The following is a 283,699-nucleotide window of genomic DNA, read 5'->3' on the forward strand; positions in this document are numbered from 1 at the left end:
TCTGATTGACTTATTTCACTCAGCATAATACCCTCTAGTTCCATCCATGTTGCTGCCAATGGCAAGATTTCATTTCTTTTGAGGGCTGCATAGTATTCCATTGTATATATACACCACATCTTCTTTATCCATTCATCTGTTGATGGACATCTAGGTTCTTTCCATAGTTTGGCTATTATGGACATTGCTGCTATAAACATTCGGGTGCAGGTGTCCCTTCAGATCACCACATTTGTATCTTTAGGGTAAATACCCAGTAGTGCGATTGCTGGGTCGTAGGGTAGCTCCATTTTCAACTTTTTGCGGAACCTCCATGCTGTTTTCCAGAGTGTCTGCACCAGCTTGCATTCCCACCAACAGTGTAGGAGAGTTTCCCTTTCTCCGCATTTTGGCCAGCATCTGTTGTTTCCTGACTTGTTAATTTTAGCCATTCTGACTGGTGTGAGATGATATCTCATTGTGGTTTTGATTTGTATTTCCCTGATGCCGAGTGATATGGAGCACTTTTTCATGTGTCTGTTGGCCATCTGGATGTCTTCTTTGCAGAAATGTCTGTTCCTGTCCTCTGCCCATTTCTTGATTGGATTCTTTGTTCTTTGGGGGGTTGAGTTTGGTAAGTTCTTTATAGATTTTGGATACTAGCCCTTTATCTGGTGTGTCATTTGCAAATATCTTCTCCCATTTTGTCAGTTGTCTTTTGGTTTTGTTGACTGTTTCCTTTGCTGTGCAAAAGCTTTTGATCTTTATGAAGTCCCAATAGTTCATTTTTGCCCTTGCTTCCCTTGCCTTTGGCAATGTTCCTAGGAAGAAGTTGCTGTGGCTGAGATCGAAGAGGTTGCTGCCAAGCACAGTCCATTCTGAGGCTGAGACTTGCAACATGTACATTTTAGGGGGACCTAATTCAGCCCCTAACACTCTCCCCCATACACCCCCCCGCCCCACTTAAGTCAGCATGATTGGGTTTCAGTCTCTTGACCCTTGAGCCTCTATTAAGCTATGCACTGTCCACTGGGCTTGACCCCAAAGTGCCCCTGTCCCTTCTCTTAAGCCCTCCATATGCCACCTACATGTGCACACACACACACACACACACACACACACACGCATGCGTGTACACACACAGCCCTCCCCATGGGATGTCCCCCTCTTTCAGTTTCCTGATGGGGTTTCAGTGCCACTCTGTTCTGGCCAGGCGGGACCACTCCAGCTATAGCTCACCATAGCGGTCAGTCTGGAGCCAAGAGGACAGAGCCAATGTCACGCCCACAACAATGAGCCCAGAGCTCCCGGAGTGGGGCGTCCCATGGAGGCAGACAGCATGCGGCTCTGTCCACAGGAGAGCCAGGGACCAGTCTCTGGCCTCAAGTGATGGACAAAAGAAACACACAACATGGTGTGTGGGGAAAGAAACACACAAGGCAAGGGGAGAAGACAGCCAGAGATGCTCAGGAGGTAGGCATGGTGCCCAAAAGCTTCTTCCCTTTCTGGAACTGCCCATGGCTCTGGTTTCGTGGCCTCTTAATACCATGAACTCCAGTGTCAGAGTCATCGGCGGCCTTGGACTGGCTTGCTAAAGGTGCCAGCGCCTTTCACAGAGACACCCAGAGTGTGGGGGGCGTGTGGTACAGGCCGCATTTGTTGGAAAAAGCAACCTGCAGCATCACCCAGATCCATCTTCAGACCCATCCAGAACATTCCTCTGAGGCTGGATCCCCCAAGACTGCCCTGACTATTTCTGCCACATCCACAGACCTGCCCCATAGATGCCAACATCCTGTCTCAGTCCAGCCTGCTGTGTAACCAAGTGCCCCAGGCAGGTGGGCTTCTAAACAACAGAAATTCACTTCCCACAGTTCTAGAGGCCAGAAGGGCAAGATCAGGGAGCCGGTGGGATGGGGTCTGGCGAGGACCTTCTTCTGGGCTGCAGTCTGCCCCCTTCTCGCTGTGTGCGTATCATCCTGGTTGGCAGGAGGGACAAGGGAGCTCTCTGGGGTCTCTCTTCTAAGGGCACTCATCCCATCCATGACCGCTCACCCTCATGACCTTGTCTCCCCCCCAAAGGCCCCCTCCAAACAGCATCGCATTGGGAGTTAGGATCCAACACATGAACGAGAGAGGGCAATAAGCATCCTGCCCATAACACTTGCTACTTACATCTTTTAAATTTGGTTCGGGCCTGATGTTGCTACCCACTTTGGTGAAACCACAGTTCCAAGATGCTGGCCTCATTTTTTCTCATGCATAACATACATACACACATGTGTGCACAGGCATACCAAGTATATGTCCGCACACGTGCCAAGGGTAAGCATAGGCATATAAAAAGCTATCGTCGCAGATGCTTGTCTGCCCCCCCACGATCGGGCCACACTCCAGGAGGGGTGTAGGTGCCACGTTGGAATGGCTTGCTCTGCAGCACGGAGTTCTCATTTGGCATCTGTCCAAAGGCTTCCATGATAGTAAGCGCACTCCCCCATAAGTTAGTCTGTACCCCTCCTAGCTCTGGTGCTTTGAAGGTGTTTGCTCACACATCACACTTCCTGATCCCCATTCCCTCTTGCACACTAGAGCCTGACCTGGTATTTTAAAGCAGCACACATGCCTTGCTCCCCAAACACCTCTTCCCTCCCACTTCCAGACCCTCAAGCGTTCTCCAGGTCCCTTGGCTCTTCCATCCCCTCCTCCTCTGGACATTCCCCTTATAAATGTGTTACTGAAGTCAGACACCGTGCTCCCAATAGATCTGAGCCGTGGGACTGTTTGTGCAGGACCTTCTTCCTAAGGCCCAGGCCCTGTGCTAAGTCTTTCAAGCATGATCTCATTGAGTCCTTGAAACAACCCTGGCAGATAGGTACTCTTATCTCCACTTTATAGATATAGGAAGAAGTTTAGACATTGGCCCAGTTACACAATTGGGAGTAGCAAAAGTAAGACTTGAACCCAGACACTAACCACTATGTTATATCCTCCCCTGACCTAGGTATTATGCTTCTAATAATATGACCGAATATAGCATCAGCTTTCTTAAATATCCATATCCCACAGTTGTCTCATTTAATTTATGGCCATATGAGTCAGTGGTGTTGAAGTCAAGCTGCCTATGGGAGTTACTAGAGGAGTCTTGTTAAGAGTCTGGATTCCCAATTTTATCCCAAACCTAGTAGTTTAGAAGTAAATCCCAGGAATCTATATTCTAAACTCCAGATTTTGGGGCCTCAGAGTTTCTGATGCAGTAGGTGTGGGGCAGGGCTTGAACATTCATATTTTTTAAAACCTCCTTGGGCGACTCTGCGGCACATCCAGGAGTTGGAATCATGGCCCTAGGATAACCAAGTCCAGTAAGTCTAGACCCATCTTGAGCCATTATAGCGCCCAGTCCCATCAACCACCACTAGATGGCGCGAACCTACATGCCTTTCCAGCCCAACCCAGCTCCACCCAGGAAGACGCAAACCAACCCAGACCACCCAGCCACCCCTACCCAATGGGGACAGCCTCCTATGAGCAGGTGCTCCTTAGTGTCTCTGCCCCTTCCTGCAGCCCAAAGAGGGTGACTCTTGATGGGGAAATGGCTTTTGCTTTTGTTTCCCCCACATGAGGCAAAAACACAACTTCCGTGGGACAGGCAAAATTCGGAAGTTAGGCTCAGGGCAAATGAGAATACCCCTGGGCCCACTCAGATTCCCTTCCAGGCAGGACTCCCGGATCCCGAGCGGGCACAGGGCTGGAGATGAGCTGAGGACTGGGGCCGATGCTGACCCGGGCTCCAGCAGTTTCCCTCCATCTGAGGGACCCCAGGCCAGCGGCCCCGGGAGCAGGCTGCTTGCTGGGAGGTAGCGGGGAGCAGCAGGGCACTTTCTCCCAGCCATTGTTCCCAGGCAGGGAAGGCTACAAACCTGCCCCCACGGGACCATATGACTCTCCAACAGAGTCAGATACACAGTGGGGGAAGCATGGACATAAACTTCATTTTGTAGGTCGCCACAAGGGCGATCAGGCAGCCAGGTGTGGGGAGAGGGTGACCCTCAGCACAAATGAAGACAAAGGCCTGGAAGGGGTCTGGGGTGGGCAGAGCAGTGGCTCCTGGAAACACCCACATCCCTCATCCCCAGAACCTGCAACCCCGGTTAGTTGACAAGACCAAAGGGGGATTAAGGTCCCTGACGGGATTAAGGCAGCTACTCAGGTGGCTTTAAAATAGGGAGATGATCCTATTCTTGGATTGCCTGGGTGGGAACACAAGGGGTCTCAGAAGTGGATGAGGGGGACAGGAGCAGAGAGAGCAAAGAGTGCAGGGAGACATAATCACGAAGATGCTACCGGACTTGCTTTGCGGACTCTGGAGGCAGGGGTCGCGAGCCACAGAACACCGGAGCTTCTAGGAACCAGAGAAGGCGAGGAAACAAGATTCTCTCTTGCAGCCTCGGGGAAGGAAAGCAGCTCTGCTCACACTGGGATTTCTAGCCCAGGGAGGCCCATGGAGGACTCCTGGTCTGCAGAACTGAAAAATAATACATCACGTTGTATGAGGCATCATGTTTTGGGGGTTTGTTAAGCAGCCCTGTGAAAGACGGGGCAATGGAGGCACAGCAGGCTCCTTCCACTTAGCCCTCCGCTGCTTAACCCCGGGGGACCGGCCAGGGAAGGAGCCTCTGTTTTACAGAAGAGGCTCAGTGAGGTTGATTAATGGGTGGTTTCACGTTACAGGGAAAGAGGAAAACCTGGCATCAAACTCCACTCTGCCAGACCCCAAAACCGAGATCTTTCTGACGCCCTGATGGCAAAGCTGTGCACCCCAGGCGTGGCTCCCATCAGGTCCGCCTCCTGGTGTGTGCACTCTGGTGAAACCCGTCCCCTCCAGTGTGAATTGGTACTAAGGACAGAATCCAGCGAAAAGAATGGGATGTCACCCCTAACATCAGGTTACAAGATCCTCAATTCAGCCCTGACGGGAGGTACTTCTAGACACAACACTCGCTCGTATCAGGCTTCCCTCCTGCCAGCCCGGACTCTGGGAAGATCCAGCACTCAGAGACCTGCCTTAAAGGCTGGTCCCACCACTTCCTACCCGTGTAAGCTTGCTTAGACGATACCCCAATCTCAGTCACCTCATCCAGAAAAAGGGCATGAGGTTAGGCATACCTTTCTCTCCCTGGGTTGTTGGGGGGATTGGATGAGACCCAGGTGAAGGAGTATCCTCAGGGCAGAGTCCTTCCAACACCACTCTTGTCATGTAATACCCACGGCTGAGCTTGTCGTGCCCGTGCACCGCCCCTCAGAAGCTGGGAGGGGGCAGGTGAAGGGGGAGAAACAGTGGTGGGATATCTCCGGAATAGAAGGAAATCATGCTTTGAAGTTCACGTTTTCATTCATCACCTGCTTATCCAGTGTCAGCAGTAAGGAAACAAATGGGACATGGTCCCTCCCCTCGAGGGGCTTACATTCTACCTGAAGAGTAGCAGGAGCTCTCGTGGGGCACCCAAGGCAGAGAAAAAGGCCACAAAGGGGGTGCCCTGGCCTCCTGGGACTCTCCAGTGGGCCTCATCTGTGTGGGGGGATGACAGACACCTGCCCTCCTGAACCTGAGTTTGAGAAAACTGTAGGGAGGGTCAGAGCAGAGAGCTGCACCACAGGCCACAGAGGGCAAGAGTTCGAGTCCCCCGCTGCCTCTGACTGGCCCTGTGATCCCGGGCATGGAAGCCACAGCCCTCACGGGTCTCAGCCTCTCATCCAAAAATGAAAGCATCTGGGCAATGCAGCCCTTCCCACCCTGACTGTAGGGATTCTAGAAAAGATGGTGATGTTCCCATTAGAACTCTGCCAGACTGACCCTGAACTTGGTGGCTCAGCTGGACCGCATTCCCCAGGAAGGGAGAGGGGGAGGGGTGTCTGCCCCAGCTGCCCCTCCTCCCCGTCAGACTCCCCAGCCCCAGCTCTGTGCCTTTGCCCAGAGGTGTCTACTCTTCGGAGGCCCACCCCAGTGTCCTCGTGGCTCCTCTTAAGAAGTGGGGTCCCGGTCATTAATGTTGGTACCACACAGGACGGGGCTGCTGAGCTATTTAGCACAGCTCTGAGTGGGCAGCAATGACCTGTGCCTGATTGGCCCCTGGGGCTCAGCTACATGGGGCGGGGGTTGGCAGCTGGGCCATGGGCTGCAGGCCCAGCTAGGGGGGACTGTCCTTATCAGCACGGCCCCTCCCCGCTGCCCGCAGACAAACGTGTTCTATCGCACACCATCCATGTGCTGTACTAATATTATTCTGGTTCAGGAAATAATCTAGACCTCGAAGACAGAAAATGAAAAAAAGATAAACATTCTATATTGCCCCAAACATACAGATTAAGAGGGAGATGTAAATATTTTTCTAATGATACAGAGTCTATGTACTTTGGGAGTTTTCAGTTTTATTTTTTCCCATCCATAACCTTAGATAACTAATACAGATGAAAAATTATTAACATAGTTATTCATACAGCTTTGCAATTATTCATAGATGTCGAACAGATACTTGTGGGTCAACCTGGAAAACCTCCTTGGCTTTAATAACATTGTTGCCATAAGAAAACAGATTTGATTCCCAGTTCACCCACCTGTCAAGGCAGCTTTGGAATGTAAGCCGATGGTTGGCTTCGGACTGGCCCCTCCCACAAAGCTTTCCTGACTGTTTTGATCCATTTCACAACGCAGAGTACTAACCACTATACGATCCATTTCAATTGACTAATCAATCAGGAGCGTTGAGGGTACAATCGTCGCTGGCAAAGCCATTGTGTAAATAAGGACAGAGCACCTTTCTCTCCCCCAGGCCGCCATCGCGTTAAAGAAGCTACAGATCTAAGGAAGGGGAGAAAAAACCCTTAAGTCAATGCAAGGGGCCCCACCTATCAGGTGCCAGACAAAGGCGCCCATTCCAGCCAAGGTCTTAGGCTGAATTAAATAACTATCATGGGGTGAATTATAATTCAATTGGCCACCTGTGTGTGGCCAGGCTCTCCACCGCATGGCCTTTACTCTATAAAAGTTAGTCTGTGAGACTGGGAGGGGTTGCCTCTTTGCAAGAGACGGCCCTGGCCGGTGAGTTTGATTCTTGATGCTTGGGGCGAAATAAAGCTTTGCTTGACCTTCGCTTTGTTATCAGTCTTGTCCTTTTGTCTACGGACCCTTTCGGTACACCTCAGGGTCGAACCAGAGAAATGGAACCAACAGGCGGCATATGTGGAAATTCTCTGCATGGAGTTAGGCCCACTGGCGAGTCAAGCCTCGTAGGGCGGGCGATGGGGAGGGGTGGGCCCCTTATGGCAGGGGGCGAGGCAGCGGTCCCTAAGATCCACAGGTAGGATTTATCCTTCATCAGGGAAACCTCAGCTCTGCTCTTCAGGCCTTTCAACTGATTAGATTAGCCCTGCCCAGATTATCTAGGATAAACTACTCTACCTAAAGTCAGTCATTCTGGACTTTGATCACGTCTCTACAATACTTTGGCAGCAACGCCTAGATTAACATTTGATGGTGTCACGGAGATCAGAGCCCGGCTGGGTTGACACATAAAAGTGTCCATCACCCAGAGGTGACCTCACTAAGCCTTCTAGAACATGGAGGAGGGTTAGGGTCTCAAGACAGAATAAAGGAAAAGTGAATGCCCAGTTCAGTTTGAATTTCAGACAATGAATAACTTTTTAGTATACATGGAAAAGAGAGCACAAGGAAGGAAGGAAGAGAGAGAGAGAAGCCAAAAATATCCTTTAAAAACCTTCCTGCATATAAAGACCTGAACTCAGAAGCAACTCCAGGAAGAAATACGGCACACTAGGACCCTTGGCCAGCCATGCATCTGGAGACTAATTATTGAGCACCTATTATGTGCTAAGTGAAAAAGCTATAGTTAGCATTCCTCTGTGAGTGTGTGCCAGGTGCTAGCCGTGTTTATGCCTATTAATTCATTTACTATGCACAAATCAATGGGGTAGGTATAATTCCTATTTTACAAATGAGGCAACCAAGGCAAAAAGATTAAGAAACGGTGCACAGTCGCAGAACAGGTAAATGGTAGAGCTGGGATTTGAACCCAGGTGGTTTGGCTTCAGAGCCCATAATCCTTGATTGCCTGTGTATTAATTGGGGTTCAAAGCAGCAGAGCCAGTAGGAGATTTTCTAAAGGGAGGGAGGAATTGCCCTTTAAAAACCTTTCTGTATGATAAGTATGTATATATGCATATATGGCACGGAAGGTACATTTTGTCACCTCCCCGGTCACCTCCCGGTTGTACTCTATCAGTCGCATGAGGCCAGCCCTATTTGGTGTGGGAAGGGAGCCCAAGGTGTGAATACCAGGAAGTGGGGCTCGCCCAGGCCATCCCAGAGGCTCTGCCCCTCTAGGCACTGAGCTTTATACTTGGGGAACTGACAGTCCACAAGACCAACTCATTCCCTGCCCTTCCAATGCCTTCCGGTATGAGAGACGAAACAATCAATAAGTAAACAAATAAATAAATCATTACAAACTGCAGTGTTGTGAAGAAAGCAGAGAGCAGCTGGGGTGACTCATTTCCAGCAGGGAGGGCAGGGAAGGCCTCTCTGAGGAGGTGACATTTGAGCTATGACCTGAAAGATGAGGAAGGGATGCCGGTCAGAGTGGGTCTGAACGGCAAGTGCAAAGGCCCTGAGGTGGAAAAGGCCCGGGACCCCAAGGAGAAAGGTCAGCGGGGCTGGAGCATAGTCAAGGGGCATAGCCTTATACAAGGTTTGATCGTGCAGATGCTTGTAGGTCTGCGGAGTGGTTAGAACTTTGCCGAAATGCCTCCCAGAGAAAAGGGAAATTGGGGGAGCAGGCAAAGGACAGGCAAAGAAGCATCAAAGTGATCTCCCCCTCCCCCAAACACACCCATGTACACACATATGTCCACACTCACACATTTTCTTGGTTGAAGGGCTTGGCCCCATGTTTGGGGAGGACACGGTGAGACCTTTCCCCGGCTAACTTCGGGGAAAGGAACCTAAAGGAGGGATCTAGAAGAAGACATGGTACCTGAAATTCAGTGGCCCTCTTTGCAAAGCACATCTGCTCTGTATTCAGGGTGGTCCTGTATTAGCGCCAACATCAGCCTGCCAGGGAGTCGGACTGGTGCTCCCTTCGAAACATCACTGGCACCTGTCTCCCTCCACGGTCTCTGCCTGCCTGGCCAAGCCCCATCGCCTGTCACCGGATTACTGTCACAGCCTCTTAGCTGGTCTCCTTGCTTCCGCTTTATCCTCGTCTACTTTCCACCCGGCAGCCAGCTCCCCTGACATTAAGTCAGACCTTGTCACTCCTCTGGGGGATCTCTGAAGGTTCTGCGTCTCACTGAGTAAAAGCCAAAGTCCTAGCTGCCTGTATGGCCCCTCGGCCCCTCACCTTTCTGACCTCATTTCCCATACCCCTCCCACTTGCTCACCTCATTTCTACCAAACAGTTCCAGGATGCCCCAGGATCCTACCTCAGGGCCTTTGCACTTGCTGGACTCCCTGCCCAGAACACTCTCCCCACCCCACAGACCCCACCTCACCCCCCAGCATCCCTCACCTCCTCTAGGGCTTCTGAATGTCACCTTCCCTGACCACTGTGTTCAAAACTCCAACCCTCTCTGTCCCCCAAGCCACAAGCACTTCCCATCATCCTTCCTTTGTCTTACTTACAGCAAGGACCTTGATCCGACTTACTTCACTTTATGAACTTAATTAAGAGTTTATTGTCTTCTCCCCTGTGGGAATGCCAAGTTATATGAGGGAAGGAATGCTGGTCTGTTTCCTACCCTATTGTATCCCCCAAAACTAATAAACCAACACCTGGCACATAGTACGTGATCAAGAGAGTAAATCTAGAATCTGACATCCACTAATCATGGAAGGATGGTCACTAGGAAACTCTAAGCTTCGGGGACAGCAGTTCCGGTTTAGCCAGAGAGCACTGGGAAGGACCAACGAAGATGATCCCTTTGTCCCAACCCACAGAGGAGGCCACTAGAGGCCGGGTTTCTTTGCGGCCCTCCTCCCGTCATTTACCCGCTGTGAAGCTTTGGGCAAGTCGCTTCTCTGGGTATCAGTTTTCCGATCTGTAAAATGGGGGAAATGCATCTGGTCATCTCTGAGTCCTTACACAACACTCAAGACTTCAGCAGGCACCACCAGCAAGAGAAAGAGCAGAACTTTCTTCCAAGTTTCAGAAAATCTCTACATACATTGCCGGCATAAGGTCAGCTAACATTTTTGAAAGGGGAAATGCTGTTGGCAAGTGGTAAACATAGTTTTACAGCTTCTGAATGTGGCTGGTGTAGTTTGGTGGCTTTGGTCTCCTTTCTGCTTCTCAGGCTCTCACGGCTGCAACCCCGAAGTGGCTGTGGAGGGGGAGGGGAGAGGAGGGGGGCGGGAAACATGCTAATTCCCTATTCTCTGATTTTGGAGCATTTTTAGATAGAATGTCGAAAAGGCCTGAAAGCACACCAGGCTCTATGTCTCACAGAAACGGGCACTTCTGTGTCCCAAAAGCCAGGTCAAAAGTGTTCCTCACTGCTTTATTCATAATAGTCCCAAGCTGGAAAAGAATGGAATAAGAACATAAATTAGGGGATATTCCCACGATGGAATATTATACAGCCATGAAGAAAAAAAAAGAAGTACAGATGTACGAAAACCCAGACACAATATCGAATGAAAGAAGCCAGTCACAAAAGAAGACATACTGTATGATTCTGTTTATTTGAATTCAAAAATAAGCAACAGTTATTGAAGGTATAGCAAAATTGAGGACTCTGGGGAGTCTTGAGCTGGGAAAAGGTATGAGGCAGCCTTCCTGGGTCCTGGGAATGCTCTAGATTTTGATCTGGGTGGTAACTGCAGATCAACTCAGCTGCTCGCTGAGTTTTGCACTTCACTGAATGTAAATTATGACTCGTTAAGAATAAATCAGTAAAAGGCTGGGGCCGGAGGAGAGTTCTAGCACGGGGACACTCCCCAACACCCACCCACAGGGGATTTCCAAGGGACTGGGTGGTGGTTCCCACCTCCCCCAGCAGCCTGCAAAGTCCTTAACTCAGAACTCAGCACGTCTGGTCATGACTTCCTCCTTCTGAGCAGCCCAGCCCCCAGAAGCAGAGAGGACCCAGGGCACAGCTGCCTCTGGCCCCAGGCTGCTTACCCTCCTCTACTGCCCTCCCACCTCCTTCCTGAGAGCCCTCCGAATGGGTCCGTTTCTCCATGCCTCACCCTCCTCCCCCCAACAGTGTTCCATAACCCAGGATAAGCTAGAGAGGAAATCGCAGCCTGGCTCCTCCCTCCAGGCCTCGATGGTTTGCTGGGTCAGTCTTGTGGCTGGTCCTCAGGAACCAGCCAAGACCCTGGAGAGTCTGCTCGACCAGCAGCACTATGTCTTTGACACTGCAGTCACAGGTCTGCGGAGTAACCTCTGCCTCTGTGCAGCAACCCTTTCTCCCCATCCCTCCCCGACCTACAACAGTTTCCTTTGTGTTGGGAGTTTTTCCTCAATAATAAGCTCTTCCTTTTACAGAGCAACTTATCACGAGCCAGGCATTGCTTGCTGCCCTTCACAGACATTGATTCGGTCAGGACTCTCACTAACCCCATTTTACAGCTGAGGAAGCAGAGACTCCACTAGATTAAATGCCTCCCCTAAGGAGCGGTAGTCAGCAACTGCAGAGCCGGGGTTTGAATTCAGGCAGCCCAGCTGCAGAGCCATGTGCCCCGGAGTACTGAGCTAGACTCCCTCCTATAGGAACGACGCTAAATGCAAGAGCCAGCATTTCGCATGGTGCCCAGTGTTAGCTAAAGAGCAATGTAGGTGGGGGAAAGCATTAAGTTTCTAGCAGGAATTTATCTCAATCTCACTTAATGCACATTTTAAAATGTTGAATTACACTGGACTAAAAACAAAACAAAGCCCTTCCCTCTTTCTGGCCAAACAGAGGGCCAGTTAGCTCAATGGTGCTGTCCAAAGCTGGTCCAGATGCTGGGCAGGTGGACCTGCCTCAGAGAAAACCCAGGGACCTGGGGTGGGTCTGTCTTTTCTAGAGGCGGCACTGACTGATTGTTCCCAGGCGGCTGGCTGCAGAAAGCCTCAGACCAGAGCCCCGGGCTGTGCAGAGGGCTGGCAGGACAGATGGCTTATCAGCTGTTCCTGCCCAGCAGGGGTGAGGAAGGAATGCCTCCGTGCCCAAGTAACTCTTCCAGAGGCCCCGTGACAAGCAAGCTCAGGGATTGCTAGCAAGGCCCTTGGACCGGAAACAGTCAAGGGACAGTGGGCTGTGGGGGGTGGGGGGTAAGGGGAGTTTTGCAGGGAGCCAAGCCAAAAACCCAGGACGGCTCTCTAGGCTCTGTCTTGTAATTAGATTTTGAAGAAAAAAAGCTTTACCCAGCTTGCAAGGCGGGCTGCTGATTTACAAATTGATAGCAGCCCACTTCTATCCTTTCCCGTAACTAGATTTGCCAACTTTCTGACTCAACCTCTTGTCCTTCCATTTTTATCCCTGCTCTTCTCCAGGGAGTCGATCTGCCCTGGCCGTCTGGACTCTCACGCTGCGGTTACCGTGGCCTGCGGTGGGGGTCAATATATTGCACTGTGCCAGGGGTAGGCCACCTGTCAGTCACGGCCACCCTGCCAATCAGCTGGGAGAATGGGCAGGGCTTAATAAACGTTCAACCAATGGCCTTTCCCTTTCACCCAGGTAAGGTCAGTAGCGTGAGCGCTGGAAACCCAGAGAGTAGAGCTGAATTAAAACCACACCTTTGGGGACCCCAGGTGGCTAGGATGATCTGCTCTGGGTTCGAGTCTCAGCTCTGCCCCTCGCTAGTTGTTGACTTTGGACAAACACTTCATCTCAGCCCCACTTCCAATTTGTGGTTGGAATGAGGGAACGCACGTGGAGAGCTTAGCACAGCCCCTGGCGTGCAGAAAGAGGATGGAGGGGGACGTCTTGAATTAACTGATGCGTTTTTCATTTCCAGTTTTTGTTACTGCTTCAAGATCCTCTCCACCCCCAAAATTCAGGCAGCTGTTATCATCTGCCTCCAGGAAGGGATGGCACAACGATAAAAAGAACCCAATAGTCTTGGCTTTGGATTTGGAAAGCCTAGGACATCAGGGGAAATAGAAAGGACTGGTGTGTTTAGATAATAGCCTGGGGCAGGGGGGGGCAGGGCGGGGAGAGGCACTGTTGCTGGACCTACAAGGCTTCCTGCCTCTTAGCGCAGACAAAGGTTCCCAGATCTGGAGGAGGAGGGTGTAGTTTGAAAGGAAGGGAAACTGAGAATGAGGGCTCCGGGCTGTGTCCCATTGTGTTCCTTTTCCGTGTGGAGCCAGGGAGGACAGCAAGACCCCGGGGCTGAATGGCCATTTGATAGATGAAGGCAGATGAGTCTGAGACAGAGCACCATAGTCATAGCATTTTTCTGTCCCCCAGCAAGGAACAGGAGAGAAATGGGCCCCCGGGACCCACAAGTGACACAGAAATAGGAAAGAGTGAGGTTGCCAACTCAAGAAACTATGTGGGCTGGGCAGATTTTGCAAATGAGTGAAGCAGGCCCCGTGTAATAGGGAATGGTGGGGACCGTGGCAACAACAGTGAGCATGACAAGACATGAACATCTTTATTATTTTTTTTTATAAAACATGAAAATATTTTTTACAAGACACGAAAATCTTGTTTTTCTTTCAAATATCTAGATTCTTCTGTGAAAATTCCCATTTCAAATATTGGCAACTGATCTTTTAAAATGCTATATGGGACAAATGAACATATCTGTGGATGACACGTGAGTCAGAGGTTACCAGGTAGTGACTTGTCCTGCTAGATTTCCCTCAGGCTCAGCATGGACTTGCCAGGACCAACAGCCGAGCAGCCAATGTGGGAACAGGAATGGATGGCATCTGCTCCAGATGTGCCCCTAGGAGGCTTTAGCATGACACAGGCTTCAGAATTTAGATGCAATCCCAGCAGGGGCAGCAGGGCGGGGGTGGGGGGGGACATTTCTGCCACCTGGCAGAATAGGGGCTCCTAAGATAAATCAAGCTGAGTCATGGAAACATAGTTCCATTTCCTGCCAGCTCGAGTTCGTAGTCTGTCTCTCACATCTTCTAGTGATCTGGGGAATTTAACTGTTTTTATGCTGCACATGTTTTGGGAGAATTCTTTCTTCTCTTTTGTCCCTACGTATTTATTTTCTTCAGGTTCAAATCTTTGGTTTTTTTGTTTTTGTTTTATTTGACAGACAGAGATCACAAGTAGGCAGAGAGGCAGGCAGAGAGAGAGAGAGAGAGAGGAGGAAGCAGGCTCCCAGGGAGCCCGATGTGGGGCTCGATCCCAGGACCCCGAGATCATGACCTGAGCCGAAGGCAGAGGCTCAAGCTACTGAGCCACCCAGGCGCCCCTCAAATCTTTGTTTTGAAATAATAACAGATTCACAGGAAATTGCACACACACACACACACACACACACACACGCATCGCAGGGAGGACTTGTGCATCCTTCCCTCAGTCTTTCCTGCAATATTGTAGCTGGGAAATTGACATTGAAATTGACATTGGTACAACCCACAGAGTTTATTTGGATTTCCCGTCTATGTATATTCATGTCTGTGTGTGTCTGTGTGTAGGGCTATGTAGTTCTATCATGTGTCTAGATTCATGTGACCGAACCCTCCCCCTCAGTATTCAGAACAGTTCCGTTCCCACAAGCTCCCTCGTGCTGCTCCGTGGAAGCCACGCCCAGGCTGGCACAGCCACAACCCCTGGCAATGTTCTTCATCTCCATAATTTGGTGGTTTCCAGAATATTCTATGAATGCAGTCATACAGTATGGGACCTTACGAGATTGGGTTTTTAAACTCAGCCTGGTTCCCTTGAAAGCCACCCAGACTAACTCATACCTGGAGGATCTGTTCCTCTTTATTTCTGCGTGGTATTTTACTACCATGTGGCCATACCTCGGTTTAGCCACTCACCCATCGAAGGACATGAAGGTTACTTCCAGTATTGGGCTTTCATGAATCCTTATGTTTTTATAAAATTAGTTCAGAAAATGCCAGCCAGTGGCATCCATGTTCTGAGTTTGGACATGGTGCGATATTTTCCGTGATCCCCAGTCATGGAGGTGGGCATAGCCTTTTTCATTTGAACCCTGCCAAAGCCCTGGGAGGAAGGCAGGCCAGAGATTCAGTCAGCCAGTCAACACATTCTTATTGAGCACTTTCTATGTACTAGTCTAGATACTGGGGATACAGGAGTGAACAAAACAGACTCAAATCCCTTTCTCGTTGGTTATCCCCAATACCCATCGGGAAAAACTGAAGCTCAGAGAGGCTATATAATTTGCTTAAGGGCAGGGGGTAAATCCTCCCTCACCCCAGGGACACTGGACAGTGTCTGGAGTCATTTTTGGTTGTCAGCGCTTGAGAGGGGTGTTGCTACGGGCATCTAGTGAGTAGAGGTTGAGGGAAGCTGCGAACCACCCTATGGTGCTCAGGGCAGCCCCCACGACAAAGACTTATCCCATCCAGATGTCACTAGTGCCAAGGTTGTAAAACTCTGGTGTAAAGAGGCCTAAGAGTCATGGACAAAGACAGAAACTCCCCAGACAGCACAGTGTAATATAGAACTTCCACCCCAGGAGACACAATTATTTGCATGACCAGTATGGGGAAGGTAGCACCTTGTTGGTTGGGGGCTGGCTGATAGAGGGTCACTATGAAGCAAGTACAAAGCACTGTCACCTCCACTATATCAATACTGGGTGGCTTTTCTGCAGGGGATGAGGGCACAGGGGGAGCTGGGATGGTAGAAGACAGAGCCTGGCAGGCTGCCTGGAAGAAGACGCAGAGCATGCGGGAGCATTGCTCCTCTGCCCCATGCTCTCTTCCTCTGCTTCTCTTGAAGAACCTTATTAACCTCCTTCATGCAGAAACGTACAGGAGAGCAGAGCTGAACGTGCAAAGCCTTTTTAGAAACAGCTGGGAAGCAGGCAGGATGCTCCGTCCACATTGTAGAGTATGCAAGAAACGTAACCTCAGTTCTTAGAACTAGGCTTCATTTCTATTCAAGTCCCCATTTTGCTGGGTGGAAGAAAAAAATCACGATTAATCAGGGTCTCCCTACCACTTTTTCTGGGTTGTGTCTGTCTGTCTGTCTTTCTTCCTTTTTTTTTTTTTTTTTTTTTTTTTTTTTTGGTGAAGGGAGTTCACAAAGTGCCAAGACCTGGGCAGGGGCCAGCAGCAATCTGGTGTTCTCTGGCACCTGCCAACATGGCCTCATTTCTGTCTTCCGGATGGCAGACGTGCCCTCCTCGCCTCCTGGACGCCCTTTCTTCGCCCAGCTTCTCCCTCTTTCTTCTCTCAGCTTCTTCTGCCCTCCTCTGAGGCATACAGGGGACATTGGTATGGTCAGGCAAATTGCTGCAGGGCTGACACCCCCCATGCGACCATCCCCTCCCGTACCATCCTGGGTGGGGGCAGACACTCTCTGGGGCTCCCCCCCTGCCCACACCCACTCTCAGACTGGCACGGGGCCATTGCACTGGCCACCACTCACCTCCCTGGAGATCCACATCATTGTACCTCTTTCCCCTCTCCCCTTCCCCTCTGCAGGGACCCCCTGCTCAGAAATACCTGATGGTAACTGGGTCTGGCCAAGTGGTTGTTGGACCTTGTTTAGCCCTAGACCTTTTGTTAGTGACATAAATTTTATGCCCAGGGCTCCCACTTTTGAAACTCAGAGCTCAGGTTCTTACAACCCCAAAGTCTTGATTCTTCAAAGTCAAAAACGTTATCTCTGCTTTTCTGCTGAATCTGGTTTACTCCTGAAATAAGAAGATCCACCGGCTGAAAGAGTAAAAGGGAAAGGGGGAAAAAAACAAAAACAAAAAACCTTTCATCACTATCATGAAGTATTAGTTCACCCCAACAGTGTGTGTGGAATGAACGGAAGACACCATCATTCATGCTCCTTCTTTGGGCCCTCCCCAGCCAGGAGAAGCTGAATGTCTGTCCCCAAGTTCATCTCCCATCCTCCAAACCTGGATCAGAAGTCCCTAAGAGCATCGCAAGCTGCACTAGCAGGAGAGCTAGGGTAGAGGAGCATGTGTGTGCCCGGACCGCGTCAGCCTGGGTTCCCAGCCACACGTCACCACCCACCGGCCAAGCGAGCTTGATCAAGTCACTTAACCTCTCTGGGGCTCAGTTTCCTCACCTGTAAAAGGGGAGTGTAACTCCTCCTCCCAGTGGTTATGAGGGTGATTAATAAAGCAGAAATTGTAAACCGTGTAGAAGACTGTCCAGCACGTAGTCAGCGAGGTCGGAGGGCTGACTGCTGTTATTGTCACTCACCTAGCCTGGAAGTGAATGGGTTTCCTGGAATCCAAGTCACATGGGGCCCCGGTGTTTGCTGCCGGGGGTTTCAATGCAGTCGCTTCACCAGGAGAGGATCAGGACGCCTATGCCCAGCCTCTGGCACTTCTCCCAGCCGCTGGCAAGAGCCTCAGAGGGTTTCTCTCAAGAGCCTTTCATTGCAAGAAATGGAAACCTACCAAACTAGTTTAAGTAAGAAAGGAAACTCATTGGAAAAACAGGAATGCTGCTCAGGACTAAGAAGGAAGGAAGGCGGACAGCAAACCAGGGAGCTTCCCTCTTGAGTTCTCTCTGCAGCCAGCTTCCTGCCTCAGTGGAACCTGGCGGGCTCCCTGCACCTGGGGTGGGGGCGGGGCACCTAGAGGTGCCTGCTGGGTGCACCAGCCTCTTCCTCCTATTGGCAGAGCCTCCATCTGATTCGGATATCTGTGCCAACGCCAGGGACTCCTGAGGGTCTATACCAGTCAAGGGTTTTGGTCATGGGTTTTGGAATGAGCATGTGACCCGGTTCCAACAAGGGAGCTATGAAGGAAGCTTACGGGGAGCTTCTGGGAAACGTTTGATCCCTGATGGAAAAGGGACCACGGAAGAGTGACAGGGCCTGGAGCCCGAGGGAGCCATGAGTAACAAGGCTGGGCACATCAGAGGGTCCCACCTGGTCACGAAGGCCTATGTCAGACTCGATGCTGCGGTCCGCAGGGAACCGTGGCTCAGTTCTCTGTGTCACAACGCTGACTGTGTGGCATGGAGAATGCATTCCAGGGGGACAGCCTGGAAGCAGGATACCAGTTAGGAAGCACCTGGATGAATACAGATGGGACATACAGGAAGGTTCTAGGGGATGAGACACCGAAGAACAGGGGCGATGAGTAGAGACACTTGCTGGTTCTCTGAGCTCAGAGGCCTCAAAAACTGTACCCTAAAGTCAGGAGGTCCTCACTAGCTCCATTCTGGACTGCCTGACTCATCTACACGGGCCCAGTTACAATGGTAACTGAGGAAGAGACACCGTTTCTGAAGCATTTTTTGGGAAATTGGATCAAAATGGTTTCATCTAAACCAACAGTCCAAAACTACCCGGTTTCACTTTGCAGTGTACGAACACAACTTCTCTGCCACCCAGACCTGATGTAACCTTCCAAGAGGCTGGGCCAGTCTGTCACGCGTGAAACCTACATGTGGGCACAGCCCTTCCCGGTGACTAATGGGAACTCCTCCAGATGAGGGACATGGATCAAGCACGTACGGATGTGATTCCTGCTGACTCGGGCAACAGTCACACCGTGGAGACATTGCTCAGCTTCTCAAAGGTTTAGAAGGGAGCCCTCGTCAAGAGCGAGTGGGAAGAGGGGGTCACCTACTCAGGACAGAGCCAAAGAGTGGCAGATGGGGGAAGACACAGGGGGCAAGGGAGGGTGTGCTCCTGGGGGGACAATACCCATGGCTTCTGGTCTTCTTTTTTTTTTTTTTTTCTTTGCACATACACACACTGCTTTCTGATTTCTTTCTTTTTTTTTTTTTTTTTTAATATTTTTTCAAAGATTTTATTTACTTATTTGACAGACAGAGATCACAAGGAGGCAGAAAGGCAGGCAGAGTTGGGGGGTAAGCAGGCTCCCTGCTGAGCAGAGAGCCTGATGTGGGGCTCGATCCCAGGACACTGAGATCATGACCTGAGCCGAAAGCAGAGGCTTTAACCCACTGAGCCACCCAGGCACCCCTCACTTTCACTTTCTATGCACAAGCAAATACATGTGTATCTATGTCTGAAAAAAACCACTTGGGTGGCATCATAATACCCAGTCTTTGCCTTTCTCAATTCATGATACATCTTGGTTCTTCTTCCCTGTCTGCTCTGTCTCCTTTTTTGTGACCACATAGCCTCCCCGCACAAGCCTGCACCGTGACTTACCTAGCTTCTGCCGGCAGCGTTCAGCATTTTCCCTGTTCTAAATAATCAACAGTGAAAATCCTTGAACACATGCACCTGTGTGAGTTCCACATGGTGACCTGTTCCTCCCAGTCAGTTTCCAGCTTCACTTCCTGAGAGACCGAGGTCAATCACCAAGCAGAGACTGTCTAATACTTCAAGTTAGTTACTTAGTTACTTAGTTACTCAGCCAGTGCGAATACAAATGTTTGCCAGGAGAAGGCTCAGAGCAACATCCTCCCCTCTTAGAACCTAGACCCCCAGAAACGGTCAGGCTAACATGCCAAGTGACCCGTGCTCAGACAACACTGGGCCATTGACAAGGCCCGCAGCCACATCCTGTCTCACCTGACTCTGGCTCAGAGAGGATGAGACATCTATCCGGGGTCACACAGCTCATAAGCAGCAGAGAACTCAGAAAGGAGAGACTGATCTGAAGAACTCTTGCCTTCTTTCTAAACCCATGGTGCAGGCTGTATCACGGTGACTCTCAGAGAAGAGACGTAGGGTGGACGCTTAGCTGAGAAGGTAGGTGACGCAAACATCTGTCTACAGGCTGAATTTGCCTTCCCTGCGGGTTTCCTAGAGCTCCTGGGACCAATGACTATAAACTTCAGGGCTTAGAACAACGCAGATTCATCAGCTTACAGTTCTAGAGGTCAGAAGTCCAACCAATCTCTGTCTCAGGAGGCTTAAACTAAGGAGTCAGCAAAGCTATGCTCCTTCTGGAAGGCCTAGGGGAGAATCCATCAGTGACCTTTTCCAGGTTCTAGGGGCTCCCCCCGATGCTTGGCTTACAGGAACCACATCGCTCTGCCCTCTGCTTCCACCATCATAACTTTGACCCTCCTGCATCCCTCTTAGAAGTATGCTGGATCATCCACAATGATTCAGGATGACTGCCCCATCCCAAGGGCCTTCCCTGAAACGCATCTTCAAAGTCTTTTTTACCATGTCACGTAACACCTTCACCAGGTCTGGGGATTAGAATATGAACATCTTTCAGCAGCCATTGTTCTGCCTATCTCGTGCGGTTCCTGGCATAGTGGTTAAGAGCAAGCACATACGTCAGATCAAATCCTGGCCCTACCGTCTTCCGGCAGATGGAAGTGTGTAATTTTTCTGAGTCTCAGCTAGCCCGACCTGAAACACTGAAATAATAGAATTTTCCTTCCAAGGCTGTTGGGAAGATTAAACAAAATAATACAAAGTTTACAGAGCTCTTGAAATACCGTGCTCAGTAAATGAGAACTGTCATCTCCCCTGCTGCCTCTTATAGTAACAGGTAACAGAAATTCCACCATTTGAGATTTACTTCTTTGGCTCTTTCCCCAAGGACACAGACACATCTCGGGCCCTTGTGAGCTGACAGAGAAGTTGGCCGTTAAATGAAGTCAGGCTCTTCAATAGGACTTAGAGAACCAGGGAAGAATCAGAGAAACATACCATGGTGGAGGGAGAGGGAGAAACACACTGCCTCTGTCCATTTCCAGTTTTGCCTGTGGCTCCACTTCGGATGGGAATTTCTCCAGCCTCTTCCCAGATTAGCCAGGGCGAGCCTGCCTAAAGGGAACACTCTGAAGATGATTTGCTGAGATAGACGAGACCTGCCCAGTTAGGCTTGTGGCAGAGCAGGGTGGATCTGGAGTTGGATCTTGGCATGGAAAAATACTGAAGCTCTTTGCCTCCAGGTGGGAGCTAGAGCCGCTGTCTGAAATGATTATCCCCAGTCCGGGCCTCTCTGAAGTTGGTCTTGCAGAGTGAAAGGAAAGCCAGATTCTGGGTCTTATCTGAGAACTACATGACTGTTTCTCATCAACCATTTAGAGACTGGAAGGTTCCCAAATTCGGTGTCTAAACGTTGTAATGGAATACACACAGCTCTCCAACGTGAACTTGTTTAGTCACCTGCCTGCCAAACAGTTCTCCCCCTTCAATAAGATAATGTTACTCTTTGGGGCTTTCATTTAACCAACAAGTATTTATGAAGCACCTGCAGGGAGCCAGGAGAAGGGGTCCCTAACCTCAAGGAGAGCAGGAGGCAGACTTTTAAAAAATTATGTCACTGTGTAGAGTGAGATAAAAGTGACTTCCCTTCCTGAAAGAGAAGGGAACCTTGTCTCGGGGGAGAGAGTAGATGCAGAGCGAAAAGGAATTCTTCCAAAGATGGGACAGCACAGGCCCTGGAGCCAACCAATTGGGGTCTAATTGCTGATACTTCCCGGCCGTATGACCTTGGGCAAATGATGACCTCACTTCCCAAAGCCTCAGCTTTCTCTTCTATTAAGTGGGTGTAGCCAAAGAACATCCCTGGGGTTTTTGTTTTATAAGGATTCAATGGGCTGGGAAGTGAGTAGCAACCTGATGATGGGTCCATTGCCAGGATGTGAGGAATAAGCTGTTATTGTTATATTCATGAAGACTCATCCCTGTTTCCCTCAATGCTTTCCTCATCCCCAAATCACAGGTCAGCCCCAAATTTGCCTATCTGTGGACACCAAGTTAAAAAGCAACAGTGGGAGGAAACACCCACGTGGGATGACATGGGTATACATACCTTTGGATGATGTGTACCCATGAACTTGGCAGTTTGGCAGTGAACTTGACTGCGGTCCCACCAGGGTGTCTAATTTCTGTCCCGGACACAGCAGATTCCCAGTAGGAGGCGCCTTCTGTCGTCAGCTGGATTGTCTGACACCCGGCCAGCCGCCTATTGGCTTTTCTCAGGATTTGAACTTCAAAGAACTGCAGGGGGGCGTGGCGGGGGGGGGGCAGGGGGGGTGGAGATGGGGATCCCTGACCGGGCTTCTCTTGCAACTCAAAACAATCCAAGACTGGGGGAGGCTGCGGGCTGTTTTTCCCTCTAGGTTTAGAATTCAGGTTTTCTGTGGTCTGGCAGAAATCAGATTCATTTGGGCGCCAGAGAGGCATGGTTCCAGGGCAAAACTCTGGGGTGGGGGGCACTGGTAGAGCCGCCGTCGATGAGAGGCACCCTCACCAGTTCGGCTTTACCCTCCCCAGAGCCAGGCCTCAGGCAGTAGCTCTGGGGCTCTAAGCAGAGGTGAGCCACCCCTCCGCAACCTGGCGGTCAGGACGACGACAGCCGGTGTTTCTTTGGGAAAGTTCTCCGGAAAGCCGGGAATGAAAGCACCCAGTAGGCAGGATTCTCTGGACAGGGCCTCCGCATCCCGATGCTTGCAGGAGCGGGCCCCCGAAATGGGCTCCACCCGTGCGGTACGACCGGGAATCCGCAGGGGGCGCTCAGGGGACCAGGGAGGGACCGAGGGGTGGGGGTGGGGCGCCCGGCCGAGGGCAGGAGCAGACTTGCTTTAAAAAAAAAAAAAAAACACACACACACACACACACAACACCTGCTTCCTCCTTTCCTACCTCCACCCATCAGTCACCTCGCAAACCACCAGCCCTGGGCGGTGCAGGCGGGTCCCAGCGCCGCGAACGCGCCCAAGGGTGAGGGGGGAGACGGTGGCCTCCCCAGAAAGTGGGGTGAGAGGCGGGCGCACCGCTCCGCCAGGTGAGCGCCCGGCCAGGTAAAGGCGCGGCAGCTGTGTCCGCAGTGTTGTTCCTGTACGCTCGCGCCTGAGTTGAGAGTGCGGTCTGGGGAGGGAGGGACGGTCTCCCAGCTCAACTTAACATTTCAATAACCTGGACTCCTGGGCCAAGTCGCCGTCCCCCATTCCACCGCCACATCCAACTCCGCGGCCCGGGGGTGGGGATGTCTCGGCTCTGTTCCATTCCCCCATCCCTGCTTAGCCAACTCGGAGTGGCGGGGGTCGGGCGAGGGCCCAGCATCCCCCCACCCGCTAATCCGACAAGAGAGAGCGGGCCCCTTCCGTCCGCAGCTCGGGTCCGCGCCCCAGTCCTGGGGGTGGCGCTGAGCTCGCCGAGGGAGGGTCGACTGGTGGGCGGCGCCTCTCCGGGCTGGAGGCCGCTCCGGGCCGGCGCCGCCCTCTGTCTCTACGGTCCCTCCCTGCTGCACGCCGGCGCTCGGAGCCAGAGCTTCCTGCGTCCCCATCCCGGTCCCGGAGCGGGTGGTACGCCTTCTCCGCCGCCGCCTCCCTCGACCGAGACCCCCACCCCGAACCTCCGGCCCTGCGATCACAGCGCCCCGAAGGAGGAAGCCCGTGGTGGGGGTGGGGGGTACCGGATCGTGGAGTCCCAGGTCCCCGGCCGCCCGACCGTGACGGAGCTGGACCCGCAGCCGCCCGGGTGAGTCTGCGCCGCCGCGCCCTCCGTCCCGCGGACTGTTGGCAGGGCCGTGGAGGGAGTCGAGGGCTGTCGGGGTCTGTTTGTCCGCCCGTCTGGGAGCTTCCTGTCCCGGGTCCGCCGCCGGGAGGACTCTGAACCCGCACCCACTGGAGCCGCGCCCCGCCAGTGCGGGACACCCCGCGTCCCCGGCAGCGCGCTGACCTCGGCGCGGGGAAGGCAGCCTAGACATTTCATTCCCACTGCCTCCGGCCCGCCGACCAGCCTCCTCTCTCCCAGCAGCCTTTCCTCCTCCGGGGCCCTCTGTTGGCGAGGTCAGGTGCCATTCGCCAGGCGGGTTTCGAACCCTTGGCCTCGACCGAGAGGCACCTTCCACCGGTGCCTGGAGCAGAACTTCCCAGTAAGTCCCCGGAAACCACCCTGGCGCTGCCCAGTCGATCCCTCGTCCCCCAACCCTAACTCTTTTCTGGAAACCGAGGCTTTGGGGAATTTAGATTCGAGTGTATGTTTAACGTGCCAGAGGCAAAAAGAAAACAAACAAACAAAAAGCGGTAAGAAGTCGGGCGTGAGCAAAGTAGGGAGACACAGTTTCTTCCCTGTGAAACAGGCGTGACAGCCTCCTGGGATGAGACGGGGCGCTCGAGCCGAGCCCATAGCCAGAGCTTGAAATCCGTTTCAGATCTCCTGTCTGCGTCCCCACGGGAGGCGTGTGGCCTGGGAGTGCCAAATTGCAAGGGATGGTCACTTACAGAAAGTAAGTTTTCCTAACCAGGGCGTGGGGGAAACAGGAAACCTGGATGTCCGTACGGTTCCCCAGCCCTGTCTGGGCCCTCCCTGGCCGGTAGCAGCTTGTGCGGCCCGGGCCAGATCCCTGCTAGCAGTGCGGGTGGTCGGGAAGCCGGGAACCCACCCCCCGCACCGCTGGAGCGGAGCGGGCGGAGCCTGGGTGGGCGGGGCCGGAGCAGCGGGGGGCGGAGTCGGAGCCCGAGCGGCTGGAGAGGGGTTTCCCTCTGGTGCTGGCTTTTGGCTTTTGATCGACGTGGTGGTGGTCTTCGAGTATGGCTTCTCTAGTGGAAGATCGCCTCTGGGACCTGTGAGCGGCTTTCACACTTTGGAGATTTGTCACACTAGGATCTTGTCCTAAGTTTATAGGAATGAATGGAACTGGGCAGGAGCCCCTCTTCCTCCACATGCTTCCCTCCGCAGCTTGCCAGAGGTACTGCCCAGACTGGGACAAAAGGCAGAAGAGAGGGAGGGGAGGAGGCTGGTGGCGCATCTCTTCTGGGGGGTGGTTGGATGATAGGGCCTCCTGGGCATCAAGCAGGGCCAGGCCTGCCCCAGGGATACAGGGCCTTGGGGACCTCAAGAGCTCCCAGCCTCTTGCATGGTATATGACAAGTGTTCCTCGGAGGTGGTGATACAGTCAGGCCCCAGCACTGGCTGGCTTCATGACCCGCCTCACTGAGCCTCCAGTTTCTTCCTCTGTAGGAAGGGAGTGATAATCTTCTCGGTGGGACCTTGACGCCTAGCAGGAAGCTCTGTTACAGGGCTTAGGGGAGAACAGGAGAGAGAAGATAACTCGGGCTGAGGTGCGCCAGGAGGTCCCACAAGGAAAAGGGTGTTGGAATATGCAGCAGTGTATTGGAGCCCTCGTGGAGGGGGAGGAAGGGTGTCTGGGCTGAGGAACAGCACAAGCAAAGGCACAGAGGTACAAAGGTACACACCCAGAGTATGGTGGGCCTGGCAGGGAGTGCGCTCAGGCAGTGGCAGATGGTGTGTGGGAAGGTGGGGAAAGTAAAGGGAATGGAGGGTCTAGAATGGGGGCTGGTCACGTGGGGCTTTATCATGTGGATGTTGACTGAGTGCCTTGCAAGGGCCCGGCCATGTTCTAGGTGCTCAGGATGGATCATTGGACAAGAAAGACAAAGACACAGATTCCTTTCAAGTTCTTTAAGGAGTCATTTGATCCTCTTGGTATGTGAGGAAGATAATTCTGTCTGTGTGGATGTCAGATGAGACTTTGGGAAAGGCTGCTGGGAGAGAGGAGGCTGGTCGGCGGGCGGGAGGCAGTGGGAATGAAATGGCGGGGGCAGGCTGGAGTGGAGCCCCGCGCAGGAGGCAGAGATTACCATGTGGTCTTCACACGTGACCACTGCCCAAGGGTGAGGTTTGTGGATTTGGTGTGAGGCCCAAACTGCCAGCCTGTCTTCCGACAGAGAGCGCGGGCAAATGCCTGGGAACTTGGCAGGGCCCAAGCCCCTCCAGCTCTGGCTTTCCTGCTCCCTGACTCCAGAAGGCACACAACCTAGGAGTTTCTGTGTGAGGAAGGGCAAAGCTGGACACAGAGCCAGCAGCCCATCTCCTGGGCAACCTGCCTCCTTTAGGGCTCCTGTTTTCCTGGGTCACCGTTTTATGGGGCTGGCAGTAAACCCCTCAGGACCCTCGGGCTGGAACAAAGGGCTTTGGCTCTGGGCTTCTCTTTCTCCCGTTCCAAATTAAGGTAGAATTCGAGGGACTGAGCAGAGTCTGAAGTGCTGGGAAGGTTCCAGAAGCTCAGATGTCTTCTGTTGGGGATGTGGCAAGGGGTCTGCCTCTGGTTCCTGGCTTTTGCTTTCACTTTGTTCGGAAGCTTGGATGGGCCTTTCTTGCGACTGATAGCTCTCTAAGACTATTCTCCGTGTCGGAAGTTTCCCTTTGCTTGGAAGGAGGACCAGCCACAGGAGGACCCCAGAATGTCTTGGGTGGAAGGGACCACTCTCATTTGACAAATAAAACTCAGATAGGGGAAGAGCACACAGCAAGTCAGCAGCAGAACTGGGACTGCCCCCCTCCCCCGGCCCCCGACTACTCTGCGTTCTCCCAGGAGACCTGGCCACATTCAGGTCAGGAACTCGTTTTAGAACCCAGTTTAGTACAGGTTTGGTGGTTTCTCAGGATCTCTGCCCTGCTGGCCACTTCATAGAGTCTTGTTCCTCCCCAGCCTGGACAGGTGGCCCAGCTTAAGCCTGGCAGCATTTTTGTTCTCCTCCCCTTGGATTGAGCCCTTGGTACACCGGCTGCCTCTCCGGGGAGCTGTGGCTCCCCAAAGAAACAGGTTTTCCCTGCTTCATGCCAGACTGCCCAGGGCACTAGCCAGAGGCAGCCCCCTGAGAGTCTCTGTGGCGCTCTCCCCCACTAGCTGTGGCTCCGACTGATTCTTGACTCCTCCCTCCCCTCTGCCCCAACCCTTATCTCCTGAGGCTGGTTGGCCCTGCCTTCTATCCAGTGTTGTTTACTTGGGCTAAGCTGCCAACAGTCTCTTATTCTCTCTTGCCCTAGATTTATCAGACCTAGCAGCCCTTAAAACCTGAATGCTGATCTTTTCAGCTCTTCGTGTTTCAGAACCAAAGGGAAACTTAGCCATCAAAATATCTAATCTGCTTATTTTACAAATGGGGAAACCGAGGCTCAGGGAAGTGAAAGCACTCGTCTGAGTTCAGAGCTAGGACTAGACCCCATTTTCTGATTTCAGGGGTGGTTCTTGAAAATAAACCAAAACAATAAAACCGAGGAGAGCCCCTCAGAACCCTCTTTCTCTCCACGCACCTCCCGGCAGGTGCTGAAGGACCCGGAAGATGAGGGGTGCATGTCAAGGCGTATATATCCTGACATTTTCAGATCCTGTCTGTTCAGACTGGTATGAATGCCAGGGAGTAAGCTAGTGATTAACCAACCTTGTCTGCTGTTCTTCTAAGCATACTTGACAATGCACCTGGGCATGGGCGGGTGTTTAATGTTTTCACCCCCGATTACAAAGGCAGTACCTGCTCCATGTAGAAAACCTGGGAGGAACCCATCACGATATGCAGGCCACCACTGCTGATAGTTCCGTGTTTAATGCAGATTTTTTGTTTGCTTGCTTGCTCTGCTGCTGTTTAATATCTGGTTCATCGTCGTAATGTGTATTTTCCCTTGTGTGACAGTGCACTGGTTCTGACCTGTCAATCTCATGCATTTGTGCCCTCTGATGGCTGGAAGGCTTTCTGTGGCTATGTCAGAACACTCCAGCAACCAAAAATCCTAGCATGCTATGTAGATTATGGACTGAGTGGGGCTTCAGGGGGCCATGTCTCTGCACCGCCATGGTGTTTGGGAAAGGGCTGTGTTTACTGTCTGAAGCAAAGATGCGATTCTCAGTGAACCTCTTAGAAACGGAGGAGGTTAGCCATCTCCGTGCGATGGGTATGATCCAAAGAGTATAGGAGGGAAAGAGAAGTCTTCGTTTCCTCTGATTGTTTGCTGGTTGGTTTTTAACCCAGCCAAGTGCTCCCACTCCCCCTTACCCCTCTTGTCCTGAATCCTCCCAGGATTGGGCACTGGGGTGGCAAGTGTGGGTCCCTAGGAAAGTCAGTAACGTTCTCGGCTTGCTCGTCTCCGAGTCTTGCCTCTTGGACTGCGAGTATTTCAATGACAACCCTGAGCAGAGAATTTGCTGGCTACTCAGGAGACCCAGGTTGGTAACTTCACCTTTGGGACAGGGTCACCTGATGTCATCTCTCTTGGTCTAACAGTATCACAGCTTCATTAACGCCATATAAATTGTCAATGCTAGAAGCGATCTCAGAGGATTCCTTAGGCCAATGTCTACAGACTGTGGGCAGCAACTTAGTGGGTTTTAAAATCAGTGAAGTAGTTTTCCACCGGCTTTTAAAAAGTGATGTAGAAGAAAGCAGACTAGAGACAAAATGTATCTCCTGTCGTGAGAAGCATCCTTTAGTAAAACTTTCATCTCAATTATCTCTATATCTCTCTATGCACTGAGTCATCAGATAAATATATTTCCATCTGCATGGTAAGAACCTTGGTCAGTTCTTGCCCCAGTCCATTGGATTTCTTTTTAAAACGAGGTGCAAGGTGCCTCGTTAGCGCAGTAGGTAGCGCGTCAGTTTCATAAAATGAGGTACGGCTCACGTACAATATTATGTGAGTTTCAGGTAGACAGCATTGTGATTTGACATTTGTATCTGTTGCAAAATGATCAACACAGTAAGTCTAGTTACCACCTGTCACCTGACAAAGTTAATACAATGGTATGGAATATATTCCCCATGCTGTAAGTTACATCCGCATGACTTCTTTGTTTTCTAACTGCAGGTTTGTACTTCCTCATCCCCTTCACCCATGTGGCCCCCAACAAGCCCTCTCCCCTCTAGCAACCACCAGTCTGGTGTCTGTATCCATGAGTCTAGAGTTTGTTTCGTTTTGTTTTCTAAATTCCACATATTTTGAAATCCTGCATGATTTGTCTCTTTCTGTCTGATTTATTTCAACTTTGCATGAATCCTCTAGGTCTATGCATGTTGCTGCAAATGGTAAGATTTTCATTCTTTCTTATGGCTCGGTAGTATTTATTTATATATATAAATATTTATATCATGTCTTCTCTACCCACTCATCCATTGATGTATACTTGGGTTGTTTCCATGTCTTGGATGTTGTAGATAACAGTGCAATGAACAGAAGGATGCATGTATGTTTTCAAATTAGTGTTTTTGTTTTCTTCGTGTCAATACCCAGGAGTGAAATTGCTAGATCATAAAGTAGTTCTATTTTCAAGTTTTTGAGGAACCTCCACAGTTTTTTCTACAGTGGCTGCACCGATTTACATTCCCACCAAAAGTGCGCAAGGGTTCCCTTTCTCCTACATCCTTTCCAACGCATGTTTTTTCTTATCTTTTTGCTGATAGCCATTCTGACAGGGGTGAGGTGGTATCTCATTGTGGTTCTGATTTGCATTTCCTTGATGATGAGTGATGTTGAGCATCTTTTCATGTGTCTGCTGGCCATCTGGATGTCTTCTTTGGAAAAATCTCTGTTCAGATCATCTGCTTATTTTTTAATCAGATTCTTTGTGGGTTTCTTTTGTTACTGAACTGTGTGAGTTCTTTATATATTTTGCATATCAACTCCTTATCAGATATATGATTTGCAAATGTCTTCTCCCATTCTGTAGGTTTTCTTTTCATTTTGTTGATGGTTTTCTTTGCTGTGCAGAAGCTTTTTAGTTTAAAATAGTCCCAATTGGTTGTGGGTTTTTTTGTTTGTTTTATTTTGTTTTGCTTTTGTTTTCCTTGCCTTTGGAGTCAGATCCAAAAAAACATCACCGAGACCAATGTCCAGGAGTTTACCACTTCTGTTTCCTCCTAGGAGTTTTGTGGATTCAAGTCTTACATTCAAGTCTTCGGTCCATTGTGAGTTGATTTTTACGTATGGTGTTAACAGCCCACTGCTTTTTATACTGTGATTCTGGGAAACTTGGAATTCTTTGGACGGGTCCCAGAAGCAATCAGGAGTTCGCAGGGACAGAGCTGAGTGGTGGGAGGCAAGGCCGGCTGGAAGGAAGCCCTTTCTACAAATGTTCCAGATGTCAGGGGTGAGAAAGATTCCTTTAAGAAAATTCTGTGGCTTTAAGAACAATACCAAACAGCAGGTTAGAAACCAGTGCTTGTCCAACCACCTCAATTCTTAGAGGCCAGAAAACAGAGAGTCTGTATAGGACAGATGGGCTCTCTGGCCATACACTCAAACATCTCTAAGTGTAGACCTCTGACACCTCTCCAAATGACATGCCAAAGTCAGTATCAGACACAGCTGTTGGGCTGAAACACACATTCACCACGCAGCTCAAGTTCCCCACAGGCAGTGCTGTTTGTGTATGTACACTAGGAATTTAGTGTTTATCATAAAGCCCATAACTATCACACTAATGGCCCAGTTTATATTGCCATGGTGCACAAAACATTCATTTGTTCTGTGCCAGCATCTAAAACCCATCGCAGGATTGGTAAGTCTATTTTGGCATTTCTTCTTTTCTGAATGTGCCCCAGAGCTTTGCTAGTGGAAGCGTCCTAAAGGTGATGGGCCCAAGGTTACCCAGCAGATTGTGGCAGATCCAGGATGAGAACTTGCCATGGTAGGTGAGCTTTTTTTTTTTTTTTTTTTACATGATTGTGGCCTCATATGACGTACATTCTGGATGTCTCCAGAAGGTTCTGGTATTTCTTTGATGCAGGATATAGAACCCGGTAGCTCTAATTCTCGGTGAATTTTATGTCTTTGCCACTTTTTCCTCTCCACGTCTAGTCTGGGAGAGAGAGAGAGATTGAGAGAGAGAATTTACTTACCTTATCCTTGTCTACATTTTTCCCACACCTACTGGCTGGGTGTGTACAGGGATACCTAATTTCTTTTCTTTTTTTTTTTTTTTAAGATTTTATTTATTTGACAGTCAGAGATCACAGGTAGGCAGAGAGACAGGCAGAGAGAGAGGAGGAAGCAGGCTCCCTACCGAGCAGAGAGCTTGATGTGGGGCTCGATCCCAGGACCCCGGGATCATGACCTGAGCAGAAGGTAGAGGCTTGAACCCACTGAGCTACTCAGGCGTCCCAGGGGTACCTATTTTCATTGCACTCTATAGAGACTGCATATATTACAGATTGAAGATTTGTGGCAACCCTGCATCCAGCAAGTGTCTTGGTGCCATGTTTCCAACAGTATCTGCTCACTTCCTGTCTGTGTGTCACATTTTAGTAATTCTCCCAATAATTCATTTTCGTTTTCATTATTATTATATTTTGTAGAGTGGTCTGTGATCAGTGATCATGACTTGCTGAAAGCTCAGAAGATGGTTAGTATCTTTTAGTAACAATGTATTTCTCAATCACGGTATGGACCTTGTTCTTTTTAGCCATAATTGCACACTTAACAGACTACAGCCTAGCATGAGCTAGGAAACTAGCTAGGAAACTAGCCAGGAAACTAGCGTGAGCCCTGGGAAACTGAAAAAGTCATTTGAGTCGTTCTATTGCCATATTCACTTTATTCCAGTGCCCTGGAACCGAGCCTGCCACATCTCTGAAGCGTGCCCATGCTGGTTAGGGTTATAAGCATGCTTTGTTGATATTTGGTGGAAGAGAGGGTATGATTAAAAAACAAACGCTCACATGTTGGGATCCCAAATATTATGTCTTCATTAACTGGAGTTTGGACAGTAGCGATTACTTATGGGAGTTGTCCTTGGGTCAATGTGTTCAAGCCGTGATGGGTGCAAATTCTGCTATGGTGGCAGGGGACGTTACCTTTGGCTTGCCGCAAGCTGTGGCTTTTTTTACAAATGTACTGGGATGTTCTGTGTGCCAGTGGTGAACTAGAGGGCCGGCTTCTATGTCTTGGGGAAGGAGGGAGCCGGATATAAAGGCGCCATTACCATTCAGCTGACAGTGACCCAGGAGAGGGAAGAGGAAATTTCTCCCGGACCTGGATGGAGTGTCAAAGGCAGGCTTTCAGAAAGCTGAATCTATGCTGAAATCAGAAGGTAGGCACCAGAAAAGGGTGCACCTGGCTGAAGCAACAGTCTAGGCCAAGGCCCCGAGCTGTAGAAGAGGTTAATTGACGTGGGCTGATACTACATGTGAATGGTGCAATGAGAAAAACCTTTATACAGTTTCTTCTTAAAAGTCTTTTGGAAAAAAAAAAAAAAAAAGGTCATTTGGGAAGTGAGACTCATTCATCCAACCGATATTTATTCAGTTCTTTCTGCAGGCCAGGTGTTCTGGGCTTTAGGGGGACATCGTCCATAAGAGAGACATGGTCCCTGCTCTCATGGAGCTGACACCTTATTGGGGCACTGCAAGGAATCAGTAAATTAGGACACAAGTGAAGTAACCAATAATCATATATTCACAGAACGAAAATCTTTACCATCCCCTTAACTGCATGTAGGATCAAGGCTAAGCTGAAACCCTTAGCCTTCAAAGTTCTAAAGACTAGAGTCTCCTAAACACTGGACTCCTTAGAGTTCAGACTCCGTTTACCTTTCCAGACCCATTGCTGCTGCCCCAATGGCTCCCCGCAACCAATGGATGTGTTGTAAGGAGCCAGAGCCCCTGGCCACCTCCATCTCCCTCCTACTCCCCCACCCATAGCCATGAACTGTGATGGTTCTTCTCTTTCTATTCCTTCTGCTTTTCTGCCTAAACCATTCTTAGTCCTAGACAAAACTCTTTAAAAAAACAAAACAAAACAAAACAAAACAAATTCTATTTATTTTGGAATAATTTCCGATTTATAGAAAAGTTGCAGAAATAATAGCTTTCCTATATTCTTGACGCAGCTTCCCCTGGTGTTAGCATCTTACCTAACATGGCGTAGGTAACAAAGCTGTGAAATTCAGGTTATTACTCACAAGATGGCGGACTTTATTTGGATGGCACCAGGTTGTTTTGTTGTTGTTTCTGCTCTGGGATCCATTTCAAGACACCCCACGGCTTTCAGTTGTCCTGTCTTCTTCATCTCTTAAGGTCTATCCCAGTGTTTTCCTTGAATTGTGTGACCTTGAAAGCTTTGACGAGTACTGGTCAGTATTCTCTAGAATGCCGCTTACTTTGGGTTTGTTTGATGTTGTCTCATGGTTCGACTGGGATTTGGGGTTCGGGGAAGGAACGTGACGATGGTGAAGTATCCTTATCATTACGTCCCATCAGGATCTACTTGACATAGGGCCACATGACTCACTGGTGATGCTGACCTTGATCATTTGGTTGAAAGTGGCGTCTGCATGACTTCTCCACTGTAGAATTTCTACAGCCCCTTGTGGGAGGGGGTTTTAAAGGATGACAGTAACAGGTAAAATTATCGAAGAAATGACTGAAAATGATTGATAGGTTAGGCTCCTAAAATTTAAAAAAAAAACCAGTACAGCACATAAATTAGATCAACATTTACAACACCCTTTTCAGACAAGGGGCTGTTTTCTGAACACATACCAAGCTTTTCCGGTTAGTGAGGAAAAGTCAACTGCCTTCAAGCAATGGAATAAACAAAAACCAAAATGAAACCAAAAACAAACAGACAAAAAAAATGGGTGCGGAGAAAAGGAAAAGCACAAGAGGCAAACAAGACATGTAACCATGATACACGGATATCGTCTAATTTATCGTTCCCGTTCAAGAGACCCCACAATATCAGGGTGCACATTGGGGTCGCCCATTGATGTTCTTTTTCTTAAGTTTTTATTGAAATTTCAGGTAGTTAACCTAGAGTGTCATTGTAGTTTCCGGGGGACAGTAGAGTGACTCCGTGCTTCCATCCAACACCGGCACTCATTACAACAGGCGCACGCCTTACTCCCCTGGGCCGCCCATCGATTCTAGTCTTCTTTAATCCAAGATAGTCTCCCGACCTTGTTGGATCTTCCATGGCATTGACATTTTTGAAGAGATGGACCCAGGGTCTTAATTGCTTCTCCCCTCATGACTGGATGAGTTTTAGACTTTCATGGCAAGACACTGTCATATGTGCTGTGGTACTGTTGTCATCACATCCCACCACGAAGCACAGCACGTCAGAGCTCAAGAAAGAAGAAGGGGGCGGGGGTGGGGGAGAGGGAGTAGAAGAACAAATACCTTCGGCCAATAAGCACATGGGAAAAAAAACCCAACATTCACCCCCATCGTATTAAAGAAAATGACGCTTAAAACTGTGTCATCTTTCACACGGGAAATTTTAAATGTCTTGAATGTTTCAAAACTTTAAGTGAAAGAAACAGTGCCAGTCTTTCACCAGCTCACGGTGGAGACAAGGACAGTCTGAAATGCGTGGCCAAGCGCTAAAAAACGCAGCCGTCTCAATACCAAGAATTTATCCAGAGGACACACGATTGTGTAAGGAGTTAGTTTCAGTGCTGTTATTTTTTTAAAAGAGCCATAAATATAGAAACCAACTCTGCGTCTGGCAGTAGAGGATTGGTTAGTTGGGTAAATTATGAGGCCTCCATGGAATGTTCTTCAGCCACTGAAAGTTATGGTTTAGGTGAATACTGATGATGTGCAGAATCGTTTGTTATATATCAACATTTTAAAAGTTAGGTCACCAAGCCATGTTGCAGTAAGATCTCATTTTTGTTTAAAAAAAAAAAAAAAAGTGTTGGGGGAGGGCCCCTGGGTGGCTCAGGGGGTTAAAGCCTCTGCTTTCAGCTCAGGTCATGATCCTAGGGTCCTGGGATCGAGCCCCGCATCGGGCTTTATGCTTGGCAGGGATCCTGCTTCCCTTCCCCTCTCTGCCTGCCTCTCTGCCTACTTGTGATCTCTGTCGGTCAAATAAATAAAATCTTAAAAAAAAAAAAAAAAAGGAAGAAAGAAAAAGAAAGAAAGAAAAAGAAAAGGTATGTTTGTTTATAGAACATACAAGAAAGTCTGAACGCAGTCATAGATATTATCAGTAGTTCGGGATGGTGGGGTAATCAGTGATTTTCATTTCCTTTCTGCTAATCTAGATGTATTCATGTTTGCTTAATAAAGAAGTATTGTTTTTATAATAAGAGGAAAATGTTTAAAAAAATTTTTTTTAAGTCTCCCAGGGTTGTAGTGGGTCCCCCAAGGGTGTTTGCTAAGTGATGTGCTTGTGAGCTGTAGGGGGCTTGCATTGGATTTTAGCCCCTAGTCCAGGTGGTTCTTTTATAACTTTAGCTTTGAGCATCTGGTTCTGCCTTTCCGGACTTAAAAAGCTGAGAGGGGAGCATGGTGAGAACACAGCAGCGCACTCGTCTGCACCTGGGAAAACCATCTGTTACAGGCTGTGTTTCTGTACCCCGCCCAAATTCGCATGGTGAAGCCCAACGCCCAGCGTTATGGTATTAGAAGATGGGGCCTTGGGCAATAATTAGGTTTATTATTATTTTTTTTAAGATTATTTATTTATTTGACAGAGAGAGAGACACAGCAAGAGAGGGAACACAAGCAGGGGGAGTGGGAGAGGGAGAAGCAGGCTTGCCGTGGAGCTCCATCCCAGGACCCTGGGATCATGACCCGAGTCGAAGGCAGACGCTTAACGACTGAGCCACCCAGGCGCCCCAGTAATGAGGTTTAAATGTGGTTGTGAGAGTGAGTTTATCATGATGGGATTAGTGTCCTTAAGGGGAGTGGAGAAGAGAGAGATCCCCCAGGAGAGGCTCCTGGAGGACACAGCCAGAAGGCCACCATCTACAAACCAGGAGGTGGATCCTCACCAGACATGAGGTCTACCAGCACCTTGACCTTGGACTTCCAGCCTCGGGAAACAGGGAGGAGTCACTGTCTGTTGATGAAGGTCTGTAGTGGAGGTTATAGCAGCCTGAGCTAAGACATCACCCTCCCAACGCTTGGTAGATCTCGTGTCTGGTGAGGGTCCACCTCCTGGCTTGTAGGTGGGCAGGAGGATTCACTGCTTGCTGAGCACCTACTGGGTGCCACCCAGAGAGCCAGGAGCTTCATGCGAATGGCCTCACGTGGTGCTCAGTGCAGCCGGGGATGTAACAGGCTCGGGCTGCCCCTTGACCCACAGAACGGGCAATGACATTCACTTCAACCTGATAAACAGAGCCATTCTCTTTGAACTTGGAGAGGGTTTGCCTCTCAGGCTGTTGAGCCTGCTCTGAATGTCTTCCCTCTACATTCAGGCTTTGTTCTAGCATTTACTGTCTCCATCACCCCCCACCGGGCTCAAAGTCCATTGGGTTGAGTGCAGTCTCCCTGCACTTCCCTAAGAAGGTTCTTCCCAGTTCCGACTGCCAGCACCACGCTGTGTACCGACCTAATGAAATAGGAATCTCCTGCTGCCTTAGCTTGGGACTTAGTGACTGGAGCTGATCACGCAGGAGAAACAGTCACCCCACCCCCGCCCTCTTGAGTGCAGGTTTTGCCTTTCCCCACCCCATGGGGGTCCTACTCCGCCAGGTAGTAAGTTGACTTTTTCCGCCTTGGTTGATCTGTCCCTTCCCTGTGTCATAGGAAAGGCAGTCACAGTAGCTTGTGTCTAGTTCGTAACTTAAATAACTTTTTCTCAACGCTTTTTGTTTCATCAGAAAAAAATGTTACCCATGGTAAAAATCTTTTAAAATCACACACTGCTGGGATGCCTGGGTGGCTCAGTTGGTTGGACGACTGCCTTCGGCTCAGGTCATGATCCCGGAGTCCCAGGATCGAATCCCACATCGGGCTCCCAGCTCCATGGGGAGTCTGCTTCTCCCTCTGACCTTCTCTGCGCTCATGCTCTCTCTCACTGTCTCTCTCTCAAATAAATAAATAAAATCTTAAAAAAAAAAAGACAAAAAAAAATAAATAAAATCACACACTGCTTTAAAAAAAAAGAAAAATCACACACTGTATAAAGGGACAGCCAGGGAAGAAACAGGAGTCTGCATCTCATCTCAGACCCCCAGTCTCATTCTTCAGAGATAGCCGCGGCTCCCCGTTTCTTGGACAAGCTTCCAGAAATGTTCTGTGTGGATGAGGAGCCCTCAAATACCGCTTTGTGATGTTCAAGTGTTATCATTGTCCAGATTGTTCTGAGATTGTCGGGTACTTTTTTAAACTTGTCATCACTCTTTTTTTTTTTTTTTTAAGATTTTATTTATTTATTTGACAGAGAAAGATCACAAGTAGGCAGAGAGGCAGGGAGAGAGAAGAGGAAGCAGGCTCCCTGCTGAGCAGAGAGCCCGATGCGGGGCTCGATCCCAGGACCCTGAGATCATGACCTGAGCCGAAGGCAGCTTAACCCACTGAGCCACCTGGGTGCCCCTTGTCATCACTCTTATCAGGGTCCATGAACCACCTGAAATTTTATGGCAAACTTCCATTTGTGCATTTTTCAGCGGAGGTATCAGTAGCTTTCACCAGGGGTCTGTGCGCGCGCACACACACACACAGAAGAAACGTGGCTCACACAAAATGGCGAGCAGGTATGAGAGAAGCAAACTTTCACCGATGAAAAGCAGTTACATGTGTAATTAGCGGGGGGGGGGGGACGTTTCCGAATTTATGGATCACCGGTCCCCAGCGTAGCGGTCGGAAGCCGATGGAGCCATTGAACAGTGTTGTCCCGGGCTAAGGGGAGCTGTGCCCGGCTGAGCCAACAGCCGTGACATTCACCAAGCTCGTCAGCCCTGCGCTGTTTCTACTGATTCATTGCCTGTGGGGAAGTGTGTTGGCTCTTGCCCGGGACGGAGTTACCCATTCACTGGTAAGAGAGGAGGAGACCAACTTGCTTCTGACAAGAGGATTTCTGGCTGAAAAGCATTTGGAAAGATTTTAGGGAAATTCCTGGGAGCCAGAGCCATATCTGGTTGGTGCTGACGGTCATGAAAGTGTGGAGAGATGTTCTTCGTGGGGTCAGGCGCGGTGGGTACGGAACAGCCAGCGCCCCCCACATCCTTGTTTTCGGGGTGGCTCTGGAGGAGGAGACAGAGTCTGGCTGGCTGGATGCAGAGAGGGTCTGACCTTCCAAGGTATTTCCCGTGTTAGTTTAAATGCATGCCGTGTTTTGCTTATATTAACTCATCGGTCCTCATAATTCATCAATCCTCATAACAGTTCAGTGACAGGGGAAACTGAGGCAGGAGTGCACTAGCTACTGTGCAAAAAGCCCCACATCTCGGGCGCCTGGGTGGCTCAGTGGTTAAGCCGCTGCCTTCGGCTCAGGTCATGATCTCAGGGTCCTGGGATCGAGTCCCGCATCGGGCTCACTGCTCAGCAGGGAGTCTGCTTCCTCCTCTCTCTCTCTCTGCCTGCCTCTCTGCCTACTTGTGATTTCTCTCTGTCAAATAAATAAATAAAAAAAAAAAAAAAAAAAAAAAGCCCCACATCTCAAGGGCTTGAGACAGTTAGGTCACAGCGTCCCCGGCTGGGTGGGGAAGGTGGGGTCTTTGCTCCACAGGGTCCTTCAGGGACCCAGGCTTCTTTTGTCTTCAGCCCTTGGTTTCCAAGGGCTTGGTGAGCTAATAACACCACCTACTAGCTGTAGAGACAAGTTTTATTTATTTATTTTTTTAAGATTTTATTTGTTTGACAGGGAGAGCAAGAGAGCACAAGCAGGAGAATAGTAGAGAGAGAGAGAGAGAAGCAGGCTCTCCACCAAGCAGGGAGCCCGTTGTGGGACTCGATCCCGGGACTCTGGGATCATGACCAGAGCTGAAGGCAGATGCTTAACCATCTGGGCCACCGAGGCGCCCCTAGAGATGGGTTTTCAGCCCTGGTAGTCTGGTTCCAGAATCTGTATTTTTTTTTTTAAGAGTTTTTATTTGTTTTTTTGACAGAGATCACAAGTAGGCAGAGAGGCAGGCAGAGAGAAAGGGGGAAGCAGGCTTCCCGCTGAGCAGAGAGCCCGATGTGGGGCTCGATCCCTGGACCCTGGGATCATGACCTAACCTGAAGGCAGAGGCTTAACCCCCTGAGCCACCCAGGTGCCCCTGGAATCTGTATTCTTTACCACTGCATCATAGGTAGAGAAGGGAGCACTGGCTTATAGCTGGATTTAGCCGGTGTGTCACCCAAAGCAGGAGGGAGGGAGAACACACGGCGTTTTGGAGAACACTCGCACCTCATTGTCACAGGATCAAACTCTTCTTCCTAAGGACTGAGCTGGGTAAACCTCACGGACATTTTTACCTCATCTTCTGCACATAAAAATGAAAGCCTTTCCCCCCAACAGTTTGCCCCTGAAATAAATGTGCGTCAGCCATGTTGCTGCCTGGCCCATGGGTCTTCCCGTCACAGACATCAAAAGAGACATCAAGCGTGCAGAGCTGACTGCCCCTTGTTGCTGCTTGTTGCAGGAAGAAGAGGTCTTGCTAAGTTTTAGCATCCTGGTTAAAACGTTTCTTCCCCAGCTGAAGTGTCTTCTTAGGGAAATGACCCAAATGTCCGACATTGGGCCAGGACAGTAGACTGTGGTACGTCCACACGGGGAATGCCGCATGGCCGTTAAACATGGTGGCGATGGAGCCCTTGAGAGACCCAGAAAGACAATTCTAATCTCTTAATGTAAAAAAAGCAGATTATAAAGGTGGTCCGCTTTTTTCATTTTAAAAAGGATACAAAGAAGTTGGAAATTTGAATATTTACCATTTCTAAATTTCCCGTAGAGAACCATGCATGACTTGGTATTAAAGTTTCAGATTTAGGGGCACCCGGGTGGCTCAGTTAAGCGCCTGCCTTCAGCTCAGGATATGATCCCAGGGTCCTGGGATCAAGTCCCGCATCGGGCTCCCTGCTCAGTGGAGAGCCAGCTTCTCCCTCTGACATCTGCTCCCCATTTGGGCACTCGCTCTCTCTCTGACAAATAAATAAATAAAATGTTTAAAGTGTCAGCCAAGGGGCACTCTGGCTGATGTCTGGTTTCTGTCTGCTGCACAGGGAAATACCTCAAATGTTCTGAGTCAAACTACTTGGATTCCACATCGATTATACAGAGAGACTTTAATGCCATCTCTGTAGGGTGCGGGTGAGGAGGAAACGGTACTAAGCTTGTGCAGCCTTAGCACAGGGTCTCAGTAAACGCCAGCGCTCACAGGTTAGGCCTCAGAAATTCATATGACATAAGTTACATTAATAATACAACATATTTTACACAGGTAGCGTTCCAGAATCTTTTCATCATCCCAGACAGAAACGGAGGAAGGCTTTTGAAAGGCTTACAGGAGGGGTTCTTAAGTTTCGGCACATCCTAGAAGCTCCCCCCAAATTTCTCCTCCAGTAGGTCTGGAGGGTTGGGACGCGAGCACTTGACTTTCTCACAGGCTCCCAAGGGTGCTGATGCTGTTGGTCCAGGACCACACTTGGAGAACCACTGCCGAAGATTGCAGGGGCTTCCGGAGAGGGCAGGTGATGACCTCATTCAGGCCGCAACTGGGAAGCTGGGCCACTGGGACAGTGGAATTTGGGATTTATGAGAAGAATTAGAGCTTACCCTGGAATGAGGGCGGGGGAGCAGAAGTGAAGGTGAACGGGAACCGAGGGACCAGGATGTCCAGCCACCAAGGCGCGACCACAGGGAGGTTAGTGGAGAAGTCCGTGGGCAGCTCTGGTCAGATGGGTGCCCAGCCTGGAATCCGGTGACAGGCCTGGGGACACTGTGGGTCAGCAGGACCAGCAGTCAAAGAGCTGGACACAGATCAGGCAGCATGACAGGCTCAAACCTGCTGGGCACCATGGGACCTGTCCATCACCACATCTACCTCATATGCATAATGGCTGGCCACTTCTTTACCTCCAACTTCCAAACTTCCCGCAGACCCCTCGGCCGATGGGAAGGAGGGTTCCGGGGAAAGCAATTCTAGCTTCACCAGGTTGACACAGCATAAGCTACTATAGCAGGTCAGTCAGTCCCTGCCATGGAGCTGCCTCCCGGAGCCCACAGGTGCTTTGGGGAGCCTGGGGGGGTGCTCCCCAGCTCTCCCAGCAGGACCTTCTGGCTGACACAGAGGTGCCCCCTGCCCAGCGATCTTCTGCTCATAGCATCAATCGGCTAGATTACAAAAACAGGTGCCCAGGCCCCAGCCCAGGCCTCTGACGATGGAACCCAGGAATCCAGATTTTTCACTTGCTCTGCCGTTGATTCTGACATCCAGCCAAGTTTGGAACTCCTGACATGTGGAGCAGAAAGGACCCTCTGGGGCCAGACAAACCTGAGTTGGAATTCTGGTTCTATAGTTTTTAGCTTTGTAATCTTAGGCAAGTGGCTTATCCTTTCTTTTTCTTTTTCTTTCTTTTTTTTTTTTTTTTTTTTTAAGATTTTATTTATTTATTTGACAGACAGAGATCACAAGTAGGCAGAGAGGCAGGCAGAGAGGCAGGCAGAGAGAGAGGAGGAAGCAGGCTCCCTGCGGAGCAGAGAGCCCGATGAGGGGCTCGATCCCAGGACCCAGAGATCATGACCTGAGCAAAAGGCAGACTTAACCCACGGAACTACCCAGGCGCCCCTGCTTACCCTATGTGGTACTATTGAGTCATCTATAAAATGGACATAATGCCTGCCTTCCCCATGGGGGGTCATGGGGATCGAATAACAGAATGTATCACAAACTTCTGGTATTGGACTATTACGGTGCTTCATATAGTTAATAACCGTGCATAGACCCATCCAGGGGGATGTGTCAGACGGGCCCGGAGTCTTCTCTTTCTTCTCAGGAATCTGGGCCTTCACCTGGTCGTATTCTTTCATGGATTGTTTTCCTGACATCATGAAACCCAGACTTGCTTTTCCTGCGTCTCCATTCATCCCTCCAGGCATTGTTTTATGGAAAGATCAGTTGATTTGGTTTTGAAGAAGAACAAAACTGGAGGCTTCACACTCCCAGATACCAAGATAGGCTACCGAGCTGCCGTCATCAGAACAGTCTGGGACCGGCCCAACAGTGAGCACAGAGACCACTAGGGAGCCCAGAAAAACACCCACACTTTGAGGTTCAGTCTGTGACAAAGGCGGCAAGAATGTGCCATGGGGAAAAAAAAAAAGACGGTCCCTTCAACAAATGATGTTGGGAAAACTGGACAGCTACATGTAACACAATGAAATGGGACCACTTTCCCACACCATATACAAAAATAAACTCACAATGATGAAGGACCGAAATGGGAGACCTGAAGCCATACACATCCTAGAAGAGAGCGCAGGCTCAAATGTCTCTGAAGTCGACGGCAGCAATATTTTTCTAGATACGTCCCCGAGGCAAGGGAAATAAAGGCAAAAATAAACTGTTAGGACGCCACCAAAATGAAAAGCTTCTGCCCAGCAGAGAAAACCATTAACAAAGCCAAAAGACAACCGACCGGGTGAGAGAAGATATTTGCAAGTGACATATCTGATAAAGGGTTACTATCTAAAATAGATAAAGAACTGATAGGACGCCACACCAAAAAAAGGAATAATCCAATTAAAAAACGGGCAGAAGACACGAACAGACATGCCTCCAAACATCCAGATGGCCAACAGATCCATGAGAAAATGTTCAGCATCACTCATCGTCAGGGAAATGCAGATCAAAACCACAATGAGATACCGCCTCGTACTTCTCAGAATGGCTACAACCCAAAACACGAGAAACCGCAGACGTTGGCGAGGATGAGGAGAAGAACGCCTCTGGCACAGTTCTTGGGAATGCAGACTGGTGCAGCCCCTGTGGAGAGCAGTACGGAGCTCCTCAGAAAATCAGAGCTAGAATGACCCTGTAATCCGGTCATTCCACCCCTGGGTGTTTACCCAGAGGAAATGAGAACACGAATTCAGAAAGATAACGTGCGTCTGTATGTTCATAGCGGTATTATCAACAAAAGCCAAATAATGGAAAGACAGGTGGATGGATACAGAAGATTGTGGGGTGTGTGTGTGTGTGTGTGTGTGTACATATTTATAAGAGAGTATTATTCAGCCATAGAAGAGAATGAAATCTTACAACATTTGCAACAACATGGATGAGCTAGAGAAGATAATAAGTGTAATTGTCAGAGAAAGCCAAGTACTGTATGATTTCACCCATATGTGGAATTCAAGAAACAAAACAAAAAAATAAAAAACCAGACTCTTAACTACAGAGAATGAACTGATGGTTCCCAGAGGGAAGGTGGGGGGTGGGGGGGGGGAGAGAAGCAGGTGATAGGATGAAGGAGTGGCTTGTGATGAGCAGGAGGAACGTGTAGGATGGTCGAATCACTAAATTGTACACCTGAAACTAACATCACCCTGTATGTTAATTATACTTGAATTTTTAAAGAAGAATAATTTCCTTCCCCCCAAAAAAGTCCGTTGCTTAGGTCTTCTTGAGGCAAATTTCATAAAATTCCACCTTTCAACAAAAAGGATTCCATCAAGACCCTCCCAACCTCCAGCCCTGTTTCATCTCAGAACGTTTTTCTGGACTCTGGAATCTTTGTTGTTTCCTTGGAACGTTGCCCTAAATCTCCTTCCTTTCTTGTCTGTCATTTTGACACCCCGTCCATTGCTGTGGTCTGCGAGATAGAACGAACCGAGTTTCCAAGAAGGCAGAGCTGGAAGATTTCGCAAGGTCTGCTCCTCGCTGCGGATGAAAGCGGCGTGTCCCGGGCCAGGCTGCTTGATAAAAGGAGCTTTCGCTTTGAAGTGAGCTTTTAAAGAAGCTGTTATTCCCAAAGCAAGCAAAGGCAGCAATAAAGAAAAACAGAGGGTTTTGCATTTCAGCTGCTAGAAGGGTGAAAAAGGAACGGGTGATTTTAATGGTCAGACGTCAGGGAGGGGGGCCCTTTGGAGAAGAGCTCCAAGCGCTTCTGATGCATCCGGGAGCCAATGCAGCGTTCCACGGCTTAGACACACCTCGGTAGGCTTCGGTGACGTGGTCTCACCATTTACTGTATCAGTCTCAACGCTGGGATTTTTCGTCTTAGAGACATCTGTAATCATTCATTGTTTGGGGTGTTTTCCTCATCTCTGGACAGGACCTGTATTAGTTGGTCCAGGCTGCTAGAACAGATGCCATAGCCTGGGTGGTTTAGTAACAGAAACTTATTTTCTTATGGTGCTGTAGGCTGGGAGATCCAAGATCAAGGTCTTGCATGGTCAAGTTCTCATGAGGGCTCTCTTCCTGGTCTGCAGATGGATGTCTTCTTGCTGTCTCTTCACATGGCCTCTCCTTGGGACATACTGTGATGGGGGTGGGGGAGCGAAAGCAAATTCTCTAGAGACTCTTCTTATAGGGGCACCAGTCCCATCAGACCAGGGCCCCATCCTTATGACCTCCTCAAACTCTGATTATCTCCCAAAAGCCCCATCTCCAAATACCATGACAATGGGGGTTGGGGCTTCAACATGTGGGTTTAAATTCAGTTCTTTATAGTGCCCTAGCATCCCCTTGATTGCTGAGGTTAAAATCATCTGCTCCCTCACCCTACTCTCCTTCCCCAATCAAATCCATGATAAAATTTATCTCCATTAGTGATCCTTGCCCTGAGCTAGGAGTGTACCCTCCCAACTGGCTCCCCGCTGCCCTTCTGCCTTGCCCATCTTCCAAAGTTGTTTCTGCCTCAGGGCCTTTGCACTCACTGCTGTCTTCAACCTGGGACTCCTCCCACCTTCCCATTTGGCTGTGCTGCTACTTTATTGGTCCCAGCAGAAATATTTCCATCACCTCATCTAAAGAACCACCTTCCCTTTTATGCTTATGTTCTGTTTTCTGAACAACTCTTAGTCCATGCCTTCTAATGCTTAGAAGAAAGGCTTCATAAGAACAGGCCTTTGTCTTTCTCATTTTTGTGTTCATTCTTGTGTCTGGCACCCAGGATTGCTCAGCAAACGTTTGTTGAATGAATAAATGAAGTCAGCAGAGATTCAGAGACTTGGGGTTGCGTACAGCTCTGTGCCTAGCGTTAGAGGAGTCCCAGAGAAATGTCAGAATGCCCAGAGGCAGCGATAAGAGGAACACGGGTATTAAGTCCTGCCTGCTTAACAGCAAATGTAGTTAGAGAAAGTAGCATGAAAATGACACCCTCCAGGCGTCTCTAAATGGCCAGGATGGGGTGGCTCGGTTTGGACCGGCATTGACAAAGCACGAGAAGAGGAGAACTCCTTCTCGCTGGCCGTGGGAGGAAGCTGCACAGAGACGGGTTATGGAAGGAGGTTAGGCCTTCATGGTCAGCTGGGGGAGGGGAGAAGCCAACACAGGGAGACCGGACAGCGTGCAGAGGACAGAAGGCAGGCCCATGTGACTGGAGTTGTGACATCAGGACTGTTTCCCTCCCTTGGACACGGTCCTCACAGTGCATGATCCTTCTCCTGGGATAAAGCACGTTTTCCTCCACCCTGGATCACTGGTGCCTGGTGCAGGTGCCAAAGCAGGTGCTCCAGGAGCACTGGCGTGGGAAGTAAGCTTGAATGGGGGCGTAGGGCGTTCCCATTGTCTAGGCTGTGAGGGACTCCTTTGAAGCTTTGATAGACACAGCAGCTGGAGGGTTGGCCTGGCCCCACTGACCCATGGGGGCTGAGAAGGCCTTAGAGAAGTGGGTTCTAGTAATTCTCATGGTCAGCCAGGCCTGAGAATTGGAGGGAGGAAGACGGGGGCCAAAGAAAGGCTTTGGGAAGGGAGAAGAAATGAATTTGGGACCAACGGAATGTGGAAGCAGACAGGGGCTGCAAACGCACATGTCTGAAAGGAGGCCGCTGGGGCTGTGTTAAAGATAGTCAGGCCAGGTGTGAGGCATTAGGGAGTGGTGGGGATCGTGGCAAAGTGGAAGGCAGGCCCCTTCCGGAGGACACAGCTCTGAATCAGCACCAGCTGCTTGTTACATGGGAAAATTGGGGCCAGGCTTACCAGATTTTCAAGTTTTATGTATGAGATCACACCCATGCTCTTACGGTTGGCTACCACTCCATATTACATAAAATGAATAATCCTCCGCAGTCCAAAGAAGATACTTCTGCGGGTCAGGTACAGCCCTCAGCCTGCCAGTTTGAGACCTAGAGTGTGTGTGTGTTTTGGGGGTTAGAGTAAGGAGGGGAAGGAATGCCCAAGGGCACTAAGATTTCGAGACCAGGGCTCGAGGACAAGTGAGCCATTGCTCTATAATTAGGAAGTAGCAAGGAGAGGGGTGGGCGGAGTGGAAGATGTTGAAGTGAGGTGAATGGTCTTATGACCAAGGAGGACACGGCCTGGCAAGAACAGCTCTTCATGGGGGAGTTGATGAATTTCAGAGGTGGTGGGTTTGAGAGCAGAGGGAGGGCCTGTTTGTGCCTAATCGGGTTCTAGTGTGGAGGTGGTCTCTCTGGGCCCCCTGGGCTTCTTTAAGGGTTTTTTTTCTGGTTTGGGGTTTTGTTTTGGGGTTTTATCTTTTTTTCCCCTTTAAGATGGCTTGATTTGGCTCCTGGCAAGAGGCACACATAAGAGATGGTATTAGAGATGTAGGGTCCGAGTCCCGGCCTAGCCCCTGGCTGTCAGAGACATGGAGCAGAGTCCCTCTGGGCCCCGCTGTCCTGGGTCTTTGTCAGTCATGGATGAGAATGCCAGGCCTAACGGGTTGGGAGGAGGCATCCATAGCCCCCTCCCCAGTGCTCATGTCCTACATGCATTGGTGGAAACTGTTGACTTCTGGCTCTCATCCCTCCTGTATGCCTCCCACCTTCTCTTCTGAAATGAGGGACACAGACATGATGAAGCCAGGGTCCCTCCTGGTTCCACTCATCCCGCCTAGGCCCCGGGAATCCCACCTCGAGGTTCCCCTTGAAGCCTGATGCGCTGCAGCTGGAGGCGGAATGCAGAGCGGGAATCTGCCCGCCGAGGCAGCCTGTTCTCCCTCCCCCTGTTCTCTCTCCTCCGCAGCACACCCAAACCAGCCCCAAACGACCTTTCCCCATCGGGGGACTCCCAGCCAGGTGGGGAGGGTCCTGAAGAACGGTCCTCGGCCCCCTCCCTGGTCAGAGCTGCCACGGAGCATCCTGACACCCCGAATGCCTGTTGGGTGTAGACTGTCTTGACAGGGCCTGGTGGTGGTGGGACTCACGGTCGCTGGCCGTAGGGAGGGTGACACAGGCTACAGGTTAAGTACCTACTCTGAGCCTGGCACCAGGTTAATTGGTGTATCTTGTTCACTTGCTTTCCGGAAGCCCCCACAGCGATGCACTACGGTGGGTTCGGTATCATGTCCACTTTACAGATGAGAAAACTGAGACCCAGTGCAGCCAACTGGCTTGCTCCCCGCCCCCACTCAGGCTGCAGAGCTGGGTCTCCCTGGCTAGCAGGAGACCCCGTTATTTGTCTGTACAGAGCGAGGCAAATGGGTATGTTCGGAACACTGGGAGGAGTGGGGAATGCGGCCCGAGGGGAGGAGGCTGTCTGGAGATGCCTGAGAGCCATGTCCTGTGTCCCCAGGCCATGTGGGTTGAGGACAGTTTCTCAGTTGTCAGGGGTCACCCAGTGCCTCCCCAGACCTAAAGAGGAGGCAAGATAAGGCCCTGGCGTTCTCAGTACTAACCATGGGACGGTGTTCAGTGCCGTACCCACTCGCGCCCGTGACCATGACCGCCCTCCAGCTGAACTGAAACAATGTTCTCAGGCTCGTCTAACCAGGAAGTAGGGTAGCCGAGATTTGAACCTAGGGCCCCCTAACTCTAGAGCCAGAACGTTTAACCCTGGCCCGAGAATGCCACGGTCGCTAAGGTGTTAGTGCTTCATGGAGCTGACCCACAGGCGCCACGAGGCACACGCAGCCGGAGTCCCAGGCAGAGCCAGGAGGCCATCTTGGGGGAGGAATCAATCCGTCTCCGGTCCTCCCTGGCCTCCTTCCATTCTGTGGCTCTTCCAACCCTCACGTGGCCTTCCTTCCACCCCGCCTGTCTCTGCATCCTCGTGTCTGGCTGATTTCCCGGGCTCTGCCTGGGTCCACACTCGGGACGAGAGTTCCAAGGCTTTTGTGAGCACTGGGACCACTTGGGCAGCGTGTGGGCCCCAGAATCGGCTTCTTGAGCAAACCCCGCTCTTCCCATGCCACGCTGGGGATGCAGAAGTCCTCAGGTAGCCGTGGGTCTCAAGGAACCGTTCCCTTCTGCTGCTCAGCCAGCCGCTGCACCTGCTGCTTACACGGCAGCGGGTCCGATCCTTCCTCCAGTGTTACGGGGGGAATGGCTGGCTTCCCCGGTTTACGCAGGAGGGGAGCGAGGCTCGGGAAGTCCTGGCTTTAATCCTCACTGACTCCAATGATCCGTCTTGCTTTACTGCCTCTGCTAAACTGGTATTGGGGGGGTCCCGGAGGGCCCTGCTGAGGTTTAGAGGAAGGAAGGGCCATGAACGGTGCATTTTCATGAGTACGTTCGATACGTAGACTATAAGGGAAGGAGCCATGAAACTCAGTCCAAGCCTTGATCCCCAGGGATACCTGGGGGGCTCAGTCAGTTAAGGGGCTGACTCTTGATTTTGGCTCCGGTCATGTTCTCGGGGTTGTGGGATCGAACCCCCCCAGGGAACTCCTCCTCAGCAGGGAGTCTGCTTCTCTCCTTCTCCCGCTGCCCTTCTCCCTGCTCCGGCACACACACACAGAGTTGTCAAATAAATCAATCTTGGGGAGGGAAGCCTTGGTACCCAGAATATTCCTTGCACTATCTCCGTGGGCGCTTTTAAGTCCTAGTGTGAACAGCTGACACCATTAGTCAGAACAAGCCATCCACATTCAGTTCAGCTTTAAATCTAAATGTGAGTCAAAACGTAGAATGATCTTTGGTTAGGAAAACCGATTCTGATCTGATCCTCAGGGGGTCCTGCAACCTCCAGGAGCCTCCCACCTGGACAGAGGGCTGAAGAGAGGGAATCCTACCCCCACGGGACTGCGGTAGCACCTGGAGGGAGGGTTAAAATAAATTCTTCTACCTGTGCCCGAGCAGTTCCATTCCTGGGTATTTACAGAGAGAAGGGCAGACATCTGCCCATCAAAGACTCCTACTCAAACGTTCCTGGCGGCTTTCTGCATTAACAGCCTGGAGCAGGAAACAGCGCAGGTGTCCGTCAGCAGGTGAACCGGTAAACCATGAGGCAACTCTGGGGACAAGACAAGGAGGCAGACAGCACGTGCTGTAGGAGTCCCTTGATAGAAACCTCTAGTTCAGGCACAATTAACCCATCGTGGCAGAAAGCAGATCCGTGGTTGCCTGGACGGGGAGGGTGGGCGCTCAGTTGGGTAAAGGCACGCACAAGGAACTTTCGCAGGTGCTGGATCCAGGCAGTGGTTACGTGGGCGTATACAGTCGTCAAAACTCACCAGAGTGTGCACTAAGATTTGTGCATTTTACTATATACAAATTATACTTTAAGTAAACAAGTAAGTAAATGAACAGACGTCTCCGCCCCGGGCCCCGTCACTCTGAGCCGGGAGGTCTTGGGTGGGACCCCAGCTGTTCAGCCAGGGGAACAGCCGGTGGTGACCCCCACCCCCAAACCTGGGACAGGCACCTGCAGGCTGGAATCATGAAAGTCTCTTCTGGCCAAGACAGTGGAGCCTTTGAAGATGTTGAGCTCTTAACTGCTAGTCTGTTTTTAAGCATAAACCAGGGTCAAAGTCTGGCCCTGGGGCTGCCTCCTTGTAATCAGCAAGACCAGCTCTAAGCCCTGGACAAAGCAGCCTCAGTCTCCACGCTGGTCCTGGCCATGTGCCAGGCATCACAGGGTCCGCTCTGCTAGGAACAGAGGGCAGGACTCCACGCAGGGCTGCAGACATCCGCCAGGTGCTGGGCATCAGGCAGAATTAGACAGGCCCTCTCTGGGTTCTGTCTCCCTGGCCACCCTCCAGATGATAACGATTTTGGCTGCGTGTTGAGGAACTACTGTGTTATAGACACTGTGCTGGCTGCTTTGTGTTGAGTTAGAGGCAACTAGGGCTCACGTCCCCACATCTCCACAGTTAGCTGTGTGTCTTTGTGCAAGTGACTTAACCTCTCTGAGCTCATCTGTAAAATGAAGAGGATGGCCATACTTTTTTCTTCTTGCCTTAAGGGTGGAAAACATGTAGGAAATGTTGGCTATTATTATTATTACTATCTAATTTAATCCTTCTAACAACCCTATGGGTTAGGGGCTGTTCTTACCCTATTTTGGAGAGCAGCATCTGAGACTCAGAGAGGCCATACCCCTGGCCCAGAGTCATACAGGGAGGAGCTGGAATTAAACTCCTGATGCCGTCCACTGCACCGTACCCGCCATCAGCTTTGTGTGCAGGAAGGGGGCTCTCACTATAAAAGACCCCCCGGTACTGGAATGAGTACACACCACTGCTTGAGTGAGAGACATGCCATTCCTCAGGAAGGCTGTAAGCACTAGCTCCGAAGATGGGTTCCGATCCCTGCTCTACCTGCTGCGGGACTTTGGACAAGTTGCTTAACCACCTCAATTTTCTCATCTGTAAAATGGGGTTGCTAATACCGACCTTAAGAGGCTATTGCGAAGCTGAAATGAGTCACTAGGCATAAGGCATGAAGAGCAGCCCCCTGTACACGGTAAGCCCGTCACACCTGCCAGCATCCCGCTCAGCTTCTGACTGGGCTAAATGGGGCTCTAGGGCGGATGCACGGGAAGCTGTCCCCATGCCTTTGAGGAAGTGACAGGACAGTCTCCCGGGTGGCTTGTGGCAACACGTGTAGCAAAAAGCCTTCTTGAACCATTTCCAAGGGATCTGAAGGTCTGCAATTAAACGCTGTCTTGGATTCTCTCACTTTAAAAATGCAAAGCCTTCCTCCCCGGCTCTGTTTCCTGCCTATCCTGTTGAGGCCATTGCCACTGGGAGAGATTCCTGCCCCACCAAGCCGGTCTGAGAGCCCGATGAGACCACACCAAGCTCAAGGGGACAAACAACCCTTTTGTTTGTTGATTTTGTGTGATGGATTGACTGATTGCCTGCATCTTGGGAATCCCAGTGTGGGCTTCTGAGGCTTCTCTCTTTCCCTCCGGTTGCCAACAGAAATCAAACTGTGACATCCAGCTGCCTTGGTGAGACATCACGTGGGCTGGTTTTTAAATGACAAGTGTGTGACCACAGCAGGCTGTAAGCAGAGTGGTGACCAGCATGGCATGTTGCTTCTGGATTCAAATCCCTACTCTGTTCATGGCTGTGTGACCTTGAGGACCTGTCCGTCTGTCTCTCTGAGCCTCAGTTTCATCCTCTGTAAAATGGGCACAGTTGTGCATCTTCCCCCCGCCCCACTCCCACCCCCCAGGGGGCTGTTGGGAGATTGGAAGCCTGGAAGAAGGCAGAGGGAGCCTGGATCCAGAAGGCAGGTGGGAAGTTTTGGATTTTATTCTCAGGGCAGTCGGGAGCCAGGCAGGAGATTGCCAGAAATGAAGGGCACTGTCGGAACCAAGGGCAAGGGCAGCAGCAAGGGGACCAGGGGGTGGACGGGGGTCATCCAGGTTGTGGTGACAGCAGTGGAAATGGTTGCAGGTGTATTTGGAAGTAGGTACATTCAACACCTTTGGGCAAGGAGGATAAATAACACTTGCCAAAGTGTTGAATAGAGATATACTTAATAATCTCCATAAAAGGGACGCCTGGGTGGCTCAGTTGGTTGGACGGCTGCCTTCGGCTCAGGTCATGGTCTCGGAGTCCCAGGATCGAGTCCCGCATCGGGCTCCCAGCTCCACAGGGAGCCTGCTTCTCCCTCTGACCTCCTCCTCGCTCATGCTCTCTCTCACTGTCTCTCTCTCAAATAAATAAATAAAATATTTTTAAAAAATAATAATCTCCATAAAAATGATTATTCGTGCTTCTTTTTAAAAAACCTTAGATCAGTCATCTAGAGCTGCGGTTCCTGGCTGAGGGCATCTCCCGCCCGCCCTGCCCCCCCCCCACCAGGGAACATTTGGGCATGTCTAGAGACATTTTTGTGGTCCCAAGCTGGGACTGAGATGATGCTGGCATCTAGTGGGTAGAGATCAGAGACGCGGGTAGATATCCTGCAATGCACAGCACAGGTCCCATGACAAAGAATGATCAGCCCGACATGTCAGTGGTCCAAGGTGGAGAAAGCTTGGTGTAGGAATGTAGAAGGTCAGAAGGAGGCCACCCCGTTTTCTCACCCCACGCCCACCCCGGAGATGACCACCATGACAATTCTGCTGCATAACCGTCCAGGGGCTGCCCTGTGCAGACACAAGACTCCTTAAACCACCTCACCCAGCAAGGAATGCAAGGCAAGCACTCAGAACTTGGGAGGAGGGCCGATTTTGCTGAATCTATTCTGCTGTCACCCCACGATAAAGGTCATGGCCCAGCCATGGGAGCTGGGAGGCGGGTGAGTGGCCTAAAAGCTATTTCCTCTAGAAGTTGTGAAATTTCTCCTTTTCTCCAAAGAGTTCTCTATGCACTGCATATCCTGATGATGCCCACAGCCTCTGCAGCAGGGCTGGCTTACGAAATCGGAGAATTTCAGTGCTGCAAGAAACTTCGGGAATCTACAGTCTCACCTGACCTCCTATTTCTCAGATGGGAAAACTGAGGCCAGAGCCTTCTTCTGTAAATGGAAGGATCCTTTTATAATAATAAATGGTCTCTTCTTCATTTATTGGGATTTTAATCTCCGATTTTTAATGTGATGCGTGGTGACAGCTTAGGGTGCTGATTTTATTTTTCTTGGTCGCTCCCCTACCTGAGGTCGGTCAGATGGCCGACAGAGGAGACGTGTTTTGCCTTGTTTCTCAGTGCTCGGTGGAGGCTCTGGCCTGGCAGGGAGAGGCACTTCACCAGTTCACAGCAGAGCTGTAAAACAAAGAACAACGTATTAAATTTCCCCCCAAATAAAAATGGATGGCATCCAAGGGTGTGCCCTTTACCCAAAATTCCCTCCGACTGGCTTTACCGCGATACGAGGCTTTCTACCACGCAGACATGGCCGTGGAAGGGAGGATGCTTTTTGTTTGGGTTTCGAGGTGCTTTAAGGCCCTTCCATGTTAGAAGAGAAAGGTTGGTATCCACAGTCAGGCTTCTCCAAAGTTTGGGAGGGACTGTACTGGTCTGTGCATTCCAGGGTCTGGAAGTCCTGGTTTCATCTGCTCTGATTGGCTGGACTGAGGGTGAGGCTCGGCGTCACTCTCAAATGCCCGTGGAGTGCCACAGCTGTGTGGCGGTCACCTTCCAGACTCAGGGTGCTGCAGCCCATGGCCCCCACCCTGTCCTCACGCTCCCATACTTTAGGAGGCCCCACAGAGCCTCCAAAGTGCACAGTGTGATGCTGGGCCCCGGCATGACCCCAAACAAGGACCCCGCGGGCCAGGGAGGTGGGCTCTGGCAGCCCTGAAGGTTCCAGCATCTGGAGTACAGCTAATAAGCTCTGGTCTGGGGTAGCCAGCCCCGCCCCTGACCCCAGCAGGCCAGTGGGGAGAGAGGTGGAACCTCTAGTGGGGCGAGGGGTGCATTAGGGTGCCTCCCTGTGAAGGCTCCTTACCTATGCCCCAGACCCCTTCCGCTCTGCCCGCTCAGGCTGGGCAGAAGGGCCTAAACACCGAGCTAAGGGCTTCGGTCTTTGATTCTCCAGCACTAGGGAGCCACGGAGGATTTCTGAGCAGGAGAGCAACAAGGCTCAAAATGGCAGCAGCATGCTGGATGAGTCGGATAGAAAGGAAAGACGGTGTGGCAGGAAGCCAGGTAGGGACAGCGGGGTGGTAGGCAGTACCCCGGAGTGGTAACAGTGGAAGCAGAAAAGGAAGAAATGGACCTTTGAGATGACGGGGCTAATGGGAAGAACTAGGGAGAGCCACCAGCAGTCGCAGATGACTGGCTTTCCAGCCCAGATGAGAGGATGGAGCCTCTCCCAGCCTCAGTTGTCTGTAGAACGGGGCAGGGAGACGGGAGGATGGACTGAGATTGTGCTTGGCGAGTGCGTGGAAATCAGCCTGGGCCTGAGGGGAGCAGCAGGCACTAGGGGCCAGGAAGGTGATGGGGAGCCACGGAGGGATCTTGACTGAGGGTGGTAAGATTCCATTTGCCTTTTGGAAAGACACCCCCCCCTCCGCCGCCCCAACCAGTGAAAGCAGCATAGAGAGGGCAGGCCAGGAGGCAGGGAGGCCCCAGCGGAGGCCTTCGTGGTCCACATCCAGGTGAGGTTGGCCTTTACCGAGCAGGAGCGGGGGGCCATCCTGGGGTGTGACTCTCTCCAGGGCCCCACTCGCTTGCTGGGTCTCCTTTGTGCTCGGGCAACAGCTGCATTGAGTGTGGGGAGGCAGAGGTTTGCCCAGCAACCCAGCTCTGGGGTTCTCTGTGCCCCTTGGCCTATCTGTGTACACAGAACAGATGCTGGGCCCACCCCCGCGACAGCTGCAGGACAACAAAGTCCTGGCCGTTTGATCAGAGAGGCAGTACCGCTCCCCGTGGGAGCCCAGCAGCACCGGATTCACCCTCCCTTCCAAAAACTCCAGCCCACATCCTAGCCCTCTATCTGAGCCCTACCCCCCAGGGGTCTCCCCAGCCAGCTGGGGACCAGGTTCGCATTGCTCCTGCTCTCTGCTGGCTATCTCTTCCTCATGCTACCATGTCTTCTCCTTCCACTGAGGCCCCTCCATCTCTGCTTACTTTTCTCTCCTTTGGGTTGGTGGTGCCTCTCTTTTCCCTGGTGCTCACCCCCAGGCCACTCCCTGTGTCACCTCTCATCGTATTTCTTCCCTCTCCCCCTCTTGGTGTGCAGGAAGCTGAGGGCATAGTGCTGTTGATGGCTCTCTCGGTGCCCAGCACAGTGTCTGGCCCACAGGGTAGAGCCATGGTGTCCCCTCGGGCGTGTCTGCCTGTCCCCTCACCCCCTTCCAATGCCTTCTGCTCTTCCTACCTTTCTTCCTGCCTGTGTCTGTCAGCTGGATGGACCTCATAACCTTGGCAGTAACCTTTTCAAGGGCAGGCCTGGTTCTTTTTGCCCTGTGATTCCTGCTAGCCTCGAGGCATTCCTAGCCTCATGATTTACGGCAATATCGACTGGGGGGCTCCTTCGAGGGCAGTGGCCCAGGGAGAGATTCGCCCACTGTCAGCCCACAGACCGTGTCCTTCCTCAGTCACTGCCACGGCCACAGGCCTCTCTTAGTGCCCCTAAGAGTCATCCTCAAAACATCCCGACCAAGGAAAGAGATCCAGTAACCCTGCCGTCGGGCCTTGATTCTTGGCCCTGCATTCCAGAACGCCTCCTTGTGCAGGTGCTCGGGCCTGACCGCGCCATCTGAGAGGACGTGTGAGGAGGTGTCCTAGGGGAAGAAGGTGGTCACTGCTTACTTGGTCAGCACCAAGCTTGCCTCAGAAAGGGGAGGGTGGGCGGCAACTGGCCAGTGTGGCTTCACTTTCGGGTGTTTGAGGGGTTTTGGGGGGGGGGTGTTTTTGACATTATTTATTTTAATTTTCTTTTTAATTAGGCGAGAGGGTTTATATTGGTTCATGCAACTGACACTTCGGGAAGTCTGGCGGTTCGAGGGGTGTGTTCTGGCGTCGGGCTCGCTGTCCATCTGCGCTCTCATTTCCTCCTGGCTCGTTCTCCGACGGCCTCTCCCACCAGATGGCCACCGGTTGCCACCAGCTACCTCCTGTCCCTCCTGCAAACCCTGCAGGGGTTCCCCTCCCCGGGCTTTCCCCAACCGGGAAGACTCGCGTCTGGTTGGTCCTGGCCGGGCCAGGCACCACCCTCAGAGAAATAGGAAGATCTGATTGGTCAGGCTTGGTCACGCCCAGACTTAGGGCCCTGAGAAGGGGGCTGGGATGCTGAGCACCTGCCTGGTTCCTCCAGCCCAGCTTAGCCTCGCGCCTCTAGGGACCCTCCCGGGGAGTGACTTGTGGCCCAGGCTCAGGACAACTTGGCCGTGTGGAGAGCACAGTAGTGCCTCATTCCAGGGGTCCCTGCAGAGACTTTTGTGATAAGAATAGGTAACCCTCAGATTCCCTGTTTCGGATTTTCCAGTTTGATACTGGATCTTTGTAAGGAGAAGCCCTACGTGTGGGGCTGGCCGCCCAGTCCCCCAGCACCTGGGCTTCCGCCCAGCTTGCCATGGGCGCCCAGTTAATGCTGGGGGTGGGCAGACAGACTGCCAGGAGACAACCTGCAAGACAGAGGTCCGCAGCCTCGCTCCTGCCCGCAGGACCCACCCTCACTGGGCAGCCCCCTCCATCGGCGCCCACCCTGTCCGGAGTACTCAGGAAACAGTAGCTACGTTATCACCACCACCACCATCATCATTATTATTGATCATCCCTGTTGTGGTTCCTCTTGTGACTGCGTGGCCATTGTTATTGTTCAGCCTGGAAGCTTCTCCTGGCTCAGGGAGCAACCTTGACTCTTGCTGACCCGCACCCACTCTCGCTACCTTTTGCTTCCATAATTGCATCCTAGGCCCAGAAGTGTAGTTCCCATCCCTTGGCTGATCAGTGTGCATCAGAGTCAGAAGTCCAGGCACTGCCTGGGCCCCGTCTGTAGGGTAGAGACCATCTGGCATCGCTCCTGGCCTGAGAGGACAAGGACACAGGTGGGACACCCACAGACGCACTGGAGACCAGAGCATGGTCCGTGGTCCAGACCATGGTCCTGGTTCAGATACGAGCAGAGCCTGCGGTGGCCCCAGTGCACACCAGCCTCAGTCCCCTTCCTTCCCCTGCCGTGGGGATGACGGAGCAGCTGGTGAGTGCTTTCATGATCACAGAACTGACATGCAGAAGGGTTTAGCTCAGGGCCGGAAAGGAACTGCGACCACCAGCGCTGTGCTGTGGCGTCTGAGAGAGGGGCAGAGTCCTGGGACATGTGACAAGCCGCCTGAAGCCCGGAGTTACAGGGGCCGAGCCTGGGTGGCGGAGAGGCCCAAGGTCAGCCCTCAGCCCTGACCCTGGACTTCCAAGCAGGTTACTGAAGACACTGGTGTTTGTCTTGGTGCCTGGGCGGCCTGGGACAAACCCGAGCCCTCTCTCCATCTCTGTGCCATCAGCAAACCTTGGCTGCCGACAGTGGACAAAGAAAGGCCTTGTTCGGGGAAGCAACCCGTAGCCGTTTAAAAAGCTGACGCTTTGAAAGCCTGGCTTGGGGGCAGATGAGAGGCGGGATTTTAGAGGGACTCTGGCCTCAGACCATCTGATTCACAGCCTCCTTCTGCTACTTATTAACATGAGACTTGGAGCCGGTTACGTAACCTCTGCCGGCCTCCGTGTCTACATCTGCGACATGGGGGTGGCAGGTAGCAGCTTCTCTGTGAAGATGAGGTGAGATAATCCAGGCTCAGAGTAAGCGTCCAGCGTGTGTTAGCTGTTCCTATCGTGATGTAAAGACACATGCTTTTGAAACAAAGGGGCCCTTTGTAAAACGTGGAATCCCCCATTTTGCATCTGATGTGTGTTGTCTGTATCCAGATGGACCCGAAGCATCAAGAAACTTTCGGGTAGGTTCCAGACTGGGGTTTCTTATCCTGGAGGACAGTCCCTGGAAGGCCCGTGAACCTGCGATGGTGCAAGATGGTGCGTACAGCCCTTACCATAGGCTGGATGGCAAGTTGTTTACTGAGCGATGGCACCCTCCTCCCCACAACGATGTCCACCTAATCCCAGAACCTGTGATTCTATTACCTGCCTTGATCGAAGGCCTTTGCGGATTCCCATTATCCAGATGGTGTGTCCTAGTCACCAGAGTCCTTGTAAGAGGGGGTAGGGGGTGTCAAAAGGAGGTGTGCTGATGGGAACAGAGGTGGGAGTGAAGTCCTGGGAGATAAGAGGAGGGGGCTGGGAGCTAGGAAGCATAGGTATCCTCTAGAAGCTAAAGAAGGCAAGGAAAGAGAGTCTCTGCTAAGTCCTCTAGGGGCCACGCAGTTCGGCTGACACCTTGATTTTAGAACTCCCGCCCTCCAGGACCACGAGAGGGTGAAGAGGAGTGGCTTTAAGCTGTGAAGTTTGTGGATTTGCCACCGCAGCAATGGGAAACCAATACAGCCCTTCTTGGGAGAGGGTCTGTGGTCCGTTTCAGACTTCCACCTGCGTTGACAGGCCGGTGATGTACAGTCCTAGGTGCAGAGCCTCCCCGCTGGCCTCCAGGGACCCCTGCTGGGTGTTAGTACAGACACCTTCCCCTCTTCCTCCCTATCTCTGGGTAGCACATCCCACAAGCAGACGGATTTCCACCAGTCATTTCTTCTCTGGAACAGACTCCGAGAAGCCCCACAGAACAGTGTGTCCCATGCTTCTGGGGGTTTCTAAATCCTGGCCAGTACGGGCACCGTGGCCTCCGTCTCCAAGCAGCTGGTGCCTCCAGCAGGGGGAACAGTAGAGACACTTCTGTTTGGGGATAAACCTCTTAGCAGGTGCTGGAGGCCACGGCCTGGCGCCAGACTCGGGTTTATCCTTCACACACCCAAAACGGCACCGGCTTTGCGGCAGAACCATCCGGATTCCCACACATTACAACAGCCGCCAGTAGTCTGCCTGGCCCGGCGGAGGTGATGACACCAGACCCTCAGAAACAGAATCATCCTTGTACAGAGAAGGAAACCAAGGCTCGCAGAGGTGGAGTGCGTTGCCAGGGCCACACAGACTCTAAAACCCGTATATTTTCCACGGTACCGCTGTGTCATGCTGTTCCTTCCTTCAGCATCAGTGCGGCTCCTTCTGCATACACCAGACCTGTTCTAGGACACAGGGAAAGCAGCGAACAAAACAGACCAAAGTCCCCACCCTGGGGAGCCCCCATTCTGGAGCAGCATGTCCCATAGCCCCAGGTGTCATTTACAATTTCCTGTACCCACATTTTTTTTTAAGGACAAAGAGATAGGCAAAAATCGTGATTTTTATTTAACTTGATAAATCTGAAATTGGTTTAAAAATGTGAATGAGATGTTCTTGGTGCCCCTCCTCTGCCTTTGGAAACTGGTGTGTGTCTTGCACTTTTCTAGAACATCTCCGGGTGGACTGGCCCCATCTGAAGAGCTCTCTAGCCACTTGTGGCCAGCTGCTGTCAGGCGGGGCAGCTGTGGCAGACAGCAGATGCTCGTCCAGACAGTGACTGGGGTGGATCGGAGTCCTTGAGGCTGACCATTGCCTCCCGCGCCTGCCCCACCTCCGGAACCTCTGGACCCTGAGTTCCCAGCTCCCGGCCTCTCTGCCTGAAGAGCCCTTCCTATCTTTTCTGTCCAGACTGTCGCCTTTCCCCAGGTCAGGTTTAGGTTCTCGGAGAGCAGACACTGAGTCTCTCATGCCCCTCTTTCCTGCATAGATGGCTGGCTTCTTGGCCAGCGCTCCACTGACAAGCACTTTCTGTGCCCATTCTCTCTTCGGGAAGGTGTTGCTGTTGCCATTTTACAGATGAGGACACTGATGCTCCCACAGGGTATAAGGAACAGTTAGTTGAGCAGAGGAGCCACAGCCAGTACAGAGTCCTGCCTTGCATGGCCGTAGTCCCCCTCCCCGCCCACCTTCCTGAGCCCCAAGAAGCTCAATTTCCAAGACCTGGCTCTGGAACCTGTCGCCTTTGCCTCACAGAGCTGCATCTATCTGCCCACTGCCGGCCTCCAGGCTTCACCCCAACGTGGTAAGCCTCTGGTCCCCACCTTCAGACTACCCCGCCCTTCCAGTCCTCACCCCTAGTTCTCCTATGGGGAGAGATGGGGTCCTTCACTGACCTCCCCTAATCTCTCTGGAGCCCACTGGCAGCACACTGTTACCTTCTTCCTAAAGTTCCCCTCTTGGTCTACTTTCTACCCAATTACCACAAATTTAGTGGCATAAAATAACTCACATTTATTATTTCAGTTTTTGTGGGTCAGAAATACAGGCACAGCTCAGCCCTGTCCTCTGCAAGTCTACAATCAAGGTGTAGGCCAGGGATGGGTTCTCATCTGGAGAGTCGACTGGGGAAGGACCCACTGCCACACTGTCATGGCTGACGGCAGAACTGGTGCCTACACTTGTCACTGGGAGCCTACTTCAGGTCCTTGCCATGTGGGTTTCTCCCCAAAAGGTTCACTTGCTTAAATAAAGTCAGCAAGCAAGAGGACATCTTCTTGGAAAGTGAGCATTACAGTTGTACCTAATGGAGTCTCACATAATAACCTTCATCCCATCACTCTTGGCCGTATTTTGTTGGCCAAAGCAAACCACACATTCCTCCCACAGTCAAGTGGAGGGTCGTGGAAGGGCATAAACACCAGGGCAGGCACGGTGGGACCACTTTAAGAGTCTGCCTTCCATACTTTCCCTCTGGTTATCTTTTCTTAATGGTAGGATGGGAGACTAGAGTCTGAGAGACCTGCTGTTTGGCTTTAAGCAAGACCTCAGTTTCCTCATCTGGGAAATGGTCTGACTCTAGGCGTTCATGGGATGATTAAATAAACTCTCTAAGTAGAACTTTTGGCACTATCCTTGCCATAGCTGTTAGGCTTATTAATAGTAACAGATTTGCTGTTACTATTCACCAAGCCTGGGCTGGTTTAGGTGACAAAAATCCCTACCTAACAATAGATTCGAAAAAGTAAATGTTTGTTTCCTTTCATGTAAACGGAGTCCAGAGTTCAGCAGTCTAGGGCTGGGTGGATGGCTCAGCAATCACCAGGGTCCCGGGCTCCTTCTCTGTTACTGCTCTGCCATCCTCGACTTCATGCTCCAGCATGGCTGCTGAGTTCCAGTCATCACATCTACATCTACAGGAAGGAAGAAGCGGGGGTGGGGGGACACACATGTACCTTCCAAATGTCCCTTCTAAAAACCCTTCCTGAATGCCCCCCTTCCTGATACTTCTGCTTACGTCCCATGGCGGTGGAACATAGTCCTGGGGCACAGCTAACAGCTCAGGAGGCTGGGTAATGCTCTTAGTTCCGAGAAGCCCTGGAAAAACTAAGCATCAGGAGTTTGCTTATGGAGGAGGAAGGACAGAGTGGATATCGGGAACCAGGAGCTGGCAGAACAAAACCTCCCTGCTGAAAATACCGGGCTCGTGAGTCAGCATTACCCGCTCTTCTTTCCCTCCCTCCAGCACAGGTAAGAGAAGCCAAGATCAGATGCCAAGTCCCAGCTGGGCTGGGACGTGAGCTGTGCCCTCCAGGTGACACCTCACTTTGTCCGGCTGGCTCTGGGGCATCCCAAGGAGGTCGTCACCTTTCCCAGCCCTTAGCTGGGGGGCCTGACTGGCAGTTCCAGACCAGAATGGCCAAGAGGAACAGCGGCCAAGGCGTGGAAATCGTTTCGCACCTCGGGAGTTTCATTGGGGCTCATCTGTTGACAATGTGGCCACTTCAGAGTCACATGCTGGCTGCAGAGAAAGGACAGTGAGACTTTTTCAGTCCCTAAACCTGGGGCAGTGGGTGGTGGCCAGTACAGGATCCAAAGGCCATCTGTCCCTTAACCCTTCCTTCCTTAACCTTATGAGATCAGCACTGCTGATCTACTGGACAGAGGGGACTGGACCCCAGCCCTTGCACGGGCTGTGCCCCGACTTCTGGGTATTGTTGCCGGGGAGGGGTGGTTCTAGGAGTTCTGGTAGCACTTTCCTCCTTGGCTGCTGGGAGCCACAGTGGGGACGATGTTGGGGAGCATGAGTGATGCTGTGGACGTTGTAAGCAGTCACGGAGGCTCAGCTCGTTCTCTTTTTATTTCCCGACAGAAGTGCCCGCCCCGCCAAGCAAGCCTCCCCCGTGGGCTGTTACTCTCTCCCCATCTCCCACAGGCTGCCCCATTTTAACCCTGGTTCCAGTTTTATGATTAAACATCCCAGCGTCAATTATTTACGATATGTCCAGATGGCTATCAGCAGTTGCAGGGGGCTGAGTGACTCACACAGGAGAAGCTGGTTTTTATGGAGGGGAAATAACTAGAAGGGAAACAAGGAATTCTGCCACAGAGACCGAGGTCAGCCTAGGGAGGGCTGGAAGCATCCAGGGCGACGGGAGAGGGCTCTCGGTGGGGTGCAGAGCGCCGGGAGGCTGGGTGGGGGTGAGGAGGGCAGGCCAGCTCTACCCTCAGACATTACAAGTTCAAAGCTTTGCTGTGCTGTTGGTTGGATGACTTTGAGCAGGTGTCTTAACTTCTCCGAACATCTGTTTCCTCATCTGTGAAGTGGGGATTTTTCTAGAAACTTTCCCATCAGGGTTCTTGGGAATGTGAAATGTGTTAATATGTAATACATTTTAAAAATAAGTGTATTAACTGAATCATAGAAATAATAAATCATTATTATTTATATAAAATAAATAAGATACACTAAATTGTCTAAATACCGTTAATAACAGTAGTAATAAATGCACGGAAAGCACCCAGCACAGTGCCTGGCACTCGGTAAACACTTTGGGGACTGCCCATGGTGGCATCCCAGAATGTAGCAGTTGGGAAAAGAATTGGGTGTGACTTTCAGGGAAGGGACTTCCTGAAAACCGGAAGCAGGAGGAGACTGGGGGCTTAAAGTGGGAGTCACAGGTAGCAGGGGGAGGGAGTGCAGGGCAGGCTGGACAAGCTTGAGCGGATTCCAAAAGGGCACTTGGCAGAAGGTTTGGGAACCACTTCTGTGGAAGCAGCATCACTGTGGCTAAAAAAGAAAATGTCCAGATATGGGCAGGACTGTGTCCTGGCCACCATCAAGGGCCGCCCTGATAAAGGCCTGGGAACGGGGAGGGCTTTGCTCCTGCAGGATCCGTCCGCCTGCAGAGGTCTGCCTGTCTTCTCTCCACACCTCCAGTTTTGGTTCAAAACCCCCCATATAAGGACCACACAAAATAAACGTCTGCCGAGCTTTGTCCCCAGGGCTTAGGAACCAGAGGTCTGAGCCACCCGGAAAGCAGGTGCCTGCTGATATGGCGTGAGAATGCACGCCTTTGCCACAGTTTCTACCCCAGCCAAGTTGGAACAAGTGCAGGCTTCCCTCCAGAGAAATCTCGGGTTAAAATGTAAACCAGGGCCGGAGGGCCAGGCTGCCCAGCCTCCCTCTAGCTGGCCATGCCAGGAAGAGATGCAAAATTCACCAAGGGATCAAGGAACCGGGCCCAGTTGAAGGAACTGTTGGACAAGTAAATAAATGGTCTGAGCCTGGCAGAGGCCAGGCTGAAAACAACACACACTTTTTCTCTTGTGGGTTTCTAAGACCAGAAGCCCCCAGTCAGCTTCATGGTGCGTCAGAAGGTTTGCAGGGCTGATTCCTTCCAGAAGCTGAGGGAACCTGTTGCTTCCTCACCTTCTCCAGCCCTAGAGGTGGCTGCCCCCCCCCCGCCCGCGCAACCCCCTCGTGGCTCAGGGCCCCTCCCCTCATCACCCCAGCCCCTGGCTTCTGACCTCACATCTCCTGCTTCCTCATCTGAGTCAAGAAAGCTTGACTCCCTCTTCTTCTTCTTCTTCTTTTTTTTTTTTTTAAAGATTTTATTTATTTATTTGACAGACAGAGATCACAAGCAGGCAGAGAGGCAGGCAGAGAGAGAGGAGGAAGCAGGCTCCCCGCAGAGCAGTGAGCCCGATGCAGGGCTTGATCCCAGGACTCTGGGATCATGACCTGAGCCGAAGGCAGAGGCTTTAACCCACTGAGCCACCCAGGCGCCCCTTGCCTCCCTCTTCTAAGGACAGTTGTAATTAAATCGAACCCACCTGGTTAAGCCGGGCTAATCTCCCCATCTCAGGATCCTTAACGTAATCACATCTGAAAAGTCCCTTTTGCCATGTAAAGTGAACGGTCACAAATTGCAGGGTTTAGGATCTGGATATTTGGGAGAAAGGGGGAATGATTATTCCGCCATCCACATACCTTCTCCCAAATTCTGAGAAACAGAGGAAGGGGCAAATAGCTTTGAGCTGAACCCCAGATTCTTCTCTGCCCCCAACTTCAGTGGCCTTGAATTAACTTCTCACCCCACCCCCCACGCCCCACCACTCCACCCCGGGTCTATAAAGATGTTGGATTCTTGTGCTCCTCCACAGGTCGGGCAATGACAGCTAACACATTTGGAGCCGTTACTCTCTGCTCATAATACAGGCCCTCGTGGATTTTCCAGCATTACTGTCCCTGGAAATGGCCAGGGCTCCTGCCTCAGGACGTCTGTTCTGTGATTCCCTGTGCCTGGAAGGTCCTTCGCTCCGATACCCACATGCTTCCCTCCCCAGCCTCCTTCAAACCCTTGCTCACCGATTCCTTTCTCAGTGACTGTGTGCCCTGAGCACCGCATTTCAAGTCCCCACCTCCGAACTCCCTGTCCCCATCCGGGGGTGTCAGTGTCATTGTTCCCAGCTTGTCTCCCCCCTCCAGCAGGTGGTCGTCTGTCTGTTTCAGCCATTTGTCTATCCCCAGCTCCTACAGAGGCCCCGGCCCATGGTAGATGCTCTGTTAATGTTTTGTTGAGCAAATCACTAAATACCCAAACCCCCAAACTTTGAGCCCATCACTCATAACAACCCACAAGATCGATCCAAGTCCAGCTCCCCGGTCCAGGGAGATAGCTGATGCGGACCAAGGTCAAGGATAGCCTCTAGGCAAGCGTGAAGGCGCCGGGCTACGATGGGAGCCCAGAGCCCACCCTGGGGTTTCTATTCGCCAACAAACCTGAGCTCCCTGATGTGAGTTCTCTCCTCTGCCCTCCTCTTTTTTTTTTTTTGCAAAATGCCTCTTGGGGAAGAGGAACAAATGAGTCAGGGCGGTGTCCAAAATGACCTTCTGCACAAGGACACAGGTTTTGTCCAGAAGGTGCCCAGGTTTACCCAAGCCTGGCCAGCAACCAGCACACTGACCCGAACTGCAAAGTCGCATGAGCTCCCTATCCCAGAAGTTCGGCTACAACATGTCACTGGCCCCGGGGTGGGGGGGGGGCACGTAACAGGTGTCACGTGCCCCACCTTTGGTGAATTTGGCTGAAAGGCTGCTCTTCTACTGCTTCAGGGATGAGGGAGTCCTGAACAAGGAGCCTCTGCACAGGGCCACCACTTACATGCTGTGTGACTTGGGGCGAGTTTCTCAACCTCTCTGTGCCTCTGTGTATTCAGTGATAATATGGACAGAAGGGGGATTAAGAGCACTTCTCTAATAGGATGATTGGGCCGAACGTATGTGCTGATGCATGCCACGCACTTAGTGTGAGCTTGGCACACTCTAGTGTCCGGGAAGTAGTAGCAGATATAACCCTTGCTGGCAGTGTGCTGGGGCCGGGGGGATGGTCAGCGCCTGTTGCTCAGCTGTGCTTACTGGAGTGGGAGGCCACTGGTGGCCCATCCCCAGAGCCTGGTGAGGGATCAGGCTGTCAGGCTCACTTTGAATGGTGACAGGAGCTCTGGTTGCTGCCCTGCATCTCACGGGCACCAGACTCTGTCCCTGCAGGGGGACACACAGCGATGTCACCTTTACCCAAGAAAGACTGAACATGGCTGGAGCCCTCGAGATTGGTTCCCAGCGCCAGCCGTGCAAATAGGGTCACACGCCAGCCAGTTGCTTAGAGAAAAGAGACCAGAAGACTAGATACCTGGTTGGTTTGCTTGGGTTTTGTTTTAAAGTTCTTACTTATTTGAGAGAGAGTGTGTCTGAGTGAGCAGGAGAGGACGAGCAGGGTGAGGGGCAGAGGGAGGAACAGGCTGAGCTGAGCCGGGAGCCCACGTGGGGCTCCATCCCAGGACCCTGGGATCATGACCTGAGCCGAAGGCAGAGGCTTTCCCCACTGAGCCACGCAGCGTCCCAGTACCCAGTTGGTGAACTTGTTCCTTCTGTTGATGACGCCTGGAGTCTTCAGAATATGTTTGACTTCTTAGTCTCTCCAACCTTTAAATGGATCAGCAAAGGGACTGGAGATGTTGGGTCTTAAAAAATTTGTGGGTATCTTCCGATGTGGAGGGGGAAGCTGCCTCTTTTCTCTGCAGCAAGTGGCAGGTGTCTGGGACCCATCCTCTCTCCCGTTCTCTGTGCAGTTTCTCAGGCTGAACCCTTCCCTTCCCACCGGTCACCTTAGTCTCCTCCCCCTTCAAACTCCGCCCGAGGTCAATGCCTTGCAAAGCTGCTTTTTTTTTTTTTTTTTAAAGATTTTATTTACTGGGGCGCCTGGGTGGCTCAGTGGGTTAAAGCCTCTGCCTTCGGCTCAGGTCATGATCCTCGGGTCCTGGGATCGAGCCCCACATGGGCCTCCCTGCTCAGCAGGGAGCCTGCTTCCTCCTCTCTCTCTGCCTGCCTGCTTGTGATCTCTGTCAAATAAAATTTTATAAAAAATCTTTTAAAGATTGTATTTGTTTGTTTGAGAGAGAGAGAGAGAGCACAAGCAGAGGGCAAGGGCAGAGGGAGAGGGAGAAGGCACCCCAACATGGGGCTCCATCCTAGGACCCCAGGATCCTGACCTGAGCTGAAAGCAGATGCTTAACCCACTGAGCCACCCCGGAGCCCCAAGCTGCTGCTTTATCTTCTTTCCTCCACCTCCTTCAGAGCTAATTTGTTACTCTCTCTGTAGCCTCCTGCTAAGCCCCATTTTAGTAGTACTGCCTGGTGACTAAAAACATGGATTTTAGAATCAGACATGCTTTATCCCTGCCTTGTACTAGCTGTGTAACTTAGGACTGCTTACTTTGCCTCTCTGAATCTCAGTGTCCTTATCTGTAAAACAGAAATAATACCTCCGGAAGGATTGTGCGTGGAAGGAGTTAGCACAGGGCCTGGCACAGAGCCCACATGGAACACACATGCACTCTTAACCTGACATTGACATCCCTTCTGGGAGGAAGAATCCCTTTGTCTTCCTGCTGGACCGTGAATGTATGTCACACATCTGTGTCTCCCCATAAAGCCCCTGGCACACAATAGGGACCCAGGAATGGTTGAATTCTCTAGAAAGCCAGTTTCAAAGAAAGGCACAGCTAGTACGCCTGCTGCTTCTGGGACAAAGTATCACCGAGAATGAATTATGGTGCTCACCGCTGGCCTGCCCATCCTGCCCGGGGAGGGGCCCTGCCCAGGGAGGGGTGTGGTGCGAGGGAAGGAGGTGCACTGCAAACTCAGCAGGATTTGATTGTGAATCTTGCCTGCTGCCTTGAGCTGTGTGAGCTGGGGCAAATTACATAACCTCTCTGAGACTCAGAGAAAATGGGGCTAATCCTTCCTTGACTGGCTGGTGCCTCTGCTACTATTCCTCTAGTTACCGCCGGGCCTGGCAGATTCCTTCCCATTCCTTCTTTCCTTTTACCCCCGTCCGCTCTGTCCGGCCCGGGCAGCCCTCTTTCCTCCCCTCTCCCTGTATGACTCATTTGCAAGGTGATCTTCATTTTTCCTGAATGCTCAAGCTACAAGAACTCATTCTCAAAGAACGGGAACCTGACACTTTTGCCCTTGGTTGGTGGGGAGGTGGCCTGAAATGCCCAGGCAGGACTGGGGCAGCAGCGGTGGGGGTGGCCCAGCGCCTTTCTCCTCCCGTCCTCTCCTGCCTGGGACCAGAACTTGGTGACCAAAGTGACTACTGGCTGCAACTTGGCCCAGAGGGCTCCCACTGAGTTCTTCCTTTGTGATGGGAACGTGGCCTCGTTCTCTGGGAATGCAGCTCGGGATCCCTTTCCCAATTATGCAGCTTGGCAGGCAGAGGTTGGGCACAGGGAGACCAGTCAAGGAGCCTCTTTGTCCTGGGGACTGGTCAAGCTGCCAGGCACCTCGGGCTGCTGAGATGCCCTCCCACGAAAGGCAAGAAAGATAGCAGGGCTGGGCCAGGCACCTCTGACGCCGCACCTTCCAGGGCCACAAGGCAAGCTCAATGGCCACACAGGGATCGTAGACGATGATCCCTATAGAATTTCTGGGATTCAGCTGGAACAGGTCAAGGGAAGGCTTGACGATCACTTGGAACCCTTTCCTCTGCCTCAGCTAGGACAGCACCATTTTTTTCTTTCTTTCTTTCTTTTGTTCATTGTTATTCAAAGCATTGTCTTCACATTAGGTTCACAGAGACTCCAGTCCGGGTCTCAGCCAGGCGGGGTGCTCAAATGTCCAGAGCTGTGACGGTCCACCCCCGCCTCGGAAATCCCTGCTGTCTTTGTCAACCCTGGGTGCTGGTGGGAGAGAAGACAGCAGCTGCCCAAAAGGAGAGAGGCTCGGGGCTCTCAGCCCTGCCGACTTCTGCCTGGGAACACCAGGGAATGCTGAAACCTCAGACTCCATCAGGAAATTTTTTTTTTCAAGATTTATTTATTTATTTGACAGACAGAGATCACAAGTAGGCAGAGAGGCAGGCAGAGAGAGAGAGGAAGAAGCAGGCTCCCTGCTGAGCAGAGATTCCTGATGCGGGGCTCGATCCCAGGTCCCTGGGATCATGACCTGAGCCAAAGGCAGAGGCTTTAACCCACTGAGCCACCCGAGTGCCCCAGGAAATGTTGATCGAGTCACCTTCTCAGGTCAGAATGGAGGTCACATTTAGCCTGGTCCCCTCTCCATGGTGCTGGCAAGTCATGTGCGTACGGATCCTCCAGAAAGTTCCTCGAACTCATCCTCTCCCCCTTGGCGCCAACTGTGGACTAGGAATTTCCCCAAACTGATACAGAACATTAGTCCAACTTTTTAACTTGCCAGAAAGTCATTCTGCCAATAGTTATTAAGCACCTGTTCAGTTCCCTAACAAGAAATTTGGTTCAGGGAGTTTATACTCCACTGGGGGAGACGGAGCCTACAAGAAAGCAAAACAATACTATTAGAGATTGTGAGGTAATGTCATCCATCTGTGGGAAGAAATGTCCTCAAGGAACCAAGCATGGGGCTTAAGACTAGCTGGGTAACAGAAGGACATTTTATATAGATTAGTTAAGGAAATCCTCACTGAGGAGATGGCATTTGAGTAAAGAAGTAGCCGCACCAAAGAGACGGAAGGAAGAGTGTTTCAGGCATGGAAAACAGCAAGTACAAAGGCCCTGTGGCAGAATGTGCTTGGTGTGGGTGAAAAACAGTACAGAAGCCATGGAGGGTTGGTGAGCCAAGAGAGAAGATAGGAGAAAGGCAGGAGCCAGTCCAGTCTGGTGGGGCTGGAGGCCACAGCAAAGGAGTTTGGAATTTATGCTAATTGTGGTGGAAAGGTGTTGGTAGGTGTCAGAAATTCCTATTACAAAGTAATTTAGCCAGTGACAAGGCTCTGTATAAGGCACCTGTGCAGTGTAAGGAATAAAGTAATAAATAAACACCCATATATTGTTTGGTTTTACCTGGTTTGGAACTTCTCATAAATGGAAACGTGCTGCATTTGCTTTTCTGTTCGATGTCATGTTTGTCAGAATGGGCCACATTGGTGCCCATGGCGATAGGTGACTCATATTCTCGGCTGTGTGCTAATCCACAGGAGAAAGCTGTCATGGCTTATCCTTTCCGGGTGCACGGCCTTCTTTGATTTTCTAATGTTGAACCAAGCCTACATTCTTGGGATAAACCCAACTTGATTGTGAGGCATTATGTACTGCTCTTTTAAAAAATTAATTAATTTATTTAAATTCAATTAACATATACATAACATATATTATCATATGCTATATAGTATTTATTATATACTATACATAATCTACTAATAGTATATATAGTATAGTATTCGTTCCAGAGGTAGATTCATCAGTTACATGTAACACCCAGTGCTCATTCCGTCACGTGCTCTCTTTAATGCTGGTCACCCAGTTACCCCATCCCCCACCCCTCTCCCTTCCAGCAACCCTCAGTTTGTTTCGTAGGGTTGAGAGGATCTTACGGTGTGTCTCCCTCTCTGATTTTTGTCTTGTTTTATTTTCCCCTCCCTTTCCCTATGCTCCTCTATTTTGTTTCTTAAATTCGACCTATGGATGAGGTCATACGATACTGGTCTTTCTCGGATTGACTTATTTCGCTCAGCATAATACCTTCTAGTTCCATCCATGTCATTGCAAATGGCAAAATTTCATTTTTGTGATGGCTGAGTCGTATTCCATTATATTATATATACCGCATCTTCCTTATCCTTTCGTCCATCAGTGGACATCTGGGCTCTTTCCATAGTTTGACTATTGTGGACCTTGCTGCTACAAACATTCGGGTGCACGTGCACCTTCGGATCACTGCATTTTTATCTTTAAGGTAAATACCCAGGAGTGCGATTGCTGGGTCAGAGGGTAGCTCTATTTTTAACTTTGCGAGGAAGCTCCGTGCTGTTTTCCAGAGTGGCTGCACCAGCTTGCATTCCCACCAACAGTGTAAGAGGGTTCCCCTTTCTCCGCATCCTCACCAGCATCTGTCCTTTCCTGACGTGTTCCTTTTTGGCCATTCTGACTGGGTGTGAGGTGGTATCTCATTGTGGTTTTGATTTGTATTTCCCTGATGCCAAGTGATGTGGAGCATTTTTTTCATGTGTCTGTTGGCCATTTGGAATGTCCTTGCAGAAATGTCTGTTCATGTCTTCTGCCCATTTCTGGACTGGATTATTTGTTCTTTGGATGTTGAGTTTGATAAGTACTTTATAGATTTTGGATATCAGCCCTTTATCTGATAACGCCTCTGCAAATATCTTCTCCCATTCCATAGGCTGTCCTTTGGTTTTGCTGATTGTTTCCTTTGTTGTGCAAAGCTTTTTATCTTGTCCCAATAGTTCATTTTTGCTTCTGTTTCCCTTGCCTTTGGCAACGTGTCTAGCAAGAAGTTGCTTGCTGCCGAGGTCATGGAGGTTGCCGCCTATGTTCTCCAATAGGACGTGGGTGCATTCCTTTCTTACGTTGTGGGATTCTATTTGCTGGCCTTTTGTTTAGGATTTCTGTCTGTGTGCAGACAGATCAGATTGGCCAGTCATTTTCCTTTCTTGCCTTGTCCTTGTTTGGTTTGGTATCAAGATGATACACTCCTCATCAAATGACTTGGGGGAATGTTTCCTCTTCTTTTAAGCCTCAGGGGCACCTATGGAAGATGGATGAAACCACAGAAAGGTCTGGTAAACACAGCTACCAGACTGTCATCCTTCTGTGGCCCCACTTTTTGGTACAGAATCCTGGTTTCTTCTGATACAACTTTTCTCACTATATGTCCCAACCACACAGCCCAACCTATGCCCCCCCAACCCCTGCCCAAAAGAAAACACATTCCTCCCCCCATGAGCCCCTCACATTGAAATGCTCACAGCTTACTTAGAAAGCTGTGTTTCTGGTTTTTTACAGGTGGGTCCTTAACTCAAGAGTTTAGCATGAAGAGTTGTTTCCAAGCCAGGTAACAACAGTTACCTCTCTTAACTAGGGAACCTCTCTTAACTAGTTAAGGCTAGTTAACTAGTTAAAACTAGTTAACTAGTTAACCACTGTTCTTGAATATCCAGGTATAGGATCACTCACTTATCCCTTAGGGCCGCCCTAAACCTGAGCTGTTGATGCGTCCAGCCAGAGGTGGGTCTAGCAGAGCGGGGACCCCGGTCTGCCCGCCAAGGCTCCTCTGTTTTAGGGATGTGTTGGAAACTATGTGGTCCAAATCCTCTAGCACAAAATTAGCTTCTTTCCATATTTTTGAAAGGGAAAGAACACCTTACTAAATATAACATGGGTCAACAAGCCAAAAATGAGATAAACAGCCAGCAGCTGCAGCTCGGGGCTGGGTCCCACACCCTGGGGAACCCACCGGGGTCCCAGACGCCAGAGGGAGAGGGCCGAATCGATGGGAATTGATGGACAAGTTTAAGTGACCCCTGGGCACATGACCCTGCCACGAGCCCCAAAACACCAAAACCTTCATTTCATTTTTTTTATTCTAAAAGCAACACATACACGTTTCTGTGTTTCCAGTTCTTACTCTCCCAGTAAGAAAAAGAAAATAAAAATCATTGTAATCCCTGCGCACAGAAAACAACTAAGACGACCATGGAATGCATAATTTGAGTGTTTTGAAATTTAATATCAAACATTAACTAGTGTTTCTCAGCCTTCCCCCTCCCAGTATTGTCCCCTAAAGAGTCTTTTTAGACATCGTTTTTGTAATCTCCCTACTTCACCCCTGCCCCGGTGAAATTTTAAAAGTGCAGGTATCCTGTGTGTCTGTTAATGTATTGTGGAGGGCCACAAACCATTGTAATGCGTAAGACTATTTTTACACCATCCCCAAGAATGAATTTTTGCCCCTACCCCATGGGTGGTCTCACCCCATTAGGAATGCAAGTTGTTTTTTTTTTTTTTTAAGATTTTATTTATTTATTTGACAGACCAAGATCACAAGTAGGCAGAGAGGCAGGCAGAGAGAGAGGGAGGCAGGCTCCCCGCCAAGCAGAGAGCCCGATGTGTGGGGCTCGGTCCCTGGGATCATGACCTGAGCTCAAGGCAGAGGCTTTAACCCACTGAACCACCCAGGTGCCCCGGAATGCAAGCTTTAAATAATATTAAAGAGCAAACCTTTCTAGAACTTACTATGTGCTGGTCACATATAATTCTAAGTATTTAATATACGTTTTCTTGTTTACTTATCATAACTCCCCTATGAATGAATACCAGAAGGCTTTTGTCTCCATTTTTGTAGTTGTGGAAGCTGAGGCACAGAGAGGTTGAGTAACTTGCCTAAAGGCACACAGCTGGGAAAGTCCAGAGTGAGGATGTGAGCCAGGCAGCCTGGTTCTGAAGTTCACGTTGAACCACCAAGTTACGGTACCTTGTGATACCTTCTGATTGTAACAAGTCCAAAATACAGAAACAGTAACAGGTACACTCCCCAAGCCCTCTCTCTTCTCTGAAGCAATCATTGCTAAATTTGGAATGTGTCCCTTGTCCGAGATTTTTACATGTGTGTTTGTACATATGAAAATCTTTCGTCTCTTATTTATTTTAACATAAGGAGGATTATCTGGTCTTCCTTCCTATGTATTCGTGTGTACAGATCTGTATATAGAATTTTTTAAAAATTAGAATCACACTGAACGTACTGGTTTTGGGTTTTTTTGTTTGTTTGTTTGACTTTAAAATGTATCCTAAGCCAGCTTGAAACCATAGTTGAACAAGTACGTGTACTGTATTTCATTTCACCAGATTCAGATTATGGGCTTTTTAAAGAATTTCTATTTTCTCACTGCTACAAAGCTATGATGAATATCCTTGGTGTGTACCTAATTCTTAGAAGTTGGAATTACAAAGCCAAAGGGTATAAGCATTTTTGAAACTTCTGACCCATCAGTGGCAGCACTTCCCATCCGGACAAATTGTATGAGATCGCTTATCCCGGCACCACTGCCCACACCGGATATCATTGCCTGTTTGCCATCACTGACCATGTAACAGGCCCAAATGTATGAATCCTGACATTTTCATCTCTGTCAGTGACTCTCCTCTTGGGCCTGTTTTACTCACATGACAGGTAAGGCCAAGCTTGAGTGGAGAGAGCAAGAAGGGTAGAAGGTTCCAGTGGCCCCAGTCGCCAGTTAAGAGAACACACTGTCAGCCTCCCAGGGACAAGGCCTCCCTGTTGGGCCCTCAGTAGGGGCTCAGGCATGGGCTTTTTCATCTCCTGCTTCTCTCCCCAGCCTCGGGCTGCCCCTCCACACCCCCCAAGCCATCTTCCTCCTCTGGCCTGGTCTTCGCTCCATTCCGCAGAACTGCTAAACCACTCATCCTTTCCTGCATTGGCTGCGAGTGGTATTTGGGAAACAGATACCCTCATTGGGTTTTGTAGGCTTTTCAGCTGACCCCCAGCAACTGTCTGCAGTGGGATGGGATCCTTGTTCAGTGCCCTACATGCCTACACATACATGTTCACACATGAGTATACATGTATAGTGGGGATGCACGTCTACACATAGCATAGCACAATCCGGGTGCAGACCCTATTATGTGAAGTGGGGCTTCTCTTTCTCACAGAGACTTTCCACAGCTCCTCCAGCCCGAGTGAGGACACCCACCTACCAAGTGCCACAGTTTCTAGACTCTCTTCCCACTTGGTCGTTATTCCTTGTAGACCTTTTCCTGCTGGCCAAGAAGCTCCACTAGCCCTTCGCTTGCTCACTGGTGTCCCTCCTGTGCCTAATGCTGCTTAGCAGATGCGCAAGAAATATCTGTGGCATGGAGAAAAGAGAAAGAACAGACCTCAAGCTGACAAAGGATATTATCCCAAATATATTTAGAGTATTTTTTAACAAAGTGGGCACTTTCAGATTGAGCCCGTTGTTTGATGAGAAAATATCTCTGAAGCATTGGATTTCAAGTGGCCTGGTTAGCCGTCCCTCTGGAAAGATCGGAAGGAATGCAGCATTGAAAATAGGACCTTGCCCATCCAAACATCCGCCAGGCTTTGCTGTTCTGCAAAGGTCACTGTCCTGGGAATAATGTATTGAGGACAGTTCGCCCGGAAAGGCCCTGGTCGCTGGTCCTCCTGGCCCCTGGAAGCATTCTGAGCTAAACCTTCAGGTGACTTGTTTATCTGGCTCATTCTCCCAGCCCACACATGGTTGTAGAATCCCCAGATGGTGGGCTGCTCCCTTGAGCACAAGGTCTCTGAGCTGCTTTATGGGAAGAGGGTTTCTCGCCCAGCTAGGCACCACAGCTAAGATGGGAAATAAGGAGGCTTCTGCCCCTTTAAGAAAAGCGAAACTCCATGTGGCTGAAGGGAGACTAGTCTCCCAGGTGGCGTCAGGTGGCCTCTGCTCATTTCATTCAGTGATGTTTCAGCGGACATACTGGAGCCCCACTTTGTTCCAGGCACAGAGATGTGTCATGGGAAAAGAGACAATGGCCACGGTAGCCACTGGTGGCCTGTGGCAGCCCACAAAAGGGGAAGCTGGGGGGAGGGCGCACAGAACTGCAGAAATGCTGGAGGGGGCTGTGCAGTGAAGGGCGAGGTGAGAGATGAAGGCAAGAGGCAAGAGTCACACGCATGACTCCAGGAGCCCAGATTTTCTACTGCAGGAGATGGGGAGCCATGGAGGGTGGGGACCAGCCCCTAGGGCTGTGTGCACCGGGATGTATCCCCGACCGATGCCCGTCGCCCAGGCCATCTGGGCTGCTGACCACGGCTCGTGCACGCCGTCGTTGGCGTGCCTCGCTGGACCTCGTGCCCGCTGAGACTGCCCTGCGCTTCCTTAAATTCCAAAAATGTTTTCAGGACCCAGAGCCCTGACCTCTCTGGTCTCCTGCATGGAGAGGTCTGGCTTTTCCTTTTCGGGTGGGGTGGGCGGATCAGCCCTCCTTCTGCAGGCTCGCAGAAGGAGCCGAGCGCGGCACGTAAGACATCTGGAATGCATCAGCGGCCCGGCCGGAGCCCGCAGCTCAGTCCTGCTCCATAACTCCTTCAGGAGGACAGGCGCTGGGTTCACAAAAGCGTCCGGAATCCGAACTGATCCTCCTCTCTCTCTCTCTCTCTGCTTTCCTTCCAGACCTCTCGGCCGCAGCTGTCCACACAGGATGCTTCAAATTTGCTGGAAACCGTCCCTCGGGAGGTCAGCCGCTGTTTCTTTAGGGCGGCACTAGGGATTTCGTTCCGTGCGTCGAACGGGTTTTTGTTGCTGCTGCTGCTGCTCCCATTTATTTATTTTCTTTCTCTACACCGGGCCTCGCCCCACTCCCACTGGCCTGATGGCCCAGTCTAAGGCCAACGGCTCCCACTATGCACTGACCGCCATCGGCCTGGGGATGCTGGTTCTCGGGGTCATCATGGCCATGTGGAACCTGGTGCCTGGGTTCAGCGCCCACGAAAAGCCGACCGCTCAGGGGAACAACAAGACGGAGATAGGCAGCGGCATTCTCAAGAGCAAGACCTTCTCCGTGGCCTATGTGCTGGTCGGGGCTGGGGTGATGCTTTTGCTGCTCTCCATCTGCCTGAGCATCCGGGACAAGAGGAAGCAGCGGCAAGGCGAGGAGATGGTCCACATCCAGCACCAGCCGGGGGTCGAGCCACACGCCCCGGAGGAAGACAGGTGAGAACCGGCCGACCGCCTTCAGACCGGGGGATGGATACATGCTCGTGAACACACACACACTCCTAGGGGTCGCTGATGAGATTATTTTAGTCTAGGACACTCTGCCTTCCCACTTTCCCCCACTGGGGCTCTGAAAAGCAGTTTATCATTTTCCAAGTAACTTTATAGTTCTATAGTTGCCCCAGTAATGCGGTATGAATGGACGACAAGTGTATCGAGATTCTGACACCGACCAGGAAGCTGCACGGGGCCCAGGACAGCCAGAGTCTCCAGATGGGCTGTGTGTGCATGCTTTGTATTGAAAAGGTTGGGAAGCAGTGTTCTATTTGAACAAAAATGCCACAAGCATGTTTAAGAGATAAGCGGTACATCAGGGAACACATGATGAAGGTTGACATCCCCACTAGAAGAAGCCCTTGCAAAGGAATGTGACAGATGAGCACACCAGTAGGAAAACGGATAAAGGATACAAGGAAGCATCTCATAGAATGTTCAGACAGTAGATGTTCCACCTCATTAGTCACGAAATGCAAACGAGGAAAGGTGTCATAGTTTGCCTGTCTTCGTGGCCAGGACAGGCTGCCCCTGGTGTTGGAGAGCTGTAGGGAAATGGGTCACTGATGGGGGCAGTGACTGGCACAGCCTTTCTGAAGAGGCAGTGAGAGGAGGTATTGAAGATGTGTGTCCCTCTCCGTTCCGTTCCTAAGAGTTTACCCTTCGGAGGAAAAATCACGCAAGTACAAAGGAGTCTGTGCCCTTAGGTTTATCAGAACATTGCTTAGGACAGCAAAAACTGAGCAAGCGACCTAAATATCCATCATTCGGGCTAAATTATGGCATGCCCCCTTGGTGGCACTCTGCACAGCCATAGCTGACCTATATTTGCTATCGTGGGACCATATGCTCCACGGTGGGAAATGGAGGTAGCAGTACAGCGTCTTTGGGAAGGTCCTGATCACCTCAAATGTTGCAGCTGTGGGATTAGAGAGGAGTCTGGAAGGATGTACAACAGCGTGTTAACAGTGCCTGTCTCCAGGTGGAAGGAGAAGGGATGGTGTGCTTTTCTGCCTGAGGTTTTTTCGGCATTGTTTACATTTTCTGCAACTCTGTCATCTTTCTAGCAGGGAGGGAGTTGTTTTTAGTTTGGAAAAACGAAACCCATTTTCTGATAATAAAAGATCACGCATGCATATTCTAGAAGACTTAAGAAATACAGAAACGAACAAAGAAGGAAAATCAGTCATCCCTGATCACCCATGCTAGCCATGAGCACTCGAATGCCCAACCGAAGTGACAGGAAGGCGGGATAGACAGGGAGGGGCTGATGTTGGCCATTATCACCCTACAGGTTCAAGTGCAGAGTCCTGGACTATGGCTAATGGCACTATTCCCTGCACATGTGTAAAAACAAAACCAAAAAATCACCCTGACTTACTGGTTTTCTCTTTCAGCAGTCAAAGGAGACTACGCCTGAGGATAAGACCTTCGAGCCTTACAGTGAATTTGGAGACAAAATTACAGAATAACTTGAAATACTTACAAATTTTATAGCAGAAATTCCTTCTCTCCCTGGGAACAACCACTTTGCTTCAGCCTGGCAGCTGGTTCATGTGTATTTATGTGGCCTTTGGCCAAAGGACCCAGCTTGGCACCAGAGCAGCCCATCCGGCACGTGGTTAAGGGTGAGGCTTAAAAGCAAAGGGGTTTCACACTTCCTTGTGTGAAACCTTCCAGTCCTTCCAGACTGTCCAGTGCAGTCACTGAGGGTGGTGTTTCGTTCCTGATGTCCCACTTCCCAAGTATATGACCAAGTCACATAACCTTGACTTACCCGTTTCCCCATCCATAAAATGGGTATAAAAATAGTACCTAACTCATTGTGTTGTTAGGAAGATGAGACTGGTTGATCCGTGTCAGAGTACTTAGCAGAGTACCCAACTCCTTGCACACAGTTGAAGTGTTAGCTTTGGTTACTTCTGGAACCCACTGGTTGTTTTCCAAGTCTGGTATATGAGGACCCAGGGCTGACACAGGATCCAGAGTTCATCCCCTCGTGATTTCAGATATCGCGGAGCTCCTGCTAACACTCTGTTGGTGCTTGTTACCTTGCAGCCAGGAGGAGGAGGAAGAGGAGGAGGCCTCCTCCAGGTACTACGTCCCCAGTTACGAGGAAGTGATGAACACCAACTACTCAGAAGCGAGGGAACTGGACCAGAACCCCAGGATGAGCATCTCTCTCCCCTCCTATGAGTCCTTAACTGGGCCTGATGAGACGAGCCCCACGGCTGCCAGGGCCAACGCGGAGGCCAGCCCGGGGCATCCGCCCGACAGGCAGAACTCCAAGTTGGCCAAACGCCTAAAGCCACTGAAAGTTCGGAGGATTAAATCCGAAAAGCTTCACCTTAAAGACTTCAGGATCAACCTGCCGGACAAGAACGTCCCTCCTCCCTCCATCGAGCCTCTGACTCCGCCACCACAGTACGACGAAGTCCAGGAGAAGGCTTCTGATGCCAGGCCACCCGACTGACAGCGCCGTTCAGGTGTGTCCCTCCGATCACTCACCCTCCACACCACGGACCCCCAGTGAAGCCACTTCAGCAGCAGTGGAGAAGCGGAGGGGCCAAACATACACAGACTGATGTGGATGGGGGTAGGGGGTAAGGGGAGGGGCGGGGGGATCCGGTCACTAGGGACTGACCGACGTCCGTGGGACCTCACGTGGCAGGTGCACTGGGAGGAGCTTCTGCCTCGGATCTGGGATGTGGACCCGGTCGGGGGCGAGGGGTACGCACCTTCCCTGTTGTTTCTCCCCAACTCTGAGTTGTTGGCAACAATACCTCTCTTTCCAATCTGGAAAGGACGCCAGCAGCTGGTGTAGGTTGTGATTTTGTTTTGCTTCCACTAGGACTGTTTTGTTTCAAAAAGAAAACAAGATAGGCCTTCGCTTTCTTCACCAGAGTCCTGCCTGAGCTGTGGGCAGGAGATGTGACTCAGCTTTCTAGAAAGGACGCGGGGCTGTCCCATGAATGAAGCAAAACAAGGGGCTGATCGATGGTGTGGGGGTGAGGCCCCCTGACGCTGTTCAGAACCCCTGAAGCATAGACTCTGATCTTAGACATTACCAGGCCTCGGGCCCTCCGAGAACCACCTGCTTCAGGGGAGAAATAGGAGAGCTATATGAGATATTTTATTCCTTCTAAAATGCCGTGCAAGTGAGCTTTTTATAATAAAATATTTTATATGTAGTATGTTTGGGCGCTGAGTTACTATAGCAGCTCTTCCAATACTGACTTGCTTAGGACAAATATCCCTGATGGTCTTGATTGCTGCTGATCTGCACAAAACACTTTCCATTGCCAGGCACTGTGAGTATTTCACATGTGTTAGCCCATTTCATCTGTATCCTGGTATCACTGCCATGTGAAGGGTAGCTCCCAGAGGCTCAGGTTCAAGTGCCCCATGTCACATTGCTAGCAAGCAGCCGGCCTGGAGCCTGAGCCCCGTCTGGCTTCAGGGCCTGAGGTCTTTAAACGCTCTACTGTGCCATTCAATGTCAAGAGCTTTTCTAGACTTCGAAGGAGGATCTGTGCTTCCCAAGAGCCAGGGCTACCCCATTGATCCACATGCCCGACAGAACGTGGTGGCTCTTTAGACAGCAGCTTCTACCCTCCTAAACGCCCTCCCAGCATCCCCCCCTGAGACCCAGCCCAGAGTGACGGGCTGTATGCTCAGAAAGGCTAGATGAGCGCGTCCTCATTCAGGGGACCCAGTGCCTGCCTGTGGAACCGGGGGAAAGCAGTTCAGCTAATGAGGATGCCCAGGGGATTGCTGACTGCTGAGGCTGTGACATCTGGGACCAGGGTCTTGACCATGGAGTGGGAGTCTGGGAAGTGCCTGAGTCCAGGGGTGCCTTCCTGGTACTGGTGAGCATGATGTAGAGTCTGCATGGCTGGGAGAAGAGTGAATTCTGAGGCCCTGGATGTTTCCTAAAAGCTCCTAAGTAGACAAGGGGCCGCAGGTAGAGAGGGAAATCACCTCTTTATCTCGGGATTGGCAGCAGGGCCTAAATTCCCACCTTTCTCTTTCCTTATGCAAATCCATCTATTAGGAGGAAACTGCTTGTGGCTAAGACCCCAGGGGCGTGATCTGGTCACAGCCCCCTCCTCAACCCCGCTGTGGCTCTCCATGTATCTGGGGGCTGGGTTTGTTCTTCGGTGAGTCTTTATGCTTCCTGGTGGGAAGAGAAAACAGGAGGAAAAAGAAAGGAGACTAGCAGGGCACCTGGGCGGCTCAGCTGGCTAAGCCTCCGACTCCTGACTTCGGCTCAGGTCATGATCTCAGGGTGGTGAGAGTGAGCCCCGAGCAGAGGCCGGAGTAGAGCACGGAGTTAGCCCCCACCCCCTCTAGAATAAATAAATAAATCTTTTAAAAAGAAAAGGAGAATAGCAAGTTTTACAAATGTCAGAAAGGGCCCTCAATCTGGGCTCTGATAAATCATCTTGCCAGAGAATCTGCCCAGCCTACACCCTCCCCAGGGGAAGAAAGGTTTGGGGCTGGTAGTGGGCTGAATGATAACCCCTAAGAGATATCAAGACCTAATTCCTAGGACCTGTGGAAGATACCTTACAAGGTAAAGGTTTTTTTTGCAGGTGTGATTGCATTAAGGGTTTTGAGATGAGTTTATCCTGGAATCTTCCTGTGAATTCCATATGCCACCCACAAGTGCATTTGCAAGTGAGAGCTGGGGGACAGCACACACAGAGAAAAGGAGGAAGCAGTGTGACCACGCGCACAGAGGCTAGACTGATGCGTCTGCAAGCTTTGGACAGCCCGCAGCCCTGGAGCTGGAGGAGGCAAGGGGATTGCTCCCTTCACATCCAAGGGAGCTGCAACCTTGACTGTGGCCCAGCTGATGCCAGTTTTGGACTTCCTGCGTCCAGAACCATGAGAAGATACATTTCTTTCTATTATTTTAGGCTGACAAGTCTGTGGGAATTTGTTGCATGCAGCATATAGAGCATGGTTCATCTTTGTCTAGAGGAGGGCAGAGAGAGTGTTAGCTGGGAATGTTGGCTGTGGGCTGGAGACCTGAACAGTGATGAGGCAAAAAAAAAAAAAAAAAAAAAAAAAAAAAAAAAAAAAAATTCATCTGCAATATTAAGTTAAAACCACCTGTCAAAGCGGGGGACCCCCTTCCCCTCAAAATTCCCCAAGGCATGCTCATCCTCTTTGCTCCTTGTCCAGATCAGGGCCCTCTCTCTTTTGACTCAAAAAAAAGGAAAAGGTGGGAGGGTAGCTAAAAGCCAGAATAAAGCTCCTAGTCCTTTCCTCTCCATCATGTTGCTGTTCTTAAAGTAAACATAAAAGGGCAGAAATACAGGAGAAAATTAAAGACACCACCCACTTGTTCTTGAGCCTAAATAGCCCCAGGGCCAAGAAAGAGCAGAGGAAAAATTCCAGCTGGCACTCCCAACCCGTCCAAGAGGCGGCACCGCAGCAGCCATGTTGGTGTCACGTGAGCACTGTCCATCTGACCCAGGAGAACCAATCAGAAGCTGAGCTGGGCTAGACCCTGCCCCCTCAGGAACTGGTCCTGCAGTGAATGGAGACGTCATTGGGTGATGGAGTCACCCATCCTGATGGGCCACAGGTGAGCAAAGCAGATAAGATTTCTGGTCCTTGGTCTTTGTTTCTTGGGAAGCCCAGCCCAGCCCAGCCCTTGGGTTCTTTAAGAGATGCTTTGTCCCCCCCCAGAAAACCCCCTTTTGAGATCTGATCCTAAATTTAGCCTAAGTCCTTGAAGACAGGCAAGGCCTTTGCATCATAAACAGTGTGAGCACATAGTGGACGCTCCGCCTAACCCCGGTTTTTGTTTTTGTTGTTTGTTTGTTAGGTTTTTTTTTTTTTTTTAAGATTTTATTTATTTATTTGACAGACATAGATCACAAGTAGGCAGAGAGGCAGGGAGAGAGAGAGGAGGAAGCCGGCGCCCTGCTGCGGGGCTCAATGCCAGGACCCCGGGATCATGACCCGAGCTGAAGGCAGAGGCATTAAACCACTGAGCCACCCAGGCGCCCCTGTTTGTTAGGTTTTCCCCCCCACTTTTCTCAGACCTGTTACAGTTCTGACAAAGGGGAGCCACATCAGATCATTGAGGCAAAAGGTCGCTCTCTTCCTCAGTTCACCAGATGGCAACTTCCGTCGTGGACAGTGGACAAGTCAGTCCATTTTGTTTGCTCTCCAGCCTAATACCAGATTTTTGGTACCTTTAGAACCCAGTGGCTTGTCCTAAGAAAGTGAATGTCAGGAGGCCACAGCTTTCAGGATTTAGAGAGGGTCTACCTTGTTGATTCCCAAGTTTGCTTCTCTGGACTTTAATTAGTGGAAGTGAAAAAGTCCCTGATAAAATTCATTTGGAAATCCACAAGTGAAACAACACATTTTTACTAAGCATCTACTATGTGCCACGTGCTATATGGATCAGCTGCAAACAAATGGACCAAGTCCCTGTTAACACCAAGGCTAGATTCTGGGTGCAGAGAAACAGACAATGAACAAAGAAATAAATACTTAAGCCATAATGTTAGAAAATGAGCATTTATGTAAAGAAAGATGAGACACTAGAGCATTGCCGGTGGGTGATTAGAAAAGTCTCTTGGGAAGTAACATTGGAGAAAAGTGGGGAGTGAGGTACATGGAGATCTGGGTGCAGAGAATTCTAGAAAGCATCTCACATGCTTATGCACGTTATGAATCTACAAGCAGATGTTGCAGGATCTAGCACTCCCCAAACCAATTTGGCCGCACTACCTTTCTTCCCCACAAAGGCTCTTCCATGGTCCTTTTTTCATTGGAATACCCCATAGGGAATGGTGATTGAGCCAAACCCAGGAATCCTACAGGGGGAGAATCAGGCCCAAAACAGACAAGAGACATGTCCAAAGTCCTACAGCTCATGGGCAATGCTGTCCATTAGCTTCCTTGTTGTGTGGCATTCAGGTCAAAGATCACCAGTGAGGGCCCCAGCAAAAGATCACAAAGATCACAAGATGGCCCAGAACCTGACACCTCGGAGGAGAACCAACTTCACATGGGAGGAAGGCAGGCAGACAGATGACATGCTGATACAAACCAACCAGCCCCCAGATACAACGTGTGACAACACATTCTTAGCTCCTGGTGACAATGGAAAACATTCACACAAATACCAGAACTGGACATCTTCACCTTAGATCAGTGGTTCTCCACCAGGATTGACTTTGCTGCCCAGGAGCCATTTGGAATACGATAGTGGCAGGGGTGGGGAGGTTCGCTGCTTCGGGCATCTAGTGGGGCTGGAGGGCTACTAAATATCCTACAATACAGAGGGCGTTACCTACAACCGAGTTACCCTGCCCCAAATGTCAATAGTCCAAAGTTGACAAATCCTTCCCTAGATAAAGGAAGATCCATTCTCTTGGGCAGTTGGGGGCTCTGGGCATAGAGCCTGGCCACCCTGTGTCAGTGCCATCAAAAACAAGAAAACTTCAAATCGTCAAACCTCATCCCTGGAGACCAACCCGAGTGTGGTATTTATGATTTTCCTTTAAAAAATAACAAAAACAACAACAAAAAAAAACCTGTCATTTTTACAAAGACCATTTTCCTATCCCATTTTCCTATTCCACCCCAGTCCAGAACTATAAATCGGATTCCCCACGGCACGATCTAGACAAATCTCTCCTCCTTTTGTCCATCCGCAGCGCCCCCCTCTGTGCATTAAAACTCTCCATCGGAATTTATTAACTGTCATTTAAAGGATGTGGGAAAGATAATAGTCAGTATTTACAAACTTAAATAGATTTTTAAAAAGTTTAGGTTACTTAAAAGCATACTAATGAAGGCTTCATTTCAAAATAATACAACTACAATATAATTTGAGAAGCAAAACTTATGGCCTGAACTTCTGGGATGTAAATCTTCTCAGGGAAAAACAAACAAACAAAAAACAGTGTCAGTGATATAACATGCTTCTCAGGGATAAACTGGGCTCAGTACTGTATAAACTTTGAAAGGTGCATGGAAACTTTTTTTCCAGAATTTACTTCTTTATTTACTTATTTATTATTTCATAGAAAGCACAAGCAGGGGGAGCAGCAGGCAGAGGGAGAGGGAGAAACAGGATCCCCACTGACTGGGAGCTTGAATGTTCTTACTATTTTTCCTCAAGATGTCTTATTTTATATCTTTTTTTAAGATTTTATTTATTTGTCAGAGAGAGAAGAGGAGAACACAAGTAGGCAGAGTGGCAGGCAGAGGCAGAGAGAGAAGCAGGATCCCCGCTGAGCAAGGAACCCAATGCGAAACTCGATCCCAGGTCCCTGGGATCATGATCTGAGCCAAAGGCAGGTGCTTAACCAACTGAGCCACCCAGGGACCCCAAGATGTCTTATTTTAAGAAATCATCTTGGCGGTTGTGTCCAGCCAAGAAAAATTATTAGCACCTACTTTAACAAAACACAAAAGAGGGAAAGATGATGTAACAGTGTGATAGCAGCTAGACAATCTGTAAAATACGTGTTTATAAGAGAAAGTGTGTGAATACATAATATAAGCAAGCGAATAAATACATCTGCCTTACTTCAACTTGAAAAATTGAACCAATAAAATAAAATAAAAAGCTGCTTTTTTTTGTTTCTGACATATTAGTTGCCTTTTGAAAAATCAGATTCAATGTACTAGTTCACAAGTTGACTTTTCAAATAGGCAAGGACACACCACTCTAGCAATTGCCAATGGTAAATTCACTCCAGCACCAGGTGGGTTGTTTTAAATCAATACAGAAGAAGGGATAGGGGAGAAGCCGTGAGCCATAACTTTAATGACTTTCCAAGGTAATGCTAAGTTTATGGAAAACATCCATTCAATCGATCTAAATGGCAAAGGAATGGGACCCCAAAAAGCTGACTGCTCTATGGGATAAAACTTGATTTTGATGTTTGTTTCCGAAGTTAAAAAAAAAAAAAATCAAGGCATAATGTTTTCTCATTGGCCTGAAAGCAATAAAAATTGCCCATTAATCTTCCCTTTGCCAATAATAGAACAGTCTCAAGGGGAAAAATAGGAGCCAGAAATAAGACTGGAGGGGAAATGTAGAAGAACGCCAAATGGCTAAGTTCTGTGGATATGTTAGGAACAGACTGTATTTTGTGTATACTTGAATTCTCAGATGTGTACATTTTTATACATCCTTTCGCTGAAGAAACATTAGATTAAGAGGAATATGCAAGTCAGGGTTTCTCGCCTCTGGCACGGTTAACACTTGGGGCGGGATGACATTGATGTGGGATGGGGAGCGCGCTGTCCTACACACCTTAAGATGTTTAGCAGCATCCCTGGCCTCTCCCAACTAGAGGACAGTTGCCTCTCCCATGTGTGACAATAAAAAGATCTCCAGATATTGTCACAAGTCCCCTGAGATACAAAATATGTCTGAGAACCGGAGCTTGAAGTCTAATGGGAAAAAATGCAGGATGGGAAATTGGAAAAAAATATTATTGCTCAGGTGGTAGTTCCCTTGTTAGTAAAATGTGGATGTTGACCATCGCCTTGGGTCACAAGACTGGGAGAGTTGAATGAGTCATCTTACGTGAAAATGCCACAAAAACTAGTCTTGAGCAGGAATGGTTCCAGAATTCATCTTGTCCAACTTCCTTGTACAGAGAAGGAAAACTAAGACAAAGATGTTTCCCTAAAGTATCACCCCAAGGTGATACAAAAATGGACGGTTATAATTAAATATTGTGTGGTTTCCACCTGGAAAGATGAAGGACACAAAGCCCATCTCAGCGGAGATTGTATGTGTGAACATCAACCCACATAATGGCTTTGATGGGCTGCAACACATCTACAGGGGTTTTTTTGTTTTGTTTTTTGTGTTTTTTTTTAAGATTTATCCATTCGTTTTTTTTTTTTTTTAAGATTTTTATTTATTTATTTGACAGAGATCACAAGTAGGCAGAGAGGCAGGCAGAGAGAGAGGAGGAAGCAGGCTCCCTGCTGAGCAGAGAGCCCGACGCGGGGGCTCGATGCCAGGACCCTGGGATCATGACCTGAGCCGAAGGCAGAGGCCTTAACCCACTGAGCCACCCAGGTGCCCCTTGAGTCAAAGATTCCTAAAGATATTTTTAAAAACCCATCAGTCACTTTGACAGTTGCTTCTTACTTTGAATATTGACCCATAGAAAGGAAAAAGAAAACCAATCCTTTATTCTGCCTCTCCTGAACAAACCCTATTTTATGATAAACATAAACAAATAGTTGGTGAAGGAAGAGCCTTCTTCCTCAAAGAATTCTAGCTAATACTTACCTAAGGGACAGCAATCAGAAAAATCACAACTTAGCAACTCCAAAGGAAAGAGTGGGTCTAGAGAATGATACTCAAAAAAAGGCTACAACTTTTAATTAAAAAGCTGATGAGCCCAAGTGTCCATCAATAAATGAACGGATAAACAAAATGTGGTGCCTACATACAATAGAATATTATTAAGAAGGAAAAGAATTCTGACATCTGCTATAACCCAGATGAACTTCAGGACATGATGCTCCAGGGAATAAGCCGGCCATAAAAAGAAGACAGATCCTGCATGATTCCACTTCTAGGAGGCACCTACCTAGTCAGAGTCATAGAAACAGAAAATAGATGGGTGGTTGTCAGGGGTTGAGGGGGTAGAGGGAGCTGTGGTTTATTGGGTGTGAAGGTGCTGTTTTACAAGACAAAAACGTTTTGGAGATGAGTTACTCAGCAATGTAATATTCTTACCACTACTGAACTATACATTTAAAAACAGTTAGGATGGTACATTCTACATTAGGTGCATTTTTACCACAATTAAAAATGAAAATAAAAAATTACTGGGAGAGAAAAAGCTGATGGGGACTTTGTGGCGGGTGGCTCAGTCTATCCGACCTGCTCCCATAGATCAATCTCTGGCTCATGAAAAATGGGGTGAGCAGGGGGCCTGGGTGGCTCAGGCGCCTGGGTGGCTCAGGCGGTTAAATGTCTGCCGTTGGCTCAGGTCATGATATTGGGGTCCTGGGATCGAGCCCCACATGGGGTTCTCTGCTCAGCAGGGAGTCTGCTTCTCCCTCCCACTCTACCTCTGTGCTCTCTCTCAAATTTAAAAAAAAATTCTTTAAAAAAATGGGATGAACAGACATTTATGTAACCAGATGCCAGGACGCTGGGATCATGACCTGAGCCGAAGGCAGAGGCCTTAACCCACTGTAACCAGACATTTATGTAACGTAGATGAAAGAGCACAGTACCGCCCACGAAGTGGTCTGGGCAACAAAAAGACTTTGGGTGTAATCAGACTTCGAGATCTAATTGTTAGTTCACTGGAAATACGGAGAAGATGTTAGAATATGTTAGTTCACTGAAACAAGTAAACTGAAACCATGAGGAAGCCATCAGCCACATCCGGGATGTGGACATTCTACAGGACAAAGGACTTGGTTTCTCCAATAAATCAGTGGCTGAGAAAATGGGGGTGGGGGTCGGGTGGGAGGAGGGGTTGCCTTTACAGAAGAAAAGGGATTTCAGAAACAACAACCAAATGGGATGTGAGGATCTTATCTACATCCTGTTCTAACAAACCTGCTGTGAAGAGATATCTTTGAGAGAATCAAGGAAATTTGAGCATGGACTTGTGTTAGATGATATTCAGGAATTATTATAATTATTGTTCAGTGTGATAATGTGTGGGGTGGAGGATGGCGGGGGGTGGAAATCCCCCTTCCCGTTAGGAAGTATTCTTGGCTGAAAAAACACGATCTGCTTTAAATTAATCCAGGAAAAAAAAAAAATCAAGAAAAAAAACCAAAAAAAAAGAGAAGACTAGGAAAATAATGAAGCTAGATAATGGATACTGGAAGCTCATTGAATTGTAGCCTTTCTCTACTATTCTGTATGTTTCAAAAGTCCCATAATAAAAATAGTTTTTTACCGTAAGCAGCCCCAAAGGAACATGAGAGCATTTGGCACTGGTAGAGCGAGCTACAAGCACAGCATAAATAAATAAATAAATAATAAACAACTCTGTCCCAAACAGGGACATTAACAGGTGCTAGAAATGGGAAGGTAAGACTTGGACCTTTGCCGAGGCTCGAATGCCCAGACTGAGCCCGCACCCTCAAAGGTGTTATACATCCTGGTAACGAGAGGGCTTTAAAAAATTTTTTTGTTCCTGGACTACCAGAAAAGGGAGGCTAGGAGGCAGTCTGTCTGTTTTCAGTGTGGGTCTGGAGGGAAAAAGATTTAATCATGGCCCTGGTAATAATAAAGATGACCGTCACCCGGAGACCCTGAGGCTGTGGAACCCGGTGTGGCCCGGGGTTCACATTCCCACTCCATGCCTTCGATGGGAAAACTCCAGACTAAGGGAGTAAATGGAAGTGGTTACAGGTTGTTAGCATTCCTGGCTTCCAGCTGAAACCAACAAAAAGCTTTCCTAAAGGAAAGCAGCCCGGAGTCAGACCCCTCAGGGGTTCCTCAGGGTTCCCGCAGGTTAAGTTCAATCCAAGATGAGATCAAAATCAAATCCCTCCACATCTGAGAAACAAGCCAGGGGGAGCCAGAGTGGGCCAGAGACACACACTCACCCACCCACCCATCACCCTCGAGGACTTCAGACCCTGGAATGCTCCGATGCAGCTTCTAAAATCATCACGTACTAAACCTTTTCCCAAAGAGGTTATTTAAGCCTGAGCAAGGAATGAGACTATCAAAAACGGTCGGCATTTGTCCTCGGGAGTTTATGGCAGCATGGGGAGCGCTATCTGACCCCTGTTCTTTGGTCATTTCCATTCTGGTAGGAGAAACAGATTTATTTACGGAATCAAATTATGCTGGGGATAAAAACCCAAGTGCTCCCAGCTGCCAGAGAGGAAAGTGAGCGGTGCAGTGGGCAGGGAGAACAGAGACCGTATCTAGAGGGCAGCCCCCTCAGCCCTCACAGACTGCTGATCTAGATGCAAGAATACAGCCCAGGTTCCCATTTTCCAAGAAAAGGCATTAATCCAGATTTGAATGTAAATTAAAATGGTCTATACACATGGGCCACTGTGAGAGATATCTGCAGCTTTCATCACTCGGGTCCTCTCTTCTAAAACAGCATGGTGTTATGATCCCCCTTTGGGGACCACATGTCTCCCCGTCTCAGCCTTCTCTCTCAGAGACGGTGTGGATTGTCTCTGGAGGCAGGGAGACGCATGTGACTCAAACCTCAGCCAGTCAGAGCAGAGCAGTCACTTGGCCTCAGTAACAGGCTCAGGAATGGGTCTGTTCCCCAATCAGAGCAAACAAGAAGCAGTGAAGCCTTTAGGGGAAGCTTCAGGAAAAGACTCTCCCTTGTCCCCTGTCGGATTCATGAGAAGATGTAAGGACCAGAGCTGTGGCAGCCCTTTTGTGCCCATGGTACAGGGATTCTCTCTGAGCTTGGATTCCCACATGGCTAAAAGCATGGCAGAGAGCTGAAGAGAGGCCAGGGCTTGATGACATCACTTGGGCTGGCACCCAGCTGTTCCCTCTAGACTTTTTGTCTGTGGTAACTAATGACTTTGCTTCATGCTGACTCCAGTTGGATTCGGTTTCTCTGTCACTCCACAGAAGGAGACCAAACCCTTCAGCAACTACTTACAAGTCTTTAAGACACTATGAAAGCCAAACAAACATCTGTAAGGGCTGGCATGGGTCTCCATTTCCAGTCTCAGCATCTGGCCTTCCCTCTTACTCTGCAGGATCATACTTAGCCTCTCCCATTCCTGGTCTTCTAGCCTCTGTTCCCACTGCCCCTTCCTTCCATAGAATCTTCTCTCCCTGCTCTACTGCCTAGAATCCTACCCACCCTTCAAGACTTGGGTAAAATGCTTCCTTTTCCTTAAAAGGACCTTTCTGAGGGACCCCCACCCCATGTCCCACCCCATAGCAGAAGAATGTATCTCCCTCTTTCTGCCCAGGTCCCTCTGACACCCCCTTCAGCGCTCAGCCCTCCTGCTGAGGAGTCTAACCACCCAGCAACATTCCTGTCCCAGGTGTCTCTTGACGGTGATCCAAATTCAGACCCAGATTAGAAGGGATGATCCTTGAGACTTGAATTTCAAAAAACAATCCATTCACAGGAGAAGTCAGAAAACATGGTGAAAGACGAGGACCTAAGTGAGGGACCAGAAAGAAAGGACAGTTGTTCTGGGGAAAAGAGAGGGTCTATGTCAAGTGCCGGCAGGAAGGAGGAAAAGCTGGCCGTATCTGGCCCGAACGAAATGATTCAGAGGAAACCTGAGAAGAAATGTCTTAGAGGGGCATGAGGTTGATCTGCTCGGGAAGGAAGATTAAAATCATGTGACGGGAATGACCAAAAGCAGAAAACAGGAGCCCTGTTGAAAGGATGAAAGAATGCAGACAGCAGCGCGATGCTGGGAAACCTCCAGAAAACCAGACAGAGGGTGACAAAGCATGAGGTCATCTCGAACTGGATACACCGAGAAGCTTTCTGAGAAGGTGCGGCTCGTCTCGGCTCCTGCAGAAGGAAATCGAGGCTTCTGGAAGTGGCTGTTCAACAAGCAGACACGGGGAGGGCCCCACAAGACCGGGGAGTTGCTAGGCCAGCCAGACCCAAAGTCACCCTGGGTCAGAAGTCCAAATGCCGTAAAGTGTCCCTTCGCGCCCCGTCCAAGCAAGCACACTCCCTCTCCTCTCTTCTAAGCTCTGTCCTTCCCCAGGAGCAGCTGTTTCTTACAGTGATCAGATAACCGAGCCAGACTGGATCCAATCACAGTGACTCTCAGCCTTTGCCAGAGAAGGCTTTAGTTAAGGCTCTGGGCCCTCTTCCCTGAAAAACACACAGGGCTTCGATACATCCAAGTTTCCTCCTGATTTCAGGAGTTTCACACCCTCTCTGAGGCCTATCAGTGTGAACCGCAGAGCCTGAACTTGCTCATTTAATTAAAAAAAGAAATGTAGAGGCGCCTGGGTGGCGCAGTCGATTAAACCTCTGACTCTTGGTTTCTCAGGGTCATGAGATCAAGCCCCATGTCTGGCTCTGCGCTCAGTACGAAGCCTGCTTGAGATTCTCTCCCCCTTTTTGCCCCTCTGCCTGCATGGCACACACTCTCTCATTCTCTCTCTCTCTCTCTAAAATAAATAAATAAAATCTTTTAAAAAAATGTTACTGAGTGCCAGCCACTGACAGGGCCTGCTGTAGGCACCAAGAATGGCTCAGTGGAGGACAAGGATCCCTGCCTCATGGAGCGTGCCGTTCAGTTCATATTCCAGCTCTCAAACGATGAAGTCTGGAGATGTGGCCCCCAAATTTGGTGATTCTGATCTGGGGCCAAGTTGAGGACCTCCTGTCCTGAGGAACCCCAGGACCCCTCCTTTGTAAGGAGGGGAGGATAGTATTGAAAATCAGGTGATCTGGATGGAACATTCCCAACTGCTCAAGGAATGTAGATGGTACCAGCCCTTTGGAGAAATGTTTGGCAGAATCTTCTACAGTTGGGCATCTGAGTTCTCCGTGGCCCGGCCGTTCTACTCCTAGGTGTATACCCAGGAGGACTATCCCCCAAAGACAGATACAATGACCCCCAGTGATCACCGGTGTTCACACCTCTGGGCTATCCCTTCCCTTTGAGCGTAGGTAGGACCTGTACCTTATTTCCAACTAGCGCAAGGCTGCAAAGGTGATGGAATGTCATTTCTGTGGTTACATTACATGAGATGGCAACACCCATCTCACTAGGACTCTCCCTCCATTGACTCTCACTGGCTTTCATGAACCAAGCCACCTTAGGGAGAAGTCCATCCAGCCAACAGAGAGTGGGCGCCTCCAGCTAACAGGCAACAAGGTGGTGAGGCTCTCAGGACCTCAGTTAACTATCCTCGAGGACCTGAATCTTTCCAACAACCACCTGAACTTGAAAGTGGATTCTTCCCCGTCTGAGTCTCAGATGAGACCCCTGGCCTCGGTCAACCCTTTGGTGCAGGCCGTGAGACCCCCTGAGCAGAAATCCGCCCACCCCCAGCAGTGGTCGGATTCCTGACCCACAGAAATTATGACATGATAAGGGTGTGTTGTTCTGTCGTAATTTGTTATGAAAGGCTAGATAACTACCACCGTGGAATGCAGTAGAACAGTGAGAATGAATGAGCCAGTGACATCACCCAACAAGGACGAATCCCACAAACACTAGGAAAGTGAGAAGAGCCCGACAGAAAATGGAATCTGTATATTTCCACTTAAACGAAGCTCAAAAACCAAGCAGAACTAATCTACGATATTGGAGGTCAGGGTGGTGGGCAGGAAATGACTAGAAGGGAGCACAGGGAGGCTTCTGGGGCCGGGCGGGGGGCTGGCAAACTGCTTGTGGATCTGGGCTCTGGTTAGGTGAATGCGAGCACTTTGAAAGGATTCTTCAAGTGTACGCTTATGACTGGTGCACTTTTCAGTATTTCAAAATGTGTTATTTTTTTTGATAACAGTTTGCCAAAGATGCAGCATTCTGGAGTTGAATCCCAGTCCGACCTGTTACAAGGTTCACAACTTTGTCACCTGACTCTTCCGTGCCCATTTCTGTAAAATGGGTTAGGCTAAGAACTGGCTAAAACTGTGCATGCTATAGTAGCTGGTACCTCACACGTGTAGGCATGTATTACCTGGTCTTGCAAACCACATTCGTAAAGGTTCATTGTTACTTGCCAAAAAAAAAAAAAAAAAAAAAAAAAAAAAAAAAAAAAAACAGCAGAGGTTTGCTTGTCCAGTAGCCTGAAAGTAGAATTTATGGAGTTGCCCAGCAGGTCCCACCCCAGAGAGACCAGGTGGGTTCTCAGGAAGCCCTGCGTGGGACATAAGGGAAGGGAGCTCAGCCCGTCTCTGACACCCACACCCAGAAAGGTCCCAGGGTGGCAAAGGGGAAGATCACGTGCCACTGGTCAGAGGTCACCTTTGCTCTGCGTTGAGACTGAGTCTTGAGGAAAATCAAAGTCCTCCCCAGGGTGTCTGTGACCTTGGGCTGCCCTCCCATACCATCCAGAAACCAAAACAAGCAAAGGAAAGGGACACTGGTCATTGCAAACACTCACAGAGCGGGTCTGTTGTGCTGGGCACAGTTGCGTCGTTTACACTTACCGGCCCCGGAATCCTCAGCATCCCCGCCTCGCCATCGCCACCCGACAGGGCGGCAGAAGTGAGGACAGTAGAAATGGGAAGAACACACCCACGGTGGGATCTGTGCACTCAGCCGTGTGCAAACAGCGCACACACCCGCTCCTGTGGCAAAGCCGGAGGAACCAAGGGGCCTGACTCTGGAGACTGACTTGCAGGAGAAATGAAGGCGTTGAACCAGCAACCAGAGTCCGTTTGAGAAGGCCAGGTTATCGTGGCCTTGGAGCCTCCAGTGGGCTGGCCCGTCTGCTCTCCCCTCATCATCCTACTCAGCAGCTTGGCTGCTCCCTGCCGGCTCTCCCATGCTCCTGTCCCTGTTCTTTCTCTGCCTCTCCCTCACCCCAGAGAGGCTGGGAAAGCCTCCCGACCTTCATTTCAATTTGGGATGCAAAGGCACTGGGAGGAACAGGCAGCTCTGGGAAGGGTGGGAAGGGGGGGCAGGGGGGGCATTCTCCCCAATCAAGGACAGCCCAGGGAAGGCGGCTGACACAGAATAAAGTTCTAGAGGGGCAGAGCCCCTCACCCAGGAAGGAAGCCCAGCGTGTGCACCTCTGAGTTTGCTGGCAGGCCCCAGCTGCCCTCTCTTGGCCTGGCCCCTTTTCCTACTTTCTTCAGGCAAGGCGTCTCTGGGAACAAGAGAGTCGGGACTCGAACCCAGGTCCTTCACACACAAGCACTTCTGACGGGAGTCACGGCACAACAAGGCTTTCATAGCCACCCACAGCTGAGAACACTGATGACAAGTATCACCAAGGAGCCCATAAATCTAGAAACCTGTATTTTTTCCTTCAGGGGCAATATTTTTCACACCCCATCATGGTTTATTTGCAAGTTACAGCCCTCTCTCTCAGTCCAAGAAATCATACAGCCATATGTTATTAGGGTGTTTTATTTTCTGTTTTTGAAATTCAGATGGATTACATGTTATTGTGTTTCAGGGATTGTACACACCCTTGGAGATAACAGTGTGGCATTTGGGGGAAGGGGAGTCCAATCAAGATTTAGGAGTTTCTGCTCTATGGGTCTGAATGCCAGCTTTGCTCTCAGTTTCATATTCTTTAGTGGGATGGGCTACAGGCCACATAGGACCTCTCAAAAATTGTCTGGGGCCACGGGCTGCTCCGGCTCATGGCCAGCCTGGCTTCCGTTAGGGTCTGCCTGGCAGTAAGCAAGTTTGCATCCTCTTGTCCCCACTCATGCTGGGGACAAGAAGGGGGCTAAATCAGGTGTGGAGGGGGAGGTCCAGGTCTGGGCAGCTGGCTAGAGAAAACATGTCCTGGGATCAGGACAGATCAGCACAGCAGCCCAAGAAGGTAGGAAGCCAGGCTGTGGGTGAGTGTCAGGGGCTCCCCGCTTCCCCCAACTCATTCACTCAGGCACTGTTCTAGGTACTTGATCCAGCAGTGAACTAAACAAAAAAGAAACTCCCTGCCCTCCTGGAGCTTAGTTTCTCTGGAGGGTGGGGCAGGGAGACAGATGAATGAGATAAATCAAATTGGATGTTAGAGAATAAGCGATCAAATGAGAAGAGCGAGAAAGCGTGGAAATTTTTGTTTTGTTTTGTTTTGTTTTGTTGTTCTTGTTGCTCTTCCTTGCATACTGGATTTTTAAAAAGAATTTGAAATAGGGCAGTATTCAAGTAAAAATCTTATGGAGGCAAAGGAGATCCCTGGTAGAACTGCTTTGTAGGGACGGGGAAATGGTAGGTGCAAAGGCCCTGAGGCAGAAAGGCACTAGGAAGTTGAGCCTAACCCTCCCTGTCCCTTGAAGCTATTATTACTCAGGCCCCAGTTTCTGTGGTCAATTCCTAACTTTATGCCTAGGTTCTTTCTGATTGTGGGGCACTAACCCCAAGCAGAACCTTCTACCCTGTGTGAGGGCCTGTCTGTGCCTGGGAATCTGCATTTCTAAAAAGCCTCTAGGCATGTTTGAGCATCTTCACTATGTCCATTTCCATGAGTTCTCTCTTAGATCTTGTTCTAATTGACTAAGATAGACTCTGCCACATTTCATCTTTCTTAAATGCTTTTGAGTTTTTCTGGGGGCACCTTGCTGGCCATCATCTCCTGCCAGGGAAGGGAAGCATTCTCTAGGTAGGTACCCATGTAGAAGGGGACATGGGGGTGGTGGGAGATGGTTGAGATTTGCATGTTTTCTCCACACAGCTTCTCCCCAAGTTCTATGCCCATGGTGGGGGTTCCAAGGACAAGACTGATGCGGGTCAACTCTGGGGACTCAGATGTTTGTAGAGATAGGGCAAACCAAAAACCAAAACACAAATGGCCGGATAAACGTCAGTTTTGACAAGGAAGAACAAGAATCGGGGGGGGGGGGGAGGTCCTTTCCCCAGCACATAAAAAAACCTTCATTCTTTCAAAACTCTTCCACCCCATCCTCTCCCGGCCCCACCCCCCAGAAGTGCTGGTCCCCCGACCCCATCCCAGCTTACTCGATTTGCTGCAACTCAGAGGGGTAGTGATCCCGGTGGGGCAGGGGGTTCAAACCTCTAAGCTTCTCCTGGTTCAGCTCCACCCCCCCCCCCACCTCCTCCACGCACGCAGCCTAGAGCAAAGGAGAGTCGGAAGGAAGGACTCTCGAGTCTGCTCCTTCCTTGCTGGACAACCGCCGGCTATTTCTGGGACCTCTACGCCTCCGTTTCCGCATCTGTGAAATGGGCCTGGGCATCCCTAAGCGACAGGCGGCGGGGCGGTGGGGGGATGCTGCGGGGCGCGGCAGAGGGCTGGGATCCTCGGGGCCGTGTCCGGCGCCCCGCCCCCGCCCCCCCCTCTCCCCGCCACGCCGCGCAGGCCACGCCCCTCACCGGCCCGGCGGCGTTGCCATGACGACGCGCGTACACAGGCCTGGCGGGCGCGCGGGGTGCTGGCCCGCGGCTGGAGACTCCGCGGGAGCGCGGCCAGGCGGCCTCGCCCGGGAGCTGGCCGGGCTCCTCCCGATCCCGCCGGGGTTTCGGCGAGGGACTGAGCGTGGGCTTCTCCCTCCGGCCAGGTGAGTGCGGCACGGAAGGAGGTAGCGGGCGGACACCTGGGACCGGGCCAGGTCGGCCCTGCGAGGTCAAGAGCTTGGAGGGGAGGCGCGGCACCTGGGAGCTCCTCTCCGATCCCGGCTCGGGTCTCCAGGAGCACCCCAGAGGAGATGCTCCAACACCAGCTGGTCCTCCCGAAAATGCAGACTCCTGCCCCGCCTCCAGAAGTAGCTTGTGTAGGAGCTTCAGGATCGTCCTGGGCACCAAACATGCGGCTCTTAGATATCCACTGGTGTACACAGCTGAGATTAGGAGAGGTGCCCTCTGGTTCCCTTGGTTTAGGGACAACACCCACCCAATGGTCAGAGATCCCTTGACTTGATTCCCTTCCTTGAGGAAACTTTGCAGCTCCCCGGCCACTGAAGACCTGTAGCCCAGAAAAGACATACTACTTCTCTAGTCCAATTCTGAGCTTTCAGAGTGCTCAGGGGGTAGGCAGGTGATTTGCTCTGACTAGGCCTGGTGCTTCAGGGCAGTAAGAGCCAATTTCCAGAGCTTAACACATTCAAATTACTTTCAGGCAAGGATGTGCACTGCGCAGGGCAAGATTAAGATGGAGAGATACTGTCCAACCCAAACACCCCAGGTAGCATTTAGGGTTTCCAGAAAGGATATCCAGGGTAGACACTGAATGGGAAGATTCGTAGGCAGCTGGCTGCACAGATTTGCTTTGCCGGGTCATTTGCATTTTCATTCATGCAGCGAATGTTTACTGAGCATCTACTACATGTCAGACAAGGCTCCAGGTGCTGGAGATGGGGTGATGAACAAAGCTGTGAGGAACCGCCAAGGGTCTGAGCTGTTTTTTTTTTTTTTTTTTTTTTAAAGATTATTTATTTATTTATTTGACAGAGAGAATCACAGGCAGAGTGAAGGGGAAGTAGTCTCTCCACCGAGCAGAGAGCCCAATGCGGGGCTCGACCCCAGGACCCCAAGATCACAACCTGAGCCAAAGGCAGAGGCTTTAACCCACCGAGCCACCCAGGTGTCCCAAGGGTCTGAGCTTTTATCTTGCTTGCAAGCTAGGAAGTTAGCCTGGCCAGCTTACAGATCCTTGCAGAAGACACAGGACAAAATTCATCAATGCTTTTGCTCCATAATGGCAACCACACAAGGCAACCATGAGGAATTATCTCTTAATAGAAAAATACAGTTCTGGCTCTCCTGGAATATATATCTCAGTGAAAAGAAAACCAACAGCAAACACAACTAAATAAAGGAACCAGAAAATGTCAGAGATTGATAAGCACGAGGAAGGAAACACAGCAAGTGGCATATGCCAATAGTGACTCAAGGGTGCCTTTAGCTAGGGGGAGTCGGGCGGTTGCCACACAGGGGGACATCTGAGCAGAGAGAAGTCATCAGCCTTGGGAACATCTTGGGGGAGAGCTAAAAATCAAGTATACACACGATCCAAGTTCTGGGGTTTTTTTTAGTGGCATTTCCTGTGCTTTTCCTGCAGAAGAGACATTTCTCCCAAGTTTGCATTCCACATTAATCAGGCTTGAATGTGTTGCTTGATAACATGGTCCTCTGCCATTGAAGTGAGTAACTGAAGTGATTTAACAGCAATAGAGCATGGTTCTTTGGGAAGAGGAAACGTCTCTCCCTTTCTGTGAATGACACTGAACTTAATAAAATGTATTTCACATTATAGGAAAACATACGTGTGAGGTATCCATAGCTCTCAGAGTTTACAAGTATAAAATACACTATCTGGCTTATTTTTATTTCTCTTACCCCCAGGTTGGGTCTTTTCTTCCTTTCAGAGGATGGAATGCAGGTGTCAAGGACTTTCTTACAAGTCCCAAGAGTCAAGAGACAGTGCAATGCACCCCTCCCCCGTCCCTCCCCCCGCCCCCCCCCCCCAGCCACCATCAGCCTACTCTGCCCCACCCAGCAGCAGTGAACATGTGGGAGGTTGAGCTGCGGGCCAGTTGTGTAGTAGTTTCATGCAAAGGCTCAGAGCTGTCTCCCTGACACTTGCTACTATGTGTCCTTAACCTCTCTGAGTCTCAGTTTGCCATCTGTAAAGTGGGACAGTACCAATACTTACCTCACAGGGTTGTTCCAAGGAGGAAAAGAAACGATGTGTATAAAATACCATAGTGCCTGGTACTGAGGAGGGATTCAGTCACTGATGATGAGGATGTGGATGAAAAGCAGAACCAGGATGCCTGGGTGGCTCAGTGGTTAAGCATCTGCCTTCAGCTCAGATCATGTTTCCAGGGTCCTGGGATCGAGCCCCACATTGGGCTCCCTGCTCAGTGGGAAGCCTGCGTCTGCCTCTCCCACTCCCCTTGCTTGTGTTCCCTCTCTTGCTGTGTCCTTCTCTCAAATAAATAAATAAAATCTTCAAAAAAAAAAGAAAAGAAAAGAAAAGCAGAATCAGACCCGAGACCCTCTATGACCACAACTAGATGAGCTTTGTTTTTATCCACTCCAACAGCTTCACATTTCAGTGACCTTTCTGTTGAAAGGAAAAGAGAGAGACTTCTGCTCTTGGACATGGTGTTGAGATGGAGGATGTTCTGCTGTGTAACTGGACAGATACCTCAAATCAGAAGTCAAGCATCATATGAATTATCAACACTTTGGAACCTACTGAAGTCCCTGAGATTTTTATATTTTAAAAAACCAGTATAGAACTTACTTTGGAATGCATCAAACTACAAAATGGATGGATGCGTGGGTAGATGGAGGGATGTGTGATATAGCAAACCGAACAAAATGTCAATTGTAGGATCTAGGTGGTGGGTATAAAGGAGTTCACCAACTACTTCTTTTGACTTTTCCTGTGTATCTGACATTGTCATAAAAAAAATTGGGGGGAAACAATGGGCAGAGTCCTGAACGTATGTCCCAGCTTGAGTCTTGATAGTTTGCCTTTCAAGGTTGCCCTTTTTCCCTTAATTATATGAAGAAATGGAGTGATTTACAAAGAAAGTGTCCTTTAAAGCCCATTCCCTCAATGATTGACTCAGCAGTTTCAGAAGCTCTGTAGAAGGCTTCGACTTCTTGGGTCCGAGTTTGATAAGCCCAAAATTCATAATAATTATTATAACAATAACAACAATAATAATAATAATGGGACAAATGTGTGGTCAGTGCATAGCGGCCACCACTCTAAATGCTTCATTTACGATTGTATTCCATCCTCACAGAACCATTTGGGGTGCAGAGTATCATTAACCCCATTTTACAGATGAGAAAACTGAGGCATAGAGAAAGAAGAAGTAACACACCCAAAGTTTCAGAGCTAGCTTGCGGTGGGTAAGGAGTATGGGACAGAATAGTTTCTGTGTCAGAGAACTAACCTTGTCCTGAACTTCATGGGAGGCAGACAGCAATTATCCATGGAATTCAGGGTCATCGTTGGGGTGTTTAAGCTACTGGCAGTTTGGGCTCTGACTTCTGTAAAAAATGTCTTCTTTGTGATGATCCGGACCAACCTCATCTTCGCTAGATGTCACTGTTCAAAAAGAGAGTCTTAAAAATCTGCAGAAATTGTGACCACATTGTAAAGTCCATCTATCCACTGCTGATTTCTCCTCTGCTGATTTCTCCTTTAAACGTGACGGTGCATTTCATCCGTTCTAAATGTGACACTGAACAATCAGAAGGTCGCATTTTCCTAACAACATTTTTTTCCGCAAACCTCTAGGGAAAGCAGAGAGTATGAAAGCCTACCTAAAGAGCGCAGAAGGCTTTTTTGTCCTGAATAAAAGTACTACTGTTGGAAGGCATGAAGACTCAGACCTTGTTTTAGAGGTAAGAACTGGTCCCGCCCAATCTCCCCATCTCACCCCCTCCACACCCCTGCTGTTCTGTGGACTTGAGTCTCTTTAAAAGCCCACCCTTTGGCTCACAGCCACATCTTCCCTCCACGTGAGACCTATAACCACCTGAGGAATGTACTGGGTCTCCCCAGCATGTGTAGTGAAAATGAGTATGAGATTAGGGGTGATGTACCCTCTGTCCTTTGCTGATCATGAGTACAGATGCCCTACCTGACATCCCCTCCCCCCAGCCAAATGGGGCCATGGAGCTGATGCTTTGCTTTGACCTTCACCAAGGGCCACCTGAAGTACTCAGCTTGAGCAATGGCCTCTCGCCCTTTCTAGAGGCATTTGGAAACTGTTGTGACTTGTATCACATTTTGAGAATGTTATATAAATGGTATTATACCACATGTGACCTTTTGAGGTTGATTTTTTTTTTTTTTTTCTCACTCAACATAATGTCCTTGAGATCCATTTAGGTTTTTGGCCTGTTTCTTTTTCGTTGTGGAGTAATATTTCCATGGTGTAGATGTAACATTGTTTGCTTAGCCATTCACATATTAAAGGACATTTTGATTGTTTCTAACCTGAGGTTCTAACAGATAAATCTACTTATGAACATTTGAGCTCAGGTTTTTGTGTAAATGCAAGTTTTTATTCCTCCGGGATAAATGTTCAGGAGTGTGATTGCTGGATCAGAGGGGAAGTGTATGATTTCTAAAGAAACATGCCAGCCTGTTGTCCAGGGTAGCTGTACCATTTGACATCCCCACCAGCAAATGTATGGGACACGGTTTCTCTACATCTTCACCAGCAACTGGTATTATCACTGGTTTTTTATTTTAGCTGTTCTGGTGTATCATGATGCCTCCCCATGGTTTTCATTTGCATTTCCCCAATAGCTAGTGATGTTGGATATCTTTTCATGGGCTTCTTGGCCGTGTGCACATCCTCTTTGGTAAAATGTCCCTTCATGTCTTTTGCCCGTTTTCTAATCACATTGTTTGGTTTTTCACTACAGAGTTTTGAGAATTTTTTAAAAAATATTTTAGATATGTGTCCCTTTTCACATACAGAGCTTGCAGATCATTCCTCCTGGCCAATTGTTTATCTTTTCATTCTCTTAACAGAATATTTCACAGGGCAGAAGTTTTAGATTTTGATTAGCTTCAGCTGATCATTTTTTTCTTTCGTGAATCATGCTTTTCATGTCCTGTCCAAGAATACATCGCCGAGTCTTGATCCAAGGGGTTTCTCATATGTTTTCTTCTAAAAGTTTTCTAGGTTTTGTGTTTAAATCCATGAACCATTTTGAGTTCATTTTTATATATGACATGAGATTTAGGTCAAGGTTCTTTTTTATTGCATGTGGATGTGTAGGTGTCCCAGCACCATTGATTGAAAAGACTGTCCTTTTTCCATTGATTGCTTTTGGAGCTTTGTCAAAAATATTTAGGCATACTTGTGTGGGAGCTATTTCTGAGTTTCCTGTATGTTTCATTGATCCATGTGTCTGTCCCCCTACCTATACAACACAGTCTTGATGGCAGTAGTTATGTAAGTCTTCACACAAATAGAGTGATTCCTTTCATTTTATCCTTCTTTAAAAATTTTTTTTCTTTTTACCTATTTTAGTTCTTTTGCTTTTCCACGTGAATTTTAGTATAAGCCTGTCTATATATACAAAATATCTTGTTGGAATTTTGACAGGAATTATATTTAAGCCAATATATCAGTATGAAAAGAACTGATATCTTTACTCTGTTGTTTTCCAATCCATGAACATGGTATGTCTCTCTTTCTGTTTAGGGGTGTCTTTGAATTCTTTCATAAATGTTCTGTAGTTTTAGCATACCAGCTCTGTGCACATTTTGTTAGATATACACTTAAGTATTCATCTTTTTTAATGATTGTAAATGGTATTATATTTTTAATATGGTGTCCACATATTCATTGACAGTATCTAGAAATACAGTTGAATTTTGTATGCTTTTGTGCTATCTTGCAACCATAACTAAACTTTCTAGGATTTATTTTTTGTTTTATTTTTAAGATTTTATTCATTCATTTGACAGAGAGAGAGAGAGAGCTTAGAGTACACAAACAAGGGGATCAGTGGAGGGAGAAGGAGGGAGAAGCAGGCCCTCCCCCAGCTGATGTGGGGCTCAGTACCAGGACCCTAGGATCATGATCTGAGCCAGAGGCAGGTGCTTAACTGACCTAGCCACCCAGGTGCCCCTAGAAAGCTTTTATAGGTTTATTAGGATTTTACACATAAACAATCATGCCATCTACAAATAAAAACTTGCATTTCTCCTTTCAGAAAAGGAGATCTTTTTTTCTTAAGATTTTATTCATTTATTTGACAGACAGAGATCACAAGTAGGCAGAAAGGCAGGCAGAGAGAGGAGGAAGTAGACTCCCTGCTGAGCAGAGAGCCCAACGCGGGGCTCGATCCCAGGACCCTGAGATCATGACCTGAGCCAAAGGCAGAGGCTTAACCCACAGAGCCACCCAGGTGCCCCAGAAAAGATCTTAATACCCTTAATTTCCTTTTTCTTGTTTTAATGCACTAGCCAGAACATCCAGTGCTCTGCAGTGATCAAAGCAATATAAACCTATATTAATTGCTTATTCCTAATTTTCTGAGTTTATCAGAAACTCTCAAATTCAAAAATAACCCAGTGGACCGGCCCTTGAGGTTCTTATCCATGATGTGGCCTCCCTACAAGGAAGGACACAGAAATATCTGTTCAGTGCACAAAGTGGGGGAAAAGAAAAAGAATTGCATATTCTTCTTTATCACAGCTAGGGACGGATTTTAGGTAGTCTTCTTTCATGGCTGGCCAAAGTAGAAACAGAGATCTGTGTTTCAAACTTAAGTATGGCGTTAGAAAATTGTAGGCTTCAGAGATGGACAGACCTGGGTTTGAATCTCATTAGGTCATGGGCTGGCTGTGTGACTCCATGCAAATTCCTTGTTTTCTCTGAGCTCGTTCCCTGTCTCTAAGCCACTGACCTCAGAGGTTGTTGTAAGGCTTAAGTGAGAAATGTACATAAAGTGTCTGGCACATGATTCTAAGTAAATGACACCATGATTGTTAACATGGGCTCATGAAATGGAGATTGAGAAGATTCCTTAAATGCACACAGGATTAAAATGGGGAGCCACTGACATTAACAAGCTGTATGGAAAAAAGGTACTGATGAGGACAATTTTTATATAGACGGAAATCGAGTTGCATTCACTGTATAAAAATAATTGACTGCCTACTGCTCCTCAGACTTGGTTTAAGAAGTAAGTCACCCCCGCCAGCCACAGTCACATTGATTTATGAAGCAATCGGCTGCATTTCCAGAAGCACAAGCTCACATTGGCTCCCTAGAGAACGGATGACACATGAATTGCCTAATGTTTTGTGAACAGACTTTTGATGGGCGCTTCTGTCTTCTCTTAGACAAATCCTCTTCCCAAAGCTTAAATGGATTTGGGAGTAGAGATTTGTTTAAAAAGGATTGCAGGGACGCAGGCCCATTTTGAAAAATTGAAACTTGTGGATGTGTCAACATTTTCTAGTTCTGTAAAATAAGACAAGGTGAAAATTGCTTCTCTGCTGACTTCCTTGGGCTTTTCTGATGAGAGGAATCACCCTTGATTAGCCACGAGGCACGCTGAGGACTAATTCAACAGCCAATTTATAGTTTATGTTATTTGTACCCCGGGAGGTCATTTCACTAAATAAAGTTCAGAAATACATATTAATAAAAAGTCATCTTCAAAGTTACCCAGAGGTTATGTCTAGCAAAGAAAAAGGATTGTTTCATTTACCTGAGTAAATCCTAAAGAAGAGACAGTCTTATTTCCGGAGATTCAGACTCACTGGCGAGACGGATGTATCGTGCTGATTGTTGATGTCATCAGATTTTGAGACCGTTTACTTTTTCCGATAATGGAAGGTCATCACATGCTTCTTTTAAAAAATTGGGAGAAAGCACAATATAAGGAAGAAAATAAAAGTCCCTCGTAATCATTGGGCTCAGGGAAAAAGTCCATATTGATTTTGCAGGGTTTTGCCCTGCAGACTTCTTTCTCTATCCTGTAAGGAATTTGCTTCTCTCTCGGCAAATGGAAGCCTGTTTTCACCAGGCTAGCTTTCTGTTTTTATCACTCATTCCTTCCACAAATATTTACCTGGAACCTCAGCACGGAGGCAAGCCTGGGGATAAAGTGATGGTAGAATAAGTCATGGTCCCTGTAGTCAGAAAGCTGCCAGGAGAGACACATTAAGTCAAAGAATCCCACAAAGACATGTATGGTTCTCTTCATGTTGGATCTCTAAAGGAAAGGAATATGGAGGATAAGGAAGATTTAATAAGACAAGGGGAAGGGGGAATGGTATGTGCAAAGGTCCTGGGGTGGAAGAGCATATTATGAGCCCAAGGGCCTGAGAGAAAAATGAATGTGTCCAGATGAGTGGGAAGGGAGAGAAATTAAAAGATGAGAAGGCCTCCTTCGGCCACCATATCTGAAGGGCATGGGAAGAAATTGAGGAATTTTGAGCAAGGGAGGAGACATGCATTTTGATTTTAAAATGACCATTCTGGCTGTCTTTTGTGGACTCGCAATCAGGACCTCTGTTCTGGGGCGCCTGGGTGGCTCAGTCAGATAAGCATCTGCCTTTAGCTGAGGTCACAATCTCAGCGTTCTGGGATCGAGCCCCGCGAGGGGCTCCCTGCTCAGTGGGGAGCCTGCTTCTCCCTCTCCTCCCCATTTGTGCCTGTTTTGCTCTCTCTGTCTCTCTCTCAAATAAGTACATTTAATTTTTTTTAAAGAAGAGCTCTGTTCAGAATCTCCCCCTCCCATTTTCCACAGCTTGAAAGCCCCAGCCTTGCTCATCTAAGACATAAATCTTGTGAATTTTAACTGGTCTGATCAGTTGTGGTTTGTGAACTGTAATTTGTAGAGTTAGATATGGCTGTTATTTAAACCCCACTGAGAAAGGGGCTCAGTTCTTCCAGAACGAAGAAATACTACAAGCCAATGATTGTAGAACTTTCCATCTGTATCAGAGTGCTCCTTAAACATGAGCCCCTAGACATTCTGACCCGGTGGGTTCTGGGTAGGGACCAGGAATCTTCACATTATATTCATTCCTCATGTGCAGGTGGGGACCAGGGTCCCATAGATGCTTCCAGGTCGATGCCTTGAGGACCCTTCCTCCCTCTTCTTGACCACCCGTGTTTCTTCCCTCCTGATGTTGTGGGAGCCCCTTTCGGGGAGTGGGGGGGCGGTGCATATATTTCAATACTCTGTTTTAAGGGAAAGAGAAGCGAGAGTTCCACAGTAGAGAGCTGACACCCTCGCCCCTCCCCAAGAACTCAACAGGGCCACACTGGAGAGATTTGGAAACCTCTCAAACCCTTCGAGGGTTTCCACATCCCCTCGAAGACTGAGCTACAGAACAGCCCAAGTCAGCACAGCGCCGTGGTGGGGAGGAGGGTAGTAGCAGGAAAAGAATGAGGGACAAAAATGACCTGCTTATCCGGGCTGGGCACACAACGCCCTTACCAGCTGGCTCCTTTCTGGCTAGAACAGTCCAGCACGTGGCAGTCGCTTCTCAGGTGGGATCTGAGGGTCGTGGAACAAGACTGGTCTAGCAGACACACCAACACCCATACAGCCAGATGACTCTTGTCCCTTTGCCTGGCACCTGCCGGTCCCAGGCTGTCCCTTAGAAAAGACCCATCAGAGCCCATGTCGTCTTCTTGTTTATCATTATTTATTTATTTATTTGTCATAGAGAGAGAAGTGAGAGCAAGCACAGGCAGAGTGGCAGGCAGAGGCGGAGGGAGAAGCAGGCTCCCTGCCAAGCAAGGAGCCCAATGTGGGACTCGATCCCAGGACGCTGGGATCATGACCTGAGCCGAAGGCAGTAGTTTAACCAACTGAGCCACCTAGGCATCCCTCTTGTTTATCATTATTAAACAAGACTGCCATGATTGTCCCGTTATTTTCATTATTTCACAGACGTGTGGGTACGTCAGCTGGGCCAAAGGGCACATACATCTGTCCCTCTGACAGGCGACTCTGGATTGCCCACCACAGGTTATCAGCACTGGACAGCGCTGCCCGGCGCGCCTTGTCCACCCACTGGATCTTCCCTTAAACCCAGCGCCCATGTCGTTTTCATTTGTTTCTCTCTTTAAAAAAAAAAAAAAAAAGAGGGGCGCCTGGGTGGCTCAGTGGGTTAAGCCGCTGCCTTCGGCTCAGGTCATGATCTCAGGGTCCTGGGATCGAGTCCCGCATCGGGCTCTCTGCTCAGCAGGGAGCCTGCTTCCTTCTCTCTCTCTCTCTCTCTCTGCCTACTTGTAATCTCTCTCTGTCAAATAAATAAATAAAATCTAAAAAAAAAAAAAAAAAAAAAAAAAGATTTTATTTATTTATTTATTTGACAGAGACAGCAAGAGAGGGAACACAAGCAGAGGGGGTGGGAGAGGGAGAAGCAGGCTTCCTGCTGAGCAGGGAGCCCCATTCGGGGCTCCATCCCAGGACCCTGGGATCATGACCTGAGCCAGAGGCAGACACCTAACCGACTGAGCCACCCAGGCGCCCCACATTAGTGTTTCTCTTATGAGTGAACCCCCGCATTTTGAGAGATGAGGTGACAGGAGGGACCTGGGCTAGATAAGGATTCTTACCCTGCTCAGTCTCTGTGGGGAAGGGCACAGAAAGACCCGGGCCTGGAGGCAGTAACAAGCAGTAACTGCCTGTCCATCTGCTGTTCTTATTCCCTACTCACCTGGATTGTGCTCCCACTGGCTCCTCCCTTTGCTCTGTTGCTCCGGGATTCACCTACCTGGTCTCCTGAGTCCCAGGGGAACTTTCCTCTCCCCTGTTGGAGAACTGGTAGCTGGAACTTGGAGCTGATCTCATTGGTCACTTCCTACCACAGCAATTTTTTAAAATTCTTTTTTAAGATTTTATTTATTTGTCTCAGAGAGAGAGAGTGCGCAAGCAGGGGGAGTGGCAGGCAGAGGGAGAAGCAGGCTCCCTGCTGAGCAGGGAGCCCAATGCGGGGCTCAATCCCAGGACCCCAGGATCAGGACCTGAGCCAAAGGCAGATGCTTAACCCACTGAGCCACCCCAGTGGCCCCCTCCTGCAGCAACTGATGAGTCTACCTTCCCTCCAACAGATGGAGAGCTTCCAATGGGGGGGGAGGGAATTTATAGAAAGTGGCTGATGCCATGTTGCTTGCTTTTTTTTTTTTTTTTTTAAGATGGTAAAATACACAGAACACATTTTCCATCTTAACCATTCTTCGGTGTACAGGTCAGTGGCATCATTCAATACCGTCACCTTGGGCAGCCATCGCCACCTCCATCCCCAGAGCCCTTCATCCTACAAAGCCCTGTACCCACCGTTTTCTGTCTCTATGAATTTGACTCCTCTAGGTCCTTCCTTTAAGTAGAATCATGCAGTGTTTGTCCTCTTACAACACTGACTTCACTTAGCATCACGTCCTCGAGGTTCGTACGTTGTTGCGATTTCCACTGTGTGTCTTCGGCACCTGTTACGTATCCACACGCCTGTCTGTGGACCCTGGGTGGTTTCCACCTTGTGGCTATTGTCAATAATGCCGTGAACCCAGGACTGCAAATATCTCTTCCAGCCCTTGCTTTCCGTTTCTTTACATGTGTACCCAAAAGTGGGCTCACCGGGTCATATGATAACTTGATCCTTAATTTTTTGAGGAACCGCCATACCATTGCTTTCCCCTGCTGTGCCATTTTACATTCCCACCAACAGGGCGCCAGGACTCCGCTGTCCTCACACCCCCCCCGACATTGGTTTTAACCCAGTTTTTTGACAGAAGTCATTCTAACAGAAAGTAAGGTAGAAGATCGTAATCTCTCCAATAGTACAATATTGCAAACAGCTAGAGCGTGCATTTCTCCATTGTTTACCGCACCTCACGTGGCTTCCTATATATTCTGTGAACTGTATGTGTGTTTACAAAAATACAGCCTCAGAAAAAGAAAAAAGAAAGAAAGAAAGAAGGAAAGAAAAAACTCCTATGGGGTAGGAACTGTTATTATCATTATTATCCTCATTTACAGATGTAGAGTTGGGGCTCAGAAAGGTTAAGGAACTTCCGCCAAACCACACAGCCGGTCAGGGGAGGTGGGGCTGAGTTTCAGATTCAGGCTGTCTGGCTCAGTGCTTCTAGAGAAGGAAAAGTCTCATTCCTTGGGTGCAAATTTAGCTGGGAGCATCTAAAATCTAAATATCGGGGGGGGGGGCTGGGTGGCTCAGTTGTTAAGCATCTGCCTTTGGCTCAGGTCATGATCCCAGGGTCCTGGGATCGAGCCCCACATCAGGCTCCCTGTTTGACAGGAAGCCTGCTTCTCCCTCTCGCACTCCCCCTACTTCGGTGCCCTCTCTCGCTCTGTTAAATAAATAAATAAAATCTTAAAAAAAAAATCTAAGTATCTGAAATTCCTTGTGAGTTCACTGGAATATTAAAATAGTTCACTGAGGGGCGCATGGGTGGCTCAGTGGGTTAAAGCCTCTTCCTTCGGTTCAGGACCTGTCTCAGGGTCCTGGGATGGAGCCCTGCATTGGGCTCTCTGCTCAGCAGGGAGCCCGCTTCCTCCTCTCTCTCTGCCTGCCTCTCTGCCTATTTGTGATCTCTGTCTGTCAAATTGTTGGGTCCCCCCAAAATTGGGTACCCCAATAATGGGTAAGTGATTAAAGGAGCGAGACTGATACAAAGAGAAGGGCAAGCAACGCTTTATTTCGCGCCAAGCATCAGGAATCAGACTGACCCTCAAACAGACCGGTCGGGGGACCCCTTACAGAGAGGACAACCCCTTCCTGCTTTCCAGACTAACTTTTATAGAGCAAAGGCCATGTGGTTGGGCCTGGCCACACACAGGCGGCCAATGAGATTGTAAAACACACAGGAAACTCCACAGTGATGCTAGGTGACCAATTGAATTATAATTTACCCTAGTAGACATTTGAACCAGCCTATCACCTAGTTCAGAATTGGCGCCCAAAAGGTGCCCAAAGGGCGGGGGCCCATACTCCTTGGTAGCTAGGAGACAGTATGCACCCCCACTGATTGAATACCTCCACCTGGCCTGACCCACCCTTGTACTTGGACTTTGTTACCTGGGACTTGTTTCCGGGATTTGTTTTTAAGTAAGTTCCCCTGGTGGGGGTGGGGGGGTCCATTTAAGTTTTACAACAAAATGGCAGTTCAACCAGGGTGGGGCCACTCTGGCTGAATAGGCCACAAAATAAATAAATAAAATCTTTAAAAAAGAAAAAATAGTTCACTGAGCTAGGGATATTCCGCAGCTGAAATCCAAAGTGGGGACAGTAGGTGAAACGTGCCGCGCATTTTCCTGCGATCATTCCCGCAAACTGGCTGGGGGCGGCGCCATCTAGTGGGGGGTTTGTGTGGGGAGGGAATGTTGACCCAGTGCTTTTTCCAGCCTAGAGGAGCACTGGGGCTGTAAGTTGAGGCCCCACCAGGATCCCGTCTGGGGGTGAGGGAGCACCTCAGAGAAGACCAAACTTGAGCTGCCCCTTTAAAAAAGAGAAGCCTGTGGATTTTCCAGGCAGAGCAAGCAGGAAAGGCCACCCCAGGTGTGTTGAAACAGCGCATGCCAAGGTCCAGAGATGTTTGGTGAATAACTTGACCCTGGAAGAAGAGGACAAAATGGCATGTTGGTGGCAATATGGAAAATGGAAGCCAGGCTAAGCATTGGAAGAGGAACCTCTGCCCCTCCCCCACTGCCCCACCCACCGTCCAGGAAAAGGATTTTTTTTTTTTTTTAAGATTTTATTTATTTATTTGACAGAGAGAGATTACAAGCAGGGAGAGAGAGGGGAGGAAGCAGGCTCCCCGCTGAGCAGAGAGCCCGACGCGGGCCCCGATCCCAGGACCCTGAGATCATGACCTGAGCCGAAGGCAGCGGCTCAACCCACTGAGCCACCCAGGCGCCCCAGGAAAAGGATTTTAAAGCTGGGGAGGAACTGACGGTCTTTGTTATTTGGGTGGGAGAGGGGCAGGCAGAGAGGCTCCAGAGCAGCAGAGCAGTCAAGGGCATGACCTTGACCCCAGGTGGCTGGTTCAGAGCCCGGCTCTGCCCTGGTGGCCTGTGGGGTCTCAGGCAAGTTGTGCAGCTGTCCCCTACCGCCATGTCTAAGTCAGTGCTGTGGGGACAGTTACAGTGACCACGTTATCAAACCGAATTACTGGGATGTGCTCAGACCAGTGCCCGGTGCTGTCCCTACCGCAGTGAACATTGGCTCTTGTATTTGTGTTCCACTTACAACACCACAAAGGGATGACGTCACTGTTCTCCATGTCGGAAGTCAGGGTGGACTAAGCTGATTTCTCTGCCCCAGGTCACCCAAGGCCAAAATCATGGTGCTGGTGGGCCTGGGCTCTGACAGAGTCTCCAAGAACAGTCGGCCTCCAGGTGGATTCTGGTGATTGGTGGAACTTAGCCTGTGCGGTTATGGACTGAGGTCCCCTTGGCGGGCTGGCTGTCCGTGAACATGGCTCTCAGCCCAGAGAGGCTGTCCACATTCCAGGCTGGTGGCCCCCTTATTCAAAGTCAGCAGCATTGGGTCAAGGGTTTTTCATGCTTCAGATCTCTCTGACCCCCTGTACTGTCTCCTCTGCCCAGCTCCAGCCAGAAAAGTGCTCTGCTTTAAGAGCTCATGGCATTAGACTAGCCCCACCTGAACGATCAAGGATATTCTCCCTCTTTTAAGATCACGGATTAGTAACCTCTGGATCTGCATAGTCCCTTTTGCCATGTAAGGGACCAGAGTCCCAGGACCCAGGTTTAGGGCATGGATCTCTTTGGGGGACCCATCTTCTTGCTATTTTTTTTTAAAGATTTATTTATTTGACAGACAAAGATCACAAGTAGGCGAGAGGCAGGCAGAGAGAGAGAGAGAGAGAGAGGAGGAAGCAGGCTCCCTGTGGAGCAGAGAGCCCGATGCGGGGCTCGATTCCAGGACCCTGGGATCATGACCTGAGCCGAAGGCAGAGGCTTTAACCCACTGAGCCACCCAGGTGCCCCCTTCCTGCTATTGTTAATCCTACCTCTTACCTGCACTGTTGCCGTGGGGAGAGTGTGGACTTAGGGGTTGATTTGAGAGCTTTTTGGAGGAACCAGTAAGGACAATGTCAGGAGCCCTGAAGAGAGGTGGCAGGTGAGCTTGGGGGTGATACGGGACGGGAAGAGGCAGGAGGGGAGGGCATCAGTCCCCGGGGGCCAGCAGGCACCGAGAGGCTCAGAGATGAGCCGGGGGTTGGAAATACACATCGGAGATTTTGGGGCTGGTGCAGTGGCCCCACCTGTGGACGGAGTGAGAAGGAAAGGGAGCCGGCACTCGAATCCTCGGGAATTGTGGAATCTGGGGGCAAGCATAGGGAGAGGAGCCCAGCGCGGAGGTCCAGGAGAAATCAGAGAGGGAGCGGAGCCAGCCAGCTGCGGCCGGGCCAAGGAATACATCAGTAACATATAGGTAACACATTGAGGGTTTACTTTGTGCCAGACAGGGTTTCTGGACACTTCCACGTATATTAACTCATTTAATCCGTATGATCAACGACCCTCCAAGGCAGGCACTATCATTTCCCCCATTTTACGGATGAGGAAGTTGAGGTCACACACAGTGAGCTGGGGCCTGGGAACCCTGCTCAGGCAGTCTGATTTCAGGAACCAGCCTCTTCTTGAGGCTTTGCCCCTCCGCAGGGCTCCCCCAGGGAGACCAAGGTAGGAGGGTGTCACTGACAGAGGGAGCCAGAGAAGCCTCCCCTTCCCTTCTCCTCCCAGACTCATTGTCTCACCAGAGCCCAGCTGTTTCCTCAATTTCCTTATTCTTTTGAAAACCCCAGTTTTCACTACTTCGGCACCACATCTCTCTTGAGGCGGTAAGGAGGATGGGGCTGGGGTTGGGACAGCCAAGAACCAAAAGGTAAAAAGAAATAGATCTGGGGCGCCTGGGTGGCTCAGTGGGTTAAAGCCTCTGCCTTCGGCTCAGGTCATGATCTCAGGGTCCTGGGATCGAGCCCCGTGTCGGGCTCTCTGCTCGGGAGGGAGCCTGCTTCCTCCTCTCGCTCTCTGTGCCTGCCTCTCTGCCTACTTGTGATCTCTGTCAAATAAATAAATAAAATCTTTAAAAAAAAAAAAAAAAAAGAAAGAAATAGATCTCACGTACACACACATACACACACCCCCCATGTAATTTTAAAAACATCGTCCTACTACCTTGAAAATTCCTCCAAACAGTACCTCCTGTCAGTCCTGAGAAGCACAGCATATGAAACCCACTTTTGCCCCAAAAGAAAGTGCAGAGAAGCCAGAGACTTGCCCCAGGCTGCACCGCTGGTGGAGGGGGGGATGCGACTGCAGGCTCCCCAACCCCAGAGCCCGTCCTCCTGCTCGTAGCAATAAATAGTGAGTGGCTTGGTATTCTCTCGATGTGCCAAAGTTCTAAGAGCGCTGTTGTATGTGTTATCTCATTTATACCTCACCGATAACTACCGCGCTCTTTAACTGGGGTCTGTATTCACAGAGGAGGAAACCGAGGCACGAAGAGACTAGGTCACGTGTCCAAGGTCACCCAACTGGGAAGCAGGAGAGCTGCACTTTGAACCAAGGCCCCCACCCCGAAAGCCAGTCCGAGAACCACCACGCCCTCCTGCCTCTTCATCCCCTTAACCAGGAGGCCGTGTGCCTCCCCCGGACTAAGTGCCGCAGAGAGGCTGGGGAAGCCGTGGGTGACAGCGGCCGGGGGCTGGGTGCTCAGGTGGGCAGGAACACTCTCCAGGCAGTTTGACAACAAAGGGAAGGAATGGGGGAGGGGAGGGGAGGCGTTCTGAGGACGGTGAGCATGGTCATGGGTTAGGGGGTCACACTGAGACTGAAGATACAAAGAGGAGACCCTCCGTGAGCTGGGACCAGACGAGGTGGGGTGATAAGACAACCCCGAGTCCCTTGGCGGCTGAGAGAAGGCCACTGAAAGCCATATATCCGAGAGCCTCTCCCTGCTGGAACTCCAGGTCCTGGCAGGGAGCGGAAGGCCATTTAGAGTGGGCGTAGAGTGACAGAGGTGCGTTTCATAAAGGGACTCCTAGAGAGGGCTGCCAGACTTAAGGAAACCACCCAGAATGGGGCGGTGCCCAGAGCCACTAAGAGAGAGGGACTGTTCCCACCCTAGACCTGAAGGCTGAAGGGGTTACATCTTCTGGATCCCCAACAGGAGCTGTGACTTTTGATGGGAGGGTGTACCCAGCCCATGGTGACCCCACAGGACAGGAGCCAGGGGAGTAAGTACCCCAACCTCTCTCCTCCCTGCTCAGATCTCTGATCCCCCATTGACCAACCCCAGCCAGATGCCAGAGGCAAGGAGCCCATCACCCCGTTGGCAAAGCCACATGGGCTGACCTGCTGGGGCAGAGGGCAAGGGGGAGCAGGTGAGTGGGGATCGGGGGTGGCAAATGGAGGACGTCTGGCAGGGGACAGGAGGTGAGGACCCAGAAGGCTGTTAATGAGGTAGAATGAAAGACCCGGGACTGGCGGCTGGGGGACGCGAAGGGAGCAGCATATGGCTGGACTGGGCCGACTTGTGGAGAGAGTGTGAGGGTTGGGGGGAGATGGGGACAGAGCCGGACTTGGAGGAGCTGGTGAGCTTGAGCGGGGAGCCAGGCCTGGGCAGGTGAAGGGGAGTGCCCACAGGGACTGGATAAGGAAGCAGAGGCCACAAGGAATCAAAGAGGAAGGGGAGGAGGAGGAGGAAGGGAGGAGGAAGAAGGTCATGCCCTGAGACTGGGCTTCTGAGTTCCAGACGAGGCAGGGCTGAGAACTGGCTCTGAGGGAGGGTTCCAGATCATCAGGGCCGCAGGGAGACTTCCTCAAAGCCCCGGGGTCACTGAGCAGATGTTTGCTGTTAGCAAATTTGTTGAAGTCGCAGTGTTTTATGCACCCACTAAATACTTTTAAAAGATATTTAAAATGCAGGAGACTGTTTTAAATGCATGTTCCGGGCGCCCCTGGGTGACTATTGGGTTAAGCGTCTGACTCTTCATGTCAGCTCAGGTCATGATCTCAAGGTCCTGAGATGGAGTGTGGGGTCTTCTAAGGTTCTCTCTCCCTCTACCTCTGCCCCACCGCACCGTGCACACACACGTGTGCATGCGATCTTTCTCTCTCTCTCTCTCTCTCAAATTAATTAATTAATAATAAAATAAAATGCATGTCCCATATTCAGTTCCACTCCACTCCTCTTTCCCTATTAAACTACTGTCTACTCTGAAAAGCATAGAGGACAAGTCAAGGATATAGATTTGGGCCTGCAGTGCCACGGGTCAGCATCTTGATGTTGGCTGAGGCCCTTCCCCTTAGCCATTTTTTAAAAAAGATTTTATTAATTTATTTGAGAGAGAGGGAGAGAGAGCACAAGTGCGGGGAGGGGGAGAGACAAGCAGACTCTGAGCTGAGCGCAGACCCCAACTCGGGGCTTGATCCCCTGATCCTGAGATCAAGACCTGAGCCAAAACCAAGAGTCCGGCCCCCAACAATGGAGTCCCCCAGATGCCCGCCTCTTAGCCATTTTTAGTATTGTAGTAAAATACACATAACATTTACCCTCTGAACCGTTTATACGAGTGCGGATTAGCAGTGTTAAGTGTGTTCACATAGTTATATATAACCAATCAGAACTTCTTCATCTTGCAAAACTGAAACTCTGTACCCATCAAACCATCAAGCAATTCCCAACTTCCCCTGCTCTGGTCCCTGGTGGCCACCATCCTACTTCCTGTTTCTGTGAGCTCAACAACTCTGGGTACACTTTGTATCAGTAGACTCGGACAGTGGTTGCCCGTGTATGCCTGGCTTATGTCACTCAGAGGCATGTCTGCAAGGTCTGCGCCATGTTGTCGCAAGCATCGGGATTCTCTTCCTTTTTCAGGCTGGAGAATACTCCATTGTATGTACTTGGTGCATTTTGCTTAGCCACCGATCGGGCCGTGGACCCTGGGTTGTTCCCCCCTTCCAGCTGTTGCAGGTAATGCTGTGAACACGAGCGTCCAGATAGCTCTTCAAGCCCTTGCTTTCTGTTCCTTTGGTTGTATACCCAAAAGTGGGCTTGCGGGATCGTCTGATGATTTTATTCTTAATTTTTTGAGGAACTGCCATACCGTCTTTCTCGTTGAGCTGCACTTTTTATTTTTACTTTCTAGATTTTTTAAAAAATTTATTTGAGAGAGAATGAGAGAGCGTGAGCACGAGAGGGGGAAGGATCAGAGGGAGAAGCAGATGCCAAGCAGGGAGCCGGGTGCGGGACTCGATCCTGGGACTCCAGGATCATGACCTGAGCAGAAGGCAGTTGCTCAACCAACCGAGCCACACCAATTCCTGAGCTGCACCTTTTAATGAATGCACCTGTGGATGGTGAAAGGTGGGCAGCTCAGCAGATGTACAGTCTGCCCACCTTAGCCGCAGGGCTTCTGTCCCAATAAAATTGCTTTTAGTAATTTTCCGAGGAAGCCAAGGCTCTTCGCTTGGTTATTACAGGGCAGCCCCAGGAAGCCCTCTCTTGGCCTAACATGGGGCAGGGTCCCCATTTGATGGAGTCATTCAAAACTTCCTGCTTGCTTTGATTTCTTAATAATGGCCTGACAGCTACAGAGGAACTGAAAGTTATGAGTCCTGGGAAAAGAAAAAAAAATGCAGCACATAGAATTCCTCTCTTTGATGGGTTATCAAGGGTTCTTAGAGCAAGAGATCAATGAGAATGGTGACAACCATGGCGTGAGTGGCATTTCCCAAAGAACGGATGTGTTTTAATATTAGAAAAAAATGCTTTCTTTTTGAGGCCAGATTGAGGTTTATAGGATATTGAGCAAATAGTACACAGAGTTCCCACATACCCACCGCCCCCCAAGCACACACACAGCTTCCTTTATCATTAACATCTTGCTTTAAAATGGGACATTTGGGGGCGCCTGGGTGGCTCAGTGGTTTAAAATGGGACATTTGTGGGCGCCTGGGTGGCTCAGTGGGTTAAAGCCTCTGCCTTCGGCTCAGGTCATGGTCCCAGGGTCTTGGGCTCGAGACCCACGTCGGGCTCTCTGCTCAGCAGGGAGCCTGCTTCCCTCTCTCTCTCTGCCTGCTTCTCTGCCTACTTGTGATCTCTGTCAAATAAATAAATAAAATCTTCTTAAAAATAAATAAATAATAAAAATAAAATGGGACATTTGTTACCACTGAGGAGCCAATACTGCTATATTAAGTAAAGTCCGTAGTTTACATGCGGGCTCACTCCTCACATCGCATAATCTGTGGGTTTTGGCAAATATATAATAAGTATCCACCACTGCCGTGTCATACGGAATGGTTTGGCTGCCCCCAAATCCCTGTGCTCCCCGCTTCCGGCTGCCCCACATCCACTTTGGGCGGCACGAATCCAACCCTGTGGAATCCCATCCCCTTCCAGTTCCGTCCAGCTGGAAAGCACTGATCTTGTTACTGTCTCTATAGCGTTACTTTTCCAGAATTCCATAGAGTTGAAATTGTACACTCAATAGCCTTTTCAGACTGGCTTTTGTCACTAAGCATTGTGCATTTCCATGGTTTCTCCACATCCTTTTGTGGCTTGATGGCTCATTTCTTTTCATCACTATTATTTTATTGTACAGATGTACCACAGCTTACCTACCCATTTACCTCTTAAAGAACATCTTGGTTGCTTCCAGTTTGGGACAATTATGAATAAGAATGCTATAAACATGTGTCCAAAATAAATGAGTCTTAAAACTCAACAATAAGGAAACAGACAACCCAGTTTACAAATGGGTGAAAGATATGAACAGACGCCTCACCAAAGAAGATACACAGATGGCAAAGAAGAACCTGTAGTTTTCTTCATATAGATCTTTATAGATTTTGTTAGATCTTTACCTAACTCTTTCTGTCTGGTCTTTCTTTCTTTTCCCTTTTTCCTTCTTTCTTTCTTTCTTTTTTTTTTTTTTTAAGATTTTATTTCTTTGACAAAGAGAGATCACAAGTAGATGGAGAGGCAGGCAGACAGAGAGAGAGAGAGAGAGAGAGAAAGAAGCAGGCTCCCCGCTGAGCAGAGAGCCCCATGCGGGACTCGATTCCAGGACCCCAAGATCATGACCCGAGCCGAAGGCAGCGGCTTAACCCACTGAGCCACCCAGGTGCCTTCTTTTTTTTTTCTTTTTCTTTTCTTTCTTTTTTTTTTTTTTTTTTTTGTGCTAACATAAATGGTGTTATGTTTTTAATTTCTTTTTAAAAATTTTTTACATATTTTATTTATTTATTTGACAGAGAGAGACACAGTGAGAGAGGATACATAAGCAAGGGGAGTGGGAGAGGGAGAAGCAGGTTTCCCACAGAGCAGGGAGCCCCAATGCAGGTCTCAATCCCAGGACCCTGAGATCATGACCTGAGCTGAAGGCAGACGCGTAACGACTGAGCCACCCAGGTGCCCCATGTTTTTAATTTCTTATTCCAGCTGTTCATTGCTGGTATACAGGAAAGCAATCAACTTTTGTGTATTAATGTTATATCTGGCAACCTCCCTATAATTGTTTGTTAGTTCTAGGAGTGTTTTTTGTTGATTTGGGGGGATTTTTTTACCTAGGCAATCATGTCATTTGCAACCAGAGACAGTTTTACTTCTTCCCTCCCAATCTATATACCTTTTATTTCCTTTTCTTGTCTTATTGCATGTCCTGGCTAGGACACCATACTGTGTTAAAAAGGAGTATGAAAGGGGACATCCTTGTCTTGTTCCTGATCTTAACGGGAACGTTTCTAGTTTCTCACCATTAAGTGTGATGTTAGCTTTAGGATTTTTGTAGATGTTCTTTATCAGGTTGGGGCAGTTCCTCTCTATTCCTAATTTGCCAAAAGTTTTTTGGTTTTGCTTTTCAATAATGAATAGGTGTTGAATTTTGTCAAATGCTCTTTCTTCATCTAGTGATATGATCATGTGACTTTTCTTCTCTAGCCTGTTGAGATGATAGATTATATTAATTGATTTCCAAGTGTTGACCAAGCATTGCATTCCTGCATACTTGCTAGTGGTGTACAATTCTTTGTATACATTGTTAGATTCAATTTGCTAATATTTTGTTGAGGATTTTGCTTCTATGTTCATAAAAGATATTGGTCTGATGTTTCTCTTGTAATTATCTGTGTCTGGTTTTCAATTTCTCTGTTCTGGAAGAGGTTTTAGAGAACTGGTATTATTTTTTTCCTTAAGTGTTTGATGGAATTCACCAATGAATCCATCTGGGCCTGATGCTTTCTGTTTTGAAAAGCTTTTAATTATTTTTTTAAAGATTTTATTTATTTATTTATTTGATAGAGATCACAAGTAGACAGAGAAGCAGGCAGAGAGAGAGGGAAGCAGGCTCCCCACTGAGCAGAGAGCCCGATGTGGGGCTCTATCCCAGGACCCTGGCAGAGGCTATAACCCACTGAGCCACCCAGGTGCCCAAAAGCTTTTAATTATTGATTCAAATTCTTTAATAGATATGGGCTTCTTCAGATCATTTATTTCTCCTTGTGTGAGTTTTGTTACATTGTAGCTTTTGAGGAGGTGCTCAGTTTCATCTAAGTTATCAAATTTGTGGGCATAGATTCATTTATAGTGTTCTTTTATTAGCCTTTTAATATTTATGATATCAGTAGTGATGATCTCTTTTTCATGATTTTAGTAATTTGTACCCTCTCTCTTTTTTCTTGGCTAACCTGCTAGAGTTTTGCCAATTTTATCGATGTTTTCAAAGAATCAACTTCTGGTTTCATTGATTTTTCTCTATTATTTTCAAATTTTTAAATTTCATTCATTTTGTCCTAATTTTTTCTTCTGCTTGTTTTGGGCTTATATTGCTCTTCATTCTAATTTCTTTAAGTGGAAGCTTAGATTATTGATTTTAAGTCTTTCTTTTCTAATATATGCATTCTATGCTATAAATTTCCTTCTGAGCACTGCTTTCCTGCCTCCCACAAATTCTGATAAGTTGTATTTTAATTTGCACGTGCTTTCATTTCATTTAGATCATTTTTTCTTTTTCCTAAAGCTTCTTCCTTGACCAACATGCTGCTTAAAAGCATGTTGTTTAATGTCCAAATACTTGGGAATTTTCAGCTATCTTTCTGCTATTGATTCCTAGTTTGAATCTTTCATAGGCTGAGAGCATGCTTTGTATGACTTCTGTTCTTTTAAATTTGAAATTCGTTATGTTTTGTGGCTCAGAATGTGGTCTCTCTTGGTGAATGTTCTATGTGAGCTTGAGCACAATGTGCATTTTGTTATTATTTGGTGACGCAATCTGTACGTGTCGATTAGATGCGGTTGACTGATGGTGGTCTAGTTTAGCTTTATCCTCCCTAATTGTCTGTATCTCTGTCCATTACTGATATAAGGATGTTGAAGTCTCCAACTGTCATAATGGATTTGTCTGTTTCTCCTTAAACTTCTTTCACTCTCTGCCTCACTTACTCTGATGTTCTATCTTTAGGCACATACAGTTAAGGATTGTTGCATCTTCTTGAAGAACTGATCCTGTTATCATCATATGTAACGCCTCTCTTTACCCTGGTCATGTTTCTGGCTCTGAAGTCTGTTCCATCTGAAATTAACATAGTTCCTCCTGCTTTCTTTTTGTGTTTCAATATTCTAAGTACCCACGTGTATGATAAAAATTTGCAACATAGTTAAGAACACAGACATTTGAATCAAGCAAATCTGAATACAAGACAAGCTAGCCAAGCTGGGTGACTTTGGGCAAATTAAATCATTCTGTGCCTCGGTTTCTTTATCTGCAAAATAGAGAACAATCCCTTTGGATTATTGTGTAGATGAAATGGAATAATGCAGTAGCGCAAACTTCCTGGCATGTAATGTTAAATTAACATACTCTATTAATATAAGTTATGATATTACTATATAATAATATAAGCTGTATAATATAATCTATTATTATATTATTGATACAAGCTATTGGTATCATTGTATCATGGGACTTTACACTTGTCTAAGAGCAAATACTCTTTCTATGAATGTCAGATGAGGCACTCCGAGAAGATAAATTTAGAAACTAATTGCCAAATCTCTGGCTGGGGTAGATATCTAACAGACACAGTGTCCTGAAAGGAGAAAGGCTTCACATGTGCCCTGCAGCCGCAGTCCAGAGCCCCACGCCCCAGGAATGTAGTATTTCCTCCTGGGTGCTAACCTTTGCTCACTCTTCTGACAAAAAGAAAATTACAGAGGAGCCTTCTGCCTGGCATTGCCAATTCACAGACACACCGTCTGGGCATCGTCTGGGCTGGAGTCCCTTTCTTTCTGGACAGGTAGTCACACCCGGCCCCCTACTGAAAAAGCAGATCCTCACTGATGAGATAAATTCTGAGCAGCTTTTAAGAAGCAATAAAAATAACTAATCGCATGGGAAAACCTTCACTGCATGCCAAGGTTTTGTAAAAGTAGTTATAAAGCTGTATGTTATGTGGTGTGATCTCAGTTTTGTTTGAGCTTTTTAAAAAGCTTGTAAGCACAGACAGAGGACTGGAAGGAGGTGAACCACAGTGTTGACAGTGCCCGCCTCTGGGGGATGGGAGCCTAAGTGGTTTTAATGTCTTCTTTGTGCTTTTCTCCAATTCTCATTTTCTGTAATATTTTTTAAAATGTTATTTTTATAAGATGTAGGTGGCCAACTCCCTGCCCAGAATGTGTGCTCATTCAGACTCCCCTCAGTTCCCTTTGCCTCTGTGCTGCCTGATCCCCCACGCCACAACGTGGGCACCTGCTCTGGGTCTGGAGTCAGAGACCACATCCCCAGACCCATCGCACACTAACCATGTGGACTTGGCCAGGTCACTTCACTTCTCTGACTCTGAACATCATCGTTTTTGGATGAGGGTTGTGGTGACCAGCCAGCCAGGGAAGGGACTTAGCACCTTCTGGTACCCATACTCCCTAGTAGATGTGGGGGCCCTGGCTACAGCTGTCTTCCTTCTGTATTTCAGTCTGCAGACATCGACAACCATCATGCACTTATTGAATATAATGAGGCCGAGGACAGCTTTGTTCTCCAGGACTTCAATTCCCGAAACGGCACCTTTGTCAATGAGTGCCACATTCAGAATGTGGCCGTGAAGCTGCTGCCCGGAGACATCCTGAGATTCGGGTCCGGAGGGCTGACCTACGAACTTGTCATCGAAAACGCTCCCTCGGTGAGTCCAGGCCCTTGCAGGGTAGGGGCCAGAGGTGCGGTGTCCTGTCGCCTTCTGTACCTCCAAAGGGTGGTGCTTGTCCACAGCGTACCAACTGGATTTCATGCTGGGCCCACAAGTGACCCTGACCTACTGGATCTTACAAGGTTCACACCAATCCAGGTGGATCCTCTTGGGGGGGTGGGGGGTGTGCATCTTAGCGCCCTCTTCTGGGCATTTCCTGGAATGACATGTAAGAGTTGCACAGGGGCCAACCCAGAGCCATAGCATTCTCCTGAAAATGCAAACCTTGGTTGAGGCAAGAGGAAAGAAAACTCAGAGATGGATGCTTTTTTTTACGCATATCAGCGCTCTGCAGCTTCCTTACTTTGCGATCAGCAAGGGTTCTTTATATGCCTGGGTCTCAGGCTCCCCGCTGATGCGCAGCACTGAGAGATCTATCTATAGAGCGTGAAAGTCAGTGTCGGCCTGGAGCAGAGATTCAGGGCCCGGCAGCTGTTACCATACCCTGAACAGAAATGTCCTTGGGATCCTGACCTATAATATGGCCAGTTTAAGCAAAATGCAATACAAAACTTCCCCGTTAAAGCTCAGTCCCACGGAAGACACCGTTCACGGGGGAGGCCGGCTGGGGTGGGGTGAGGGGTGAGGGGTGAGGGAGGTTAGCAGCTCAGGCTTTGGCCAGAATCCCAGCGTACTCTGGAGTGCTCCCGGGCAAGCCTCTGGAGCCCCCAGAACCTCCCATTTACTCCACAAAATGGGGCCAATGACAGCCATGACCTTGCAGGTTCACCTTGAGTGTGGAAAGAGATGATTATAATTGTAAAACTAGCACGGTGCTGGTTCGCGGTGAGCACACAATTAATATCTGCCATGTGTGTCCCAGAGAGATGGCGTCTTTGTCTTACTCGCCGCCTCCAAGAACGCTACATGGACTGGAGCCTCCAAGGCTTAAAAGCCTTTCTGGGACAAGGCTGGGTCTAAATAAATCAAGTCTAGAGGATCGAGACAGACTCCTGGGGTTTTGAGCCCATAGGCAGCCCTAATTGCGCACCCCAGAAAGACGGACGGCATCCCCCAGGCTGCGTGGGCCATGATGCCACATGCATCACATTTGGCTTTGAAGATGTGGGGCAGACTTTTCGGCTGCTGCTCAGCTGCCTTATCCTACATAGACCGTTAAAGTTTGTTTGCTCATGGTACGCACCAAGGTCCTGGGGCAGCACTGAGGGGGGCTCCTGACCCAGAAGGTGTTGACTTGATCAAGAGTTCTCAACATGGATAATAAGGATTCCCCCTAACACACACACACCCACATCAGAACGCTGTGGGGAGCAGACCAACAATGCACATTCCTGGGCCTCACCCGGGGCCCAGGGACTCATTCATACTTAAGGTTGCCAGAAAAAAACACAGGACACCCAGTTAAAGCTGAATTTCAGATAAACCACAAATAATCTTATAGTATAAGTATGTCTGAAATATTGCAAAGGATTGCTTATGCTAAAGAAATTATTTGGTATTTGTCTGAAATTCAGAGTTAATTGGATACCCTGTATTTCATTTATATATATATTTTTAATCTATGTATTTATTTATGTTAAATCTGGCGACTCTACACAGCCTCCCTGGGAGTGGGAATATGCATTTTCCCAGGCTCCTTGGTGATTCTGCTGTATCCCCCACAGAATAAAAACCTAAATATGGAGCCCCTTGTCTAGAGCATTTACAAATTTTTTTTTTTCTGGAACCAAAGAAAATGGAGTTTCAAACCCCAAGCTTGTAAATCCAAGTTTGTGAAGTTTGAGTCAATATTTCTCAAACTTGTCTGATTATAAGAATGTTTCTGAAATGTCCAACAAAATTACAGGTTCCCAAGCCCCCCTGCCTGGGAAGTTCTCATTTTGTGGCTTGCCAGAAGGGGAAAGGGTGATAATGTCTGCATTTTTTTAATACGAAGATATTTATGGAAATATTATTTATAGGGACACAAAAATTGAAACCTAAATATCCATCAGAAGGGGGCATTGTCTGAAAAAAAAAAATACGAGAGTTTGTTTGTATATGGAAAACTGTTGCTTTTTTTAAAAAAATAGCTTTATAGAGGGCGCCTGGGGGACTGAGCCAGTTAAGCATCTGACTCTTTTTTTTTTTTTTAAAGATTTATTTATTTATTTGACAGGCAGAGGTCACAAGTAGGCAGAGAGGCAGGCAGAGACAGAGAGAGGGGGAAGCAGGCTCCCTACTGAGCAGAGAGCCCGATGGATGCGGGGCTCAATCCCAGGACCCAGGATCATGACCTGAGTAAAGGCAGCGGCTTTAACCCACTGAGCCACCCAGGCGCCCAAGCATCTGATTCTTAATCTCAGCTCAGGTCTTGATCTCTGGGTCGTGAGTTCAGGCCTCACATTGGGCTCCAAGCTGGGCATAGAGCCAACTTACAAAAAGGGGGGGAGGAGAGCAACTTTAGGGAGATATGACTGACATACAATCAGCTGCACGTGTTTAAAGGTTATATAATCTGATGGGCTTTGACCTACGTGTGCACCTGAATAACCATCGCCACGGTCAAGACAGTGACCATATCCGTGGCCCGCAAAAGCTTCCTGTTCGCTTGCCTCCAGTTTACATAACATAAACTTCATTCATGGTAAGCCTATGATTCAGCACATTTTTGTATGATTTTTTAAAAATATTTTATGATTTACTTGAGAGATAGAAAGAGCACAAGCAGGGGGAGTGGGAGAGCTGAGCAGGAAGCCGGATGCAGGACTCTATCCCATCATGACCTGAGCCGAAGGCAGAAGCTCAACTGACTGAACCACCCAGGCATCCCCCCCACCCGCTTTAGTATGTTTACGGAGCTGGCCGTCACCACGACTTCCTTTCAGAACGTTTCTATCCATTTCTGTTCCTCCCCCCAAAAAACCTGGGAGGTACTTAGGGTTTTTTGTTGTTGTTGTTGTTTTTAACTTTTAATTTTTTTTAAGGTTTTATTTATTTATTCATGAGAGACAGAAGGAGCAAGGCAGAGGGAGAAGCGGGCTTCCGCTCCCAGCCCCCGTTCTTTCTGTCTCTCTGAATCTGACTGCTCCAGGCCCCCCGTGTAAGTGGAATCTTAATAGTGTTTATCCCTTTGGGACTGTCTCGCTTCACTTGTGTAGTACTGTGTCCTTGAGGTGCATACATGTTGTAGCAGGTAGTATGTACTCAACATACATGTTGAGTAAGGGGATCCTTTTGAGCCGAGGAATATTCTGTCGTGTGTCTGCCTCACGTTCTGTTGAGCCGTTTGTCCATCCATCCATCGACGGCTGCCCCCACCTTTTGGCTGTCATGAGTAAGAGTGTGATGCGTACAGGTGTATAAGTATGGAAGGGGTACTTCATTTTACGAGATGCTTCTGATATCGCGTAAGCGTAAGAAACAATGATCAAGGGCGCCTGGGTGGCTCAGTTGGTTGGGCGACTGCCTTCGGCTCGGGTCACGGTCCTGGAGTCCCGGGATCGAGTCCCGCATCAGGCTCCCAGCTCCACGGGGAGTCTGCTTCTCCCTCTGACCTTCTCGCCTCTCATGCTCTCTCTCACTGTCTCTCTCTCAGGTGAATAAATAAAATCTTTAAAAAAAAAAAAAAGAAACAATGATCAAGACCTTGAACTTTGACTATAGCAGAAGAGGACGCTTTGTAAAAAGAGAAATCAGTAGAGTATCAGGAGTCACGGATATGAACGAAACTGTGCTAACTGTGCTAACCTATTTGCCTGCTTGCCCTTATTTAACACAATCTGTGGGGTGGGTTCTCTCATGATCCCCACCTTACAGACAAAGAATCCAAAACTCAGAGAGGTTAAGTAATTTCCCCAGCGTCACACAGCTGGCCAATGCAGAATTAAGCTCTCTCCCCACTTGTGGGGAACAGAGAGAAGAGAACTTAATCTAACGCTAGCCAGAGCAGTATCCCCGACTGGTTTCCAGAGGGAGCAAAAAACACTTTTGTGGTCACTTGAATAAACACACATTTCTTTAAAATTCTTATTTCTACAAGCATTTGTGTCCCACTTCATTCCCCAAGTGACGGCAAGGAGCTGCACAAATGTTCCCCTGGCCTGTGCCCAGGGTGCTTTCCCAGGCTTTCCCAGGGAGCCACCTTACCCCGCAGGACTCACCCATGGTCCGTCCTCCCCAGAGTGCTCTCTGCTCAGAGCTTTCCTAAACTGAGGGACTTTCATGCAAGCATCCTCTTATTAATGGAGATCGTATTAATGGAGGGGTCCTCTGTGGGGCGGGCTGGGGTGAGGATAGCCTTGTGGGCTGGAAGGAGGGGAGGGGGGAGGGAGGAAGAGAAGGGAAGGAAGGGCATCTATCCTTGAATACTTCAAGGTCCAGCCTTTCTAAGAAATGTGCGGCCATCTTGATTGCTATGCTAGCGTTTCTGACTGGATTTTTGGGTCCCAGGTGAGGACACTGTGTTTCCCCCCGAGATGGAGTTCTCAAGGAGAATCATCATGAAATCCAAAGGGTTGGGCGTGGTCAGAACTAGCCCCTTCCTGACAAAGAGTTCCCAAAGGAAAACATTTATTTCAGGCTTTGGGGTGGTCACCATAACCAATCAGAAGGGATATGACAGCCTTTTCATGGGGGTGGGAAGGTGGGGTGTGGGTTAGGGAGCCACATGTGTTAAAAGCTGTCACAGTGCGGGGGCGGGGGAGGGGGGAGTGCGCATCCTGCTCTGGCTGCCTCGAGCACAGTCCCAGCCCTGCTCTTATGCTCTGGGCTTGTGCCCACGTCACCTGACTCTCACACCTTGGTTCCCACTGCTGTAAACTCAGGGAACTAACAGTCCCTACCACGGGAAGTTACTGTGGCATTAAGAGCTTAATGTATGCAAATCCCTTGGCTCAGCCTCCTGCCCCTCTGACAAGTTCCTGGTAACTCTCAGCTCTAGAATCAAGCAAACAAGCAGTGTGGCAGCCAGGATACCTCCTCTGGGAGTGTTCCTTTAGCCAGAAAACCTCCCAAGACCTCCCCAGCCAGCAGATGGATACACATGCATATAAATTACCTGTGGGATGACATCCAAGATGAAAAACTGCCCCCCAAATCCCTCTTGGTTGACGAAATACATTGGCACCTGCCCCCAAGGATATATTCTGGAACATGCTTTGTAAATCATAGCTCTTTCACCAAAATTTAACCTAGGGCTGCCATGTTGCACAACGCCAGGGTTGCCATTCACATCAGAGTCCATGTGGGTGACACCACCCCTCCCCACCCCCCCAAAGCTATGCAGGGCATGAGCTGCAGGGCCATTTGCAATGCCCCCCCCCAAAAAAAAAAAAACCAGTGAAGTAGAGTCTCCATTTCAGCACCAGGAGTGAGCAGTAGAAGTCACACAGCTGGACATGTCCGCCATATTGTGGGTTTTGTCTGTGGTTGCCTTTTTGAGTGCTTTCTGGTCTCCAGGAAGGGAGGTGTGGAAACAAACTGTCCAGTAGGGGTGGTGGTGGCCTGATCAAGCAGCTGGGCAAGGAAACCCCCACCTCGCCCAAATCTATAAATTGTGTCTTTCTCTCTTATGAAATATGGCAAGTCTAATGGAAATTCCCAGAAGGCAGAAAGGAAGCCAGGCACCCCAAGTGATGTGTAGAGTTGTTTTGTGGATGGGTAGACAGCCCTCGGCAGCAGTTTTCCTCGCCCCACGCATGGTCCCATCAGCAATCACCCCAGAAAGGGCTCTGGGCTAACCTTGACCACAGTTTACCCCACAGTGGTAAACTTGACTACCCTTCCCTGTAGCTGCTCAGCCCTGTTCCCAGGCCAGCCACACTGTCCCATGTGACTTGCATACCTCCTTCTTCCTTCCTGCAAGTCCTGACAGCCTACCCCGCACGGAGAACGCCTCTATCAGCCCCCACCCCTTACTGCTCCCCGCTGTGATGGGGTATCTCGGCAGATCTAGTGAAGGAAAGCAAGTGCTTTGGATTTCGATAGATTCAAGTTCAAACTCCAGCTACTGCTAATGTCACCTCTGTAAGCTTTTGCTTCCAGTTTCTGCCAAGCAGATACTCAGTAATCCCAGGTCCCCCTTCTCCCTTCAGGATTTCTGTAGAGGCCCTTGGGACCACCCCATCATTGTGCAAATGGTGCTCAAAGATTTCCTGCAACTTCCTTGAGTTTATGTATAGGCTACAGCCAGTGCTGGGACTGAAGGGCCACTCTCCCATGTCCTTGGGGGTCTAGAGGCTTTTCCTAACCATGGGGTGCCTGGAGTACCACAGTCCTTCACTGTGGGCAGTCAAGGGCGAGCGCCAGGCCAATCTGTCATGCTTCCTGCTGATGGGAAAGATTATCCCGGCAGTAAAAACAAAAGCCACCAAGAGTAGAAGAAAACGCAATTGCATTTATTGGCTTCCTTACTTGCTCCACTAACATTTTACCGGCTGTGGCTGCAGCTCCAGGGCAGATTGTGTCACGCCCTTTCTTCTTCCTCTTTGCTGGTGATGGTCATGTCTGACCCACACTGTTCAGTATGCATGGGCTACCTACCAGGAAGTACTCTAAGGGTGATACACACGTACTAGCTCGTTCACTTCTCACCAGCGAAGAAGCAGCTGATGCCATCCTGATTTTTCAGACAAGCCACAAAAGGATCCCATCGTCAGGGTCACACCAAAGGTCAGGGACAAAGAGGGAGCAGCACCTGATTCCGTGTAATGCTGAATCCCATGCTCCTACCCCGACGCTGGCAAACTACAGCCCACACGCCAAAGCCAGGCCAGCACCTATTTCTGTAAATAAAGTTTTATGGGAAACCAGCCATCCTCCTGTTCGCGACGGTGTGGCTACACCTGCTGTCGTGCTTTGGCAGCAGAGTGAGCGGGGCAGAGCGTACCGCACGCAGACCGGGAAACATCTGCTGTCTGGGTCCATGGAAAACATTGACCAGTGTCTGCTTATGACCCCATGCTCCACTGGCTTCCCTCTTTTACTTAGTTTTGTGAAAGAGGAGCTGAAAATGGAGGTGAGGACAGGGAGAAGGACCGCTCGAGCCCTACTGTGTTCCAGGAACTGTGCCGTTTTGTTGCTTTTTCTTGGTAACTGAGGAATAAAAAAAACAAAAATTGTCGAGCTGAAGAAATAGATTTGAACAGTCTTTTCACCACATCTTTTTTGAAAAAGCTGAAAATATGTGGTTCTAAATATATAGATACATATATATGCATTTGCACATGTGATATAATCACATTCAGATATATCTGATAAGTACGCTAGACGTTAATATAGAACATACACAACAGATGCGTATTATACATTTTAGTGTTTCTTCAATTGGAAAGTTTTCTTTGAAAACTTTGGAAGGTTCTTCCTGGTATAACTTTTGAAAAGATATTTGGAACTTTAGTCTGAAGTCTGCTGTAGCTAGAGAACTGTTCATTTGTTCAAAGTTTCTCTATGTCCTGTTTCACTACTGGTCTTATGGTTGGTTCCTTGGTTTTAAATCACTTCTTCTCTGGGCCATTGCTTTATTTTTACAAGTTCAAAGATAAATGTGGTACATGTTTACAGTCTGGTGGGTTGTATCCAAGTATATCACAACTCGCATAACACCTCTTGTTCTAAGTCCTGATGGTTGTGGTGAAGTCGCAATAAGCTTATTTTCCAGGAAATTTTATTGTTTGCAAGTGTCAGAAACCCAACTCAAAATAGCCTAAGGTGGGGGTAGGGGCAGAAGGAGTTCTTATAACTGAAAAGGCCAAAAGAACCAGCTTCAGTCCCAGCTGGATCCAGGTGCCCAAACAATGGCCAGGAATCTGTCTTTTTACCTTTGTTAGCTTCACAATCTCAGGCAGTCTTTTGCCTCACCTGTAGTGAGGTGGCAGCCAGCATCCCCAGCACCGTTCTAAGAAAAGAATAAATTTCTTAATTAGCTTGACTTGGACCATGTGCCTATTCCTGAACCTATCACTGAGGCCAGGGACATGGAATGGTCTGATTGGCAGGCCTGGGTCACGATCTCTCCCCTGAAGCAGAAGGGATCAGCCTTACCAGAATTGCATGGACTCAGAATTATGAGGGGTGGGGGGGAGACAGGCTGTCTGCTCCACAAAATTTAAGGTATCCATCTAGAAGATGGAGAAATGGATGCAGGGTGGGCAAAACAAACAACAAAGAAATGCCAGACATCCATGACATTAGGAAGCATTCCCACTGCCTCAACCAAATGTTCCTAACAGGACTGAGAGTAGGAATTTGGGGGAAGAGGGAAGAAAATGAGGAATAATCCGCTTTTCCGTTTTCCACTTAAAAAGTCCGAAGCTGATCCCCAAGGAAGCCAACTAGTTCATTCCTCCCCTCTGGGGAATGGGTGTGATGAGAAGCTCACAGAGCCGGGAGTTCATTGGTCCATCCTGGGGAAGGGTGGCCTTTCCATAGATCCCATTCTTGAGACGATGTTGCTTTGCCTGTACCCAGGCTTGAGGGACCAGTGACCAAATGGAACTCTTCAGAATGAACGTCTTGCTAGACAAGCTTTGTCATCGCCAACCTGATCTCCTAGTTGTGCTTTAAGGACTCTGTGGGGACCCGCTGATGTGATGAAGTGCCCTGAGGCCGGGTGTTTCTCGTGGAGTGGAGGGGCTGGGCAGCACACGCCTCGGGCAGGGTGTCCTCAGCAAGAACTCACACAAAAGGACTCTCAAAGTCTCTGTGTTGTCATCAGACGTCTACAGGCCCCCCAGATGACATCGGCGGGCAGGGCGGGGACGCAGAGGGGAGAGGCAGGCAAAGGCTTGGCATCCTGATGAAACAACCCAGCCCAGGAACGGAGGAACCAGCCTCGGCTGCTTCCAGTGCCCTCTGGCCACTCACACTCTTTGTGACCACACCAGAACCACGTGGCTGCTTCCTTTTTCTTAACTTAGTGGGAAATCATTCATTCATTCCCCCCTTCAGTCTCTCAATCTGGAAAGGCTGACCGGAAGTAGACCTCATCTAGGTCTACTTGCAAAGACTACTTGCAAAAATCTGGGTCTTTTCTCATTAGACTCTATTTCCCATTTTGCGGACTGACCTGGAAGCTAGTTAGAACTTGAAAGGGGAAAGTGGGGGCGCCTGGATGCTTCCGTGGGTTAAGCATCTGCCTTCACCTCAGGTCATGATCCTCTAGGGTCCTGGATTGAGCCTCATGTCGGGCTCCCTGCTCAGTGGGGAGCCTGCTTCTCCCTCTCCCTCTGCCCTTCCCCTGCTCATGCTTTCCCTCTCTCTCTCTCAAATAAATAAGTAAAATCTTTTTTAAAAGGGGGGGAGGGTAACTGTAGGCTAAAAGACTTATAGACAATGGGGAAATTCGATGGAACTGATCTCTTTTTTTTTTTTTTTAAAGATTTTATTTATTTATTTGACAGAGAGATCACAAGCAGGCAGAGAGGCAGGCAGAGAGAGAGAGAGGAGGAAGCAGGCTCCCTGCTGAGCAGAGAGCCCGATGCGGGACTCGATCCCAGGACCCTGAGATCATGACCTGAGCTGAAGGCAGAGGCCTAACCCACTGAGCCACCCAGGCGCCCAACTGATCTCTTTTTTAACCCAGCTGCTAAAAATCCAAATGAATGTTTCTTCTGAACCCCACAAAACGACGTGCTCTCTGAAGCTCCGAAAATCATATATAACGTGTCAGGTCCCTGTTCCAAATGTATAATCCTGATTTCTCACACTGGAAGTCTTGGACACCATTTCTCCTTTCCTGGAGGACTTAGAATTAGCACCCCACTTAGAGTTAGCGCAGCACCCCAGGAGCTGCTGAGGTAGGGAAGGCTGTTGGCCCTGGTGCCAAATGGCGCCCCCTGCTGGCCGTTGGCAGCAATGTCTGTGTTTTCTAGTCTATCCAGTCGAACCTCCTTGCTCCTGGCAGGGTCACTCTTTTCTCCACCTCCCTTCCGGTCATTACTGTTGTGTAGCTGAAAGAGCAAAGTTCAGTAAACTGTATTTGGTAAACTTCTGGGGCTGAAAGCAGTCCCCGAGAGCTCTCCCACGAGTAAGCTACGCTAGGAGTTGTGTAAGGATTCTGTATGGTTTTCTCCTGGGAACTCAAAGTCTCCTCCCCGGCTTTAGTAATTAACATTTTCATTCTGGAATAACTTCTAGATTTATATAAAAGTTGTAATGATAGTACACAGAGTTCTTGTATATGTCTCCCTCCATTTCCCCCATTTGAAGCATTTTCTGTTGCCACAGTACAGTTTTCCAAACCAAGACACCAACACTGGCCCATGATTTTTTTTTTTTTAAGATTTTTTTTTTATTTATTTGACAGAGAAAGATCACAAGTAGGCAGAGAGAGAGAGAGAGAGGGAAGCAGGCTCCCCGCTGAGCAGAGAGCCCGATGCAGGACTCGATCCCAGGACCCTGAGATCATGAACTGAGCCGAAGGCATCGGCTTAACCCACTGAGCCACCCAGGTGCCCTCTGGCCCGTGATTATTAACTCAACTTCAGGCTCAACCCAGCCCAGGGCACCGCACTGCCTTTCATCACTGTGTCTTCTTAACCTCCTCTGGTCTGTGACAGTTTCTTAGTCTGTCTTTCATGACCTTGATAGTCTTGAAGAGTATTGGCCAGGTGTCATTCTCCAGGATGGCTGACTGGATTGGATTGTGTTCATCTCTGATTTGCCTGATTCTCTTCTCTCATTAGACTGGGATTATGGTTCTTGTCGCATTATCAGGGGGGAACCCATTACCCACATGACTTCCCTGGGGACGTTAACTTCTTCCCTTGACTCAGCTGGTCTTTGCCAGGTTTCTCCATCAGAAAGTTACTGTTTTTCCCCTTCCATCCCCTAGTCTTTGGAAGCAGGTCCTGAGTATTGTCCACCCCCAAAGGAGAGGGGAGGAAGGCGCAGACAGTGGGACTCAAGCCCCGCCTCCTGGAAGGCAGCCTATCTACAGGTGCTCAGTTCTTCTGTAAGGAAGATTGTCTCTCCTTCCCTGTTTCTGTATTTCCTGAATCGTGTCTTTGTATCAGTATGAACTCGTGTATATTCATTGTATACTTTGGGTTATGATCCAATCCCACATCCTGTCTTGCTGCTGGAATAACTCCCAGCCTTGCCATTGGGAGCTCTTTGAGGTTGGTTGCGTGTCCTTTGAGAAGTCCCCACCCTTGGCTCTGGAGGGCCTCCTCACTCTCCGCTATTATACGATGAGCCAGGCTCGCAGTGTATTTTTCCCGCCCCACTCCCAGCATCAGCCAAAGGCCTTTCTACTTGTGCCGTTTGCCAGTTGTCCCCTTCAGCTCAGCCAGCCGATGCCCGCCACGTGTCCCAGGCATGACGTGGGGTGTTGGGCCCAGCTGTGCTCCACTAGAAAATGTTTACCACCCGGCTCTGAAAAAAGTAAAGTGTGCATGTAGAGCATAAGGCTTACTGATGGAGAGAATGTGTAACCCATTCTCTGCAAATAATAATGAACTATATACCTCTCTTTAAAGTTAGTTGCGGGGCGCCTGGGTGGCTCAGTGGGTTAAGTCTCTGCCTTCGGCTCAGGTCATGTTCTCAGGGTCCTGGGATCGAGCCCCGCATCGGGCTCTCTGCTCAGCAGGGAGCCTGCTTCCCCGCCCCCCTCTCTCTGCCTGCCTCTCTGCCTACTTGTGATCTCTCTCTGTCAAATAAATAAATAAAATCTTTAAAGTAAGTTGCGTATAACCGATCGACTCTCATAAAGCACTTTCACTGACTTGGGCTGAGTGCCCACGGCCACAGCCAACTTACCTTCACAACCGACGAGAGGGCGGTTTCCCAACCTGGACGTGGGTGGGTATCTTGTTTGCATCCACAAGTAAGACAAAAGTGAAACGAGAAAGACACGGTAGAACTTCACGTGTTTATCAGTGATCTTTTTGCTATACCAGAAAATAGTTTTCAAATACTTCCTCAAGAATATGTCATCAATTTTACATGCTACTAATAATTTAATGGCTCTAGACACAACATGCTTTTATATAATTTACATTGTTAACATTTTTTAAAAAAGATTGTTATTTATTTATTTATTTGACAGACAGAGATCACAAGTAGGCAGAGAGGCAGGCAGAGAGAGAGAGAGTGGGGGAAGCAGGCTCCCCACTGAGCAGAGAGCCCGATGTGGGGCTTGATCCCAGGACCCTGGGATCATGACCGGAGCTGAAGGCAGAGGCTTTAACCCACTGAGCCACCCAGGCGCCCCACATTGTTAATGCTTTTGCCAAAACCTCCATAAGTGTAGACAATCATCAAAACAAAAAAGATCAAGCTCTGATTTACAGTGTTCCCTAATTTCTGGGACATAAATACTTCCACCCACCAAGGCCAATGTCAAGTGACCAGTGAGACATCACTGAATACAGAGATACAGTGAGACAAGCAGTAGCACATGCATATGTAGAGTTAAATAACCTCAAGAGCATGGATAATAATAAAATAGAGTGAAATAATTAGGAAGGGTGAGTTTTAACTGTTACCTTTCTTTCCAATATCACTTAAATGTATGTTTGTGTAATTTGATTTTTTTTTTTATTAATGGCTGTGTTTATCAACCAGCTCAAGAAATTCCTGGGCATTTAGTAACTGGCTCTCAGGAGCCGGTAGCGGCTGGCCTCAGCAGGACACCTCTGGTACAGAGGACATGCCCCCCTCCCGCTTGGGTCAGGGCTGGTGTCCTCTGAGTAGCATCCAGTATGTACCATATGAATAACATTTCCATAAAAGAGTTATCAGTGTTCCTAGAAAATCCTGTATCAAGTACCTCTTGCAACGTTTTGTGGTTCTTTATAATTTTCTTTTTTGTAACTCAGAAAATCTCTGATTCCCCACTAATCATTTAAGACCCTTTTGTGAGTATGGAAAGCCTCAGTGCTCTAGGAGCACAGGTATTAGAGTCAAATAGCATCACTGCTTCCTGGCTGTGGGACCTCGGGCAAGTCATTTAACCTCTCTGATCTGCACTTTCTTAATCCACAACATGAGGGTAGAAAGGCCTCACCACCTCCGAGATTATCCTGGTGATTAGATGAGAACACATTTGTTCAGTGCACAGCCCAGTCTCTGGCACATGTGTGCCTTCTCGATATTGTGATATCGTGGCTCATAGCCGTAGAGGTATTGGCAATTACAAACAGCAGAGCTCGTGACAGGCTTTCCAAGGACAAGGTCTACTTCACTTTGTACCCAGCCTCCAGGGCTGTCTGGCAGAATATGTGTATCCTGTAGGCACTCTGTATGCAAACTACCTTGATTATTTTAGGGTGTCCGTGCTACCTTTTACAGGACTAGAAGCACATATTGGAAACATAGCACAAAGGACAGGTAGATAACCTGGAAAAAAATGGGTTGTGTTTTCTTGAGTAAATCATTGACGGGTGTTTGTTCAAGCTGATATAAATTCAGCAATGGGTGTGTCATGGCTAATCCAGGTGGCTGACAACCTGCTCTTTCAGAGAGAGTGTGGAGAAAATCAGGACCATCGCATATGCTGCCTCAAAAACAAAACAAAAAAACATTCAAGTGCCATATGGTCGGAGAATTGGGAGTGGGAGCAGGACAAGAAAGGCATTAGCGTGTATTTTTAAACTCAAGTTTCTAAAAACAGATTTGTTGATAACTGACCTTGACCCCAAGCTCTGTGTACATTCTAATGTGAGCACAGCCCAGAACCAGCTTTTAACGTGAGCCTTTTTCTTGTGTTTGCTTTACCCCTGCCTGTTTCCTTATAGTTACCAGCTGCAATTTCTGAGAAAACCTTGACCTTGCTTATTATAGAGCAAGCATGCAAACCAGGGGGGAAAAAAATCAACTTTAAACTTCCAACGAAAGCCATCGCAATCAACAAGCTTGGGGGGGGGGGGCTTTATAATTTTATTTTTGAACCCAAAAAGCTGGGATTGGAGTCTTTGCTGCATTTACGTGTCTCTGGCCCCTCCCCCTTTAGAGACCTTATGGTTAGGGTTCTGTGCTGCTCTCGCTGGCCTCATGGGGCTGAGCAGCTCAGGGCAACACCCAGGGCTCAAAGCCAGCTTCCCCGTGTGCACGTCCATGTTCATGGCAGCATGGTCACAAAAGCCAGAGTGGAAACGACCCAAGAGCCCTTTGACACTGAATAGATAAACAAAATGGGATGGGTGCAAAACGGGAAGGGAATTCTGACTCCTGCTACAACGTGGATGAACCTGAAGGACGGGCTGCTCAGCGAAGTAAGCCAGTCACCCAAAGACAAATGCTCCGTGATTCCACCGACCTGAGGGACCTAGAGAGTCAAATTCATAGAGACAAAAAGTGGAATGGTGGGCACGCCAGGGGCTGGGGAGAGGGGAAAAGGGGGGTGGTGGTGTTTCATGGGGACAGTGTTTCAGTTCTGCAAGATGGAAGCTTTCTGAAGATCGTCTCCCAGCAATGTGCGTGTCCGTCGCACTCCTGCACCCTGCGCTTAAAAATGGTTTGGATGGCTGGGGCACCTGGGTGGCTCAGTGGGTTAAGCCGCTGCCTTCGGCTCGGGTCATGATCTCAGGGTCCTGGGGTCGAGTCCCGCGTCGGGCTCTCTGCTCAGCAGGGAGCCTGCTTCCCCTCTCTCTCTCTGTCTGCCTCTCCGTCTACTTGTGATTTCTCTCTATCAAATAAATAAAATCTTTAAAAAAAAAAAAAATGGTTTGGATGGGGCGCCTGGGTGGCTCAGTGGGTTAAGCCTCTGCCTTCAGCTCAGGTCATGATCTCAGGGTCCTGGGATCGGCCCCGCATCTGGCTCTCTGCTCAGCGGGGAGCCTGCTTCCCCTCCCCCTCTGCCTGCTTCTCTGCCTACTTGTGATCTCTGTCAAATAAATACATAACATAAATTTTTTAAATGGTTAAGATGGCACATTTTATGTTATGTGTGCTTTACCAAATTAAAACAGCAACAGCTCCCATCTCTCCTTGCCGGGGTCCCACTCCCTCACGGGGGGCTCCTTTCTCAAGCCTGGGAGGTCCTTCCAGGTCCTGGTGCCCAGCCTCAGACCCTTGGGTCTCCTTGGCCCTGATTGGATCGCATGCCCCACCACTCAACCAATCACGATGGGCAGGGGATGTGATTGGCTGAGTTTGTAACCCCACCCACAACAAGGAGCTCAGTGATTGGGTGGGGGATTCTCCCCCCACTTCCCCCCCAGTCTCCAAAAGACCTGAGCGGGTTCTGGCCTGAGCACTAGGCAAATGGAGCACTCGAGCCTCCTCCCCCACCCTGTGTGTTCACACTTGCTACCATCCTTGCAGTTGGTTGGCGGCGAGCAGGTTCCCTGAGGACCCCAGCATGAAAGGGAATTCCTCCACCATGACCAGTCACCTCTAGATTTGTTCTCCAGCAGGCTGGAGGTAAACCACAGTAGAATTTGCACTTTGTCACCCTCGGCCCATTCGTTCAATAAATATTTATCAAAGTGAGGGGAAAAGGTTGTAGGAATGATCGAGGCAAGAGGTGGGGAAGGGGAGGGACAAGATGGATGGAGAAGTCAGAGCAGGAGCAGGACACGTCGGCTGCTGACAGTGAAGACAGGAAGAAGGCACAGATGCAGAGACTAAGGTGTTGACAGTGGAGAGAAACTCGAAACTGCGCAGAAGGTGACAGAGTCTCGGAGTCCTGCCAAGTCTGCTCCTGAAGCAGATGTAAAGTGGGCCTGTATGGTTAGGAATGCTGGGCCAGATGTCTCCAGGCAGCTGGAGCGTGGAGCTTGATTTCCCCGAACACTGTTCTCGCCAACTCCAAGGAAGAATCTTCAGAGGGAACGCACAGGATCCTTGACTTGTTGGGAAAGCCTGGAGCTAAAAGCTTGGTGCAGGCGCCCGAGTGAGCAGAGAACCTTCCTCCTGAACAAAATCCAACTGAAGTTCTGCAAGCTGGTGCTCGTATTTTGGAAGTGTCTGTTTCTCTCTTTGTGCCTCTGAGTTCATATTCTCTCCAGTCTGCTGAAGGAGAAATGTGAGCTGGTGGGGGGTGGGGGAGAGGTGTGTGCCCTTACCTAGGTGACAAACATTTGAACTTAGTGTGTTTTTTCAAGAGAAATAAGGAAGGATTGAGGGACAGAGAGGGGGATCACCAGACCTCCATCCCAGTCTCCCCACCCCCACCCCACACTACCCCTACCTGAGCCTGGTAGGCTCAGGAATCAGGAGACCTGCAGGGCTGTTGTGAGGAATGCATAAGGAAAGAGTAAAAATGACAGCCCGCCCCAGTGTTATTGTTTCACCGCTAGGCACCAGGAGAAGCTACCACCAAGGCATTAAACCCAGGCCCAAGCCAGGAGTCAGCCCCTCTCAGCATATGCTTGTCTGTGGGAGGTGGAGTTGGGTGTACTTCCCAAGGACAGCAGCTGCAGACTCTTCCACAGGTCAGGTGCTGAAAGATTCCCTTGATAGATACTTTCGGGGCCTCTCCCAAAAATCAGATGTGGTAGGTGTTGAGGATCAAAGCTTAAGGGGACAGTTGTGGTCCATGCCATCCCAGAGCTCTCGGCTTCAGAGGCCAGATGGCATAGAAGTGCCCAAGAGGGGTACCTGGGTGGCTCAGTGGGTTAAAGCCTCTGCCTTCAGCTCAGGTCATGATCCCAGGTTCCTGGGATCGAGCCCCGCATCAGGCTCTTTGCTCAGCAGGGAGCCTGCTTCCTCCTCTCTCTCTGTCTGCCTCTCTGCCTACTTGTGATCTCTGTCTGTCAAATAAATGAATAATTTTTTTTAAGTGCCCAAGAGATGGACAGTGTGGATGGAAAAAAAAGCAGGCTGGGGACCCTAGAAAGCTGGGTGTGAATCTCAGTGGTCTGTTCATTCCTTCTTTCACCCAGTATTTGAGGGTCTGCTCTGTATGTGCCGGGTACTTATTCTAGGTGCTGAAGATACAGGGGTGAGCAAGATAGACCAAAAGCCCTCTTCTCTTAGAAGTGACATTCTACCAGCTCAGACGCTCGCCGGCAAATCTGCGATCTGGAAAATCACGAGGTCTTGCTCAGCCTCAGTCTCATGACCGAGCATTGGGTGTATTAAATAGGGCAATGCACGTGAACCTCTTGACAGGATGCCTGGCATGGAGGCCGCCCCCCATTAATGGTGGTGCAAATGTGACCCACGGTGGGGACCGCCATCCCAAACTTTGGGAGAGTCTGGGAGGGCTTCCTGACAGAAGAGACTTATAAGCTGAGCCCTAGAGCCACAATTATAGGGCTGAGACAAGGGTAGGGACAACCCCCAGCAGATCGGAACCTCCTCTGACCCTCTTGTCTGCCCCGACAGGTCTCCTTCCCATGGATGAGTGACTCGGTACCTTGGCCAAGACCACAGCCAACTCGAGGCACACAGCAGTCGAAACAGCCATCCTCGCCGCCACAGATACCCTTCCACCCGGGCATCCGGCCAGCCCCAGTGCAGAGGAGCTGGTCCCAGGGGTTTCCCAGACCCACCATGGTCCCGCCTGCCCCCCACCGGCGGCCCGTGAGTGCTGGTGGGAAGATGTTCTCCTTTGTGGTGGATAGTACCCACAGGCCTCCCATCATCAAACAAGGTATTCACACGCTCTTCCACTGGTGGCTTTGGGGATGGGCTTAGAGCCACAGAGATGGGTCTTGATTTTGGCTTATTTTCTCTAATTCTAAAAGTAGAACATAGTTAACCATGAGAAAATCGGGGGATAGGGGCACCTGGGTGTTTCTGTCAGTTGAGTGTCTGACTCTCGCTCTCAGCTCAGGTCTTGATCTCAGGGTGGTGGTTTCAAGCCCCACATTGTTGGTTAAAGCCCAGGGTAGAGCCTAGTTAAAAAAAAAAAAAAAAATCGGGGGCGCCTGAGTGCCTCAGTGGGTTAAGCGTCTGCCTTCGGCTCAGGTCATGATCTCAGGATCCTGGGATCAAGCCCCACATCGGGCTCTCTGCTGTGCAGGGAGCCTGCTTCCCCCTTTCTCTCTGGCTACCTCTCTGCCTACTTGTGATCTCTCTCTCTCTGCCACATAAATAAATAAATAAATAATCTTTTATAAAAATCAGGGATAAACAGAGGTAAGAAAATAGTTAAGGATCATTTGTCACCCTCATCACCCAATATCCCCTGTTGGCTTTTGGGGGCATATCCCTTCAGACTTTGTGCTTGGCACGTAGGCACACATCAGTGCCCCTGTGGTGAGTGGTGTGTGTGTGTGTGTCAATGTGTGTGTGTGTGTGCTTGTACATGAATGTGTAGCAGGACTGAAAACTTACAGCTTCGACTCGCTCATGCAGAAATATTGGCACCTGAAATCCCTCTTGGCCACAACAGCCTTAGGAAGTTTTTAAATATTTTATTACCATTTTGCAGGTAAGAGAAGGCTGAGGCTTATTGAGGAAAATTACCTCCCAGACATGACATACTCAATCTAGCCCAATCTAACATTTTTCAGCCAAATTTAAGGTAGTTATCTCAGTCACTGTCGTTGTCACTCACAGCCTGGTCACTCTGGGGTACCAGCCTTCAGGATTTCCTGCCCTAGCCCTCTTCCCCAGAAGGCCTCATGACATTTGGGGAAGGGACTTCCTGCCTGTCACTGTCCTCTTGACCTCACCAGCAGGTTTGACTTAGTCCCTGGCATGATTCCGGTTTCTTCCATGCCTGCGATGTGAAGATCCCATTATCTGTCCTCTGCATCCCAGCCCCAGGCCCCTTGAAGTCCCCAGGTGTGTCTGTGGCTCCACAGCCTCCCCTGGTGTCCCTTAAGACCATTCACCTAATCACCTCCCTCAGCCATTCAAATAACAGTTATTGTTGTGAAATATACAAACGGAGGAATAAATGAAATGCAGTCATATCATGTTCATCATTATCATCATCAGACGAACCCCTATGTGCCATCAACATTGAATGAAATTACTCAGCCATTTACCCCCGTACATTTTATAAATATGAAAATTTTCAAACATACAGCAAAGTAAAAAGAATTTGACAGAGAACCTCCCACCCAGCTCCTTCATCAACACTTGCCTATACTCTGTTGCCTATCATCTAACCATCCTTCTACTCATTCATTAATCCATTTTAATTTTTGATGTATTTCAAAATAAATTGCACACATCTGTCGTCTTCCCCCTTAATATGTTAATATATATAACAGTAACCAGAGTTCAAGAGTTTTTGTCTTTATTTTTTTTTAAAAGATTTTATTTATTTATTTGACAGACAGAGATCACAAGTAGGCAGAGAAACAGGCAGAGGGAGAGGAGGAAGCAGGCTCCCTGCTGAGCAGAGAACCCGATGGATGCGGGGCTCAATCCCAGTACCCAGGATCATGACCTGAGTAAAGGCAGCGGCTTTAACCCACTGAGCCACCCAGGCGCCCCGAGTTTTTGTCGTTTTGGTGTAAAACTAACATGCGATGTATGTAAGTTATCAATTGCTGTATAACAAATTCCCCCAAAACTTAGTGGCCTAAAGCAAACACACACACACACACACACACGTATTATTTGAATCAGTTTCTGTGGGTCAGGAATTTGGAAGCAGCTTAGCTGGGTGGCTGTGGCTCAGGGTCACTTTAAGATTGCAGGTAAGCTGTCAGCCAGGACTGCAATCATCTGAAGGCTTGACTGGGGCTGGAGAATCTGCTTCCAAGATGGCGCACTCACATGGCTATTGGTAGGAAGCCCCAGGTCCTCACCCCATGGACCTATCCAGAGAGCTGCTGGAGAATCCTCGTGGAATAACAGTTGGCTCTTCCTGAGCAAGTGATCCAAGACAGCAAGATGGAAACTGCAACATCTCCTAGGACCAAGCCTTAGAAGCCACTTTGTCATTACACAAGTCAGCTCTATCCCGTGTGGGAGAAGACCCAGGGGCCTGAATGCCAGGAGGCAAGAATTATTGGCAGCCCTGTCTTAGAGGCTGGCTACCACAGTCTGCCTTTGGTCCTCAATGATTCACCCCTCCCCAACTTGTACAATTCCCTCACCCTCTCCCAAGTTCCCCCAAAGTCTCACCCTATTCCAGCATCAGCCTAAATTCCAGAATCTCATCATCTTTTTTTTTTAAAAGATTTTATTTATTTATTTGACAGACAGAGATCATAAGTAGGCAGAGAGATAAGTAAGCAGAGAGGCAGGCAGGGGGGGGGGGGAGCAGACTCCCTGCTGAGCAGAGAGCCCAATGTGGGGCTCGATCCCAGGACCCTGAGATCATAACCTGAGCCAAAAGCAGAGGCTTTAACCCACTGAGCCACCCAGGTGCCCCAAGAATCTCATCATCTAAATCAAGTTTAGGTACAGATGGGGCTCACTGGGTGAAGTTCCTTGAATTCAGCTTCTCAAGTACCACTTCCAGCAATCTGAAGACCTATGAACTAAAGAGACAGGTCATCTGTCCATCACACACCCAACATACCCTGGTAGGGCAGACATAGCAGACTGCTGTGGACACAGCTTTTCAACTTTCTGTTGAAAAAGCAAAAACAAACACACAGGAGTCCTTGGCCCAAAGCAATTCTAAAATCCAGCCAGGAAAGTGTTGGAAGTTCCCTGATTAGGACTTAGACCTATTCTTGCCCAGAAATGACCCTCCATGGCTCTTTCCTCTGCCATCTGGTTCCTTGGATCGGCCCTCTGAGTCCTCCTATCTTTTCCAGGGAAGGCATCACATGTTTGCAACTGCATAGTTTTATAGTCAGCTACCTTCCTATAGATGTGTGGGGTGCATTGGCTTCTTTGGCTTCTTTTGCTTTCGTGGGTCTCTGCCTCCCGCAGTCCACATCAGTAGTGTTCCTTATTGAGGTTCACCCTACTGGGCAAAAACCATGCCCACATATTCCTTTGACACATGCACTCCTCTGCCCTGGGCTTCTGCCAAGAGTGGGAGGGACAGCACTTCTTAGAAGCCCTGTTCTTTGCCCAAATCAGTCTCTGAGACACTGGCTCAGATTGTTGTTCATGCTTGACAAAGGACAGTACAATCTTACACTCCACTCCCTCTTCAGAGCCTGTTTTCCTGAGAGTGCCCTGGATTTGATCTTTGCCCAGAACTTATGTCTTACATTTCCTTGGTCATGTGGACAGGCAGGGAATCTTCAAGCTCAATGGAGTCCCAGCTCCTTGGGATTCAGCAGTCCCTCCGCTGGCCTCCATTCCCTCCCTCAGATCACATCAAGTGCCAGGAAGGAGGCAGGTGGCAGTCTGCCTGGGCTCCATCACCCAGTTCATCAGGAACATTTTCTGCTTTCCACAGCAACACAGGCCATGTGTTATAAACTTCCTGCCACATCACGAGGATCCTTATCAGAAGAGAAAAAGAGACAGACAGACAGATAGACAGACCAGGGATGCCTACACATGGAGGAAAGGCCATAAGAAGACACGGAAAGTAGCCATCTACAAGCCATGAAGAGAGCCCTCAGGAGAAACCAACCGTGATGGCATCTTGGACTCCCAGCCTCCAGGCTGTAAGGAATATCATTCCATTGCTTAGCAGCCCAGGCTACGGTATTTCATCATGGCCACTGAGCTGACCATTGCAAAGTCCATCCACTGTTGGAAAGCACTGTCCGAGGGTATAAATACCAGGAGATAAGAAGCATTGGTTCCATCTTGGAGGCTGGGCACCACACGATGAAAGGCACCCAGTGTGCCAAATCCTAAAGACACAAGGCAGGTACACACATGCTGTCCCTGGTGAAGACTGGTAATTATCTGATAAGTTCCAGGAGAGCCAGACAGTTGTTGAAATATTGAACCGTCTGGCAGACAGCTGTAGCTTAAAGCTTCTTAAAATACATCCATCCCCACTCCTGCCATCCCCCTGCCCCAGTCATCCATCCCTCCCTCAGGGTTCTCCCCACTGGGACCTCCGAATGATCCAGCAGCTGGAGGGTGTGTCTTGAACTGAGTTAAGCTGGTTTGGTCATGCATGGTCCTTGGGTTCACTTTGAAGGTAACAGGAGCCAGTATAGACGTCTGGGGGGTGGGGGGGTACTGCTCCAGCTCCTCCCTGCCTGGGTATAAGGAAAGCAAGTCTCAGATATACTCTACCCCCATGCAGACTTCCAGTAAACATGCCTTCAGTAGCAAAGGGGTCCCAAACCTCATTCAGCCTGTCCTGTAGGTTTGATCCAGTCCCGGCTCTCTGTCCTTCAAGCGCTCCAGCAATCACCTGGTAGAAAAGCCTCACTCAAGGCAGCCAGGACAAAGTCACGGGGGCATCTGGAGTTACTCCCAGAAATGGTATCAGATGTCAGAGATCTAAACCAAGACTGGACACAGGTCCCTCCTGAGCGCAAGGGAGGGCTCTCCCGTACTTGAACCGACTTTCAGCTGACCCGCAGGCAGTACCTTCCTCCGTTTGGCCATTGGGAACCTGTTTCTGACATAGAGCGTACAAGGTCATGGGCCACCAATCTGACCAATAAAAACCATCTCTGGCCTTCAGTTTGCTAATTAGGAAAGACTCAGGTGTCATAATTGCCTGTACTATGGCCTTTCTAATGCAATGCTGCCCAGGCACCCCAGGTATGGGGACTCCTGATTGGGGTGACTGATGGCCCCGAGGCTGAAAGGTAAACAAAGTGCACATATATAGCATCAAACGGGCTCTGGTAAATATTGAAAAAATAAGCCACAGGCTTTGGGACAGTCACTAACGTGCCACAGGGGCATCCAGAACTTGGCTGGACGTTATAATCAAAGCCCATGCCATAGAATTATTGTTTGTTTGTTTGTTTTTAATCTCACTTCTCCCATATTCCTTTAAAAATAAAAAAAGTCCAGTTATAGATGTTGGCAAGAAAAGAGATATCAAGTAAGGAAGAGCAAAAGGGGAAATGTCCCAGGCCTGTGCTTTCTGACGGGGTAGCCACCAGCCATATGCAGACTGAGCTAAGACGGCTACTGGGACAGAGGAATGAAATGTTTTATTTGCACTAACTTAAATTTCAAAACCAATACCTGATTCAGTTACTGGAAGGTTTAAAGTATGCGTGGAATGTCTTGAGAATGCAGATCTACTTCTTCAATGGCAAGTTTTGGAGAGGCCCAAATACAGATCAAGTCTTCCTTTGAAAATGCAGCTTACATCGAGGGGCGCTCTAAGTGTAAAAGGAACGCAGGATCTCAAAGACCTGGTGCCCAAAAGAAAAGAATGTAAAATACCTCCATGGTTTTGGTCTTGATTATAGGTTGAAATAATAATGTTTTCATGTACTGGGTTAAATAAAATGTATCTCAAAGTCAGTTTCATCTTTTTACTTTTTTAATGTGGCTGGTACTAGAGAAGTTTAAATTCTCTTAAAGCAACTCTCATCAGATTTCTATCAGACAGCCCTGCTCAGTGACATTCCCCAGCCCTTCTGTTGCTCCTTATTCTGTTCCTCACTTGACCCCACACCCCCTTAGCATCAGCTGCCTTCCAGAATTCCTGGGGAGGAAGCAGGAGGAGTATTCCTCAGAGAGAGGGAGCCGCCATCTTGGTGTTTTGGGCTTCCGGGCCCAGAGCCCGCTCCCCATACACAGAATACTGACAGAACACGAAGGCCCATGCTCAGGAGTGGCATGAACACACCTGCTGTCCCAGCTGTGAGGCCAGTGCCCCCAGCAGGACCTCCCCCCTAAGCCCTTTCTGTCCACAGCTCTGTTGGCCTCCACCATGGAGACAGGAAACCAAGTGGGTGTATGGGTGGGTAAATAGGAAGCTTCCAGTTCCCGACTATTTCTAGGGAGACCAACTGGCCCCGGTCTGCCTGGGTCTTTGCTGGCTTTGTACAGAAAGCCCCCCATCCCAGGAAGCCCCTCGGTGCCTGGTAAACCAGGACAGTTGGTCACTTTACCAGTTTCATAGGCAGCGGCTAAAATTCCATCAAGTGAATCCCAAATCCAGTCCTTGGCAATCAGCAGGAAGGGAGACCCTCCATGGGGCACGGTTCATGCAAAACTGCTCCTTGTTGACAGGTCTGCCATGGGAACCTGCCCCTAAATTTCTCACTCACTGCCTCACTCATGGGTTCACCAGCAGGGAGGACCTCCTATCCGCTGGTGTGTGTACTGGTTCTGGAGCCAGACCGACTGGGTCAGACCTGACTGCCCCTTCCCAGATGCGTGGCCTCTGTCTCCACACCTGGGCTTCTCCATGGGGCTGTAATAACACCTGCCTCACAGCGGATTTTGCGAGCCCCCGGATAGACATATGGAAGGCACTGGTGACCAACAAGCATTTCGTGAGTTAATTGTTCTTGAGTGGGCCAGGCCCTGAGCATTTTACTCTTAGACAACACTCCTGAGCACCTTTCCCGTCCATGAGTGCATCACGGAACGGGGACAGGTTGGGATTCGCGTAGGAGCTTGGCCTCTTTCCAGCTCTGTGTGCTTGGGCAGAGCTTTTCTCTCTCTGTACCCTTTTACACATCTGTCTGATGGGATTAGTCAATTCATTTGATGGGGCACAAACTGAGACGTGGTCCCCAACCTCACAGAACTTACCATTCTGTCGGGGAGACTGACATTGACAAAAGGATCACAGAACAGCATCTCTGAAGTGGTAACCAGGACAGCACCCGGGAGCAGAGATGCCCCGTACCCCATGGGCTCAGCACTGGAAGGCCCCGACTTAGCTGGGGAGATCAGCAAGGTGTCCTGAGGGGGTGACACTCAAGCCAAGCACTGGAAGGCAAGTGACCTTCACGAAGTGCAGAGGGGAGGGAACAGCATTCCAGGTGGAAGGGACAGTGAGTGGCAAGGGTGGACGGACGGTGGGATGAGTGTGAGACGTGGGGCAGTGTGGCTGAAGCAGGCACTCCCGGAGGAACGTGGCCTGAGACCCTGTAAAAAGCAGGAAGTGATGGCAGGTGTTAGCCAGGGAGGGGATGTGACCCAAGGTCCAGCTGCAGCAGGTCTATCCCAGACTGTTCTGGTGCAGATGCGGGGAGGGTGGTTGGGAGCCCAGGCCGGTTTCCCTCCATGCACCCAGGAAACACTGTGGCCCGGGCCACTCATCCAACACAAAAGGCCACGCATTTGCCAGGCACCACAGGCCTTTGACTATGTCCGCTCCTGCTTCTGGAGTCTGCAAACACGGTCGAGACCTGGGGGAGGACATCGTTGGCTCTGAAATGCATAAATAAAAAATGCAGAATCAAAGGGAATAAATGACGGAGTAAATGTCCACAAATGTGACGCTGTGTACTTCATTAATTGTTAATGTTAACATTCATTAATGTTTCATAGCCTTTGAAAACAATTGGTTCAATTTCTCACTTCACAAGAAGACGAGAATGTGCAGTGATTGCCCAGAAATCAGTCAGCTGGAAATTTAAAACATGCCTCTTAGAGCCAAATGATCTCAAAAACAGAAATAGAGAAATCTTTTCAAGTTTGTACTCCAACAAAAATTATATATATATATATAATTATATAAATATATACATATATGTGTACATATATATATATTCAGTGTTAATGTGAGTAAATCGTGGTGTGTTTGATGTGATACAGAGGGGGGCCTCCAAACAGAACAACACCGGGACTCCCGAAAGTCACGAACAACCCTTGCGATATTGAGGGGAAATAAGCAAAAAAAAAAAAAAAAAATCAGGAAATCCTAAATGTCTATCAAGTGGGTCCAAGTTAAATGTGTTTGGCACATTTGCATGATGGGCTGCAACACCACCATCAAAAATAAATGCAGCATAGGGGCAGCTGGCTGGCTCAGTCAGTGCAGCATGCAACTCTTGATCTCAGGGTCATGAGTTTGAGCCCCACACTGGGTGCAGAGATTACTTAAAAATAAAATCTTGGGGCACCAGGGTGGCTCAGTCGGCTAAGCATCTGCCTTTGGCTCAGGTCATGATCCTGGGGTTCTGGGATGGAGCCCCGCCTCTGCTGAGTGGGGAGTCTGCCTCCCCTCTGCCTACCCCCCTCCCCAAGTTCATGCTCACTCTTCCATGCTCTCTCTCTCAAATAAAATCTTTAAAAAAAATTAAAAAAATCTTTTAAAAAAGAACACAGTATAAATAATGAAGAGGATTAAAAGTATGAACTTCTAGTTATTAAAGAAAAAACATAGCATAGCTACAGATACTGACATGGAAAGATGTTTTTGATATATTGTCAAGTGAAAAAGCAGGGGGAAAATCTTTGCAATAGAAATCTTTTTTGTTTTTTTAAAGATATAATTGCAGTAAAAACCGCTAACATTTAGTGTTTAATGTTAATATAGTGCTCAGGAGCAGGAAGCTTCTGTAAAGAGAAGCTTTTTCGGTAAAATATTTTAGGTTCTGTGAACTATATGGTCTCCATCACAGCTACTCAACCTTGCCTTTTTAGCTGGAAAGCAGACATAGACAATATGTAAATGAACGACTGTGTTTCAATAAAACTTTATTTATAAAAACAGCTGGGGGGCCAGATTTGTCCCTAGTGCCATAGTTTGCCAACCCCTGCTCTACACCACTACTTCATTTAATCCTCCAAGTGCCCTTTGTAACAGAGACTGTAACATGTAAGTTATATAACTAAGGCTTAGAGAGTAAATGACTTGCCCAAGGTCACCAGCTCTTACATGGAATAGCAAAAAGCCTAGTAAGGGACGCACCAAAGCAAATCAGCGCAGCTAACCCTGGAGAAGAGGGAGGAGGCAGTTCTTTCCCTTTTTGATACTTCTATAATGCCTTTTTCATCACTTTACAATAATCATAGACTGCTTTGCCATTTTTAATGACAGCAGGAAAAGAATTATGAAGATAGTCCAGAAAGATCCTTCTAGACCTTAAGGACACTCACAATGTCCTGTGTGCTCTCTGTTGATCTGTGCATTAGTGTGGACCAACGCTGTGGAACTGTCGGAACAGTCAGTGGTCGATGGAATTCCCAGGGCAGGACCTTCCAGGGATATTTATGTGGACGAGGACACAGCCCAGCAGGATAAGGTGAGGGGTCTCTGGGGAAGGACAGAGCTACAGCAGCAAGAGAGACTGCCAAGGGATTACCTCTTGTTCTCTATGGTCTAAAAGTGCCTTTTTTGGTTTTTTTTTTTTTACTACTTCTAAGAAACCATCTTTTACTCCCGGGGCATTCAACCAAAGGTTTGGTAACTGCTCCTTTTATCCCAAATTACAACATCTACGAGCACAAAGTATTGGCACCTACTGTGTGCTAGACCGTGTCCTGGGCCCTTGACATTCAATTAGCTCAGGAATCTTCACCATCTTCAAAATAAATGTTATCACCCTCACTTTACAAAGGAGAGAGCCGAAGCTCAGAGAGGTTCAGCAAGTGGCCCAAGGTTGCACAGTGTGAGGGACAGAGCTGGGATTCAAAACTGAGCCTGTTTAACTTGCAGCTGGTGCTCCTGACTCCCACACAGGGACCGATTGGTCAGCCATGAGTGGTAGGACAGTGTCGGGGAAAACGTGTTCCCTGGCAGGAAGAAGTGAGCAACGAGGCCGAGGACAGAGCGAAGACAGAGGCTTGTTGAAGGATGGGAGAGGTTTAGAATGAAACGGGAATGGGAGCCAGAGCAAGTGAATTCAAGCCCTGCCGGGAAGGGTCCAGGTTGATTTCTCCCTGCATCGACACAAACTAAAATTATCCTAAAAGAAGCAGTCCCGCGATATCTTACTTTCCTTAAAGGCCAGGGCCTGAGCCTGCAGCAGTTCTCTGAGTCTGTGAGGAGCAGAACCGCTTGCGGTCCGGGCTAGACATGGGAATCTGCAACCTCAAGTGGCAGGTGTCTCAGGACCAGACCTTGGAGAAGTGTTGCAGTGAGGCACAAAGCCAGGTTCGTGGGACGCTGTTACCAGTTCTCTCTTGCTGTGTACAAGCTACCCCAAAACGTATTGGCTTAAAGTGGCAATTTATTGGGCACATGGTGGGCTCAATCAGTAGAACATGTGACTTTTGATCTCAGGGTCATGAGTTCAGGCCCCACATGGGGTGTGAAGCCTACTCCAAAAAACCCAAAAACCAAAAAACAGGAATTTGTTAGTTCCCAGAATCTACAGTGTGACCTGGAATGTTCTTTTGCTAGTGTCCCCTGACCTCGTTCATGCAATTGTAGTCAGCCAGTGGCATGGCCCAGCCACTCCGATGGCCTCATTCCCATGTCTGGAACCTGAGCCAGCATGGCTGGAGTGATGGGCCTCTCTCTGCACATGGTCTATCATCTGGGACTGCTTCACAGCGTGGTGGCCCCAGGCTTCCCGGAGGGCCAGAACAGATGCTATATGGCCTTAAAGAACTTGCCTGGAGATTGCTGCCCATCACTTCTGCCACATTTTATTGGTCAAAAGCAAGACACAGGGCCGGCCCAGACCTAGGGAATGGGGAAGTCGATTCTACCTCGTAAGCGCAGAAGCTGCAAAGCATTTGTGGTCATTTTTCAGTCCTCCCCAGTTTTAAACTGGAAATAGAACGCAACCTCATTTATAATTTTTTTTCCTATTTATAAGCCATTTATGCCCTGACTTTCCAGGACTGTTTCAAATGCAGGTGCCAATAAACAAATTGGCTTAAGCAAAAAAAAAAAAAAAAAAAAAAAAAAAGGCATTTATTGACTCATCTTCTTGAAAATTTAAAAGCCTACTAGCTTCAGGGATGGCTAAATACAGGACCTTAAGCAAGATCAAAACAGTCCCTACTACTGATCTCTTCTGCTGTTTCCCTCTGTGTTTGGCTCTCTACAGCACACTGGAAAAGAAAAACTCAGACACATGCGCCCATAAATTTAAAGTTTGTGTCCCAAAAGGAGGCATGATCCTCTCCCTCTGTAATGGATGTGTGAAATCTCTGAGAAAACCCTGCTTGACCAGCTTGGGTCACGCGAAAGGGGCAGGAGGGCAGGGACAGGAAAGAGCAGGGCACATGATTGACAGTCCTACCAAGACTACATGGAAGGGGGACCCCTCTCTCAAGGAAGAGCTTGGGGGCCTCACAGAAAGGCAGCAACTGTATCTGCACAGCCCACCTTACAGGCTTCTTTATACTGCAGAGTCCAGTACAGGGCCTGGCACGTAGTAGCTGCTCAATAAACGTTTATTGCATGAATTAATTGGGTGAAAGAGGCATGGCTGCCCAGTATGGGATCTGTCTGATGCTCTGCCCTGAAATTTTGCCACAAGCATTTGCAGGGATTCAAAGAAAGATCCTTGGTGGCAACTGGCAATGCCAAAGAAGCTTCCTCACAGCAGAAACCCAGTCCTTCCTTGGGCTGGGGAGCTGGAAGGTCGTGGAGCTGATTGGGTAAAGCTCCCCGGGAAGTGAGCTGGCCTACAAATTACTCATTTACCTCCTTCCAACCAGTGGGAAATTGTTGGAAGAGCAGGGACTACTTTAAAAGCAGAGATTCTGTAGCTATATTTGCAGATACATCTGGGGACTTGTGTTTCGGGGTTTTTTTGACATTTTATTGATGATTTCTGTTAAGAAGTTAGAGGAATTTTTTTTTTCTTTTTGGGGAGAAGCCTAACAAATTCTTTGGCGGCAGAGCCCTTTTTGGGGGGGGAGTTTGAAAACTGGGTTAATTATACCTCTGGGTAGGGGTGCCTGGATGCCTCAGTGGGTTAAGCCTCTGCCTTCAGCTCAGGTCATGATGATCTCAGGGTCCTGGGGTTGAGCCCCGCATCGGGCTCTCTGCTCAGCGGGGAGCCTGCTTCCTTCTCTCTCTCTGCCTGCCTCTCTGCTTACTTGTGATGTCTCTCTGTCAAATAAATAAATAAAATCTTTTAAAAAAATTATACCTGTGGGTAAAGTCAGTCGGCAATTTTGTTTTCCCCAACTAAAAGTTGACATAAGCCCACACGAATAAATCCCTACTCCTGCTTGTTTACTCTACAGACTCAGTTACGTGGAGTAAATTTTTATGTCAATAATGCAAAGAGGCAGGAAGTACCGTAAGGGAGGAAAGGGGAAAGAAATATTTCAGAATTTATTAAATTTTTTAAGTTAAAAAATAGTCTTCACTATACACAGGATGTGGTCAAATAGAATATCGTTTTCCTCGCAACCTTTCCTGGGTCCCCACTGCGCTAGGCTGAATATTATAAACAAAAATATTATAAATAAATTCCCTAACAACAAAAGTTCCCAGGTGGGGCGGTTGTTCTCAACATGAAAGTGTAATTTTACAGGAAAGGAAATTTTCAATCCCTGTGAGGTATAAACACCTATTACAGGAGTCTGGATACAAGTGTATCATTTTCCCCAAACTCTTGTCTCTGGGAGGTTTTCCAAGTGATGGAGATAACCTTGAAAGTTTGCTTTTTTCCCCTCCCCACCTGCCCTCACCCTTCCAAAAGAATCGCACCGCGTTTTCCCTGCATTTTTAAAAATGGGCTCACCCTTGCGGCAGACCCACACCTAGTAAACACCCCATCTGGCCGCCACCCAGGATGAAATCATTCTGCTGCTGGGGAAAGAAATCAGCCGCCTCTCAGATTTTGAACTTGAATCCAAATACAAAGATGCGGTGATAGCGAAGCTGCAGAATGAAGTGGCCAGCCTGAGCCAGAGGCTGTCGGAGTCCACCTCGTCCAAGCAGAGTCGGTTGCAGGATCTGGATGAGGACATCGATGCCAAACACAGAGAGATCCAGAGCTTGAAAAACCAGGTAGGTAGACTCGGAGACAAGGTGGTGGAGGCCTTGGAGTCGGGACCCAGGGCGACAGCTGTCGGGGAGAGCCAGGGAAGCACCAAGGGGAGTCACCCAGATAGAAAAGGGGAGGTCAGAGCAGTGCCCCGTGGTCTGAGCACACATCCCAGGAATCAGGGGCGTGGTAGGCTCCCAGCCCAGGAGAACCACGTTCACTTTTGTTAAGCACCTACAAGGAGCAAGCTTTGGTGCAAGTTTGGTAGATGCATTGGCTCACTTAAACCCCACGGCCCTCTGACACGTACCATTCTCCAGATGAGGAGACTGAGGCAGGCTCAGAGCCTTCCGGGAACTTGCTCAGTTCGCACAGCAAGTTAGAGGGGGCGGGACAGGTTGAACGCGGGTGTGCGTCCTTGTCCTCACAGACCCTATGCTTTCTTTCACTCTGCCTGCTGTCTCTACCCAGCTCCATTGCCTCAGTGACTCTCACGCCCCACCCCAGCCCCAGCCAGAAAGAGCTCCGGCAGTCAGCTGGGGAGCGGGAGAAGGAATCCCCGTCTTCCAAACCCAACCCCCAAGGCAGTTGCTGGCTCACTTGTAGGGAACTTCATCAAACAAAAATCCTCCACACAAGCCCTTCTAGAAGCTCTTCTCTTTGCGCTGTGCCTCTGGTATCGTTGCAATTAAAAGGACGAAGCTGAGAAGAGCTAGAAACACTCTTAAAAATTATCCCAAGTACCTCTTATGGGAAAGCTGCATGTCCCCCACAGAGAACAGTAAGAGGTGAAAGAAACATTTTCACTCCAAGTTTCAAAAGCACAAACATGCGAAAGTATAGCCTTGGGGAGCGTGGGGATCAGAGTCACGCGTGCCCCACCACCTTCCAGCAGGTGTCCTCTTCCCAATATCTCAGATACCCCGGGGGAAAAGCACGTGTACCCACCCCACCCAGCTGTCATCGAATCTGAACAATGATGGTGCTTGAAATGAGCCAGAACTTGTGAACCCTGTTCAGTCTGTTCATTCTCCCAGAGTGAGAATGACAAGGTTTTCAGGGACTGAAGCTGAAAACAAGGACCGTGAGCGCCATCTGCTGGCAAACATCTCTGCGCCCTCACAGGCTACCCCCCTTCCCCCAGCAGGATAAGAGGGTTGACTGGGTAGTGAGGTCAGAGGACAGTCACAGCTACTACCTGTCTGCCGTGTGCCAGGCACGATCCGAGCTCTTGTACATAAGCTAACTTATTAAAATACTTTTCACAATCCTCTCTGACTGGGACTGCCATCACCCCACTTAATGAAACAGTGAGACACAATCTGGTGTCCTCCCTGTGTTCATCATCAGCTATAAGAGCAGCAACAGACACCCAGAGTCAGGCTCCCAAGTCCATGCTGTGCTTTACAGCCTGCAGCCCGCACTCCAGTGCCTAGAGCCACCCGGCAAGGTTGGAACCGGGTGCCTGCAGACCAGCTGAATCCTAACTCCATCTGTGCCAGCCGTGGGATCCTCACTGTTGTGAGACTCAGTTTGCTCGCTTGCAAAATGGGAGCATTGGTGGGGGACCCTCAGCCTCCTGCGATGCTGTGAGGAGCAATGGGAGTAGTAGCATCTGGAAAAGGGCTTAGTGAGCTCTGGAGTGTTCTGTGAGATACAAGCTACCATTGTTCTCATTCGAGGAAGTTAATTTTACAACCTGCTTCCTTCTCGTGAGCTTTGCTCTGCATCTGGTCGGTGCTGGATGGGACCAGCAGCTGGTCTTTTTCTGGCCGAGAGTCCAAAGGAGGTAGGAAGGCACATTAGAGATCGCTTTTATCCCATATGACATGGTGGTCGCTGAAGAACAGCCCCTCTCCTGTACCTTCTACCAGTTAAAACTAAAAAGCTCGGTGTCCCCAGCTCCCCACCAAAGATCAATCCAAATCTGTTGTCCAACCGGGGAGAAGTACCCGCGTATCCCGTACACCCGGGCTTGGCCCCCTCTGATCGTGTGTCACCTCCTCCCACAGATCAGTGCCCTGCAGAAAAACTACAGCCAGGTGCTGTGCCAGACGCTGTCTGAGAGGAACTCAGAAATCACATCCCTGAAGAACGAGGGGGAGAACTTGAGGAGGGACAAAGCCATCACCTCAGGTGAGCTCTCTCTGATGTGGGCCTGAGAGCTGCCCCATCCTTCTAATTCCTGTCCACAGCAGACATCACCAATCAACCACCGCACTGCTGCTCACTGATCTGGGGTGCAGTCTGAGAGGTCTTCTGAGTGGCGTGTGTCTATGAGTTGGAGGCAGCCCTCAAGAGAGGATTTTTGCCATCCAGTTCCTAGGGCAGGGCCTTTTTAACTATTTGAGGGAAGGTTATCACTTTGTTATGTCTAGCAAGCGCCGGGCTCACCAGGGAGAGCACAGGGCACCCTGTGGCTCAGGCAGTTCCAGAAGCCAGCTTGCCTTCAGTACAAGCTGGAATGTGAACAGAGCGGGGTCACCGCATTAGGGCACCTGGTGCCCTTGGGCCCGGGTGAGAACATTTCCTAACTGGCCAGCAGAGGGGGCTGCACACTATAGACCTTGGTTGGGAAACAACACACTGGCCAGAGGCCAGCCCTTTCTTACCCTAGATGCTTTCATTCATTCCACGTGTTAATTGAGCACCTACTCAATTAGTGTAAGGCCCTGTTCTAGGTGCCAGGAGAGACAGCCCTGAGCACAATGTTCCGGTGCTCCTAGGGCTCATATTTGCAAGTTGGGGAGAGACCCCAAAAAAAGTAAACAGGTAAATAAGCCTGTTTCAGAGAAAACTGGCCAGTGTGGGAGCGAAGTGCCTCAGGGGTGAAAGTGAAGGGAGAAGAGCTTAGTCGGCAGGCAAGGACAGGTCTTTGAAAAGGTGAAAGGGAAGAACAGTCAGGAAGCCAGAGGAAAAGTGTTCCAGGCACAGGGATCACAAGTGCAAAGGGCCTGAGGCTGGGGCCAGCTGGCGGCATGGGAGGAGCTAAAGGTGAGTGTGGCTGGAGTGGGGTAAACATGGGACTGGGTGGAGGGCAGGGTCAGAGAGGGAGGCAAGTCACAGGGAGGAGTCTGGGTTTTATTCTAAGGGGGATGGGGGGCCCCTGGGATTTTTAGAGAGAAATCACATGCCTGAGAAGGATAGGGCCATTAACAGAGAAAGAAGGGAGGGAGTGAGGCAGGCAAGGGGGAGCAGGCAGTGAGTCTGGATGGGGCACCGTGCTCTCAGAGCACCTGTACACAGCAGGAAGCTCATCCAGAGCTGCAAAGGCCGAGCGAGTGTAATGCTGAGGCACAGGTGAGTGGCCATCCATCACTTTATGAATTTGACGTCCTGTGCCGGGACTGCCTGGCCCCGGCAGGTTCACCCCCAGGCTTTCCTCCGCCTCACTCTGCAACTTCCCGCCCCTACCGCCACCACCTGCCAGGCCTGTTCATGCTCTTCCTTGTCCTCAAGATATTTCCTGAGCCCTTCCTACGCTGGGAAGGGAAGAACCACAGAGTTTCAGGCCCCAGCCCAGACCTCCTGAAGGGGCATCTGCACATTGGTGAGATCGCCGGGGTGTCATATGCACATTCAAGTTCCAGAAGCACAGGGCTGGGTTTCACTGCAATAATGGGCCCTGAGGCTCAGTGGCTTGTAACAGGCGGGCTCGTGTCTTGCCTCCACCTTGGTGTCCATCTTGGCTTAGCCGGGGCTTTGCTCATTGTAGCCACTCAGGGACCAGGCTCACAGAGGCCATCACAACATCTGCTTCTGCAATGAGAGAGGCAGGAAAGACGTACAGGGCAGATGGAATGACAGAGACTGGGTTTCAGGCTCTTCTGCCTGAAGCAACCAAAAAAAAGAAAAAATTAATCTGCAGTAATTATTTTCATGTGACCATGATCCAGGAGAGAGGAAACAAACCAGGAACCCTATGATTGCCCCAGCTTAGTGCCCACAGAGGGGTTCCAGACCACAGTCCAGGAAGGAGACCCCAGGCAGAGCCCAGAGGGCCCCCCATGTTGAGGGGATAGCATTGGAGAAGCCAACACAGCTACAGGGCGCTGGGCAGCATGCCAGAAAGGAGAAGCCATACAGAGAGAGCCCCGGTGATCTTTAGAGGGTCCCCCACCAGTGTTCAGCTGAGTATCGAGCAGCACACATATGTGGGCAGGGAAAGAAAACCCAACAGGAGCAGAGGGAACCATCTCGAAGCTCACACAGGCTAGGAATGGTTCATTTTCCCAGCCTCCAGAAGGGAGAGGCCTCATAATACACAGGGTATCTGGTAGAGAGTCAAAAAGATGTTGGCTTAGTCATGAGGCCCCATCACCTCTAGACTAAAGGTTGCTCCAGTCCCACCTCACAAAGCCAGAAGGCAAGCCCCAAAGGGATCAACCTGTTTCAAAGTAACCTCACCAAGTCCTATGACAGAGCTTACTGTTCAAATGAAATTCTGGATCACTTGTCCTTTATTTCACATACTTTTCTGATTGACAGCTACCAATAAAATTGGGCATAACGTTCTTCCGAGAAGAGAAACACGTGAGCTCATCCAGTCCCACAGCATTTCTCACCCTTCTTCCCACGTGTCCTTACTCATAAAAGTCCAGTAATGTATTACTTATCTCCTGCTGCACAACCGGTTATCCCCAAAGTAAGCGGGTAAAACAACAACCACTATTTATCATCTCATCCAGCTTGTGGAGCTCAGGAATGTGGGGTGATTTGGTTTGCAAGGTCTCCCATGTGGGGCAGTCAACACATTGGCGGGGGTGACTGTCACCTCATCTAAAGCCCCAGCAGGAGCTGGAGGATCTGCTTCCAGAATGGCTGGTCCACGCGGCTGTTGGCTGGACATCTCCATTCTCCAGAATGTGGGCCTCTCCCCTGACGGCTTGAGCATCCTCACAATATGGTGGTTGGCTTCCCCCGAGTGAGTGATCCAACAGAGAGCAAAGAGAAAGCCACAATGTCTTTTATGACCCATCTAGGAAGTCACAGTCCGTCTTTTCCACAATATCACACTGGTTCCGCAGGTCAGCCCTACTCATGGTGGGAGGGGGCTGTGCCAGAGCAGGAATTCCAGGAGGCTGAAATCACTGGGGCCATTTCAGAAGCTGGCTACCATAAAAAATAATAGGTACCTGTAACAAATGCTATGGGTCAGCCACTCTCCTATGTTCTTTATAGGTCTTTAACCCTTGTAACAACTCCATGGGGGAGATATAGTGAAAGATACCTACAGGGGAAATAACTTGTCCAAGAATGCCATGCTACTAAGTGGTTGAAATGTGTTCTAAACTCAGGTCTGAGTGTGAATCCAGCCACCCTTCTCACACCCTCCTTCTGCCACAAGACTTTTTATGGCCTCTGGTGAAAAATTCCTGGTCCTTCCCTGCACTGAGCCTTTGTTCTCCAGGTCCATGGTGTGGACACTCCTGCCAAGCCCAAACCCACAGGCTTTTCTTTTCCTGGCAACATTCGCTGACTTCTTGTTCTCACTGAGGTCTTAACCACTGTTCCACGAATTTCAGTGTCATCCCTGGCTCACTCTGGGAGCCTGGACACAAGCTCCTCAGTTGCAAGCAAGGACCAGGGACAGCCTGGGTTCAGAAGGGACTCGGCCTCAAGTTGGCTGACAGCTGTGGCAACAGTAATCCGTCCTGCGTCTTTGACCTCGGCGAGTCTTTATTTTTTATTTTATGTTTTTACAGGGATGGTATCATCATTGCAGAAAGAATTGTTAACAAAGGATGAGGAAATCGAACGACTCAAACAGGAGGTGAACCAACTAAAAAGCGAGAACAAAGAAAAGGATCACCAGCTTGAAGCCCTCAGCTCCAGGGTGAGTGTCGGGGTGCCCTCACCATCCTTGCAGCTGTCCCAGAAGAGCAGATCAGAGTCCCATGACTTATCTCACGTACCCCGGACCCCGGCTTTCAATGTCACTCCCATTTCTCCCATCGCTGCAAGACCATGCCAGTGCCCAAGGGCATAGGGAAGGCACAGGGAAGACAGCTGCTGGGCGGCCCCGAACACCAAAGGCCCTCCTGGAGAGACTAAAGGCAACGGGCCAGGTTCTCTGCAAAGTAAAGAACTTTTAAAGTGTAACTTTGACTCTGCAAATGATGTTTCAGTCCTGACTTTGGAACCCTGAGCCTGTAGATGAAGACGTCTCAGGATGCATGTGCTCTGTGTGTTGCCATGAGTCGAGGTAAAACCCAGCAGCTGTCATCTCGGGGAGGCAGCTCAGAGATTCCGGCGGCTGCCTGGTCCGGTAGCTCTGTCTGCAGGGATGTGGGGGGACTAGAACTCGCAGTTCCAAAGAAAAGGCACAGGAAGTAACATCAGGCGCTTAGTCCGACACTCAGTGTGGGACCGAGAAGATGCAGAGCGCGAGCTTTGGGGTCGGAGGGACCAGGAGCCAATCCCAGAGCTTTCCTTTCTCGTAGCGTATTGGGCCTCTGCTTCCACATCTGCGAAATGCGGATAACAAAACCATTTTCGGAGAAGTGAGAGGCTGACCTCAGTTGGGCTCTTCGGCCTCTGCACCTGCTCAGCCGCCTGGCGGAGCCCGGACCGTACCCAGCACACGGACTCCCTAGGTCCACCGGACCACGGCTCTCTGTGGGGCGCATGCGTGCGTGCGTCCGTGCGCGCGCGTGCGTGCGCATGCGTACTGGAGCGAGGGCGGGTTGCAGAGCTGGTGCTGAGGGGAAGAGATGCGGGAGAGCGTCCGCGTTTGGACTGTTCTGCTTCCCGAAGTACATTCGGATTCTTTTTCCCCCGTTTCCCCTTCCTCACTGACCTCGGGATGAGGTATTTGCCCTCTGCCAGCCTGTGCCCGCCCTTAGCACAGAGGCTCCTGCCCCCAAGCTGGCGGCCCTGGGCAGCCCTCATGCGTGTGAATTTTAGGGGAAAAGAAGTAGGTGATACTGAGAAGCAAAACTGGAGGGAAAAGAAAGAAAATGCTACCCTAGAAATCCACATTACTATATATTTGTAAAGTTTTTATTCATTTAATTGGAGGGGGGGGCAGAGTTAGAGAGAGAGCGAGCAGGAACTGGGAGGCGAGGGCTCCGAAGCAGGCTCCCCGCCGAACGGGGAGCGCCACGTGGGGCTCGATCCCGGACCCTGAGATCATGCCCTGAGCCCGAGGCAGGGGCTTGACCCACTGAGCCACCCGGGCGCCCCTTGAGGAAGAATTTACACACGTTACCCCCAGAACTCGTGAGAAGGGTGACTAGGAACTGCTGCAGGGTCCCGGGCGTCCCTTGGACGCAAGCGGCCTCGCTTCTGAGAATTTGGGGGAGTGACTGGCTGAAGCGACAGGAAACGCTGTCGGGGCAAATACGGGGACTAGGGACCCACGGACAACCCCGCGTGGTCTTGCTGTCCGCTCGCTCCACAGTGCTCCGCGCTGAAAGAGGAGTTACGGAAGGAAGATGCGCACAAGGAGTACCAGGAAGCCCAAGGGAAAGAATTAAAACTCTGCAAAATCGTGAGTTGAGCCTCCTCACTGCCAGGTATCCCCAGACCGACTAGACTTCGACCTTCAGGGGTTCTTGGGGGTGGGTCGGGGAGGGGATTCCGTGGCCCATTAGGTAGCACAAGCTGTGGGGCTTAATGATTTAGTGTTAACCTGGCCATCTAGTTCTCTGAAATGCTGCCTCTAGCCTCAAGGAAGAGATGGCTGAAAATACCATTAAAAAAAAAAAAAAAACACACACACACTCTCCCAGCATTCTCTGGGCAGTGGGTGCCTTCCCGCTGGGGCTGGGCCGGGGGACGCACCACGGAAACCGGGGTGCCCAAAGCGTCATCTTCCACTGTCAGAGTTTATCAAAGGCATATATTTCCTTCCAGAAATATTTTTGTGGAAATATACCAATGTTACAGCAATTCCTAAACACAAAACAAAAAGAAAAGGTGTCTGGCGATTCCCAGACCTGTACCCCCGGGGGATAAAAATACACGATAGGTTTATTTAAAAAAATTAATTAATTAAAATGTGCAAAAAGAAAAGAAAAGGTGTCGTTTGCCTTAGAGGATGACTTTGGAAATAAGTAACAAACTACGAGCACTAAAATGAAAATGTGCATTCCCTGGGCCCACCGAATCCTCTTGCACAGCAGCTGGTGTGAGTCCCCATTCGTGGGGAAGTAGGGAGCCTTCGATACAAGGAGGAGACGCCCGTTCTCTGTGCCAGGAGCATTGCCGTTCTCTGCCTCGAAATGGGAGAAAAGAAAAATTTCGGTTGTTCTGTCCTTCCAAACCGCGTCCGTTGTTTGGTCCAAGGAGCCCTTATTTAGATTGATCTCAAAAATATACCCCCGAAGAAGAGCTTCTAATGAGTTGATAGATATCTTGTACTGTTTAATCCAGGATCCATGCTGATTTTCAAAAGAAGCTAATCATTTCCCTTTACCCAGTTTCCCATACATCCATTGAAAAAAAATACCTACTTTGCCCCACGGATGTAGAATTTTCCCCCAAGGGAAGTAATTAAGCTAATACTAGACTAGGTTTCTGCCTTAATGAACCCAATGAAATGAGCTACGGAGATTCAGAATTTTCAGCCCAGAAGGCAACTCCTACTTCCCATCAGGGATGTTGATTTCCTATTGTTGAAACTCTTTCAGCAAATCCAAGACATGGAGAAAGAAATGAAGAAGCTCAGGGAGGAGCTGAAGAAGAGTTCTACCGAACAGAATGTGATCTCCAAGACGCTGCGAGAAAAGAGCAAGGTAAGACAAGGACAGTGTGGCCCAGTGCCCGCTCTGGGCCAGGCTCTCTACACCCATCATCTCCATGAATCTCACAACGATTCCGTGTGGTCAATACTGGTGTTAAACCCGCTTGACAGCTGAGAAACTGAGGCTCGCAGAGGTAAAGGATGTTAGCCAAGTGCTCACAGATTAAGTAGCTGTTCATGTTCGGAACGTGAACTCAGGTCTGTCTGACTCCAGTGCTCCTGTATGTCTCCACCAGTCTCGACTAGTCTTGACTTCAACTCTTAACTGGTAAAATTTATCCAGAAGAGAATTGATCCATTAAAATCAGATTTGCGGGGTGCCTGGGTGGCTCAGTGGGTTAAAGCCTCTGCTTTCGGCTCAGGTCATGATCCCAGGGTCCTGGGATCGAGCCCCGCATCGGGCTCTTTGCTCAGCAGGGAGCCTGCTTCCTCCTCTCTCTCTGTCTGCCTCTCTGCCTACTTGTGATCTCTGTCTGTCAAATAAATAAATAAATCTTAAAAAATAAAATAAAATAAAATAAAATCAGATTTGCCAGTGATGTTCAAACTTAAATGCTCTTATTGATGTTTTTGGCTATGTGTTCTATCAGTCATTGAAGAAGTGTATATATTTTTTAAATATACTGTGCATTTGTGTATTGCTACTTTTAGTATTGTCAACTTTTGCTTTGTATATTTTGAGGCGGTGTTACTAAGTGCCTATAAATTTAGAATTTAACACTTCTTTAGGGGGGAAAAAAACCCCTTTGATCATCATAAAAAATCCCTCTTCATCTCAAGTAGTGTTTTCCCCTTAAAATCTACTTTGTCATTAATATAATTCTGGCAGTGGGGCATGTGGTTGGCTCAGTTGGCATCCAGCTCTTGGTTTTGGCTCAGGTCATGATCTCAGGGTCCTAGAATTAAGCCCAATATCAAGCTCTGTGCTCAGTGGAGAGTCTGCTTGTCCCTCTCCATCCCTTTCTTCTTCTCTTCCTCTCAAATAAATAAAATCTTTAAATATGTATATATAATTGGTAGCCACGCTGGTTTTTCTTTTGGTTAGAATTTTCATAGCATGTCTTTTTCCTATTTTTCTATAAATCTTTGTTTTAAGTTTTAGACACATCTCTTCTAAATACCATATCATCTTTATAAAATCCACTTCAACAATCTTTGTTTTTTAGTCCATTTATATATAATGTGGTCACTGGTTTCCTGGGGTTTAAATCTACCTTCCTACTCAGTGCCAGCTGTACAATCTGTGTGATGCTCCTTTTTCTTTTCTTTCTTGCCCTTTTTTGAGTTAGTGGTTTTCTGTCATTCCATTTTTCTCTCCATTAGCTTGGAAATTCTTTCCTCTTTTACTACTCTTTTAGTAATAGCAAGACAATAGCATTCAGCCTTGACTTACCAAAATCCAGTAGTAATTGAGTTTCTCATTCTTTAACTGTTTTTGACAGTCAATCTAATGGCTATAATCTGCATTCTTGACTTATCAAGATCTGACATTCCTTGATAATTATCCCCTTCTCCTTGGTAAGGCAGTGCTATGGAACGCTAACTTTGCTCACCCCCTCCAGGTTTGTATGCCATTGTTGTCATTTTCTAAACTATTCCCTTTATTTTGTTTTGTTTTCTTCTTAAGTAGGTTCTGTGCACAGCATGGAACCCAGTGCAGGGCCTGAACTCACGACTCTTGAGACTAAGACCCAAGCCAAGATCAAGAGTCTGATGCTTACCTGAATGAACCCCCAGGTGTCCCATAGACTAAGTCTGGAAGACATTATCACTATTTCTCTATAGTCAATATTCATGTCCACACATGACCTTCCTTCTACTCTTTCCTGCATCTCTGACCATCCATATGGGATCATTGTTCCTCTGTCTGAAGGACACCCTTAAGTGTTTTCCTCCAGCATGGCTGTGCTGATAACAAATTTTCAGATTTTTGCATATGCATCTTTGGAAATGAGTATTTAACCTTCATTCTTAAAACACATTTTGACTGAGGGTCGACTTCTGCATTGGCAATGACGCTCTCCCTGCGTATTACAGGTAGCGTTGGGTCCATCATTCTCTTGTCTCTTGGATCCTGTTGTTTCTACTTCGAAGTCATTTAGAAGCCTAACTCTCGTGCCTTTGTGTAATCTGTTTTCCCCGGCCACTCTTAAGATTTTCTTTTCTCTTGATTTTTAGCAGCTTTATTATGATTATTTAGGTGTGGATTCATTTTTGTTTACATTGTTTGGCATTCACATGGACTTCTTGAGTCCTTGACTGGGTGTTTTGCATTGGTGTGGCACTCGGGTGACCTACCACACAGGCAAGCGGGAAGCTGCTGAAAGCTTTTGAACCAGGGAACTGGTGTGATTACATTGTGATCCGTAATAATGGTAAAAGGCACCTGGGTGGCTCGGTTGGTTAAACGTCCGCATTCAGCTCAGGTCATGATCCCACAGTCCTGGGATTGAGTCCCACATGAGTATCCTTGTCCAGTGGGGAGTTTGCTTTTCCCTTTCCCTCTGCGCCCCCCACCAGTGTTCTTTCTCACTCTCTCGACCAAATAAATAAATAAAAACCTATAAAAATAATAATGATGATGATGAAAACAATAGCTATAATTTCCTGTGCACTAGGAATTATGCCAAATATTTCATCTCTCTCCAACATTTATCCTCTCCATTTCACACATGAGGGAATCAAGTCCCTAGTCACTAGTTAGGTAACCAGGCCATGGCCAGCCACCCTGTCAGTAGGAGGCGAAGCCTAGACCAGAGGCCGTGTTGGTCTGGCTTCAGTCACTGGGGCATAGCCACTAGCCACATGTGGCTCTTCACACTGAAGTTAATCAAGATTAGGTAAAATTCAAAACTGAGTTCCTCAGTCACACCAGCCGCATTTCAAGGGCCTGAGAACCGGATACGGCTACCACTCAGCACAGACGCAGAGCACTGCTATCACAGCAGAAAGTTCTGGCAGACCGAGCTGCTCCACAGCCTGGTAACTGGCACAGCACCATGAAGAACGTGGTGGGAGGAAGCAAACAAGAAGGCGGAGGCCACTTATCACCGGCCAGAGGTCCCCAGTGCTGGCGGTGGGGGTGGTGGGCTCGCCAGGAGAAGGGAGGAGGTGAGGCCTGGAGATGAGAGGGGTCAGAGCCACGGGCTTGGGGATTGCTGGGCATGAGCGACGGAGTGCAGTGGCAGTGCAGGAAGACCCCCCCAAGGCTGGGGCAGCGGTGTGGGGGAGCTGTTCGTTAGATGGGCAGAATCCAGGCTGGACTCGGCTTTTGCAGCGTACGAGAAAGTCTGCGGAAATAGACGTCAGAGCGTATGCTTAGATGGCTGGGGGGTGGGAGGAGGACGTACGTGGAGAAGCCACGGTTCGATCGCTTTGCCAAGGTGCCCTCGCTACAGCCCCTGTGCCACACTGCTCAGAAGAAAGCTCTACGGGGTTCTTCTGGGTCTTGTCTTACTTCTGTGACTCCCCCTCCCCTCAGCCCCCTAAGAAACAGCCTGTGAGTTTGTTTCAGCACAAAATCCTCACGTTCATTTTGGGGAGTTTGCTTCATTTCCCAGTAGTGCCAGAGCCCTGAGCTCAACAGGTGCTTCCAAAGGTGCTTGTTCGGAAAAGAAGGCCACAGCTGCAGGTTTGCATAATCGCCGGCAGAGGGCAGCATCGAGCACCTGCAGGCTCACTGGGCCTTGAGCATTACCAGAGAATAAAGGGGCAGGTTCTCCACCACCTAACCCCCACCCGGTCAGTGCCTTCTCTGCGATCTGCGATTCTTAAAAGATACTGCTTAGCAAGCCTCTAGACCGGTTTCCACTGGTGAGTGTGCTAAAAGTGGCAGTGACAAATAGGATAATAAGGGTAACAATGACATCTATCAAGTACCCAGCACGGGGCAGTTCCTAGCAGCATTAGAATGACGCCACCTGGTGGACCTTCTGTCCTCTTCTACAGATTACAGCACCTGATGCACCAGTAGCGCCCTTAGGAAGTCCTGGCACTACTCTATGAAACATTTTGAGTCCCCACAAGAACCCTGTGAGGCGCACCTGGGATCATCGTCTCTATTTGACAGATGAGGACACTGTTCGGCGGTCACACAGCTTGCCGGGGACCCAGAGGGGATCAGACCCTGAGCTTGGGCATGCAGAGCGTGGCCCTCTACCCTGGGGGGTGGCTTCTGCGAGCCTGCCTCCACCCTGCACTCGCCTGTGACCCCTGCCACCTGGGCTGCAGCACCCCCTGCCTCCCGGGGACTCCCCCACGGCCATTAGCCCTCTTGGAGGAAGTTCCCCAGAGTGCATTATGATCACATTAGCGGCAAGCATATGCTTTCATCGTCATTTCAGGTTGAAGAGAAGCTTCAGGAGGATTCCAGAAGGAAATTGCTCCAGCTACAAGAAATGGGGAACAGAGAGAACCTCATTAAAGTCAATTTGGAAAGGGCAGTAGGTCAGGTAGGCCAGCTCCAGAGCCCCCTTCAGAGGCCCACATTCCCAGGGGGGTTTCTGCACCCAAGCCACTGGTGGGGACGCATGAGGACAGTGGCCGTGGTTGAATTCTCCCTTTTATCCCAGGGGAGAAGCCGTGTGTGGCTTCTGCATCCCAGTGGACACCTCGAACAGGCTTCTGGGAAGCTGTCCACCGAAGCAGTTCCCCACTGTCTGAGACCCAGGCAGCCCCTCCCAGCTCCATGCCCGCCCCAGTTAACCTGCTTCATGGTTCCCTGTTGGGAGGAATTTGAACCTCTTGATCCCATGGTGTTTCTAGTACTTTCTTCCTCACATTTTTTGTTCTGATATTTACCATGATCTCACTTCCTCTGTTGAACAGCAGATGTCACAGTCAGTGTCCAGTCAGTGTCCTTGAGATAAAGTAAGATCCCAGAATGTCAGCACGCTCTCTGGATGGGGAAGTCCTTGGGCAGGGTGGTGAGTAAGCTCAGACAGGCCCATCTGGGGTTGCCATTTCTCTAATATCCTGGCCCCAGGTGGCCCAGTGGCCCTTCCTCTTATGTGTGACACAGATGCAAGGTCCAGAACATGCAAACAAGACTTCACCAAAGGCTAAGGGAGAGCAAATGGGAAGCCAGGATAGGGGGGCACTGACCCTCCAGAATGGGGCCCTCCGAGGGAAGCCCACCTTGGACTTCTCCCCAAGGGGCTGTCTTCTGGCAACCTCGGACAGCTGTGGGGACCCAAGAACATTGTGTGTGTGTGTGTGTGTGTGTGTGTGTATGCATACTTTTGTTTTTCTGGGAAAGAAAGTCTACCATGTCACCCATTGGATTCTCAGAAGGGTTTGTGAACCTCCAAGAAAACCTTAAAGGAGGCCTCTATCCCACAAGACCCAGTTCCCAAAGACCTTCCAAGCCTTCACAGGGCAGCATGACCTGGCTTTGTGAGAGGCACACACAAGTTAAATATTGATGCTGACTGTTGGACAGATCTTAAAGCCCCTTCAACAGATGTCACCCCCAGTGTCACCTCTGCAGGGTACCAACACAGTGCAAAGGCAGAGAGCCTGTCAATCTGGGCCTCCCTTTGTGTACCTGCACTAGACCCTCACCTCTCCTGTGCTCTGCAGCCCCCAACACAAACCTGACCTGAAGGCATGATCTGTGTCACTTGCCCAAGTACCAAGGTCCAGGTTATGACTCTAGGGAGAAGTTGTTTGGGAGGACCCTACGAGACACTGAGATTCCTCCAGGTCTAGACCCAGGAGATAGAGGATGAGTCCTGTCTCTGCCACCTTCCCTTTCCGCCCCTGTATTTCCATGGCCCTGCTGCCTGTCTGAGATTCTGCACTTCCCCAGACAAGTGGCACCAGAACTGAGCCCATGAACCAAGAGGACCTGTCCCCAGGCAGTGCTGTTGGGTGCCTCTGGTGGTCATGGGGTGCATATCCACAGGGCCCTCTCTCTACATAACCTCTTCCTGGGCTAGTTCGATCCTTTGTGTGTGGATCCAGAGAGTGGCCTGGAATGCCTCGAGACACCTCCCACCCCGGTCAGCGCTGGGCAGGCTGATTGCATGGGGGTCCTTCAGAGATTCATCAGTCCACTCTTGTGTTCCCAGAGGCCCACGGAATATAGTAAACCCTGCATATTAGGACCTTCTGACTTTTAAATTGGTTCAGTGGCATTTATGTTCCCTTCAGGGCTCATTTTTACTTGTTGTTGTTATTTTTGTTTTGTGTGTTCATTTTTTTGTAATTTTCAGGGCAATTTCAGGGTAATTTTTTTTTTTGTAATTTTCTGTTTTAGAGTCAATGACCGTATTTTGCCAGTGAGCCAAAAACCCAGGCTGTTAGTAAATTCTCAGAGAAAGGGGGCTTCTTTGCCTCTCACTTCTCTGGGAACCAGACACCTTGAACTTGAACTTCTCTGTGCCCCGATTTAATTTAACTGTGCTGTTTCATCAGCCGTAATCTGAAAACACCAGCGCCCAGGAGGCACTGGATAGAAGCCGGTGGAACCGAAGTAGAGGACCCGGTTTTCGGACAGATGTCTCTGCATACGAGCATCTGATGAATATGTATTGAGCGCCCACTCTGCCAGGCACCGTACCAGGCTCTGGGGAGACGAAGACAATAGACACGGTGTTCAGGACATGGACGGTTGGAGGCCCAGAATGGCAGAAGGGAGCATGTTGTCCTCTCACCAGGCACCCGAGCTGATGACACCATTTACTTCGGCTGACGGCTTCAATATTTATTTCGCAGTCTGGAGCCAACTTAACAATTAGGGAAGAACGCTCCCGGCCCCAGACTTCCCACTGGATAATTGGCACCAAGTGGTTCTTCCAAGGGCACGAGGCGTGTGTACGCTGCCCACGTGGGTCCTCTGGGCTCGGCAGGCAGACCTAAAAAGTAATTAAAATCTGCTGCTCTGTTCTCTTCTGTCGGCACTGCCCCTTCCAGTGAGAAGTGAAGATTTTTGTGACCCATAATGATAGTTAGCGGTGCAAGGACCATTCTCCCTCCTGGACCCCCAGCGCTGGAAACACCGCACCCGGGCTTGCGAACTCCCACCAGCCCCGCTCACTGTGTCGCCTTCCCTTTGTGCTGTAGCTGGAGCATTTCAGAAGTCAAGTCATCAAGGCCACCTACGGACGAGTGAAGCCGTTCCTGGACAAGCCCATCACTGATCAACAGGTTTGTCTCGCGTTGTTACTTCCCCCTTCGGGGACCTGGGACTCCAGACACTGGAAGCATATGCTACTGTGTTTTGTTGGTGGTATATATTTTTCACACTGTTGCTACACCATAAAGATTTGTTTTGATTTTATGGGATTTCCTGGCTTTTAAAGTAAAAGCCAGTTAAACTCCCTTGAAATGTTTCTGTGAAAATCAAATTAAACCACTCAGGCCTATTTCTGGTCTCCAGACACACACATTTACCCTTCGTTAGCACCTTCAAAGGGGGATGCTGTCTCTCCCTAGACGAGGCATTCTCACTTCTTCCTTCTGAAGGGAAGTGATGGTCATGAGGGTGGACTTCTGGCCATAATGATTGCCTTGTCATTCTTTGATTTTCTTTCCAACACTCGTGTCCATGCATATTTGAGAAGACCCAACATGGGCCGCTTTCATTAGCTGCAGACACTGACCTGCTATTCACGAGCCCACAGCATCAGGCTCCGTGTTATAAATCACTGCTACCATGCAGAAGAATCTAGAACAAACTCATGAACAAACCCATGACAACATTATAGATCTTTGGCTCTTAAAGGCGGGAAACATGTCCTGGAGACAGAGCCAATATCCTCCTCCAGAGCCATCACCAAGACATGTCAGGGCCTCCCTGCTTACCTGTGGCCCCGGGAGCTTGAAGTAATGCTCCCAGCTCCCCTCCCAGAGCCACCCTGTCCTGTAAATCTCTCTTTTCTTTTTCTCACCAGCTAATAGAGAAGATTACCCAGGTCACTGAGGACAACATCAACTTTCAGCAAAAAAAATGGACGCTGCAGAAGGAGACTCAGCTCAGCAATTCCAAACAGGAGGCAATCATAGAGAACATGGAGAAGCTGAAGGCATCTTTAGACAGCTGTCAGGTGGCCTCTCTCGGCTTTTTACAAATGTCCCCTTCATCTCATTCTTGTGCTGCTGGTTTGGGAAGTTGCCCAGGGTTCGTGGAGCAGGTCAGGCAGAAAAGCTCTGCTCTCTTTTGTCCTTTTCTCTTGTTGGAGAAATCTGTTTGGGAGCAGAAAACAAAGAGCCTCAAAAAAATGCCTCCCAGATGAATTTAGTATGGCCAAGGAAAGAGGCCTGACACGCTTCTGGGACAGACTTGGGGAGGCCCCAGACCCACGCATAAATGAATAAGTAAGTCTCCTGTTATTTCCAGAGAAATCAAAGAACATTCCTGCGTTTTATTTAAATTATTTTATATATATATATATATTTTTTGGCCCAGCAGTGGAAAGGCTATTGTTTTGGGGTCTCTGTGTGTGTGTGTGTGTGTGCCTCTTTTGCTTTTGATTCTGGAAGAGACGGGCCCAGGAGTCTGCCTAAACCCCCACGGCTCCCACACCGAAATGGAGCCTTCCAGAACAGGCAGCTGCTTCTGCTTTCTCTGGAAATAAGCAGCTACTATTTGGGGAGCCTGCGCAAACGCTGGCTTGTCAGCACCCTTTTGAGACAGGAAACCCTGCTTTCTGACCAGCTGAGACATTGATCTCAACAGGAATTTTGACGAACGGAAGTCGCCAGACTTGGCTCCCGTTGCTGCCAGAGGTCCTTGGCAATTTGCCACAGATACCTAAAAGTGGGGTCTCTTTGGCCATCCAAAGTCCAAATTAGAGTGGAAAAAAAAAAAAGAGCGAAAGCTGCCCCAAAAGCGGAGCTGTCCCAGTGCGCCCAGCCTGGCGCACGGTCTGCTTCATGGCAAAAGTGACAGCGTCATTCTTCAGGTGCCGTCTCCAGTGACAGGATCTGGGCTCCTCATGATCTCGTGTCTTCCCAGGCATGCATGAAAATGTCCTGCTGTAGCAAGGACCTGAAGAAAGAGGTGGACATGCTTCAGAACCTTCAGGTGAGCCCACCTGTTTCAGGGCTCCAGAAGGTGGTGCTGGACATCCTGCGTCTGTCGCTGTCCTGGCTGGAGGAAACAGAGCGTCTCCTCCGGGACGTCGGCATCCAGTTATCCAGTTCCGACACAGGTTACTGTCACCTTTTTTTTTCCTCACGTAGTTGCATGACTCTAAAATGTCGTGTTAAATCTTATCGTGATGGGACATCTGTTGAGGAAAGCTTCTTAGGTATGTGGCCAAGTAGTCCCTTCTGTAGACTTTCTTTGAGAAGTGATTTTCCTTGGGGGTAAGAAAAAAAAAAGTGAGACATGATTACTGAAGAAAAATGAGATGTGACTTAAGCAAAAGGAAAATTAAAGCAAAATTATGCTAAATCCTATCTCTCAGAAGCAACTAGCATTTTATATATATATATGCATATATATATAATTTTTAATAGACTTTTTAGAGCAGTTCTAGGTTCACAGCAAAATGGAAAGTATTGTACAGAGACTTCCTTTGTACCCCTTGCCCCCCACATGCCCAGTCCCCCATTATCACCATCCCCCACCACCAGAGTGGTGACCCTACACTGATACACCATTACACCCAGAGACGACACTTCACATCGGGGCTCACTCTTGGCATTGCATGTTCTCTAGGTTTGAATAAAGGTGTCATGTATCTACCATTATCGAATCATGCAGGATGGTTTCATTGTCATAAAAATCCTCTGCTCTCTGCCTATTCATCCTTCCGCCAACCCCGAGCTCCTGGCGACCACCGATCTTTTCACTGCCTCCGTGGTTCTGCCTTTTCCAGAACGTCATGCAGTTGGAATCATACAACCTTTTAGATTGGTTGCTTTTTTCACTTAATAACATGCACTTCAGTTCCCTCCATATCTTTTCACGACTTGATAACTCACTTCTGTTTAGCACCAAATAATTGTCCGGATGGACCATGGTTTATCTTTCCATCCACCCAAGTGAAGGACATCCTAGTTGCTTCCAAGTTTTGACAGTTATGAATAAAGCTAATATCACCATCCATGTGCAGGGTTTTGTGTGGATGTAAGCTTTCAACGCCTTTGGGTAAATACCAGGGAGTATGATTGCTAGAGCCCGTAGTAAGAGTAGGCTTGGTTTTTTTTTTGTTTGTTTGTTTTTCCCCAAAGATTTATTTATTTATTTATTTATTTATTTGAGAGAGAGACAGTGAGAGAGCATGAGCAAGGAGAAGGTCAGAGAGAGAAGCAGACTCCCGGTGGAGCTGGGAGCCTGATGTGGGACTTGATCCCAGGACTCCAGGATCATGACCTGAGCCGAAGGCAGTCGTCCAACCAACTGAGCCACCCAGGCGTCCCAAGAGTAGGCTTAGTTTTTAAAGAAACCACCAAACTGTCCTCCATTGGGCCTGTACCATTCTGCATTCCCGTCAGCAATGCACAAGAGTTCCTGTTGCTCCACGTCTTTTGCCAGCATTTGATGTTGTCACAACTCGTAGAGTTCAGTTGTAACGTTCACAGCATTTTCCCATGGAAATAGCTGTAGGATTCTTATTCTCTCTATGCCTCAGTTTCCTTACCTGTAAAATGAGGATAATACAGAGTACCTACCCCTTAAGATTGTTGTGAAGATTAAAATGTATTGGTATATGTAAAGTATTCAAAGTAGTATCTGGCACAGAATAGGCATTACCTTTACATTTTTTTTAAAGATTTTATTTATTTATTTGACAGAGAGAGAGATCACAAGTAGGCAGAGAGGCAGGCAGAGAGAGGGGGAAGCAGGTTCCCCACTGAGCAGAGAGCCCGATGCGGGGCTTGATCCCAGGACCCTGGGATCATGACCCAAGATGAAGGCAGAGGCTTTAACCCACTGAGCCACCCAGGCGCCCTCCCCCATACATTTTTCTTTTAATTTTTTTTTATCATGGGCATTTAGGTTGTTTCCAGTTCTCCATACTTCTAGATAATACTGAAGTGAATGCTATCGAACATATACCTATTCATTTTATATTTATCATTTTAGAGGTGGAAGGACATTGAACCAGTGTCATTCAACGAAGATTTATTGTGTGCCTACTAGAGAACAGCCCTGTGTGGGGCAGAGATGTAGTGGGTTGGATCAGGTGGAATCGTGGTCATGAGTGTATGCGTGTTAGCTGGGAAATTCCTCTAGCTTTATCTGTACGTTTGAAATTTGCCACATTACAATATTGAAGGGAAAATAGGCACCATTCCTGCCCTCAAAGACTTTGTGGTCTGGGAAGGGGAGGGTGGGTGTAAATTGAAAAATCACTCAGACATAAAATTTGAATGTGACAAGTGCTACAAAGGAGACCTGCAGGACTCTGACCTGGTCAGGGTGGGCAGGGCATCTGCAGGATGCACAGAATTTATTTTCCAAAGAGGGGAGGGGAGAAGAAGTGTGGGGAGAAAATTCTGGGCAAAAAGAGTTGCATGGTAGTGGGAGGGGAGCATGAAGAACACGAGGGACTAAAAGAAATGGGGGTCAGAGGTGGGGCAGGACTGGCAGGGAAGGGCAGTAGAGGCTGTGCCTTGTGGGCTTGCGGGGCCCTGCTAAGACGGTCTGCTTTAACCTAAGAGCAGTGAGAAGCCAACAAAAGATTTTAAGTAGGGAACTGATGGAACAGGCTTGCTTCTGGAGATAATCCTCTTGGCTGTGAGTGGAAAATGTTTCTGGAAAATGGCCATCACAGAGTACCAGAGAACCAGTTAGGAGGCTGTCACAAGAGATGATGGTAGCTCCAAGGCAAGGGCGGGATAGAGAAAGAGAGAGGTTTCCCAGGCATTTAAGAGGTAAATCAACAGGCCTCGGTTGTGGAATTGGATATAGTTAGAAGGGAAGTGACAGAGAAAGGGGTCTGCAGGCCTCCAGGTTTCTGGCTTGTGTAAAAGGACAGACAATGCTTCCTTCACTAAAATCCAGCATAAAGAACACTGCGTGAAGACCAGGTTTGAAGGAAGTGCCTCAAGATAAGGTGCCAAGGATGCGGCTATCACCCTGTATGTCTAGTCTGGAAGTAGAAGTTAGTGTGGTGTGTCTCCAGAAGCCAGAAAAGCATGGGCCACTTAGTGGGTGCTTAATAAATAACTGTGAGAGGGATGGGTGAGGGGGTGGTGGGGGGAGGGAGAGAGGGATGGACGGATGGATGGATGGGGGATGGATGGTTAGTGGATAGATGGTTGGGTGGGTAGAAGGGTAGGTGGATGGATAGGCAAATGGATGGTGGGCGGATGGGAGGGATGGAGGGGTAGGTGGATAGATGGGTGGGTGGATGGACAAACAGATGGACAGATGGGTGAATGAATAGATGGATGGGTGGATGGATGGGTGACTAGGTGGATGATTAAAGCCATAGGTGTGAATGCTCTCACTTAGGAAGAAAGTATATGAGGGAGATTGCCCAGGGCTACATCTTGAGGAACTCTGACATTTTGGAGATTGTTGTTACACCTTGCCAAGTCACCCTTGATAGTGGCTACATGAATTTGACATTCCTACAGCAATAAATGAGAATAGAGGAGGGATTTTCAACTCTTATTATTCAACATCTCCAGCCATGATTCCCCCAAAGTAGTCCTGAAGGTGGTATAAAGTTCTTTCAAAAAGAAGGCAAAAGCAAAAAGAAGATTAACTTCTATAACTACCTGCCCCTCATGTATAACACAGAGAACAGGAGAACTGGCCTTCTCCTGACCACCCAGTGGCTCTCCAATCCCAGTGTTACTATTGTAATCTTAGCAATCTTGAGCAAACGTGGAATTGGGTAAAATGTGGGTCACAGTGCTAGCTGTTCTCCAAGATTAGAACTGAAACAAAGACCATCGTCTCTGTCTTAGTAATAGTTGGGATAAGCTTTGTGTGTAACATTCCATCCCCATGTCCAAGAGCATTTTAGTCCTTAGAGCTTATGTCCATAAATGTAGTCATTTATGTTATCATAAAGAAACGTGGATTAGAGAGTTAAGTTTCAGGCCAGCAATTCTAGAAAGACTGAGAAAGAATCACTTCAGGCAACATTTCTCAGACCTGCCATCTCAATGCAGAGTCCCTTCTATACTAATATGCACTATGGATCTAGAAAAATGGGGTAAAGAATGCAGTGTTCCCAAAACACATTTCTCCTTTTTGACTGTCTTCACCTGCATCTTGCATCTAATATCTTTTGGAATAATGCTCTCTGGAACACCTGCGGGGGAGACACAGACTATATTCTGTGATTACGACTATTCGGTTCTGAGAAGTCGAAGAGGAAGCATGAAGGGTAATAACAGAAAGGTCAGTGAGTAGGGACCATCCTTCATTCATTTGGCAGGAGGAGTTGATGTTATTTTTCTCTTCCAGTAGAAGCAGTATTATGGCAAGGCCCCAAAAGGCTCAAAGAAAGGGGTGAGCTAGAGAATTCCCTGTATTCTCTGTGTTAGCTACTGCTGCACCTCAGTCCTAGCACAGAACCATCTCCACCCAGATGGCAGCAGCCATGGTAGTGGTGTTGAGAATGGTGAAGATGGTGAGGGTGATGAGGACAGTGGGTGTGAGGATAAGTGAGGATGATGATGGTGATATGACTGATGGCAATGAGGATGGTGATAGTGACAAGGAGGATGATGGTGTGGCTCGGATGGTGATGGCGAGGATGCCGATGATGGTGGGGAGGATGGTGATGATGATGATGATGGTGGGGAGGATTGTGGTGATGAGGACGGTGAGGTGGTGATCAGGATGATGATGGGGGTGGCTAAGATGGTGATGGCCATGAGGATGGTGATGGTGAGGATGATGATGGTGGTGGTAAGGATGACGATGATGGTGGGGACAATGGTGGTGATGATGATTATGGTGGGGAGGATTGTGGTGGTGAGGATGATGATGGGGGTGATGAGGATGATGATGGTGAGGAGGAGGATGGTGATGAGGATGGGGAGGATGGTGATGAGGATGATGATGGTGGGGAGGATTGTGGTGATGAGGATGATGATGGGGGTGGCTAGGATGGTGATGGTGAGGAGGAGAATGGTGGGGAGGATGATGATGATGATGGGGAGGATGGTGATGAGGATGATGATGGTGGGGAGGATTGTGGTGATGAGGATGATGATGGGGGTGGCTAGGATGGTGATGGTGAGGAGGAGAATGGTGGGGAGGATGAGGATGATGATGGGGAGGATGGTGATGAGGATGATGATGGTGGGGAGGATTGTGGTGATGAGGATGATGATGGGGGTGGCTAGGATGGTGATGGTGAGGAGGAGAATGGTGGGGAGGATGAGGATGATGATGGGGAGGATGGTGATGAGGATGATGATGGTGGGGAGGATTGTGGTGATGAGGATGATGATGGGGGTGGCTAGGATGGTGATGGTGAGGAGGAGAATGGTGGGGAGGATGAGGATGATGATGGGGAGGATGGTGATGAGGATGATGATGGTAGGGAGGATTGTGGTGATGAGGATGATGATGGCGGTGATAAGGAGCACAGTGGTGTTGAGTATGACAATCATGGCAGTGATCCAGTGGTGGTGGTGGTAATGGTGAGGAGGAGGATGGTGGTGAAGGTGATAATGGCAGGGCTGACTGATGATGGTGCTCATCCTTTACTACTGAGCACTCCCAGTCTAGATGCTGTTCCAGGCATTTCCATACATTATCCCAGTTCATCCTCACAACAACTCTGTGAAGCAGGTACTGTTACCCTCATTTTAGAAATGAAGAAACTGGGGCGCCTGGGTGGCTCAGTGGGTTGAAGCCTCTGCCATCGGCTCACGTCATGATCTCAGGGTCCTGAGATCGAGCCCCGCATCAGGCTCTCTGCTCAGCAGGGAGCCTGCTTCCCCCCTCTCTCTCTGCCTGCCTCCCTGCCTACTTGTGATCTCTCTCTGTCAAAAAATAAATAAAATCTTTAAAAAAAAAAAAGAAACTGGTTCAAAAACTGCTTTTGTGAGTATTCCAGCATGAAAAGGAGATTCAAGGTACTTCACATTACTGAAGCCAGCAGGGAGTCCGCAGTCATTCACTGCCCTCCACAAACACTCCTGAGGGCCTTCTGTGTCCCAGTTCCTGAGAGAAGGGTGGGGACCATGGTTTATCTAGCTCCTCCTGGGTGCTTATCACTGTGTTAGATGTTTTATATGCGTTGTGTACTTTTATGCTCCCATATCCCAACAAGCAAGGTACTATTACTGTCTTTATTTTTCAGGTAAGGAAACTGAGTCACGGGGCATTAAGAAACTTGCTCAAGGTCACACAGCTGGTACCTGGGAAGGTCAGGAGTCAGGTCACTGTGATCCCAATACCGGTGTTTTTCTGTGACCCCGCCCTCTCTCTGAAGATCCAGAGAAGTACCAGGTATACACCCAATTCCTAGAAAACAGGTTCTGTCATCAACTTGGGCAGGGAAAGAGCTAAGAGCACTCACCCCCCGAGGTGAGCTCCCCTCTCCATTGCCCACCATGAGCCACGCCCATGGAAGGCCCAGGACCAGTGGAATGGTTCTGAGCGTGGGCTTTGGAGAACAGCTGCCAAAGTCTGAATCTCAACTGTGTGCTGACTAGTTGTGTGAGCAGGTTACTTGACTTCTGTGTGCCCTGTTTTCCTGTTCATAAAATGGGGCTAAGAGCCCATCGGGATGTCGTGAGGATTAAACACTGAGACGTGTGCACACCGGTCATGGAGCCTGGGCCACACTAAGTCTCAATAAGTGGGAGGTGCCGTGATCACCAACGTGAAGTACTTACTGACCTAATCTGACCTAAACAGGAGTCAGATAGGTACACGCATGGGCGGTACAGCTTGATTTATTCACACCGAGGTAACTCGACCCGCAACCCCATCTCCACTTGGCAACAAATGGGATTTTTGTAGCCATGGGCACTCAGTTGGGTTGCACCCAAAAGAGCCCTTCCCAGGTCTCCTTCCTAGAGTCATGACAAGGGGGTGAGTGTCCCAACAGCCAAGTGGTGGAGCTGGGATTCAGTTCAGATCCTTCTGACCTCCAGGCCCCTACTCTTAACTACAACACCACCCGCCTTTTCCAAGACGTAAAGCCTGTCCTAAGAGGTAAAGAACACCTAACAGCTAGGTCTGTATATTGCCCAGGGCATTGCAGATCAAGTCATGTAAAGGGGAACTATTTGAAGTATTGCTGGCTAGCGACCCAAGGGACCAGAAGGTTGGTGTTGGTCCTGAAGACCTGACTGGTGAGAGATTTGCTGTGTGGTCCAGCTGGGCAGATGTGGAATGCCTAAAGAGGGACCTTGAAAATTAGTCCCCCACTCCTCCTGCCTGGTTTCTCAAATTCTCTTGATAAAGGGAAGAAAGGCCTGCATTTTTTTTCTGGCAAGGTCAGTCGTTTGTGTCTGTTTCTGCAAGACTTTGTTACAAATAAAAGGCTTCCCAGCATGCACAGAAGAATCACTCATTCTCAGATATCCAAAATACGCATTTTTAAATGAAAAAAAAGGAGGTTGTAATACAATATGCATAGTGTGCTCCCACTTCTAAGTATCAGTGTCCAACCGAAAGAAAAAGCCGAGGAAAAAGATACGCACGCGTTGGGCGTGTTACCCAGCGCGGTGGGATCGCGTGGGACCTTTGCTTTCACATGGTGGTTCATCAGCTCTTTCTGGCAGACCTGCCAGGGAAGCTAGAGCAGTGAACACTTTCCATGTCGTGGATGTCTGTAACGTTTGGATTTGTTCAAGAGACACATAACTTTTATCACCAGAAATATAATGAAGAATTGCTTCGTCTTCTTGGGAAGAGAAAAATCTCGTTATGATACAGCTCATCATCGCCCAGACACATGATCACACACTCCCTCTTCCCCTTCGACATCCTCGAGTCCTTCCTCTCCTTAATTCTCTCTGGATCCTATTCATGCTTTGCTCCTTCCCCTAGGGTTCCTGGGTCACGGGTTGAACCCCATTTTAGCCACCCCATATCTGTGTGCTCCTAGAGTTAATGCCAACATCACCCAGGCCACCGCCCCCCATGCCTGCCATCTTGATCTCCCCACAGAGCCCCTTTCCACAGGGCACCCTTCATATTAGCCACCCCGACCCTTACTCACACACCTCCAGTCGCTTGAAAGAGAATGACAGACCGAGGTCTGGATTCTGATCCTACCACTTAACTAGCCCCATAGCCCCATCTTGCTGAGTTTTTGTTGCCTCACCTATAAATGCAAACACATTTCCTTGCTGGGTTGTTTATAAGGATTAGAAAGTATCACACGTCAAACTCCTGGCATGGTGCCTGGTACACAGCAGGTGCTTAATACTCAGTAGCTATTATTATATTATTGTCCTACTCTTGCCTGCTGGGAATTCTCCGAAAGTTGCTCTGCCAGGGATCAAGGCTCCAGGCATGAACATATTCAGCTCTCTTGTTTTCTCTCTCTCGACCGTCTTTTCTCCCTTCTCTCCAAATTCCCACCATATTCTCAGTGCCTTCTCCAGATACAGCTCATCCCTCCATGTCGCTCCTTCTCTCCCTCTCAGGGGAGCCTGTGCACAGGGTCTGGAATTATGACTTCCTTCTCTGGCACCTACATCCTTTCTCTTCCTTTTATTCCTCCTCTGGCCATCAAACACACCTCTCAAGATGACAGCCCTTCCCTGGAACCTGCTGCTTCTCTAGCTCTTTTTCTACTACTAACACTCTTGTCCCACCTATGATCTTGAGGAAGCGTGTTACGCCGTCTGTCTTCATTGCAAATGTTCTACTGTGTCTTTGCCTCCTTGCTTTGTCCCTGCGTGTAACTGACACGGAGCCCTCCTGCCCTGGCGGGCCCGCCATCTTTCCCGAGCCTGTGTTCTCGCTGGCACACCCAACGCTCTTGGATCTCTTCCTGGAAACACTCTTACACCCTTGGCCCTCCTGGAACTGACACACCCTGCCCATCCGACCTTCTCCATTTGTTTTCAGCAGCCCCTTTCACCTATTCCTGCCCCTGCCTGAGTGTCTCCTCTAGGGCAGTCCTTGGTCCTCCCCTCACTCTTACCTCCTTTCTTATGAAGAGAGTCTCTATCCAGGTACTTCAACAACCCCTCCCGTGGCAGCAGTGGCCAAGTGGACATCTCCATGTCCGTGCTGCCACGAATGGTAGTGCTGATTTGGTGCCATGTAAGGCAGCAGGTGGAATGCCTGGCTGGGCCATGTCCACCAGGAGAAGACAGTTGCTTCCTCCTAATCTCAGGAAGGCCCTGGGTGAGCCGGGCTATTCCTGCTCTCTGCAGACCACCCCTCCTGAGAGTCATTCCAGTACCTCAAATTCCACATGTCTGAAAATGAGCTTGGCAGCTCCTCCCTTCTCTCCAGCCCCCACACCACCCAACCTGTCTCTTCTGTCTGACACTGGGACTACCATCCAGTCCCTAGAAAGAGCTTTCTCTCTCCTTTCTATCCCCATGTCTCCCAGCCTTCTTTAGAGCTTCACCCCTGAAGACCTGGACATCCATGGGCTCTCAGCCTCTTAACTCACAGGAAGGGATTTAGCCCTGGGAGACACCTAGCAATGTCTGGAGACATTCTGGTTGCCACACCTGGGTGGAAGGGGCTCCTGGCGTCCTACAGTGCCCAGGATGCCCCCCCCCACAAAGAATTGCCTAGCCCAACCTAGCAATTGAGCTGCGGTTAGGAAACCCAGCTAGTTCCTCCACCTCTAATTCATCCCAGCTATTTTTCTGAAAATATTCTTTTAAAAAGCTAAACGAAAAAAACACTCTTTATCAGGGCAGTTCTCTGCTCCAACAGCAACTGAAGTCCCAGTGACTCCAATGCTGGCGTCACACTGACTTGTTTGCCAGCCTGTGGCACTCGGCCGCCACAGTTCTCAGAGCCCCGCGGCCTCACCTGTCAACCAGGGCGATCCGGTGGTACAGTGGGGTGATGCGCTGAGTGCTTGGCCGAGAGCCTGGCACGCAGTACAGGCCAGTACACTTCAGAGATGGTTATATCAGGTTAACACTTCTTAGGCTACTGTTCTAGCCCCACCACACACGGGCCCAGCCTTCCACTCCCGCTCCACCTTCCGAGCCCTACCTCGCACCGTGTGTGCGGCCCAGTTAAGCACAGCACCCCACGGGGTACGCACGGCCTTTCCCCAGCTGCCCATCTGCCTCCCCTCGTGTTAGTCTCCTGCAGCTGCTCTCACATGTGGCACAGACACGGCGCCTCATTCACATACAGTCCTGGAGGCCGACAGCCTGAGATCAGCGAGGCTGGGTTCTTCTGAAGGCTCTAGGGAAGGATCCATTTCTTTGCCTTTCCAGTCTCTAGAACCTTATTCCTTGTGTTCCTTGGCTTGTGGCCCTTGCCTCCATTTTTAGAGCCAGGAGTGCAGCGTCTTCAAGGCTCTGTTTCTCTTACATCACCTGTCCTCTATCTGTCTGGAGTAAGATCCTCCCGGGGGATGATACTGGGTCTGCCCAAAAAACCAGGCTAATTCCCTGCATCTCAAGTTCCTTAACTTGGTCATATCAGCACAGTTCCTCTGCCCCGTCAGGTAATGTTCATAGGCTCCAGAGATTAGGACGTGGGTATCCTTGGGGACCACCATGTAGCCTGGCCTTCCACCTCTTGCGTTCCAAATGCCCTCCCCCCCAACTCTGATTTTTGCCTACCCAGCAGTGCCCACTGGCTCCTCGGCCAAGTAGCCCCCTATGATTGCTCCAGGCGAATGACCTCCCCTCAGAGACTCTCACCCTCCTGCCCTGCATTAGCAGTCACTTCCGTGCCACGCGGAGCCACTACCTATTCTCCTCACACAGTTAGACCCCATGTCTCAGACTGAACCTCGAGGAATAGCTTCACCACCCCCCCGCTTCCCCACCAGACTTAGCTCATGGCTTGGCACACAGTGGACATTTAGTTGATAGGTGCTCTGCTGATGGGTTTTATTTTCCACCCTTCAAAAAGAAACTGGATTTGAGCCCATCCAAGGCTGACCAGCCACTTTAAAAACGCACATTGGATGGCAGCTCAGATCTTCTTCCTTTTTTTTTTTTTTTAAAGATTTTATTTATTTATTTGACAGAGAGAGAGTTCACAGTAGACAGAAAGGCAGGCAGAGAGAGAGAGAGAGGGAAGCAGGCTCCCCACCGAGCAGAGAGCCCGCCGCTGGACTTGATCCTAGGACCCTGAGATCATGACCTGAGCCGAAGGCAGCGGCTTAACCCACTGAGCCACCCAGGCGCCCCAGCTCAGGTCTTCTTGATGGGAGGGCCATGGTGCCCTCGTCCACCTGCGAGCAAGCTTTGTTATGACATTATTGGGAAAGCAAAGGAAGTGAATTGAATGGATATTTAAACTTCTTGCTTCTCTTTTCAAGGATTGTCTTTGTATCTGGAATATCTTCTGGTATATTATAAAAAAATTACAAGCCAAACCCAGGAACTTCAGGTAATACTTTGACTTTGAAAGTTCATTTCAGCTCCTCCTTAGTGTTTATATACCACTGTGCATTTTAACTCTGTTTTTTCTCTGTTAACAAGTCCATCCACATTCTCCAAAACATGACATGATATCCTCACTTGACACAAAAAGATTCAGACAGGGTGGCTAAGGTCTCCCAGGAGGGCCAGGGCAAAGACAGGATACTTGTTGTCTTGTATCAAAATCATCAGAAAACTTTAAATGCCATCAGATCTTGAGGCTTATGCTTACTAAATACACAGCTACCTGCAGTGTAGGGAGTAGAATTACCAAAAGTCACATAAAGTCCCCATTTTAGGGGCAAAGGATTCTTAGGGATTGTACCTCTCTGGTATGGTATTGCCATAACAATGCTTTGTAATAAGCACCTACAAAACTTCAGTGGCATTCCACAGTTACTGTTCACTGCTCACATACCAGGGGTCAGCCACTAGGTGGGTGCACCAGTCCTGGACAGGCTTGCCCAAGTGTCTGGGTGTTGGCTGGCCCTCGGTCAGTCTAGGCTGGACTCAGCTGGAGCAGCTTCTCTCTGCCCCACCTGTCTCTCATCCTCCAGCAGGCTAGCCTGCACGTGTCCCCATGGTGATGCGGAAGTACAAGAGAAAAAGCAGCCCAGTCATGAAATGCTTTTCAGTTCTCTGGTGTGTTAGCATCCCACTGGCCCAAGTAGGGCTCGTGGCTGAGTTCAATGTCAGATCAGCGTATGGGTGGGCACTGCAAGGTACATGGCCAAAGACGTGGTGGAGAGAGAGTAAAGTATTGGGACCACCATCATGATCAACCCCACAGGTCATCTAACCCAGAGGTCCACAGACTTTTTCTAAAGCAAAGGGCCAGATGGTCAATATGTTAGGCTTGTAGGCCATACAGTCTCTGTCACACCTACTCAACTCAGCTGCTTTAGAGTAAAAGCAGCCATATACAATATGTAAATGAGCATGATGGGCATGGCTCTGTTCCAATAAAACTTTATTTATAAAGATTGGCAGTGAGCCAGATTTGGCCTGTAGACAGCACTTTGTCAATCCCTGATCGGCCCATTTTTCTTATTGTACAGAAAAAAACATGGAACCTCAGAGGCTAGGTGACTATTTCAATGTCACAAGGCTAGTTGATGGAAGAATCAAGAAAAAGCTCAGGCCTTCTGACCCTAGCTCACTGTTTTTTCTCTTCCACTCAGCAAATAATAACTAACAGTTCTAGCTTCCATTAACCAAGCACTGTGCTAAAGCTTTCCATCCATCATGATCTCACTTAATCCTTACTCTCAGAGGCAGATACTGTTATTATCCCATTTTCTAAATGAAAAAGCATCTAGAAAGAAGTAGAGCTGACATTCTGAGTTCTTGACCACTGAGAGTCTGGGTTCTTGACAACTCAACTCTACAGGTTCCCTAACAGAAACTAGACTAAGCATAGTCTCTCTGTGTTTTTAAGGTTGCGTAAACCTTTGTACCCCCAAAGGTAAAAGAACTTGGAAAAGAAAAGTGTTGAAATGACTCCTTTAATTCATCCTGTCCCCCTCATCAGCTTCAGTTTCCTTTCCTCTCATTTCAGATCAAGATCCACAGTTCTCAGGAAACTCAGCAGTCTTTCATGCAAGAGAAGCTGCGGGAACATCTGGCAGAGAAGGAGAAGCTGACTGAGGACAGACTGCAGCAAGAGGAGAGGCTGAAAGCCAGAATCAAGCGGCTTATGGATGAGAAGGCGGTAAGGTGGTCCCTGTCATTTTCTTTACTCCTGGAAGCTGATGGAATGGCCTCTTCTGCAGGCATGTACTTGGGAGGAGAAATCTCAGCAACTCCTTGTTTGATGCTCTGGAAGTAAATTAATTAAATAGGTGAGTAACGGAGGAAGTAACATGAAGCTTGAATTCTAAAACTCAACTTGAAACAGCAAAGTTACTGAAATTCCTGGAAATGGTACCTTATTAGCGCAAATGCCACAGTCAATTTGCCAAGTTCAAGTCATTACTGAGGTCCTGGTTTATAACTGACAGAATCTCAGTGCTTGCAAGACCAGCCTCACATTATTTTCGTCTTCTCTTTCTCAATACATATCATAGGAAACAAATGGCCAAGATTGCCACTTGCTTTTCTAAAAACGAAACCAGTTACAAGACACTTTACAGCAGCCCCTCTCAAATTTACCAATGCCCAGGAAGCCCCTGGGGAGTCTGTTAAAATGCAGATTCTGACTCGGTAAGGTTGGGGCAGAAACTGGCCTCCTGCGTTCCAACCAGCTCCCAGCTGGTGCTGGCAGCACAGGTCTGCAGACCACATTTTCAGCAGCAAATCTTAGAGGGTGGTTTTCCCAGACTTGCCTGATAAGCACGACCTCGACTCCTGTTAAAAATACGGATTCTCAGGGCGCCTGGGTGGCTCAGTTGGTTAAGTGGCTGCTTTCGGCTCACGTCATGATCCCAGGGTTCGGGGATCAAGCCCCGCATCGGTCTCCCAGCTCGGCGGGGAGTCTGCTTCTCCCTCTGCCCCTACCTCTCTCTCTTTCTCTGTAAAAACAAAACAAAACAAAACAAAAAAACAACAACAAAAAAACAGATTCTCTGGCCCCAGCCCAGACCCACTACACCTGAATCTCTAGAGAAGGCCAGGAAACTGCATATAATGAACTCATTCTCATCTTTGTCCAAGAGTTGGCCCTTTTTTGTATTCAGGGATTGCCATGAATTTTTAAGTACTTCATTGCCATCACCCTACATCAGAGGCTCATGACTTTGGATGTCCTTTTGTCATTTAGGAGATTAAATAAAGTCCTAATGCTTAACTGACTGAGTCTCCTAGGAGCCCCGTGGGGGTCCCAATTTTAAATGAACCTTCCTTAGACCATAAAACTCCTCCTCATGAATCCCAACTCATTTGAGGACTGTTTGAATAGTAAGAAATTCTAAGTTGCTTTATCAAGCTAACCCTTATTTAATATGAGCTGTAAACATGTACTTGACTTGTGCACACTCATGGTTTAGATCAGGGTCAGCAAACTTTTTTCATAAAGAGCCAAATGGTATATATTTTCAGTTTTGCAGGCCACGCTGCTCTGTCATGACTGCTCAGTTCTGCTATTGTAAGTGCAAAGGCAGTCATAGGCAATCTACAAACAATGAGCAGGGAAGTGTCCCAATAAAACTTTATTTACAAAATGCAGACAACAGGCCAGATTTGGCTGGTAGGCCATGGTTTGCCAACTGCTGGCTTAGAAAAGAGGCTCTTGAGTCAATGGACCAGGATTTGAATCCCTGCTCATGTGATTTGCTAGGAAATTTGACGGATCCTTAATCCTTCTAAGTCTGTTTCCTCCTCTGCAAAGTGGAGATCACAGAAGAAATGACCGACCCTTATTAATGAACGATGGTCACCTGCCAAGTGGTCTGTGTTCAGCCTGTCATCTGCCCCCCACATTCACCCAGTGAAGGAAGCACTATTACCCTCCCTGTTGTACAGATAGGGAGACTGGGCGTCTATTGCTTCTCACCTTCCTAAGGTCAAGCACCCAGAAAGGCCCAACCTGGGGCTCTGATCTGGAGCCTTCTTACTCTGGATCCTTTGCTCCTAGCTACGCGCAGTCTCCCCAGTGGGCTTATGGTAGGAGCAAAGAGCTAGCCCGTGCAATGCCTGGCAAGGAGTCCAGATTCCTGCCATGGAAACTCTGTCTATTAAACAATAGTCATTGACTTTCAGGCTTTGGAGGAAAGCATTACTCAAGAGAAAAACAGAGCAAAAGAAACATTAGAAGAAGAACAAAACAGAATCCAAGAGCTGGAGAATCGCTTAGCCCGCCAGAAGAAGGTAGGCAGCTGGGGGAGACAGAGTCGGCCTGAACCCAAATCAGGGTCACTCACCCTGGGAGGACCAACCTGGGGCTCTAATCCGAGGCTGCCCGCTCTGGATACCTTGCTCCTGCTGCCTGCGGTCTCCCCCGTGGGTAGTGGAGAGCAGCGAAGGGCTACCGGCACAGTTCCTGGCACAGAGTCTGGGTTCCTACCATGGCGACAATGTCTGTTAAACAATGGCCTTTGGATTGCAGGTCTGGGAAGAAAACATTATGCAAGAGAAAAGCAGAGTGAAGGAAGCATTAGAAGAAGAACAAAAGAGGGTCCAAGAGCTGGAGAATCGCTTAGCCCGCCAGAAGGAGGTATGCAGCTGAGGGGGACTGTCGGCTAGAGCCGAAATCCGGATTGCGGGCCATGTGGCAGTGAGCTCTGAACCACGGATGAGTGGGAAGAGTGTGGCAGAGCTTTCCTACAGTGATCTGTCCTCAGGAGGGTTCGGCTACTCTGGGAAGTAGTGGGGCTCGAGGTGAGAGCCCTGGAGTCCTAACTTGGACAACCCAGTTGGAAAAATTATAAACAGCAAAAGTACAGACATAGATAGGACTTGAGAGACACGTTGGGGCTGGTGACACAAGCATCTTCTGCATGGAGATTGTGTGCCAAAGCACGGACGTGGAGGAGGGAGGTACAGAGTTCTGGGACTTTAGGGCTGTGTCAGTCCTCCAGCAATATCCTTACATCCAGCCTTCAGCTCTGCCATCTGGGAATTTTCTGCAGGCCAAGCCAGTCCAACCCACTGGTGATGCCTCAGGCTGGCAGAAAACTCTTCCTTTAGGTTGAGCACAAGCAAACTCTTTGTCCCAGAAAGACGTCAATCCCCCACTGGCCTCCTGGGCTCCTGCAAGTCCTGTCCACCTTCTCGTCCACATAATAACTTTTAGAAGCTTGAAAATAGAGATACCTGCCCCTCTTCAGATCCAAATGTCCTTATTTCTCTTGGAGCCTGGCCTTGGTCCCCTCCTCTGGCCTGCTCTGCTCTCTAGAAGGCACAGATTGGCAACTCCCTGGCTTAAAAGGGCCCAGGGGCATGTTATGTTTGGTCCCCAAGCATTTTATTTTGAATTCATAACATTTACTTAAAAATCCAGATTTCCATCCTCTCCTGAGAAGTCGGAAAATCTGGCCCCATTTCCACTTGGCAGAAGCGGCGGGAGCGCGCACACGCAGCAGCGATTTCCCACCGTCTCCACCATTCCCTGTCGCGTTCATCGCAGCCCACTTCCTTGCCGGCCCCTGTCGAGCCCTTGTAGACATCTGGGTTGGCAGTCCCAACTCTGTTTTCTTCCCGAAGTGCTGTAGCCAAAACCAGACCCAGGGCAGGACCCTTCTCCCCTGTTGAAGATTTTGTGCTTGTACTGATGCTCCCAAACCAGCTTTGGGGAGAGCTCTATGACATCATCGGCACAAGCTTAATTTGTGGTCTCCCTTGGACCTCAAAGTCTTTTTCACATACTGTTCTCATGAGCTCTTGCACCCCGAGGCAGCTCAGAGGGCTGAAGAGTTCAGGCCTTGTAGCCACGTGCAACGCAGTTTCAAATCCTGGCTTGACGACATATGGGCCTCAGCAGATCGCTCAGGATCTCCTGACTTTAAGCGTGGCTGTGAGGGCCGGCAGCCATGCACAGTGCAGTGCTTGACCCTGAATTGTTGCTCAGCCCGTGTAGCTGTTGGAATAGGCACAGAATTGTGTGTGAATAGCTTTGATAACAGGTACATCCTCCCGTGTAGACTTCCCCATCCTCACTGCTCAGTGATGTCCTCGCCCACCCACTGCTGCGGGAGAGACAAGAAGTTGGGCCAGGCAGAGCCCCTGTGATGCCATCTGATCCAAGGAGGGAAGATGTTTATGTGCCCGGTGTCACTTGGGGTCACCTGCATGGCTGTGTTCGGCGACCCATGTAAACAGTGTCACTGAGGACTTGCCCTGAGTTGTCTTTCCAGGGGTGCTGACGAGGAACAGAGTCTCCCAAGGGTTCACAGGGGCCAAACACCACCAAGAGGTCAATAGCTCAGCTCAGGGGCCCAGAGAAGGCCCTTGAATTTAGAGATGTCGAGGTCATAGGGCATGTCAGGAGAGAGATTTAAGGAAGAAGGCATGATGGGGTCAGCCTCATTGCAGGGAGGAGCTGTGGCCAGGTCACCACAAGCCTAGGAAAACGGCAGCCTACCTACAGCAGAATCTCTCTGTGTTTTCTTGACGGGCAAATCTGAGATAAAAGTCCCAGACACAGACTTTAATCAACCTCAAACGGCTATTGGGTTTTTGTCCTTATTAGACCTTCTGTCACATTATCAGATGAATCTTTAAGGAAAAGGATCATATTGCAGGTTTCGAGGTGACGTGAAAGGTGAACTCCCGTTAGGTAATGAATGCCTGGGAACTTGGGAGCAGAGCAGCAGAGAGAGGGCCAGGACCCATGTGTCTTGAGTCACAGGGACAGTCTTCCCCTGAGTGCCCCCTCCGCTGCAAAGGAGCTGCCGAGAGCAAAGTCATGAGTGTAGATGCTAGCTCAATGCGGTGGAGCCCACCCTAAATCACCTTGAAGTGCTGGGAAGTCTCTTTCACAAATTCCGGGAACCCCGACCCCCCAGTGTTCAGGAGCAGTGTGCCGCCGCCTGTGATGCCGCCCTTCTGCTTTCTTCGGGGCTGCTACTGGAGCAGCTGAGCGTTGGGATTTTTTTTAATGACTTTTCACTGCAAAATAGTTAGCACTTCAGCCAGGCTCATCTGGGCAGTCTAATCTGGAGCCCTAACCATGGGTTACAATGGAAACCATGCTCCAAGTTCCAGACATCTTACCATCAAGCCAGTGCTTAGAACTCAACCCATTTGAAAGCTACGGTGCCCTTTCTTGCAGTGACTAGAAACAGGGGCCTCGTGGGCAACTCCGATCCTTTGGGATTGGCGTCAGCCATTTAATTCCTAAATAAAATTCCTTGAGCACAAGCACTGAACCACACTTTCCCCCATATGCCTTCTCTGAGCTCCACGTGTAAGGTTCACCCCCCCCTTCTAGAAATTGCCACGTTGGGGCTCATGAATTCAACACACTGTCCACATCTTGAAACCTGACTCTCTGTAGGAGATTTATTTTAATAATAGGGTATCCATTATTAATGAGATTCTCTCTTCTTATCAGAGCGGCTGCCTGGTGCAGTGCTAAGAGCTCAGACTCCAAAATAGACCGAGCCAATTCCCTCTGCTCACGTGGTCCTGGGCGAGGGCCTCTGGGCACAGGCAGTGGGCCGACCTCCTCAGTGGGCCCAAATCCTAACCTCACCTCCAACAGACTGCATGACCCCTGGACCTTGTGCAACTTTCTGTTCCTTGGTTTTCTCTACAAATGGGGGACACTAACTCGCCCGCTAGGGTTACCGTGATAGGGTTCACTGTGTGTGACAAGCCTGCCATGGGCCCCCAGCATGGGATTCTCACCCCACCCCTACCACCCCCCAGGATGGGAGCTGCTACCACTATCAGTAATATGGCCAGAATGAGCAGTCTCCCCACGAAATGCACAAGCAACCAAAAAGACTGGTCATTGATTTTCAGATTTTGGAGAACAGCATGGCCTATGAGAAAAGGAGAGCAAAGGAAGCTTTAGAGACAGAAAGGAGAAAAGTTCAAGATCTGGAGAACCACTTGACCCAACAGAAGGAGGTATGGGGAGCAGATAAATGGGCCATAGCAGCCAAAAACCCCTATGGAACAAACTAACGAACTCCAAGGTCAGACGTGAGGCCCTGGTTCTGTGCCCCTGTGGAGAGTATGGCTGGCCAGTGTTGAGCAGCACTTCCATGAGAAGTGACCAATGTCAAGTACAACTCACTAGCTGAATGACCTAGGTCAGGTCACTTGACCTCCTGGGCCTTAGTTGCTTCCTCTGTAAAATGGGTGTGGTCACAGACCCCGCCTGGTAGGAGTAAATGAATTAATAAAGACAGAGCATTTAGAACTACACCTTGCACTTGGCGGGCCCTCTACATAACCATTCCCCGCTCAGCCACTGAAGGCAGAGGGATGCGCTCCAGGAGAGAACCCTTGGGTCCAGGTCTGGGTTGGTCCCCCAGCCAGCCTCTCCCTCCTCCTCACTGAAAGGTATTTACGACAACCCAGCACGGGCACAGTAGAAAGACCCTCGCTCCCAGCTCTGGTCTCCTGGTTTCATAGACTTTTTGTAGAGACACAAAGAGCTGTGGAGCGAGATGGCAGAGACCGGTACATAAGCTTGCGTGGCAGTTCCACGGGTAAGTGTCCGAGGTCCGGAATAGATGAGAAGAAGTACACCCTTGGGGAGAGGGTGACAGTGGTTTGGGCAGGCCTGGGCACCATGCCTGGGGAACGCTGGAGACATCCACCTCTAGCCACCCCCACCAGCCTAGGGACTGGGCCCACCACCCACATTGGCCTGGAGCCGCCATGAAAGGCAGACCCAAGGCTGAGAGGAGAGGTGTCACTCAGGCTAACCCAAACACGCCAACCGCCCCTTTCCCGAGATGTCAAAAAAGGGCTCTCAGGAGCTGGAGGCCAGGGAGAGAACTCAGTGACTTATAGCGGCAGCTCCATGAGCTGGGCTCCAAGGGCGCAGGCGGCACAGACTTGGCCTGGCCTCAGGGAACTCCCAGAAACACAGTACTGACTCCGTGAATTTTTCCACTTGTTTCATTCGTCCATCCACAAATGCGCCCGAGCACCTAGCATGGGCCAGGCCTTGTTGGGCGTTGGGGACACCACAGTGCACAAGAAGGACCAGAGCTGTGTCCTCTCAGTGCTCCCACTCTAGGCTGAGGGACAGACCCCACAGAACCAGGTGCCCACAATAACTCCAGGGCCACAAACCTGGGAGAAGATCAAAGGGGTGGGCTAGAGAGTGGCCACAGGCAGGAGGGCCTCTCCGAGGAGGTGACATTGGAGTGAGACCTGGGGGGGAGAAGAAGATTGAAGGGAACATCTAGGGTGAGAAAATGCCACTGAGTAAAGTGGCCCAGCTGTGGAATCCAAGGACCTCCGTTAGCCCCAGGGACAGGGCAGCAGTGTGAGGAAGGAAGGGAAGTGCGACAAGATGAAGCCGGATGAGGGGTCCGGGGAAGAAAGCCAGAGGGAGGTGCAAAGTGGTAAAGCATGAAAGCCTAGTAGGCGAAAAGTGCTGATTCTGGTTCAAACCCCAGCTCTGTCCTGCCGTGCTGTTTGACCCTGGGCAAGTGCCTTGCTGTCTCTGTGCCCTCATCTGTAACATGGGTCTAGTGACTGAACTACCTAGACGTTTGTTGGGAGAAGTCAACATATTCGTTATCAAGTTCCTGAGCCCTTGCTCGAAACCCTGACTCACTGGTCTCCGTGGTTACTAATCCTGGGTCTCCATGATTGCTAATCCTGGCTTCCCCCATGGTGCCCCTTCCCTTCCTTTCTCGCTATACTCCCTCAGACCAGTTGTCACTTCCAGATTTCAGAGAGCAGCCTCGCCCACGAGAAACACAAAGCCAAAGAGGCCATAGAGCAGGAAAAGAAGAAGGTGCAAGATCTGGAGAACTACATCACCAAGCAGAAGGAGGTGAGAGTCTCAGGGGCAGCCACAGAGGGGCCTGGCGCAGTTAAGAGCAGGGCTCTGGAGACAGGTGGTCTGGCTTCGAATCCCATCTCTGCCGCTTTCTGCCCATGCGACCTGAGGCAGGTGTCTTACCATCTCTGTGCCTACATTTCCCGGCTTATAAAATCCAGATGATGCCAGTAGATCAGCCCCATTGAGTGGTGAGGCTTGATTGCTAACGAGCTCATAAAACACATGGGAAAGTGTCCAGCAGTCAGTGAATGCTCCGTGTGTTGCCTGCCGTTATTATTATTATTACTATTATTATTATTATTATTGATTATTACTGTAAGCTCACAGCTGGGAAGTGGAGGGCATAACCGAACCCCACACTGTCCCCCTCCTCTCCTTAATATCCCTGGACAGTGCATGGCTTCAGCTGCCTGGGGTCGCAGAGGGGATGTCAGGAGGTGGGTGCCTGAATTTCTCATCACCTGGACAGCAGCGTCTCCGCCAGAGCTTGTCCCCATGGGTGTTGTGACCTGCCCAGTCAAACCGCATTTACAGTTGTTCCTGGGAGGAGCAGACACCAGAGGAGCACAGGCTGTTGTACGGGACCCTCTGCACTGTATAGGACAGAATTCACTCCTCCTTGGTCCCAACAGTACAAGGGACACACACACACAATGACTCATATCACAAAAGTCAAGTCACGGGATCAAATGCACAACCTGACAACAGGGGGTGAAACTTCAATGCAGGTAAATACAATTTCAGAGGACTCTGAAGACCAGATGGGATGGAAAAACTCTTTGCATCTATTCCTATCAATCTTAGATCATTTTCTTTAAAACAAGATTCTCAAACATTAGTGTGCATAGAATCCCTTAGAGGAGGGGCAGTGTTCATTATCAAGTACCTGCCCAGGTGAGGGCAGTGACCAGGTGAGGTGGGGAGAATGGCGTGTGTCCAATGCAGGGGTGGCGGCGGGGCCACGGCAGACAGTCCAGCAAAGACCTTGGCAGTGGGACTGTGTCAGCCTTAGCAGGGAGTGAGGTCAAGCTGTTGTCAGCAGCTGTGCCCAGAGGGCCCCTTATATAGACGGCCGGGGGGTAGGGTCTTGAGGCATGGGCTCCTGCATGGTGCAGGGGACTCTGTGCCCAACTAAGTAAGAGCATAGAAGCAGGGCTCTGCCTCTGGGGAGGGTAGAGGTTTTAATGAGGAGGTCCGGTGGCTGCATGGTTAGGGCTGCATGGTTAGGGCTGGGCAATGGTGTGGTGTAACCTCCATACATTATTTGTCCTCATACTGTCCTCATACTGCCTTGGTGACAGCTGCCGGCAGAATGCAGCTTGCTGGGCTCACGCTCTGGGGCTCTGCTGAGATGCGCTGATGCACTCGGTGCCCGGTGCCCGGTGCACGTGTCACAAGCATTATTTTCAGCTGCGACACGCCAAGCAGCACAGAATCCCACAGGACAGGCAGAAGGGGGCAGCCCCTTCCGACTGGCAGGGTTGGGGCTGGACCGTCTTAGCAGACTTGGCAGCAGGTAAATGCCAGACTCGTGTGGGGAGGTGAGTCAGAGCCCAGGTGGGGCAGGCAGCCTGTGCAGAACAGGGCAAGGGGGGTGGCAGCCATGGACACTGGGCTCCAACAGCCGGGCTGCTGGGAAGACCATCTTTTTCTCCAGGGCCACGCAGTCCCAAAAACTCATCCTACCCCCAGCACCGCATTCCCTAGCATAATTTTCATTTTTCTTTTTGCCAAATAATGTATGTTCACTCAAGAAAATGTAAAAGACACAGACCAGCAAGAAGAGGAAGATGTAAATTGCCATAGTTCCAATCCCCCGAAATAACCGATATTTACATTTCAGATCGTATCTCTTCAGGCCTTTGTCTGTGCACACACGCATATACTTAAAATATGTGTCTGTGAACTCTGTGTTTGTATGGGAGTGTCACCACAAAGATTCCAAGCTGCAAATTGAGTTTTCCAATCGCCCTGCTCTGTGTACCTCCTGGGGCTTGTGTGGGTGAGGCTGGTCCTCAGTTCCCATCTCCACGTCACCAGACCTGAGGGCTTCATGTGCTCAGTTCCAAACTGTCCCAGACATCAGTTTTTGGACCCAAGCCTTTGAAGGCTGGAGAGAGCCTGAAGCCACAGGCATGGCAGGTCCACCGGTACAGGAGACCTCTCCTCTCTACTTTGACTCTCCTGCCCCACCTCCCAAGAAGCCAGGTACTTCCCAACGGAAGGCCCGCATTCCAGCTTGGCTCGGTGCCAAATGCCTTGACTTGAACATTCACCAGCACGTCACTTCCCGAACACAACCCCAAAATCCTGAACGATGAATAATCCTCTCTTTTATGCGGTGACTAACCACACATGACCTTCAGGTTCTCAGCGTCGTCGTGGCTGGCAGGCCAGGATGCCCACCCTCTCTCCCGTGAGCGTCCTGTTCCCTGAGCCCTTGCTCCAAACCCTGACTCACTGGTCTCCGTGGTTACTAATCCTGGGTCTCCATGATTGCTAATCCTGGCTTCCCCCATGGTGCCCCTTCCCTTCCTTTCTCGCTACACTCCCTCAGACCAGTTGTCACTTCCAGATTTCAGAGAGCAGCCTCGCCCACGAGAAACACAAAGCCAAAGAGGCCATAGAGCAGGAAAAGAAGAAGGTGCAAGATCTGGAGAACTACATCACCAAGCAGAAGGAGGTGAGAGTCTCAGGGGCAGCCACAGAGGGGCCTGGCGCAGTTAAGAGCAGGGCTCTGGAGACAGGTGGTCTGGCTTCGAATCCCATCTCTGCCGCTTTCTGCCCATGCGACCTGAGGCAGGTGTCTTACCATCTCTGGGCCTGTGTTTTCCTGCTTATGAAATCCAGATGATGCAGTAGACCAACCCAATTGAGTGGTGAGGCTTGATTGCTAACAAGCTCATAAAACACATAGGAAAGTGTCCAGCAGTCAGTGAATGCTCTGTGTGTTGCCTGCTGTTATTATTATGATTATTATTACTATGAGTACACAGCTGGGAAGTGGAGGCACAATCGAACCCCACACTGTCCCCCTCCTCTCCTTACTATCCTTGGACAGTGCATGGCTTCAGCTGCCTGGGGTCACAGAGGGGATGTCAGGAGGTGGGTGCCTGAATTTCTCATCACCTGGACAGCAGCGTCTCCGCCAGAACTTGTCCCCATGGGTGTTGTGACCTGCCCAGTCAAACCACATTTACAGTTGTTCCTGGAAGGAGCAGACACCAGAGGAGCACAGGCTGTTGTACGGGACCCTGTCTTAGGAACCTCTGCACTGTATAGGACAGAATTCACTCCTCCTGGGTCCCGACAGTACAAGGGACACACATACAATGGCTCATATCATGAAAGTCAAGTCACGGGATCAAATGCACAACCTGACAACAGGGGGTTAAACTTCAATGCAGGTGAATACAATTTCAGAGGACTCTGAAGACCAGATGGGACAAGAAAGCTCTGTGCATCTATTCCCATCAATCTTCGATCATTTTCCTTAAAACAAGATTCTCAAACATTAGCGTGCATAGAGTCCCTTGGAGCAGGAGTGGTGGGGCGGCATGTAAATGCCCATTTCCCAGGCCTCACCCCCAAAGATTCAGATTCAGGGTCTATGGGACGGACTCAGCAATCTGCATCTTTAACCAGCAGCCCAGGTGGTGCTTGGAACACTGCTGCCCCAGAGAGATGAGCGTCAGCAAACCAGGTCTGCATTATGAATCAACCCCAGGCACCGCTTTCTGAGGGACCTTGACCAGCTGGAGCATGCCGGGAGAAGGCAGGCCGGAGTCAGAGCTGGGGGACATGATGCCGGACTTGCCAGCCGAGGCCGGCTCACTGAGGGAGGGCAAGCCAATGCTGCGGGTCCTCGTAGCCCCAAGGGCACAATCTGTTCACACACAGCCTTGTTCCCCCAAATGATTCACCGTGGATCTTCCATAAAATACTTCAGTCGGGGCAGGAGGAACGGCGACATTAACATTTTTAAAGTGGAGTAGTCAGGACATGTAATGGAGCAGGGATGAGAATAATGACCCCCCCCCAAAAAAAAAGTTTGTCACTGAAATCAGCAGTCAGTTTTCACTCTAACGGTTACAGTGAAAGGTGGGGTGCTCGGGTGGCTTCGCAGCTCTGCAGAGGAAATGAACCGATGGGTGGCTCGTGGCTAGCCCTGTTCCTGTCCTCTACCCAGAGAGAATCCCTCCTGCGGAGCACCAGAGAGAGGGCTCTGTTGTGCACTGGACAGCCTCAGGGAAGACAGATGCCATCAGAGTGCAAGGTCTTGTGACAGCCCTCCAGGCAGCCCAGGGGCATCACAGCAGACAAGGAGAAATGGGGACCCCCTCCCAGAAAGTCCCCATGTACCGAGGAAAGACCGAGGAAGGACAAGGTCAAGGACCCCCCCCCAAAAAAAAAAACAGAGAGTTGCTTATTCACGTGCTGTTTTGCTCCTCTGCGTGGAAGAGCAATGGGCGTGGGAGAAGAGGGCTTCGAAGAGCGGGGAGAGAAACACGCACCCGGCCTGTGGGCACAGCCCACTTGGGTGTCCTGTCCTTGAGTCAGTCCGGCTGAGCTGCTGGCAAGGAGCGAAGACCCCAGGCAGTGCGTTCTGCCCTTGGGCAGCTTCATGGCCATCAAAGAAACCGTTTGTTTGCTGTGGATTCTCGGGGACAGCTGGAGGGCTCCACTGGGTGCTGCAGGTGACAGGCGGCTCCATGGGATGCCTGCCAGCATCCCCGGGGGCGGGGGAGGGGCACCTCCTCTGGCCAGGGCTGCCCACAGTCTGCACCAGGATTTCTCCGCAGCCACGGTGACGTGAAGGCCCCGAAATAGAACCAGATGGACTTCAGTGGTGATACACCGGGAATGCAGCCGCTCCCAGGTGAGGCTTACAGGAAGCCAGTGACGAAATAGCTTTTTCTCGAGTTTAAATCCATTTCCCTTCCCAATTATAAAAGGAGCAACCGTTTACAGGAAATCGCTTGGAAGAAGATAAAAAAAAACTGCCCCTGATTTCCACTGAGCAGAGTTACCCCCAGTGACATTTTCATCTGCTTCCTCCCAGACCATCTCCACGTTGATCCTTATTACAGACATCAGCACCTGCATTTATGACAGTGGTTGACCCTGTTACACTGTGCACATGGACCTGGATGCTCTATTTTAACCGAATGCATTACCGAAACGTCTCCACAGCTTGCAACGTTCTTCCACGACCTGCCCTGGACGGCTGGCTGACTGGGGTTTGCACTGTGTGGGGTGGACCCCAATTTGTTGACCTGTCCCCTATGCTTGGGCCCCGGGGATGTTTCTCACTCAAGTTAAAAATGCTTGGCTGGACAGCCCTGCGTATCAGTCCTTATGAAAGTATGCAGTTTACGTCCTTAGGAAGGATTCCCAAAAGTGGCATTGCTGGGTCACAGGGTGTAAACTTGTTCGGCCTCTTGACACACATTCCCAAATGATCCTCCAAAAAAGGTCATACCGGTTTACCCTGCCAGCAGCCGAGGCTGAGCGGACCCGGCACTACATCTCATGGACTACTATTTTACATCAGATGAAATAATGTTTGTGAAAAACCCTCATACTGTATGATTCCAAGTCTGTGACGTTCTAGAAAAGGCAGAACTATGGAGACAGTAGGCCAGGGGTTGGTGGAGGGGAGGGAGGACAACATGGAGCACGGGATTTTCAGGGCAGTGAAATTCCTCTGCAGGATACTAGAAGGGTGGAAATGTGTCATTGTACATTTGCTCAGACCTGTCGAGTGTACAGCACTGAGTGAACCCTAGCGTAAGCTGCGGACTTCTAGTGACTGTGATATGTCAGTGCATGTTTATCAGTGGGAGCAAAGGTATCTGGTGCGGGATGTCGATGATGGGGACTCTTCCATTGTGGGGGGAGAGCAAATAAGAGAGCTCTGTATTCTTCTCTCAATTTTGCTGTGAGCCCCAAACTGCTCTTTCAAAATAAATCAAGTAGAGGCGCCTGGCTGGTTCAGACGGTTATGCGTCTGCCTTCAGCTCATGATCTCAGGGTCCTGGGATCAAGTCCCACATCGGGGTGCCTACTCAGCGGGAGACTGCTTCTCCCTCTGCCCCTCCACACTCCACCCCGCTCATGAACGCGTGCTCTCTCTCACTCGCTCAAATAAATAATCTTTTTTAAAAATAAAGTCAAGTAAGTAAAGAAAGTTCATGAAACCCCCCACACACACCCAGGACCAGTCACAAAGCTTCTATTCTTTGTGGTCTGAGGAGGGCTCCTGGAGGAGAGTAGAATCTGGGGAGTCCAGGGCTGGCATTAAGAGGAGGGATGAAGTGCGCAAGGTCGACCTTGCTGCAGCCCAGAGGGAAGCGGGGAGGCCTTCCCGCCGAAGCCAGGGAGGGATGCAGGGAAGGGTGCTGTAGGCAGATCCTGGGGCAAAAGGGTGAAGAACCTCGGCACATTTATCCTGGAAAATAGATTTAGAGAGAGACATGACAGCCCTCCTCAAATATTTAAAGGGCTGCCTCATAAAAGAGAAATAAAACTTACTCAGTGCACTCCAGGTGACAGAACTGAGCTCAGAGACCAGAAATCACAAGGAGACAGCCTCAGCTGGAGAGAAAAGAGAGCTCTGTGACAGAGAAAACATGGACTTTGCGCTGAAAAAGGGACATTAACAGAATAGAATTCACCTCCTCTCTGAAAACAGGGGGCCAGGACGGGGACAGCTAGGGTAAATACTCATTCCCAAATTTCTGCTAATTTGATGTTTGCTGTTTGTCCAGGAAATAGATTTAAAAGTGCAAAAAGAAGGCGTTTTGAATAATAAATTAAATGATGCACTGGCCATGGTAGAAGAGACTCAGAAAAGCAAGACAGCCGAGAGCCTAAGAGCAGAGAACCTCAGCATGAAATTAAATGAAACGTTAGCTGAACTGGAAACCACCAAGGCAAAAATGGTGAGTTGGTGCCCTCCGGGGACAGGAGAGTCTTTCCCTCAATGAAGGATCACAATGCCGGGAGGACCCGGGACTTAGCCCAGGGGCTCTCAGCCCGGCTGCTGCTGGTACCCCAGGCTGACTCACCCTTTCTCATGCACAGCCGTGTAGCGCGGGGTGCATAACATCGCCCCAGGTCTCTACCTGCTCGATGCTAGTAGCATCCTCCCTCCACACCCGTCAGCCCACGGTATCTTCAGATTTCGCCAAATGTCCTTTTGGGGGCAAAATCACCCTTTATTGAGAAGCACTGGTCTCAAAGGAAAGGCAAACAGAGGCTACAGTGCTCTCTCTCCAGGCATTCTAAGATGTTGTAATACAGGGTCCTCACAGGATCAGACTGAGGGGCTGAGCAGCCCCAGACCTTGGTAATCAGTGACTATTCCGCAGACTTTAAGATAATGTTTTAAAATTTTAGCTTGGCATTCAAGGCCCTCCACCATCAGGGCTCAATACTGTACACATTTATCATCCATACATTCAACCAACAGGTTTGTGGGCAAGGACATCATGAGGACTCATCTGGCCGAAATGCACAAAGTGAATGTGAGAGGGACTGGAGTTGGGGAGGCCAGCTTGGGCTGTGGCACATGGTGGCTGTGTCTATAGCCCGAGTCATAAGGAGCTGCAGACTCGGGGTGGCACAGGAGCGGGCAGGAAGGAGTGGCCATAAGGACAGACACGAGAAATGGCAGGACTTGAAAGCTGATGGAGGGGACTTGAGCACCAAGGAGAGGGAGGGGCTGGGCTTCGAGCCGGGGCACCCAGGGTATGGATGGCCTGTGGGTGACATGGTGACAGGACTATGGAGGTCAGAGTGGCTTTTATCGGGGAGGGTCTGTCTTCTGGGGAAAGAATTCAGACTGAGGCGAGGGTGGGGCAGCAAAGTCCAAATGTGCCCCAAACTTTTGGTGGTCCTGTAGATTTGGGGGAGAAAGCAAGATACGACATCTCAGCGTAGAGGAGGCATGATCACTAAAACGGTGTGTGGGCCTGAGTTTCAGGATCTGGGGCTGCGGCCCAACATGTCATCCAGGAAGAAGGAGCAGGAGTCTGGTGTCAGGAGAGCCAGGAATGAGTGGTCGGAGCAGCAGGCGGGGAGCAAGGATGAGGCATTGAGAAGCCCCAAGAAGAGCCTCAGGAAGGACAGGGCGGCTGCGGGAAGGGGTCCAGCTCCCCTCTTGGTGATGATTGGGAATTTTGACTTTTAAGAAATAGAAATTTGGGGGCGCCTGGGTGGCTCAGTGGTTAAGCCGCTGCCTTCGGCTCAGGTCATGATCTCAGGGTCCTGGGATCGAGTCCCGCATCGGGCTCTCTGCTCAGCAGGGAGCCTGCTTCCTCCTCTCTCTCTCTCTGTCTGCCTCTCTGCCTACTTGTGATTTCTCTCTGTCAAATAAATAAATAAAATCTTTAAAAAAAAAAAATAAAAAAAAAAAAAAAAAAAAAAAAGAAATAGAAATTTGGGGTGACTGGGTAGCTTAGTCGGTTAAGCATACGACTCTTGACCTCAGCTCCGTCTTGATCTCAGGGTCATGAGTTCAAGCCCCGTGTTGGCCTTCAAGCTGGGCATGGCACTGACTTTAAAAAATAAAAAGAAATTAAAGAAAGAAATACAAATTCATTCTCTGTTTCTTTTAAAAGTGTTCATTCTTTAAGTCAACAAATACTTACTGAGCATTTAGGTCTAGATACTGTGGCAGGGATGTAGGCACTGGTGCTGTGGGTACATCGGTAAATACGGAAAAGTAAGTTTCTGCTCTCCTGGAGCTCCCCTTCTAGTGGGAATGGTAAATAAATAAGATCGTTCAGATGGTGATAAGCACGTCATGGAAAAAGAAAGCAGAAGATGGAATAGAAAGTGTCTCAGTCTTCTCCTCTAGACAGGCAGTCCTGGAAGGGCTTCTCTCAGGAGGTGACATGGGACTTGAGACATGAAACACGAGAAGGAGTCAGCCATGCAAGGAGCTGGGGGGAGGAGAGTACCAGGCAGAGAAAACAGTATGTGCAAAGGCCCTGAGATGGGTCCAGTTCCATGCCTGTAGGTGCAAAGGGGGCATACTGGTATTGTCACCTTTGGCATCATGCCCGGCTCCCGAGACCGTGCTAATGACTTCCCTGCTTCCCCAGCTCGTCATGGAGGAGCGGATACAGCTGCAACAGCAGACAGTGAAGGCCCTCCAGGAAGAACAGGATTCCCAGAAACATGGATTTGAAACAGAAATCAGGGAATATAAGGAGCAAATCAAACAGCACTCCCAGACGATCGTGAGCCTCGAAGAAAGACTCCAAAAAGTGACCGAGCACCATAAAAAAATAGAAGGAGAGATTGCAACATTGAAGGACAGCGACCCAGGTCAGTCCAAAGAGAAGCTGCAGAAATCATAGCGTTCAGGGCAGGTTCTGATTATCCCGTGGGTCCCCACACGCTGATGATGGGCCAGAAAAGGCCACACCTCGCTTGAATGCTCCATTTTCCCCTGGGACACCATTTTCTTCCTATTACACAACAAGGTTTGGGGCCCTCGAGGCCCAGGTTAGTCAGAGGTCACAGCAACCGGACGGGATGTCCTTTGTGCCAAGCCAGTGAGCCAGCAGAGACGCCCAGGCTGCCAGGCTGCCGAGAGGCGACAAAGGCGGCATGCCACCGAGTGTCTTTTCCGCATGAAAACATCCCGTGCAGGGCCTTTCTTTTTGCCCTCTGGAGTTTGCGACTTCGTCTAACAGCTTTTCATAACCAGCTTTAAAAAGAAATCCAAAAGGGTTTAAGAAAAGAACTCAGGGTTGTGAGCACATACTTGCCCTAAATGACCAAGGCGACGCTATGTACTGCGGAGATGCTGAGCTCTTGGGGAAGAGTTCTGGAAGTTGAGGTCTCGGGCCAGTGTTGCTCAGCCACGGCATCAAATGCCAGCAGCACTCCCCACCCCAGTGTGACTACCAGAAACATCTGCGGACATTGCCAGGTGTCCCCTTGGGGGTAGGGAGGCAATATCAGCCCTGATTGAGAAACATGGTCCTGGTCTCCAGCCAGCTGACAAGCTGGCAGGGCTCACTTCATGCTTTCATTCACTTGTCACTCTTTGTTGAGCATCTGTTAGGTCCCAAGCTTATTCTAGGCACTGGGGATTCCGTATGGACTGGCCAGGCAGGGTCCCTGCTGTTCATCAAATGATGGCCCTGACAGGTGACCCAGGAGGAAGAGGGCACCATGGCCCAGGCATGGAGCGAGACTCAGTTTCCCAGAACTGCCAGGTTCTGTCTCTCCTATCCCCCTTTCCTCCCCTATAAGTGGAGTTCATGATCCCTTGTTCATTGAGTAGCTGGAAAGATTTCATGAGCTCCTGCATGGGGGGTCCCATCCTGTCCCACAGAACCCATGGTGGGGCTCATTAGGCAGAGAAAGTGGCAGGCTGTAGCGGGGGTGGCTAAGTTGGAAAAGACGCAGATGTGTTTATAAGCCCCGGGGAGGGAGAGCAGTGGCTGCTTGCAGACTATAATGACCCTCACGGGCTCCTCTGATTCAGCCCAGGAGGAGGTAATGCAGCGAGACCCCCCACCGACGCCTCCAGTGGACAGCAGTGTCAAAGATGAAGTGTGTGACACCTTGATGTGAGTACCTGAGGGGTGTGTGCATACCGGGCCAGAGACCAGCCCCCCAACCCCCACTTCCGGCCACGTAATCGGAACCTGGAAAAAAGGAGTCGAGTCTGGGGTCTTCTCGCTGTCATCTGAATTTCTCTATCCTCTAGAAGGTCAAGATGGTGTCATGGAAAGATCTGGGTGGCTCTTTGTTCAGATGCCAACTCAGCCCCTTGCAGGTGTGTGGCTCTGGGCAAGTCACACCCCCTTGGTGCACCTTAACTTAATCGCTTGTGAAGTAAGCCACTATTTGTTATCACTCAGCCTCAGACTGAACCCAGCTGGGATCCTCTGTCTTATCTTCCTGTAATTTTTTTTTTTTTACATGGAAATGAATTTTTGCTTTGAGAATTTTTAAAGAGTATGCTTCTCCCCCTTGCTGGGACTGGAATCCCGAGGCCCCACACTGAAGGAGGAGCACTTGGTGATTCTAGCTGGCCCCTTCCAGGCACTGGGGACATCCCAGGGCCTGAGGTGAGCTGACTTGGCCTATCTTTGTGAGTTTCAGAGGGGATCTGCTGACCGCTCAGAAGGAAATCCTATCTCAGCAGGAGGTCATCATGAGGTTAAGGAAAAACCTCACAGAAGCTCACAACCGAATGTCAGATCTGAGAGGTTTGTATGATTGCCCGCATCTCTTGACTTCCTGACCCGCTTCGAGAAAGGAAAGAACAGGCTTAAGAAAGCTTAGCGTTAAAAATTCTGCTGACCTGCTTTCCTGGGTGGTCACAGCATTGGAGCATTTGTACCTCGGTCAGCAGGACAGATGCCCGATCAGGGGGCCACGGGGACCATTCTCAGAGGGTTCAGACCTCTGCGTTGAAATGCAACTTTCTTTTTTGGGAAAAATCCCCTTTTGCCTCAGAGGATTTGTCTCTGGAGGCAAAGTCTGGGAGGGAGGGCACAAAGCCCAGCACCCCCCATCTCTGGGACCTAGAACAAGGCACTCTCTCCTCGCCTCCCCTTCCTCTGGTATAAAACCACCTACAACACGCCTGCTTCCTAGAGCTGGCTGGACACAGCAGCCACCTACATTGGGGACCAAAGACCACGAACCAGTCTAGCTGAAGGTTCCCACTTTGCTCTTTCTCTCTGCTCCCCACCCAGCCCTGTCCTTTTGTTTCTGCCTCCCCTCTTTTGCTTCTTAGAGCCATCTTCCCCTTCCCAACCCCAGCCTCCATCAAGCCAAAAGGCACAGGCAGGCGGAAGTCAGGAGACAGAACTCGGTTTGGGGAAGTGGAGGGAGGGTGAGGAGACTCCTCTTGTGCCCTTCTCAACCCCTGTGCACCCCCAAACCTTCACTGGTGTTTGCTCCCCCTGTGGCTATACTCTCAATGCCCCCAGGACATTTATGGCTGAGTTTTTCAAAGATTGATTGTTTTGTTTTGTTTTTAAAGATTTTATTTATTTATTTGACAGAAAGAGATAGTGAGAGAGGAACACAAGCGGGGGAGCTGGAGAGGGAGAAGCAGGCTCCCCTCTGAGCAGGGAGCCCGATGCGGGACTCAATTCCAGAACCCCAGGATTATGACCCAAGAAGAAGGCAGACAATTAACTACTGAGCCACCCAGGTGCCCCAAAGAGTGATTTTCACACTAAAGTATGAAACAGTGGAGTAGAGAGGCTAGCAGGTCTAGTTCTAGAATTGGGAAACATTGGACCCGATTTCTGATCTGCTATTTTTTTTAGTCCCATGAGTTTCGGCAAGTGCCTTTACATCTCTGAGCCTGTTTCTGCTTCTGGGAAGTGGGGGCATGGCCAGTAGCTCAACTGTAGGGTTGCTGTGAAAATTTGGGGTGATGCAGGTATCTCTGTTTGGGTTTTGCCAGAGGCTGACCCTGAGGTCATGCTGCTGCTGCCAGCAGTGTATTTGAGAGTTGATCCCGGGAACTAGCAGCAGTGGAAATGGACCAGAGGCAGGAAAGGGACGAAGCCAAAGAGAGCTGTGTTGTCCGGCAGGGGCAGAGTGGGCAGCTGGAGCTGAATTCTGCAGGGGTGAGGGAACCGGGCTGTGAATTCCAGTCTCACCTGTCTCAGGTGGAGGCTGATGCATCTGGCAGACCCAGGAGCTGAGCAGACCCCAGAGGCCATAGAAAGAACACCCTTAGGCAAATAGACCTAGAGGCAGACAGCCGAAGGTCAACCAGGGAGCCCCAAAATGCCACAGATGCAGAGGCAGGGCCCTGACAGCTTCTGGAACGCCGGGGTCGGGCAGAGATTTGCTGTCATTTGTGAAGACACAGGAAGATCCCCATGGCTGTCACTAACGCCGCCCACCACCATGAGAATTCCTGGACAGGGGACCCACCGCATGGTTCTTATAGGCCTGGCCAATCGGCTATGGCCCTGGCAAAGCCCCGGGGCAGGAGACCGTCCCCCACCCCCCACCAGCTTTCCTTCTCTCCCAGGGGAGCTTAATGAAAAGCAGAAGATGGAACTGGAGCGGAACGTGGCGCTGGTCCAGCAGCAAAGCAGCGAGCTGAGAGCACTCAGGGAAAAGATGGCACAGCTGACCGGCCTGGTGGAAAGGAAGGACAGGGAGCTGGGGGTCCTCAAGGAGACGCTCAGGTGCGTGGGAAGGCCCTCCTGGTGTAGGGAGCCCAGACACCCACAAGTGCCCAGGGAGCCTCGCACATGGAGGTCACTGGGTAAATGGCGAAGGGATGAATGGATGGATGGACAGACAGACAGATGGACGGATGGACGGACAGCATGTGTTTCATTTATCATTTAAAACAGAGTTTGCTGGGACGCCTGGGTGGCTCAGTTGGTTAAGCAGCTGCCTTTGACTCAGGTCATGATCCCAGCATCCTGGGATCGAGTCCCACATCGGGCTCCTTGCTCTGCAGGGAGCCTGCTTTTCCCTCTGACTCTGCCTTCCACTCTGTCTGCCTGTGCTCGCTCTCACTCGCTCTCTCTCTTTGACAAATAAATAAATAAAATCTTAAAAAAACAAAACAAAACAAAACAAAAAACAGAGTTTGCTTAATTCTGTGCCTCTCAAGCATTCCTGCCGAGTATTCCAGAGGACAGGTCTCAGCTTAGTGCCCCTTCTTCAGGGAGCCCGTCATCACTTACCCTCACCAAACACAGCCAAGGGCTCCGACACTGCCCAGGGTCTCTCAGTCCCTGCACTCCAACACTCTCACACAGCCGGGGTGCTGTGGCCTGGTTAGCTGTCTGCCTTCCCCGTAAGGACCCCCATAGAGACCTTGCCTGCTGTTGACTCCCTAGCATTCACACAGTGCCTGGCAGGCCCAGAGGGAACTTTGTAAATATTGATTGAACAAATGTATAAACTGGGGTAAAAGAAGTCAGCTTAAAATAAATGTGAAATTTCATTGTCATTCATGGATTAGGCTAAAAACTGTATGTGACTTTGCAGTTTCATCCACAACTTATCCTTATTTTGACATAAGAGGAATGTTTTCTCCAAGAAAGGTTGAGTAAAATCCACATCTTGTGACTACCCTGCAGCTTCATATGCCTCATGGCTCCTGGCCAAGACAGATTCACATGGTGGTTAAAGACACAGGCTGCCCCGATTCAAAGCCAGCCCACCTTCACTGGCAAGCTTCGTGACCATGGGCAAATTGCTTGCGTCACTTCCTTGCCTGTGAAATGAGGCAACGAGAGCCCCCAGCTCATGGGACTGTCATACAACACATGTGTTGTTCGTGTTGTATGTGTCAACACATACAAAGTGTTAGAAAGAACAGACACACAGTAGATACCCCAGTAAATGCCCCAGCAGGTGTCCCGCAGGCTTACTGTGGGAACAAGGGTGGACAGGTGTCTGCTGCCCTAGCCAGGATTTCAGAAGTCCCCTGAAACTAAGTTCTCTAGAAATCTGTGGGCAGGGCACTCGCAGACCTGAAGGCTTCAGTGACCTATACAAATGGAATTCCTTTTTCTGTTCTGCCAGTGGTTCCAAAGGTCGCTTGCTGTTCCTGGAACCTCAGGTTGCTGGCCATTCTGCTGGCCAGTGACTCATCTTCTCTCCCCTAGGGCCTCCCAAGAGAAACACAGAGTCCAGCTGTACAAGGAGAAGGAACAGAAGCCCAGGAATGCGGCCAAGATGTGTGATATCTCAGTGCAGATAGAACCGGTCCACACGGAAATTCTCCTGAGCAGTCAAGAGGTGAGCGCCGCTGGGGCCTGGCCACGCAGGGGCGTGGCGTTAAAAAGGAGCCTGACTGTGCCTGTCTTTGCTTCTGAAAGTATTTTCATTCTAAGTTACAAAAATGTGGCTTGCCTATGGGAAATACGCACGGTAACAGCGGTAGTCCCCACCCCCAACACACACACAGCCACTGGAGGTCACGGCTATCGGCAGTTCGGCCTATGCACCAGCAGTCCTTTTCCTCACAGAGACCGCTCACCCTCCTCACACAGGCGTGACCCTGCAGTGTGCAAAGGTCAGCCTCCGCTCCAGGCCGCCTGGGTTCCATCCCGGGGTGGGACTCCTGCACCCAGAAACTCTGACCCCAGGGAGGTCATGGTACGCTGGCTGGCTCATCGGGGAAAGTGGGAGTCATGTCAGCTACCACCACGTGGGGCTGTAGAGAGAGAAATTTTATTTATGCACAAAACACACATAATCTATGTATGCATGTTTATTCAATAGAACTTTTTGCAAAATAATGGTATTAAGCCACATATATTCTGCAACGTGATTTTTTTTTTTCCCACTGAACACTGTATAAAAGCCAAAGAGCCATTCTTTTAATTGGGTGCATAGAATTTCACTGCATTCCCTCTTGTCCACGCCGGGTTCCCCATTGATGGACATTGATGATGCTGTCTCTACTTTCCATGCTGTTATAGTTAACGTCCTTGCGGGTGTGTATGTAGAACAGATTCCCGGATGTGAAAATGCTGGGTCCAGAGGGCATCCCAAATTGTGCATGACAGGGCCAGACGATCTTCCCAAAGAACCGTACCAGTTCTGCTCCATGCCTGTCTTGCGGTGGCTCCTCTCGGGGCGCCTGCCCAGAAGCCTTTGCACGCCTGGATGTCTCGACTACACAGAACCCAGGGAGCGTGTCTCCGAGTGAGAGCAGCCTTCTCCACGCTGCACCCGAAGGTGGCCCTCCCGCTCTGCCCTGCAGCGGGGGCTGTGATGCCTCCCGTGGTCCCAGGAAGGCTGACTGCGGGGGGGCAGTGGTTCCTCGAGGCCTCCGCTTTCCTGGAGTCCAGGGACATCCTTTTCCTCTTTGCTTTATGAAACTGGAGAACAGGGCATTTCAGTAATGGGCTTTGGATTTTCACTTGGAAACAGGGCCAAATGTGTCAGCTTGCCTTCCTGCTTTCTCAAAGATGCCGTTCCCCTGCCAAACAGCAGTGAGCCGGGGCTGCACGCAGCATGAATGAGAGGGCATGGTGGCCCCGCCAGCTGTCCTTGGCACCATCACTGTCCAGAGCACCTTCACAGAAGCTGAAGGTGCTCGGGGCAGCACCAGCGGTCCCGAGCCCTGCGCTCTGCGGGGCCAGGAGTGAGGTTCGCCCCTGCCTCAGACCTGTCGGATTCCCAAGCTCTCTGCGCAGGACCCAGCCCATACTTGTTCATTCCAACAACCACTGAGTGTCTGCTGTATGCCAGGCCCAGGGCTGGGCACAGCGGAGGCCGCAGAGGGCTCCTGCTCACACCAGACTCCCTCCAACTCCGCACGAGTTTGCTAGAACGGACTGTCCACGAGATGCCGAGATGATAGCTTCCCTATGAGGCAGCATTGACCAGAGAGGATGGGGGAGGGAGGCTGCAAGATAAAAGGAAAAAAGTATTTGTTCTTTCTCAGATCGGCTTTCCAAACTCAGGCCACTTCCTCCTTCCTAAGCCAGAGTGGGTCAGAGGGCTTCAGAGTTGTATGGGAAAGAATCTCCATTTTCTTCTCTAAATAAACAAATTCCCAGAAGAGCCCTGAGTAAGGGTCACATCGAGCTCAGGCATAATCTGCAGATAGAATAACAGCCATCACCGAGCCTTGCTGCTGTGGCTGCCCCACCCACAGGTCAGTGGACCCTCCCCTCCCCTCCACACTCTTACACACACACACACATACACACACACACACCCATTCTGGGGCAAACATACATCCTCAAAGACAGCGGGGTCTGTGTAGAATCAACCCGAGAAGAGTGGACCAGCCACGGAGACTCTCAGCAGGCCGAAGACAGTGTCAGGGTCAAGTGAGGTCCTACTGAATGCAGCCATGGGTGGAGAACCCCCTTCCTTTTGCTGCTGAGCCCTGGTCCCAGCCAGAAAGCCGGAACAAGCTCCTTCCCACTCCTGTTTCTGACCTCATTTCATTCAGGCTCCATAATTGTTAACCAACTACTAAGCTCGGGCACAGTGTGGGCCCTGGGAACACCACAGTCTCCAATGGAGACAAAAGATTTGGCTCTCACAGAGCCCATGTGACACATAGAGTCTATTACTGGGCTTCGGGAGGCCCTGAACCTCCAGAATCTGTATGCAAATTTTTTAAATATGTATTTGAGAGAGAGAGAGCAGCAGGGAGAGAGAGAGAGAGAATCCTCCAGCAGACTCCCCTCTGAGTGAGGACCCCGATGCAGGGCACAGTCCTAGGACCCTGAAATCCTGACCTGAGCCAAAATCAAGAGTGAGACACTCAACCAACTGAGTCACCCAGGCACCCCTATATGCAAATTTTTGTGACTCTGGGAATTTTTCCAAAAGTTGCAACCTTCCATTCTTCTAAATCTGAAAGGTGCTCATGACCCTTAAAAGAGAGAGAAGACCTCTCCTTGTCTATGCACTTCATAAGCTCTATGCTAGCTCTGTGCCTGGTGGCCGGCATATTGGAGAGTGCAAGAAGTGGAACCCGCCCCTCATCCCGGAAAGTTCTGTTGGACAGGAGGACCTCCAGAAGTCTCAAAGGAAGGTCTCCCTTTCTCCAGACCAACCGGGAGCCAATCTATCAAATTCCCCCTAGCAAATATTAAAGAGCCATCCTTATTGGCAGTCAAGAAGAAAGTAACCATGTGTTCTTATCTAAAAATGCCCCTCCTGGAGCAGAATTTGATGTGATTATTCTGAGGCAAGACCCAAAGGACAACAAATGGAAACCCAAGCTTAGAAGAATATTAGAAGAAAATATAAAACACGGGGAGGGAACACAGAGAGGGGTTTTATTCATAGATATGCTAAGTAGGTAAGAGAGTTGGAAATCTTCCTAGATGTGACTTTATATTTGAAATGAAAAATTTAAATTCCTTCTGCGCTGACTCCCCTTACAGTAGCTTCCAAGGTACTAAGTGACAGGGTCTCTGCTAGTCATGAGTTGTACGTGTTTCTCGGAATATAAGGGATAGAGAGATTCTGACCCCTAACAAAGCTGTCCTCTGCACCATTCTGGCTACAGGAACAATCCTTCAGTGATCTCGGGGCCAAGTGCAAAGGGTCCCGACATGAGGAAATCATTCAGCGTCAGAAAAAGGCCTTGTCTGAACTGCGTGCACGAATTAAGGAGCTCGAGAAGGCCTGCTCATCAAGTAAGTGCTCTCCCTGCTGGTCTCCTTCTCCCTGCTCAGATCCCTGAGCCCCAGGCTCTAGAGGTCACTCTGGGCACTGACATTCGGCCAGGACCACCGTCTTCTGTCCCATCACTTCATAACCGAAAGGACGTTGTAATACAAGGAAAGATGGCAGGCATGATCTCAGAGTCAAGGGCAAGCCTTGATCTTAAATAAATGGGATTTCATGAAAAACTCACTACATTGTCCTTTTTCTTATTTCGCTGTGGCCTGGTGGGAACTTTGTCATGGACTAACAGTTCGAGGATCAGCCTTGGGGAACCTCCTAGAATACTCTGTTTAGAAGGGATGGCATTCTCAAGACACTGCACCTGCTGCTGGGGGTAGTGCTGGGCTAGGACCCAGAAGCCGGGGTTCAAGTTCCATCCTTGTTCCTGTGGCTGAGAGTTCACCCTCCATGTCTCAGCACTGGCTCCTGAGAGGCCCCAACCGCCTGCTAGCTATGTGTGACCTTGGACAAGCCATTTACCCGTCTAGGCCTATTTCTCACGTGCCAAGGGAGATCAGCGCTGGCCTGCAGGAAGGTCCAGGAAACAGCATCTGTGATTTTATTTATTTAAGAGGGGTGGGGGGCATGAACTGGTGAGGGGAGAGGCAGAGGGAAAGGGAGCAGCAGGCTCCTGGCTGTGAGCGGGGACCCCCAGCACGGGGCTCAATCCCAGGACCCTGATCATGACGTGAGCTGAAGTCAGAGGCTTAACCCACTGAGCCACCGAGGCGCCCCGGCAACTGTGATTATTACATGCAATAACTTCTTCCTGACCCTTTCTTTTGACTCTCAATTATTTATTTTATAGATCATAAGGACCCGCTGACTGAATCCTATCTAGACTTAAAGACGGTCAGAATGGAAAAAAATGTCCAGAAATTATTGGACGCAAAACCTGATATGCCAACTCTCTCAAGAATAGAGATCGCAGCGGTAACCAAAGAACGTTTCTCTCTGCAGTGACACGTGGAGAGGGTGGGCGCGAGGGCAGACGCTAGCCGGGTGCCCTGGCACGGCCGTGCACGTCAGTGGTTCGGGGCCAGGCCTCCCTGGGAGCCCAGTGTCTGCACCGCCTGCTCGGGGCTTTGCTGAACCAGCAGCCCCAGGTCTGAACAGAGAGGTTGCTTTCCATTCATGCCCAGCGTGTTAAATCATTGTACTGACAGTGGTCCCGAGACTGGCGGGCCCTCCTTTCCACGTGATGTGTTATATATATATCCTGCAGGAAATATTCAACAGGCTGATTTTTAACGTTATGCCATGAGTTTGCCTGAAGTTTGCTTTTCACAGCAAACTGAGAAACATGAACACATAAAGAGTAGCAGTAGAGACAGAGGGACCCGTGTCAGAATGCTAGCCTGGCCACCTGCGTGACCTCGGGCGGGCTCCTAGCCTTCCTGGGCCTCCCCTTCCCAGCTGCGAACTGTTGAGAACCTAGAGGTGGCTGAGCTAAGTGCTTATCCCCACGTCTGGCTCACAGCAAACAATAAGTGATAGCTGTTAGGATTGTTTAATAGTATTTAGATAGTGTCCCTTGAGAAAAGCTTCCTCTCTTAAGGGAAATAGTTTTATTTGCTAGGATTTTCAGAAGTGATTTGACTGTTATGTTGAAGATGCCCTGTACCCTAACTGGATATTTGATGGGCGCCTGATTGATTGACACTTGACAATGGACACCTCAGGTCAGCGTCAATCACAGAACCCGCTGGGCATGGCTTGCTGCCACAGCGGGACCTAAACTGGGCAGGGGCTTTCAGAAGCCGTAACAAAGTCATCATGCTGTACCAGCATTCCCCTGCACAATCTCTCCAGACACTTGTAGGGATGTGGGTCTTCAGGAATGTGTTGGCTTTCTGGATAAGCTCTCGTTCTCTGAAGGTGGAAGTAGAGGAGCAGTCTCCAGGTGGGAGCTCAGCGGGCTCTCATATCCTGACCTGCTTCCAAGATTTACCTTCCCGCCTAGCACTGACCCTATGCCATGACCAACACCACAGAACAGGAGAGCCCCCAACCTGCTCAGAAGACCTCAATCCTCCAAGGTTGCCAATAATGGAAATTAAAAGAAGAGAAGGAGTAGGAGGAAGGCTCGCTGACATCTGGGCTAAGCCATCATTTATCATTCGGCCCAACAGCCTTGTGCTGGGGTTACTATCATAATGCCCATTCTACAGATAAGGAAAGTTAAGACTTCGGGCAGCCAAGTATGTCACCCAAGGTCACAGCATAATGTCTGATGGACCCAGGCCTGTGTCTAGCTCCCTGCTAGTCTGCAGAGAAGGGCACGGGGACTGTGTGCTCGAACCTTGTAGATCAGACTCTGCCTTAGGTCACCACCAGGAAAAGAAGGGGACCCCGGAGCGGGGTACAGAGGACACTACCCAGGGATGGGGATGCTGAGTGGTAGTTCATGCTCTGTCATTGTCATATCCCCTCCTTCATGCTCAGCGCTACAGACATAGAGACAAATAGCCCACGCTTGTCTGTCATAATCACTTTCTGAGCCTTTACATTTTTGTAGTTGGGTTTTTTTTTAATCTCAGAGGTTTACAGTAGAGTGCCAGCAAATGCTGTGGGCCAAGAGATGCTCGTGGCAAGCACTTAAAACCCAGTTTGCTTTTTAGGGAGATTTATTATAGCTATTTGTGGTCCTTCAGACTCCCTGATCGGTCTGGTGGCTTTTCCGTCCAGTCAGTAGGGACTTTCAGCAGCCAGCTGGCTGAGAGGGTGGTTGTGAGTGCACAGCTGGGAACACCATTGGGCATTGTTTCTGGAGTGAGTCTGAAGGGATGCTTGGCCGGCAGCTTCCAGCACTGGGAGAAGGTTTGGCCAAATTTGGTGACAGTATAGTTTCTGTTGCCTAAAAAATGAGATTCCTTTAATAAAAGGAGGAAAGCTATTTTCTCGGCCACTCTGTGTCAGGTGCCATGCTGGGCACAAGAAATGGAATAGTGAGCAAGGAGCAACATGACCTCCGTTTTTATGAAGCTTGCCATCTAGACTGGGGCTTCTCAACCTGAGCACTATGGGTATTTGAGGGCAGGTAATTCTTTGTTTGGGAGGCCATCCTATGTACTGTGGGATGGTTAGCAGCATCCTTGCCCTCCACCCTCTGGATGCCGGTAGCACTCCCCACCTCAAGCTGCAACAACCAAAATGTATCCCGGCATTGACAAAGGTCCTGGGGCATGCAGGGGAGGGTGGACGAAATCACCCTTGACTGAGAGCTGCTGGTCCAGAGGGAAGACAGACAGTAAGGAACCAGAGAACAAGGCAAGTGAGACTCCCGCTCTGAAGGGTGGGAGCACAGTTACCAGAAAGCAGTTGACAGAGGAATCAGACGGGCTGGTCAGGAAGTGAAACGAAAATCAGCTCTTTCGAGTCATTCTTTGGTAACCACGGTGTTTTAGCTCCAGGATAGAGACATTCACAATGGCTTGCCAAGGGAGTTTCACCTCTTTTTCATTTCAGCCTCAGAGTGGCCTTGCCAACTCAGCCATCAACTCAGCCATCCCGCCCATGGAAAAGTCAGGGAAAATGGATGTGGCTGAGGCTTTAGATCTCAGTGAAAAGCTGGTAGGTACCTACAGCACCGTCCCCTCCTGTCCCAAGCTGGGTCCCCCGCAGTCACCATTAACCTCCGGAGAGTATAACTAAACAGCAGCCTCACACGTGTATTTAGTTGTAATAATAGCTCCACAAGACCTATCTACTCTCCCAGCATGGGTCAGACGTGGCATAGTCCAATTCCTTGAAAAACTAGGCAGTTAGAATGAATGTTTACGCCTGCTGTCGCTTTTCCTCCTGGTTCTCAAAAAGGCATAGAGTAAAGGGATGTGGAGTAAATGAAAGACTTACTGCAAAGCCCAGCGGCTCTGGCTTCCAAGCACAGCTGTGTTCTCGGCAGTTGTAGAGAATGAACAACACAGAATTAGATGTTGGCTTCCTCAAAGCAGCCACCAGCAGCCTTGGGCCAGGCCCTTTACCAGCCGACACTTTCCTTACAGTACATGGACATGAGCAAGACCCTCGGGAGTCTGATGAACATCAAGGACATGTCCGGTCACATATCCATGAAATACCTCTCCGCCAAAGAGAGAGAGAGAGTCAACCAGCTCCGACAAAGGGACCTCGATCTGGTGTTCGATAAGATCACCCAACTCAAGAACCGGCTGGAGAGAAAAGAGGAGCTTTTGAGAGGATACGAGAAAGACATTGAACAGCTCAGGTACTGCCGGTGACCGCGCAAAAAGGGCCAACTGTCCATTCTCACGGCTGAACCTCAGGGCAGGGACAGACAGAGGTCCGGGGCAGGCAGAGGACTTGGGGGAGGGGAGCAGAGGCTGGGAGTGCGGGGGGCGATGACTAGGGCCCGACAGAGGCAAGTCTGTCCATGAGAAAGCGGCGGCCAAGGTGCTCAGTGTTCGTTCTGTCTCTACAAACGAGCTGCACCTCTTATGAATCTCGACTTAGGGCTCCCCTTAGGTACTTTCCACAGCTCGCCCTATTCCAGTGGCCGCAGTTCCCCTGTGCCCTCCCTGGGAAATGGGGGGGTCTGGCAGCATACCCTCCTGCTACACTAGGTACCCAGTGGGCTATTCGTTCTACTATCTACGCCCCACATCTGCTCGCCATGAAGCCACCAAGTTAGCCGCAGACAGAAGCGTTCTGAGACCCTCCCAGGCTGGGGACACGGTTGAGAAAGAGGAGGGGAAAACCAACTGTGTCTGTCCCGTGCGCTCAGGCAGAGCAAAGTGTCCGTGCAGATGTACCAGTCGCAGATGGCGAAGCTGGAGGACAGCATCTACAAGGAGGCGGAGGAGAAGGCTCTGCTGAAGGAGGCTCTACAGCGCACGGAGCACCAGCTGCACCAGGAGAAGCGGATCAACAGGGCCATCCGGCAGCAGAAGGTGAGGGCTCCTGGCCTGGGGCCGAACCTCAGAGGCTGCGGCCCCTTGGCTCCCTTTAGAAACAGCGAAGGGAGGGCCCAGGGGGTGCGGGCAGCACAGAACGCATCTACTAAGGCAAAGGGAGACGACAGAATGGCTTTAGCATCTCAGATGCACCTAGCGTCAGATCCTAGCTCTACCACTTACTGTGTCACCCCAGGTGGGTTCCTCAACCTCTCTGAAACTCACAATCTAGCTCATCTGTATCTTTTTAAATCGTAGCTATTGTTTGAATTTTTAGGTTCTTCCAGGTGGTAGGGATACATAGATGAACAAGAGATCTGTGAATTAAGATTTGGGTTCACTGTTCTGAGTGCTGGGAACGTAGGTGGCATCCAGTAAATATCGGATGTTTGGATGGAGGATGGGGGGATGATGGATGGATGTCCTTGAAGACCAGATCCTTTAGTGCAGAACAGACAGGTAAAGAGCTGACTTCAGGATGATTTAAGGATTGAAAGTCCCTGCCTAACGGGTGCTCAGGCTACGGCACCCAGAGGCGGGCACCCATCCAGCCCAGAGCACTCCACGCGTGCTTTCCAAGTGGTGACTTCTACACCAAGTTGCAAAGGAGAGTCAGAGTGTGTGTACCAGAGGCATGGGCGGGTATGTGTTCCGGGCTCTGGGAACCCCAGAGGAAAGACAGGAGGAGGAGAGATCTGTCTCGCAGCATGAACTGGGTAGAAACATCGCCTTGAGAAACCAAGATTCGAGACTCAGGCTGATGATCCCGCCCAAGCCACCTCCACCCCTTGCCTTGTTATCTCCTCTCTCACACGGCACAGGAGAGTCAGTCCTGGGTTCACATCCTCCCACTCGCTAACCCTGTGGCTTCGTGCAAATCCATTCCCTTCTCTGAGCCTTGCTTCCTCACCGGGAACTGGAGCTGAGGGCACCTGCCTTGCAGGGTTGTTGGGAAGGCTGCTCACGAGGCAGGCACCCTCCCTGTCCAAGCTCTTGCAGTGTGAACTCACGGGCCATGTGGTTTCAGAAGCTGAGGGACACTTGTGCTGCCTCTAAAGCATCAGCCCAGGGCTTGGCCCTGGCAGGTGGACGCTGCTGTCCTCCACGTGGCCAGAGGCCTGCCCTTGTGGTGGCCGGGGCAGGCTTTGCCTCAGACCCAGGAGAGTCGTGGCTGACAACCAGGCACCATGACCTGCCCCCAAACAAACGCTTTGGAAGTGCCCCAGCAGACCTGGGCCGGCTCGGTGGTCGGCAGAGTGGCTCTCCTGTCTTCTCTGCAGGTTATACCCAGGAGCCCTCACTCCTGCACCCATTTCCCAACCAGACTCTCCCTCATTCTTAACTCTTGCCAGAGGTAGAGCAGGTGTCAAGGCTAAGATCAGGCAAACAAGGAAAATGACCACAGTCGCCGTCTCATGACCATGCAGAGGCATGGGCGCCCGGGCCTTGCAGCCCCAGTCGGGGTTACTAATGCCTTGGTAGCTTGGCCGGGTTGCTCTGAGGACCCCCCTTTTACAGATGAGGAAACCGAGCCTCGGAAAGTTAAGAGACTTGCCCAAATTCACATTGTAGCTGGTAAGCGGAGCTAGACCCAGCCCCGGGACCTCTGACCCTAGTTCCTGTGTTCTCTGCTGGCCTCTCTCCATTCTTCTTGTAAATGTTGGTTTTCCTGACTCAGGGCTGTGTATTTGTGCATGCGTGCTGGCGTGTGGGCAAGAGTATAGAAGTGTGCACGCATATGCGCTGTGTGTTTCTGTGTGTATGTTTGTATGTGCGTTTGCATGTGTGCATGTTTATGTGTGCGTTGCCTGTATAAGCTCTAAGGAGGCCAAGCCGCAGAAGGCTCTAGAAGGATGCCCTCCCCCACAACCAGGAGGCTCCGGTTAGATCAGTTCCTTGCAGGAAGTTGCCCTCCTCTATCCTGCAAACCCTCCAGACAACAGGCTCCCTGGCCTATAGCCCTGGAAATGAAAGCAGCCACCCTGCTCTCAGGGAGCCCCAGATGCGGGGTTCCTAGCATCCATGGCTCTGAATCAAACATCACAGGCTTCAGGCAAGGACAATTTCCTTTCACGCCACGCAAAGTCAGGGAGAGCTGGGCCAGTGACAGAGCTCTGACTTTTCCTTTGATGTGCACTCTGGAGAGGTCACCCCTCCCTCAGTCTCCCTCCCCATCCCGGTCCTCCCCAGGACTTGGCAGGCTAGTCCCCAAAGGCGAAACACCAGACCACAGAATGGGACAGCAAAGGGCCCAAAAAAGGCCATTGTCATGTGCTGGCTAAAAATGTAAGGAAACCTGAGGATTTACATAATCAGGCTCTGCATGCATTATTCATGAGCTGCCTCATTCATACACAATGCAAGGGCCTTGCCAGCCTGTCGGACACTAGACATCCTTCTGTGCGGGAGGGTCTAAGATGGCCAAGTTGAACCTGCCTCTGTGTCCCCAGAAGAGCTGGAGCTGGGAACATTCAAATTCAGGGACTTCACAGTTTAGGGAAACATTACGAAAACTATAGCCACAATCACGGCCGCGCTGATGGCACCGTTCACTAGCACTTCCCGAGTGGCGGGCACCTGCCCCACACTGCACGCTTCATCTCTCCCATGGACCCTTCGAGGGATGCTGGCGCCCAGCCGCCCATTCAGAGAGGCTGGCAGAGAGCAGCGTCACCTCGCTACCCCGCAACAGAAAGGGGACTACCTCCGCGCCACGTGCCCTCCCCAGCTCCAGGGGCTTCTCCACACCTGGTGCTCTCTGCGCGTCCCTTTCTGGGAGCCCCCCCTTCACCCTCCACTTTTCATTCCAGCGCTTGGGTTCGAACTTAAGGTTTGTTATTAATACGTTGTCAGAAATTCCTGTGTGTCGGGAAATAAAAACCCATAAAGGGGACTTGTATACATCTGGATTCTAAAGGGAACTTGTATACGTCTGTCTTGGCCGCAGTTCCTGCCAAGGAGTAAAGCTGTCCTTTAAATGGAAGTTCAAGGAAAATAGGATTCCTTTTTAAGTTTTATGCCCAACATTTTCACAAGGACCCTTAATGTTTCCAGTCTCATGTATAAAAGTTCACCCATTCATAGAGAAGCTGTGGTTGAACCACTAGGTAATGAAATTACTCCCTTTGAGTTCCAAACCAGTACCCTCAAAAAAAAAAAAAATGTTTTTCAAAGTAAGATACAGTTTTTAGTTTGCATGTTTGAACATCTCTTCACCAAGCTGAACTTGCTGGAATCACACTTCCATGCTCATACCTTTGGCTGTGGCGGTGAGCCTTGATATGACAGCTTCAGGGCTGGGCATTCCCAGAGAACCTTGTGTTCACCCACTCTGAACTCGAGCTCCCTCCATGCGACAGGGGGACAATGACAGTGGCCCAGGCGGTGCTCAGTCTCCTCCACTTCCCACATCACTAGATAAGGCAGCTGTGACTCTCAGTTCAGAGGCAGCCTCGGGAGTCCGGGAGTCTGACAAAGAGGGTTTAAGCCCCACCTCTGGCCCGGAGTGACCCTTGGATCTCAGAGTCCGGGACAACCACCGCCAAAAACGATAACAACTGGATGGAGAGGGTTAAGTGACATAATGTCGACAGATCCCAGTGCTAGCAAGCATGGTTACTATGGGGGAGAGAAACAATTTCGGACGCATTTCTGTCCGAGAGCTTCCTGCCCCAGACACTGGCCACAGATCCCAAGGCCCTCTCCCTGGCTGCCTGGAGCCAGCGGCTCTTCTGCGAAACTCCTTTACGACTGGTGAATACAGCCAGGGCCACGGCCAAGAAAAGCTCAGATCCTTTTTATGAATGGGTTAAAGCTGGAATTTTCAAGAGGAAATTTTTAAATGCACAGAAGTTGCCATTTGGAAGCACGCACGCCCCTTCCCGGCCCTTTATTAGGGCTTCAAGTGTGAGAAAGGCTGGAGTCTGGCTGCGGAAGCTCCTCAGTTCTCCTGCCAATCAAGCCTACAGCCAATCAGATCCTGGCCAAGGGGCGTGGCCAAAACGTTGGTGGGGCTGGACCTTCCTTGTGCTTAATTAGCTCGGATCCTTCATCTGGAAGGTGGGAGTAAAGGCGGCATCCCGCTTAGTGCGTTCGCTCGAAGGGGAAAGTGGATACGAGGTCCTTAGCACACAGAACTACTCAACATGCGTCATCGATGTCATCACTATCTTATTTAAATCAGGATCCTCCAAAACTGTCTTGGGCCCAGGCATCCTCAAGACCCAGATTAGCTCAGTGTCACTTGCTTGATTTTGACCAAGAACTAGAAATCGGTAGGTCGCGTGTAGTGTGGGGACCAGGGTAGGCAGGGGAAGGGGTGGTACCCTTTGGCCCAGGTGAGGACGAGAAAGTAAAACGTGGTTAGGGCGGTACTGCGGGTGGATAGGGGGTGGGGGCCCTTCCCACCCTTCATTCACTGCCGCAACTCCAGTGAGCCCCAGGGTCTCCCAGAAACCTCGGAGGTGCGTCCCAGAATGGAACAGGACCAGACACATTGAATGCTCTCTTGCTCACCTGCTGTTTTCACTCAGGAACGTTTAGAGGATCACGAACAGAGAAATGCAAAAGAATCAACGCCTTGCAACTGTTCCTTCAAAGAGAAAGAGAGGCAGGTATGGAGAGGTCTTCTGCTCTCACAGCGACACAAGGTAGATACAGCATGTTCACAGCGTAGAACCTGGTGGGGGTACGAGCCCCTTGTGCTGTGCCACATACCTCCACCCCCTCCCCTTCCCCCACACCTGCCCCTCCCTTGCCTGCAGTCTGAGCAAATGGACCTGAGACACAGGCAGGCCTCCAGCCCACTATCTGGAGGTAAGGCCTGGGGAAGGTCAAGTGTGGTTTTGACAGAGCAAGCTCCCTGAGCACTAAGTGACCTGGTGACTTGGAGCCAGGTCATAAGAAAAGAAGAGAGGAGTGGGGAGTCCCAGGAAGCCCTCTGCCCTTAGGATGAAATAAGTTGGTGCAAGAAGGGGAGGAAAGTGGGCACAAAATAGAGCCGGGAGTGAGGAGGAAGGTGCCAACTCGAACCACCTTCTTACCTGCCAAGGGGGAGGCTGCACTTGACTGGGCTTTTCGGCAGCCAGTGGGAGCTGGAATGCACAGACCCCGAGCTCGCGGTGTCCGTGAGCTACACAGAGGCAATGCTCAGAAGTGTTCTTAGAATAAGGGTGGATTTTCCCCTAGAGAGGACAGTCTATGATATAAGGAACAACATCCCTGAGAAGAACGGTGTCATGTTGGCGGGGCCATGTCTGAGGACAGTTCTTGAGGCAGACTGATGTCATTATAGCCCAGTGAGTTCAGGAAAGTTCAGGAAAAGCAGGTGTCCAGGGGGGCCAGGATCTGCCCTTCAGTGTCCAGCCATCCACTGGCTAGACTCAATCCAAGGAAAACATTTTGGAGCAGTGCTCAAACTGGGGTTCCCTAGAGCCCCTGGGTGCCATAGAAGAGAGTGATTCTCAGCATCCCCCCACTTTACCCCCCAACATAACATTGTTCTTGTTTCCCCCAGAAAAGTTCTCCTTTACCTGCTTCATATGCCAAGTTCCTCATGGCGTTTTGCTTAAAGCGTTCTGCTGGGGGTGGGGATGGAAAAAAGGAAGGGGGGCTGCTGGTTTAAAAATCCCTGCTTTACAGCTACCTGGGAATTTGGTTGGTGACTGTCTTCTAAGCTTAGCTCCTCTCGGTGGAGCCTGTGATAAATGCTGAGTGGCTGCAGGCCAGAGGGCGACTCAGTTAAATACAGCCCCTGAGCCTTCTTAGACAGTTGCTTTAAGGGCAACTTGGCACCCTTTTTCTCGGAATGGAAGAGACTTCCAAGTACCCATGCCCTCTCCGAAAGATGGCGAGCTGGGGCCTCCCTGCACACTTCCTCCATGACTTTTGTGAATACCCCGTAGACTTGCCAGATCTAGGGGCAAGAAAACAAAACAGGACGCCCAGTTAAACTGGAATTTCAGATAAACAACAAATAGTTATTTAGTATAAGTATACCCCAAATACTGCATGAGACGTACTTGGACTAAAAAGATGATCCCTTTGCACTCTGAAAGTCAAGTTTGACGGGGCACCCTGTGTTTCATCTGGCAAGTCGGCCCGCCGCTCTGACGGAGCCCCCACTGGAAGCCAAGGAGGCAGGCTCCGAAGCAGATGTCACAGAATGGGAGCCCACAGAGGCGTTTCATTTGGCTCATGGGTTTTCTTTTTTTTTTTGGGGGGGGGTGTCTTTTTTTTTAAGTAACATTTCTAATTAGGACACTTTCACAAAATAGATTTCTGGCTTCTCTGTGCAACTTTGAAGATCTGGGGCTTCTAGGCCCGCAGTCCCACCGCAACCATCTCCAGGCCCCTTAGAAAGGCCCTGGGCTTGTGGGTTTGCCGCCCGCCCCGCCCAGCTCACTCCACCCACGGCTGTTAGTTCCCCAGCCCCTGTAGGCGTCTGGCTGGAGCCTCCCGCGGGGCTCAGGACTCTCTGAGAGACACCCCCTTCCCCACACCCCTGCCCCAGCACCTACTGGAGTGTAGGTCTGCGAGGGAGGCCCCAGCTCGCGCGCTCTGTCAGGTGCCCAGCGCCTAGGACACGCTCCTTTCTCAGCGAACTGTCCTGAGGTGCAGGGTCTTGAGGAGACCAGGCTCAGCAGCAGTCATGAAACCCCAGGGGAAGGGCGAGCTCCAGATTCGCCAGGAGACTTGACTCCCCAGCAGGCGCCCGCAGCCCCTCACAGGGAGGTCAGCCACTGCGGCTTCCTCATGCCCGGGCCGCTGGGATCCTAGGTAGAAACCCACGTCTTCATCCCCTCCCCTGATCTAGAAGGCTCTGCTTCTACCCAAAGCTGACTTGCCCCCCAGGAGGATGGCAGTCATCCTCCAGGGAACCTTGCTTGACAAGGCTCCCCCTCTCAGAATCCTCTGGAATCCGGAACAGACATCCCTAAGGAGCCCAGCAGGACGGTGTGGCCACGGGAAAGCCAGGCCTCCTTCCTCAGAGGCACATGCTCACCCCATGCCCCACCCCTAGGAAGGCCCAACAGTCCATCCAAATGGGCAACATCTGAAAGTGGAGGGGGCGGGGGAACCACTTTCCTCTGATGCAAAAGGGAAAGAAGAAAACAAGCTAAACGTTGTCAATATTCTTTCTGTGTTCAAGAGACGAATGTTTGTAGAGACGGTGAAGAGCAAGATGCAGAATTCAAGTCCCCAGGTGAGCCAGGAGGAGAAAGGAAGCAGTAGGACTTCCGCGGGAAACCCGGGTTGACAATAAGACCCCCACACACACCCGCCGTTACGCACTGAGCGTTTAGTACGTACGGCCAGGCACCAGCGCTTCTCAGTCTTCACAACAGTACTAGGGGTACGCATTGTATTAGTCCCCCATTAGCAGAGGAGGTGTCTGAAACTCAGAGACTTCTCGTTCCTCGTCCAGAGCCGCACAGCTAGGTAGGAGAGCTGGAACTCGTTGCCGATCTGAACACCCAGGTGAGCCCTGCCTCCCCTCCTTTAGGCAGGTAATCCTGCCGCCCTCTGGTTAATAAACCTGATACATTTCAGGCGCCTTGTCTCTTGAATTGCAAGGAAGGATCCGTACAACATTCTCTTTTTAAGAGCTGGGAATCAAGACTCTGAAATGTTAAACATATTGAAACTCTGCCATTCACAGTCCAGCCCTGGAGCTGGAATTGGCCCAACCGCATTCCCAAGTCGCAGAAAGTGGAGGTGAGCGCTCAGGAGGCTCGAGAGCCAACCACGCGGCAGGGAAATAAGAAGCAGGAGCCACATTTGCATTAGATAAAAAGGTCACGATAATTCTGAGACTACAAAATTATCAGTAAAAAAACCCTGAAGATATTCTCGGTAAGGGACATGTTGGGAAAATAGAAACCTCTTCTCAGTCAACATTCTTTTTCTAATTCGGGGAGGTGGTGACCTCCCAGAGCAGGATGTGGAGGAGAGAGGGTCCTAAGGGCTCCCCTAGCTCAGAGACCTTCGCCAGCCTGCCAGGTGGGAATGAGTGACAGGTTTGTCACTTACCCACCCAGTAGGGTTGAGCCGGGAGCAGGAAGGAACCGCTGAGAGGGTTGGTAACTAGGATCTCCTCGGTACGGAAGGGTCTTCATGGTCCTGACCCAGTGCGGCTTCGGCTTCCCCTTCCTCTACAGTGTCCCTGGAGTCTTTAGAGGATCGCGGTCGCCATGAGCCCCTTGGAGAAGACAGGACACGTAAAATCTGCTTTTCACTGTTGCCCTCTCAGAGAAAGTCTCCATGCCTGGCAAGCCTCCTCCCTCCGTGAAAGGCTCTGGGTCTCTGTTTTCTGTCCTTCCTAATGCCATTCAGTGATTGTATATTGATTTCTAAGACAGCTAAAAGGAGTTTATAGTGGTTTGGGGGTGTTGTATGCTGAAGAGGACATCTTGTAGTTAACCTGTATTTGTTGGCTGCCTAGTCCATGCCACCGGCCATGGGCGGGGGAAGGAGGAGCAGACAAAACCGGGCCTGTCCCAGCCCTCATTCATTCCAGGAACAGTGACTGAGCACCTGCAACATGGTGGGTACTGTCCCAGCGTTGGGTTCAATCAGGGATTCTCAGTGGGGGCAGGATCCGCCCTGAGAGGACGAAAATAATTTTTGTAATGTGCAAAGCATACGCGTATCTGTCAAAATTTAATAGGGACAGGAGCAACAGGAAATGGGAGTCTGAGGAGGCTCCTTAGTTTGGGACAATAATGAGAACAAGGGGGAGCAATGCGGGCTTAAATCAGAGGAGAGACACAGAAAATGCCCTGCCTTTCTAGCTTCCATTATTGGGCATTTTTTTTTCCAGTAAATACAGTAATGAATTAATCATCGCACACGATGCCTTGGGACCAAAGGTCAGCTGCCTGCGCTCAGGAGCCGATCTCACAGGGACACACTCGGTCCAGAGGCCAGGAGAGGCCTCCCAGGAAGGAGCGGCTTAAACCAAGCCCTGAGGCTGGGTGGGGCCTTTCTGGACCCCGCAGTCCCCGGAAGCAGCCTCTCCGGCGCTTCCTGAGTCCATTCCCACCTGGGTGTCACGCGTAATGACCCAGTTTCTATCCCTGACCTTTCTTTTTTTTTAAGATCTAATTTGTTTATTTGAGAGAGAAAAAGTGAGCCCGAGAGAGCACGAGTGGTGAGGAGGGGCAGAGGGAGAGGCAGAAGCAGACTCCCTCCTGAGCGGGGATCCCAGTGCGGAGCTGCATCCCAGGACCCCCGGGTCACAACCTGAGACTGGGCCCCCCAGGCGCCCCATCCCTGCCCTTCCATTCCAAGGGTGAGGCGTGTGGCTCCCAGACGCAGAAACCGAAGGCTTGGCACTCCCCTTTGGCCCCTGTTCAGCTCCCTAGCTGCGGGATGTCCCAGCCCTGCCCCTGACACGCCCCCCGCGTCCTCCTCTTCCCAGTCATCCCTCTGCCCTCTGTGACCTCCACCCCCCACCCCATGCTCCTGGCAGACCTGGGGGCTCAGGGTGTTGGGCCTGGGTACTCTTTATTTTTAACCAACCCCCTGGCTCCAGCTCTGAAGGCCGGCTTCTCCCCCCGGTCAGGGCACTGGAATTTGGGAGTCATCTGTAGCCAGCCCTTTTATGGAAAATCGAATAAAAAGGCATATGAAGGAAGGGTGATTTGGGGGAGGTTTTTTGGCCTTCGCTGTCTGTTTTCATGTTCACTGGGCACTCCAACCAAGATTGATTTCGCAGGCTCGTGTAGAGAAGCTAGCCCTTCTCACCCTCAAATGATTTTGGACGCAGTCTCAAAGCACATTCAAGGCCCCCTGTCAGCTGCTGGCACAGGCCTCAGAAGGTGATTTTTATACTTTCTGAGTGAAAAGGGCTCAAGAGGCAGTCCTGGCAGTCCCTTCCTCTAAAATCCACCCAGAGGGAGGCCTGGGAGGCTCAGTCCGTTAAGTGTCTGCCTTGGGTTCAGGTCATGATCCCCGGGGTCCCGGGATCGAGCCCCGCATCGGGCTCCCTGCTCAGTGGGAGCCTGCTTCCCCGTCTGCCTGCCGCTCCCCTTGCTTGTGCGCTCGCTCGCTCTCTCTCACACACAAATAAATAAAATCTTTTAAAAAAATAAATAAAATAAAATCTACCCAGAATCTTCTCTGGGCCCCTGAGGAAGTCAGGGTGGATATTCTGGTCCCTGTTTGGCAGATGAGGAAACTAAGAGTCATGCAGTAAATGGCTGAGCTCAAACTTGGCAACCCACTAGCCCTCTCCACCACCCCCAGGGGTACCCCCAGGGGTACGAGACTCTGTGACTGGAGTCTGACACTTGCAGGAAGTCGGGCTGGATCTGGAGCCTGCTGGAAAGAAACCTGCGAGTTATGATCCCATGAACAGTATGGGCACGTGTGAGAGGGAGACTCTTTTGAGCTGCAACTAAGGGAAACCGGCTCAGAAACAGGGAGGGCCGCTTTTAGAGGGGGTACAGGAGCCCCTGGCTCATGAAAACAAAGGATTGAAAGCGGTCCCGCCTCTAAAGAGAACTGGTAAGCCCACGGTCCCAGGCATCCCTTCCCTCACACGCACGCGCACGCACAAGCTCATACACCATATACCCTCTCTGGGTCTCCCTGCACCTGCTCATCTCTTCTCTCTCCAGTGATCTCACTGGAAGAGATGACCTCACCATCCCGCCATTTAAAGGACCCGCCCAGGGACCCAGTAGCATCTCAGAGCCTGTAACCCCAAGTCCTGGGCGCGATCATCTGCAAAGCACAGCCTGTGCCAAGCATCCAATCACTTGAGACCAGGGGCAGCATCACATGGGGGGTGGGGGGCAGCCGGGAGGAGGGGCGGTGCTCAGAAAAGGCCTAGACGGAAGACACGCTCAGTAAGAGCTTTCCAGGAGAAAGATACTCTGTCACAATGAATACACCCATCATAAGAAGCGCCTGCTTTCAAAAGCACAAAAATGTAAAAAGGGAAACTTATTTGTGTATCTGGCAGCGTGCTTACCTTTGGGTGATAGTGGTCATTGTGGATCATTTTAGCTTCTTTTTACGCATTTTTCTCTCTCTTCCCCTTCCCTCCTCCTCTCTCTCTATAATTACACATATATATAATTTCTTTTTTACAGCAAACATTTTATTTTGAGTAAAAAAAAAAAACTATCCGAGTGGACCATTTTGGGATCCTGCCACAATTATAGAGTTTGTGCGTTTGTTTCTTCTTGCTCATTGAAGGTTGGAACCAGAAAAGCCGCCCCAAAGATGGACCAAGTGAGGGAGATGCCCAAGAGAGACTCATCTAGCAAATCCAGCCAGAGCCTTCTGTTTCCTAAGCCTGGCGACAGGAACTAGAAACGTCATCCTGTCCCGCCCTGCGTGATCCTCCGTGAGTCACGTGTGTGACTCTCGCGTGTCAAAATTCTAAGCCGCTTTCATAGGACTTTAAAGGTTGTTATCCTAGCATGTTGCTAGACCTAGACTGGTGTTCGCACAATGCTGTATCACGGAGCATGCAGGGATAGGGGTTCTTTTTAGACTGACTCACGGATGTTTACATCCTCAGGCATATGAAGAATGTACGGTTGAAGCCCAGGCTCCCAGGCCTGGTAGACACGATGATGTGGCGTCACACCTGAGCTGTGGCATACCCACACATCCACCCCCGCGGAGCTGCAAGAAACCCACCACTGGCAAAACCCGAGACGTGTCCTGGGGCCGCCGGATGGAACGGCAACCTCGGGGTGAGGCCGAGGCCGTGGTGGAACACATTTATATCTAAGTTTATTATAATAAATTTAGCACACCTAGTCCTCTTATCGCTTCCGTAATAATGACTGACATTTATGTGGCACTCTGCAGTCTTCAAAATGCTTCTCCCCTAATCCTCCCCCAGACCCTGGGAGGTTAATAGTATTCTGATCCCCATTTTACAGAGGAAGAAGATAAGGCCCAGAAAGGTTAAACTGCCTGTCTAAAATCAGGCAGCTACTAAATTCAAAACTGGGTCCCGAACCCAGTTTCGGACTCCCATCGCCTCCTGCCCATTTGACTGCACGCGGGGAGCAATGACAGCCTCCCGAGGAGGCCGGACCCAAGTACCCAGGCCCGGAAGGAAACGCGCTGTCCAGGTGGACACGCCCTTTCCTCACCGTGTTTGTAGAGACCCTCCTCCTCCTCTCTCCCATGTTCTGCTCTCACCCCGTCCACCTGTCCACTTCCTGCCTTTCTGGTGTGGCCAGGACTGCCGAATGAAATGGGAGGAAGACCCAAAAGTCATGAATATCATTGCTTTTTTATTTTTAAAAAGCCGCAATAAACCTATTTTGCTATTTTAAAACCAAATGGATGCTTTATACTGATTAAAACTAGAAGGAAATAGGAAAAGTTCTTGATGTGATATCTCATTGAAGGTACATTTTACACAGGGCTAAGATCTAAAGTCAGTGGGGAAAGTGAGCATTACCTGACCTTAAAAATACTCTTGAGGGGCGCCTGGGTGGCTCAGTGGGTTAAAGCCTCTCTGTCTTCGGCTCAGGTCATGATCCCAGGGTCCTGGGATCGAGCCCTGCATTGGAGTCTCTGCTCAGTGGGGAGAGACTTCCCTTCCTCTCTCTATGTCTGCCTCTCTGCCTACTTGTGATCTCTGTCTGTCAAATAAATAAATAAAATCTTTTAAAAAAATACTTTTGAAAATCCTGGAAAATATAAAGAACATCATGGTATTACCTATACCATACCATATCCCCAAAGTCCAAAACCGCAAGTTTTTCTCCAGCACCAGAAGAGATCACTTAGGTAGGCAGCCATTCAGGTAAGTGGCTCATGTTTGAAAGCCAAATCATGTGGGAAAGGTGGGTTTTGTTGTATTTTTGCATTTGGATAAGTCAAATACAATGCCCATGTTACTCCACTATATTCTACATCTTCCAAGGACATGTCAATTTTTAAAAAATGTTTTATTTATTTGACAGACGGGGCTCACAAGTAGGCAGAGAGGAAGACTGGGGGAGGGAGTGGGGTGGCAAGCAGCTTCCCTGCTGAGCAGAAAGCCCAGTGCCGGGATCGATCCCAGGATCCTGAGATCACGACCTGAGCCAAAGGCAGAGGCTTAACCCACTGAGCCACCCAGGTGCTCCGGACGTGTCAATTTTTATCCTATTAATGTTATAACCCATGATGGCAATTTCTTCTCACCGCTCCTCCCACTGGGTGTATCATTTTAACGCTGTCTCCTCAGCCACGCCCCCTTTCCCCTGAGAATACGCCACCACCTACTCCACCAATCCGGTTTGCCCTACCTCATGCTGCTCTCTTGACCACACCTGATTGGCTGAGCAGTACATACCCAACCCAAACCAGACCAATCAGCTTCCTCTTCTAACTCAAGCTGGGCCAATTAGCGTCTTCGCCCTTGGCATTTGAAAGGTTGCCACTAGGATGCCACGCAGGTATTTGGTGGTCCTGAAGCTGAGAGTCCTGATGCGGTTCCAGGGCTGGGGTGGCCGGTTCCCGCACGTGTGTGCTGGAGAAACAAAAGCCAGTCTTCAGAAAGAGAAGCGGGGGGTAGATACTGCACAAGAAAGACAAGAGACCGGGATTCCCAGAGAACGGTGCAGCACACACTACAAGCCCCTTAGTCAGCACCTTCCTCTACTGTATGGACTGACGCCTAAACGCCTTGATTGCCCGGCCTTCCCTGCCGCTAGAGCTGGCCACGTTACTCGGTTCCCGCCAGTGACATGGAGGCGAAGATGGGGGGAGGGATTACCTTCTGTTACTAGAAGGCAAGTCTTGGAGCACCTGGGTGGTTCGGTGCGTTAAGTGTCCATCTCTTGGCTTCAGCTCAGGTCATGGTCTCAGAATTCTGACATCAAGCTCCCGTGCCCAGCACAGAGTTTGCTTACGATTCTTTCCCCCTCCCTCGCCTTGTCCCTCCCCCTCCCCACACTCGCACTCTCAATCTCTCTCTCTCTCTAAAAGAAATGAATAGGGGCACCTGGGTGGCTCAGTGGGTTAAAGCCTCTGCCTTCTGCTCAGGTCATGATCCCAGGGTCCCGGGATCGAGCCCCACATCGGGCTCTCTGCTCAGCGGGGAGCCTTCTTCCTCCTCTCTCTCTGTCTGCATCTCTGCCTACTTGTGATCTCTGTTAAAAAAAAAAAAAAAAAGATTAAAATAAATGAATAAATAACATCTTTAAGACCAAGAAGAAGAAAAGGAGGAAGAAGAAGGCAAGTCTTCAACAGTAGGAGAAAGTACTTTGCCCTTTGTCCTTTGACCAGACTCCTATTTCACGCCAGGAGCTCGGGCTTGGAGCTGGGGCAGCCGTCTTCAGCATTCCCCAGGCACCGATGGAACTAAAGACATGAAAGACCTGGCGGCTGTCTGGCAGCATCCCTGAAATGCCTCCCTCTGTACTTCTTACTGTGTAAAAACCCCTGCTTAACCCACTGTAGCCAGGTGTACCTGTTTATGCTATGGAACAAAGCCCTCAAAATGACCTGGTAACATGCAAGTGATGCAAGATGACAAATATTTAGTATTTCTCATGATCCCACGGCACTTGTACTGGTCTGGGCTGGCTTGGCTGGGGCCGGATGGTTTAAGGTGGCCGCCTTTGCGTGCCCAGTCACTGGTAAGCAAGTTGGGTTAAGGCAGCGGTTCTCAACCGGGGACAGTTTTGCCTCCCAGGAGACACTCGACAATGTCCAGTCACAGTTTTGGTTGTCACAACTTGGGGGGTGGGGTACTACGATCATCTCATGGATAGAGGCCAGCATGCACAGAATACGCTCCCCACAGCAAAAACTCATGTGATCTGGAATGTAAGTAGTACCAAGAATGAGGAATCCTGGCCTAGAGAGGCCTCAGCTGGGACGGTCTGTCTCTGGGAAGCATGGCCTCTCATCACGGAGCAGGCTAGACCAGGCTCCTTCCCAGGGCGGTCTGCTCAGGTGCCCAAGAGCAGCAGGAGAGAACAAGCCCCAACCCACAGACACTTACCAAGTCTCTCAATCTCGCGCTTGTTTGTTTTAAGATTTTATTTATTTATTTGACAGAGAGAAACACAGCGAGAGAGGGAACACAAGCAGGGGGAGTGGGAGAGGGAGAAACAGGCTCCCCGCTGAGCAGGGAGCCCGATGCGGGGCTCGATCCCAGAACTCTGGGATCATGACCTGAGCCAAAGGCAGACCCTGCCTTGTGTTTGTTGATATCCCATCAACAAAGCAAATCACGCGGCCAGAGACATTTTGGGAAGGATTCCAAATTTTTACAATCTATCCACGGTCCGTTTTCTGTTATTGGAAGCAGAAGCCTTTCCAAGCGACACAGATGAGTTAGCTGGATTCCCGAGGACTTTCTGCTTCCTATTTCTTTCTTTGGGAAGGCCAGTTTCAGTGCCGGCCCCTGGGTTCCACTAGGACACTTTGTACCACTCAAGATTCTTCAGTTGCAAGTAACAGAAACCTCCTGTGGCTCACTTCGGCAGAAAGGCAGTTTATTCAAAGGAAATGAGAAAGCTTAAAGAATCAAAGGACAAGCACAGTTGAAGAGCTCAGGACAGTCAGAAAACGGCTTTCCCTCCCCATACATGCCCCCTTTTCACTTCCACTGGTTTGACTTTCTGTTATTTGCCACCAAAATGGCCTTTACTAAGACACTGCCTCTCCGGGTAGTTTTGCAAACCTGCCGGCAACCTTTTCCCTGGGTTGGTATCAAGGTACAACAAGGTACCTACGGCCCCCAAGGCCTCCCAATCTTCGGATTCCCCAAGAAGCTAAGACAAACAACTTCCTTCCACCTTTGCCAATGGTGGCCTATTTGGATTCTTGGATTCGTGACTTTGCAGATAAGATGCCCTTCTCTAGCAGCTTGGCACAGACGCCAATGCCTGCTGTTGTGAAAACCAGAGTCATGAGTGTCTGCAGAAAAAAATAGCTTCCAGATCTGCATTCCAAAGTGTGCTCCTGGTAAGCCAGAGTGGTTTCCAATTTTTCTGGGTCTTAGGAATGAAAGCAATACACTAACGATGAGAGGAAACCCAAAACCTGCTAATGCTAATGAATTCCTCTTTGAGCTGAGGCTGTCCTGAAGCAGGAGGTGGGGCACAGGGTGAAGGCAGCCTTGGCCTCATTCCCATCAAGATGTGCTGCCTGCACCCGTGTGCTCAGTGTCCCAGGTTTTTTGGGGCTAATTCGTGGCCTTACATGCCTGGTTTTGTTTTTAAGCCTTTTGCTCCCCAGGAACCCACCACAACGCCTCTGCCTGCACCCTGTGGCGGGAAGACTTTGAAAGCTCCTGTTTTTGAATGTCCTCTCTCTGTAGCACATGACTTCATTCCTAAGACCCTAAGATAACGGAGGCGGAAATTTTAATCTTCTGGCTGACTCTGGTCTATCATCATAGAACTCAGAGGTGACCTTTGGCTGATGAATCACATTTTTTTAGTATAGCTGGCACATCATGTTAGATCAATCTCAGGTGTACAACATACTGATGTGACAGGTCTATCCATTATGCCTGTGTTCGCTGCAAGTGTAGCCGCCACCTGTCGCCATACGTCACTATTACCTTATCAGTGACTGTACTCCCTATGCTGTGCCTTTTATTCCCACAACTTATCCAGTCCATAAGTGGATGCCTGGATCTCTCACTCCCCTTCCGCCATCTTGTTGAACCTCCCACCCACTTCCCTCTGCCAACCGTCAGCTTGTTCTCTGTATTTATAAGGCTGATTCTGCTTTTTTTGTTTTCTTTGGGGGGGGGTCTGTGTTTATTTGGGATTTTTGGTTTTTTTATTCATTTGTTTGTTTTTAGGCTCCACTATTGAGTGAAATCATATGTTTTTTTTTTTTTCTTTCTCAGTCTGACTTATTTCACTTAGCATAACACCCTCTAGGTCCATCCATGTTGTCTCAAACGGCATGGTCTCATCCTTTTCACGGCTGCATAATATTCCATTGTTTATACACATACCACATCTTTCTCATCCATTTGTCTATTGATGAACACTTAGGTTGTTCTATATCTCGGCTATTATAAATAATGCTGCAATAAACATAGGAGTACTAATATTTTTTTAACTAGTGACTTCATTTCCTTGGGGTAGGTACTCAGTAGTGGAATTTTTGGATTTTACTGTTTTCCACAGCAGCTGCACCAGTTTGCATTCTCACCAATGGCGTACCAAGGTTCCTTTTCCTCCTCACCAATATTTATCATTTCTTGCCTTGTTTTATTTTATTCATTCAAACAGGTGTCAAGTGATATCTCATTTTGGTTTTGATTTGCATTTCCCTGAGGATGAGTGATGTTGAGCACCTTTTTAAGGGTCTGTTAGTCAACTCTATGTCTTCTTTGGAAAAATGTCTGCTCGGGTCCTCTGCATTTTTTAATTTTATAGGGTTTTTTGTTTGTTGGTTGGTTGGTGTTGAGTTGTATGAATTCTTTACATATTTTGGATACTAACCCTTTAAACGATGGGTCGTTTGCAAATATCTTTTCCCAACCAGTAGGTTGCCTTTTTGTTCTGTTGATTGGTTCCTCCACTGTGCAGAAGCTTTTTATTTTGATGTAGTCCCCATAATTCACTTTTGCTTCTGTTTCCTTGCCTCTGGAGATGTATCTAGAAAGATGTTACTATGGCAGATGTCACAGAAATTATTGGCTGTGCCCTCTTCTAAGATTTTTATGGTTTCAGGTCTCACATTTAGGTCTTTATTTCATTTTGAGTTACTTTTGTGTCAGGTGTTAAATGGTGGTCCAGTTTCATTCTTTGGCATGTAGCTGTCTGGTTTTCCCAGCACCATTTATTGAAGAGATTATCTTTTCCCTTTGGATATTCTTGCTTTTTTGACATAGATCAATTGACCATTTAATTGTGGATTTATTTCTGGGCTCTCTAGTCTAGTCTATTCTGTTGATTATGGGTCTGTTTTTTGTGCCAGCAACACACTGTTTTGATTACTACAGCTTTGTAATATGGTCTGAAATCTGGGATTGGGTTACCTCTAGCTTTATTTTTCTTAAGATTGCTTTGGCTTTTAGGGGTCTTCTATGGTTCCATGAAAATTTTAGTATTATTTGTCCTAGTTTTGTGAAAAATGCTGTTGGTATTTTGATAGGGACTGCGTCGAATCTGTAGAGTGTTTTGGGAAACACGGACATTTTAACAATATGTGTTCTTCCCGTCCGTGAGCATGGAATAGCTTTGCGTCATCTTCAATTTCTTTCTTTGGTGTTTTATAGTTTTCAGAATATAGGTCTCTCACTTCTTTGGTTACATGTATTCCTAGGTATTTTATTGTTTTTGCTGCAGTTATAAATGGTTTGTTTTCTTAATTTCTCTTTCTGACTGAAAAATCACTTTTATGGTTTGAATCATAATGAACCATGAATGAACCAGCCATTCATTCAGGCAACAAATACCAGATACTTACTATGTGCCAAAGACTAATGATACTGTGCTGGACCTCATGGCCTTGACCTCTGCTCCGCTTTCATGTTCCGATCTGCTGCTTTCCTGGAAAGGAGCTGGATTCATTAATTCACTGGGTATGTTGCGTGGGAGAGTTCACCTTTGATGCTCACATCCGCCTTTTGGGCTTTCTAAGGGATTACTGCTGGGCATTCTGTAGAGAGCGCTGCATGCAGCAGTGACCCTCTTCTGGAAGTTTCTTTGTCCCTCTCAACGGTTGAAGTTTGATAGTTAATAATAGCAAACTTTTTATAGTGTCCTTGCCGAACATCAAATACCCACTATGCCAAGCACAGTCCAGACACGATCCCACTTCGCCCTCACTCTGTGTATTACTCCTGCGTCACCTGTGAAAGCGATGAGTAGGTAAGGAACTTGCCCACGAGCAAGAGCGTCAGAACTCAGACTTCTTACTCTTAACTTCTCTACTGGATCACTTTCCTCTGGGAAATCCAGAAGCCAGCTGGTTATTTACGACTCGATGAGGATAGGATTGGCACACTTTTTCTACAAAGGGCCAGAGAGTAAAAACCATTTTCTTATAAAGAGCCATTCATTCACCTCAGGGACCATGGGATCTCTGTCACCGCTACTCAAGTCTGGCACTGTAGCATAATATCTGAAGAAATGAGCATGGCTGTGTCTTAATAAAACTTTATTTATAATGACAGTGGTGGGGCGCCTGGGTGGCTCAGTCAGTCAAACATCCGACTCTTGATTGTGGCTCAGGTCCGAATTTCAGGGTCATGAGATCCAGCGCCGTATGCTAAACAAAATCTTTAAGGGAAAAGTGTCAATGGGCCAGATTTGCTAGTCCCTCTGTTCAACACTCACCGACACCAGATTATTAAGATCTGCACGGCTATTGCCTGCCACCTGGCTCCCAGGAAGTCACACCATCATCATCACCATCACGGAAAGCATTTTGAGCTTTGCTATGCACCACACACAACACTAAACACTTTACACAAATTTTCTCCTTTTATCGCCTCAAGGACCGTGGGAGGAGATATTTCCTGTCATTTTACAGACAGAACAAGGGAGGCTAGAAGGGTCAAGTAACTTACCGAAGGTCACCTCACTGGGATTTTCAAACCCAGTTCCTAAAGGCAAAACCACATCACCTTTCGCCACCAGTACCCTGCAGCTAGAGAGAAAGGAGTTTTGCTGGTGAGGCCAGAAAGCCTGCCTTCTGCAGGACCGAAACTGAAAGAACCACATGTTCAGGACACAGCCCTTGCTCCAGGCGTCTGGGTTTCCCGGCCCCTTCTTGAGAGACTCGCCTGCTTCCCTCAGTTGATATGTTAGGTCTGGTGTCCCTGCCCTAACTACTGTGCTCGCTCTCTCTCTCTCTCTCTCTCTCTCGCTCTCTCGCTCTCTCGCTCTCTCGCTCTCAGTTACCGTTGCCAGCTTTCCTCTGCACGGTGCTAACTTCACAATTCCCCTCCCCAGTTTCCCAAATCCTCGGTGTCCCTGCAGTGGTCCCACGCCGTGCTGATCGGTCCCTTCCAATTTGTTTCTTCCACCTTGTCTGCTGAGCAGAGACCTGCTAAATGACCTCCAAGCCACACTGATGCCCAAGGACCAGCAGGTCGCCTGGCCCCAATTCCTATCTGATACCGCTGATGCTGTCCTCAGCAGAGTAGGGGACAGACACTCGAGAGCCTTGTTTTTAAGAGCTCCTGTTAACTTCTGTGTTGAGTCATGTCGGTGCAAAGAGGTGTCATTTTAGCAGCTTCTCTTTCTTGGCAGTGACCTTGAGACCTAAAAATGGGCCACCAGATGCTCGAGAGGGGCCACTGAGAAAATACCTAGTCCATCCCAAGCCCTTGGGCAGCGCAGACCATCATGCTTCATTCCACAAGGATTTCTCCAGCAGTACCTTGGACCCCGGACGACCCTGGGTACTAAGGAGCCAAAGTGGACCCGGACAGACAGGTCCTTTCCTCCAGGAAGTTGTCTCAGGAGTAGGAAGGGGAAAAGGGGTTTTCGATATTTTATGAAGAGCTTCACTTGGTTGTAGTAAGTGCTCAGTCCCAGCATTGGTAGTAAGTGCTACAGACTAGCTATGACAGCTGTCCTTTCTCTGTCCCCCAGCATGGGGTCCAGCAAATCTCAAACTGGCTAGTGCTGCTCCTCCCACCCCTCCATCTTAGCCCTTGACCAGAAAAAGTCCAGGACCAGAGCCCCATTCCCAAAATACGTGATAAATACATCTTGGCTGCCTGGATGCAGATTCACAAAGTTTTCACCAAAGTAGGACGAAAGTCAAAATCAGCAGCCCATACAATTACCATCTTTGAGAAGGGTCCAGGAGGACACTAGGCTTGCAGCATTGCCAGAGTATAAGCCACAAAACACACACGCATATTTTGAGAGTTTGAAATAGGGTTAACACGAAGGCCTGTCCGGTGTTCAAGGTGGACACTGAACTGCCTGGGGTTTCACAGAAGCAGGAAACCTGTTCCGTTTGTTTGTGTGTTTTTTCCCAGCCTGCGCAGCTGGGCATCCGTAACTATTCTGAAAGACGATCTTGGTTTTCCAATAGATCGATCACATCCGAGATAACCACAAAAAGAGAGCTCTACAGATAGACGACAGGTTGGGTCCTAATGACCTACAAATGGGTCTACCCACAGCTGGTGTCCGATGCCCCAGTCCTCCGCAGCCCCGGGAGCACCTGTTTCAAAAGCCCTCCCAGTCCCGACCCCACAGTGTGTCCTGTATACAGCTTCCAGACTTTGTAGGAGGCAAGAAAGCCCCTGAGACCAACCAGGCTGTGACCCGATTCCCTGCCCTCACTCCTCCCAATCACTCAAATGAGTATTTGGGCTGTTCCTGAACCTTGACCTCAGTGTATCTTTCTCAATCCATCAAGGGTTTCCTGATGCTTTTGGAGCGTTTGTGATGATTAATTAGTACGCAGGTATTTATAAAGTGCTAAGTGAGTGGTGCGGTTTATGAGTCAACGTTATCTCTGACAGCCACCCTAATTCCTCCCCAGCATCTCAGGCTTCAGGGACCACCCAGCTCTGCGAGGCTCTGGGATGCCTCTCCTTGTCCACTCCATACTGGCCCCCCAAACCCAAAAGGTCCTCCCAACCCTTTCCCATTTCTCCCCCACTCTTCTTCCAAGTGCTGTTGTTTTTCTTAATATTACTGGGCCCCTCCCCGAGAGATAGTTACACAAGTCTCTGTGGGAGGAAGAAGAGAAACATAAGTCAATGGTGACTAAGTCTGCCTCACTCCCTTGCCGCTGGAATATTGTCAGAGTTGGCTCTGGCTCACCATGCCTCTGTAAAAATCCTTTGCGGAGGGTGTGATTTTTCCTGAAGATCATTCTTTCCACATGACCAAATGCTGTAATATGTAACCAGTCCAGACTGTTTCCTTCTGCCCAAATCTATGCTTGGGGCACAGTATTCAGGGTCATTCAGAAATGATTCTCCCTGGGGCACCTGGGTGGCTCAGCAGGTTAAAGCCTCTGTCTTGGGCTCAGGTCATGATCTCAAGGTCCTGGGTTAGAGCCCCACATGGGGCTCTCTGCTCAGCAGGGAGCCTGCTTCCTCCTCTCTCTCTGCCTGCTGCTCTGCCTACTTGTGATCTCTGTCTGTCAAATAAATAAATAAAATCTTAAAAAAAAAAAAAGAAAGAAAGAAAGAAATGTTAAGTGTTCCTCTTGAAAAAAAAAAAAAAAAAGAAAGAAAAAAGAAAGAATTCCCCCTAACAAACAGGCAACTGTTCCTGGCAACTGTTCCTGGAAGGTTCACCATCAGGGCTCATGGGCTATCCCCGCCTCTCCTCCCCTGCTTCACTTCTGAATAGGTTCCTTTCCTCAAGTCCAGCAGCCAGGAACAAGTTCAAGTAAAAGACAGCCCCCGCTATGCATCTCAGGGGTTAGCAGATCGACAGCTATGTCTACAGGCAGGGCCCAGAAATAGAGGCAGAGAACGAAGCGTCATGGGCTCTCATCCTGTCTTAAACCCCAAGAACCTGTGAGAAAATCAGCCCAAGAAGTGTTAAAAGGGCTCACCCATGAGGGCAGCATTTCCTGAGCTCTGCCTGAGTATAACCCAGCAACAAGAATTGGGCAATCTGTTCTCCTTCTAGAAGATGCAATAGGTGTGTTGCCTGGGTGGCTCAGTTGGTTAAGTGTTGGCCTTAAGCATCAGCCTTCAGCTCAAGTCATGATCCCTGGGGTCCCGGGATCCAGTCCCATGTTGGGCTCCCTGCTCAGCAGCGACCCTGCTTCTCCCCATGCTTATGCTCTCTCTCTTTCTCCAATAAAATAAATAAAATCTTAAAAAAAAAAAATAAGATGCAATAGGTGAACCAGAATTCCCCAACTGTGTCATGGAACCTCCCCAGCCTCCTGAGTGCTGTGCCCGCATCAGCCAAAGGGGTAAGTAACCGGGGAGTTTGATAGATGCAAACCAAATAATGAATAATGCAAATAATGCAAACCAAAACCGTATCTGGTTTTCACATATATGGAAAGTTGTTTTTTAAGAAGGCAAACCCCCACATAATTTCATTACTATTAAAAGTTTGCTCCCACATCAAGGAGATCCAAAACATAATGAAGGCAGCCCTATTTCACGCAGGCACATTCTAAATCGTAGGTTGGGGCAGGTTGAGGTTCACCAGATCTTTAAAAGTAGGACAAGCCAACTCCATGCTCAGCGTGGGGCCCGATGCAGGGTTCAATCCCATGACCTCAAGATCATGACCTCAGCCGAAATCAAGTGTGGGGAGCTGCACCAACTGAGCCACCCAGACATCCCTGGCAGACAGAATTTTTAAAGTTTCCATCTATACCCCATTCCTAGTCTTTTGCATTCAATAAAAAAAAACAGACTATTTTACTTCTCTTGGGTCCTTCAAGACCACATATGCGTGATACAGACACCAGCCTTTTGCAACTAGCTGAACCAAACTGCCCAAGACAAACAGAAACTTAATTCTGAGGTTAAAAAAAAAAAAAATCATGCCATTTAAGCCGAACATCTTTATTAGACTCAAAAACACTCTCAAAAATAAGTTAACGAAAACATCACATTTTCCGAAACCTAAAGTGTTTTTTTTTCCCCTCCATTTCATTCCTTTTAAAATACGTTTTAAATTAATTTAACAATTTTCTTGAACTATAGCAAACGGACAAATACCAATGAGGATCCTGCTTTATGCAAATCAGTCTGTAACAGCTTGCTGGCTTTACATTCTCAAGCGCTCTCTGCCTCAGACCAAGGGATTTTAAGCCCGGCATCCGCCTTTTCTCTGCAAGAACGGGTGAGAGCAGTTTCTGCATAAGAGCCTCAGCATTGTCCTAACATTTTAGAGAATAAGCACAAAGCACAGTCCTCCGTCTGGATTAGAGACTCAAACTTCAGGAAGCAGTTAAAATGCAGGGTGCTTGTTAAAATGCAGGTTTCTGAGGCCCATGCAGAGATCTGTCTGGATGCGGGCCTGGGAATCTGTATTATCCGCCAGCCCTCCTCCTCCCCAACAGTGGTTGTGATATTGGAGGTCCACAGCTTTGCAGTGTAAAGGTGACACACCAGACCACAGAGAGAAACCCTCTCGGGCCTCTTCCCGAAGCCGGATTCCATGGGGCCTTGGAAAGGACCTCTCTCCCCTGGGGCCCTCGCCGAAATGACAGCATCAAAGCTCCCTGCCAGTTCCCCTAAGGCAGAGTCTCAGGGGACAGCCGTGGCCCAGCAGCTATTCTGCCAAGTCATTCATATGATGCGCTGGCCCAGGGGTGAGGACAAGCCCCTTCCCCACTTCAGCTCTTCCCGTATCCGAACCGAGATCGGTCCGAGCTGAGGCCCCGCCCCATCTCCCTCGCAACCGCAGGTCCAGCGGTTTCCAAAAGCTGCTGCGGCTTCAGCCGCAGTGAGATCTAAACAGGGGGGCGGGGGGCGGGTGCCGCTCACCGGATCCACCTTCATACCCCTGCAACCCTCATTGAGAAGGCCGGTGAACATCGAGTCGTCTCCATGGCAGCCGACAGGTTGTCACAGACTCAGGATTACGACTCCTCGGCGTGGGGATTCCAGAGAAGAGGTTGGAGGCGGCGTCCCTCGGATGCCCTGACCCACACCCAAACTGAAGGGATGAATCCCCTTGCTTCCCGCCCGGGTCCCCGACCCCTAGCCCGACCTCTGCCGCTCAGCGGCCACAGCGAGCACGGAGGAGGGGTTGGATTTTTAACGGGGCCCCCCAGCCCTACGGCGGGGGATGGCGGCGTGGTGGGCGCCTCCCACCCGCGTCCTAGAGCCGGAGCGGCGGAACCCCAGGGCTCCCCGGCCGCGCGGGGCGGGCACCCGCACGGGCGCGGGGGCGGAGACGGGCAGTGGGCGGGCCCCGCGCCGGGCCTAAGCCCCACCCCCGGGGGCGGTGCCTGGCGCCGGGGAGTGTCAGGAAGAGGAAGAGCGCGGCCAGAGGCGGGCGGTGCGGGCGCGCGGCGAGCAGGGGCCGAGCCCAGGCGAGCGCCGCGCGGGCCACCATGGCCACGGACGAGCTGGCCAGCAAGCTGAACCGGCGGCTGCAGATGGAGGACGAGGGCGGCGCCGAGGCCCCGGAGCAGCCCGGGCTGAACGGGGCGGCGGCGGCGGCGGCCGGGGCGCCCGACGAGGCGGCCGAGGCGCTGGGCAGCGCGGACTGCGAGCTGAGCGCCAAGCTGCTGCGGCGCGCCGACCTCAACCAGGGCATCGGCGAGCCCCAGTCGCCCAGCCGCCGCGTCTTCAACCCCTACACCGAGTTCAAGGAGTTCTCCAGGAAGCAGATCAAGGACATGGAGAAGATGTTCAAGCAGTGAGTGCCCGCCCGACCCGGCCCCCCACCCACCCCGCGCGCCGGCCTCGGGCCCCGAACCCCCGAACCTTCGAACCCCGCGCCGCCCGGGACCCCTGCCGCCAGCCGTGCGCCCCTGAACCCCCACACCCCGCGGCCCCTTTCATTTAATCACGAGGCTTGAGGACCTCCTCCCCACCACGCGTGTGAGTCTGGCAACCCCGAGCCCCTGACACAAGACCCCACCTCACGGTGACGGGCCCCCCCGCCCCCGTACACCGTACGCGCACACTCTCGGTGTGGAGGACCGCGCGGCCCCTCCAGGTAACCCCGAGGCCCCTCGAGCCCCCACTACCACCATACACATGAGTCTGAAGATTCCGGGGCTCTGGCCTCGGATCCCTGTGTTAGTGAAGCTTCCCCCACCACCCACCAGACACCCACGCACCCTGAGATTTGAGGACCCTGGGGCCTCCCTTTCCCTCTCCCTAGCTACTCGAATTCCCCGCCCCCACCCAAACACCCTGATCATAAACATCCACACACACCCCCCCAGCGCCTCAACAAAGGTTACCATTCCCTGTACCCTATGCTGTACCCATTCTTTTTATTAGGATCCTTTCATTTCCTCTGCTTATCTCACATTCCCCTCAACATAGGTTCTGGGCAAAGACACCCCCCCCCTTCCCCTTCAGTTATAAAGCATCTGCTAGCAAACTGTGGTCAAAGACCCTCCAGACCCTGCCACCCCTACCCCTACCCACTCTGCTAGCCAGGTCCCCAATCCTTGACCCTCAGGTGGTCTCCTTAGGGAGAGATCCCTCTACCCTGCCCCCCCCACAGGTATATACCACCCATCGCCCCTTCAGGGCTCCCCTTCTCCCTCCACACACTGTTCCTCCCTCCTCTTGCCCTAACCGCCGCCCCCCCCTGCGCCAGTAGATTTGCAGTCCCTGCCGACCCCCACCATGTGCCCCCTTTCCTCCCACACGGGATTCCGACACCCCACACCTCCCTGTCTGATCTGCCTGGTTGCTCTCACCCCTACCTTTTCCTCTGTGCAATTCCATATACTGTCTTAGCAGGTTGGACAGACACCCCCAGGCCTGTGGCTCAGCCCTCCCCACCCACCCTTGCCAAAAACCTTTAAAATCTCTGTGATGGGGACTAAATGGTCCCCTTCGGGTCCATCCCTGAGTCCACTAAGTTGTGACTGCGATGGACAACCAAACTCTTCACAACCACGGTTGTGCAGGGGACAGGCTGGGGGATGGGGTGTTAAAGCTCACAGCCCCCTTCCCTGTGGTACCCCTCCCCACCTCTTGTTGCCCATGCCCTTGCCCCTGGCCCCTGAAGGGGGAACAGCCCAGGGGTGTGGTCTGAGTGGAGAGGTGCTGACCCACCTTGGCTGAGGCACGAGGACAGGGCGGGATGGGGCTGTGTACCCAAGCAACAATCAGGAAGCCCAGGAAGGGGGTGTTTTGCAACCCCACAGCTTGAGAAAGGCTTTTCCCCACTTCTTGTCACTGCTGCTTCTGCCTGCGGCCGCCACACAGGGGAAGAAGGTTTTGTTTCCCAGACCTGGACGGCTGGGAGCCCCATACTTTTCCAAGGGTCAGCCTGGGGGGAAACTGAGTCCTTAACCCTCCTCTGCGTCACTGTGTGGAATTCCCTAGGCCCTGAGGAGCCTGCCTCTTTGGCTCCAGGGTCTTTGTTGGGAGTTGTAAAGTTTCTTTCCCCACCAAAGACTGTCACCCTTGGGAGAGCAGGATTTCTAGGATTCCAGCCCAGACTGATGGGAAATGGAAAGCTTCTTGAGCCCAGGGCTAGGTAGAGACAGCTTCACCATCTGGAACTTCCTTGTAGAGTCTGCCCTCCCCCCACCCCACACCCTGGAGTGGGGGAGGCAATGCCGGGGAGATTGTTCAAATGCATCAGTGATTGATAGAGTCCAGGCACTGATGATATCTAGGTGCTAAGGAGCTCCTGGATTCCACCCAACATCCCTATGACGGAGAACTCTCACCATCACCATTGTACAGTTAGGCGGTCTGGGCACAGAGAGGTTAAATTTAACCCTCCAAGACCACATAGCTAGGAAACCATGGAGCCGGGATCTGAACTCAGGTCTGTGACTCCAAAAGCCGTCACACTTGCTTCCACGTGGGAAGACGCACTCGTTCAACACCCCCTTCTGTGTTCACGGCTGATTTCCCACCTCACAGACCCGCCAGTGGCCTGTGTCTTTCTGCCAGAATCCTCCTTCTCCTGGGCTTCCGCGGCATTGCTACACCCAGCCAAAACAACAACAACAACAACAACAACAAAAAACGATAGAGCTGTTTGGGAGAATGCAGGCACCCCGAGTGAGTAGGGACTTGGGGGGCCGCAGCTTGATCAGAAGGGGCGTGTGACCAGAGGAATGGCCTGGAAGCTGCATTTGCGGGAACATTCACCTTCTAGGGAGGCTGTTTGGGGTGTTGGTTTGACAGGGTTTACTCTGGTGAAGTTTGGGGGGAGCCGAACCCCTTCGGACACCCCTGCGGGCCACCTCTTGGCACCACAGCGGCTGCTGCCTTGGAAGGGGTGGCGTAGGGGGCAGGAAGGAGCCGGGGAGCTGGACTTCTAGGGAAGGAAGTGCCGCCCGCCGGGGCCCTGGCGAGGACAGAAAGGGGCAGGTTTTGTATTCAAGGAAACAAGGCTTCACTGTGCCAGCCAAGCCGAACCCAGCCGAGCCCTGGCTGCGAACAGCCAACACACAGCCTCTTGGGAGGACAAAACCCTGTTCTGCTTCTGCTGTCCTAATGGGGCCGCCACCTCCTGGGTCCAAGCGGGGCCCTGCTGACGGACTTCCACCCAGGGCTCCGGGGCTCCGTCTCCCGCAGGGAGGAGGGGCGCCCAGCCCTCCGGGAAGCCATTCCCCCCAGCAGAGCACAAGAGATAGGGAGGGCCGAGGGAGCTGGGAGCTGGCCTGCCTTGGAAGGCAGGAGCTACAAAGCCTGCCCCTCAGTCCTGCCTCTGCCCCTGAATTATTTAGTAATTAATTCCCATCTATAAAATGAGCAGGTTGTACTTAGGAATGGCTGCCTTGTTTCCGAGGGGTCCTGAACCCTTGGGGATAACAGGCTGCCTTCCAGGGTCTTCTGGCTCATCCGTTCAGTGTCCGTCCGCGGATCCGTCCTGAGGAGGGAGGTGCAAGGAAAATCAAGGGGATTGAGGGAGGCAAGACAGGCCGCCCGCCGTCCCTGACCTCGGCGTCAGACGCGCCCCTTCCAGCCGGGAGAGACCTCCAGCCCGTCTCCCCATCTTACAGAGAAGGCAACTGAGACCCAGAAAGGTGTGGTGACTTGCTTGGGGTCACCGGGAAGTTTTCAGTGGCCAAACCAGAGCGCCTTTGTCTGTACGACTGATCAGGCAGGGCTTGGGCAGGGGGGACGGCACTCATAGAGCTCAGACTTCGTGCCCAGCATTTGGAGGCCTGGCCCCCGCGGAACCTCAGCCCTCCCTCCCCAGGCGGCCTCAGGCGGCCCCAGCACTTCTGACTCCTCCCCCCACCTCTCTCGGCCCATCCATTCAGGGCTCTCTCTAGAACCTTCCAGCCAAAGGGGGAATGGTGTGACCCCACAGAGCCTCAAGGGGGCCCAACTCTGGGCTGGCAGCCGCGTGTGTGAGGCTTTGTAGGGTTTTGTAAGTCGAGACCTGCCCAAGAGGTCAGCAGCCACGTAATTCTGAACCTGCCGGGGAATCTGAGGAAGATGCCCTAGTTCCCTGCTTGGCCGGCTGAGGCCTCAGACACGGCATCTCATGACCCCGTGCGTCAGAGCGGCAGGCTTCCTTCTCCTTCTGGACGCCTCTGCCCTCCCTTCTTCTCCATTCGCTCCTCCTCCGCCGTGTCTCCCCAGACCCTGTCCCTCTGCAGCTCCCCCAGCATCCTTCTTGGAAGACAGGAGGACACAGTAGTTACGAGCAGGGCCTTTGGAGTCTGTGGGTTTGAATCCCAAGGCCCTTAAACCTTCTGGGCCTCAGTTCCTCACCCCAAAACAGGCAGAGTTACAGCACCCAGCTCACAGGGCTGCTGTGAGGTACTTAACTGAGTACTCAGCACGAAGCGAGCCCTGGGAAGCTTCCGTCCCCTCATCCCCGGCCTACTCTGCCAAAGCCCCTGGCTGCCTCCACTTACCCCCTAGGGAGCTGCCCGGCTGGCGAAAACCTCATGCTTTGGGTTCAACTGTTGGGGGACCCAGCATGAGAAACCCCCTTTTTTCCTGCTGAACGGCACTCCGGTTGGCAGCTATATATGGCTCTGATCAGTAACAAAAATGGGGAAACGAATTCGTTATCACTTAATTACGTGGAAGGCAGGTGGCAAGGAAAAAGGAAAGAGCAAGCGACAGCTTCCCGGGGTGATTCCAGACGGGGACCCCAGCACCCAGCCGCCGCGCGGCAGCCGGGAGACCCCGGGGAAGGGGGCTCAGCTTTGCGGCCTCACCCTGGGCTGAAGACCTTGCCTGGTAAAGGTCTGAGGGTTCATTGTAAAGAGTCCTGGACCTTGGCAAAGAGTCCACCATCATGTCCAGCCCGTGGGCTGTTAAAAACATAGAAGCTTTTGAAAAACATAAAATCCATCCATATAATCATTCACCCGACACATACCAAGTTTCTGCTGTGGGCAAGTTCTAGAGAATCAAGGGAAGAAGAAAGTTCCCGCCCTCAGGAAGCTTAAAGTCTCATGAAAAGCAGTGGCATAGAGGGGTCTCTGGGGGTAGAGGGGATGGGCCCATGCGCCTAGAAATGGAAACTTCCATTCCTTTATCGCCGCCGTGAGGACCCAGGGCGCTCATGAGGGTCCCGCGCTCAGACACCCTCCTCCACTGGCCCCTGCCCCCACGCCCTCGCTTCATTTCCTGGAACCCCCAGGTCTAGTTGACCACAACAGCGCAGTGAGGTGGGTAAATCCTCACCCCCATTGGCCAGATGAAGAAACTGAGGCTCGAGGAGATTGAGTCATGTCCGAAGGTTATAATAAGCGGCAGGATTAGAGGCAGGTTGGCCTGCAGGGAGCTCCAGAGGCCGAGAGAGGACAGAGTTTATGGATGGGGGACTTGGGGAAGGGGGGCTCTCAGAGCCTCAGGAGGGGAAGCCTTCTCGGAGGGCAGAGAGGTTGGGTCCCTCCACCTGCAGCAGCCAGGAGCCTGGCTTTCTGGGGAGATGCCACACCCCTGGGGAGGGAGGATTTCCCCAAACTCAGTGCTCCCCTTCTGCTCTTTCTACTTCCCTTCTCCCCTCCCCTCCGCCCCCCTGCCTGGGGACTTTTGGTTCCCCTTTGGCTTTGCACCTTCCTGCCTTCTCCTCCGGTCTGGACCCTCTGGGTCTGAGGCCTGGCTTCAAGCGGGCCCAGCTGTGAGAGACCGGGCGCCGCCACCTCTGGGGAGGCCGTCTTGCAAGGCTGGCCTAGGCAGAGGAGGAAGGAAAGGAGGAGACAGAAGACCTCAGCAGGGACAGTCCCCACTGCCTCCAGCAGCTGAGCTCCCTCTGCCTGCTGCGCGGCCTTCTCCTTGGCTGCCTTCCGCTTTTCAAGGACGCCAGAGAAGCGAGAGTCTCAGGCCAGCGGGACGCGGCTCAAGGGGAGCCAGGCCTGGGGTTCCTGAGCTGCATGAGGACCCTCCTGTGGCCCAGACGCCGTCTGCCTCTACCCCATCCTGGGCACTTTATCTCGTACTTAATCCTTTTACAGCATGCTGTGAGCTCACCGTCCCTCTTGTTGCAAAGGAGAACCCCGGGTCTCACAGACCTTACATGACAGGGACAGCGTGTGAACTTGGGTCTGTCTGACTCCAAGTCCCTGGCTCCCAAGGGCCCCAAAGAGGGCAGCAGCAGCGCCGGGTGCTTGTTAGAAAGGCAGCTCCGGGTCTACTGGGTCCGAATCCGCATTTTTCACACTTGTGTCCGCAGCAGCCGGCCACCCACAGCTGTCCCCCCACACTTCCTTCCGGTAAGGCAGGTTCCTTCGTCTGGGCAGTAAGGGGGGAAGATGAGGTTTAATAATAACGACTAGGTTGGACGAGACACTCCGTGAACGTTCTTGGCCATCACCGCTGTAACGATCCATATTATTAAGAGCAGGCGGGACCCCCGTTGCCAACATCACAGGCCTGGGGACGTGCCTCCTGGCCTGGTGCTCAGCGTGCGGTTGAACCCAAGCTGGGGAGGTCCTGAGCCCAGACAAGCCCCCAGCAGAGTGCCATCAGCTTGGGGGGACGGGGGGCTCCCACTTGATTCTTAGACTCACTGCAAAGTTGTGGGGGAGCCTTGAGCCGCATGCACGCACACCCTCTCCGTGGCTGACGGCAACAGATCCAGCATCCGATCTGCAGATAGAACTGGAGGAAGTGGCGAGCGACTGGGCTTTCGCCACATGAGTCAGGCAGTCTGGGGGTTGGGGGGTGGGACCCTGCCCACCCCGCCCAGCCAATAGTTACAGCGCGTGTGGGGGGGTGGGTGGCCACCTGCAGAGGGAGGCGGGTAGGGCCGCACCAGCGAACAAGGCCAGAATTTTTCCCTTGTCCAGAACGTTCCTACCCCAAGGGACCTGCCTTCCCAGTTCATAGGACAAAGAGTAGAGAAGCCTCGAAGCCACTGGGGGAGACAGGGGAGGGGAGGACCAGGTCTGTGAATGTCAATTCCAAAGCCAGGTAAGGCTGGCGGGATCCTTGATCCATAAACACAACCCTCTCTAGCTGCTTCTAGACCCCCGTGGGCTGAGGGGTCAGCTGCAAAGGCCTGGGATAGGAACCCGAGGACAGAATTGGGGTCTCCATGCCTCCACCTTGCCCCTGTGCAGCAGCCGTAGTAACTCATTCTGCCATCAGACTCCACAGCACGGCAGGTGGGTGGGGAGGCTCGTGCCCAAGGAACAACCTTCTAGTAGTTCCAGAGCCAACACGGGCTGCCTTAAGGGAAGCAGTGAGCCTCCTGTGCTCAGAGGTATTCCAGAAACATACAGGAAAGCTGCCTTGGGAATCTGACCTTCACGCATGGCTGAATGAGTGGCCTCCAGTATCCCTCCCAATCTGAGACTCGTACAGGGTCTGCGGGCCTCAGGACACAGCGTAGCAGTTTAGAGTGTGTGTGTGTTTCATCAGCTCTGGGTTCGGGTCCTGGCTTTGTCCTTGTCGGCTCCGGCCTCGGCCAAGTCACTTCCTCCCTGAGCCTCCCATCTCCTCAGCTGTCCTATGAGGCCATTTAGGCCTGCTCCCGAGGGTTCTTGGGAAGGCCTGATTGGGTCTACTTGGCAGAGTATTCAGCAAAAAGTAGCCACACAGGGTAATATTGTTACAAGACAAGGTGTTGATACCGCACGCTGTCGGGGCCCGGCTACTGCCCGGCCCCCATGACTCCTGGTTATCAGAACCAAGGGGAGGAGGAGCACCAGCTGGGTGGGACCTGCCGGGCCCAAGGGGGCAAAGGCTGCCTGGGTGGTGGCGGGCTGCTCCCCTCTCGAGGCTAGATGGGAGGGACTCTGTCACCGGCATCCGGGGCGGCAGCTGCCGAGCCCTGCCTGTCGGGAACTATTCGGGGGGAGAAGGGGAGGAATGTGGGCGCAGTGCCAGGTGCAGCAGCCTCCCTCCAGTGCCGGAGAGAAGTGCTGAGCTCCCAGCCTGCGAGCTTTGTTGCCATTCCTGCCCAGTGCCATCGGCCCTCCCAGGCAGGCCCCAGGCCGGGCTCTCAACCCAGCATGCCCCAGCCCTGCAGGCTGGAGAGTTCGGGACCCTCCATGGGACCGGGAAGAAGAAGGAAGCAGACAGGCAGGAAGAAGGAACGTCTCAGCTTTGGGGATCCTGCAGTCCGCCGGCTGTGTGACCCCAGGCTGGTTTGCTGCCCACTCTGGGCCACAGTTTCCATCCCATAACATGAAGCAGGTAGACCAGGCTATGAGGACAGACCTTGTGCACTGATGCTCTTTTCCGGGTCCCTCTGAGCCCCTGAACCCTCAGCTCCAGCTCAGGGAGAGAGCTGATGGAGGAGAGGGGCTCCCCAGCCAGGGGCATCTCCTCTTTGGCCGGTCATCCACCTGCTGGTGGCACGGTGACCCCCCCCATCCCCCTTATCAGTTCCTTCCCACGAGAGGAGGGACAGAGCAATCCGGGCTGAGGCTCCTCACTTCCTCTGCCCAGCAAGAGAGTGGAAGGCTCCATCCTGCTGTCTTTCTACCTCCCCAAGTCGGGGGGTCTTTGAATTAGGCCTAGCGGGGGAAGTAGTGGGAGCCTCAGAGGAAGGGGAGAGGCTGGGGGCAGCGATAGATCACCTCGCCCACCCCCGCCCTTGTGTTTTTTACCATTATCATTCTTATCAGCGCCATTTTTATGTTCTATGTGCGAAGTACTTAACGTAATGTCTGGCACACAGAAAGTGCTCAGTGGCCTCTATTACAATGAAATTAGCAGGCTTTAAGCACCTGTTATGTACTGAGCATTTTATGTTCATCATCTCATTTAATCTCCAATCCTAAAGGTTGCTTGCGATGTGGTGCTTCTTTATCGTTATGGCCGTTGGCGTTATTGTCCGTGGGTGCCCGTTAAGTGGGCCAGGCTCTGTGCTAGGGACTGACGTGGCTGGTCTCTTTGAACCTTTGCCTCTGTCCTGAGATGGGTCCTTTGATCTCCACGCTGTAAATGGGGACGCTGGGGTGTGTGGGGTCAGGTGACTTGACCGGAGTCAGCCAGCCAGCCAGTCAAGTGGCTGATTGGGGGTTTGAGCCTCAGTCCGTCTCAGCAGACCTGATGTGGGCATAGAACCTTCAAAGTCATCTTCAGCCATGTTCCCCCTGGGGACCTGGCTGATCCAGTGCCCCAAGCCCAGGGGACATCGTAGCTGCTTGCTCCCCCGGAGCCTTGTGGGAACAGCCCTTCTCCCCCGCAGTGTCCCTCCTTTGGGGGACCCCGCTCCCACCCCAGCACCTGGCCTCTTCCTGACCTCTGTCGCCTTCCCGTGGCAATTGATCTGCTGGCGTTGTGACCAGCCCCTGCATTGTCCCCCTGGGGGCCAGAGCCCGCCCGGGAGAGAGCCCAGGCCCGGTAATTGATTGACCTTTGATTGACGCAGGCAGTGGTTCAAGCCGCGCATAAAGCTGCAGCCCGGCCAGGTCCGGGAGCTGCCAGAGACCCACAAACACAGAGCCAAAGTCTCTGTCCAAGTTCGGACACTTGATCCGTGCACTTCCTCTGAAACTAAGCCACCCCCGGCTGCGGGAGAAACCCGTGCACGTGAGCAGTAAATAAAGCTGGGGCTCAGGAGAGGCAGCTGGGACAGGAGAGTAGAGTGTGGGAACCCGCGGGATGGGAGTGAGTCCCTGGCCAGCGGGCCGGTGCCCTCACCCCTACCATCCTTGTTGCCTGGGGGAACGTACAGTCACACGGGGAAATAATCCGCCCAGGATTGCCGCGCACAGATGCTGTAAAGAACAAACTGCCTGGCACACAGTAGGAGCTTCATGGAGGCAGCCGGACCTCACTCTGCCACTGCTGGAGTCCGCTCCGTGTGCCGGGCCCTGGGCTAAGCGCGCCCTGTGCAGGAGCTGGCTCCGTCCTCGCAGTGACCCTGCGAGAGAGTCACCGCCACACCTCGTCCGGAGGCTCAAGAGGCAGGGTCTCCCAGAACCCAGGTGGTCTGCTCCAGCCCTGTTCATTGATGACTTTCACTCCATCCAGAAAGCAGTGGGGTTTCCCGGAAGGGCAGCGCCCACATGGCTTGCCCCAGCAAGAACCGGGCCTGACACCCCACAGCCACCCAGCCCCCTTCCCAGACTCCAAAGGTAGAAGGAGGGGCCTCTGCCGTGCTCCCCACGGGGCCCCTCCGGCTTGAAGGGGAGCCTGGAGCATGGGATCTTGAGCCTGCCTGGCCCTCCGGAGGCCCAGAGCCCGCTACCACACCCTCTCACGGTGGCTCACAGCCCAGCCACAGCACTGCCCACAGGGATTTCCGGCCCATCTGCTCCTGCTCCCACCCCCCAGCCCAGCCCCATGGGGAGAAAGGCTTCAGGACCATGTTCCCTGCAGGGTTCCCAGAACCCCATCCTCCCCGTGCTGCGTCACTCCCAACCACTGACTTGTCTGTGAACTATTTATACCCCTCACGCCAACTGCTCCCAGCTCAGGGCAGACAGCTCTGTGCTGGGGCCTCACCAGGACCCCTGGAAGCAGGCTGGCTCAGAGCAGATGTGCAGGCCGGGGAGCTGGGCATCCGCGCTCTTCCTTTACTGCTCTGTGACCTTGGGCGGGTCGCCTAACCTCTCTGAGCCTCCATTATATAAGGTTATTACAGGGATTAAATACAATAAATGATGTGAGGTTCCCAGCATAAAGACAGATTTCAAAAAAATGGTTTCTGTTCCTTGTTCAAGGTCGTGCAAGGCTTATATAGAGCTTGAGATGGGGGGAGGGAGCTGGGGAGCCCGGAGGAAGGCACAGAGACGAGGTGTGTGTTTACACAGGAGCGCCAAGAGGGCAATAGGGGTTTCTGCAGCTCAGCCCCTCTGTGTCACTCTGTTGTCACCAACACTCTTCCAGGCAGCGTGAGGCCTGGGGCTACGCAGGCCTCTCCAGGCTCAGAAAGCCCATTTTAGCCCATTTTAGCCCTGAGAGCCCCCCCTGCCTTCCCTGCGGGAGGCAGTCTGCACAGGTGTTGGGTTAGCCTGATAAGAGGGCGCACATCCGTCCTGTTGGGACGTGGTCTGCACCAGCAGCACCTCCCCAGCGGGGACCAGGCCCCGAGGCCATCTCTGACCCAAGCTCTGACCACAAAGAGGCCAGCGAGAGGGACCTTTAGACGACAACACACACATACACACACACCCACACCCTACCCCACACCCCCATGTCTGCTGGGCAGTTGGTGGTAGAAAAGGGACCCGCAATGTGCAGTCACACTTTTATCACCTAAATCATCGTTCTGGCCCTTTCCAGCCACAGAGCCATATCACCCTCCCCGGGCCCCGCCCTGCCCGTCCCACAGCAGGCACGCCCTGTAACACTGTTCCCTGAATTCACCCCAGGCCGCCTCCCAGCAAACCAGAAGTGGGCCTCCCTCCTGAGGCCCTGCCCTGTGACATGTGCTGTTTTCTGTCTCCCTCCTGGGTGGCAGCAGGAGTTGGGGAGACGCAGGGCAGGTAGGGATGCAAGGCTGGCCCTGGAGAGAACATCAGAGTCATCGGCTGCCCCCCGCCCCCAACAGCCTGTACCCGCATGGTGTCATGAGCTCTTTGTCCCTGCTGGTCCCCATCCCATCCAGCCCAGGCAGGCTGTGGCTTCAGCTTCCTTACGCATCACACTGCTCCAAAGGTTAGCACTGTTCAACGTGTCAGAGGCCACAGACCATGTGGGGAGCTCCTCATTACCAGAGGTAACCAAGCAGCAGTCACACCTCAGGACCTCACCTGGACCAGGGTCCCTTCCAGCTTCAATAGGGTGACCAGCGCCTCACAGGCCAGCCCATGGTGCTCTTGACCGGTGAGCTGGGAGGAGACAGGAGGTCCTCAGCCTCTGCCTTGGCTCCTCCAGATACGACGCTGGCCGGGACGGCTTCATTGACCTGATGGAGCTGAAGCTGATGATGGAGAAGCTCGGAGCCCCGCAGACCCACCTGGGCCTAAAAAACATGATCAAGGAGGTGGATGAGGACTTGGACAGCAAGCTCAGCTTCCGGGAGGTGAGTCTGCTCCCCGCAGGGGACTCTGAGGCTCCTCGAGGGAGGAGGGACATCTGTCCTTTACACGGTCAGCACTTACTGAGTGACTGCTGTATACTTGGCCCTGGGGGGCTTTTGGAAATCCAGAGGAAAGCCCTGTGCTGCTAGGATCCTGGTGTGTAGAGGGGGAGATGCCTAGACAGTGAAGGGACAGGGTGCTGTGATGTTCAGATGAGGGGACAGGGAGGGAGTGACAGGCACTGCATCTGGGAGGGGCTGGGCTCTGCGCTGGGGGCCTCCGGGTCTCCGTCCTCACTCTGGAACAGGAGCCATGATCAAGCCTGTTCCTTGGAGGAGGAAATGGAGGCCCACAGCCAGCAAACAATGGTACTGGACCCCAGGCAGCCTTGGGTGAAAGACAGCGGTGGCCTCCCTGGCCAAGCTCCCCGGAAGCCTAGAGGAGGCAGGGCAGGAGAAGGGGAGTGGGGAGGAGGCATCCAGGGAGGGAGATGCGGGCCGCGGGCCGTGATGGTGTGGAGTCAGGACGTGGGCTCCGACCCCCTTCTGTCACTTGCTGCTGCTAAGATTCGGGGCAGGGCTTTTTCCTGGTCTCCGAGTCTTCCACAGTCTATAAAATGGGCACAATCCTATACCTTGGGGACTCAGTAAATTGGCTGGGGGAACAGTGGGAACAAAGACACGAGGTCGGTTGGGGCCCTGCCTGGGAGCCAAGGGTGGGCACACGGGCCTACAGTAGCCCCGGATCCTGGGAGAGCGGGAGATGGGTCCCCTGGCCTCCCACTGGACAGATGGGCACACCAAGGCCCCTCGTCCCTCCCTGACAACGTGCTTTTCTCTGTCCCGCAGTTCCTCCTGATTTTCCGCAAGGCGGCGGCTGGGGAGCTGCAGGAAGACAGCGGGCTGCACGTGCTCGCCCGACTCTCCGAGATCGATGTCTCCACCGAGGGCGTCAAGGGGGCCAAGAGCTTCTTCGAGGCCAAGGTGAGGAACCCGAGGCTGTGTGGAGCCCGGGGTGGGGAGCACCCTGACCCCCCGGCTCAAGGGCAAGGGTGCCGGGGGGGGGAGGACAGGACCCTGAGTTAGCCCCAGGGTCCATGCTCACCCTTCGTGTCCCTGCTGGGGCCACAGATCGGAGATGCGGCACTGATGCGAGGGCCGGACTGCGCGAGGTCCGGACTGCGTGAGGTCCACAGCACTCCTGGCTCTGTCCGCTTCCATCCAGGCTGGGGTCCCTTCCAGCTTCCCCCTTTCTCTCCCCGGCCCACAGAACCACTACCCCCAAAGGACTAGTCCTTGAATGGGGTGCCAGAGATGGCAGGGCAGGCCCAGAAACCGGGGCAGCCCTCGCCCAGAGGGAGGATGGGTCCCAGAGGCACCCACGTGCACAGCACCCTTCCAGTGCCGCACGCACTTGATGGACGGGACACACAGAGCTCCTGGATCCTGACCTCCCAGAGCACCTGCTTTTCCTGGTTTCTCCTTCTCCGCATGTTAACTAAGAACATTGTTTCTGAAGTCCGCGTCCCTCCTCTCTCTGGGCTTCTGGGCTTGATGGGGTGTCCCAGGGTTCCTCAGTGGGACTTGTTTGCATCTGGGCTTCCCAGGACAGGAAGCAGATAGGAATAGCAACTTCCAGGGGCGCCTGGGCAGCCCAGTCTGTTAAGCGTCTGCCTTGGGCTCAGGTCATGATCTCGGGGTCCTGGGATCGAGCCCTGTGTCCTGCTCCCTGCTCAGCGGGGAGTCTGCTTCTCCCTCTCCCTCTGCTCTTCCTTCCAACTCATGCTCTCCACCCCACAATAAATAAATAAAAGTTAAAAATTAAAATAAAGAAGCCCCCGCTTCCGGGACTCCCACTAGGCAGCCGCTACCAAGTGTAGGTTCTAGTTTCCAATCCCTTCAACGAATCCATGAGTCAGTTACAGAGCAGCAGGCTCTGAATGGGAAACTGAGGCTCAGAGAGGTAGCAAGAGTCTGTGGGCTGGCAGGGGGCGGGGGTCCGAGAGCCCACGGTGGCGGCACAGACGCCCCTCCCGCCCTGACCCCCGTCTCCCCCCCCTGCCCCTGCAGGTCCAGGCCATCAATGTGTCCAGCCGCTTCGAGGAGGAGATCAAGGCGGAGCAGGAGGAGAGGAAGAAGCAGGCAGAGGAGATGAAGCAGCGGAAGGCAGCCTTCAAGGAGCTGCAGTCCACCTTCAAGTAGCCAGGGGCTGCGGCCTGACCACTTGGCCCCGGCCCCGGCGCCCGGTGCAGCCAACGGGGGCGGGCGGACTGGAGGCCAAGTCTGAATCCTGGGCTCTGTCCACAGGGACCCTACTGAAAACCTACCAAGTCTGTGAACGGGGCCAGCCGAGGGGCACCCCAGGTGGCCCGGTCCCCCTGCTCCCTCCCACTCTTCCTGAGGCCGGGCCACCCGTGCCGGCTCCTTGCCCGGCCCAGCCCTCCTCCCTGGAGATTCCTGCGCGTCTCTCACCCCCGGCCGCCCCCCTTGCCTGCACCAGCGCTGCAGCTGCTCCGAGCCCAGCCCCTGGCCCTGAGGGCCTCCCTGCTCCGGGTGCCTGCCCTCCATGCCTGCCCCCCGTGCGCTCTCGTCCTCCCCGCCCGGCGGCCTGCCCTTAACCTGCGGGCCACACAGCCCCTGGGGCCCTCAAGCAGCTTCCAAGACTGGGGGAGGACGGACAGCAAGAAGGTGGCAGGCGCCAGCTCTGTAGGAGAGCGGGACGGAAGGGGCTAAGCAAAGGCACTGGGGCTCCCCATCCCCGACGACTTTTCCTCCAGCCCTGCCTCCTCTCTCTGCTGGGGGCGGGGTTGGAGAGGGGGGCTTCTGTATTGGCAGAGGGACCCAGGCCCCGGTCTCCCATGTTCACATGGAGACCCTGGCACTCTGGGACCCGGCCAGGCAAGGGTGAGGGGCAGCTGTGCCCATCTACCTCACGGGCCCACACTCTGCCGGCCGTGCCATGGATCATGGGCAGGGAAGGCTCCGGGGGCAGAAAGGTCACTCCCCAGTCTCCCTGCAACCACCTGGGGGTCCCAGGGGCTCTGGAGAGACTAGGGTGAGGAGGAGGGATCGGCCCCTTCACGGGAAGGAAACCAGCGCCTGGTTCCATTCTCCAGGACGCATCCAAGAAGTGCTTTAAGTGGTTTGCACGGACCAGGCGGTGGGGAGCAGGGGCCTTGCTGGGCCCCTTCAAGCCATCCTTCCCCCAAGTGATGGGCACCGCCTTGTCACCAGCGACGGGACCCGTCCCGTCACACACACCCCCCCCCAGCCGAGGAAGCATGGGGACCCCAGGCCTCCCTGTGCCCATCTGAAGACGGGCGGTGGCCACGCCTGTGCCACCAGCCCAGTCCCACGCAGCTCCCAGTGTGCTCTCTTCCGTGCGTGCGTGTCCGTGTGTGTGCGCGTCTGTGTCCGCTGCCGTGTCGTGAAACTGTGCCCGTCACTCAGCCAAACAAGTGAATGGCCGTCGAGGCCACAGTTATGCAACTTTCCGTGTGTGTCATGACGTCACTGCTTTTTAAACTTGATAACTCTTTATTTTAGTAAAATGCCCCAAGAGTCCACAAAACTCCTGTTGGATTTGCAGAGGTTTTATTTTTTTGGCCTTAGAATCTGCAGAAACTAGGAGGTACTGACCCCAGTGCGGCAGCCTTGGCCCGGATTGCGTTTGCCTTAGCGGATGTGTTTATACAGATGAATATAAAAAGCGCTTTTTCTTTGGCTTCTTGCTTTTCCCCCCTCCCTTCTCACCTTCCCCCAAAGAAAGCTACTTCTTCATTTGGTGGTACAATTATTTTTTTTAACTAAAATAAGATAAAAGTCTATATTCTTATGTGTGTGTGGTTCTTGTTGGTTGGTGGGGGAGGAGAGGGGAGGGGGAGGCAGGGGACACGGTCACCCGGTGCTGACTTGCTCAGGTGGCTCCCCCCTCCTGCCAGAGGCCCCCGGGGGAGAGACTCTTCCTACCGGGGAGGTTGAGCGGGATGCCCACGCCCTATCACCAGGGGCTGCTCTTAGTGCTTTACATATACTTACTCAGGTAACCCTCACGACCAGCGCATAAGGGGGTGCTGTTTTGTTTCCCAGAAAGGCACATGGCACATGCGCTGTGGGGAGACGGAGCCAGGTGGGGAACTGGATACAGACCCAGACCCTTACCCCGCAGCCCGTCCCCTTCCCCATCCAGTCACCCCCCCAGGCAAGTTCAGAGGAGGGCATGCCCCGGAAGTGGTACCACCACTGTGAGCATTCTAGGTGCATGCATGTACCCAAGAGCACCCCAAGATTCTCCCCCATACAGAGGCCCCTCAAGCCTTCCCCCACCACCACGCACACAAGACAGGCTGGGGTGGTAGCACGATGAGGAAGGACCTGAGGTGCTACCTGTGTGGCATGGGACAGATCAGGCTCTTCTTGGGTCTCAATCTCCCCGTCTGTTCAAAGCGAGGGTCTCTAGGGTCTTCCCAGCCCTGCAGTTTGCAGGTTCAGGGTGCAACCTGGGTTTTGGTGCGGGGAGTATGGGATTAGGCTGGGCATCGCTGCCCCCAGGTGGACATGCGTGGTACTGCAGCAACCACTGGCTCCCTCACCTGCCAGACGACGGGAGCACAGCTCGCTGTCCTGGGTGGGTGTTTCCTGTGAAATGCCACCCCCGTGTGCTGCCCAATCCCTAAGACGTCACCATCATTAACACAGCATGCTCCGTTAAAGCACTGTCGTTCGGTACACCTTCCCCAAGGGAAGAACACCAGAAACCCTGACATCGGAGCTCAGAGGGTCTTAGAACAAAGGGATAGAGGATGCGGGGAAGGACTAAAATTCAAGCTCTCCAGCCCCGCCTTCCAGCTGTCCCCATTCTGGATGTGGGCCTCAATCCCTCCGGATATGAGAAACACCATCCTATGTGAGAGCTGTGAGAGACAGCTGTCCCATGCCAGGAACCTCCACCACACCCACAGGTCTCAGCTGGGAGGGGGCCCTCAGCCTCGGCCTGCACGGGATCCATTCCGCAGCAGAGGCGTCAGGCTGCGGAATGGAAAGGCCCGAGTGACTCAGGCCCCAGGGGTGGGAAAGTATATAGTTCCTTGATCCCTCCCCCAGGACCCATCCTCTGGGACCCCACTGCAAAACACTGAAACCCGCAGTGAGCCCCCAGAGCTCCTGTGAACCCCCAACACTTCCATCTGGTTCTAAGGAGAAGCAGTGCCAGCCCCTCCCCGTCACCCCCGCTGGCCCCTTAGTGGCTCTCACCCAAGAAACAGCTGCCACCTGAGAGTTCTGTCCCAGCCGCTAGAAACCATTGGGGCCCAGTCAGCGGCACCTGCCCTGTTTCTCAGGCTCTCACCACCCTCGCGCTCGCAACCTTGGCACTGCTTCTCCTAAGGACCCCCCACCCCCACCCCCAGCAGCTCAGCCTCTGCCAAGTCACCTTTGATTACTTTTCCAGGACATTCTGGCTCTGAGTGTCTGGGAGACTGTGCAGCCCAGGCCCTGGGAGGCCCCCATTCCAAGGGATGAGAATGGGGAGCCCAGCCGTCTCACACCCTCAAATCCTCTAGTTCATTGAGGACGTGGAATCTGCCGAGAAGTGAAAAGTAATCCTTTCTCATCTGCACCCCACTGAGTCCCAGGCCTTGACCCAGAACCCTCCGCTGCCGGGCCCAGCAGGGGGCTCCAGGGGTGCTGAGCGGGGTCTCACCTCTGCGGCAGGGCACATGGTCCCTGCCAATGCGAGATGAGGAAGGGATGGATGGACGGACGGACGGACGGACGGACAGGTGGATGGTTTCTGGGTCCACCGTAGGTCAGCACCTTGTAGACTAAGCAAACAAAAGAGTCAAGTCTTTAAACAAGTTAATCCAGGACATCCACCCAACGGGGCTCCCCACAGCCCCCCGCCCCCCCACCCATGGCGGCCTCTCTCGCTTTGGTGATCTACCACGGCCAGCGAATCAGGTCAGCCACCCACTCGTCGGCACCGTAACTTAGGCAGCTTGGACCACTGGAGTCATGGCATCCCCAGACCAGGCGCCCTGCATCAGGGCCAGGTCAGCAGGGACTGGCGCCAACCACTGCCACTGCCCACCTGCTCTCAGTGAGAACACAGGTTTCTCCCTGGCTATCCCAAGGCGCAGCTCGAAGCACCTCCAATGCCCAGAGGTGGTTCCGGTGAGCCACAAAACATCCCTCAAAGCCTCACTCCGGTACTTAGTCGCACATAACCTGGGATAAGGAGGGGGTATGGCCAGGGCTGGCTGACCCATCCACACTGCGGCCGCAGAGCTGGGGCCACAACACCCTTAGGCCCCAAGAAAATCTTATGGGTTCTTATGAAATCATCAGGAAAAGAATGAATACAATCAGGTCTTCTATTATATTATATCAGCTTGGATTACATTAGCCTCTATACCTATGCAGTCAGAAAACGTGCTTTATAAATATTTTTCATGGAGGAAGGGGCCCAGGAAGGGCAAAGGGCCCAGTGGAGCCCAGACTCAGGCCTTCTCGTCAGAACCAGACAACAGCAGGAACGGCAGCCAACACTCACGTAGAGTTTGCCGCATGCCAGGCACTCCCCTCCTTTTATCGATGAGAGCCCAGAGAGGTTGGGTCACTAACACAAGGTCACACAGCCAGAACAGACAGGCTTTCCTCTCCCAACAGTTGGCAAAGCACGCAACCTCCCATCTTCAGCATGTGAGGCAGATTAAGGAGACCCAGGTTTTCTCCAAGGGCCACTGCTGCTACTGCCTTTACTGCCTCATGCCAAAGCCCACCCGTGAAGCCCTCAAAACAAGAAGCACCCCTAGAGCTGGTGCTGTCTATGCCTTCAGAGCTGCCAGCAGCTTCCCTCTCTCCCCAAACAGGGTCAGTTTCTCTGGGAACATTCCCCAAAAGAAAAAAAAATCAACGACTCTTTGTCTGGTACCTCCCTCCTCGTGCGCCTGGGCGTTTGCGGCTGTTTCTACGTCCGGGCACGTGTTTGAACGTGGGGCACGTGGCTCTGCACGCATCTGGGGGTGTGAGCGCTCCCTATGTACGACCCCGGTGTGTGCACGTCTGCGAGGACGGTGGGGCAGGTGTGCGTGCGTGTCTGTCTGTCTGTCTGCCTGTCCCTGGGTGTTTGTGAAACTATGGGCACACACACGTGACTGAGATGACAAGAGATTGCTGTGTCTCCGAGCGGAAAGCAGCAAAGTCCCACACGTGGAAGACCGGTTCATTTCCCCAGGTTGCTCAAGAGAAACTGAGGCCCGGGGGCACCTGGGTGGCTCAGTTGGTTAAGCGTCTGCCTTTGGCTCAGGTTATGACCCCAGGGTCCTGGGTTGGGGCCCCGCGTCGGGCTCCCTGTTCAGGGGGGAGCCTGCTTCTCTCACTCTCTCTGCCGCTCCCCCTGCTTGAGTGCACGCTCTCTCTCTCTCACAAATAAGTTAGTTTTAAAGAGAGAGCGAGAGAGAGAAACTGAGGCCCAAAGATCCTGCCCAAGATCTAGGTCCCTAAGTGAGCCAGAAACCAGGAGCCTTCTCTCCAGCTGCCCGAGCCCTTTCACCCCCAAATCTGCCACAAGGCTCAGTCCCCATCTCTGTGTCTGACATCCGTCTGCAGGCCAGGCGGACCCTTTCCAGAGCCTGCCCACCATGTGCTCTGGGTCTGAGATGGGCCGGCAGGAGCCACAGAGCCCCCGCTGTCGGGACCGGCCTCCCGAATGCCACAGAAAGCTCCTCACCGTCTGAGATACCAACAGCCCAGGCCTGGGGCCTGAGATCATCACAGCAGATCAGACCCCGTTAACCAGACCCTTACACTCCGTCTTCATGTCTCTTTTTATTAAAATGGTTTTGATTTTTATATTACCAAAGTAAAGCATGCTTGGTTTTGTTTTGTTTTTTTAAAGAATCCGAGCTGTGCAAGGTACCTAGGTTAGAGTCCTCCCCTACCCCTGGACACCCACCGCTAACAGCAGAGCGTAGTTTTCTGAATTGCTTTATTGGAAAATAATTCCTAAGGTGAGCTGCGGGCTCCGTTCACAAAACAACTTCCAAGGAGCATCGGTGAATAGAAAGCAAAGGGAGGGGAGACTCTAACAGGGCTGACTCTGGGGAGGAATTTGGCCAACTGGGCGCCTTTCAGGGGCTGCCTGGACCTTAGACTCCATCCAGGGCAGGAAGGCAGGCGACACCCCAGGACCGGATACTATTAGTCGAATGAGGGAGAAAAAAGAGAGGAAGAGAGAGAAGGAAACAGCATCTCACGACAGGATAAACCCCAGCCCGGTGTCCGAAGTCCTTACTTCAGCCCTCGGCTCTGGGGCTGCCCCGCGGTGCGACCCTGGGCAGTGCTGACCCTCTGAGTCTCTGCTTCCTCCTCTCTTGAGCGGACAAAAAAACGTGACTTTCGTGTTGCTGGGACAATTGAGTGACTTCAAGGAGTACCAAGCCCAATGCCTAATAGATGGTAACTACAGAGAATGAGTTAGGGAGAGAGGATGAGTACAGGCTCCAGGCAGAGAGATGGTGGGGGGGTCCCCCAAACCTGAAAGCCTCAGAATTTGCGGTCTCAGGAGACTGGAGAATCCACACCACTGAGCCAACCCCAGCTCCTGCCCAAATTAAACAGTAACCACCCAAGGTCAGGGAAAGGGCCTTGTCCGAACAGGTTGCTTTCCAAGGGGCAGCTCAACCTTGAGCAGGTGCGCCCACCCCCATCCCCGCCTATAAGTGTGTGCCAACCCGTCTCAACAGCCACTCGCTCCTCAGCCAGTCCCGCTAGCAGCATGCTGGGTGTCACTGTCCTCGCCGCACTCCTGGCCTATGGTAAGCTCTGGGTTGGGGACTGGCTGCAGCCTGCGGTCTCCCAGGGACAAGGAGGGGAGCAGGGGGCCTAGGAAAGGAGTTCTGGGGTGACCAGACAAGCATGTCAGATAAGACACTTGCTTGCTGGGCAATTCTGCTTCCATATCTGTAGAACAGGGCTGAGGATGTGGCCTGGGGACACTGTAACCGGCCAGCCTCGGTCCCCAGCGGCAGGGACCGTAACAGCTCGGCTTTCCTGGTGTCAGCATCTCTGCCCCGGGGACTGATGCTTGTGCTCATGCATTTTGGGGGCCTTCCCCCAGATAGGAATCGGGGTACTTGGCTTGACCATCACTTACTCTCAGCGGGCCCTCGACTAGCCCCGTGACCTCTCTAAACCCCACTGGCTCTTAGGACAAATGAGAGCACTTGACAAAGAGTCCTTCCGGCCAACAACAACAATCATGAATAATAATAGCAGCACCTGTTTGTTCCATGGTTACTATGTGCCAGGCACAGTGTTAAGCCCTTTACATGCTGGAGCTGATATGATCCTCAAGAGGCAGGGCCTATCAATATCTCCACTTCACAGATAGGCGGGAAGCTCGGGGAGGCTCGGTATCTTGCCTAAGATCACGTGACTGGTTAGTGGTAGAGCCGGGTCTGTCTTCATGCAGAGCACTTGTTCTTGACCGCTGCACACAGTGGCACAGCTAGGACAGGCTGGACCCCAGGATTCAGTGCTCTCACATCCCCATTACGCTGAGGTCTAAAAAGGGACCACCAAAGGGTGAAGGACGCAGCCAGACCTGTGGGCACACACCCACCCCGGCTTTTGTACTTCCTTCGATGTGTTAAACGCGAGACTCTTCTTATGCATCGTCTAGTTTGAGTCCTCAAGATAAACTCACCAGGTTGACGCCATTCTTCCCATTTCACAGAAAGGGAAGCTGAGGCCCAGAGAGCTAGACAGGTTCCCCAAAGCCATGCAGTAAAGCCTGAACCTGTGTCCGCCCCACCCCCGAAGTCTGTGCTCTTTCCACCTGTCCCTTCCCTGCTGGGGATGCCGGGGGGGCCCCTCTCACCTGTGCACTTCCTCTCCTGGGTCCCCCAGCCTCCAGCTGCGGGGCCCCCACCTTCCAGCCCAACCTATCGGCCCGAGTGGTGGGAGGAGACAATGCCAGGCCCCACAGCTGGCCCTGGCAGGTAAGCACACCGCTGCAGCGGGGGGAGGCTGGCTGGAGAGGGTGGCGGGGTGTGGTCCCGGGGCTGATGCGTGGCTCTCCCGCACCTTGCTCCAGATCTCTCTCCAATACCTCAAGAACGGCGAGTGGAGACATACCTGCGGCGGCACCTTGATTGCCAACAACTACGTGCTCACCGCTGCCCACTGCATCAGGTGAACGGGGCTGGTGCCCTGGGGCCCCACTGTTGCCCTGGGGTGGGGCAGCTCTAGAAGCTGCTTTGACTGAGCATCGACTACACTCCAGACCCTGGGCTAAATAAGCTACTCACGTCCAGTAACTTAGTTCATTCAACACGTATTTATCGCGCACCCCCAGTGTGCCAGGGAACACGGCAGTGAGGACCAAGGCTGTGCTCTCAGGGAGCTCACATTCCTGCAAAAGAGCAACAGGCCATTGAAGAAGTAAATATATAACATATCAAGTGGCAGGGAAGAAAAACAAGGCGGGATAAAAAGCCTAAGGGGTCCTATTTTAAATGAGGTGCCCAGAGGAAAATGTCTCTGAAAAGGGGGTATTTGAGCAAAGCCCTGAGGAAAGTAAGGGACGGGTGTCCCCGGCAGAGGGAACAGCCAGTGCAAAGACCAAGAGGAGGGAACCCACTCGGTAGGTTGGAGAAGTAACAAGGAAGTGCGGGTGGCAGGAGGGAGTGTGTGAGGGGAACCGGAGGTGGGTGACAGAGATCATATGGGCAAGAAGTAATGGCGGCTTGGACCAGCTCACCTCGCAGCTGCCTTGGGAAGGGACCCCAACACTGTCTCCAGCGTACGCATGAGGGAAATGAGGCCCCAGACCACCCACCTAGGAATCGAGATCGACTTGACTCCAAGAGCAGGGTCTTTACCCTGAGCCCTGGAAAGGCTTAGAGCAGAGAGACGCTCCCTTCCCCCCCACCCTCTACAAATGATTCCCACGGTGGCCACAGGGCTGGGTCACCAAAGCCCTGAGTTCCCTCCCTCCCCCACCGGCTGGCGAGGGCAGGAAGCCACGCTGACCCAGCCCCCTGCCTCTGCTCAGCAACACCCTGACCTACCGCGTGGCCCTGGGGAAGAACAACCTGGTGGTGGAGGATGAGGAAGGCTCCGTGTTTGCGAATGTGGAATCCATCGTCGTCCACGAGAAGTGGAACTCCTTCCTGGTGCGGTGAGTGCCGACCGTGCCCCTGCCCCTGGGGGAAGCGCACAGGAAGGAGGGGTCCCTGACATGGAGCTGCCGAGCCTGCCCCCAACCTGGGCCTGGACCCCATCCCCACCCTGAACAGCCAGCAGATGACCCCTTTATGCAAAATGGGAAAAGGCCAAGTAGACAGACTCCTTTTCCATTTCCATCATTGGCCAACGGCTCCCAGAAGGGACACAGGGAATAAAACCCTGAAGCCCCCACGGTGTCTGGCCTGAAGTCTCTGAGCCGGGACTCACCTTTATGGAGTGCCTACTGTATACCCACAGGGCAATAAGCACTTCATATGCCGTGACTTATTTAATCCTCACGACACCCCTAGACAAGGACCTAAGACCCAGAGAGGCCAAGTAAGATACATTCCCCAGGCCACACAGCCCGGTGCGTGGCAGAACGGGAAATCAAACTGGTCTGTCTAGGGTCACCAGCTTTCATTCTGTTTACATGAAAATATTAAAAATTGCATCTGCCAGGGCCCCTCTTTAATCATTTCCAATTGGCTTTAGTTTCTGGTTGATATCTAGCCTTCAGTGTCTCGGAAAGCCCCAACCTCCCCGCTGTAAGGCCTCATAGGACCCGAAGGCACAGGAGGCAGAGGGGAGGGCCACGGCATTAGAAGGCCTAGGGTGACCAGGAGTCCTCCGTGCATATCCTAGACCGGAGGACTCCTGGTCACCCTAGGCTTGACTCCCAGCTGACAGTCCGGGCGGCTTAGCATTGGCTTGTGCAGCCTAGACCTTCCGACACACTCACCACCTCCACTTGGGCTTCCAGCAACGACATTGCTCTCATCAAGCTGGCGGAGCCCGTGCAGCTGAGCGACACCATCCAGGTGGCCTGCCTGCCAGAGGCGGGCTCCTTGCTGCCTCAAGACTACCCCTGCTACGTCACTGGCTGGGGCCGCCTCTGGAGTGAGTACAGTCCCTCCTCCCTCCCCGGCATATCATGAGCGCCTTCCTGGAGGAAGCGGCTCCCGCAATAAGCACGCCACCCACATTCGCCCACCACTTTTCCTGTCTAAACAACTTCTCACCATTTTTAACTTTGTAATAATAACAGCTAATATTTATTAAGCATGCAGCGCGGGAAAGATGCCCTGACAAGCACACAGAAGGACTGTTGTGAGGATAAACGCATTAGAACTGGTCAGGTGCTTAGAATAGTGCTTGACGTGTACTTAGTGCCATCTAAGAGACTACAAAATAACCTAAATGAGCCACTGCGGGTAGGGGAGTAGAGCTTATGGTAAACCGTATGTCTAAGTTAAAAGGTTGCATGCAAGTAAGTGGAAGTATAGGAGACTTCGATGAAAATGCGGGTCAATACTTGGAAAATGTTGGAATGGGAAGGACCTACCGATGTGACGTGAAGGCAGAGACCTGGAAGGAAATGACGGACGAGAGAAACCGCAGAATCAAAATTAAAGATACTCCTCGAGGGCTTTCTACACATCGGTTCTGCCTCCGGTGGGCTCCCCCGTCCCACCCTAAGAGGGGTCCTGACCCACACTTTAGGACCATAGGCGCAGAGTCATGCCTCTCAACTAGGGGCCCACATGTGGGTCCCACACAGCCTAGCCAGAGCTCACCGGGTCCTGCCCCAGCCCTGGGAAGCCCTCTGTTTCCTGAAGGCTTGGCCCTGCCTGGCTGACCCGGGAACCCCTGTCTGTGCTCTCCCCCAGCCAACGGCCCCATTGCCGACGAGCTGCAGCAGGGCCTGCAGCCCGTGGTAGATCACGCCACGTGCACCCAGAGGGACTGGTGGGGCAGCATGGTGAAGGACACGATGGTGTGTGCCGGGGGCGACGGCGTCATCTCGGCTTGCAACGTGAGTGTCTGGGCCCTGCGTCTGTCCCTTCCTCCTCCAGGGGGCCCGAGCCGAAGGGGGCAGCGAGGAGGGCACAGGAGGGTGGGAGTGGGTGACCCACACGAGCGAGCCGTTCCCCTGCTTGGGCCCAGGAGGCTTAGGGGCAACTTGTCACCCCCCACGCCTCAGCACTGTGGCAAGGGCAGAAGTACCCAAGGAGCACGAGTATGGGAGCTGGAGTCCCAGCCCCACCACGCCCGGCCGCGCCATCTTGCACAGGCCGCTGACCCTCTCTGCACCTCGACTTTCCCATCTATAAAACAGACGCGCAGCGAGCACAGGGCTGGTGTGGGGACCGAGTCTGACAAGCCAAGCTCCTTCGCGCCATCAGCTCCATCCACCCAGGGAGGCCCAGGACTTAGGGAGTCTGACACAGAAACATCGAGAACCATCAGAACCGTCAGAAACAGTCCTTTTTCCAAACACAGCCCCTTGGCCCACTCCCACCTTCCTCATCTCTCAGGTCTCTAACACCTCTCTGGGCTCCCGGCAGCCTGACCTCTCCGGGCAGAGCCTCAGACACGGTGACCTGAACAGCTAGGGAAACTGAGGCCCAGACAGGGCTATCGTTGTCCCAAGATCCCACAGCAACCGAAGAGCTAGTCGGGCACTCCCAAACCACATCTCCTCTGCCCCCCCTCCACCATGGAAAGGCGGAGGCCAAACAGGGGGCGCCAGCCCGTTTCCCCCACCGTGACCCGCCCGCCCCTGCCTCCCGAGCCTGCAGGGAGGCCCCGCGGCTAATGACCACCCGGTCCGGCACAGGGGGACTCGGGCGGCCCGCTGAACTGCCAGGCTGAGAACGGTGTCTGGGAGGTGCGGGGCATCGTCAGCTTCGGCTCCGGCCTGGGCTGCAACACGCTCAAGAAGCCCACGGTCTTCACCCGCGTGTCCGCCTACATCGACTGGATTAACGAGGTGGGCGCCCGTCCCCAGGCCCTTCTTCCGGCCCCCGCCCCGCCCCACCGGCCCGCGCATGCGCTTGCGCAGACATGCGCCCCTCCCGGAAGCACCCGCTGCTGAGCTGGGGGTGGTGAGGGGCACCGACACGGATGTCCTACGTTCATCCGCTGGCCTAGGAGCTCCTTACGGCTCCATCCCAGACACCACACCCGTGGCCCCAGGGGTAACGTGGCCCCCGTGAGAGCAGGGCCCAGCAGGGGAGAGGGGGTCAGCATGGACAGTGGGGGGAACGGAGGTCACCCTGGGCTCCGGGCCTTCGTGCTTGGGGGCAGGGTGTGTTCTGAGCCCCGTTTGCCCAGTGGTCTGAAGTGTCGAGGAGGCTCAGACCCGTTGGGCAGAGGTGAGACATGGCTGCCTGCCGTGACCCCTGTTCCTATAATCCGGGGTGGTGCTCTCTCCGGAAGGGGACACACACACACACACCCCTCCACCAAGTCCTCACTCTGTTCTCTTCTCTTCCAGAAAATGCAGCAGTGATTCATCCTTGGGAGCCTGCAACCCCAATAAACCTCCTTCCCCACTCAAGCTGCCTGCATTCTTATTGTGTGCCTCCCCTGGGGGGTCCCGGGCTCTGTAGGGGCTGCCCCTTGCCACACCAGGGATGCAAAGAGAGCCGCCCTCTGCCAGCCTGGTGAGACTGTGGGGGAAGCCGGTGGAGTGCTACGGGAAGGGGAATTTCAGAAAGCCCCATGGTGGCCTGAGAGGCTAGGAGTTAGGACACACGGGCCGCTTACGCCCCAGCATCTCACAGGCTGTGACCCACAGTCTCCTGATCAGATCACCACCTTCCTGATCCTTCCTCCACAGAGGAGTCTGGTGGGGCCTCAGGCCGCCCCCATCCACTGCAGGTGGGGGATGGGGTTTCCCCAAGAGCAGCTCCCCAGCCTGGAAATGCTGGCCATGGGAGGGTGCCCGTTACACTGGGTCCGGGAGAAAGAGGCTCCCCAGTAGGCCCCTACTGGAGCAGCAGACCCCGTAGCCGCTGTTAGCCTGGGCTCTCTCAGCCAGGAAGTGTTTCATGAGCCCTGTCCTTATGCCAGCCCTGTGCAGGGCACTGTGAGGTAGATGAGGCCCCAGAGCCTCCCTCAGGGGGCATAGGTTTGAGGAAAAGAGTGATTTCTACCCGTAATCCCAGCAGGTCAGAGCTAGAAAACTTGCACTGTACCAGAAGGGTGGGTGGGGAAACTGAGGCCCAGAGAGAAGACAGAGCTGAGCCAGCTCAGGATGACCAGTGATGCAGGAGCCACAGAGGCTTAGGGAAGGAAGGGAGCCCTCCTGAGGCCAACAAGAGGGCAAGCGGGGCCAAAAAAGAGGGTGATCCAGTGTCCAAGTGGGGCCCCAGACCCTTGACCATGGTGTTCCCGAGAATGCACTCATCTATGGAGGGAGTGCTCCCACCCGAGGTCTGGACCCCTGCTGGGAGAGTCCCCAGCTACAGCAGCCTCTGGTTGGCCTTGAGCCGTCCGCTTTCCCCCCATCAGAGTTTGGCTCCTGGAGATGGGGACCAGACACACCTCCCATACCTTACTAGGCCAGGGCGATTCTCAGGAAAGATTTTAGTTACTCAACAAGCAAAGAGGCCCTCAAGCAGCCTGGCATCTGCTCAGTCCTGGGAATCCAGGGATGGTTCAGACAAGATCTCTGTTCGGCAAGAGATGAACCAACAGATTCCTGAATTCCCTGGTGTGAGTATGGAGGTTGGAGAGTACAGACCAGGAACATAGAAGGGGAACACTGCAGTCAGTGTCGATTGGCAGGAAAAGTCTAGGATGGCTTCCTGGAGGTGGTGATGCCCAAGCTGAGTCTTAAAATGTGAATAGAAGGTACCCAAGTATAGAAGATGCTGCTGGTGGCTTGACCCAAACTTCATTTCCAGCTGCCTCCTTTTGTGCCTGTCTCCATGTCTATTAGAGTTTACAAACACTAAATACTTGCTGCCCTCAGGTCCCTTGCAGCTAATTTTATCAATAAAATGAAAGCTAATACATATTGAGCACTTACAATGTGCCAGGCCCTATTCTACAGGTTTTTGCATGCATTCCCTCCCTGAATCTCCAAAACGACCCTATGAGGTTTTTCACCAATGAGAAAATTGAGGCTAGAGAGGGCTGGTGACTTCCCAAGGTGATTTAACTAGGAGGTGATGGGGTTCGGATCCAGGCATTGGTAATCTGGCTCCAGAACCGATGCTCTTGACCACCACAACTCTACTGCCCTGCAAGAATATGGATATGGATGTGATGCATGGAGCTGAAGCAGCCGTCTTGTAGCCAGGAGAACTGCAGCCATGAGTTCCACCATCACCAAGTTGCAGATCCAATGCCAGCAACCAGGCTCTGAATGTCTTATTATGTGAAAAGAAAATAATAAACCTGCACTGGTTTTAACCACCATAATGAGGTTGTCAGTTACCTGCAGTTCGGCACACCCCTCTCTGGTACCTGGGGGGAATAACCTAAGGGATGGCTTTCCCGACTGAGAGAAGGGCGTGAACAGAGTCACGGCAGCTACTTGGAAGACATCTCCAAGCAACGGGTGCTGCTAGAGCATAAAGTGCGGGGCAGGGAAAGAGGGACCAGCAATTCCGGTACTGGGTAGTTTTCCAGGATGCAGGGACTTTCAGAGCTAAGACTGGGACAGTCCCAGGCAAACTGGGATGATTGGCCACCCAGGCAGGGAACGGCAAGAGATGTGTCTGAAAAGTGAGCAAAAGTCTTTCAAGGACAGCCTTGCGCTGTGGCAGAGGACTGTTGGGACTTTATTCTGAGGGTGGTAGAGAGCCAGAGAAAGGTTGTGGATAGAAAAGGACCCCTGGGTTCAGATATGTACCCCCAAAGCATGCATCTGACAGCTGTATGCAGGGTGACTTGGAGCAGGCAAGAGTGGAGGCACGGAGGCCAGCCAGGAGGCTACTGCAATGAACCGGGACAAAATCAGCATGGCCCGACCTAGGCAATGACAGAGAGAGGTGTTTAGTAGCTCAGTAATAATTCAGTGCTGACATAAGAGGCATCTGAGTTGTGTCGCTGAGCTGCCCCCTCCTGTCTAAAATCCATATAAACTTTCATGAATGTGTTTGAATTATCCAGATTGCTTTTTATTAGCTAATAAAGGATAAAACATAAGCCACGGCTCTGTTCGTCCAACGAGATTGTATAATTCTCAGACTTGGGGACAAGAGCCACTGCCGTGTGCATGTCTATCTGTGGCAAACAGAGTAACAGCCCTCCTAAGACGTCCACGTCCTCATGTACGGGACCTGCTAATGTGTTACCTCCTGCTGCAAAAGGGATTTGGCAGACGTGATTGCTCTGTGGCCTCGGGATGGGGAGAGTATCCTCCATTACCCAGTCCTGTGTTACAGGCGGTTTGGAGGCGGAGGGGGGATAGGGGTGGGGGCAGGGGGTCAGAGTCAGATGGCAATTTTAAGATGTTCCGCTGCTGGCTTTACAGAGGGAGGAAGGGGTCACAAGCCAAGGAGGGCAGGCGACCTCTAGAGGCTGGAAAAGATTGGGAAAAGGGTTCTCCCCGAGAGCCTCCAGGGCTACAAGATAATTATTCTATGGGTTTTAGGCCAGTAAACGATTTGCGATTTGCGATCATTTGTTAAGGCAGCAGTAGGAGATAACTACCCCGTCCCTCCTCCCTCCCGGCAGAATCTGGAGTGAGCCTTGGGAGTGCAAGGAGAGGCAAGGGAGGGGTCATGAGGGACTCCCTTGGGTGACAGCAAGGATCTGGGGACTTTGTCAAGAGGCCACAAACCAATGGCTGGAAGTGAGGGAAAGTGGGCGCTGAGGCGCTGACCCGCCCATTCACCTTCCACCTCAGCAGCGGAACCCCCGGCCCCGAGGGCCCAGAGCCCCACAGGCCCAGGACCACTGAGTGCTCTTGGGAGTATAACACAGTCGCTGGGTATTGAGCCTCGATCTGTGCGCCAAGTGCCACCCAAGGGCTTCAGGTGCACATTCCCTTAATAATCATGACAACTCTGATTATTCTCCCCCTCGACAGATGGGGAAATTGAGGCTCAGAGAGGTTTTAAAACTCTCCCAAGGTCACACAGCAAGTAGCGGGTGCCACGACCTAAGCCCAGCCTGGGTGGCTAACAACTATGTTATTCTGCCATTAGTCCCCAGACTTTAAGGACCGTGCCCCCCGCCCCCCACCCCGGCACAGTGCAGCCCCCTAGTGGCCCTGCCGGGGACAGGTGCAGCGTGGGTGTGCTGACAAGCCTCAAGGAAGCTGGCAGAGTCCTGATAGAAAATTGAGAGGAGAATTATTTGTTTTTTTTTCTAAGATTTTATTTATTCTTATTTGAGAGAGAGAGCGCATGTGCCCACGTCCACAAGCAGGGCAGAGGTAGAGGGAGACGCAGACTCCCCACCAAGCAGGGAGCCCTGTTCTGGGCTCAATACCAGGACCCCAAGATCAGGACCTGAGCCAAAGGCAGACACTGACGGAGCCCCCCAGGCATCCCCTCGAGAGGGGAATTATTGCTGGTGTGAATAACAGCCCTGTGTGACAACCAACCACAGGCCCTCCGTGGCATCCGATGACATGCATTTCTTTTTCACATGTCTGAGGTCAGCTGGGAGTCTGATAGGTGGCCCTGAGGACTTTGGCTGGAATCACTCCGAGTCAGGGCTCTGTGGCCGCTGAGCAGGTCTGGTTGGGGCAGCTCGGCTCCACGTCTCTCTCCCCGTCCTCCCGGAAGGACACGGCAGAGTGACAAGACCAAAGGCATGAGTACAGGGAAGGCTTAAGAATCGGGCGCAGAGAGGCAATCCAGCCCATCCACATTATCTCTGGCACAAATTAAGAGCACAAACTGTGACAGGGCAGAAGGAAGGGCGCTCACTGGGCCAGAGCTCTGAACTGTACCACTGACAAGGAGGGGCAGTGGCTGAGTCACTTAATTGCCCAGAGCCTCAGTTTCCCTATCTGTAAAATGGGCCTCTGCCCTCCATCCCCATAAAAAGCCAATTAAATAACAGAGGCTTGTGGGGTGCCTGGGTGGCTCAGTGGTTTAAGCCGCTGCCTTCGGCTCAGGTCATGATCTCAGGGTCCTGGGATCGAGTCCCGCATCGGGCTCTCTGCTCAGCAGGGAGCCTGCTTCCCTATCTCTCTCTCTCTCTCTGGCTGCCTCTCCGACTACTTGTGATTTCTCTCTGTCAAATTAATAAATAAAAGCTTTAAAAAAATAAAATAAAAAAAATAACAGAGGCTTGTGATAAGCGTCATTAGTACTACCAACCGCACACCTGGGCCCTGTGAGCAGCTCTTCTCTCTTGCTTTCAATCCTTAGGAAACAGGATTAAGACGATTTAATCAATCAATCAGGATTCATTCCTTAGGAGACAAAGCCTCACTCCCAGCAGGCGTGTGGGGCCAGCGTCTCTGAATGTTTGCTCCTCGGCAGACCGGCGGGGGATGTAAAGGCAGAGAATAAAGGCAAAGCCTCTTCCTAAAGCATCAATTTCCTATGAAGATTGGGTAGGAAGGAAAAAAAAACTATATTAAACCCAGCTATGCCATGAAGCCAGCTACAAAATTCAGATTCAGCTTTCCAGATGAGAGACGAGACTTCTGAGAACTTTTGGGACGTAACTGCGGAGCGCTAGACGCCAAATCGTTGCTCCACTAGGACGAGAGCCTGCGAACCAAGAATGTTTTGTAAATAAAGTTTTATTGGAACACAGCTACGCCATATGGCTGCGTTTCCCCTGCAACAACAGAGCCGACTGCTTGCAGCAGAGACCGTATGGTCCGAGAGCCTAAAATATTTACGATCTGGTCCTCTGCAGAAAGTTTGCCAGCCCCGATCTACTAGGATTCTTTGATGAAACAGTTTGAGGAATGCTGTGCTCTTCTAACACTTGAGGCCTGCAGGTCTGAGAATTTAAGAGGGAACATTGCAGGGGGGCCTGGCTGACGCAGTCAGTGAAGCCTCTTGACTTCAGCTCGGGTCATGATCTCAGGGTTGTGAGACGGAGCCCTGCGTCAGGCCCCAAAGGAAGAGCGGAGTCTGCTTGAGATTCTCGCTACCCCTCCTTCTGTCCTCCCCCCTCCCACTCGCTTGTGTGCTCTCTCTCTCTCCAACAATAAATAAATTGTAAAATCCTGGAGAGTGAACATTTTAGTACACATTTGCTTGCCCTAACCTGATTCGTCCCACATTTCTTTTCTTTTTTTTTTTTTTTTAAGATTTTATTTATTTATTTGATGGAGACAGAGATCACAAGTAGGCAGAGAGGCTGACAGAGAGAGAGAGGAAGAAGCAGGCTCCCTACTGAGCAGAGAGCCCAACGCAGGGCTCGATCCCAGGACCCTGAGACCATGACCTGAGCCGAAGGCAGAGGCTTAACCCACTGAGCCACCCAGGTGCCCCCATCCCACATTTGAACATGCAGAAGAACCCCCTGTCTTGTTCCAAAAACGGAAGATGCTGAATCGGCAGGTCTGAGGGGGGGAGGGTCTGCATTTCTCACCAGATCCTAAACTACGCCACTGCCGCTAGTGGTGGTCCAGACCACTCTCTCTGAGGAGCAAGGATGCAAACCACGGAGTCAGGACACAGAAGCATGGGGGACGTCAACCGAAGTCCCTACCCACAGAACTATAGGCTTCTCAGAGGAACCCTTCTGAATGAGTCATAAACCCCATGAGAAGGTCCCCTCTGCATCTGCCTGTCCACAGGGAGACATCAAAGACCCAGCCCAGCTCAGAAGTTTCTGGATTGCCTATTGTCCAACAACATGTAAATAAGTGAGCTCCAGAGAGGAAAGCGGGTTGTGGGGTCACTTTCTCTCCACTGGCCTAATTTCCATTCCCTCGAAGCCTGGGGTTTTGTTAGGAGGAGCATTTTCTAGCATTGGAACTAGAACCCCGGTGTTCTAGTTGGCCTAATTTCCATTCCCTCGAAGCCTGGGGTTTTGTTAGGAGGAGCATTTTCTAGCATTGGAACTAGAACCCCGGTGTTCTGATTTCCTGTCCAGCGGGAGTCTGCACCCCAGCCTCCCTCACCTTCAGGTGACCCTTGCGTGATGACAAAACACACAGGTTTTCTCAGCCTTAGGGCAATCCTGCAGTTGGGGCTGTTGCTGGCCCCAAGTGGGCCCGTTCCGTGGTGCTCTAGAGACCAAGACTACACCAGGCAGAGGTCACTTTATTTGTACAAACAAGGAGGTCCCTGGGGAATAGCTTCCAAAGCCAGGACTCCCCAGCAGGCTCCTTTTATTAGGGCTTGAGATGAATATTCAGAGAGGGTTTTAACATTCTAACGAAGCTGAGGTAATTGTCAGGGAATTTGTGATTCATATGGGCAGGTGTGTTCCCTAAACGTTTCTTTTCCTGTTCCTGCAATTCATTAGTTGATTTCTAAAAGATGACACGGACAGGTCGAAGTCTCTAGGACTTTCTGAGCTTAGGAGGTCAGTCCTGAATTAAGGGGATCCATCCTGAGCTCAGAGGGGGGAGGAGTTTCATACGGGTAATAGGACCCAGACGGTGACTGAGGAAACTCAGGCCCATAAGATGAGTGAATTGTCCAAGATAGAACATTCAAATCTGACTCAGTGAGGACAAGCCCAGGTCTTCACTGCTGACGTCTACTTACTTTCCGGCTATGGTCACTGGCCTGCCTGGCACCAGGCTCTGACCACAAGCAAGGAGGCTGAGAGTCTAAAAGGAAGAGTGAGGAAACCCTTCATGCTCTACACCCTTCCCCCACCAAAAATAAGGGGCTTATTGCAGGACGAGACTCAGAAAGCCATCACCAGTGGCATCAAGTAAAGGGACTCGGAAAACAAATCAGCCTAGGTTGGCTTTCCTGTTTTGCCTTAGGAGATGTGTGACCTTGGGCAAGTCACTTTACCTCTCTGAACCTCAGCTTTCTTGTCTCATATATGGAACCCTCTTGCAGGGTTTCGTAAAGCTTATATAAGACATGCAAACACATCTGACATCTGTATGTGGTGTTTGGCAAGTGTCAGCTCCCTTTCTAAGAAAGTCCTGCTTTGACCCCATTTGGCAGATGAAGGTATCAGAGAAGGAGCAAACTGCTGTTGTGTTGGGAGCAGACAGTGAAACACACCTTGATCCATCCCAACCCAGCCCTCCTCTGCCAGCACGCTCTCTTTTACCCCAAGACTGGCGCTGCCAACCCCCAACTGTGCAAATCTATGTTATATTCCTCTCATGTAAACGCATTCCCTGTGTTTTTAAAATCCTTGCTATAATGTTGCAACATTTCTTTCTCTCTCTGTTTCACCAAGGGGCAGGCCCCAGGCCTAGAGACTTCTGTGACTCACACAAGGTCACACGGCGAGCCCGGGCTCAGCGAGCCCGGGCTCAGCCTAGAACAAAATCTTCAACCTTGGCGCCATTGACATTGGGAGTGGGATAATTCCTGTGAGGGGCTGCCCTGTGCATTGTGGGCCCCTTTCATTTCTACCCACTAAATTCCAGGAGTGCCCCAGACCCCGCCATGACAACTGAATGTCTCCAGACATGGCTGGATGTCCCCTGGTGGGGAATGTCAGCCCCATTGGGAATCGCCTAGGGTGCCATTTCTTCAGCATGCAAACCTGATCTTTTTTTTTAAGAGAGGTATCTTTTTTTTTTTTTTTTTTAAGATTTTATTTATTTATTTGACAGAGAGAGATCACAAGTAGGCAGAGAGGCAGGCAGAGAGAGAGAGGAGGAAGCAGGCTCCCTGCTGAGCAGGGAGCCCCATGCGGGGCTCGATCCCAGGACCCTGAGATCATGACCTGAGCCGAAGGCAGCGGCTTAACCCGCTGAGCCACCCAGGTGCCCCTCTTTTTTTTTTTGAAAACAAAACCCCAAGGACCGACAACTAATATTTTTCCTTTTTTTTAGCACATAATCTCTTAAAAGCAAATAGAACCCATATTTCAATATCCACCTTTGGCATCTTTTTCGAAGTATTTCCAAGATGACAGGTAGGAAGAGAAATGGGGGAAAAAAATTGCACACACGGGCCCTTTGTTCCACTTGGCTTTGAGAAAATCCCCAATTTTTATACTCCTAATATATCTCTGGCCTCCAAGCCCACTCATAACGCCAGAGTCTTAGGCCAAGCACACTTACAGGACTCCTACAGACACTCCGTGATCAGGCCCCTACCACTGTCTGCATTGGTGGCTGGAGGTAAGCCCTGTCACCCAGAGACACCTTCCCAGTCCTCCAGTGGATTGGAGCCCTCCCTGCCTACACTGGACTCAGTCCTGTGGTTAAAAGAAAGCTGGATGGAAGTTTCAAAGCAGGACTCTATGACTTCTTAGGATCCTTCCAGAGCAAGGATTTTTTTTCTTTGGGGTTTGGGAATGCAGGAAGTGTAGGTTATATTGTTTGAATGGGTCACTACTTCCTAAACCCAAAACCTTTTCTCTTTTTAGAACTCTAAGCTGTGGGCTCCCCATTCAGGGGCCCCAACCGCCCCGGGTGGTTGGAAGTGAAGATGGGAATGAGCCAACAACTGGCCCTAGAAGATGAGTAAACCTACACTCCACTTCTCCCCTCCCTGCACTTAATGACCTCACGTAACCTCTTTGCCCGCCACCACGGGGTCTACGGCACTGGCAAAGGTCAGGAAAGTTCACCCATAAAATACACTTCTGTGGCCTTGGTCAACCTTGGAGTTGGAGGGAGAGATGCCTTCTCCATCTTGGGAGAACGGCCCCACTCCACTACCCATGAGGCATAAATTCACAAGTAGAGTCTTACCCTGGTGACCAACCACAGACTGGCTTACAAATGTACTATTAGTCTATGGACCATTCACACCACCTATGCAAATGTTCCTTGCTTTAAGGAACCAATCAGTGCTGCTTATGCAAAAGACTTCTCAACTATAGGCTAACTGATGTTAAACCAATGAACTTAAATGTTTCCTTGCTGTGAAATAATCATAGTGACATTGAGACGAAAATGCTGGGTGCGGCACAGACACAAGTTACTAGGACCTGTTAGTGGTGGGATACCCGAAGGATATATGGAGGCTGACATTGACATAAACAAATACAGGAAAATCTCTCTTATCTGATATGATTGACACAGTGTAAGTGAAAAGTTGGTTGGAGAGAAATTATTACAAATCACCCATTACAAATTATTACAATTAAACATTTATTTTAATTTAAAACTCATAAATAGATGCGTCTGCCAATCCTTTGAGTTCTTCGCTTTCTGTCTTCAATAAACCACTGCCGTCATACGTCACCCATAATTCCATTTTTTTAAAAGATTTTATTTATTTGACAGAGAGAGATCACAGGTAGGTAGAGAGGCAGGCAGAGAGAGAGAGAGAGAGAAGCAGGCTCCCCGCTGAGCAGAGAGCCCGATGTGGGACTCGATCCCAGGACCCTGAGATCATGACCTGAGCCGAAGGCAGAGGCTCAACCCACTGAGCCACCCAGGCTCCCCCATAATTCCATTTCTTTAAAGTAGCACCATGACTTTGAGACCCTCGTAAAGCAACCTGCATGAGCTCTTCCAGGTTTTTACGACCTTCCTTCCCAGGCTTTCAGCTTTCTCACAGACACCTAATCTGGTAGCGATTTCTTAAGGTCACAGTTATCCAGTCTCTTCCAAGCGTTTCATTTCGTTTCTGCATAAATCACAACTCGCTTTTGGAACTCCCGTTTCATTGGCTACATGCTTACTCAATTTACATAAGGACAGTGGGAGCCCTTTGGGAACAAAGGAGCCGAAAGGGGGTGAGTGGACAACCTCTAGGCCAGCCTCTCCATGAGAGGGCTTCAGCCCCAGAATGAGGCTCGATATTTCACAATGCAGAACTTGGCTCTGGGTGTGTGCCCGCGCTCTTCCTTTTCTCAGGCTCCCACAGTAATTTTTCTCTGGGAAGTTGGGAGAGGAGCCATCTACCTGCCCCACCACCTCCATAGCAGAGGTCACCTTTGTGCTGAGAACCAGCCACTGCTGCCCAAGAAAATACTGCCCCACCCTCTGGACCAGTTGGCACGGCTCATACAAATTAATCTTTGCCTTGGGAACCAATTAGTCTTGGAAGAGCCTCTCTCTATTCCCTGATTCTGCTGCCCTGGGAGACTTTTTTTTTTTTTTTAAACTGGGCTGGGTGGGCAGGTCAAGCAGGGTGGGGACCAGGATGAGACCAGCAAGATACTCATTTTGGGGCAAAATTTAAGGGGGTACCACACAACTCAGTAACTAAAATTAATACTATATTAATGTAATTTTAAAATCAAACTTAATGCAAAAATAACCCATGATGAATGTAAGGACCTATTTAGAAACTGTCCCTGCTCCCCTTCCCCCAGGGGATAAACCAGCTTCAGGTAACAAAGCCCAGATACAAAGGTGGGTCAGACCAGGTGGAGACATCGATCAGTGGGAGCGGGGGGGATGCATACTGTCTCCCTGGTTACCAAGGAGTATGGGCCCCGCCCTTTGGGAGCCTTTTGGGCGCCAATCCCAATCAAGGTGTAATAGGCTGGTTCAGATGTCTACTAGGGTAAATTGTAACTCAATTGGTCACCTAGCATCACTGTGGAGTTTCCTGCGTGTGTTACAATCTCATTGGCCACCTGTGCGTGGCCAGGCCCGACTGCATGGCCTTTGTCCTTAAAAGCTAGTCTGTGAAACAGAGAAGGGTCGCCCTCTCTTGTAAGAGGTGTGGCCCAGAACATTCGGTTAGATTCTTTTTTTATTATTATTTTTTAAGATTTTATTTATTTATTTGACAGAGATCACAAGTAGGCAGAGAGGCAGGCAGAGAGAGAGGAGTAAGCAGGCTCCCTGCTGAGCAGAGAGCCCGCCGCGGGGCTCTCTGGGATCATGACCTGAGCCGAAGGCAGAGGCTTTAACCCACTGAGCCACCCAGGCGCCCCTCAGTTAGATTTTTGACGCTTGGCGTGAAATAAAGCTTTGTTTGTATCAGTCTCTCGCTCCTTTAATCACGGACCCACTACTGGGGCATAACAATGAACAAAATACCAAGATTTTAAATAAGGCCAGGACTCATATAACTCAGTTGAGCAATTCCGCACTCACCCAGGGTTGTGGCCCTAGGTTACAACCGACCAGGCACTTGAAAAATAGGTGCTAAGTGATTTAGAACTAAAGTAACATGTATAGTTTCCAAACCACGTTTCTGGAGCCAGACAATCTGGGCTTGAATCCCTCTTCCACAAGCTGTGTGACCAGAGCAACTCAACTTAACTTTCCCAGTGGGTTATATTAAAAATATCTAGGGGTGCCTGGGTGGCTCAGTGGGTTGAAGCCTCTGCTTTCAGCTCAGGTCATAATCCCAGGATCCTGGGATCAAGCCCCACCTTGGGCTCTCTGCTCAGCAGAGAGCCTGCTTCCCTCCTCTCTCTCTCTGTCTACTTGTGAGCTCTGTCAACTAAATTAATAAAATCTTTTAAAAAATATATATCTAACAGCCTTTAGAGCATGGACCGTATCGTGTAAATTTTCATGGGTTGCCTTAGTTTACTTATCTGTGAAATGGGAACAAAAAATAGCGCCTCCCAGGATTGCTGCAATGATGATGTGAGCTGATCCCCATCCTGAGCTCAGAATAGTGTCTCCTACATGGTCAGGCTCAAATGATGAGACAAAGCATTAGCTGTGATTACTAATCATCCCGAGAGCCCTGCACAGTGGGTGTCAGGAGCTCCATTGTCCAAATAAGGTTACGAGGGCTCAGAAAGGTTATATAAATGCCTCCAAATCACCCAGTTAGCCTGAAGGAAAGTGGGGGTTTTACATTTGGTTCAATTCTTGCTCTTTTGGCCACACTTTGCTGCCCACAAATAATATCTTTTCAAATGAGCTGAGAGCCCCCCCACCCTGGGGCTGCCAGAGTGCACGCACTTCAGCTCAGTGTTGGGAACATGGCACCTGCCCAAGGTCTCAGCCGTCCAACAGCTGGGCCCTGACAGCTGCCTGCTGCATCAGGGGACCACTATTCCCCAAACATCGGCCTAATGGTCCCGCCAGTCAGTGTGCATCTCTGCAAGTTGGAGCCTGGCCAGGGCAATGAGGGGACTGTTAGGAGGAGACCCATGTCCTGTCCTCTTGAGGGTACTAGATGTGGTCTCTGGATCTGGAAATAGGTCCCTGTGAACAATTTGAATGATTTCTCCAAGAGTTGATGTCATCCCTGGCCAAAAAAAAAAAAAAAAAAAGCAGACAATTAAGACAATCCCTTGTGATTAAATGCGATGATGCATTAAGGGGTCTGGTACTTAGTAAGGGCTCAGTGAAAGTGAGTGGTCACCATTACAAAGACCCACAACAGGAGGGGGGTGCGCCTGGGTGGCTCAGTTGGTTAAGCATCTGACTCTTGATTTCGGATCAGGTCATGGTCTCAGGGTCATGAGATCCAGCCCCGCACAGGGCTCTGTGCTCACCATGGAATCTGCTTGTCTCTCTCTCTCTCCCCCTGCTTGTACTCTCTCTCTCTCAATCTCTAAAATAAACAAATAAACAAAATCTTAAAAAGAAAAAAAAGTTAGAAAAAAAGACCCAAAAGGGAACGAAAAGACTCTGCGACATTAACTGTTCACCTGTCCTCCTCTCCCCGTGACCTCTGCTTACCTACGTCAGTGCGACCCCCCCAACTGCCAGAGTCGCCCCTTCTCCCCACCTAATTTATGAGCTCTTGGAGCAGGTAGGGAAAGAATAGAGGCCAGGAGTAAGGAGTCCCGCTTCTAGTTCTGGATTCTCACTAACTAGCTGTGAGACTCTGGACCAGTCACTCCTCCCGAGCCTCAGTTTCCCCCCTAAAAATGAGAGGTCAGAGATTCAATTAGAAAATGTCCCTGAGGGCAAATGACTCCTATTTTCTTTGTGTCCAATTCATTTCCCCATAATAGCAGAGAGTTTGTATTATTGTCATCTTATTTTCTGTTACAGTGTATAGTTAGTATGATGTGGTTATAATTATTATGTAGTTAGAATTATTATGTTATAATGAACTGAACTGAAAGTCCCTGGGGAAGAAAAATCCCCAGACTTACTGCACCCATCCCAACATTGTCCAAAGCAGGGTCTCTGGAGTGTCCCTGCCCACGGGGGGCCAGAGAGAGCAAAGGACCACGGGAGCTGACCCTCTTGCTGACCCCTTTCTCCCACCTCTTCCGGGCCCCACCCCCTGGGGCTGGGCAGGCACAGCCTCTCCACTGATGAGCCCAGCTCGCTGGCATCAAAGTCCCCAAACTTGGAGTGTTCAGAGGACTGGAACTGCCCTCAGTTGTGGAAAGGGTACCTTCTATTTGAGTGCACCTGTAGGTTAGGTTGCCAGGAGCACAGATGTGGAGGAGAGGCTGGGGGGAGGGGACACTTCTTGCAGGAGGCAGTGAGTGCAACCTCTTCCCTCCCTTGCTTCTTCTGTAGGGAGGGGGAAGGAGCTCTGACCCTCTCTGAAGGAGGCAGAGTCAACCCCAAAGACACCTGGAGTGGGAGTGGGGCCAGGAACCAGGAGAGAGAGAGGCAAAGACTGTCAGAGCCACCGAGCCTCCTGCCCGCTAATCCTGTGGGTCCCCAGGAGCGGGTGCTGGCGCAGCAAGAGTGCAGTACAGGTGTGTGGGCACTGGGGGGTGCGTCTGAGCCATCGAGACAGTGGGCAATGACCCCCAACACGTGGGGAAAAGGAGGGATGGGGAGAAGGGGAAAGGTCGTCTGTCCAAGAGAGAATCTGGGCAGAATCAACCTCTCACTCCTGCCCTTTCCCACTGTCATGCTACAAGCCCCATCGAGATGCAGCCAGGACTCTGCAAGGACCAGGCTGTGCCTGACTCAGCCCCGAGTCTCTAGCTCCAGCCCAGGGAGGGGCACATAGTAGGGCCAAGGGATGTTAGCTGGACCATTAGGCTTCCTCCGTGATCATTAATCCTGAGATCCAGGTGGCACTAAACAAAATGCAGACCCATGGGTTTATTCTTGCCTTCATTCTGCAAACACCTGTTGAGCGCCCACTATGTGCCAGGCCCTGTTCTAGGCATCGGGGAAATACCTGTAAGGGAGACACACAAAACCCCCAGCCCTGTGAGTTTAGGGTCATCCGTAAACCTGAGCAGCTCGTTGCAGCTCAGGGGGATGTCCCTTTCTACTCCCACGCCCCTGTGACCTTGGCATCTGTGCCCAGCCAACTGGGTCTTCCACTGGGATAGATGGGAATGTTGGGGGGGAGGGGTCGCCAACCCTCCAGAAACCCTGCACTCCCGGATGCCTTTCCAGTAAGTTCTCTGTCAATCATACAAACTAACGCTCAGTGCTTCTCCTATGCCAGGCCCTGTGCTAGTAAACCAGCTAACTTACTCCTCAAGCACACTTAGCATAAGTACTGTCATTATCCTTGCTTCACACATGAGGAAACCGTGAGCTAGAGAAGTTACAGAGCTTGCCCGAAGTAACAGATGTAGAATGGAGCCTTAAGTGAGGTGTGATGTACTTGGCCGAGAGCCTGATCTCAGCGGGCCCTCAATACCTTTAAGCATCATCCCTTTTCCCAGCTCTCCCACATCCCCTTCCCAGAACCCAGAGGTGCCTATAACGCCTGCCCTCCCAGGCCAGAGAGCAGGTCTGCAGTTCCAGAAGGACCTCCAGCCATCCCTTCAGATCTGCAGGATTCACCCACACTCACGACCTCTTTTGTTGCCCAAAGTGCCGCTCGTGAATGGCTGCCCAGAGAGCCGGCTCTGCTGGATCTCCCAGAAGACGCGTCATCGCAAACCCACAGAGAGCAGGAGGACGCCCTGTGGCCGGAACCCTCAGCGTCCCTTCCCCAGGTCAGCCCGCTGCAATCCACGCTCACAATGGCTCAGAGAGTACAGGGGTCTCTGAGGCACGAGCTGGCCCATGCCCTCAAAGGGACTTGTCAAATAGGTGAGACACACACAGACAAGACACTGGAATGCTATGAAATGACACAGCATGTGTCAGGGGAGGCCTTGAGAGATGGGGAGGAGGTGGGGGGCAGAGAGTGGAGAGGGGGCTCTTCAGGTCAGGAGGACTGCCAAGATAAGGGGATGATCACAGCAGGGACCATGGTCCTGGGGTAAGGAGCAGAGCAGTCCAGCGGGAACAGAGATTACATAAAGTGACCCTGTGGGAGGGACGGCTGAGAATGGACATTAGAACTGAGAAGCCCTTCAGTGGCTCTGTCCATTAAGCGTCTGCCTTTCTTCACCTCGGGTCATGATCCCAGGATCGAGTCCCTAGTTGGGCTCCCTCCTCAGTGGGGAGCCTGCTTCTCCCTCTCCCTCTGCTGCTCCCCCTGCTTGCTCCCCTCTCTCAAATAAATGAACAAAATCTAAAAAAACAAAAAACCCAACAACTGAGAAGCCCATCAGCACAAAGGACCATCACTATCTGTCCTATGCACCTGTGTCACCCTCCTGGGTACATACTGCTGGGTAACAAATCACCCCAAAACTTAATGACTTAAAACTGAGTGGGCTCAAGTGGGCGGTTCTCACTCTGGGTCTCTGGTGAGGTGACAGACACATGGTGGGGGGGGGGGGCGCTGGGCTGCATTGTCTGGAAGGTTCCTCCTGGCCCTCACTGATGGGGCCAGGAGGAGGGTCTGCTGTGGCTGTTGTCCAGACCACCCCTTCTTATCATCAGATTTTTCCAGAAGTATATCCACCTGCATGCATACAAATAAATTAATATCACCCTCTTGACTAGCTTATCTGCAAAAGCAAAGACACATGAAAACTCAGCAGAAGTAAGAAGTGGGAGAGGTGTCTCAGCTTTATCAAGATACAAGCATAGCAAGCACACTTGCTCATTTATGCAGAAAACACCGGGGCAGAAAATACTTCTTCAGAGGCGGCAACAGCCAGGGAAGGGTCCAGATGTTCAGCTTCTGGTCCCAGCTGTTAGCCACTAGCTATGTAACCCTGAGCAAGCCACCCTAGAGCCTCAGTTTCCTCATCTGTAAAATGGAAAGACAGTTGGCAAAAACTAAAAGAGATGACCAAAGAGATGTGAAAATGCTTTTACGTGGTAAAATATTATACATCTTAATTACTCATTAGAGTAGTCTTGGGCAAGTTGTGAGATTTCTCTCAGCTTCAATGCCCCATCTGTCAAAGAGGAATAAATATTTGCTATGAGGATTAGCATATTATAAAAGCCTACTGACGTTCTCGAGAATAATACAATTAGAGTAGGGGACTTTAACACCCCCCTCACTGAAATGGACAGATCATCCAAGCAAAAGATCAACAAGGAAATAAAGGCCTTAAATGACACACTGAACCAGATGGACATCACAGATATATTCAGAACATTCCATCCAAAGCAACATAATAGACAATCTTCTCTAGTGCACATGGAACATTCTCCAGAATAGATCACATTCTGGGTCACAAATCAGGTCTCAACCAGTACCAAAAGACTGGGATCGTTCCCTACATATTTTCAGGCCACAATGCTCTGAAGCTAGAACTCAGTCACAAGAGGAAAGTTGGAAAGAACCCACATACATGGAGGCTAAAGAGCATCCTACTAAGGATGCTCTTCCTACCCAGGAAATTAAAGAAAAATTGAAAAAATTTATGGAAATAAATGATAATGAAAACACAACTGTTCAAAATCTGTGGGACACAGCAAAGGCAGTCCTGAGAGGAAAATATATAGCGATACAAGGCTTTCACAAGAAACAATAAAGGTCTCAAATACACAACCTAACCCTACACCTAAAGGAGCTGGAGAAAGAACAGCAAAGAAAGTGTAAACCCAGCAGAAGAGAAATCATAAAGATCAGAGCAGAAATCAATGAAATAAAAACCAAAAAAACCACAGTAGAACAGATCAATGAAACTAGGAGCTGGTTCTTTGAAAGAATTAATAAGATTTATAAACTCCTGGCCAGACTTATCAAAAAGAAAAAAGAAAGGACTCAAATAAATAAAATCATGAATGAATGGGAGAGATCAGAACCAACACTGAAGAAATACAAACAATTATAAGAACATATTATGAGCAACTATATGCCAGCAAATTTTTTTAAAAAGATTTTTATTTATTTGACAGAGATCACAAGTAGGCAGAGAAGCAGGCAGAGAGAGAGGAATGGAAGTATGCTCCCCGCTGAGTGGAAATCTCAATATGGGGCTCGATCCCAGGACCCTGAGACCATGACCCGAGCAGAAGGCAGAGGCTTTAACCCACTGAGGCACCCAGGCGCCCCTACGCCAGCAAATTTGACAATCTGGAAGAAATGTATGCATTCCCACAGACGTAAAACCTACCAAAACTGAACCAAGAAGAAATAGAAAACCTGAACAGACCCATAACCAGTAAGGACATTGAAGCAGTCATCAAAAATCTCCCAACAGGGGTGCCTGGGTGGCTCAGCAGGTTAAAGCCTCTGCCTTCGGCCCAGGTCATGATCCCAGGGTCCTGGGATCAAGCCCTGCATCGGGCTCTCTGCTCAGTGCAGAGCCTGCTTCTCTCTCTCTCTCTCTCTGCCTGCCTTTCTGCCTACTTGTGATCTCTGTCAAATAAATAAATAAAATCTTAAAAAAAAAAAAAAATATCCCAACAAACAAGAGCCCAGGGCCAGACAGCTTCCCAGGGGAATTCTACCAAGCATTTAAAGAAGAATTAATTCCTATTGTCCTGAAACTGTTCCAAAAAATAGAAATGGAAGGAAAGCTTCCAAACCCATTTTATGAGGCCAGCATTACCTTGATCCCAAAACCAGAAAAAGACCCCATCAAAAAAAAGAGAATTACAGACCAATATCCTTGATGAACACAGATGTGAAACTTCTCGCCAAAATACTAGCCAATAGGATCTAACAATACATTAAAAGGATTATTCACCACGACCAAGTGGGATTTATTCCTGGGTTGCAAGGTTGGTTCAACATCCGCAAATCAATCAATGTGATATAACACATTAATAAAAGAAAGAATAAGAACCATATGATATTCTCAATAGATGCTAAAAAAGCATTTGACAAAGTCTAGCATCCTTTCTTGATCAAAACTCTTCAAGTGTAGGGATAGAGGGCATATACCTCAATATCATCAAAGCCATCTATGAAAAACCCACTGAAAATATTATTCTCAATGGAGAAAAACCGAGAGCTTTTCCGCTAAGGTCAGGAACACGGCAGGGATGTCCATTATCACCACTGCTATTCAACATAGTACTAGAAGTCCTAGCCTCAGCAATCAGACAACAAAAAGAATTAAAGTCATCCAAATCAGCAAAGAAGTCAAACAATCACTCTTTACAGATGATATGACACTTTATGTGGAAAACCCAAAAGACCCACTCCAAATCTGCTAGAACTTGTACAGGAATTCAGTCAAGTGTCAGGATATAAAATCAATGCACAGAAATCAGTTGCATCTCTATACACCAACAAGACAGAAAGAGAAATTAAGGAGTCAATCCCATTTACAAGTACACCCAAAACCATAAGATACCTAGGAATAAACATAACTGAAGAGGCAAAGAATCTGTACTCAGAAAACTATAAAGTAC

The 283,699-nt window shown here is 50.6% G+C and overlaps 4 protein-coding genes and 3 long non-coding RNA genes across 23 annotated transcripts; 4 read left to right on the forward strand and 3 right to left on the reverse strand.

Moving 5' to 3' along the window:
• Nucleotides 1-16,172: 16,172 nt before the first annotated feature.
• On the reverse strand, nt 16,173-22,619 carry LOC131809997 (uncharacterized). Of its 4 annotated transcripts, none has more exons than XR_009345361.1 (4): nt 21,875-22,619; nt 18,043-18,187; nt 17,367-17,562; nt 16,173-16,862 (listed from the first exon to the last, which is right to left on the reverse strand). It is a non-coding gene; the product is annotated as an uncharacterized LOC131809997 (long non-coding RNA). The 4 variants fall into 4 exon arrangements; XR_009345360.1 differs by having other exon boundaries at nt 17,367-17,570; XR_009345362.1 differs by adding an exon at nt 20,764-20,880 and having other exon boundaries at nt 17,367-18,187.
• A 322-nt stretch (nt 22,620-22,941) lies between these two features.
• On the forward strand, nt 22,942-78,858 carry TMEM51 (transmembrane protein 51). 3 transcript variants are annotated; one of them, XM_059135891.1, is made up of 4 exons: nt 22,966-23,544; nt 24,221-24,295; nt 75,071-75,610; nt 77,726-78,858. In XM_059135891.1, exons 3-4 carry the CDS (start codon nt 75,270-75,272, stop codon nt 78,138-78,140), a joined length of 756 nt encoding a protein of 251 aa, XP_058991874.1. In that variant the 5' UTR covers nt 22,966-23,544; nt 24,221-24,295; nt 75,071-75,269; the 3' UTR covers nt 78,141-78,858. The 3 variants fall into 3 exon arrangements, with proteins under 3 accessions (XP_058991875.1, XP_058991874.1, XP_058991873.1); XM_059135892.1 differs by lacking the exon at nt 24,221-24,295 and having other exon boundaries at nt 22,942-23,544; nt 77,730-77,941; XM_059135890.1 differs by lacking the exon at nt 24,221-24,295.
• A 16,823-nt stretch (nt 78,859-95,681) lies between these two features.
• FHAD1 (forkhead associated phosphopeptide binding domain 1) lies at nt 95,682-225,511 on the forward strand. 11 transcript variants are annotated; one of them, XM_059136013.1, is made up of 35 exons: nt 95,682-95,820; nt 99,522-99,628; nt 120,740-120,946; nt 138,224-138,491; nt 147,737-147,846; nt 151,305-151,523; nt 153,513-153,636; nt 157,206-157,336; nt 158,903-158,992; nt 160,134-160,238; nt 164,590-164,697; nt 167,312-167,395; nt 168,142-168,294; nt 169,206-169,401; nt 180,610-180,680; nt 182,271-182,423; nt 184,409-184,516; nt 184,755-184,862; nt 188,114-188,221; nt 190,005-190,112; nt 192,697-192,804; nt 196,892-197,065; nt 199,232-199,457; nt 200,629-200,713; nt 201,252-201,358; nt 203,152-203,311; nt 204,752-204,884; nt 208,129-208,258; nt 209,098-209,222; nt 211,758-211,862; nt 212,294-212,514; nt 213,031-213,196; nt 217,732-217,812; nt 220,350-220,403; nt 224,405-225,511. In XM_059136013.1, the coding sequence occupies exons 2-35, from the start codon at nt 99,536-99,538 to the stop codon at nt 224,519-224,521; spliced, it is 4,536 nt and encodes a 1,511-aa protein (XP_058991996.1). In that variant the 5' UTR covers nt 95,682-95,820; nt 99,522-99,535; the 3' UTR covers nt 224,522-225,511. The 11 variants fall into 11 exon arrangements, 10 of the variants coding, with proteins under 10 accessions (XP_058991996.1, XP_058991994.1, XP_058991993.1 ...); XR_009345089.1 differs by lacking the exons at nt 95,682-95,820; nt 99,522-99,628 and adding an exon at nt 114,553-114,740 and having other exon boundaries at nt 224,405-224,617; nt 224,733-225,511; XM_059136011.1 differs by lacking the exons at nt 95,682-95,820; nt 99,522-99,628 and adding an exon at nt 114,553-114,740 and having other exon boundaries at nt 224,405-224,555; nt 224,733-225,511.
• Nucleotides 197,529-198,847, reverse strand: LOC131809220 (uncharacterized). Its single transcript, XR_009345090.1, has 3 exons — nt 198,776-198,847; nt 198,575-198,682; nt 197,529-198,336 (listed from the first exon to the last, which is right to left on the reverse strand). It is a non-coding gene; the product is annotated as an uncharacterized LOC131809220 (long non-coding RNA).
• A 12,564-nt stretch (nt 225,512-238,075) lies between the features above and the next one.
• EFHD2 (EF-hand domain family member D2) lies at nt 238,076-253,975 on the forward strand. The gene is made up of 4 exons (XM_059136231.1): nt 238,076-238,461; nt 249,996-250,143; nt 250,990-251,124; nt 252,211-253,975. Exons 1-4 carry the CDS (start codon nt 238,154-238,156, stop codon nt 252,340-252,342), a joined length of 723 nt encoding a protein of 240 aa, XP_058992214.1. The 5' UTR covers nt 238,076-238,153; the 3' UTR covers nt 252,343-253,975.
• Nucleotides 239,611-244,820, reverse strand: LOC131809295 (uncharacterized). Of its 2 annotated transcripts, none has more exons than XR_009345110.1 (3): nt 244,730-244,820; nt 242,621-242,743; nt 239,611-241,620 (listed from the first exon to the last, which is right to left on the reverse strand). It is a non-coding gene; the product is annotated as an uncharacterized LOC131809295 (long non-coding RNA). The 2 variants fall into 2 exon arrangements; XR_009345109.1 differs by having other exon boundaries at nt 244,232-244,813.
• A 4,881-nt stretch (nt 253,976-258,856) lies between the features above and the next one.
• On the forward strand, nt 258,857-264,712 carry LOC131809426 (chymotrypsin-C). Its single transcript, XM_059136492.1, has 8 exons — nt 258,857-258,956; nt 260,050-260,141; nt 260,237-260,334; nt 261,197-261,322; nt 262,133-262,269; nt 263,040-263,185; nt 263,990-264,142; nt 264,650-264,712. The coding sequence occupies exons 1-8, from the start codon at nt 258,917-258,919 to the stop codon at nt 264,662-264,664; spliced, it is 807 nt and encodes a 268-aa protein (XP_058992475.1). The 5' UTR covers nt 258,857-258,916; the 3' UTR covers nt 264,665-264,712.
• The last annotated feature ends 18,987 nt before the right edge of the window (nt 264,713-283,699 follow it).

The sequence above is a fragment of the Mustela lutreola genome, chromosome 10 (assembly GCF_030435805.1).
Source record: "Mustela lutreola isolate mMusLut2 chromosome 10, mMusLut2.pri, whole genome shotgun sequence".
Lineage (NCBI taxonomy): Eukaryota > Metazoa > Chordata > Mammalia > Carnivora > Mustelidae > Mustela > Mustela lutreola.

Bases quoted from the DNA above. Each gene is read 5' to 3' on its own strand.
- TMEM51 (XM_059135891.1), top strand. From the start codon at position 75,270: ATGGCCCAGTCTAAGGCCAACGGCTCCCACTATGCACTGACCGCCATC. The intron at 75,611-77,725 runs GTGAGAACCGGC...GTTACCTTGCAG, and splicing joins CACGCCCCGGAGGAAGACAG to CCAGGAGGAGGAGGAAGAGG.
- FHAD1 (XM_059136010.1), top strand. From the start codon at position 114,561: ATGCCTGGCTTATGTCACTCAGAGGCATGTCTGCAAGGTCTGCGCCAT. The intron at 188,222-190,004 runs GTATGGGGAGCA...TGTCACTTCCAG, and splicing joins ACTTGACCCAACAGAAGGAG to ATTTCAGAGAGCAGCCTCGC. The intron at 213,197-217,731 runs GTGAGGGCTCCT...GTTTTCACTCAG, and splicing joins GGGCCATCCGGCAGCAGAAG to GAACGTTTAGAGGATCACGA.
- EFHD2 (XM_059136231.1), top strand. From the start codon at position 238,154: ATGGCCACGGACGAGCTGGCCAGCAAGCTGAACCGGCGGCTGCAGATG. The intron at 250,144-250,989 runs GTGAGTCTGCTC...TCTGTCCCGCAG, and splicing joins GCAAGCTCAGCTTCCGGGAG to TTCCTCCTGATTTTCCGCAA. The intron at 251,125-252,210 runs GTGAGGAACCCG...CTGCCCCTGCAG, and splicing joins AGAGCTTCTTCGAGGCCAAG to GTCCAGGCCATCAATGTGTC.
- LOC131809426 (XM_059136492.1), top strand. From the start codon at position 258,917: ATGCTGGGTGTCACTGTCCTCGCCGCACTCCTGGCCTATG. The intron at 258,957-260,049 runs GTAAGCTCTGGG...TGGGTCCCCCAG, and splicing joins CGCCGCACTCCTGGCCTATG to CCTCCAGCTGCGGGGCCCCC. The intron at 261,323-262,132 runs GTGAGTGCCGAC...TTGGGCTTCCAG, and splicing joins TGGAACTCCTTCCTGGTGCG to CAACGACATTGCTCTCATCA.